Below are 288358 nucleotides of genomic sequence, written 5' to 3'. Positions count from 1 at the left end.
TGGGCCTACTTCTCCAGCGCTCGTTCCAGTTCAGGCTGTCGCTGGGTCTCAGCCTTTAGCCTGACCTGCAGTTCTTGGATCTATAGCACTTTCTCCAGTGACTGTTCCAGCTTGTGCCGTTGTTGCAGCTCATTCGAGCTGCTCTCGACCTTGGGCAGCCTCTTGCAGGGCTGTAAAAAATAGTCAGCCCACAGTCCCCAAAAGGACAGCCATGGGGAACCATAACAACAACCACTCCTCTACCCCACCGCTCACGGGTGGCAGTGGCTCCATACCAATCTGATCCAAATTCTGCCGGCTGCACTAGATGTAAGTCCAGTGGCCACCGCCATGGCCATGCAGGTTCCCATTGGATTCAGGCAGATGGTAAAGGATCTGTGGAGCCAGAAAATTGTAGGCCATTCCGTTTATTAAAGTCTCATAATGGCAGATGAGCAAGCAGGCAGGGAAAACCACTTCCCTCTCACTCAGGGCTCCCAAGCCCCTCAGCACCCCCTCAGCCAAACAGACCTGGAGGAAATACACCCTCTCCAGCAAACAATCGCGAACAATCACCTCTCCCCATGGAAGCAGGCAATCAGCAATTGGCAATCTGCCACCCTGAGGGCAAGCACCCGCTGCCTTCCATAGACTACACACACTTAGCGTTGCCCCAGCCAGTGCACCAATTAGGCAAAATACAAGCAAGCAAACCTAACTCACTTGTTTCACACTTGAAACACATTGGTTTGCCCAACACCCGGGTTTTGAACCTACAACCTCAGTGTTCTAGGTCAACGTTTTATCCACTGCACCACCACAGGTCAGGCATCATATCTTTTAATTACCGTTAAAGTTTTTTATTATTATAGTACTGGTAATTTATATGAGGCTCATTTTGCAGACAGGACTCAAACTGTGTTTCAAAATGCTAAGCAATGTGGCTAACAGCTGTAGAGAAATTAGGAGTAGCATAATTCTGCTTTTCTATAAAAATTAAGAGTAGTGTTCTCTTTCAATATTTTTGCTTAGCTAAAACGGAGGGAGGGAGGAGGAGAGGGAGGGAGGAAGAGAGGGAGGAAGGAAGGAAGGAAGGAAGGAAGGAAGGAAGGAAGGAAGGAAGGAAGGAAGGAGAAAGAGAAAGAAAGAAAAGAAAGGAAGAAAGAGAAAAAGAGAGAGGGAGGGAGGGAGGGAAGGAAGGAAGGAAGGAAGAAAGGAGGGAGGGAGGGAGGGAAGGAAGGAAGGAAGGAAGGAAGGAAGGAAGGAAGGAAGGAAGGAAGGAAGGAAGGAAGGAAGGGAAAAGAAAGAAAGAAAGAAAGAAAGAAAGAAAGAGAGAGAGAGAGAGAGGGAAAGAAAGAAAGAAAGAAAGAAAGAAAGAAAGAAAGAAAGAAAGAAAGAAGAAAGAGAGAGAGAGAGAGAGGGAGGGAGGGAGGGAAGGAAGGAAGGAAGGAAGGAAGGAAGGAAGGAAGGAAGGAAGGAAGGAAGGAAGGAGGGAGGGAGGGAGGGAGGGAGGGAGGGAGGGAGGGAAGGAAGGAAGGAAGGAAGGAAGGAAGGAAGGAAGGAAGGAAGGAAGGAAGGAAGGAAGGGAAAAGAAAGAAAGAAAGAAAGAAAGAAAGAAAGAAAGAAAGAAAGAAAGAAAGAAAGAAAGAAAGAAAGAAAGAAAGAAAGAAAGAAAGGGAGGAAAAGAAAGGAGAGGAGAAGGGAGGGAAGGAGAAGGCAGGAGAAAAAAAGGGGAGGGGAAAGGAAGTGGATGACCTGTTCTTTCTGTCTTTCTGATACTTTTTACTACAGAATTAAAGTGTGCTTTAAGCGCTGAACATAAATAGTTTCACCCACCCGATCTGAATTCTGAGCTTTACTTCCAAATCCCAGACTAGAGTTTCTAACCCATGAGTACCCTTAGGATGTGTTAGCAAGTGAGTTGGCTGTCAGCACCTTGAGACCTGGGAGCACACCCAGGCCCCAGGGAAAGCTGGGCTCAAGGGTCAGAAGACAGCAGTAGTATCTCTAATGGGAAACAGACTCTCCCAGCTGTCACCTGCCATCAGCCTGCTCACCAACTGTTTTCAGCCGGGCTCCTTCTGGACCAACCCAGCTGTATAAACACACTTTTATCCGCAAGCTGACTGGGGAACAGCCAGCAGATCTGTCTTCTTTTCTGTTAGAAGAGCCTGCCTATGTTGAATCCAAAGCTTAACTCATTAGAATAACAATTAAACAAAGGTGGGTTTTCTTTTTCTTTTCCTTTCTTTGTAATTTTTAGCCTCTATTTTCTTTACTGTCCAGATGCCTGGGTGGTACTAGCTGATGGTTAATCTATTGAGAGGGCAGAGGGACTCTGTGAAGTAAGAAGGCTTAAAGGACGCGGAGAAGCAGTGTGGGAGACCAGAATGTTGGAGTTCTAGAGGTAACCACATGTCTTTGAGAATATCATTGAACCTTTTGGGGCTTCATTTTCCTTTATCTGTGAAATGAAGGAATTAGACTAGCTGATCTCTGAAGAATTTTCCCATTACAAACAGTTTAAATAATTTGTTATCTTCATGGCTTTTTACAACATTTTTTCATTTGAAAAACATTTTCTCAGCATCTATTAGGTACACAGCAGTCTGATCAGCACTTATAAAATATTAGCACTAGAAGATTCTTTAGAGAGCCCAGGCTATGGTAAGCATCTGTTCTCTTTTCTCTTTCCAGATTCTCTTTCTTTCTTTTTTTTCCTTTGGTAACAATGTCCCTTGGACTAGGAAGACTGGTCCCCCTCCCCCCCCGCGTTTTATGTGGCTTTGCTGGGTCTTTCAGTGGAAGTATCCTTGCAGCCTGGCCCAGATATGAGCAAGTGATCCAGGCCTAGCTAATTACATACCATCCCTGGGGTTAAATCAAAGCTCATTACTCATTTCAGGCTAATCTAAATTCTCCCCTGGAAATTTATGGACTTTTGGAGAGAGGGTCTTCTTTTACATGTGGGGTTACTAAATTGGAAAGAGGTGTCATCTACAGCCATTCCCCTTCCCTGCTGCATGGAGAAAGTCCATCTGAAGTTTGAAAAACTGAGACTAACACATGAAGAGAAGCAGAGTCGAGACATGGAGAGACATTTCAAATGTCTGAAGTCCCCTGTTTTCCGGTTACACGGATCTCTCTCTCTCTCTCTCTCTCTCTCTCTCTCTCTCTCTCTCTCTCTCTCATGTGAGGTGGCTTTCTGTCACTTCTGGCCAAGAGCCCTGACTGACTAATAAACAGTCAAACTAATTTCTAAATAGAATTCTCACAGTGTTTGGGATTTGTCCAAGGTTACATGGCCAGTGGGGAGCAAAACTCGGACCAATTACAGATCTCCTGACTTCTAAGTCAATTCTTTTATTTTTTGAGTTTCTTCCACTCTTTGTGATAAAAAATTTTCAAACATACAGAAAACTTAAAATAAAAATTTTAAAGCAAGCACCTACTTATCTACCATTGAGATTCTACCTTTTACATCAGGGGTCCCCAAACTACGGCCCGCGGGCCACATGCGGCCCCCTGAGGCCATTTATCCAGCCCCCACCGCACCGGAAGGGGCACCTCTTTCATTGGTGGTCAGTGAGAGGAGTACATTGACCATCTCATTAGCCAAAAGCAGGCCCATAGTTCCCATTGAAATACTGGTCAGTTTGTTGATTTAAATTTACTTGTTCTTCATTTTAAATATTGTATTTGTTCCCGTTTTGTTTTTTTTACTTTAAAATAAGATATGTGCAGTGTGCATAGGGATTTGTTCATAGTTTTTTTTTATAGTCCGGCCCTTCCACGGTCTGAGGGACAGTGAACTGGCCCCCTGTGTAAAAAGTTTGGGGAGCCCTGTTTTACATTTAGCTATACTGATTTTATCACACATCTAGCCATTTTTCTATCCAGGAATAAACCTATCTAATTTTATTAAATGAATTTCAAGGTATATTGCAACCAGTTCTCTTTTTGTTCTGCCATTCTCAGCCTTTATAAGCATGGTGGTGAGTGAGATGGGGCATGGATGGGCAAGCTGGCCTATCCACATGCATGTATGAGGGCCCCTCCTGGTACAGGATGGAGCAGGGCAAGAGGAAGAAAGGCAATCGGACTGTGAGTCAGGAGCCTGCATCAATGAATGGTTAGCTTAGAAAAGACCCACAATAAATAAGTCCAAACATAAGTGAACAAAGTGGCCCTGACCAGTAGGCTCAGTGGTGGAGCATCGGCCCAGCATGTGCATATCCCAGGTTTGATTCCTGGGCAGGGCACACAGGAGAAGCACCTATCTGCTTCTCCATCTCTCCCTCTCATCCCTCTCTCTCTCTCTCTCTCTCTCTCTCCCCCTCCTGCAGCCATGGCTTGATTAAAGATGGCTCCATGGCCTCCACTTCAGGCACTAAAGAAGAGCTCAGTTGCTGAGCAACAGAGCAAGCCCCAGATGGCCAGAGCATCGCCCTCTAGTGGATCTCATCGGGGCACATGTGGGAATCTGTCTCTCTGCCTCCCCTCCTCTCACTGAATTTATATATATATAAATGTGTGTGTGTGTGTGTGTGTATATATATATATATGGTCTACCGGAAAGTTCTGTCCATTTTTGGAATAAAACAAAATACAAACTTTTTTTTTACCGTCAATAAACTTTATTAAATAATATAATTGCCATGATTATTAATGATTTCTTGCCAGCGTGAGGGCAATTTGTATATCCCATTTTTTGAAAAATGTTTTATCTTTTGATGTGAAAAATTGAACCAGTGCTTGTTTGATATCTTCTTCATTTTTGAATTTTTTGCCCTTCAAAGAATTTTGTAAGGACAAAAACAAGTGATAGTCGGAGGGTGCTAAGTCCGGGGAATATGGTGGATGCGACAGACATGCTTCTGAAGCACCTCTTCCTTGTTGAAATTCATAAAAATTACAGTGGTGTAAATGAACTTTATCAGTAGCCATGGGTACACTATGGCATCACATATAAGACTAATGTGAATCAACTTTGTTTTAGTTAATTTGCTATGTCAGTATGTATACATTAAGTGATAAAAATAGAGAGGTACACATGTGCCAAATAAACATGTGCTTACATGTCGAAACTTATTGAGATAGAAACGGACAGAACTTTCCGGTAGACCTTATACACAGACACACACACACACACACACACACACACACACAAAGTAACTTTTGTTAGTTTTAAGTGTTATGAAGAAACTAAAGCAGAGTAATGTCACAGTGCATGTCTGTGTGTCAGGGAAAACAGTATTAGCTTAGCCTTAGGAAAGCCTTATAGAAGAGGTGACTTGGATTATACCTCAATGAAGAAAGAAACCCAGATCTGGAGGAATAAGATCCAGGGAGGAGGAGAAGCCAGGACAAAAGCCCCAGGGTTCTCTAGCCACAAAAAGAAACTTGGCAAAGTATCCTCCATCTCCTCCTTACCATCTCATCAACATCCTCATTATGATGGGAAGTCCATGTGGTATATTTCATAATCAGTTACTGCAGCTTCTAGGTGACTTGAATTATTACGTTTTGTTTGTAACTCTGGTGGCCAAATGGTATCTCAGTAACTCTGCCAGTCACTTTTTAGATAAAGATAAACAGCTCCAAGAGTATTTTGACACACAGAAGCCCGTAAGCTTACAGAAACAAGCTGGTCTAAACAGGAACATGTTGGTCTTGCACAATTTTGCTGGCCCAAAGAACAAGCTCAAGTTACATCCCAAATAACTCATGATTTCTTATGCTGCTCTTTTAACATTGTAATTGGCAGGCCCTTGGCCAAAAAAATTGTTAGTTTATCTTGTGTAAATGGCTTAAATATGTGTCTTAACATTAAAATGATCCAAAACCAACACTTTGCATTGCTTTCAAGTGCCTTTTTGACCTGCCCTCTGTGGAAACCAGATTAATTTAAAACTTTGTAAGTGAAATGTCTTAATCTTCCAAGGGACCATTCTGCCATCAGTGGTTCCAGGATCATGAAGAGATGGGCCTTTTTCTTTTATTTTCAGGTTTTGTTTTCTTTAATTGTTGAGATATTTGTTCAGAAATGAGCCAGAGAACATATGCTTCAAGTTTTACTTTTATGGTTTTCTAACCAGGCCATGAATAATGTCCAAAACATTAATATTAAACCAAATTAATACCATAACCAATCAGGAGGACATTTGGATCCAGTATGTGGTCAACTGCATTTTTCTAGTCCAATTCTACTATACTTGTAAATATAAAAACTCCAAAATATCCTTAGAAACAACCAAATGGAATCTTTTAAACGCAGAAATTATATAGACCACGGTCATTTAAAGCCACATTTACCACTGGAAAAATTTATTTCCTGGGAGCAAAACTGTATTTATTAAAGACAAATGCATGTCAAGTAAAGAGGTGTGTGTCAGAATTCTCAAAATGTATGTAAGTTTCTGCACATCCCGACATGGAGACGTTGTCACTTGACAGCCTATATCCACAATCCTAAAGCCAGAAGAAGCCATGGTGAACGTTGTTGGAGCTCCACCCTAGTTCCCCTCATATCTCTTTGCCCATTTCTGTGCCCCTTTCTTGGCATTTGTGTTTTTGCTTTTAACAGCCAGCAATGTGGCTCTGTTTAGAGGCCACTTCGTGCACGTTGTTAAGATCTGGACATACCTCGGTATTCACACCCCCTGGGGTGGCCCTTAATCAACAAGTGACTGGTACTGGGCTATGAAAGCCCCAGGTCCCATTCCTTGTGAAAGTACAAATTCTGAGTGTAGTCTAGACCCCGAGCCTCCCCATGGGACCAAGGGGAGGCTGGTGCTCTGCCCTACGTCCCTCCTTTGCCTGGCTCCTTCCTCTTCCCCAGTGTTCTGTCCCCCTCCTCCTGGACCTGTCTCCTCAGAAGTCCCTCCTTAACATGTTTCACACACATAATTCCTCATCTCAGGGCCTAATTCTAAAGAAACCCACTTAAGACCTGAGAGGAAGTTCATATGCTCCAATCTGCTCATTTCACAAATAATTAACCCAATCTATCAACCCACAAATATCTGAATCCCGCCATGTGCTGGGCACAAGTAGCCATGGAGAAGTGGATCTCCAGGACAGTGGAAAATAGTCTTCTGACCCAGGGTCAACATGATCTTCCATCAGGGCCAGTATAAGAGTTCAGGAGAGGGTGTAACTGATGACAAATGCGTGAAGTCATCCATTATTCATGCAGTGTTCATTTATACGTTATTAACTAACCAACACTCACGGAAGCTAGGAGAGAGAGAATCCTAATGAAGATAGATCGGAAAGTTATATAATCATCTACCCCAATGGAAAGCAAATAGAAAAATATCTGTAGATTTATTCAAGTCCAGCAGCATTCACTGAGAAACTCTGAAACATTATTGTTTTGTTTTGTTTTTGTGGCAGAGACAGAGAGAGTCAGAGAGAGGGACAGATAGGGATAGACAGACAGGAAGGGAAAGAGATGAGAAACATCAATTCTTCGTTGTGGTTCCTTAGTTGTTCATTGATTGCTTTCTCATATGTGCCTTGACCGAGAGGCTACAGCAGAACGAGTGACCCCTTGCTTGAGCCAGTGACCTTGGGCTCAAGCTGGTGAGCCTTGCTCAAACCAGATGAGCCCGTGCTCAAGCTGGCGACCTCGGGGTCTCGAACCCGGATCCTCGGCATCCCAGTTCGATGCTCTATCCACTGCGCCACTGCCTGGTGAGGCTGAAACATTATTATTTGATTATTTGTATAATTTTTTCTATTCTCTATTCCTATATCTAAGGTTTGCAAATATAAAACATAAATGACAGATGGGAAATTAGAGGAAGTACTCTTATTTGCCCCAAAAGATCCTAAACATTCCAGTGGGAAGCTGCCAGATAAAGCACCTCTAATCCCACTCTGCTTTGTAATCCTCCATTCAATAAGGATTTCCTGAGTTTTGGCCAAGGATACATATTATATTTTTGCACAGCCCCTGGTACTCAACAGTTTGAATTGCCAGTGAGAAACGGATAAAGGGAGGTGGTCTGGGCTGGTCCTGTTTTTTTCTAGAACCCATTTCTAAACAAATAAACAAAAAACTGTTGTGATTCAGATCTGTGGTAAACAGAATAATGCCTCCCCCCAAAGATGTTTATGTACTAACCTCCAGAAACTTTGACTATGTTATTGTATAAGGCAAAGAGAAATTACAGTTGCAGATGGAATTAAGGTTAATAATCAGCAGGTTTTAAAATAGAAGATTATCCACCTGACCTGTGGAGGTGCAGCGGATAGAGCATTGTCAACCTGGAATGCTGAAGTTGGCAGTTGGAAAACTCAAGGCTTGCCTGATCAAGGCACATACAAGAAGCAGAGTTGATGTTTCCCATTCCTCCCCCACTTTCTCTCTCTCACTCTTTTTAAAAATTAATAAATAAAATCTTTTTAAAAAATTAGAAAATTATACTAGATAGCCCAGATGAGCATATATATTAAATATGGAAAAGAAAATCAGAAGCTTTAGCGTGAAAGTAATATTATGTGAGAAAGACTTGAATTGCCCCTGCCGGCTTTGAAGATGGAAGCACCATAAGCCAAAGTATGTGAGCAGCTTCCAGGAGCTGCAAAAGGCAAGCTGGTGGTAATTTGTTACAGCAACAATAGGAAACTGATACCATTTGCTTTTTGGGTCCATTGCTGCTTCTGAAGAAACTGCAAAACCTTCTCATGTGTTACAAACATAATGCATTTGTTATTCACTCAGTTTTTACTCCTATGACCTGTATTTGAAATATCCTGCCATTCTTTCTGGCTGTCAGCAGGGTCTTCTGTATTTTTCCCAGACTCTCTGTGTAACTTGATTGTAGTCATGTTTCAAGTCCTATCAGTTTCATCTGGCCTCATTACAAAACTAACACCAACAACAGTGAATATTTTCAAGCTTAGAAGTGTTAGTTTCCCCTTGCAATTTTCAGTTTGGGGTATTCAACTTCCTTTTCTGTTTCCCTTTCCACTTGTATATTCTTTTAAATTTGAGGTTTTGGAGATATGATGTTCAGTGATGATAGCAATAAAAAATGAAATCCACATGGGTTTATGACAACTGGAGGAAAATTTTCAACTTCTCTGTACAAGATCTATTAAGATCAAAGACACAGAGTGATGACGTCAGTATCACTGAGGCCCCAAATAACTCTACATGCATTTACTTATGCAGTAATTTATTCATGTATTCATCCAATTGAACATTAACAAATACTTATTGAGTGCTGACCGTGTGCCAGAAACTGCTATAGGGACTGAGGATTCATTGTGACAGAGATCTCTGCCCTTGTGAAACATATATTCTGGTGCAGGGAGGCAGCTAAAAAACTAGATAGGTATGTATCATAATATATGTTGAGGATTGTAAGTGTAATGAGAAAAAAAGAGCAGAATATGTGAGATGGAATAGTGGTTTTATGATTTAACTTGAGTAGACAACATAAGCTTCACTTTAAAAAATGACATTTGTGCCTGACCAGGTGGTGGTATAATGGATAGAGCAGGGGTCGGGAAACTTTTTGGCTGAGAGAACCATGAATGCCACATATTTTAAAATGTAATTCCATGAGAGCCATACAACGACCCGTGTACTTTATGCATTATTCAATAAAAATTTGGTGTTGTCCCGGAGGACAGCTGTGATTGGCTCCAGCCACCCACAACCATGAACATGAGTGGTAGGAAATGAATAGATTGTAATACATGAGAATGTTTTATATTTTTAACGTTATTTTTTTTTTAATTAAAGATTTGTCTGCGAGCCAGATGCAGCCATCAAAAGATCCACATCTGGCTTGAGAGCCATAAGTTCCTGACCCCTGGGATAGAGCATTGCCAGGGATGCTGAGGACCCAGGTTCAAAACCCCAAGCTCTCCGGCCACTGTGCCAGGAACAGATAAAGACCAAATATATATTCCTCATTACAAACATGATTTAAGACCAAGAGCGACATGATCTTATCAACTATCGAAGAGGCCATTTTAGTTATCTAGGTGAAGGATGATGGTGACTGGGGCCAGGGTACTGATGCTGGAAGTGGTAAGAAGTGGTCAGATTCTGATTGTATTTTGAAGGTAGACCCAACATGACTTTGTGTTAGACTGCATGTGTGTTATGTGAGAAAGAGAAGGATAAAAGATGACTCCAAGCTTCTCAGCCTTAGCAACTGGAAGGATGGCAGTTTCAATCATTGAAATGTAGAAGACTATGAATGGGAGATTCTTTGTGGGTAGGAGAAAAATAGAAAGTCAGGCTATTAACTTTGATATATCTAATAGATATCCAAGTGGGTCTATCAGCTTGGCAGTTTGATATATGATGATAGAGTTTCAGGGACATTACTGGGTTGGAAATATTATAATTGAGAGTCATGACCATATGGTTCATCTTTAAAGTTATGAGAATGCAAATGCAATCACATAGGTGTAGATAAACAAGAGAAATGCCCAAAAACTGAGCTCAACAGCATGCAGCATTAAATGGCCAGGAAGATGAGGAGGAACCACACAGAAGGCTGAGAAAGAGAGCTTGGTGAGGTAGGAGGAAAACCAGCAGAGTGTGGGGATCTGAAAGCCAAGTGAGGAAGTTGCCAGGAAGAGGGAGTGACAGAGTAAGATGCAGATTAGGAATTATCCATTAGATTTAGCTACATGAAGGTCACTGGTTGACCTTGATCAGAGCAGTTTCTTGGAGTGTTCGCAGGAAAGCCTATTTTGAGTAAGTTTGAAGGAAACTGGGAACATAACATAGTTTTTTTTAAGAGTTTTATTTATCAAAAGTTAAGTGAAGCAAAATAACAAAGCAATAGCAAGAGAAGTGAGGTGAAGGGAGTGTTGGCTTTGCAGTTGGAAAAGTAACAACAGGAATAAGTGTACTGATGTGACTGGTCCTATACAGAGGGAAACTTTGATAATGTCAGAACAGAGGGAAGAATAGTTGGAACTTTGATCTTGAATAGGCCAAAAGAATGGTATAAGGGCAAGTTTAGCGTGAGTCAGGATACCTTAGAAGGCCTGTCAAAACCCCAATTGTTGGGTCCCCCTCCCAGAGCTTCTGATCCACTGTGTCTGAGATGGAACCTGAGAATTTGCATTTCTAAGCTCCCAGATAACGCTGAGCTGCTGGTTTGCTTGCCACACTGGGAAGCACTAGTAAATCAGGAAGGGGGTAGTTGATGCTAAATAGGAGCCATCCATTAATCCGTAGCAACAGATTCACTCATTAAAGTAGTTACACAGGAGGGTTTATTTTGGAAAGACACAGTCAAGAAGACTAAACTGTGAACAGAGCCAATCTCTGTGTTAGGCTGTATGATTTAGCAAGAGCCTGGCAAGGCTTCTGAGGAGCGGTCACTCAGGATTAGTCTAACGCTGCAGACACGCTACCTTTACCTCCACACCAGTGGGGCGTTTTTCTGACGACCGATCAAATAGAAACACGTGGTTTGCACACGCAGTCCCGTCACAGGATGGGAGCGCCTGGGCGGCCCCTCCCTGACCCAGCGGCTGCGCATTCATGGGAGTTCCAGGTACACCCACCCCCAGCCTGCTCTTTCCAACGCCTGCTCTGTAACGTCGCAGGAGAGCCTAACTAAATGTAATTGTGTTGTTTTCCCGGCCAGCATTTGGAATCGTCACTACCTGGGGACTGAGCTAGAAACCTTAAGAAGCCTAAATCTTGTCCTTTCTTTAGTTCTTATTGCAATATTCATGGCTTGCCAGAAAAGGCTGCTAGCAATCAACCTTTCCCTAAAGTTTTTTTTTTTTTTCTCATTGAGGATATGGGTAGGGCAATATATATTCAGAAGGTAACAACAGCAACTGCTGTTTAGCTGTTTGGAGTCCAAAGACCTTTTCATATCCAATTTATTATGCCTATTTTATACATGAGGAATTGGAAGCTCATGGAGAATAAGCCAGGACTCCAGGTCTTTGATTTGTAAAAATTTAAAAATATACGGCACAGTGTAAGTTTAAGGTGTACAGTGTAATGGCTTGAATTACATACATTGTGAAATGATTCCCACATTACGTTAACATCCATCATCTCATCTAGCTGAAGAAAAGGGGGGGGGTTCCTCTAATGAGACCAGATATACTCTCTTAGCAACTTTCAAATATGTCAGGCAGCAGTTTTAACTATAGTCATCACATTGTACATTACACCTCCGGCATTTATTTATCTTATAACTAGAAGTTTGTTCTAATTCCCACCTGCCACCCTCTCCCCCACCTCTGGTTACCACGAATCTGATCTCTTTTTCTAGAAGTTTAGGTTTTCTGTTTTTTAGATTCCAAATATGAGTGAGATACAGTATTTGTCTTTGTCTGTCCTTTCACTTAGCATAATGCCCTTCAGGTTCACCCAGGTTGTCCCAGGTGTCAGGATTTCCTTCTTTGTTTATGGCGGAATACTTTCCATTGTGTGTGTGTTGTTGTCGTTGCTGTTTCTATGTTGTAAGACAGGGGTCCCCAAACTACGGCCCGCGGGCCACATGTGGCCCCCTGAGGCCATTTATCTGGCCCCCGCCGCACTTCTGGAAGGGGCACCTCTTTCATAGGTGGTCAGTGGAGGAGCATAGTTCCCACTGAAATACTGGTCAGTTTGTTGATTTAAATTTACTTGTTTGTTATTTTAAATATTGTATTTCTTCCCATTTTGTTTTTTTACTTTAAAATAAGATATGTGCAGTGTGCATAGGGATTTGTTCATAGTTTTTTTTGTAGTCTGGCCCTCCAATGGTCTGAGGGACGGTGAACTGGCCCCCTGTGTAAAAAATTTGGGGACCCCTGTTGTAAGAAATGCTGCAGGGAGCATGCGAGGACTGATATCTCTTTTACTTAGTGATTTTGTTCTCTGAAAACCAGAGAATGAAATTACTGGATCATATGATGATTCTATATTTAGTTTTTTTTTGAGGAGGCTCTATACCAAAATATTGTCATTTGAATCATTCCTTTGAGGTCCAATACTGATCCAGCAATCTAGTCCTACCACTGGCTTGAGTCAAAGCCCCACTTATAAAGGCATACAGGATCTCATATTGAAAAACTGATTTCTTTTAGAAAGATAATGTTAATGTAGGTTTAGAGGAAGGAAGATTTTCCCAAAAATTATGGATCTAATTCACACTCTATGTTGACATAACTTGGTAGAATTTCATGGAAATATTAACATATAGTTGTAGGAATGGGGGTGTGGGGAGGGGCTCTCCTGGCTGCAGAGATTTTTAAAGTCATAGAAATAAATTTAAAAGGCTTCTACCTTCTCAAATGACTGAGGTTCAGACAAGCTATTTGTACCAGTCAGGATTAGTGGCTGAGAACAATAGAAGTGGATATGGCAAATTGAAGCAGAAAAGAAATTAGCTGTTGCTCACAGAATTGATCGGAATGCTAGAAAATGGACAACAACCAAAGGAAAATCCTAACCCAAATCTTGCTGAAGAGACTGGTTATGATGCCACTGAACACTCTTTGCTATGACCAAAGAAATTATAATAGTTCTACATGAGCCCTTCTTATCTGTATTCGTTGTTCCAGATTAAAGGCTCTGGAAAGAAGACAGTGTCTGACTGGCCAAGTCAGATCACATGACTATTACTGTATTGCTATTTGGAAGGGGAGTGGTCAGAGAAGACTTGCCTCCCACTCAGATTCACACACTGACAAAATTTAGAGGTAAAGCTAACAAATGTGTTCAATACTGGGAAGACAAAGGGCCCTGTGTCATTCAACTATTGTTGAAATAATGCTGTATAATCAACAACAAAAATGTCAGTGGCGGCCCTGGCCAGTTGGCTCGGTGGTAGAGCGTCGGCCTGGTGTGCGGGAGTCCCGGGTTCAATTCCCGGTCAGGGCACACAGGAGAAGTACCCATCTGCTTCTCCACCCCTCCCCCTCTCCTTCCTCTCTGTCTCTCCCCCCCCCCCCCTGCAGCCAAGGCTCCATTGGAGCAAAGTTGGCCCAGGCGCTGAGGATGGCTCAGGCACTAAAATGGCTCTGATTGCGGCAGAGCGACGCCCCAAGATGGGTAGAGCATCGCTCCCTGGTGGGCATGTCGGGTGGATTCCAGCCAGGCGCATGCGGGAGTCTGTCTGACTGCCTCCCCGTTTCCAACTTAAGAAAAATACAAAAAAAAAAAAATGTCAGTGGCTTATAATAATGAATATTTACTTTTTACAAACATTTATGTGCAAATTGCCTGGGGAATTTCCGCTTCAGGTTATGAGTTCATTGGGATTGGCACCAGACTGCAGGTGAGGTTTAGAACCACTCTACCTGTCTCTTATTCTAAAAACCACAGTTACCTAAGCAAACTCAATAGCTCCTTAGAGACCTAACCAAATCATGCAAGCACATGTAGAACCTGCTAGTTATCTGTTGTATGATATATGTTGTATAATCAGCTTATCATCTGTTTTATTTAATATTGGATATTTTATTTATTAATTGTACAGAGAGGGGAGAGAGAGAATCAAGGGTACAAGAAGTATCAACTCACAGTTGCTTCACTTTAATTGTTTATTGATTGCTTGTCATATGTGCCTTGACCAGGCATGACCAGGGTTTTGAACCTGCAACCTCAGCATTCCAGGTTGACACTTTATCCATTGCACCACCACACGCCAGGTTTATCTGTTATATGATATTTGTTAACATTCCATTGGCCAAAGTATGTCACATGGGCAAGTTCAAAAACTATGAGATGGAGACTATACTTTGTTCTTCTGGGAGACACTGAAAAGTCACCTGGCAAACACATTGGTACAGGGGGCCCCCGGTTACAACACAGTTTCATTCCTATGACAGTGATATAAGCCAAATTTTGGTGTAAGTAGAAACACACCCTAGCCTAAGTCACTTACCTATCCTAACACAGTTGTAAAATAATAATATAGAACATATAAACACAACTATGCCACAGAAAAAGGAAAAAGACATAAGTATACTATACTATATACACACTGTGCTATAGTAACAGAAACATTAGTGTAAAAAAGTTTCTTACCCTTATTTCTGTGGTTGGCTGGCACACAGGAAGGAGCATTGCAAGGTGGGAGAGAGTGACCTATTGGGAGAAGGAAGCTGGAGAGGCAGGAGAAACTGCAGAAGGTGCTGGAGATTCCGGGTCAGGTGAATCAGGATTGCCTAAGGACATGCAGGAGAGCTGGAGATGATTCTACCTGTACTACAGGTGTTTCATCTAGAGAAGCAGCTGATGTAGAGGGTACAGGACCTGTTGCAGGCCTCTCTGCCTTCTTAAAGAGTTATTCCCGGCTACTCTGGAAGGTTGATGACTTCTCTTCCAAAATCTGCCTATAGCATTGCAAGACATCCATAACAGCTCTGTAGGCCTTACTGAATCTGTCATCGCTGGGTCCTCGGGCTGAAATTTTTTTTGTGTGTGACAGACAGAGGGACAGATAGTGACAGACAGACAGGAAGGGAGAGAGATGAGAAGTATCAATTCTTCGTTGTGACACCTTAGTTGTTCATTGATTGCTTTCTTATATGTGCCTTGACCAGGGGGCTACAGCAGACCAAGTAACCCCTTGCTCAAGCCAGCGACCTTGGATTCAAGCTGGTGAGCCTTGCTCAAACCAGATGAGCCTGCGCTCAATCTGGCGACCTCAGGGTCTCGAACCTGGGTCTTCCGCATCCCAGTCCAACGCTCTATCCACTGTGCCACCTCCTGGTCAGGCCTCAGGCTGAAATTTTGCCAACCCATCCTCTACCATAGAAAAGCCTCCTGCCAAATTCGTGGTAGTAAATATCTTGGGTTCTAGGGTTTCTCTCTCCCTCACTCATATATCTCATTATTGCATATTCTTTTGCTGGGCGCAGCCAAACTAGTTCACCCACATAGTCTGTAAGTATGACACTAACAGTGTAAGCCAAAACACTTGTGTCTCAATTTTTTTTTTTTTTTGTATATTTTCTGAAGTGAGAAGCAGGGAGATAGAGACAGACTCCCGCATGTGCCCGACAGGGATCTACCCAGCATGCCCACCAGAGGGCGATGTTCTGCCCATCTGGGGTGTTGCTCCTATGCAGCTGGATCCATTCTAGCACCTGAGGCAGAGGCCATGGAGCCATCCTCAACGCTCGGGCCAACTTTGCTCCAATGGAGCCCTGGCTGCGGGAGGGGAGGAGAAAGAGAGAAATGAGAGGAGGGAAGAATGAATAAGCAGATGGGCGCTGGTCAAGAATTGATCCCGGGACTTCCACATGTCGGGCCGATGCTATACCGCTGAGCCAACTCGCCAGGGCTCATGTCTCAATTTTTTAAAAGTTTTATGGGAGTGAGCATCATAAACTTGAAACATCGTATGTCAAGACTGTCGTAACCCAAAAACCCTCCGTATATAATTCCTATTGTAAGAAGTGAAAAATTGGGAATAATGCAATCAACTCTAGGCCCTTTAGGGTATAAAAGAAGGATCAAGGAAGTTGGTAAATGGGGCTTGGGCTTAAGCAAGGGGTGAGTCCGGGTTGGAAATCAGAATTGGCCTTCAAGGAAATGATACAACTGATAATGTTTCTTTATGGTTTAACCAACCTTGGATGGGACCTGCAGTTGGTGTTGGAGGGTGCAGAAAGCCTGGCTGAGGGGAAGACTTTTAATGCTTATTGGCTGTCACTTTTTCCTTGCCTCAACATGATTCTCTAGAATCGTACAAAATGAAACTCTTCGGATGATGGCAAAGAAGACTATAGTCATCAACCTGAGGAGAAGTGAGAAAGACAGAAGAAAAAGGAGAATAGAAAAACTAAAGGTATAAAAGAAATATAAAGAAATTTGTTGTCAGAAGGTAGAAAAAAGGTAAAATCAGAGATGAACCCATTTAACAGAATGGCCAACCTCTGAGGTAGAAATTCAGGTAAAGACCTCCTGTGCAGAACTTTCCTCTCTTTCCCTGCATACCCCGAGGGAGGTGTCTCTTCCACACCAGTCAATGCCTTATTCTAGAACAGGAAACCCTCAAAACAAGAGTCCGGATTTTGATTGAACTCACTTCCCAGAATTTGGTCCTGACCTCCTTTTCTAATTGCAGAATATGAATCAGAGTCATAGTTAATGATTCTGAAAGATAAAATGTAAGATACTTCTTTGTCCATGGAGAAAGGACTAAGTACACTATGCAGTTGTGTTTCTGATGCATTTCGGAGTCAACTTCACGTTAACTCAGCTAAAGAGTAATTAGATTTCCTCTGGAAGAGAGGAGAACATATTTCCAACATGTTGGGGGAAAAAAAAAAGATCAATAGATTCCAGGGCAGGAGCTACTGCAAATGTTCCCATTTTTGAAAAGAATTCGTTCTGACCTCATTTCTAAGGGACTCAGCATATGTGTCTTGGGCTCATTTTCCATTTGCTAATTAAAAGTTCCTTGTCAGCAGTATTTAGCACTATTATTATTGGTGAGTGAATCATCCTCTTTTTCCACCAAATCTATTTTCCAGGCTCACCCATTCAAAAAGGCTGGCTTACAGCTCACTCATGGGTGCCAAAGCAACCCACTCAGATGAGCTTCCTCTGCATTTTTCTGTCAAAACATTTTTACTCTCCGATCCGAGACTGAAAGTCTTATTTGAACAATTGCCTGCTTTTTAAAAATTTTCTGGATTGACATCTGTCTTACTCTCAAACCAAAACATTTTTTGCATTCTTCCAAGACCATGTCAGAGACCCTTAGTAAGGCCTCATAAAAGAAATAGATTTGCCTTCTGCTTAGCATTTTCCAGGGTACAACGGTGAATTCCAAGTCTCACAAATGCGTGCACATCCAGGCAGGTTTGTATTCTCACATCCTCTCTATAGTCATGAAATATCGTGGCAACGGAAATTCTAATCAACGCAGTAAAAAAAAAATAATAAGGTTACTCCAAACCTGTTCTTTATATTTTTCATTTAAAAAGTTTTAACTTTTTACTTTGAAATAATTTCCAACTTTCAAAAACACTGTAAAAATAGTGCAAAGAATCTTGTATGTCCTCATCCACTTCCTCAAATATTAACGATGTGCATAACCACAGCTCTGTTATCAAAATCAGAAAATTGACATTGACTCATTATTAACTCATCTATAGACCTTATTCAAATTTTGTTGACTGTCTCGCTAACCTTCCTTTTCTGGTCCACGATTCAACCCAAGATCACGTGTTGCATTCAGTTGTCAGGTCTTTGTAAATTTGGAACAGTCGGTCTTCCTTTGTATTTTAAGACCTTGACAGTTTTAAAGAGTCTGATATTTTGGGTCAATTATTTTGTGGAATGCCCCTCAGACTGGGAGATCTATTTGTAAAGAATGGCCATTCCTGTTCAGACTCCTCCAGTCAAGATTCTGGAAGAGTACTAGGGTTTCTACTCTTTTTTTTTTTTTTTTTTTTTTTTTTTGTATTTTTCTGAAGCTAGAAACGGGAAGAGACAGTCACACAGACTCCCACATGTGCCCGACCAAGATCCACCCGGCACGCCCACCAGGGGGCGATGCTCTGCCCCTCCGGGGCATCACTCTGTTGCAACCAGAGCCACTCTAGTGCCTGGGGCAGAGGCCAAGGAGCCATCCCCAGCGCCCAGGCCATCTTTGCTCCAATGGAGCCTCGGCTGCGGGAGGGGAAGAGAGAGACAGAGAGGAAGGAGAGGGGAAGGGTTGGAGAAGCAGATGGGCGCTTCTCCTGTGTGCCCTGGCCGGGAATCGAACCCAGGACTTCTGCACGCCAGGCCGACGCTCTACCACTGAGCCAACCGGCCAGGGCCGGGTTTCTACTCTTGTGAGCAAACGTGTGCTAGTGGAAAAATAGTGAAATCGTGCCAGGTAAGTACTATTTCTTCTATAGTTTAGGGATATCCTGAGAAACACAGCCTATGCAATTACTCTCATAAAGCTTATATGCTTAAATGAGGCTGAAATTTGGTCATCCTTTTCAAAGGAGCAATAAGGTCACGCGTAATTAGTTACTAACAACAGAAGAGCAAACTTAAACGGGTTTAACGTGGGGAACTGATTTGTTGGCACATGTAATTGAGAAATCTGGATTTAAGTTAAATTTCAGGTCAGAGCTGATCCAAGGCCCTCCAGAGTCTTTCCATCTTAAGTCTACCTCCCACAGTGTTGGCTTCATCCCAAAGCTGGCTCTCTCTGTGGTTATAAGGTGGCTACCAATAGCCACTGAGGTCATACACACCCTCACCTACATCCAGAAAAATCTCTGAGAGCTGTCTCTAACCTAGTCACCAGGGCTAGCATATGGAATGCACTGGTTGCCTTAAACCCAACATAGCTCAGCTCTTGAGCTGAGAGTCAAGCCAATGTCACCCAGTTCACTAGTAGAGCGCTGTTAGGAAGGCAGAGGCTATTGTGGGCAATTAGCTTGCATCCACCACAAACTAGAATCCTGAGTGGTGGAGCACAGCCAAGCGTATACGTGGGGGAAAGGCGATTCTGTTTGGGTGGGTTCCAATGGCTGCTCAATCACTGCTAAAATGGACTCAGCCAGAATGTCAGAAAGAACAGTCTGTAAGAAATCAGGCACGATAACCGAGAGATGGTGGTTTTTACTACTTCAGTATAACATTGTCTCTAGCACAGGGGTCCCCAAACTACGGCCTGCGGGCCACATGCGGCCCCCTGAGGCCATTTATCCGGCCCCTGCCGCACTTCCGGAAGGGACACCTCTTTCATTGGTGGTCAGTGAGAGGAGCATAGTTCCCATTGAAATACTGGTCAGTTTGTTGATTTAAATTTACTTGTTCTTTATTTTAAATATTGTATTTGTTCCTGTTTTGTTTTTTTACTTTAAAATAAGATATGTGCAGTGTGCATAGGGATTTGTTCATAGTTTTTTTTATAGTCCAGCCCTTCAATGGTCTGAGGGACAGTGAACTGGCCCCCTGTGTAAAAAGTTTGGGGACCCCTGCTCTAGCGGCTATTTAGACCTGTGCACTCACGAGTGTGTCCTGCACAATGCTGGCACCATGGGATAACCATGTCTTTCTATCTGTCTCTGTCATACACACACACATACAAAAAACATTATAACTAGCAGTTCCACAAACAAAGAGTAAGAGGAAGGGCATGTAGTGTCTCAAGGAGCAAAAACTATCAGAGGGTGTGGGAAAGAGTTTAGCCTTGGGCTTAACCCTTAGATTGCAAGGATCTTGTCAGCTTACAACCTGTCTCTCACACCTTCCATCTCTCAGGTAGAAAATTCTGAGGTTTATTCTACATAGCTCATCAAGGGAACCTTATCCACATTGAGCTCCTGTTGCCCGCCGTGGTCATCAAAACAGCATACTATTGGACTTGTTTCTTTTTTTTTCTCTCTTCCACTCTTTCTATTCCTCAAGATCATTTAATGCAAACAAAACAAAACAAAAAATCTACTTGCACACAAACCAGTGTGTCAGGCTCTGATTTTTGGAGTAATCCAAGATAAGACTCTAGATGAAACAATGTCACATGAGTGTTTCCAGTGCAGAGCTTTACTTGGTTCTTAATTTTTAACAGACAACATGGTATTTTTAAATTATTTATAGTATGGATCTTTCTCTAAATTAATTGACATGGCAATACTTCTTCTTTCATGAACATTGTGTGAGGCTAGTGTTCTACAGATATGTTTTAGACAAAGCTGGCCTAAATCAAAGCCCTTGGGTTTCACCTGACCAGGCGGTGGCACAGTGGATAAAACATCGAACCAGGATGCCGAGGACTCAGGTTCGAGACCCTGAGGTCACCAGTTTGAGTGTGGACTCATCTGGTTTGAGCAAAGCTCACCAGCTTGGACCCAAGGTCGCTGGCTTGAGCAAGGGGTTACTCGTTCTGCTGAAGACCCACAGTCAAGGCACATATGAGAAAGCAATCAATAAACAACTAAGGTGTCATAACGAAAAACTGATGATTGATGCTTCTCATCTCTCTTTGTTCCTGCCTGTCTGTCCCTCTCTCTGACTTTCTGTCTCTGTTAAAAAAAAAAAAAGCCCTTGGATTTCATGTGGTGTAGTTTTGGTAGCTTGTCTCCAAGGTATCCCCCAATGAACCACTCCTGGTAACCATGCCCTTGTGCTGGCCCATTCCCCATTCTTACACTGAATCAGGGCTAGCCTGGGACTTATGCCAGCCAATAGAATGAGCAGAAATAACAGTGTAGATCTGGCCTTTAAGAAGACTCATTACTTCTGCTTTCTCCCTCTTGGAACACTTACCTTTGGGAGCCTTGCGCTGCCATTTAAAAAGCTTGACTAGTTTGTTTGAGAGACCATGGAGAGAGGCCATGTGAACGAGAGGCCTTGTCATCACACAGAGAGGTGAAGAGACCCAGCTGTCCCAGCATCTCAGGTAAATCCCCAGAGGGTTCCATCCTCAGCCACCATCTGACTGTACCCAAGTGAGACCAGATGAATAATACCCAGCTAAGGCCAGTCAACCTATAGAAGCATGAAGATTATAAAAGGTTTGTTGTTTTCAGCCACTAAGTCTGAAGTGGTTTGTTATGTTGCAGTAGATAACAGAGCCAATGGCAGAACAGAGCTGGGAACTATTTGGTTTTTGAGCCCCTAACGTGGGGCCATAAAACAAGGAATTAGACACAAACATTTCAGTATTTGAATTCCTATTTGGGTGACATCTTCTCTTAGTGTCACCTGTTTTGTGAGTTTTTTGTTAAATTTTATTTTAAAAGTGTGGGTCTATTATTATTATTATTATTATTATTATTATTATTAAATCAGTGGAGGAGAGATAGAGGGACAGACTCCCACATGCACCCCAACCAGGATCCAGCCAGCAAGCCCTGTCTGTGGCTGATGCTCAAATCAACCAAGCTATTGTCAGCTGCTGAGGCTGATACTCGAATCAATTGAGCCACTGGCTGTGGGAGGAGATGAGAAAGGTAAGGGGGAGAGTGAGGGGGAGAGAAATAGATAGTCGCTTCTCTCATGTGCCCTGACTGGGGATTGAACCCAGCGCGTCTGCTTGCCAAGCCAATGCTGTATCCACTGAGCCAACCAGCCAGGGCAGGGTCTCTTGTTTTGAGTTCCAGATCTACCATCTGTTTTTCATGGCTTCTACCTCCCAGCATTCCTTCTAACCATTTTCTTGTCCTAGTTCTCTGAGGAATCAACCTTTCCCACCCTCAGTTCATGTGCTGGACCCACCCTGGCTCAGTGGAGGAATTTAGGACACAGGCTTGGCCAATCAGAGCTTCCCTTCTCCCTGACCACAGTGATTGATGACAGTGATTCAGGGGAATAAGATGAATCACAATTTCTGCTTCAATGGTCTGAAAATAAGCATTTGGGCTCGTGAATCTCTAAAGCAACAAAATTGAAGAGTAGAAAAGTATATATTGGACCAACACACCTCACACTGTGGGCTCTAGCCTGGACCTCTCTCTTAAAGGCCAGGCATGTGTAGTCAATAGATTGCTTGACGTCTCTACTTACATATTGAATAGGCAGTACAGCTTTGAAGCCCCAAAGCAACATTTTATAGTCAAACATCTTAAACAGGCTTTTCCCATGGTTTCTTCCATTTTGCAAATAGCTCCACCACTGACCCAGTTTTCTAGACCAAAAACCATGAAATTGTTGTTGACTCCTCTCACATTATACATCCGACCCAACACGAAACATTTCTGCTCTACCCTCAAAGAAATATCCCAAATCCAAACACTTCTCATTATCTCCACTAGCCTGTTCCAGTCTATCGTTATCTTCTGCTTGGATTATCTCGATAGTTTCTCAAAGTTCTACCTCTTGTAACCTGACCCGTAAAGTTCTCTGCACACAACTAGAGTGAGCCTTTCAACCCACAGTCTGACAGTGTAACCCCAACTGCCTCCTTCGCAATCTCCTTAGTAATCGTAAAATCTCCTAGTCTCACTCAGTAAGGTCTTTACCTTACTTGATATTCTCTGGGGTCCAGCTGCCAGTTAACCTCTGATGTCTCTCCTCCCACTCACCCCCTTACTCGCTTTGCTCCCGCCTCACTGGCTTCCATACTGGTCCTTCAACATGCCAGGCAGGTCCCCGTGCATTGTATTTGGACCTTCAGTGCTCTGGCTGCAAATCCCTTTCCCTAGGCAGCTGTTATCTGCGATCTCGCCTCTTTCATATACCACCTTATCACTGTGTATTCACTGATACTAAAGATTTTATGGTTAATTCTGCTAGATGCAATATGGCATTGTAGATTATGCAAAAATATTCTTATATGTCATGACTATATACTTATGGATGGGGTGGTATGATGTCTTGGATTGGCTTACTGTGTATGACTATAATTTGTGTGTGTGTGTGTGTGTGTGTGTGTGTGTGTGTGTGTGTAGCTATAAAGGGAATAAGTGAAACATGATTAGAAAAAAAATGTTCTTAACTGGTAAAACTGGGTGAGGGGTCCACACTATTTCCTCTCCTTTTATATATTTGAAAATTTACATACTAAAATATTTTAAAATTATCTTATCATAGGTAATACCTTTTTGAACCTATATAAAAAGTAGACATGCACATCCTCACTCCTACCTTCTCCTGATTTAGTCATCTTCATCATTCTTATCAGCATCTGACATAATACATATTATTTATTTGTCGTTTATGCTCTCTCTTTCCACTAGAATGGACATTCTATGAATATTTCCATTACTGTGAGTGTAAATTTCATGAATATTTTAAAAATAGCAATGTGTTAGTCACTGTTCTAAACACAGTATTTTGTTCATTGTATCCTCTGTGCCTACAACAATGACTAACATATAGGAGGTGTTCAAATAAACATTTGTTAATTTAATGCAAAACACATACACAAGAGAGTGACCAGATTATGGAGAACGAACAAAGTGCTAATGTCATAGTGTGAGCTCCCGGATCCAGCTGAACCTGAAGATCTTCTTCTGGGCTTTGAGACTGCGTGAGCAACAAGCTCTCTCTCCTTTTTTTTTTTTTTTTTAATTTTTCTGAAGTTGGAAATGGGGAGGCAGTCAGACTCCCGCATGCGCCCTACCGGGATCCACCGGCATACCCACCAGGGGGCGATGCTCTGCCCATCTGGGGCACTGCTCTGTTGCAACCAGAGCCATTCTAGCGCCTGAGGCAGAGGCCATGGAGCCATCCTCAGCGGGTGGGGAAGAGAGAGGCAGAGAGGAAGGAGAGGGGGAGGGGTGGAGAAGCAGATAGGCACCTCTCCTGTGTGCCCTGGCCGGGAATCAAACCCGGGACTCCTGCACGCCAGGCTGACGCTCTATCACTGAGCCAACCAGCCAGGGCCGCTCTCTCTCCTTTTTTAAAAAAGATTTTATTTATTGATTTTACAGAGAGAGGAGAGGCAGGTGGGGAGCAAGAAGTATCAACTCATTGTTGCTTCACTTTAGTTGTTCATTGATAGCTTGTCATATGAGCCTTGACCGGGCAAGCCCAGGGTTTCAAACAGGTGACCTCAGCATTCCAGGTTGACACTTAATCCACTGCTCCACCACAGACCAGGCATAATAAATTCTTATTTTTTTATAGGGCCAATTTCAGTTGGGTTTTTAGGAAGAACTTGTGACTGAAAAAACCGTAATATACTATGTTACTCAATGTCTCTAAACTTCTTTTTCACACAGCAAAATAGAAAACTATTACTATCTGCCTAGCCTACTTCACATGACTATTTTTTTTTTTTAACAACTGATAATCAATTTATTAAGAAGGCTGATTTAAGCATCTGCAATGGTGACTTCAACCTCAACTCCTGGCTCAATACTGATGGAAGTAATCTGCTTAACAATCTCAGAAGGGCTGTGCAAGTCAATGAGTTGCTTGTGGATCCTCATCTGAAACCGATCCCAAGTATTAGAACCCTCCCCACCCGGACTTTTTCTTGTGATGCTCAGTCTTGGGAGGAATCCAACGGATCCTTTCACATTGAGATTCTTTCCCTTTGCACCTCTGATCAATTCAGCACACACCTTCTCCAAAGATTTTATGTTGTAGCTGGTTAGAATAATTCTAATTCAGTGAGTCGCCACCTCTGGTTCCACGGGTGTCTTTCCGGTGTCTTTAAAAGCCACAGCTGCTGCGCGCTTCCTGACTGACTTGTTCCTGGGAGACAGCGCGCAGCGGAGAGTGGGGAGGAGGAGTGGGCGGGACGCAGTCCACTAGAGCAGCCGCCACCTCTTCCTCCAAGAGCCATGTGACCATTCACATTTGTAAGGATCTGATTGATACATTGCTACATGTAGAAGCACGTTGCTGACTTCAGTATAACTGCAAATGTGTTTTACTGTTATTCATAATTACGTAAATAATCAGAATTAAAAGGAGAGTTGGACTAGGAAACTCTGTTACTTATAAATGATCAGAAAAGTCATTCTGGCTGCCTAAGTGTTTTATGCAGGGACAGAAAACAACCTTGCCCCACTGAGAACACTTAACAGGATGAAGAAAACCAAGAATAAAATTGCTTTAAAAGTTAAAAAAAAGAAAAAGAAAAAGAAGTGGGTGGAGGGGGGAGTCACAGATAACCATGCCCAGATCGCTTCCTTTTATAGAAGAGGCCAAGAAGATGTCAGCGTTTTGTCCAAGGTCACACAGCTACTACGTTCAGTAGCAGAGTTGGGACCAGAAACCCAAGTCCCTTGGCTTCCAATTCCATACTTTTTCCAACACCACAACTGTACAGTTTCATTCTTCTGAAGTTTTTCTCCTTGTTTTTCCTTCCTCTAAATTTTTGGAGGTAAAGCATAGTTTTGAAGATCAAATTTGAAGTCTTCTTCATTTCAATATTTGACCTATGGAACAATTTGGAGACAGAAGAGGAAAAGAGAGAGAAAGAAAGTCTCATTCCAGTATTCCAGAGTTTTCTTGCCCAAAAAAATCTCAATCGCTGAAGCTGTTGGCTGCCATCTGTACTTTGAAGGCTTAAAACTCTTTCTTCCAAAGTCTTTTGGCTCTGAGATCTTTAAATTACATTGGTTTTTGTATTGATTCCTAAAGGTCTTTTCATAAATACAGAGCTATGAAATCAAAGAAGAAAAATCAGCTTTCACAGCAAAAGGAAGAGACCCACTCACACAATTGTGTGAGATGTGAGGAGTGCATTCATGCGAAGGCTGTTGAGTGAAAGAGTGGAGATCACAGGAACAGTTCAAGATCTGGGATCCACTTCTCATGGAGCCATTCCTAGGATAATGATCAACCCTCAGTACAATCGTGGGAGGGGTGGCACCAGCTTTGGTTCCCTGGTTTCTGTTCGACAATTTTTCTACAGGTGCCTTTACCATCTTGCTCTGTTTCCACTCCTGGCTCTCAACCTCTTCCTCCATTTTGAGATGGGAAAGAGATATGAAGTTGGCAGTTACAGAGATCAGAAGCTCAGAAGATGGACTTTTGAGTCACTCATGCCTCAGGGATTGCCTCAACTTCAGGGAGCTGACTCATCCAAGGCCACCTCCTTTGTAGGACAGCTCCATCCAATGACTAATTAATGCTGGAGCACAATCTCAGTTGACTCAGGACAACTCTGCAGACCCATAATGGCTTCTAAGCTTCTCAGGCACTGCCTAAGTCTGTCATTAGCTCCAAGTGGTAGTTCAACTTCTCCCTCTCTCCACTCTTGCTCCATTCCTTCCTTTCCTTAGGTACTGATCCCCAGGACACTCATCAATAAACATCTTACACACCAGGTTCTATCTCAGAGTCTGCTTCCCAGGGAATCCAACTTGCAGAATGCTCCCTCATCTCCGACTTGTTTCAGCTTTGCTCCTGGGGTCCCTCTTTCCTTGCATCCTATTGGCACCTGTTCCTACTGTCCCTATAATTAACCACAATTGTTCTTCTGTTCAGGGTTTTCCACAGCCTGCCTCTCCAGCCATTCTCTGTTGGACTCACCACCAGGAAACACCCTCCCCTCCCCAGTTACCTGCTGAATCCTATGAACCTAGGCTCTATTATGGGGAGGAGTAACATTAGTATTTTGGGAGAAGGTGAGAACCATTGTCCTTGTCAGGGCTGGATGAACAGAAAGAATGTATAGTGATATTATACCATAATAGTCATTGGGTCTGCTAAAGGGGAGTAACCACAGTCCAACAAAGAAGATGACATGTCACCTATGTGCACCGGCACCACGTGAAATCCTCTGAATGAGACTTTGAACTGAGGAACCATTCAAATACCAACACGATGATAGAAATGGTAAAGTCTCAGATGAAACTGAAATAAGAAACATGGTTTTGTGGGGTTTTTTTTATTGGCTGCTCTTTACATAGATTTATTCAAATTTCTAAGCTTGTCACAGTTTCCTAATACACATACACACACATATAATTTTATTATTTACTAATATTTAATTATCTTAATATAACTTATAATTTGTTAATAGGTAATTTACTTTCTCAGTTGAGTTATGGTTCATAGGGTGTCCTGTCAACAACTTCTTTGGTTTAGTTCCTGGAAATAAATATTTAATGAATAGATATACGGAGAAGAGAGTGGCCCAACTATGGCGCTGATGTCATGTGTCATGGTCTGAGTTCCTCGATCCAGCTGAACCTGAAGACCTGTCTATCCCTGAGCTTTTTAGTCACATGAGCCAATATATTCTCTGTTCTGTTTGTGCCAGTTTGACTTGAATTTTCAATGAAGGAACTTGTAGTCAGAAGATCCCTAGGATACAATGTGACTTAGGAAGGTCACTAAATGTCTCTAAACTTGTCTCTCAAGTAGCAAAACAGTAAAGCTCCGAATTCTACTGGCTTCATAGGTATCAGATACTACCATATTTCCTCGGGAATGTCTATCTTAGTCTAGGCCCACATAATTCCAACTGCAGGCGTTTCAACCTCTTTGCCTGCAGGCTTCTCAGCTAGGCCAGGCTCTGCCCCACTCTCCTGGCAGCAAGACCAGTCCCTGAGCATCCCTCAAATAAGAACTGGTATGAAAATTTCCTAGCTCTCTCAGCCCTCCAAGAGTGCCCAGTAGGGTGAAGCTTTAGCTGTCTTCAGTGGCGACCTGGCCTAGCAACCTACTCATCCTTCCATCAGTTTCCTTACCTCCCTGTTTCTCTTCCCTGTGCCCCCACCAGCATTTCCTAGGACCTCATCACCCAAACCTCTGGCACTCAGAATCCTGTCTCAGGGTGTTCTCCCAAGGGGATCAAAATGAAGAAAGTCACACTCAAATCCCTTTGGGTGATTTGCCTGTGATGGGACACTTCTGAATTGTAATTTGGAAGTGGTTTAAACTCAAGTCATAGATGCATATTTCCAAGCATAAAGGCTGTTGTTATTTTATTTTATTTTATTCTATACACAATTGCATTTATTGTAAAGATAGAACTCCAAAAATATCCTCTTCAGTGGGTTCTGCAGCTGTGCTTTGATATCTTTTATCCTCTCATTAAGAACCTCTAAGAATAGCTGAAAGTGTGTGTACATTTTTAGAATCAATTACATCAACAGCATTAATGGGACTGAAGCTGGAATTTAGTTCCCACATAATGATAGAGAGTCCCACAGAACTGTGTTGGGAGGGACAGTATTTACTGTGGTTTAGAGAAGCTGTTGTGCATGGGAGGATGAGAAATGAGATGCCTCTTAACGAGCCAATCCACAAGTCTAAGAACTAACTGCACCTAACATGAGACTGTGAATGGCAAGCACAGCCCCAAAACAAAGAGGAAATGCCATCTGTTTCCAGTATGGGAAGATTGCTGGGCCCCTGCTGGTCTTATCAGTGACACCTGCTGCCCCAGCTGGGGAGCATTACTGGTGGTGTCATCTTCAAAAGTGAAGGCCAGCTACATAATTCAAAGTAAAGCCAGAAATATGGGCAGATGGGGCTGGTGGCTTGATTAGCGGGTCCCCACACTTAGGGAGCTGGCCTGGGGCCTCGTGTCCTCCGCTTCCTGGACTGGGGGAAGGCCAGGAACTTCCTGTCTGCCCTCAGCTTTCTCACCCCTCCACCACCCCACCACTCTGACCCGTAGCTACAGCATCCAGGGTTTACCTGAGCTGAGGCAATGGCCTCTGGGTTATACTTTACGGATGTTCTCCAACCTATTTGCTCCTCTACCCCAATTTCCATCGATATTTATAGGATCACATAAAATCAGAGTTGCAGGCCTCTTTAAAAATAAAATGATAATGTAAATATATAAATAAACATGTACACATCCTAGATAGCTATATAGATGATAGATAGATAGATAGATAGATAGATAGATAGATAGATAATCAAGGAAATGAAGTAAAATTTATTTTTATGTTTTCATCTTTGTTGAGATGTAATCAACATATAACATTATGTAAATTAAAGCGCAAAACCTATTGATTTGATATCTTGATACTTAATATACTGGAAAACGGTTACCACCATAGTATTGATTAACAGCTCCATCACATCACATATTACTGTTTCATTTTTTGTGGTGAGAATCTTTAAGATATACTCTCGTAGCAACTTTGAACTATATAATACAGTGTTACTGACTCTAATCACCATGCTGTACGTTAAATCCCCAGAACTTATTCTTCTTATAACTACAAGTTTATACTCTTTGACCAGCGTCTCTCCATATTCCCCACCCCAGCCTCTGGCAACCATTACTTTACTCTCTCTATGAGTTTGCAAATGCAGTAAAATTGTAACAATTGAGAATATGGGTGAAGTGTATATGGAAGTTTTTTATACTATTCTTGGCAATTTTAACTCTGAAATTTCTTCTAATACATGTACACCGATGTTCACAGCAGTATTATTCATACTTGCCAAAAAGAGGCAACAGCCCAAAGATCTATCAATAGATGAATGGATAAATTGTCAAATGGATAAATACAATGAAATATTACTTAGCCCTAAAAAAGAATGAAGTACTACAAGTTTATACTCTTTGACCAACGTCAAAAATTAAAGAAAAGGAGAAATCAACCATAAGATCCTGGTAGGCAGCATTTTTTAAATTATTAAAAATCTATTTTTAAGAGCATAACACCTAAAATCTTTTTAACAAGTTTCCTTTTCTTTTTTTTTTTTACCTTTCCTTTTTTAGTGAAGTGAAATTTACATAACACGAAGCTGACTGTTTTAAAGTGCGTTGTTCAGAACTGTGACAATGTTGTGCAATCATCATCACCCCAACAGGAAGCTCTGTACTCTTTAAGCACTTCCTTTTCATCTCCTCTTTCTCCAAGCCTCTGGCAGTCTTGTTCTGTTTTTATAAATTTGCCTGTTTTGGCATTTCATGAATATGGAATCATTTGATATTTGGTCTTTTATGTCTGGCTTACTTTATTTAGCATAATATTTTCAAAGTTTATCTATATTGTGGCATATATCAGTACTTCATTCTTTTTTAGGGCTAAGTAATATTCCATTGTATTTATCCATTTGACAATTTATCCATTCATTTATTGATAGATCTTTGGGCTGTTGACTCTTTTTGGCAAGTATGAATAATACTGCTGTGAACATCGGTGTACATGTATTAGAACATCTGAAATCTTGATGTTTGTTGAAATCTATTGATGACTTAAAGTATAAATTCATGTCTGAAGCAAACATAAGCTTAGACTTCTCAGATGCATCAGTAAATTCTCTTTTGTGTTTGTGCTAATTTGAATTGGGTTTCTGTCAACTTGAAAGAATCTTGACTGCTATAAAACTTTTCAATTATCTTTCAAACTGCAGTCTTTTGGATCTCTGGGGGAAAAAATTCGCTCATAAAGAACACCATTTTGAAAAAAGGCCAAGTAAAATTTTCTGAAGCTCAGAGTTCTCCTGTCCTCACGAAGCTTGAAATGAATAGGAATTTGAAACATTTTTGAACAAGAAGAATGAGTTCAGCTCAGCACAGAACATTTCTGAGCTGCATCTGCCACCACGACAGGATGATCACAATACAGAGACTTGAACCAGAAGCTTTTGTGTGCGCCAGGTTTAAAGAAATTCAGAGCACTTTATTTGCGAAAGAATTAGAGTTTTAGAAACCAGAACATTTCTAAACCAGTTGGCGATCATTTTTAGCAACTCTTCGGAACAGAAGTTCCCCAACAGAAATGCTGGTCTTTATTTCTTCTTTCACCAGTTGCTTCCTGCCATCCATCTTTCATTTCTTGTGGTCAAAAGAATGTTAGTATTTTCTTTTCAAAAGGCTTCTAGGAATTGCCTTTGGTTTACGTGCTGAAATCTTGCACCGCATACACTCCTTCAAAAGGACGTTGTTTCATCTGATTTCTGTTGAAGAAAAACCAAAGTAATTAGAGAATTTATCTGCTGACAACCTATCTTCCACTTAAAAAAATATTTCATCACCTTCAGTTTATTTTGATCTTGGGGTTCGTGACTCACCAGTTTATTAGGATACAAATTTGATCAGAGTTCTGTGCAGCTTCCCTCCAAGTAACTGATGGTGGATCAACAATGAAATTTGTATCTCCTGCCTCTCCAGTCTCCCTACTCGCTAATTCTTCCCTCAAGCAACTGTGGACAGAGCCAATCAAATCTCTGATTTCCAGAAATGGGATGTTGGCACAAGACATTATAATTAATCCATGGCTGGACAGCTTAGTTGGTTAGAGCATCCTTTCAAAGTGTAGAGGTTGCTGGTTCGATTCTCGGTTAGGGCACACACAGGAACAGATTGATGTTCCTCTCTCTCTTTCTCTCTCTTCCTTGCTCTCTAAAATCAATAAAATAAATATTTTTTTTTTAAAAAAAAGAACAGTAACAGTTTAAATTGCTTGTGTGGCTCTGCCCACCACTCCCTTCTCTGAGGTGGCAGATATGGGTAGCTAGCTCTTCCCTCGGCCCACCTGGGTTCTGTCTTTTCTCCCATGATGTGAGCACATTGCCAAACATACTATGATTCCAGGATGTATTTCATTAAAGAGGACCTTACACCAGCTGCAGCTTTAACTGTACTGAACAAAAAGGAACAGAAATAGTTAGTTGAAGAAAGAACTGACCGAGCAGTACTTATTATGCTAGTTTCCAATGTGGCATGTTTCTGGAGGACTTTCAAAGGTAACTTTCCTAAAAAACTTTGTAAGGAACATTTTTCTAACACTTTTGAGGGAAATATTGATGACTTGTTAAATAGGACTCAATCATACCTACCTATCACCTATGTGAAGCTAGTGAAGTACATCAGTGCGAGGAACAGGCTATCACCGCGTCTGTGAACATGACCAGTTTGATGATTGGTCCATACTGAACAATTATTAAAATGAGTCTTAGCACTTTTCATGTGTTTAGTACTTAATAAATATAGTAAAAATAATATGGTTGATTTAAACAAAATGGTCATGGGCCCTGGCCGGTTCCGGTTGGCTCAGCGGTAGAGCGTCAGCCTGGCGTGCGGGGGACCCAGGTTTGATTCCTGGCCAGGGCACATAGGAAAAGCGCCCATTTGCTTCTCCACCCCCCCCCCCTTCCTCTCTGTCTCTGTCTTCCCCTCCCGCAGCCAAGGCTCCATTGGAGCAAACATGGCCCAGGCGCTGGGGATGGCTCCTTGACCTCTGTCCCAGGTGCTATAGTGGCTCTGGTCGCGGCAGAGCGACGCCCCGGAGGGGCAGAGCATTGCCCCCTGGTGGGCAGAGCATCGCCCCTGGTGGGCGTGCCGGGTGGATCCCGGTCGGGCGCATGCGGGAGCCTGTCTGACTGTCTCTCCCCGTTTCCAGCTTCAGAAAAATACAAAATGGTCATGGCCATTGATAAATCTTGGTGAGATCATCTGTACCCAGCATGCTTTTGGGGGCATTTTAGTGGATAGACAGAGAGGTGTCCTAACGTCCAATACCATTTCTGCTATGAACTATTTGTGTGATCTGGGAAAGATTTGTAATTTTTCTGAGTCTCAGGCTCCCCCTACACTTTCCCCCTCTCCCACCGGTGAAATGAGAAGAAAAATGCTTAGTCTACTTGTGTTTCAGAGTTATTAAAAACCAGTGGCCTATATTCTCTTGCGTAACTGCTCAATATCTTTTAGGACAGAATGAATGCTATACAGAAAGAAAAATATTCAGATGGAAAAACCTGTCTGTTCCTCCAGAGATATTCTATGAACAGTTAGTTTGTCTTGCTTAATACATCCATGGATGCTAAACTAGAGCCAACTACAAAAATCCAACCCAACAGCGAGCACAGATTCTCCGGAATCCCACAACACTACTAAAGGAGACAATATTTCTAGTGCTGTGTTGACAACTCACAGCTTACAGTCTTTGACCCCAAAATCACAAGAAATGCATAAATTATGAATTATAGTCTCTGCTTTCCAGAGCAAAGCCTAATACTAAATCAAACAACTGGGAGCCAACCACCCAGCTATAAATTTTCCAAGCAGAAAAAGTCAGTATAACGCGACATGCTTCTGGTGAATTCGGGTACTGTAATGCGGTGAAGCGGAACGAGGGTTACATTGTAGTGAGCAGACCTCAGTTCTGGGGTTACTGAACCTTTTCTTGTGAAGTTGTTTTACAATTTGAAAATTAAAAATTTATGTTTTCTGCATCAGCCCAAATCCTGTCCTCATGTAGCCACGTGGCTCCCTCAAGAGTTCAAGAAAGCCTGTGGAGCTAAGAACCTGCCCTTTGTCCATTAGAGGGACTACTTTCATCACTTGCCATTGTTCTATGGGATGTAGCTGAAATTATGTATCTCCAGAAACTCAGCAAATTCTCTCATTCTGTGCTGAGCAAAATGGTGTGTCTGTCTGTCCTCGACACATTGAGACCGTTTAGAGCACTATTATTTGTAATAGGTCTGAAGTGGAAACACGTAGGTATTTAACTCTTCAGCTTTGTTCATGATTTTAGCATCTGGAAACTAGAGTAAATGAGATTGGTTGTATAGAACCCAAGGACAGTGACTAAGAATTCAATTAAAGGAAAAGCATTATCTGTTTCTAGAATGACTTACCCAATTTGTGTGTGGTGTGTGTGTGTGTGTGTGTGTGTGTGTGTGTGTGTGAGAGAGAGAGAGAGAGAGAGAGAGAGAGAGAAGAGAGAGAAAATGCAGTCTTTTCAATAAACTCACATACCATTCCATGGGCAACATTACCAGCAAAGTTGTTGAGAAGTGACCTTCTGTACTTGTTCTAGAGATGACATATATGACAATTTTTACTGGCCCACAGACAAGCTGTACAGGGTAAATAGCTGTAAGACAATTCTGTGTCCATGACCCACACCCACCTCCTACTCCTATTCGTTTTTCACCCTTCCCTTCTTTGCTCTATACCTGGGAGTCTGACCCTTGCTGACCTGAGCTCCTTGCAGGTATTTCTTGCTGGATTTTGCCAATGGGAGCCACTGGTAGTACTGCCCTCAGACATAGACAGTAGGGTCCAACCTTGGGCCTGATACCTTAGAGAGCATCACATATCATAGACACCTGAAAAAAAAGATGGATTGAAGGTCACATGTCATCTCTTGACACTTGGGAGAGAGCACTATCATTAGTGCAGACAATGCTTAGAGTGTAGAAGAATTTGATAGCCAAGCCCTTAGATTTAAAAAAAAAAAAAAGTAGGCCCTCACTGATTGGCTCAGTGGTAGAGCATTAGCCCAGCATGTGGATGTCCCAGATTCAATTCCCAGTCAGGGCACACAGGAGACTCAACCATCTGCTTCTTCACCCCTCCACCCTTCTCTCTCTATCTCTCTCCTCCTCACCTGCAACCATGGCTTGATCAAGTGCATCAGCCCCAGGCACTGAGGATTGCTTTGTGCCTCCAACTCAGGTGCTATAAATAGCTTGGTTGCAAGCATGGCCCCAGATGGGCAGAGCACCGACCCCATATGGGGGTTGCCTGGTGCATCCCAGTCACGGCACATATGGGAGACTGTCTCTCTATCTCCCCTCCTCTTACTTGGAAAAGAAGAAGAAAAGAGGACACATCAATTAACTTGTTAAATTCTTTCCCTCTGCAGAAATGCAATAGTATTTATATAATGAAGTATTGTTTTCTGGCAATGTTGAGTGTCCGTTTTCTTGCTTCTCTTTGAATGTTCCAATTTGTGCTCTAGAAGTACTCACTATTTAGGATGGTATTTGCAACAGTTTTACATGGTGGCTGAGGAATATTACCTGTTGTGTATGTGTAGTCTAGGTATTACTGAACAAAGCATGATACTGAGTCTTTACCTTTGGCAACTGGATGGACACCAAATGCTAAAGCTTGAATAGATTTATGTTATAAAATATTTTAAAAATTTTAGTCAATGTAAAAATCAAATAAAGCCCTGGCCAGATAGCTTGGTTGGTTAGAGCATCGTCCTGAAGCACCGAGGTCACCAGTTCAATCCCCCGGTCAGGAAACATACAGGAACATATTGATGTTCCTGTCTCTCTCTCTCTCTCTCTTCCCTTCTTCTCTCACTAAAATCAGTAAATAAAAATTATACAAAATCAAATACAAATCAAATTGACCTTTATATAGTTTTAATTTAAATTTTAAATTAATTAATAATTTATTTATTTTTAAATTTTTGATGCATTTCAAATATTTTAGAAGAAAATGTTTCTGAAGCAAAATATAAAAATTTAAAATTTTTATTTTTTACATTTATTTTGCAAATTTTATAAAAGTCTATTAAAATATTGAATACTTTGTGGAAATTATATATATTTCTTTCTTTATAAATATTTTATTTATTTTACAGAGAAATGAGAGGGGTGAGGGGAAGCGAGAAGTATCAATTCATAGTTGCTTCATTTTAGTTCATTGATTTTTCTTTTATCACAGGGACAGAAAGAGAGAGGCAGAGAGAGGGACAGACAGGGACAGACAGGAAGGAGAGAGATGAAAAGCATCAACTCTTTGTCGTGGCACCTCAGTTACTCATTGACTGCTTTCTCACATATGCCTTGACAGATGCGGAGGGTACAGCAGAGCAAGTGACCCCTTGCTCAAGCCAACGACCTTAGGTTCAAGTCAGAAACCCTTGGGCTCAAGCCAGTGACCATAGGGTCGTGTCCATGATCCCACACTCATGCCAGCAACCCTACACTCAAGCTGGTGAGCCCACACTAATGCCAGATAAACCTGTGCTCAAGCCGGCGATCTTGGGGTTTTGAACCTGGGTCCTCCACGTCCAAGTTCAATGCTCCATCCACTGTGCCACTGCCTGGTCAGGCTAGTTGTTCATTGATTAGCTGTCATATGTGCCTGGACCAGGCAAGCCCAGGGTTTCAAACTGGTGACTTCAGCATTCCACGTTGATGCTTTATCCACTGTGCCACCACAGGCCAGGCCAAATTATTTTATATAATTCTTTTATATTTACTATCAACAAAACATATGTTATTATAGAACATAATGATTCTCCTAAAATTGACAAAAATTAAATTTATAAAATATATGAATGGAATATATCTGGAATAAATTTATACATTTATTAAGTCTATTTTATTACTCATCTAAACCTTGCTGAGTAATCATATATAATAATAATTAAACCAAGACCAATCATATGTAATAATAATTAAATGTAGTTCTCTTTAATATATGTTGACTTTCAATTATTTAAAAATTACAGCTTTACACCTATTTTTTAATTCTGTAATTATAAAAATGTATTTGTTATTTTGGGGCAAATAACATGCCAATTTTTTTGTTACCAACCAGATGGTATTTATTTTAGACATTGTGAGCCAGACAGTTTCTGTTGTAACTCATACTGAGTGGAGTATGAAAGCAGCCACAGATGATACATAAATGCATGGGTAGAGCTCTGTTGCACTAAGTTTACTTGCAAAAATAGGCAGGGGACTTGATTTGGCCTGTAGGTTATAGTTTGCTGACCCCTGTGTCTGTGGAAAAGACTCTGAAACTGAAATGTGCATGCAGGAAGGTTACTGGGGACTGCTCTCAGGGGACAGTTGTAAGGATAGCAGGGTTATACAGAAAACGAAGTTGAACAGTTGATCTCACTGGAAGCTCAGAGCCAGGGTTCACCCTTGAGGCAAAGGGGTCTGGCTTTTAGATATCACAGTGACCTCTGGAGGGAGGGTGGATGTGTGATCTTGGACAAGGCAAGCTCCCTTTAGCAGAGGACAGTGCCTGGAGGAGAACTCAAGTGTGAGCTATCCACAAGCACCTCCCCTCCCAGCTGCTGAGGAGCAAATGTTTCCGTCTTAAGGAGGGATGTGATAGTTAATGTCATGTGTCAACTTGGCTGGGCCATGTTGCCAAATTACTTGGTCAAATATTGTTCTAGATGTTTCCATGATGGTGTTATTTAAATCAGTGTGGACTTTGAGTAAAGCAGATGGTTCTCCATAATGTGGGTGGGCTTCATCGAATTAGCTGAAGGCCTGAATAAAACAAAAGGCTGATGACCACAAGCAAGAGGGAACTCTACTTGCAAACAGCCTTTGGCCGTGAGCTACAGCATTTCGTCCTCCCTGGGTCTCCAGCCTGATGGCCCCTCTACGGAATTTGGACTTAGCCTCCATAATCACGGGAACCAATTCTTATAATAAATCTCTCTGTGTATACACACATACACATGCCCACACACACACTATTGGTTCTGTTTCCCTGGACAATCTTGACTAAGAAAAAGAATCTGGTTCATGCACTAGAATGTCTATTATGATTATCAAAATAGGAAGATGAACAGTTGCTTTGTAACTTTCAAATATTTAGATGTGTGGTACGTGGGCCTCTGCTGGCACTCTCACCCCTGCCCAGAGGCTTGCTAGAGCCAGCTCACACTGGATCCCAACAGCCCATTGTATGCCTCTCTTCCCAGCTTCGAACTCAGTAGTGTCAGGTTGGTAGCTTGAAATTGTCACAGTAGGAGTGTCTATAGCACAGAAATCAGTAAACATCACCAATGCAACTTAGGGATTTTTTTCCCCCCCTCTGGATAGCTGGTTATTAAACACTTGCCTGAATTCAACCGCCTAGATTCCACAGATGTTAGAAGGAGGTGCCCTACACCAGCCATTCCGCCGGGAAGTCCCTGCTGGCGTTGTGTCTCTCCAGAGCTCCGGTAACTCCATCTCCTCCCAGCTCCCCAGGGTCGCTTTGCTCTGAGTGGTTTTCTGCCCCTGACTATGCCGTGATGAAGAGCCCCTGTACTATAGCCTCTTCATTTGAACCATCAGAGATGAATTCGGTTTCTGGCTGAGACCCTGACTGATAACACAAAAGGTGACTGGCCAGTCCTGCTCTTACGTTATGGTCACGCTAAGGGCCAAAGGCCATCTGCCTCTCCCCATCCTCAGTTTCCACCATTGGAATCATCAGCTGATAAGCTACTTCACGTTTTATTTTTTCTCTTTTCCATCCTGTCCATTCATCCCTCTTTGCCAAAGACACAGGGAAAAGGATTAGAATCTGTGCTGTGGCTTCAGGCCTGGTATAGACTTCCAAGACACAATCCAAAGGGACGCCACCACAGCTGGTCATTTTGTTCTTCAGCCACCTTGGTTATTTAAAATATCTGTCAGTGTTGCCTAGAGAGGTTATTTTTGGAATCCCCAAATATGTAAAAGGAAGATGAAAGCCAACTGTCACAATTAATTGAAAACAAACCTTCAATTTTAGAAGACAAGAGTAATAGAAATCACGTGGGGCTATTCATCTGTTTGTCTCATCTCTTTCAGTTATTGAAAAAATCAAAACCTCTTGTGGTCTCAACCTATAATCTTATACCCTTGCATGTCTGACTTACGCGTTTAGTAATCACTCCTGGTAATGGGTCCGGGCTTAGGACAAGAGCATAGAGCTGCTGTAGGCCCCTGCTCACTGTGCAGATCGTGTGAACGGCCTCATTGCTACACAATTGCTCTGCAGTTTACAATTCTTTTCAGGTTGCCTCTACTTTCCCAAGAACCTCTCTGTTCACACTGCTGCCCTAAGTTGCATCAGTAGCTCTAGACACAACACAGCTTTAGTGAAGTTCAACAATAATAAAAAAATACCAAGGAAAAATGCTTCTCTCTCCTTTTTTCGTTAGTTTTTTTCATAAGCTTTTTTCTTCTAAGAAAAATGAAAGAAACAAAAAGAAAAAGTAGTTGGGTTAGTCTCATCTCTTCTGTCTTCTTCTTCTGGAAATAGACCCCAACTTCATCCACCTGCCCCTCCAACCCAACCAGACAGGGGTAAGATTCAAGGGAGTGGGGTAGATGGAATCACCTCATCCAAGCTGGCCCAATCACATTTTCTGTCCCAGGAACTGCCACTTGAATAGAGTTGCCATAATGTAAAACAATGAGACTAGGAGACTACTGGGAGAGGCATTCTGGGAAGGAACTCCCCAAGGTACTGCTAAGATTCCTAAAAGCGTCTGGGTCCTACCACTGGGCAAGTTTGTTTAGCTCCTCCTTTGAATCCATGAATTGTGCATCATTCTACCAATAAATCTTTTTATTTCGTTGCAGTCCGTGCACTTTAACTGACCCAGAAATGAGGTCCAGCTTTGCCCAAAGATGAGATAGAGGGAATTACCAAAGTCTAAAGACAGGAGAAAGCCAGGAGAGCCTCTTTTGAGGCAATCATAGTGGAAAGATCTCCCCAAACAACCAATTACAGTACGTCTTTGAAAAGGCCTTTGAGCCACAGCAGTCTGTTTTCCTAGCTGCTGAATCTCACCAGCCAAATGACGGGTACCAAGGAGCTGGGCGAATGTACTTTAGATACACTTCCAAAATGTTCATTTCTACAGTGTCGGTGGCCTTGCCATCATCTAGTTTAGATGACCAGCTTCTATATCTAAAATGTGAATGAAGTTTCTCTATTTATCATTCTATACTATTCAACAGTACTAAATTAGGATCTTTTTTTTTTTATACAGGGACAGAGAGAGAGTCAGAGAGAGGGATAGATAGGAACAGACAGACAAGAACGGAGAGAGATGAGAAGCATCAATCATCAGTTTTTCATTTTGACACCTTAGTTTGTTCATTGATTGCTTTCTCATATGTGCCTTGACTGCGGGCCTTCAGCAGACAGAGTAACCCCTTGCTCAAGCCAGTGACCTTGGGTCCAAGCTGGTGAGCTTTTTTTTTTTTTTTGCTCAAGCCAGATGAACCCACGCTCAAGCTGGCAACCTCAGAGTCTCAAACCTGGGTCTTCCACATCCCAGTCCGACGCTCTATCCACTGCACCACCACCTGGTCAGGCACTAAATTAGGATCTTAAATGAGTTTGACTAGCAGTTTCATATTTAGATCCATCTCAAATTATCTCCAGAGGAATGACCAATGGCAAAACCATGTTCCCAGTCAAGGGCAGCTCCAAGAATAGACTTGACAACCTTATGTCAAAATGGAATGAGTTGTGTGTGGGGATAGGGGCTTATTTTTTGAAATGTGACAGTAATAATAAGATGAATAACAGCTAAGACTTCCTGACAATTACTGTGTATCACACATTAATAGAAGCAGAGACAGGAGGGAGTCAGGAAGGGGAACTTCTTTAGAGCAGATTAAAGCAGGGGTCCCCAAACTACGGCCCGCGGGCCACATGCGCCCCCCTGAGGCCATGTATCCGGCCCCCCCCGCTGCACTTCCGGAAGGGGCACCTCTTTCATTGGTGGTCAGTGAGAGGAGCATAGTTTCCATTGAAATACTGGTCAGTTTGTTGATTTAAATTTACTTGTTCTTTATTTTAAATATTGTATTTGTTCTCTTTTTGTTTTTTTACTTTAAAATAAGATATGTGCAGTGTGCATAGGAATTTGTTCATAGTTTTTTTTATAGTCTGGCCCTCCAATAGTCTGAGGGACAGTGAACTGGCCCCCTGTCTAAAAAGTTTGGGGTCCCCTGGATTAAAGGAAAAGCTACAGAGGTCAAATGTCCCCACCTGTTAATTAATCAGAATTGCTAATCCTATTCCTATTGTGCTGTATTCAACACGGTACTAAGGTCAGTACTCTTGTCAGTAAAGCTAATGTGGCCTTTGCCTCAGGGACTGAACTCTGTCCCTGCTCCGTGTTCCTATTCAGGGCCTCTACATTTTCCTTCTCCTTCTGTCCATCTGAGGGGGAGGAGAATGGATATAACTGCCGGAGACGGCCTGAAAAACTTCTGCAGCTGATGATAAGTCAGGGGAAGGAAACACTTCAGAATATATTTGGACCTTGTCATCTTAAGGAAATTTTGTGTGTAGTTTTAAATGGCTGAACCTGATTACATCAGATAATTTAAAACATATTTTAGTTGTGCTGAAACATGGCAAGTGAAGATTATGGGTTTTCTGTAAAGTTTCCCTCAAAAGCCAAGAGCAAGAAAACTCCTGCTGTTTCCAACACTCTAGGGGAGGGCAAGGGAGATGAGGAGGGAGCCCTCCCTCCCAGAAAACTCACGGGGGGCCTGGAAGGCGGGGCAAAGTGCAATCCGTGGGTACGGTAAGTACTTCTGTGAATTAATGAAAAGATATTTACAGGTTCTGATTGTTGTAGTACTCTGAAATGGCTCATCCTTTCGTGATTAAAAACACAGATTAGGAAAAGAACTACTTTACCTGGTTAAAGGTATCTTCAGATAACATCATACTTGAATGAAAGGGCGCGACCCGCTAGGATGGGGAACTGGGCAAAGAAGCCTTCTCTCATCATCCCTAGTCAACATTGCCCTGGAAGTTCTAGCAAGTGTACCAAAGAAAAGAAGAAGAAACAAAAGATGTACAGATCAGAAAGAAAGAAATAAAATTGTTTTTCATAGATAACATGATTGTGTGTGGGGAAAAAATTTCAAAGGATCTAAAACAAAAACAACTCCTAGAATCAACAGGACAAAGGTCAACAGTTAAAAATTGATTGTAGCTCTGTAGTCTAGTAATGAACAACTGAAAATTGAAATAAAAAGTACCTGTAAAGGCAGAAGCCACGGCCACTATCACGGCCATCAAGCCCATGCAGGTTCGCATAGGATTCAGACAGACGATAATGAAACAACGGAGCCAAGAACTGGTGGGCCATTAGCTTTAATCCTAGCTTGCACCCACAGGGCAAGAAATACACACACTGGGCTCCAAAACCCACTCATTCAGTGCTCACAGAGCTACTGACTTATCTGAGTTTCCTAGAATCAAAGATTCTAGCTCACCAGACTTATTCACCTCTGTTCCCCATCTCCTTCTCTCTGCACAAACTCTGCACAGACTGGCTTCTCCTTCAGCACTCCGCCATCTTGGCAGCCTCTCCTCTCCTCCACGTGGCCTTTCTCTGCTCTACTACAGCATGGGATTCTCCTAGAATATAATCACTCTTTTCCTGGAACAACATGATCTCTTCATTTAAAACCTTTTGGCGCGAAAGCCCTCCCCCAACACACATTAACATAATCACGCCCATCCCAAGCAAGAAGGGCAACTAATATCATCACCTGGGTGACGGGCTTCCACGTGGGCAGTGCCATCTTTAACAAAGTGAGAATAATATATTTTATCTGCCCAACAGTACCATTTACAATAACCTAAAATAATGAAATACTTAGGCATAAACTAAAAGAACATGTGGTAGGATTTGTATACTGAAAACTATAAAATACTGATGAAAGAAATCAAAGACTTAGAGAAATGGAGAGATTCGCTACGTTCATTATTTGGAAAGATTCAGTATTACTAATGTGCCAATTCTTCAAAAATTGGTTTATTGATTTTGATTAGAATCAAAATCATAATAGGATTTTTGTTGGTATTAAGAAGCTGATTTTAAATTTATATGGAAAGGCAAAGGAGCGAGACTAGCCAAAATAATTTTGAGAAAGAACAAAGTCAGAAAACTTATTGTTAAGTTACAATAATAAAAATAGTGTGGCATTGGCAAGAGAAGAGACACAGAGATTAATGAAATAGAATAGAGCCCAGAAATACGCAAACAGAAACTGCCAATTTACTTTTAATTATATGTTTTATTTTGAGATAACTGTAGACTCTCATGCAGTTGTTAAGAAATAACACAGAAATCTTGTGTACCAAAGGGTACACCCAGCTTCCCCATAATGGCAACACCTTGTAAAACTATAGTATAATATCACAACCTGAATAGTGACATGGTATAGTGCCTTTGATGTTATTCAGATTGCCCATTTCACTAATACTCATTTGTGTGTATTTAGTTCTATATAATTTTATCACATGTGTAGGTACATATACCTACAACCAGTTATAAATGAAAGGCAGAAATCGTGGGTGGAACCAAAAACACGAGGCTAGTGTGTTCCAAAAGAAAATTTATTTATTTAAAAAACAATTTTTTTTTTCAGTGAGAGGAGAGGACGCAGAGAGACAGACTCCCACATGTGCCCTGACCAGGATCCACCTGGCAAGCCCACAAGGGGGCAATGCTTTGCCCATCTGGAGCTTGCTCCATTGCTCAATAACCAATCTCTTAGCACCTGAGGCGGAGGCCATGGAGCCATCCTCTGCACCGAGGGCCAACTCACTCCAATTGAGCCATGGCTTCAGGAGGGGAAGAGAGAAAGAGAGAGAGAGAGAGAGAGAAGCAAGAGTGGGAGCGGTAGAGAAGCAGATGGGTACTTCTTCTGTGTGCCCTGACCAGGAAATGAACCCAGGACATCCACATGCTGGGCCAATGCTCTACCACTGAGCCAATCGGCCAGGGCCGGAAAATTTACTTTACAAGCGCCTGGGTGCAGGTGGGCTGAGACCAGCAAGGGGTGTCAGCCCTGAGGGAGGGATAGGGCAGGAGTTATATAGAATCATCAAAGAGCCTGGGGCAAAAGTGGCTGATGTTGCTGCTTCTGCTGGTGTAAGACAGTTCCCTCTATTTGTGGATTGGAGTGGCACCACAGCTCCTCAAAATCTGTTTGTACCCTGACTCAATGGACTGCAAGGGGGGATTTGGGCCAGGTTACTAAGTAAGCCAGTCCTTCTTCCTCCTCCAGGTCTGCATTGTTCTCGAGATGGAAGCTGAGTAGCCATTTTGTCTATCAATAATAATGATATAAGAACATTTTCATCACAAGGATACCTTATCTTGCCCTTTCATAACTACACTCACTTTCCTATTACTCTTCTTCTAAAACCTCTGGCAACCACTAATCTGTCCTCCATTTACATCATTTTGTCATTTTAAGAATGTTATATAAATGGAATTATATAGTATGTAACCCTTGGGGGTTGTCGTTTTTACTCAGCATTACTCTGTGAAGATGTTACCTATGCTATATGAATACTTCAGTTCTTTTTATAACTCCATAGAACTCGATGGTACGGATATAACAAAATTTAAGTATTTGCCCACTGAGGAACATCTGGGTCATTTCTATTTATTGGTTATTAAAAATAAACCTGTTATGAACATTCATGTACAAGTTTTTATATGAATATACATTTCTACTTTTCTGGGGTAAAATACTAAAGAGTGAACTTCTTGAACTACATGGTAATTGCCTAATTTTATTTAAAAAAACCACCTGTCAAACCATTTTTCAGAGTAGTCCTAACAATTTCTACCAGTTATCCAGTTTGTCTTCATTTTTGCCAGCATTTGGTGTTCTCACTATTTTTTATTTTATATAGTCTGATAGGTATATAGTGACATCTCATTGGGGTTTTAATTCGCATTTACCTAATGGCTAATAAAGTTTAACATCTTTTCACATGCGTATTTGCCATCTATATATTCTCTTCAGTAAAATGTCTGTTCATATCTTTTGCCTATTTTCTTTCTTATTTTAGTGAGCAGAGAGACAGGCAGGAAGGGATAGAGGTGAGAAACATCAACTCATAGTTGCAGAACCTTAGTTGTTCATTGATTGCTTTTCTGATGTGCCTTGACTAGAGGGTTCATGCTGAACCAGTGACCCTTTGCTCACTCCAGTGACCTTGGGCTCAAGCCAGAAACCTTGGGCTCAAGCCAGTGACATTTGGGCTCAAACCAGCAACCATGGGCTCATGTTGATGGTCCCATGCTCAAGCCAGTGACCCCACACTCAGGTTGGCAACTTTGGGGTTTTGAACCTGGGACCTTAGTGGCCCAGGTCAAGGCTCTATCCACTGTACTACCACCAGTCAGGCATGAAGGCAGATCTTTATACTCAGCTTCCTAGAAAGAGGATGCACAGCATGCCCTAGAGGAAAACCACACAGGGAAGTATGGGTTGATCCGGAGGAAGAGCGAGCCAGAAGAAAATGGAGGCAAGAGCCTTCACTGCAGTTTCTTTGGGCAGGAATGGGCAAGGCAGGGTAAGTAGGTTTAGGATTGGCTAATCTGAATTTACATAGTCTCTAAGGTATTAACCACACTCTGTTTTTTGGTGCCCAGCTGTAGAGTGATTAGGGCAAAAGAATAGAGACCCAGTGTGTGGGAGCCCAACTGTCCCTGTAGAGCCTGAGCTCTATGTAGATCAAGTGTCCCCCATTCGACTTCCCCACACAGTGGGACATTCCTGCTTAACAGCAGGGCTGGTGGCCTCTTCGAGACTACTCTTGAGGCAGCTATGAGGATTCTATTTATCAGCATTGAGACCAATTGCCACCGGAGGAAAGACAATACCAACGCACAAGCTAGTTGCAAGAATCACACAGTTTATTACTCACTAATTCTATGGCGTGCCTGGGTACAGCTCAATGGGGCCCGTTGGCATGCTCCTCTTGGCTGTCCTTGGTCAAAGCGGCGTGGAGACCGTCCACGTTCAACGTTGGAATCTGGATGACTGACTGCAGCTGGGGCCCCCTTGGTTTAAGTACTCTTTCTGGCCTACACCTTCTAGCAGGTGTTAATCTACTGGATTATCACATCAAGCAACTTTTGGGGAGTTCCTCGCAGGGAGCTCTTTTTATCTATGTGTAATTTCACACAGACACTAACTGGGCCTTGCGCAGAGAGCATGGTCTTGCCTATCATATCTCTACACACTCGATTACCTCTCACCAGAGGGCGTAACTTTATGCACTTGCCTTAATGGCTTTTAATATTATATCCTAATTTATTTCTATATATCTCCTATATTTTCCTATATTTCTATATATTTAATTACTATAACATTATATTACTGTAACACCAAGAAAGGAGCTCCATTTAGCTCCTGGCTTGGTGGGTTGGCATTCAAAAGGCATGGTTGGCTCAGCGGTAGAGCGTCGGCCTGGCGTGCAGGGGACCCGGGTTCGATTCCCGGCCAGGGCACATAGGAGAAGCGCCCATTTGCTTCTCCACCCCCCCTTCCTCTCTGTCTCTCTCTTCCCCTCCCGCAGCCAAGGCTCCATTGGAGCAAAGATGGCCCGGGCACTGGGGATGGCTCCTTGGCCTCTGCCCCAGGCGCTCGAGTGGCTCTGGTCGCGGCAGAGCATCGCCCCCTGGTGGGCAGAGCATCGCTCCTGGTGGGCGTGCCAGGTGGATCCCGGTCAGGCGCATGTGGGAGTCTGTCTGACTGTCTCTCCCCGTTTCCAGCTTCAGAAAAATACAAAAAAAAAAAAAAAAAGGCATGGTTGCCAGCAAGTTATTTACTAGAGTCAGCAAGGCTACAGCAGTCAGAGTATCAGAATACAGAAAAAAAAAGGCAGTGCTATGCAGACACCCTTACATTATTGTCAGTCTTAGGAGGAAAGCATTTGTCTTTCACTAGTAAGTATGCTAACTTTGGGTTATTTGTGGATGTTCTTAATCAAGTTTAAATAGGTCCCTTCTATTTCAAACTTGTTTTTATCATAAATAGATGTTGGATTTTGTCAAATACTTGTCTTCACAATTGATATGACCATGTAATTTTTCTTCTTTAGCCTGTTGATGCAGTGGATTACACTGATTTTGAATGTTGAATCAACTTTGCATACCTGGAACTAAACTTCATTGTTCATGGTGTATAATTCTTTTTATACATTGTTAGATTCAATTTTGTTGAGGATTTTTTTGCTTAGATTCATGGGACAGATGGATTCTTCAGAAATAATCATACTTCTATATACTAACAATGACTATCAATCTTCATTTTCTTTATTTGTACTGTCTTTGTCTGGTTTTGATATCAAGGATATACTGGTCTTATAAAATCAGTTGAAAGTGTTTTCTATTTCTGCAAAATCCGTGTACAGTTGGTACTAATTATTCTTTAAATGTTTGGAAAAATTTTATTGTGAAGCCATTTGAATCAGGAAATTTTTTTGCAAGCTTTTAAATTACAAATTTAATTCCTCTAATATATTTTTTATGATTTTAATTTATTGTGTTTATATAGACTCAAGTGTCCCACTGAATATATCTCCTCCGACCCCCGTGTTCCTCTTGACCCCCCTCATGCCTCCTCCACCAATGTCTTCCCATCTTTCCTCCAGGATTTGTCCTGTTCTCTACAATGCTGTGTTACGTATATATAATTTCTCTAATCTCTTTCCCTTCCCTGATCCCATCTTCTCTTCCACTTTCCTTCTGATCACTTTCCCTCTGGTCCCTTTGATCCTGCCTCTGCCTCTGTTCTGTTCCTCAGTTCACATTGTTCATTGGATTCCCAAATGAGTGAGGTCATATATATATTTTTCTCTGCCTGGCTTATTTCACTTAGCATGATAGTTTCCAAGTCCGTTCATGTTGTTGCAGAAGATAAGATTTCCTGGGGCAGCAAGATGGCGATGGAGTAGGCGGATGTACCAACTTCCACCTCCCAGAACCAAAGTGGATTACAACTTAATATAAGAACCATCATCTGGAAAAACCAACTTTGGACTAAACTAAGAGAACTCTTTAACCAAAGAACATCAAAGAAGCCACACTGAGAAGGGTAGGAAAAGCAGAAATGCAGAGAGAGCTGCTCAGTTCATGGGAGCAAACAGCAGCCGGAGGCAACTTATGTGGCGGGAAGTGAGTTTAGCAGAGAGGGGAGGATCCTGGCCCCAGGAACAAAGTCCTAGCCTGCAGCCCCAGAGCCTAGAAGAAGTGTATGGACAGTGTTTAGCTGTGAAACAAGTCAGAATACTGTTTGTGAGAAAGAGACAGATTTCTCAGACCCAGGATTCTTCTTAAAGGGATTGTGCAGAAAAGTTCTTCACAACCACTCACCTGGGGCTCTGGGGGTTGGGGAGAGTGGAGAGGACCAGAGTAGCAGGAAGAGATTATAATCTAGGAGGCACAGGGAGAAACACTTTGAGGGACAGCCAACCTAACCCCTGGGCTGAGTCACCCCCAAAATCTAAAGTGAATATTTCCCCTGGAACCAGGAATACCAGCAAAGGGAAGAAAGACACCAGCCAAACAAGCTCTCCCGCTGCACTCAGAGCAGAGTTGCTTAGAAGGAGGGAGCCTTCAGGAATACAGTATTGAGTGCTAGGGTCTGAGCTGCATTGCCCCCACCCACACTGCTGAGGGCTCGCCAGAAGGTGAGTGGCGGTGGGACATGGAAGCACGATCCCATCAGTGGGTGTGGAAGCTGGGCTGGCCATGACTGAGGCACAGTGTGAGCTCAGTTCTGCCTGGCGGGGGCAGAAGGGACATATGAAAGTGGCCTAGCCTGGCTGCAGGGCCAGGTGAGCAAGAGCGGTACCACTTGGAATCCGGCCCACATAGTAAAGGTGAAAGCCTGGGAACTGCAGAGACCCATGGCTGAGCACGGGAACGCAGCCCCACTTTCCCCACAGAGCCAGAGCTTGTGGCCCAAGGCTCAAGCACAGCTCCACCCATGGGGGCAGGGCAATAGCCAGGGAACAGGTGGAGACCCTCGGCTGAGCATAGGTGTGCAGTCCTGCCTGAGGTGCCAAGGCTTGATGCCCCAGGGTGGGGCAAAGGCTGAGGTTGGCCAAGGCTTGTAAACCCGGGCATGTGAACACAGCCTCTCCCATGGAGGAGAGGCAGAAACCACAGTGACAGCCACAGCACGTGGAGCTGGCAACGCCCATACCCAAACGCCTGAGGCAGTGGCAGAGGGGGTGGCAGGCCTGCAGATAGACCACACCTAGGAAACACAGAGGCCATACCCATTGGACTCCAGTGGCCACGCCCTTCTTATACACAGACAAAATTGGAAGGCAGAGAAATGCAACCCAAATGAATCAAGAGAAATCCTCAGAAAAGGACTTGAGTGAGTCAGATATAACCAAATTACAGGATGCAGAGTTTAAAATAATGATTGTTAGGATGCTCAGAGATCTTAGAACAACAATAGATGAACATAACAAACACCTAAATAAAGAGATAGCAAGTATAAAAAAAGGATATTAAAATAATAAAAAAGAATCAGTCAGAAATGACAAATACAATATCAGAAATGAAGACCATAATAGAAGGAATTAAAAGGAGGTTGGATGAAGCTCAGGATCGAATCAGTGAGTGAGAGGACAAGACAAACAAAGGCATGGAAGCAGAATAGAAAAAAGAAAAGAGACTCAAAAAGTCTGAGGAAACTCTAAGAGAGCTCTGTGACATCGTGAGAAGAAATAACATTCGCATCATATGGGTTACTGAAGAAGAGAAAGAACAGGGGATAGAGACTTTGTTCAATAAAATCATCGCTGAAAACTTCACTAAATTAATGCAGAAAAAAGTCACACAAGTTCAAGAAGCATGGAGAATTTCATTAAAGAGAAACCCAAAGAAATCTACACCAAGACGCATCATAATTAAAATACCAAAGCTAAGAGATAAAGAGAAAATATTAAAAGCTGCTAGAGAAAAAAAGGCTATCAGCTACAAAGGAGCCCCCATAAGGATGACATCCAACTTCTCAACAAAAACACTTGAGGCCAGAAGGGAATGGCAAGAAATATTCAAAGTAATGCAGAACAAGAGCCTACAACCAAGATTACTTTATCCAGCAAGGCTATCATTTAAAATTGAAAGAGAAATAAAAAGCTTCCCAGACAAAAAAAAAAACACAACAAAACTCAAGGAATTCATTACAACCAAACCAATGCTGCAAGAAATGGTAAGGGGCCTATTGTAAACAGATCAAAGTGGGAAAAGAATATAGCAAAAGAGGAATACAGTTTTAAAGAATAAAATGGCAATAAACAACAAAATATCAATAATAACCTTAAATATAAGTGGATTAAATGATCAAATCAAAAGACATAGGGTAGCTGCATGGATAAGAGAATAGGAACCATACATATGCTGTCTACAAGAGACACACCTTAAAACAAAAGATGCACACAGACTGAAGGTAAAAGGATGGAAAAAGATATTTTATGCAAATGGAAATGAATAAAAAGCTGGGGTAGCAATACTTCTATCAGACAAAATGGACTTTAAAATAAAAGCTATTGTAAGAGATAAAGGTCACTACATAATAATAAAGCAGGGGTCCCCAAACTACGGCCCGCGGGCAGCATGCGGCCCCCTGAGGCCATTTATCTGGCCCCCTCCACACTTCCGGAAGGGGCACCTCTTTCATTGGTGGTCAGTGGTCGCTCACGCACAGTACTACTTCCGGTGATGCGGTACACATGCGTCACGGCTCTGGAAGCACGTCATATCACTTGTTATGACTAGCAGTGACAAATATGGAACCGGACATTGACCATCTCATTAGCCCAAAACAGGCCCATAGTTCCCATTGAAATACTGGTCAGTTTGTTGGTTTAAATTTACTTGTTCTTTATTTTAAATATTGTATTTGTTCCCATTTTGTTTTTTTACTTTAAAATAAGATATGTGCACTGTGCATAGGGATTTGTTCATAGTTTTTTTTATAGTCCAGCCCTCAACGGTCTGAGGGACAGTGAACTGGCCCCCTGTGTAAAAATTTTGGGGACCCCTGTAATAAAGGGAGCAATCCAACAGAAAGATATAACCATTATAAATATCTATGCACCTAATATAGGAGCACCTAAATATATAAAGCAGATTTTGATGGATATAAAGGGCGAGATCAACAGCAGTACTATAATAGTAGGGAATTTCAATACCCCACTAACATCACTAGATAAATCCTCAAGAAAGAAAATTAACAAAGAAACAGCAGACTTAAAGGACACACTAGATAAACTGGATTTAATAGATATCTTCAGAACCTTTCACCCTAAAGCAGAAGAATATATATTCTTTTCAAGTGCTCATGGTACATTCTCTAGGATAGAACACATGTTAGGGCACAAAAGTGGTCTCAACAAATTTAAGAAGATTGAATCATATCAAGCATTTTCTCTGATCACAATGGCATGAAACTAGAAATTAACCACAACAGAAAAACTGAAAATTACTCAAACACTTGGAAACTAAATAGTATGTTATTAAATAATAAATGGGTTAACAATGAGATAAAAAAATAAATAAAAAATTTTCTAGAAACAAATGATAATGAGCATAAAACAACTCAAAAGTAATGGGACACAACAAAAGAAGTACTGAGAAGGAAGTTCATAGCATTATAGGCATACCTTAAGATGTTAGAAAAAGCTCAAATAAACAATTTAACCCTTCATCTAAAATAACTAGAAAAAGAACAGCAAGTAAAGCCCAGAGGTATTAGAAGAAAGGAAATAATAAAGATCAGAGCAGAAATAAATGACATAGAGGCTAAAGAAACAATACAGAGAATCAATGAAACCAGGAGCTAGTTCTTTGAAAAGGTAAATAAGATCAATGAACCTTTAACCAGACTCACCAAGTAAAAAAGAGAGAGGACTAAAATAAATAAAATTAGAAATGAGAGTGGAGAAATAACAACTGACACAACAGAAATACAAAGAATTGTAAGAAAATATTATAAAGAACTGTATGCCAAAAAATTAGACAACCTAGATAAAATGGACAAATTCCTTCAAACATATAGTCTTTTAAAAATCAATCTGGAAGAATCAAAAAACCTAAACAGACCTACTACAGCAAATGAGATCGAAACAGTTATCAAAAAAACTCCAACAAACAAAAGCCCTGGGCCTGATGGCTTCACAAGTGAATTCTACTAAATTTCAAAGAAGAACTAACTACTAACTCCTATTCTCCTCAAGCTATTTCAAAAAATTCAAGAGGAAGGAAGACTTCCAAGCCCCTTTTATGAGGTGAGCATAATTCAGATTCCAAAACCAGGCAAAGACAACACAAAGAAAGAAAATTATAGGCCAATATCCTGGTGAATTTAGATGCTAAAATCCTTAACAAAATATTAGCAAAGTGGATCCAGCAATATATGAAAAAAATCATACACATAATCAAGTGGGATTTATTCTGGGGAGGCAAGGCTGGTACAATATTTGCAAATCAATCAATGTGATACATCACATAAACAAAAGAAAGGAGAAAAACCACATGATAATTTTAATAGATGCAGAAAAAGCATTTGATAAAATCCAGCACCCATTCATGATCAAAACTCTCAGCAAAGTGGGAATACAGGGAACATACCTCTACTTGATAAAGCCCATCTATGACAAACCCAAAGCCAACATCATACTCAATGGGCAAAAATTAAAAGCAATCCCCTTAAGATCAGGAACAAGGCAGGGGTGCCCCTTTTCACGACTCTTATTCAACATAGTTCTGGAAGTCCTAGCCACAGCAATCAGACAAGAAGAAGAGATAAAAGGCATCCAAATTGGAAGGGAAGACATAAAACTATCACTATTTGCAGATAATATAATATTGTATATAGAAACCCCAAACTTCGTTGATTAGTCGGCGGGCTGCACAAAATTGGTGGGCGGGCCGCATGCGGCCCGCGGGCCGCGAGTTTGAGACCCCTGCTAAAGTCTCAGTCAAAAAACTACTGGTCCTGATAATTGAATTCAGCAAGGTGGCAGGATGTAAAATTAATACTCAGAAATTAGATGCATTTTTATACTCCAACAATGAACTGTCAGGAAAAGAAATTAAGGAAATGATCCTTATTACTATTGCAATCATAGGAATAATGTACCTAGGAGTAAATTTAACCAAGGAGATTAAAGACTTGTACTTGGAAAATTATAAAACATTGATAAAAGAAATCAAGGAAGATACAAACAATTGAAAGCATATACTGTACTCATGGTTAGAAAGAATAAACATCATTAAAATGTCTATATTACCCAAAGCAATTTATAAATTCAATGCAATACCAATTAAAATACCAATGACATTCTTCAAAGATATAGAACACATATTCCAAAAATTTATATGGAACAAAAAAAGAACACAAATAGCCTCAGCTATCTTGAAAAGGAAGAATCAAGTGGGAGGTATCATACTTCCTAATATCAAGTTACACTGCAAGGCCATTGTACTCAAAACAGCTTGGTACTGGCATAAAAAAAGGCATATAGATCAATGAAACAGAACAGAGAACCCAGAAATAAACCCATACCTATATGGAAAATTGATATTTGGCAAAGGAGGTAAGAGCATACAATGGAGTAAAGACAGCCTCTTCAGCAAATGGTGTTGGGAAAATTGGACAGCTACCTGCAAATAAATGCAACTAGACCACCAACTTACACCATTCACAAAAATAAACTCAAAATGGATAAAAGACTTAAATGTAAGCCATGAAACCATAAACATCTTAGAAGAAAACATAGGCAGTAAACTCTCCGATATCTCTCACAGCAATAGATTTGCTGATTTATCTCCACGGGCAAGTGAAATAAAAGACAGGATAAACAAATGGGATCATATCAAACTAAAAAGCTTTTGCACAGCTAAAGACAATAAGAACAGAATAAAAAGACAACCCACACAATGTGAGAACATATTCGACAATACGTCTGATAAGGGGTTAATAACCAAAATTTATAAAGAACTTGTAAAACTGAGCACCAGGAAGATAAACAATCCAATCAAAAATGGCCAAAAGAAATGAATAGACACTTCTCCAAAGAGGACATACAGATGGCCAATAGGCAGATGAAAAAATGTCCAACATCACTAATCATTAGAGAAATGCAAATTAAAACCACAATGAGACATCACCTCACACCTCTCAGAATGGTGCTCATCAACAAAACAACACAGAATAAGTGCTGGCGAGGATGTGGAGAAAAGGGAACCCTCTTGCACTGCTGGTGGGAATGCAGACTGGTGCAGCCACTGTGGAAAACAGTATGGAGATTCCTCAATAAATTAAAAAATCGAACTGCCTTTTGACCCAGCTATTCCAGTTTTAGGAATATACCCCAAGAACACCATAGCACTGTTTCAAAAGGAGAAATGCACCCCCACGTTTTTGGGCAGCATTATTCACAATAGCAAAGATCTGGAAACAGCCCAAGTGTCCATCAGTGAATGAGTGGATTAAAAAGCAATGGTATACATATACGATGGAATACTATGGGGCCATGAAAAAGAAGGAAATCTTACCTTTTGCGACAACATGCATGGACCTGGAAACTATTATGTTAAATGAAATAAGCCAGGCAGAAAAAGAAAAATATCATATGACCTCACTCACTTGAGGAATCCAGTGAACAGTGTGAACTGAGGAACGAAATTGAGAAAGAGGAGAGATCAAAAGGACCAGAGGAAAAGAGGACAAAGGGAAATCGAGGATTATAGGATGGGATAAACCTGAAGTGAAGGGGGGAGGGCACTATGGGAAGGGGGACAAGGGAAATATTGAGGGGAATACGGGGGAAGGGGAATGCATTCGATGCAACACTAGAATCTATGTAAACACAATAAATTAAAATCACTAAAAAATAAAAAAAAAAAGGTAAGATTTCCTTCTTCCTCTTGGCCATGTACAATAGTATTGCATTGTGTATATGTACCATGGCTTTTTAATCCACTCATTCACTGAAGATCACTTGGGCTGTTTCCAGATCTTGGCTATTGTAAACAATGCTGCAATAAACATGGGGTACATTTCTTCTATTTCTTCTTTTGAATCAGTGATTTGGTATTCATAGGATATATTCCTAAAAGTGGGATAACTGGGTCAAAGGGCAGTTCCATTTTTAATTTTTTAAGGACTCTCCATACTGTTTTCCACAGTGGCTGCACCAGTCTGCATTCCCACCAGCAGTGCAGGAGGGTTCCCTTTTCTCCACACCCTCACCAGCACTTGTTATGTGTTGTTTTTTTTAATGAGCATCATTCTGACAGGTATGAGGTGATATCTCATTATGGTTTTTAATTTGCATTTCTGTAATGATTAGTGATGTTGAACATTTTTTCATCTGCCTATTGGCCATCTGTATGTCCTCTTTGGAGAAGTGTCTATTCATTTCTTTTGGCCATTTTTTGATTGGATTGTTTACCTTCCTGGTGTTCAGTTTTACAAGTTCTTTATAAATTTTGGTTATTAACGCTTTAACAGATATATTGGCAAATATATTCTCCCGTTGTGTGGGTTGTCTTTTTATTTTGTTAATGGTGTCCTTTGCTGTGCAAAAGTTTTTTAGTTTCATTTAGTCCCATTTGTTCATCCTGTCTTTTATTTCACTTGCCTGTGGAGATAAATCAGCAAAAATATTGCTATGAGAGATATCGAAGAGTTGACTGTCTATGTTTTCTTCCAAGATGTTTATGGTTTCACCACTTACATTTAAATCTTTTATTTATTTTGAGTTTATTTTTATGAATGGTGTAAGTTGGTGATCCAGTTTCATTTTTTTGCAAGTACCTGTCCAATTTTTCCAATACCATTTGTTAAAGAGACTGTCTTTACTCCATTGTATGCTCTTATCTTTTTTTGTCAAATATCAATTTTCCATATAGGTATGGGTTTATTTCTGGGTTCTCTGTTCTGTTCCATTAATCTATATGCCTGTTTTTATGCCAGTACCAAGCTGTTTTGATTATGATGGCCTTGTAGTATAACTTGATATCAGGAAGTATGGTACCTCCCACTTTATTCTTCTTTTTCTGGATTGCTGAGGCTATTCGTATTCTTTTTTGGTTCCATATAAAGTTTTGGAATATCTGCTCTGTATCTTTGAAGTATGTCATTGGTATTTTAATGGAGATTGCATTAAATTTATAAATTGCTTTGGGTAATATAGACATTTTAATGATGTTTATTCTTCATATCGATGAACATGGTATATGCTTCCAGTTGTATCTTCCTTGTTTTCTTTTATCAACATTTTATAATTTTCCAAGTACAAGTCTTTAACCACTTTGGTTAAATTTACTCCTAGGTACTTTATTTATTTTGTTGCAATAATGCAGATTGTTTTCTTAATTTTTCTTTCAGACAGTTTATTGTTGGTGTATAAAAATGCCTGATTTCTGAATATTGATTTTATATCCTGCCACCTTGCTGAATTTATTTATCAAGTCCAGTAGTTTTTTTGACTGAGACTTTAGGGTTTTCTCTGTAGAGTATCAAGTCATCAGCAAATAATGAAAGTTTTACTTCTTCTTTTCCAATTTGGATGCCTTTTATCTCTTCTTCTTGTCTGGTTGCTGTGGCTAGGACTTCCAGAACTATGTTGAATAAGAGTCGTGAAAAGGGGCACCCCTGCCTTTTTCTTGATCTTATGGGGATTGCTTTTAATTTTTGTCCATTGGGTATGATGTTGGCTGTGGGTTTGTCATAGATGGCCTTTATCATGTTGAAGTATGTTCCCTGTATTCCCACTTTGCTGAGAGTTTTGATCATAAATGGATGCCGGATTTTATCAAATGTTTTTCTGCATTTATTGATACTATCATGTGGTTTTTCTCCTTTCTTTTGTTTATGTGTTGAATGACATTGATTGATTTGTGAATATTGTACTAGCCTTGTCTCCCCAGAATAAATCCCACCTGATTATGATGTTTGATTTTTTCCCTCATGTATTGCTGGATCTGCTTTGCTAATATATTGTTGAGAATTTTAGCATCTAAGTTCATCAGGGATATTATTGGTCTATAGTTTTTTTTCTTTGTAGTGTCTTTGCCTGGTTTTGGAATCAGTATTATCCTTGCCTCATAAAAGGAGTTTGGAAGTCTTTTTTCCTCTTGATGTTTTTGAAATAACTTGAGAAGAATAGGAGTTAGTTCTTCTTTGAATATTTGGTAAAATTCATCTGTGAAGCCATCTGGTCCAGGACTTTTGTTTGCTGGGAGTTTTTTGATAACTGTTTCAATCTCATTTGATGAAATTGGTCTGTTTAGGTTTTCTGATTCTTCTAATTCCTCTAATATTAAAGTATTATTTAGGCTATCTATTTCATCTTGGTTGCATTCAGGTAGTTCACCAATTTCCTTTTGATAAAAATATAAAGGTAATTTAATGGAGAAAGACTGTAATTTTTAGTAATGGTCCTGGTGCAGTTAGATTATTTGCAAAAAAAAAAAAAATAATTGAAACCTCATACCTTATGCAAAAATTATTTGAAATATAGTATGCACCTAAATATAAAACTATAAGGCTTTTATGATATATGTAAACAAAGGAAATAATGTCTGTAACCTGGGGTTAGTCAAGATATCTTATATAAAAAAAAGTCTATATATATATTAAAAAAAGAGATAAATTGGACTTTATTAAAATAAATTTCTATGAAAGACTGTCAAGGGAATGAAAAGCAAGGTCCAGAGAAAATACTCAAAAATTATATTATATGACAAAGTTCTTGTATTTAGATGAATAAACAACTCTTAAAACTCAACAATAGGGAAAGAACTAACGCAATTTAAAAAAATGGGCAAAAGATATGAACAAACACTTAACCAAAGATAAAAAATAAGCACATGAGTCCGGGTTCGATTCCCAGTAAGGGCACACAGGAGAAGCACCCATCTGCTTCTCCACCCCTCCCCCTCTCCTTCCTCTCTGTCTCTCTCTTCCCCTACTGCAGCCAGGGCTCCATGGGAGCACCCGGTCGTTGAGGACAGCTCCATGGCTTCTGACTCAGGTGCTACAATGGCTCCTGCTGCAACTGAGCGATGCCCTAGATGGGTAGAGCATCGCCCCTGATGGGCATGCCGGGTGGACCCTGGTTGTGTGCATGCGGGAGTCTGTCTGACTGCCTCCCCGCTTCTAACTTTGGAACAATACAAAAAAAAAATTTGCTTATACGATCTATTCAATCCCAAACCACTGCAACAAACTGCCTGCTGCTAAACTACTAAAAAAATAAAAAGCACATGAAAAGATATTAGGGAAATGCCAAGTTAAAAAACCACAATGAGATACCAGTACACACTTAAAATGGCAAAAACAAAATGCAAACTGACAAATTTTAACTGCTGGTGGGTGAAGCTGCAGAGCAACTGGAACTCAGATATTCTGGGTGGGTATACAAAATTATTCAATTACTATGGTAAATACTTTTTTTGCAGTATTATAAAGTTAAACATATACTTATTATACAATTCAGGATTCCACTCCTAGTGTCTGCACAAGAAAACCTGGTCCATAAATGCACCTACACATGAACAGCAGCTTTATCGTTGCCAAAAACCAGAAAAACCTGATACTGAAGCCCTTTCCACAGAAGAAACCTAAGTTTTGGTTGTTCTCATAATGGACTCCAATTTCTTCATGTCTCTGTATGTGATTTTTTGCATTGTGACTTTCCCACCTATTGATTTGGCCAATGAATAGTAGCCTCTGATAGTGTCTTAAAAAGTACTTGTGTGCCCTGGCCAGTGGCTCAGAGGTAGAGCACTGGCCTGGGGTATCGATGCCCCGGGTTCAATTCCTGGTCATGGCACATAGAAGCAACCATCTGCTTTTCCCTCTAACCCCCCTTCTCTCCTTCTGTTGCTCCTGCAGCTAGTGACTCAATTAATTTGAGCATGGCTCCGGGTGCTAAGGATAGCTCACTTGGTCCGAGCACATCAACCTCAGGTGCTAAAAACAGCTCAGTACTTGAGCATCAGTCCCAGATGGTGTTGCTGGGATGATCCAGGTTGTGGTGCCTCACTATCTCCCCTCCTCTCACTGAAAAAGAAAAAAGTAAAGTACTTGTGTATTGGGATTTACCATTTCTTGCAGCTAGCTGAGAACCCTTCTGTCACCAGGTGAAGAAGGCTGTATTATGATCAGAGATCCCCTCACTATCTTAGTCATCTGAGTTAATGTGGAGTCCCAACAAGCCCCAAAGCTCAGCAGCTGAGCTGGCCTAAACACTAACTACCTAGCCAACCCATAGATCAGGAATCTTTTTGGCTGAGAGAGCCATGAACGCCACATATTTTAAAATGTAATTCCGTGAGAGCCATACAACGACCCGTGTACGTTAAGCATCATCCACTAAAAAAATTTGGTGCTGTCCCAGAGGACAGCTGTGATTGGCTCCAGCCACCCGCAACCATGAACATGAGCAGTAAAAAATGAATAAATTGTAGTACATGGAATGTTTTATATTTTTAATATTATTATTTTTTAATTAAAGATTTGTCTGCAAGCCAGATGCAGCCATCAAAAGAGCCATATCTGGCTCGCGAGCCATAGGTTCCCAACCCCTGCCATAGATTCATAAATAATAAATGTTAGCTGTTTCAAGTCACTATGTTTGGGTGGCTTGTTAAGTAGCAAGAGCTAATAAACAAAGTTGATATTGAGTTCATTCGCTTCTCAACTGGTGGACCAAAAAGAAAATGTTTGGGCTTCCTTTTTCCTTCTAAGAAGTGGTCCTTGGTCCTGGCTGTTTGGCTCAGTGGTAGAGTGTCAGCCTGGCTTGTGGATGTCCTGGGTTTGATTACTGGTCAGGGCACACAGAAGTGACCATCTGCTTCTCCACCTCTCCCCCTTCTCTCTTTGTCCCCCTCCCACAGCCATGGTTTGATTGGTTCAAGCAAATTGGCCTCAGGCACTGAGGATGGCTCTGTGGCCTCTGCCTCAGGAGCTAAAAAAATGGCTCTATTGCTGAGCAATGGAGCAATGGCCCCAGATGGGCAGAGCATTGCCCCCTACTGGGCTTGATGTGTGGTTCCTGATCAAGGCGCATGCAGGAGTCTGTCTCCCCTCCTCATAAAAGAAAAAAAAGTGAGGCCTTGGCCAGTTGGTTCAGCGGTAGAGCGTCAGCCCAGTGTGTAGAAGTCCCAGGTTCGATTCCTGGTCAGGGCACACAGAGGCACTCATATGCTTCTCCACCCTTCCTTCTCTCCTTCCTCTCTCTCTTCCCTTCCCACAGCCAAGGCTCCATTGGAGTAAAATTGGCCTGGGCGCTGAGGATGGCTCCTTGGCCTCTGACCTTAGGTGCTCAAATGGCTCCAACTGCAGTGGAGCAACGCCCCAAATGGGCAGAGCATCGCCCCCTGGTGGGCATGCCAGGTGGATCCCAGTCGGGCACATGCGGGAGTCTGACTGCCTCCCTGCTTTTAACTTCAGAAAAATACAAAAAAAAAAAGTGATCCTCAACCTTGGCTGCATATTGGCATTCCCAATGTTAGAAAATAATGACTGGATCCTACCTGATAGATGCAATTTAATAGGTCTAGGATGCAGATTTGCCAATGGAATTTTTAAAAATTCCATCAAATGATTCCAATGAGCAAACAAGGCCAGGATGTTACCTAACGGCCTACTCAGAAAAGACTATGGAATGAGTGCAGTCATTCCTGTTCTGCTTGTGTCTCTAACACATCTCCCTCAGAGAGACTAAGTAGTAATGACAGTGAATATCAAGCTAGTCCCCAAGGCTGCTGATGAAAGTCTGAGAAGCCAGAGAGCCACTGGACTTGAGACACTTATAAATCTGGGTGCTACAATGCTGACGTATTCTCCAAGGTTCCAACAACAACAAAAATTCAAATAAATGTGGTCCCAAGTCACCCAAGCTAGCTTCAAATTGTTTGCCAAAATGTAATAGTGACCATTTTTATCCTGAGTTTTACTACCAGTAATTATTTATTGAGAGCCTAACATTCTTGATGTAGGATATTTAATTAACAGAGTACATAATAATACTATTCTCATTTTTTTCTACATAGATAAATCAATTGAGACAAGGAGCCAGTGCTGTGCATAACGTATGTACTCAATTTACTTGTTATATCAATTACGTGCCTAATACAATGAGTTTTACAATAAAAGGCAGTGACATAAAAAAACAAAAGGCTCAAAAACAAAGACTCAAACCAAATTAATCAAAACCACTATAAAGTTTAGAAGAAACAAGTGTTTTTCCCTGCATAACTGTACTATAATTATGTTTATAGACTATATTCATAAACATATTGATTCATGATCTTTCAAATGATGCATAGATAAATATTGGGAAGTTCACAGTGATCAAGAACAATGCCTTATTTGGCTGAATTACCTAATAATGTCAGTTGGTTTTTGGTTTATAGTTAAAAAAACCAAAAACAAAACAAACAAAAAATCCCCAGCACAATATTCTGCATTTTTCTCTGTTGTAATGAGTAATTTAAATGTCCTCTTTTTTCCTTCCTCTGAGTCTGCATATACAACCCTTATTACCTTGATATGTTTTATATACTTTTATTCTTGAAAAAAATTCTACATTGGTAAACTTGAATTTTTGTACCAAAAAATGACAAGTTAACTATTAACTTTAACTACTCACCACAGATGGCCGAACTCCCAATGTCTTTTAGAAGGTACCATGTTTATCATGTGTTCCAAATGACCATTTTAGTTTCTATTTGCATTTATTTATATAGCACACCTAATCCTCCTCCTAAGTGGACAGTGAATAGTTTATAAAACCTAGACGAGATGAGATCCAGGAGTAAGTAGAAAGGCCTTAAAGACGTGTTTTAATTTTAAAAAGAATTAAGATTCCTTAAACTCTATAGCAGCATATCCACCCTCCCAAGCATTCCAAAAATCTGAAGGGTGGATAAAAGAATTTTCTGTTACTACAAATAAAAAAATCATTGCAGAGCTCACGAACATTTCAAGTACAATTAAGAGCAGTTGCAAACCTGGACTTGCCTCTTCATGGAGCTGTCGTTTTAAAGAAGAAAGTTTTCCAGATATTTTTCCAGAGAGTAGTTTATTTGAGATGTACAAAATGAAATAAATCACTGTTAACAAAAGAATAAAAATATTCTGCATTTTTATTTACAAATTATTTCAAAAGCAAACTACTGTACAATGAACATGACCAAACAACAAAGAAAGTTATTGGCTCCCATAATTAGGACTAGAAAAATAAACTCAGCACTATTGTTCTGTTTTTTATTTTTTTTTACATAGAACTGTAAGGTGTTTAAAGAAAGCTACTGTAGAATAATCTAATATGAACTGAATTTCATAAAATATAAAAACTTTATAAATCCTAAAATTTAATCAGATTAGTATGATTAATCTGTAGAAATACAGAGTACAAATTTGTCACTCACCCACCATTAGGTCTTACGTTATATATGAGATCAATTTTTCAATGGTCATAATAGAGTGTGTATTCACATTCTTGAAAGGTAGCTTTGTTCCCAATAAATATTCTTTCTACCACTTCTGTAAACTTTAGGGGCAGCATATTCTCAATCTAAAAAGAAACAACAGACAGCTATTTGACTTTTTGTTTTTTTCTTGCTTGAAACTGCTCTGTTTTGTTTTTTACCGATTTAATCAACATTGACAAGGCAGGATCAGTGGACCGCTTTTGTGATTCCTTTGGAATTTCACTCTCTTTTGTCTTTATTGCCTGAGTAAGTTCTTGCTCCTTTCGTTCTCTCTGCTGAGCTTTCTCCTCCAGGATTTTTTCCATAGCTTTTGTTTTCTTGAAATTAGGATCTGATGGATCCAGATTGAACAAGTGGGAAGTATACATTGCCTGAAACCGCGCATCCTTAACATTTATCTGTAAATCCAAAAGGAAAGAAAAATAAATTAGTAAACCAAAAGGCTTAGAAATGGGGCCAAATTTTGAGTCAGTGAGTGGTTATGGGGGTGGGGATCACTTTGTAAGTTATATAAATGTCTAACTAGTATGCTGTATAACTGAAACTAGTATATTGAATGTGAACAGTAATTGAAAAAAAAAACCAAGTGAGTTATATTATATAAAATGTAAATGTATTTTGCATAGCTTCATTAGAAAACTGTCTTCCCACAGATCTTCATGGAGTTTCAAGGCCTACTCTTAGACCACATGTGCAGGACATACTGTTCTTACCATGCAAAGACAACCTCTTTAAAGGGAACTGTATGGTCTACACATAGAGTGGCCTGTAACTACACTGGTCACTCAGAGAGTGACTGTAAGCAGTAGTTCCCAAGGCATGTTTCCCCACACTTAGTGTGAAAGCTATTTCTGGCTGGGATAATTAAGCCAGAGATGGTATCTCCTGCTGGAGTTCTATGTACAGTCACTAAATTCAAAGTAAATTACAAAAATGTTTAACCTTGGTGTCCAAATGAGTAGCTACTAAGGGTGAGTCATAGATCAGAAGACTGAGACTCTACTATGGAAAAGAAAGCACTCCCAAGACCAAGATCTGGTCAGATACAAGGCCTACATTTATCTCCTGTCTTCCTACAAAAACACTGTGGTTTCACATGTAAGAGTACGCCCCTAACTGCAGCCAGGCTTTCAAGTGTTGCTAGGCACAGGGGCGACCAGCAGGAAAGAACATGACTCAGTGCCTCGCAGCAAGCCCACGGAAAAGATGAGTCCGCCTGGAGATGGGTGGTAGGGTTATGTAGTTCTAGTAAGGACGACAGGGGGTACCGCCATCACCACTAACAAAACACAATGTTTTCATGTGTGATTATTAAAGTGTAAAGACAATTATCATACTGGAAGGTTTGACTACGAATCATTTATTGCTTTTAATTTTCCGTAAGAAAACCAATACCCTGAAACGTGCAGAGAACAGCAACATACACAGAACTGACAGAATGGTCTCAAAGTCCCTTTCCACGCTGCTTAGAAATTATCTGCATGTTCCTCCATTCGCTGAACAAATTCAGCATTTCCCCAGGTTCTCTGGGCCTACTCATCCATGTTAACGGTTGGAAGTTCCTGGCAGCTGTTTGTAGATTTTCTGCACAGGGCTCAAACTCATGTATGGGGACTGTGTGGTCATTAGGAATATGTATTTAACAAAAAGAAGAAAAGGGGGGAAATAAAAAACATAGCAATTAAAAAAGCATGGCTTACTGTGCTGGCCACTCTACACAGTGAGAGTACGGCACATTGTGAAACAAACCTGCTCTTTTTCAGCTGGGCTTAATTATGCATATCCTTCCCAAGCGAGCGTCACGCCTCATGTGATTCTAACACTGAAAGCTACCTATTTTGGTGCAACATGGCTACCAAATGACAGTCAGTTACTTCACCTAGTGCTTAACTGAAGAAACAATGATTTGCTCCATGTGGGGATGAACTGGCTGTATAGGACTGAAACATAGTGACTTTGGCTCCATGGTCCTGCCTAAGACATCTCAAGGACAACATTGACTATGCTTAATTTTAATCTCCAGACCTGACTCTAGATTCAACACTTTAAGAGGCTAATGACTTCTGCCCCTGGTTACCTCAAAGTCATCCTCTAATAATTCCTTCTTTTTTATAAGCTGTTTTTTCTTCTTTTTGCTCAGATTCTGGTGCTCCACAATCTTGTTGTAATTGAAGTGTTTCTTGCTCTCTTCCTCCTCATCCATCATGAGCAAAGCCATTTCTGCCTTTAAAGAGAAAAAAAAAGTTCAAATACACAACATGTTTTCTTCCCCAAACAGGAATATGAGGCACAGAAATCCCCTGTAGGAAAGGAAAACTCAGCTACCAATGATCTGGGCTAACAGCTGTCATTGGTAAACTGACTGTGGGTTACCGAAAAGAAACCAGAGATCTTTGTACAGCAGTCAGGTTAAATCTTCACAAGCAACATCACTGAGCGGGAGAGGGGTAGGAATTAGTCCCCAAGTCATCCAAAGAAATAATCCTCATTTTCACTTTGGTCTTTTTAAGCAATGATACAGAATATAGCTAATATAGTATTTTCATGGTACTAAATAACTACTTTTTATTTATTTCTTTTTTTAAAAGTCAGAGTATTAAAAAAAAATTTTGAGAGAGAAAGTACGGGGAGGGGGGGGGGGAGAAAGAAAGGAACACAGACCTGTTTCTGTATGTGCCCTGATCAGTGATTGAACTGGCAACCTTTGCGCTTTAGGATGATGCTCTAACCACTGAACATCTGATCAGGGCCAAACTATTTTTTAAACATGTATTTTAACAAGAAGTTTCGTTTTAATTTTGCCTTTACTGTTTCAAAACTGATACATTTCTATGAAGGAATCTTTATATTTGCTTCTGAAATAGAATATACTGTCTTTTCCACAGAATAGGTATTTTCTACCGACATGAGGTGAGATTAAATGTGAATTCTCAAGAACCCAGTAAAGCACCTTGTATACTGGAGAAAACAGATTTTGCTGCCAGCCTCAGTGGCTCTTACAGCAACACTACTTCAGACTGGTTTCATTTCCTCTCACTTCCATCACTGGCACCTACAGGTGGCTGTCTTTTTGGAGCTGTTTTCCCCAGAAGAGGATCTCTCTGTGCCCCTTAACTCTCTGAGTACTGCTGTAGACGCAGTGCATGGAGAACAGACAAGACCTGTTAAGAAGCAGCGATCAGGTGACCAGTCAGGCTCACCCCCGGCAGTGATATGAATGCCAGCCACAGAGTCACAGGGATGCTGTGGACTCCAGCTCCTGCCTCAGTAGAATACATGTTACTCCGTGCCCGGGATCTTTGGAGTCACTGAAGATGAGGTTCACTGCATTTCTAGGACAGACTTATTTTTGTACATTAAACTTATGATTTTTACAATAGTAAAAAGAGAAAAATCAGCCCTGGCTGGCTGGCTTGGTTGGTTGGAGCATCACCCGAAGTGCAGGGGTTGCCGGTTTGAATCCTAGTTAGGGTACATACAGGAACATCTCTCTTTCTCTCCCTTCCTCTCTCACTAAAATTGATTAAATATATATATATATATATATATATATATATATATATATATATACATACATACATACACAAAAGAGAAAAATCAGTATATATATATATATATATATATATATATATATATATATATATACACACACATACACAAAAGAGAAAAATCAGCATTTGACAAGCCATAAAAACAAAGTCTGTATTACAGGACATTTTCAGATTAAATTAAAATTTATGGCAATATTATTTTTAGGTTTTAATCCCTAGTATTTTTTTTGTCTCAGTTATAGTAATAATTTTTATATATGAGATATTTTCCTCTTAATTAACAAAGGACATGCCTTGGGTTTGAGGTAAATTTAACTTTGTATTAATTAAATATTTGGTAAGAAGGTGATATTTAATTTAAACTATGTTGTTAAAATATTTATTATGTGTTTTATAATTTATTTATAGATTTCATTGCTAAAATAAGTTATTTTTTTATTAGGGAGGAACACTAGAAACTCATTTAGATAACTTCATTTAAATTAGTTCTCAATTATTAACTAAGTATGTAACAATGATCATTTTACCTTTTGTTTTTCTATTTCAGCTTCTTCCCCTAGAGATGTGCCATCTTTAGCAGATTTCATTGATTTTTTTCCTTTTAAACCTGGCACAACAAACACAGGAAGGTTAAAAATTACAAGACTATCAACAATAATATGTTTACACTAGGAACAAAAACGCAAGATATTTAGGAAATATTTTATCAATAGATGTATAGAAGCTAAAGAAAGTAAAAAATATTACTAAGAGATGACTATGGGTATGAATGGAATAAATATACATCTCAATGGGGTGACTGAATATTATAACAGAGCAATTTCTTCTGAAAATAATGTATAATTGTATCAACTAAGAAAAACCGTAAGATTATTTCAATAGATACAGACAGAATAAGCATTCATAAAATTCAATTTGAAGAAATCTTTATAAAGTTAACTAGATTTAACATACTAGTGATACAATGTACTACAAAGTAAAAAAATAACCAAAAAATACTATACTACAACGAGAAAAGAAGAACAATATAGCTTAGTACATAATAACAACACGTAGCATCATATATCACTGGAAAAAGGGGTTATTCAATAACTGGTTTGGGGCAGTTTGTTTCGTTCTGGAAAAAAAAAATCAAGTTATCTCCATAATGTATAGGCAAATAAAATGCAGACAGGTGAAAGAGTTAAACATTAAGAAAAATAAACTTTGTGAAAAAACACAGGGAATAGCTGCCTAATCTTAAATAGAAGAAATATTTTCTTAGCATGAGAACAATTGAAGAAATCACAAAGGAATAAATTTTAACATACATGTGCTTAAAACTCTGTATATAAAAACTCGCCTGCAAAATGAGAATTTATCTTTATAATAACAATTTGAAGTAACTACCTGTAAGTAATGGTTTAAGAAAACCCATTCTCTTTCTCTAAAGACAAATTTGATCTTTGGTTGTTAACTTTCTACTTGATGATGAGGCAAAATAGCTTATGGTAAAAGTGGCTCCTGGCTGAAAAACTGCTTGTATTTTCAGGGACTCCAGGGTTCTTGGCGACCACGCGGTGTCAGCTGACATATTCTCGTCCTAAGTGAAAGGCAGTAATGTGCAGCAGCTAAGGGCACTGGACTCGAGCAGCTGGCCTGGGTTTAAATTCTGGCTCTGCCACACTCCAGTTGGGCAATTTGTACCTGTGTCCTTACCCATGAAATGAGGGTTGTAATAACGGCCCCCACCTCATGGGGTTGTAGTGAGGACTGAAAGAGTGAGTGAATGTGAAGAGCTCAGTTAGTGCCTGACGCGTGGTGCTGAAAAGTGCCTGCTGTTCTTGTCACGACCATCTGACTAGATGGATATATAAAATGTCCTGGGGGCCTCGGTGATCAGGCTGCTGCTTTAATGTTCCCTCCTAGTTTGTGGGTGTTGGAGTAAGACAGGTTCAAAGGGAGTTGGTTTTAGGGTGCTAAGGTTGGCAGGACTGAAAAGGGTCAGAATCTACAAAGCCACACTGTGTTACTCGGAGTCCAGAGCATTAATACACAATGCAGGTCTCTGAGCTGGTGGACAGCTTTCTTTGAATAAGCTGTGTTGTTTTCCAAGATTAATGTTTACACGGCACTTACTGTGTCAGGCAGAAGTACTGTTCTAGTATCTTTACATATATTAATTTAATCCTGATAACAGTGATATGAATTAGACTCTCTTACTTATAATCCTCATTCTCTGGATGAGAAAACGGAAGCACGGAGGTTAATATAATCTGTCTCGATTTAGTAAGTGAAAGAACCGTGACTCAAACCCAAGCACTGCGGCTCAGGCTCTACTATTAACCGCCATGCTACAATCCTTCACTATCAAATTGTCTCCCTGCAACAGCCTCCATTTAAAATGCATTTTGATGTCAAGTAGCAAAGTAAAATTCACAGGACATTACTGATGGTTGAATAACTGCAACTAATGGGGGATAACAGGAAACATGAAGCCCAAAGTCGGGAGAGGCTGACAAACTGCTCCACATGCACCAGTCCCCGCTGCACTCCCGCGGCCAGCGCAGCCGGCAGCACGCCAGCCAGACAGCACGCCAGCCAGCGCAGTGCTGCTAGGTCCCCTCCATGCTGCCACGCACCCTGCGCTGCCAAGGAGAAATGACCGTCTGTAGCCCTTCTTCCTACAGTGAAAATCTTTATTGTTCCTATTTCAAATGTCTTCAGGGAACAATGTATCCACTTTAAGATTATACCTTTCTCCATTTTAAATATATAAGTACTATCAAGGTTTCCCTTTCTTTGGCGTCTGACTCCGTACCCTAAGTTGACCTCAGCTCCCATATTCTTCAAGGCAGGAGCTCCTTTTGAAGTAAATGGGCAAGTGACAAATATAGAAGATCATTCTGTGGCAGGGGAAGAAAAAATCAGGCTGTATATGATTATTACATAAAGGAGATAAAGATCTTCACTTACAGCTGTGGGAAATAATTTCAAAGAGCCCACAATGAACTGTTCCGGATTTTATAACAAACTGGTGAAAAGTCATAAAAATAAACTTGAAAGGGAGACTGCAGCAAGGGAGGAAAAAAGAAGCTCCAAGATGGTCAGGGTTAAACCGGCATCCAATTTTAGTGTGATGAAAATCGCTGTGCTCACAAAACAATTTACTGTGTGCTAGGCTGAGCTGTTTAGCCAGAAGATAAATACTGTGCCGAGTCCCTTTCTGCACTGTTAACAAGATCAGATTAAGAGGGCACATCTTCATTTATTATTAAAGCATTTTTTTCCCCGTTGGAAAGTTTTCAGACCTAAGTTAAATAAAGAGTATGATGGAAATAGAAGTTCTATTCCGAAATGTTATCTTTATTTTTCAGTGAACCATTTGGCAAGTAAGAAACTGCACCTCTTAGGACTGCTGCAGAAGGACATATGGATTGATTGTAATAAGTTGAATACGAACAGAGACTGGAAATCAGATGTTAAGAGTTTTACAGTTAAAAAAAAAAATCCTTACTGAGGCTACTCTCTCTTTAAGCAAAAAATGTAACTGAGTACACCTATGGAAAAAGACATGTTGCAAACAAGTGATCTGTAAAATGACTACCTGTAAAAGAAACTCCATTTTTCATTACTTGTACTGTCACAGAACTGTTCTCATAAAATCTTCCTCCAGAGGGTTTAGTTAAAAGAATTCACTGCAGGGCAGACACGGTCTCAGCACTGACCAGACAGGCGTGGTAAACCCCTATTACTATTCACACCTTCTTCAGCATTCCTGCATTTAAAATCACTTGCCCACAATCAGATGCAGTCTGTTAATCTTCCTGTGAACCTGGGTATTCTGGCTGTGCTGGAAACCCAGAAATCCCTCACGCCCAGCTCTTACACATGGGTCCTGGCTCTGGCTCTGCAATGTACTTGCAGAGTTACACAAAGTAAAGGGAGCCTACTAGATCAGGCTCTACCGTCTACTACTGGAACTTGCACAATTCAGCTATGTTTCTTGAGCTTCAGTTTACTCTTCTCTAGGGTGGGCTGAAGTTTGGATTAGAGGACAGAATGAATATAAAAGCATTTTCAAACTGTAAAATACATACGAGCAGTACACGGTAAGCATTCAATATACTGGCTGAATGAATCAAATATGTGTACCACACTACTACATTTTCAAGGTGGTTTATCAAATATTTAAAGTTATCAAGACAAAGGATAATTTTAATGGGGTATATTTACTTGTGGTATACTTTATTTCACCCCTACTTCATCTTAAGGAGTTTATACAGTTGGACAGTAAGAAAAATTCTCCAGTATTTCACTTCTAAAACAAAAACTTCTACTTCAATCTAGAAGTACCGTACATTACATTTTTAAAACTCGCATTTGATGTCAAGTTTGCAGTTTAGAAAAAACAGAAAAACTGTAGCAAGTTTATATGTAAGGAAAATAAAAAAGAAATAAAAATTAGAAAAGATTTCTAGTATTCAAACTGGCTTCTAACCCAAGCCAAACACCAGGTCTGGCATCAACCAATGAACTCAATTCCTCCCTATTTTGAAGAATGTGAAAGTTCAGTTTTATGAGATTGCTTAGAGCAAAGGTATCATATATGGACCCATGTCCATGTGGCTTAAAATATCTCTGTTCTCAACCATGGGACTTGAACTATATACTCTTCCAAACATTAATGTTGTTCCTTCTCAGTTTCTTAAGTCCTCCCCCCTTCCAGGTGTACCTCGTCTAGTGTAACGGAGTAATAGTATCTTACGTGGGCTTTACCTGACCTCAGAGCCCAATCCTGCATTCTCCTCTCTAATCAACGCTTTCTACCTCCAGTCCCATGGTTTGAAATACTATGTTACTGATTGGTAATCTGTATTTACACTTTGAGTTTTCAGTGGTATCTCCCAGGCTAATAGCTTCATTTATATACATAATTGATAATTCAAAGCAATTATATACAAAATAAACTCCCTGATTTTATTTCCCACCCAAACCTAGTGTTCCTACAGTCTTTCCTAACTCAGTAAGTGGTATTCCAGAGACACAAGCCCAAAATTTTGGAGTTATGCTAAACTTCTTCCTTATCCAAATAAATCAGCAAGCCTATCTCCAAAACATATTGCAAATCTCACTTGGTGTCTCCTTCCAATTCCATTACCGGCATGCCATCTAAACCAGCCATCATCTCGTCTGGACCTCTGTAAAATCCTGATCTACCAGCTCTCACCAACACCTTTCTTCAGTCTGCTCTTCTCAAAGGGACCAGAATAATGTGAGATGTTAAAATATCTACCAGACCATGTCACATACTTACTTGAAGCCCCATCAGTAACTTCCCACTGTCAAAAGAATAACACCCAAACTTGGTGCCATGACAAGGCCCTGCAGGTCAGTCCTGCGTCTCAGCCTCGCCTCACACCAAAGCCCCTCTGTCCACGACCCAGTCATATTGGTGTCATCAATTTCTCCACATCAAGTTCTTCCCTCGCAGCTTTTCGGCCCACTACTCTCATCTGCAGTGCTCTTCCCCACTCTGTGTGCCTATTCTCACTCTACCGGCCCCAGTTCTGATGCTACCGCCTCCGAGAAACCTTCTCTACCTACACTGTGCAAAGTAAGCAGCTCCCCTTCTTCCTCCCACTATGTCCTCTCTATCACCATGGTTATTTCCTTTCAAACACTGACCATATTCTCATAATATTTTCTTTGTTTACCTGTTTAGCATATTTTCCCTAAAACCACAGACTCCTCAAGGGACACAGCCTTGCTTGTATTACTGCTGCTGTATATCTAGCCTAGCAGAGGGCCAGCCCCTGGTGCACACTTAAAAATAGTTATTGATGGAATGAGTAAACAAACATGGCAAGATACCATTTTTTAATGCTAGGTTTTATAGTGAAAAATTCTAAGTGTTTCTGTTATTCTTTTTACTTTAAAAATCAAAGTGTATTGAAAGCAAGCAAATTTTATCTATACTTTCCTTTAGAACTTCTGATACTAACTTTGGAAAAAGCTTATTTACAATAGAAATGTGCTGATTCCAAGAAATAAGCTACCCCAAGCCATCAAACCATTTAATTTAGTCTTTGAATCCTGTCCTGAGTTCTGCAATCTGACCATATTTCACATGCCAAGTGAAGCACTTTGGAATGAGAACAAGGAAACTGTAATGCTTTGCATTTCTCCATATAATAAACTTGGTTTCCTGAAATCAGAGGATAAGACTAAAATCCATCATCTCCTAGAAATGACCACTCAGGTATGATAAAAAGCAGAACATGCTAAATTTCCATTTCCCTTTCCAATTCCTAAGAATCTGACATCCTATAATAGACTTTATTCATCTTGATCTCCTTTTCATCAATAAAATGTCAGTGCTAAAAGGCTATAACAACCAGGAAATAATTTTGAGCAATTTTGACTTTCCTGTTGAGAACTATTCTGGCCCACTAGTCACGAGGGACAAGAACAGGGAAACTTCATAAAATCCTTCTCTTTACAATGCCAGCTTGAAGTTGCTCCAGAAGCAAGCCTTTGGGGTTCCTGTGTATGGTATTCAGATCAGGGAAAAGCAAAATGCACGACAATGAATGGAAAATGCTCACAGTGGTCTCTGCACTGACTTGTCCAAGTATGGCTGAACCCTACCACACACATTTAAACATACCAAAAGGAAAGAATAAAAGTATTCAGGAAAGAATGAACGCTGCATATGCAATGAAAACAAGGCTTCTTGGCTATAGGAAATCAGATCCCAGATAGTTCAGGGATTTAAGAAGAAAGGGGAGGAAGCTGGTTTTAAGCTATAATGAAGCAGGATAAATACAAAAAGAATATGAAACATAGGTGGTTTTGTAGGTATGAGCAGAAAAGCTTTTACTCAACAACATGTAAAAACTTCATAAATATATACATATGAACATAAACAAATATGTTGCATACTTTCAATTCTTCACAGCCTTTGCAAAGGGCTAGAGTGCACGTGCTATAGAAAAGCAGTGAAGGGCCCTGGCCGGTTGGCTCAGTGGTAGAGCATTGGCCTGGCGTGCAGGAGTCCTGGGTTCGATTCCCGGCCAGGGCACACAGGAGAAGCACCCATCTGCTTCTCCACCCCTCCCCCTCTCCTTCCTCTTTGTCTCTCTCTTCCCCTCCTGCAGCCGAGGCTCCATCGGAGCAGTTTGCCCGGGCACTGAGGATGGCTCTGTGGCCTCTGCCTCAGGTGCTAGAATGGCTCTAATTGCGGCAGAGTGATGCCCCAGATGGGCAGAGCATCACCCCCTGGTGGGCGTGCCGGGTGGATCCCGGTCAGGCGCATGCGGGAGTCTGACTGTCTCTCCCCGTTTCCAACGTCAGAAAAATACAAAAAAAACAAAAAAAAAAACCAAAAAAAAGAAAAGAAAAGCAGTGAAGGCCCTGGCCGGTTGGCTCACTGGTAGAGTGTCAGCCTTGCGTGTAGATGTCCTGGGTTTGATTCCTGGTCAGGACACATAGGAGAAACGACCATCTGCTTCTCCTCCCCTCCCCTTCTCTCTCTCTTCTCTTTCTGCAGCCATGGCTCGTTTGGTCCAAGTGAGTTGGCCTCAGGCGCTGAGGATGGCTCATGGCCTCTGCCTCAGGCGCTAAAAAAAAGGCTCCGTTGCTGAGCAATGGAGCAGTGTCCCCAGATGGCACAGTGTTACCCCCCCACCCCCCAGTGGGCTTGCCTGGTGGATCCTGGTTCAGGCGCATGCAGGAGTCTGTTTCTCTGCCTCCCCTCCTCTCACTAATAATAAAAAAAAAGTAAAAAAGAAAAGGAAAACAGTGAAAGCACACAAGATGACTACTCCTTTTTCCTTCAGTCTTTTACAGTCAATCTGTCTATAAGGACATTTCCCAAAAAGGGGTCCCCAGCAAACTTAAATCAATCATGTTACCAAAAGCCTGCTACAATGAAATCACTCCTTGCACACACAGGAGACAGGCTGACCCTTCCTAGTCTGGTCAATGTTTATACCCCTTAAGACAGACCTGCTTATAAAATAAGTAGCTTTTATTGTTTCTACCTATGTTATCTTCTTTTCTTTAGATTCCAATTGAAAACTACAAATGTGTTGGCTTACCTATTTTTTTAACTTCTTCAGCAAAGTATGGGTCATTCATATCAACATCAGAGGGAAGTTCATCTTCGCTGGCCTCTTCTGCAAGAGCCTTAAGGTTGAATATAAAATATATACAGTTTACTACAAGGACCATCATATATGCATATGAAAGAAAATAATATATCTTTTAAATCACATAGTTCAACCTAAAATTAAACCAACATTTTTTATTTTATTTTATTTTATTAAGTGAGATACAGGGAGGCAGAGAAAAACTCCTACATGTGCCCCAACCAGGATCCACTTGGCAAGCCCCCTCCTGGGCGATGCTCTGCTCCTCTGGGGCCACTGCTCTGTTGCTCAGCAACCTAGCTATTTGCGCACTTGAGGCGAGGCCATGGAGCCATCTTCAGTGCCCGGGGCCAACTTTGCTCAAACCATTGGAGCCATGGCTATGGGAGGGAAAGTGAGTAAGAAACAGTGAGAGAAGGGGGAGGGGTAGAAAAGCAGATTGTTGCTTTTCCTGTGTGTCCTGACCAGGAATCGAACCCGGGACTTCCACACACCAGGCTGATGCTCTACTGCTGAGCCAACCAGCCAGGGCCTAAACCAGTTTTTAAAATGAATCAGTTTATAAAATAACTCCCATTTGAATAATTCTTTTGTTTGTTCAACAAATATTTATGTAATGTTTAATAAATTCAGGAAAATATGTAGGGCACTGGCGAGAAATAAAAGTTATCAGATAGATAGTTTCTGTCTTCAGAAATTTTACAATCTGTTAAAGAAAGTTAGACACAAACATTCACCAGTAATAATGCAAGACAGAAAGTGCTAGAAGAGATAAAAATAAAATGATGCAGACATTCAAAGGAGGAAAGTATTTTTATATGGGTAGTCAGTGAAGACGGGTGGCCTTAATCGCTCAGAAAATGGAGGAACAGCAGTGCTGTATAATATGTAGTGCACTGTGGGTTATCTTTCAAATTCTTTTTAAAAACAATTTATTTGCTGATTATTTTAAAAGAATAATTCTTTATTATAAAAATTCAAACATGTAGAAGCATCAAGGACAGCATAATGAACCCCCTGTTTATTCTCATCACCTAAATTTCAGCACATATTTTGTTTTATCCATAACCTATGTCTAAAAACTCTTGGGACTATTTTTAAGCAAATCTAATCGTTAAACTTTTCTTAATCAAATTTGAACATACTGTTTACTAAATTAGCATGTTTAATTAAAATTCAAGTCTATAAAAAAATAAAACATGAATTAAGATGAGACTAATCATATTGAGTTTTTTTTTTAATTTATTCATTTTAGATAGGAGAGAGAGATAGAGAGAGACAGAGAGAGAGAAGGGGGGAGGAGCAGGAAGCATCAACTCCCATATGTGCCCTGACCAGGCAACCCCAGGGTTTCGAACCAGCGACCTCAGTGTTCCAGGTCGACACTTTATCCACTGCACCACCCCAGGTCAGGCTAATCATATTGAGTTTATCCCCAGGAATATAAAACATGAGCCATTTTAATAAAAATATTTAGAATGCATACTGCTAAACATGATCCTGCATACTGAAGACAACCCACCAAGCCCCTAAAAAATACTCATTTTGATATTAATATCCTTTAAAGAACAGGGCTTCTAAGACTTTTTTCACTAAAACAGTACAATAGATTCAGTAGTAATATGTCTCTGTAACAAAGATTATAGAATATTTATATATCCAACTTCATATCTATGCATATACTCCCTTGTTCTTTTAGATCTAAGCTATAACTATTATCAACTTTGGCACATAAACATACTCATTTCTTCAGTAATCATTTCTCAATATCAAAATTGAAGGCCCAGAGAGGAAAAGGGGGGAAAATGTAACGTGAAGATCCTCTCTAGATGGAGAACTTGTGGAGCTGAAGGGGTCTGCTGGACTCTCCGAGCCCAGGACAGAGCACGGAGCCCAGAACAATCTGGGCACGCAGCAAGGAGACTTTTAATGTTACTGATAAAACCAGTCCAGTCTTCGTCTAATGAAGGGAAAGTGCCTAGCAACTGAAAATCAAAGATATAATTTGTTTTTCATAAATAAAATCAAATAGCTGATAAAAGTCTCAGAAACAAGGGACTACTTTACTGATCCCATAAAGACACATTTGTAAGTCTTCCAATAGACCGAGGGCTTAATAATTTGTGAAATCATTCCATTTAAAAAATATTTTACTGCATAATTTGTTTTAAAGGAAGTTCTAAGGAAGAAGAGAGGTAGCCTAACTATGAGGAGAGGAGTCTTACCCCATGTCCTCATTTTACTATCCATTTCCAGAAACAATGACTATACCAGGAGTACAAAAATCACGCCCTAGTGCCCTTCAGTTCTGCAGCCTCGACTGTCACAAGCACTGAACACCCAGCTGTCCCAAAGCACGAGCTCACAGCATGGAGAGAATACAGCACAGAAGAATGCACAGTGAGGGACAGAGATGAACTCTGGTCTCAGCCTGGCCTACCACGCTACGTATGCTCAGACAAACCACTTAATTTCTATAACTACAAAACTCAGGAATGAACTGGAACTAATCATTTAAGATTCCTTCAGTTGTAAAATTCTGTGATCAGTGATACCACCTTAAGAAAATAACTTTATTGCCAGAATGCTGCACTTTGGTGACAAGATAAGAGTATTTTCAGGGGCAAAAATTGTAACTGGTCTCTGCTATTACTAAAAACTCTGCAAAATATGTTATAATAAGAGTCAAATCAGATTTTTCACACATGATATACTAGCAGAGAAAATACCCTTTATTGGGACTTACTAAGATGTTAAAAGGTCCATAAAATAATACTGGAAAGTAAAAATTGCAGGTCGAAAAATAAACTTCAGATATATATATAAAGTCTATATGCACTGCTCTTTCTCAAAAACATAGAATAGTGAGGAAAGCTATACTTTTATGTGAAGAAGGAACCCCTGCCACCAAACTCCATAATACAGAATCAAATTGTTTTACATCAAAATATCAACCAAACTATGTATTTATTTAAGTAGCATGTAAATGCAATATATTAGAGCACAGCGGCTGTGGGTGAAGTGGCTCGGGGTTTTTACCAGACTTTGTACGACATTACTATAGTCTTGTAGAAAACACACCTATTGGATTTCTCCTTTCCGCTCGGTTAGCACTGCAATGGTAAGGAGGCCTACCGCAGTGATTACATTATGAGACAATGGATGCTGAGCACCTGGGGCCTTCTCCTACATGGTTGTTCAATAAATATTTGCTCAAAATTATCTTTGATACCTTCTGTTTCTTTTTCAGTCTTTTTTTCTCTTTCTTCTTCTCTAAAAATTGTTCCCATGGGGTCAGCTTATCCTTTCCTTCTAATTTCTTTTTGACCATCTCTTCTGCACTTTCTTTAAGACCTAGAAGAAACACAATAGTTAAATTTAAAATGTAATTTACCAAAAATAGGTAGTTTGTATATATTTAATAGAGTAACAAGATAAAATGCAAAACTAAATTCTGTAATATTACAAGACCACAAAATAATGTAGAGTAAACTTATATCAAAGCTATTTCCTAATAGCAAACAACACTAAAATAAGCAAAATAAGCAAATAAACTAAGCAACTTGATGTATGATCAATCCACTGAAGAAAATTTATTTAGGGTCAAATTTCAATTCTCAGTACTTAATTGCTTTGAGATTCTAAGAATAATTTTGGAACAGATGACTAACAAAAATTGTTTTTAGGCTATCCCTGTTGAAACACACCAGGAAGAAAGCATTCTCATAATCACTCCTCAGGCACTTTGTGAGGCCACATCTGTAAGATCAAAAGGACCACTAAGTTCAGATTCCACTTGTACGGTTTAACTCTTTCAACGCTGTTATTTGCTCTTATCCTTCAACTCTGAAGGTGTTTGTTTCTTCTACTTTTCAACTCTGAATGGTGGCAAAGGAAAAGCCTCAAGGCTGGTACATCAGTCCACTAAGGTCCTCATCACTGCCAAAGTAAAGAAAATATGACTGCTGCATTGTCCCTCCTTTGATAATAAACATGTTTATTTTATTACCTAGTATTTTTTTGGAGGTCATCATTGGGTTTGGTGAAGAGGGGGCTTCAATATTTAGATGACACAAAATCCATTAAAAAAAAAACAAGTGAATGGAATGATTGGAAATGCTGACATAGTCGATACAGACCATCTTCTCATACATTTTAAATATTAGACAATGAAAACAATTTTAAAAATATAAGAATTCCCTTTTCCTGAGACTGAGAGTTCAACAACCTGCCTAAGAACAATGCAGCAGCTAGGAACCTACACCGACGGAATCTGAACTGCTGGTGAGCCTATATATTATTACCAGGTACACAGACAATGCTGGCTGGCCCCAGAATAAAGAAATATAGAGTCCATGAGTGAAATCTAAAGCTTTGGGCCACAGGTTTGTCATTTGCAAAATTAGGTCACTCTAGATCAGAACACAACTGGTCCCACCCATGTACACAATTTTCTTTAAAAGAGCCTATTTGGTAGAAGTTCAAATATACTATGTATATATTCAGTCATTAGTTTATGTGTGCCATGAGATAAAAAAAGGTTGAAAATCGCTGCTATACACTACTGTAGACTTAACAAATACTGCACACTTCAGCTACACTGAATTAAGATACTTTTTTTCAATAAATTAACCTTAGCTTAATATAATATTTTTACTTTATAAGCTTCTATTTTAATATTTTCTAGTCACTGATTATACAGAGAGAGGGGGGTAGGGAGTGAGAAGTACCAACTCATAGTTGCTTCACTTTAGTTGTTCATTGCTTGTCACGTGCCTTGACCAGGCAAGCCAGGTTTCGTACATGTGACCTCAGTGTTCGAGGTCAGCACTTTATCTGCTGTGCCACCACAGGCTAGGCCTACTTTATAAACTTTTAAATATATTTTTACTTTGGTTCTTTTGTGATAACATTTAGCTTAAAACACAAACATATACAGCTGCACAAAAAATATTTTAATATCCTTATTCTATAAACTTTTTTCTATTTGTAAAGCCTTTCACTTTTAAAAAACCTTTAAAGCTTTTTTGTTGTTGTTGTTAAAAACTAAGATGCAAACACACACATTAGCCTTGGCCGACAGAGTCAGGACCATCAGTATCCGCTCTGCACCTTCTCTTCAGAGGCAGTGACAGATGGAGCCGTCATGCCCTATGATAACAATGCCTTCTTCTGGAATACCCCCTGAAGGACCTACCTGGGTTTTCTTGAGGTGTCACTCTTTTAAGGAATATATTCATGATGGTTTGCTTCTTTTATTCATCATAGATTTGCTTGTATCATGAACATTCCCTTCTATTAATGAAAACCTTTTAGTTGGGATCCATGTTTCCAAACGTTTTAAAGAGCTTGGCTGAGGTTTGCAGAAGTTTCTGCTAAACCCTACACTGAATTTCTTCTTCTTCTTTTTTTTTTTGTATTTTTCCGAAGTTAGAAGTGGGGAGGCAGTCAGACTCCTGCATGCACATGGCCGATATCCACTCAGCACACCCACCAGGGGTCAATGCTCTGCCCATCTGGGGAGTCGCTCTGTTTCAACCAGAGCCATTCTAGCCGCCCGAGGCAGAGGCCATGGAGCCATCCTCAGCACCCGGGCCAACTCTTCTTCAGTGAAGCCTTGGCTGCAGGAGAGGAAGAGAGAGAGACAGAGAGGAAGGAGAGGGGGAAGGGTGGAGAAGAAGATGGGCAGTTCTCTTGTGTGAACCTGGGACTTCTACACGCCAGGCCGACACTTTACCGCTGAGCCTACTGGCCAGGACTCCGACACTGAATTTTCTTGAGGGTTCTTCTTGCTTCTCTCTTTTCCAGCCATGCATTCCTTTTCCAGTTCTGATAATTCTTGTTTATCAATTCCTTAGGAACCACCTCCAGGAGCTCCTCAATGCCATTCTTATGCATACCCAGGGTAATTCTGCTTGCCGTCTCAGCCACAGCCTGTGATTGTTACAACCTCCTCCGCATTGTTGGCAGATCATTTGAAGCCATGGGCGAACCTTCAGTGTGGTTTTCCAGAATGCATCCATAGACTCCTTGGTGACATCACGTAAAGCCCAAGCAAGGTTCCTGATGTTGTCACAGACGCTGTCATTGCTCCAGAACTGTACCAGTGTCCTCTCAGGGTCTCCCTCAGCTGCAGCCTGGGCACAGGTTCTCCTCTGAGAGTAGGCTTTAAAAGCTGCTATAACACCTGGATTCACTGGTTGGGTCAAAGAGGTGATGTTTGGAAGGAGAAACACCACTTAAAAATATTTTATTAAACCCTCATTTTTTTAAAATTAAATTTATTGGGGTGACACTGGTTAATAATAGATTTCAAATGTAATTTCTATGACACACGATCTGTATATTGCAATGTGTGCACACCACCTAAAGTCAAATCATCTTCTGCCGTCATATATTTGGCTCCCTTGACCCTTTGCTACCCACCCCTACTCCCTTCACTCTGGTAACCACCATACTGTTGCCTGTGTCTCTGAATTTCAGTTTTATATCCCACATATGAATGAAATAATACTTTCTTAGCTTTTTCTTACTACTTTATTTAGCATAATACTCTCAAGGTCCATCCGTGTTGCTGCAAACGGCAGTGTTTCATTTTTTATGTCCGAGTCATATTCCCTTGTATATACGTACCACATCTTTATCCAATCCTCTATCGAAGGAGACATGTCTTGGCTATTGTCAATAATGTTGTAATAAACACAGGGGTGCATATATCTTTGCAAATATGTTTTTGAGGTTTGAGGAAGATACCCAGAAAGGGATTGCCGGGTCATACGGTAGCTCTAGTCTTAATTTTTTGAGTAACTGCCATACTGGAGAAACAGCAATTTGATATTGGGATTAAAATCTTCAGTAAAAAGAGGATATCCAGGAACATTATCAACAATAAGCAAAATCTTAAAAGGCACGTTATTCTCAAACAGCACTGTTCCACTCTGCTGACACAATTCAGGAGGGCATCTTGGGAGAGGATCTGGGCGTCCAGGACTCGTTGCTCCTGCAGGACACTGGCAGTGTGTGCTGACTGATGTGTGAGAAGAGCCCGGGCTTCTCCCTGTGCCACAGCACAGAGGGTTTCAACCGCTGCCTGCAACAGTGCCCCCAAGCAAGACTCATCCTGCCCTTAAAAATTAAAAGCCTTGAAGCCTGGCATTGACTTGGCCTCCTTCTGGTTAAGAGTCCTTTCAGCATCCATTTTCAGAATAGGCAGGTTTCATCCATCGTTGACTTGGCCTCCTTCTGGATAAGAGTCCTTTCAGCATCCATTTTCAGAATAGGTAGGTTTCATCCATATTGAATACTTGCTCTGGCAAGTAATTTCACTCTATAATCACCTTATCTGGAGTTTCCCAAAATTCTTCAGCTGCCTTCACATCAGCACTTGAAGACTCACCACTCACCTTCATATTCTGCAATAAGTATTTTAAACCACCCTCAGCTAGTAATAACTTCAACTCTTTGTCGAGTCCAGCCTTTCTTTCAACATCACAACTTTTTGCTTGGGCCATAACTGTCAGGATGCTGAGAGGGATACAGTTGTGTGTATAGTCCTCAATCCAGGTCATTAGAAGTTTCTCCATGTCTGATTCAGGTCCTTCTTGAGTTTTGTCAGTCTCGTTGCCTCCCAATGAAGCAGATCCTTTAACAGTTTCCATCATTTTGTTCTTGTTCTTCATGATCATTTTGATGGTAAGATGGGGCATGCCTGACTAGCAAGCAATAACCATCACTGATTTTCCACCTTTGATGTCCTTAATCAGTTTCAATTTTGTTTCCAGGTCATTCCTCTTACTGGCAATATTAGTATATTCTGCATGCTTAAGGGATACGATGAACAAAACAGCACAAGATTAAATCAACCACAACAGAAAATGATGCAATCAAGACGTGGTAAGCTAGAGGTAAGAGGTTGTGGCCTACATAACATGGCATACTACTTTACAGCGAACTTAAGTAGAAAGAGCACACTCTGAATAATGATAAATAGAACAGTAAAGACATAAACCTGTAACAGTTATCATTTTCAAGTATTATGTGCTGTACATAACTGTATGTGCTGTACTTTATACAACTGGCAGTGCAGGTGTGTTTATACCAGCGTCACCACAAACATGAGGAAAGCACTGCATCACAATGCTACAATGATTACTAGTGACAAAATTTTAGCTCCATTATGATCTTTAAAAAATTTTTTTATTAATTTGAGAGTGAGAGAGACAGACATAAAGAGAGAGAGAGAGATACACAGAGAGGGAGAGAAGCATCAAATCACTGTTCCACTGTTTGGAAGCACCAAATCACTGTTCAATTTGGTTGTGCAGTCATTGGTTGCTTCCTGTATGTGACCTGACCAGGGACAGAAACTGCGACCATGGCATGTCAGGCTGATGCTTTATTCACTGACCCACTTGATCAGGCCCCTTTATCATCTTATAGGACCGTGTTCATCTATGTGGCCCATGTCTGACCCAAACACTATTATAAAGCACATGACTGTCTGTAACTTTGATCCTTGAAACTTAAATTCTATTTCTAGCTCGGCACAATGCTAAGGAAGGTTCTTGATTACTGTCTCTTTTAGGTGATTATAACATTGGTTTGATGTGTCTCAGTATGTATGAGAGTCTCCTCTACATATGAGGTGGGTCTTGACCTTTTCTGGGAACGTGAATACCTTGAGAATTTGAAGAAAGCTATGGAATTTCTCCCTGAAATAATGGGCTGGAAAAACTTGCACACAATGTTCAGGAAGTTAATGGATACACAATGTTTAACTCTATGCAAGAATCCAAGGGCCTCAGGCAAAGAATATTTATAGGGTCTGCAGGGTCTGGGGGAAGATGGGAGTCCATCTCTCACAATTTCAAAATGGACCAACACAGACATTTGTAGGTTTTACATCAGGGCTTCTCATTTTAGCACCACTATCATTTTGGGCCAGACACATTCTTTGTTGTGAAGGATAATCCTGTGCATTGTAAAATGCTTTAGCAATATCTCTGGCCTAGCCACTAGATGCCAATACTCCAGTTGTGAAAATCTAAAATGTCTCCAGATATTGCTAAATGTCCCCTTGGGGGTAAAGTCACTCCTATTTGAGAACTGTTCTAGACATCGATTAGAAGACATTTCTGAAAACAAAGGCTATTTCATTATTTGTATTATATAAATGCTGTGGGACGTTTGGGTTTTTTTTTTTGTATTTGATTATATAATGTCTTTTCTACTTTAGAAGTTTCATCTGAGTATGCTTTTTCTTCCAACTAGACCAAAGGCAACTAAAGTCACCTTCTTTTGTATTCCATAATATTTAGTATAGTGCCAGACACATAGTAAGTACTTAAACACTTAACTGATCTGTTTTGAAGGAAGGATTCTTGTTTCAAGCCAACTGTTTGATCTTTTATGTTTGGAACATATTCTCTCCAACAGAAAATGAATCAAAATGCTAAGATCTAAATAAATGGCCTTTATCCCCAAGTGATTCATGTGGTTTTTTAAGGACCTATAGTTCTAGAATAATTTATAAAATATTTATTCCTAGGAAATATTTTATATTTTTCTGGCATTTAGTTTGTTTACAACAATAAATAGTATCTTCAGTACAATACAATCTGTATTTTTTTGCCTGGCTTTCACATAATACACCAAAATAGTAGAATGACAAACACATCACACTGAATTAACACACCACCACGATAACTTAAAAATGCTTTGTTCTTATTGTCATTATGAGGTCATTTAAATCTCTTGCCACAGATCACAGTTGTTTATGTTCTAAGTTCTTAAAAATATGCCCATCCCAGGAGCCTCCTGGCATACACACAAGAACATTCTTCAGACAGTTTTAGCCTCATTTAAGAGCAGCCACTATGTGACTGAAAAACAACTTAACTATAACTGTTTTTAGTTTTGCACAAATTTGTTTAAAAAAATTTTAATGTAGACCCAAGTACTGCCAGATTAGTTAAAAATAACATCAATAATCCTACAAATAAGGGGTAAAAAACGCCTTCAAAGCCAACCATGAACACAGATGACTCAATTATGACAATAATAATTTAAGTGCAATCCCTTCCGAATTATTTTGGTAATATGCATATATAGAAAAATACTTTAAAATATCCTTTCAAAATCCACTGAAACAGAATATACATTTGTGCCCTGGCTGGTGGTGTAGTGGATAGAACATTGTCCCAGGGTGCCAAAGATACAGTTCCATCCAGGTCGCCAGCTCAATCCTGAGGGCCCGGATTGACCCTGAGGTCACTGGTTTGAGCCCCAGTAGGGAACATATGAGAAGCATCAATGGGTGCACAACTAAGTGGAACAACAAGTTGTTTCTTCTCTCTATGTCTCTCTCCCTTAACCCCCCCCCCCTTCTTAAAGAAAGAAAAAAACCAGAATGTACACTGCTTATAAAAATTAGGGGATATTTTATTGCTTCATATTCATTTTGAAATATCCCAATTTTTGTGGCAGTATACATTTGTCTTGACTCTACACATTTGAAAAATTCAAAAAGTCTTCATGGGGCAAGACATAAATAATTTAAAATAACTCAATTAGGTATTATAATTGGTTTTGTTTATAAAAATAAAATGCATGCTTTAAGATTTCTGATACATGCTGCAACTGGCACTTTTTATTTAAATGAAGACTTAGGATCCATTGTGAATATATGTATATGAACACTTATCACTCAATCTTTATTTATGGTAGTATGTTTTTTTTGTTTGTGTGTGTGTGACAGAGACAGAGAGAGGAAAAGATAGAAACAGACAGGAAGGGAGAGAGATGAGAAGCATCAATTCTTCATTGTGGTACCTTCATTGTTCATCGATTGACTGGGGGGCTACAGCAGAGCGAGTGACCCTTTGCTCAAGCCAGTAACCTTGGGTTCAAGCCAGTGACCTTGGGCTTCAAGCCAGTGACCTTTGGGCTCAAGCCAGCAACCATGGGGTCATGTCTATGATCCCAAGCTCAAGCCAGCAACCCCTCACTCAATTCGGTGAGCCCATGCTCAAGCTGGAGACCTTGGGGTTTTGAATCTAGGTCCTCTGCATCTCAGTCCAACGCCTTATCCACTGCGCCAACGTCTGGTCAGGCTATGGTAGTATGTTTAAATCATATTATGTAACACTCAATTCCAAAAGTTGATTTTGAAATGTTAGTGAACACCACCACCCAAACTACCAACTTGAACTTCACTCTGGTATAAGGGCTTTAAGAGGAAAACTACTAACCACATCCTGAGAACCACTGGCACGAAAGGCACCAGTTATCCCCAATCATGTGGGGAGATAGAACACATTTACTTACATAAATAACGCAGGTCACAGGGATTTTTGGTTCATATGAGTAATGAGGATCTTTACCAGTGGCATTTTTCTTCCATGATAATCAAGTGATTTTGTACACAGGGCCTATTGAATTTTGTCCCTAAAGCCTATTGAATAAGATAAACCATATTTTTTTACAATGTACTCTTTATCACAGTTGGAGCTCTATATTTATTTGTGTGATTTTTAAGAATTACTATTATTAATGGCTATCTCCCTCATGAGATTGCAAGCTCCACGAGGGTAGAGGCCATAGCTCTTCCCCTGCCAAAAGTATCCCTCTAGTGGCTGGTGGAGAGCCTGGTATAATAAATGTCTGTTGAATGAAAATGAAAATGAAAGGATAAATTAGTCAAATTTGTTCCCAACCTCATGGACAGGGAGCAACAATGCATGAAATTAAAAAGTAAAACAACTAGCTTTGGGAACAATAATATACAGCAAAAATGACTAATCAGCTAGAGCAGGGGTCGGGAACCTATGGCTCGTGAGCCAGATGTGGCTCTTTTGATGGCTGCATCTGGCTCGCAGACAAATCTTTAATTAAAAAAAAACATTAAAAATATAAAACATTTTCATGTATTACAATCCATTCATTTCCTACCGCTCATGTTCATGGTTGTGGGTGGCTGGAGCCAATCACAGCTGTCCTCTGGGACAACACCAAATTTTTATTGGATAATGCGTAAGGTACAAGGGTAGTTGTGTGGCTCTCACGGAATTACATTTTAAAATATGTGGCGTTCATGGCACTCTCAGCCAAAAAGATTCCTGACCCCTGAGCTAGAGCCAACATATGCCTTCTGTGTGCAATTAATACTGTTATATCTACTACATGGAAACCACATGGACAGTAATAATACAAATTACCTGGTTAAGAGGGTAAAGGTAAGCTAGATTGGGAACTGCTTCTCATATAGCATTCAATGAAGTATCCCTACAAGATACTATATGCTGAACAAATAGATGTTAATGCTTTTTGTTGTTTAAAAGCTATTTCAATGGGTAAGAACTGTTTTATATTTGTCTTTAATTTGACCGTAACATACTCTAACCTCTTCTAAATCTCCTTTTCCTCTCCCTTAAAATGATGTCTTCCATTTGCAGGTATATAGCAAATAATGTTTTTCTCAACTTCATTTTGTTATAAGTGAGATGCCATAGGGACCTTGTCTATATCAATTAACCTATAGAAAAATCAGTTGCATTATACATAATTTCATTTAAAGTTGCAGAACTTATTAAAGACGTTGAGTGAGGACTTCTTATATTCTGTTTACTCTGAACCAAGCTGTCTCTGCTTCTTAGAATCAAATATTCTTAAAAACTTGACTTTAAAGACAAAACATTTGGGCCTCATTAGGGAGCTATTGTTTCTTGTATTTACCTCTACTTTATTTGTTTGTTTTCTTTGTCTTTAAAGTAGTTTTGATCACAATGTACATAATATCAAGCTGTGTTAACACTAACATACGAAAATTCAGGCCAAGTCTGGTGAAACAGTTCTATTTAATTTATGGCAAAGAGGACAAACTACTTGTTCTACTGCTATTTTTTTACACAGTGTTTACAGACAAGGTACAAAATACACGAAAACTTTTAAATGACTGCCTAAGATATAAGAAAACAAAGGGAAGTTTTCAGAGTCCAGACACAATTAAGAAAGCACAAATAGAAATGTTAAACTAGCTCAGAGGCAGGGAGTTCTCCTTGGTGACCTAAAGTAATCTGTGATGGGGGCACAGTTTAATGGGCTGCTGGCCAAGGAGGCAGGAGACAATGTATGGAGCCTTGTCATGGCAGAAAGTCCCATCAGAGACCACTACCATGAAGCTAGGATTCTTAAGGGTGCCTTCAAGTGGGTGCTGTTCCTCCTGTGACAACTCAGAGGGAATATATGCCTGTTTGGCTTTTGGCTATGGGCAGAACAAGGGAAGTAAAAAATACATTTTCCCCTAGAGAATTTATAACCACAAGCCCACAAATCCATGGGTTTGTGGCTGGAATTTACACCATCTGTGTGGGCCAAAACACTTCAATCCAAAAATTTGGTTTCAATTGGTTTGGGATTGGGAATGCCCTTAGGCACCTGGCAAATACTCTCTAAAAGAGGCACTTTTGACCCAGGCCTTAGAGAAGTCCCATAGGTAAAGAAAGATCCAAGAACAATGAGATCACAATCAAAATTCAATATAACCTAGAGAAGGCAGAAACAAAATAATAGAAGTCAGACCTATAAAGACTATTATAGATCCTGGAATTATTCAGATATACAATATAAAATCAGTACATTTAAAAAAACAAAAGAGGAAATTAAAAAATAATATTGTCAAAAGATTGAGACAGATTTGAAGAAAAGAAATCTTTCTGAAGTAAAAAAAAATAACTGAAATTACAGTAAATGACCCAGTTAACAGCAGACTATACAGAGGTAAAGGAAAAATTAATGAACTGAAAAATGGAACTGAAGAAATTACCCAATATGTTACACAGATTCAAAGGTATAGAAAATATGAATTATCAGATGGAGAATAAGAAGGTACCATACATGTCAAATAAGATTTCCAGACGGAGAAAGTAGAGAAGATGAGAAAAACTCATACATACATACATACATACATATACATATACATACATATATATATATATTTTTTTTTTTTTAGAAAAAGAGAGAGAGGGTGAGAAGCATCAGCAAGTAGCTGCTTTTACTTTAGTTGTACATTGATTGCTTCTCGAATGTGCCTTGACCAGGGCCAAGCCAGTGTCCCCTTGTTCCAGCCAGTGACCTTGGGCTTTTCATGCCAGTGACTTTTTGGGCTCTAGCTGGCTGGCTCTGGGGTTGTGTGGATGATTCCCCCACACAAGCCAGTGACCCCTATGTTGATGAGCCTGCACTCAGAGCCACTGACCTCAGGGCTTTGAACCAGAGACCCCAGCAATCTAGGTCAACACTTTATCCACTGTACCACTACCAGTCATACAGAAAAGGTAATATTTTGAGAAAAAGTTGAGACATTTTCAGAACTGATGAAAGATACTAATCTTTAGGATTCTGGGTATCCAATTAATTCTAAGCAAGATAAAAGCAACAAGCAAAAAATGACCTAGATACATGATAGTAAAACTCAGAACAGTAAACGTTTAAAAGCTAGGAATGAAAGGCAGCACTGTGGCAGCAAAGCTAAATAAACCTTTCTTTTACTTTAAGATTTTTAGAAAATTATTTATTTTAGAGGAGAGAAAGAGAGAAAAAAAGGAGGAGGAGGAACCAGGAAGCATCAACTCCCATAAGTGCCCTGACCAGGCAAGCCAGGGTTTAGAACCTGCAACCTCAGTATTCCAGGTCGATGCCTTATCCACTGTGCCACCACCCATTCCTGACAGGGTCCAAGAGCAGGCCTTTGGGCCCTTTAATTAATGTAGTGTGTTCTTTAGTAAACTGGCTTCCTCACTTATGACTCTGTCAACAGGAGTCCAGGTAAAGCCTTGCGAGCTCAAAGGAAACGTGCCCCTGCCCAGGAAGGAGTGAAAAGGGGAACTGGCTGGGCACAGCCACGGCAACTGCAGATACTCTTCCCTTCCTAATCCTCAACAGGAACAGGCGCCCCACTAAGATCTGCCTGGAACCTACCAGGAATCATCTCTGCCTTTTATCCCTATTTATTTTGGTCCCCTCAAAAAGCCCCTAATCATAAAGTTCCCCCTAATCTCCCATGTTCTAATCCTCTGAAGTTAATGGTATATGCACTCTTATGCTACCATTTTCCTCCCCCTTTAACTTTCTACTACTAAATTCTCTGGAATTCACAATACATAGTCAGAAAAACCCAGTTATGAAATTCTGAACATTTTCTTTATCTTCTTGCTGTAACTGAAACCTGTTCTGTGGAGGATACACAGCTTTTTCAAGTATTTGTTGTTGTTGCTGGTGGTTGTTTTCTTCAGAGCCTTCATACCAACTGACCTAGAGTGGAAACGGGGGTGTGTACGTGGGGTCATTCGTTCTCTTCATCCAGTTATAAGAAGTGTGGTATTACTATTGGTTTAGGGACAGACCAATAGACAGAGAGCCAATCCATGCAGTTTTGAAACTGGTACATGACAGAGGTGATATGTCAGATTATTGGGGGAAGGAAGAGATTATTCAATAAATGAAACAGAATAAAAAACATTTTCCATGTAGGAGAAGATAAAAGTGGATCCCATATATAATATTTTAAAAAAAATCAACTCCTAATGGATCAAGGACTTAAATGCCCAAAACCTTAAACCAGTGTTTTCAACCACTGATCTGATGACTGGAAAAAAAAAATACTGCCTTAAACCATTCTACCTTTAATATAAAATAAAGGTGAACATCAGTTTCATCTGTATAGAAATGAATTTCTTAAATAAAACACAGAAAGTATTAACTATTACACAACACCTCCAAAAACGTGTGTGGAGTCACATATAGAAGAAACATGCCCTCCTATAAGAGACAAAGGACTAGTTTCAAAGATAAACATTATCACAGAAAAATGGCTAAAAGATATCTCTGAGTATTTTACTGAGGAGGAAACATATATGCCAATAAATATACAAAGAGATGTTTTATCTCATTAGTGATGAGAGAAACAAATCAGGTGCTGCTTGAGGGAATGTCAACTAAAACCATTGTGCTGGAAAAGAATTGGTATTTCATCTTGCAAAGCTGAACATTCAATACCCTGTGACCCAGCAATTACACTGCTTGATCAATACCCAGAGAAAACTGAAACACATACCAGAAAATGGACAGAAATGCTCATCACAGCATAATTCACCATAGTAAAGACCCAAGAACGTCCAGGTGTGTTCCCAACAGTATGAATACATAAACTGTGGTACAGAGCAGGCAAATGAGCAAGCTATAGCTATCCAAAATACAGATAAATCTCAGCAATATAATGTTGAGTGAAAAAAAGTGAGTCCTAAAAGATTTAAAAATATCTGAAACAAACCCACAAACCACCCTATGTTAACCAAGTTAACAGTTTTAAGGAGACATAGTTCATATAATACAATCCATCCACTTAAAAGTATACAATTCAAAGGTTTTCAGTACATTCAGACATGCGTACTATCGACACAGTCTATTTTTAGAATATTTTCATCTCAGAAAGACACCTTCTCTCTCCCTCACAGGACACTCCAAAACACACTCCCTCCCCTCCAACCAACCTACTTCCTGTCTCTAAAGATTTCCCTGTTCTGGATATTTCATATAAAAACATGGTCTTTGTGCCTGGTTTCTTTCACTTAGCATAATATTTTTAAAGGTTCATCCACTTTGCAGCATTTATCAGTATTATTATTCCTTTTAATGAAACCACACTTTTTAGAAATATGTACAAATGAGATGAAAGTATATACAATGGAAAGCAATATGAATATTGAAATCTGGAAAATGGTTACTTCAGGTATGGAAAAGCAAGGGAATTGAATGGATAATTGTAAGTTATTGTACAGTTCTATCTTTGGTAGTGTGTTCATGTATTATTAAAATAAATGAAAGAGGCCTGACCAAGCAGTGGCTCAGTGGATAGAGTTGTTGGACTAGGATGCAGAGGACCTAGGTTCGAAACCCCAAGGTCACTGGCTTGAGTGCAGGATCACTGGCTTGAGCATGGGACCACTGGCTTGAGTGCGGGATCGCTGGCTTGAGCGTGGGATTATAGACATGACCCCATGGTTGCTGGCTTGAGTCCAAAGGTCACTGGCTTGAACCCAAGGTTATTGGATTGAGCAAAGGGCCACTCGCTCTGCTATAGCCCCCCAGTCAAGGCACAGATGAGAAAGTAATCACTGAACAACTAAGGAGCTGCAACAAAGAATTGATGCTTCTCATCTCTTCCTCTTCCTTTCTGTCCCTATCTGTCCATCTCTGTCTCTCTCACAAAACAAACAAACAAATGCAAACATAAATAAATAAATAAAAGAAGGGCCACACTGGACTAATGATGAGTGTCTTACAAGAATCATGAGTCATATAACTATGTGAATCAGTGGTACATGAGAATAAAGGGACAAATTAAAAAAATCTGACATCATTTTTGCTCTTCAATAGACACTGTAAAGAGAGTAAAAAGACAAATCATGAATTATGAGAAAATATCTACAAAACATATGACTGATAAAAAGACCAGCACAGAATATATGAAGAGCTCCCATGACTCAATAAAACAGAGAATGCTACATAAAAATGGTCAAAGGACAATAGTCATTTCACAGATGAAGAAACATTAAGAAATGTTCTTCATAATTAGTAATTAGGACAATGCCTGATCAATCCTTTGAAAATTTAAGTCAGATCAAATCACTTCCATTTCCCATTTCATTTAGGATAAAAGCTAAAGTTCATCCCGAGGTTACAAACCCTTTTCAATCTGGCTACCTATCTGCCCTGAATTCTACTCCACTCTACACCCTGTGGTTCACTCTGCTCTAGCCACACCTGCCTCATTACTCAGGAAGAAATCAGAAATGCTTCTCCCTCAGGGCTCCTGCATTTAGTTTCCTTGGTTTGATATGCTTTCCCCTGGATAAGATAGTGCGCCATCCTTTCCATTAGGTCTTTGTGCAGATGTCACTTTCTCAATGAGGCCTTCCTGACTGGCCTATTTAAATTGCTACCTGCTTCCATTCCTAAACTTTCTATTCCCCTGCAGGCTTTACCCTTTTGTTTCCATTGCCCTTAATCCACATTTGATTATTTTACCTATTTATTTCTTTATATTCCCTGTCTTCCTACTCCTCCAGCCCATAAACACTAAAATGTAGGGTCCTGTGAAGACCAGGCCCTTTTTCCATTTTGTTTAATGCTATGTCCAGAGAAAAGAGCAGAGTCTCGCACACACAGCAGGAACTCAACCAATATTTGAGAATAACACACAAAATAAAACCATAATGAGATACCGTTATGTACCATATATATTCAATTGGCAAAATCTGAAAAGCCTGACTATATGAATTAATGGTAAGGATAAAGAGCTATAGGAACTCACTTTACTGGTTAGAGTAACATGGTACAAATACCTGTGAAAATAATTTGGTGTGAACTAGTCAACATAATTGTGCGCATGCTCTACAAATAAGAATTTCTATGTATCTATGAAATTCAATATATACCTAGTGACAAGTCCAAGAATATGCACAAACGCAATAAACTGCAATAACTGGTAATGAATACATACTTTGTGATATATCTAAAATGGAATTCTACATAGCACTAAAAAGTAACTGGCCACATCTTCACATATGGATAACTCTTAAAAATACAATGTTAATAACAAAATGCAAGTAACAAAAGAATACATATAAGGTGCTATTATAAAGTTCCAAATTAAGAATACCTGTATATAGATATAGACTAGTTAGGGACACACGCATATGGTAAAACTATTATATATGTATAATAGGAAAAGAGAATGATTAACATGCAATGCAGTGTTGTTCGCTCTGGTAGAGGAAGGTAGGAAGGGTGTGTGTGTGGGGTCTCATAGTGACTGTAGACATTAGGCATGTTCTTTCATAAACTGTGTACACTGGTGTTCATTTTATTATTGCTTTTTAAATGCAATATATACTTTTGTGTTTACCTTTTGTGCCTATTGATTTTTTTCCAAAAAGAGTAAATTTTATGTTATGTGTACTTTAACATAATGGAAAAAAACTGGGGAAAAATAAATGTGTTAAGGTAGTAAATTTAGGTTATAAGACTTTCCAGTTTGGGGAGGAAAACACAAGAGCAAAAATGAAACTGCTGAAAGTTACATAGTTTGAGTGACTTCTGTCACCGTAACATATGGAACTAGTGTGAGAAAAATGACAGTTTGCTAGTTAAGCGGTTAGTATATAGAATAATGACGGGGGACAACCTCATATAGAATATGCAAAAGTTCTGCTTTAAAGACCAAAGAGTTCACAACTTCAAACAAATCAGCATAGCTGTGGGCTGTGGGGAACAATACATGAAACAAGCTCTTTTCTTGAACTGACTTCAGGCAGATTGTAAATCTAAGGCAAAGTCAAAGAAGTACCACTGCCTGAAGTAGCGGCTACACATGCAAAGAGTGCAACTGATACGATACATGTGCAGAGAGGGAAAGGCCACGGGAACAGAACCATCCCCGAGGCTTACAACCAGAACTCCTTACCAACACACGTTTAATTTGGATCCTAAAACAGCAAACCAATTAACTTGAAACTTCGTAAGTATGGGAATTTTAGTACATTCTGAAACTACCAGTATAAAGATACCGTTTTTTCTTTACATCTTAAAAAAAAGGCTTTTTGGAAAAACTTGTTTTAATTTAAATCTTAGTATTACTAAAAGAGAAAATTATCTTTAAAATAATCCAGGAAATTCTGAGAATATCACTGGCAACTCCATGGAGAAAATGTGCTAGAGATGTTTTTAGAAAACCGTATCTGCTTCCAGTTTTTTAGTACACATTCCACGAGCAACTATTAAAATCTCAGCTTGGGCCTGACCAGGCGGTGGCGCAGTAGATAGTGTCGGACTGGGATGCGGAGGACCCAGGTTTGAGACCCCGAGGTCGCCAGCTTGAGCGCGGGCTTATCTGGTTTGAGCAAAGCTCACCAGTTTGGACCCAAGGTTGCTGGCTTGAGCAAGGGGTTAATTGGTCTGCTGTAGCCCCTTGGTCAAGGCACATACGAGAAAGCAATCAATGAACAACTAAGGTGTTGCAACGAACAACTAAGGTGTTGCAACGAAAAACTAATGATTGATGCTTCTCATCTCTCTCCGTTGCTGTCTGTCCCTATCTATCCCTCTCTCTGACTCTGTAATAAATAAATAAATAAATAAATAAGCAAACAAATCTCAGCTTGTTGCATTACAAAGCCCTTATAGCGAACCTGCTAACAGATTGACTCAAGAAAAGAGCACAAACTTAAGTTTTAAAATTCTAGCCACTCAACTAGCTTTGTACAAGTTATGATAGAGCATTGTAAACTGCTTTCCTCCCCACCATCAAAATATGAAGCAAACTGCAAATTCTTTTAGACTATTTTAAGTTCAGGTTTTCCATTTAACGGTCTTCTCTACATTCAACTCAAAATTTTTAACATCTGGTTATTTTAAAAGTTCTGACCAAAAAGACATTTTTGTGAATATGTTTAAAATAATGGATACATTGGCAATAAATGGAAATAAGAGATATAGCCAAAAGTAAATAGCGAACAGGTTTTGAGATGTTTGAAATTAAAATGTTTAAAACTGGGCTGCCTAGAAAAATGAGTTCACAACTGATTCAAAAATCTTGTATTTCTGAATAAAGAATAAATGATACAACAGCCAAAGACAAATGCCACTGATGTCTGTGTTTAAGCTTTCCAGTGAGACACTGAACAGAGGAATGGAGATGGAATAAAAGAGGGACAAAAGGAAGGATAAGAGCAGATGTCAGACTAAAAATACAACTGTCAAGAGTGGAAGAAAGAGTAAGTAGAGCAAGGGAGAGAAGGGCCATACTTCACCTCCTGCCTCAGCAAGTGGCGTCAGGAAAGGACTCCTCTGAAGAGTGAGACAGAGAGAGGGTCCCTGCTTCTTCTCTGGCCTCCATGCCTCCTCTGAAAAAGTATCCACAGCCCTGGATGTTGCCGACAAGATCTTCCCCGGAACCATCAGTGCCTATCTCATTATGCCCTTTATCCCTATTTCTATCTGGCACCAGAAGAAATCTACAACTTCCAAATCATCCCTTCTCCTAAAAAGGTACTAAACATTTCCCACCCGTCCTCAACAATGAAGCTTTTTTTTGTTTGTTTTGTTTTCAGTTTGGCGGGATGGGGTGGAAGAGAAAGGGAGAGAGGGTGGGGGGCAGGAGTAGGAAGCATTGACTCCTATATGTGTCTTGACCAGGCCAGCCCAGGGTTTCAAACCAGCGACCTCAGTGTTTCAGGTTGACGCTTTAACCACTGCGCCACCACAGGTCAGGCTGAAGCTTTTCTACAGTTAGTCATAAGCAATTATTCATAGCCATAAATAAAATCCTCTATATCCATTCACCTGCTACTTGAGGTCTCACTGAATCCTGGTTCTCCTCTGGGGACACTGCTTTCCCTCTACCTCTTTAAAGTGGTGGTGTTCTTCTCTCTCACAGTCCATTCTTCTTGATACTGCCAACTCCAGTCCACAGTCTGGCCCTTCTCCCCAAAGCCCTGAACTACGAATATCCTGTTACCAGACTATACTACCTACTATCCCTCTTTACCGCAGATATCTAATGACTTCCCTCATTTATTAAAGAGCTGAGCTTTGGCTCATTGTTGCTCTCTTCAATACTAATACTGTCATAATACTCGGTGATTTCAATATCCACACAGATGATCCTCTCAACACTCTGGGCCTTACCAATCCATGACTTATTCTGTACTCCACCTCATCTCAGAAACTCACTCTCAGAATCACATATAGAACATGTCATTACCAAAACTGCAACCTTACCAAAATCTTAACTTACGTCCTACTCTTCAATCGCTGTCTCCAATCTTTCCATTTATTCTTTCTAGTACCCCAAGGCTAACAATTCTTCTGTCTCATAGGGACCTATAATCCACCAATCCTCTGTTTTCCCCCATCCCTTGCATTCAGCATACCCTTATTTCCGTTCTAACCCAACACAGTGCCATGGTCCCTCATTACAAACACTCCCTCGCCCTCAACCTTCTTGCTCCTCTCTTGCTTCATCCTTCCTGGTTGACAAGACTTCTAGTCTGGCTTAATCCAACTCCTTCCTTACTCCATGCTTTCACTGCCCATAAATGTGGCTAAAGAAAACGTACTGATTCATTTTACCTTACATCAGTGGTCCCCAACCCCCAGGCCACGGACCGGTGGGCCATTTTGTACCGGTCCGCAGAGAAAGAATAAATAACTTACATTATTTCCGTTTTATTTACATTTGAGTCTGAACGATGTTTTATTTTTAAAAAATGACCAGATTCCGTTACATCTGTCTAAGACTCACTCTTAACGCTTGTCTCGGTCACGTGATACATTTATCCGTCCCACCCTAAAGGCCGGTCCGTGAAAATATTTTCTGACATTAAACCGGTCCATGGCCCAAAAATGGTTGGGGACCACTGCCTTACATGACCAGGAATTTCAAGTGCACCCTGTTGCTTGCTGCTCAGCAATACTAATAGATTTCCCTCTTTGCTACTTTCTTAGACAATTATTTCATCTATTCTTTTTTAAACCCTCTCCTCCTTCTTTATTCCTACTCTTAGCTGATGACCTTATTTCCTATTTCACTAAGAAAATACAAGTAAATAGAAAAGTACTCCAAGTGCCCACCACCTTTCTACCCATTGCCCTCGTGACCCTATTCTTTGCCTTCTCTCCTGTTATAATGGACACTACCAAAGGCCAACTCCACTTGTACAAACACAGCTCAGCTCCTTTTGCCTACTTCAGAATGCAGTTCTCTGCATCATTTTCCCCTGTCACTGGTGGATCATTCCCAGAAGCATACAGCATGCCATTATTTTTCTCATATTAAAGAAAAATGCCCTCTTGATCTCATTTCTCCCTCTAGTTTCCTTCCTATTTGTTTTTACCCTTTATTAAAAAAACTCAGTATTTGTCAATCCACGAGTCCATAATAATGTAAAAAAAAATGTAGGGAGGAAGCTCTACTACTATTAGTTAGAAATGCTAGCTAATAAATGTAGAAATGTCAGAAGTAGAAAATCAGGATTTTGCAACCAACAATAGAAGAGACTCAAACAGGCAATCACCAGTGAGGGCTAACCAGGTAAAATGTTAGGAAACAGGATATCCATACACCCCACAAATTACTAGCATTTACAAAGGAAAAAATGTGCCTTTATAATGGAGGAATCAGTTGAACACTAACAACTGAGTAGACAGAATTAACAGCACAAATAATGGGACAAATGGACGTTATGTGCTTCCAGATATGTACTAGTGGTTAGTATATAACAACATTTTTGGAGAATTCTTGCCAAAAACTTTTTACCTGAAGTGTGAGGAAACAAGCAGACCAATCTAGATTGTTGGGTATTCTATAAGCCAACTATTGTAGATACTTTAAAAGTGAGTGATCCTGCATCAGGAAAGACTTACAAAAAATACCATTGGAATAAGTGAGATCCGACTATTATTTTATCAACATTAAATTCTCTTAGCGTATGATGGCATTGTACTCACGCAGAAGGATGTTTCTGTTTTTGGACATTACATGCTAAAGAAATATTTAAGGGTGAAGTGTCATGATGCCTACAACTTTCTAATAGTCACACATCTTAGAAAAAGGACTTACCTATACTTATCTCCAATTTCATTCCTCATTCTCTCTAGAACCACGATCAGTCTCATCCTTCCCATTTCACCAAACTCTTCAGGATCACTGATGATCTCTACATTGATAAACTCAATGGCCACTCTTAGTCTGTACAACATTATTGACCCATTTCTCACTGAAATGCTTTCTGTACTTGGCTGACTAGATACCCCGCAACCCTGAATTTCCTCCTGTGTTTCTGGCAGGTTCTTTCCAAGTGCCTTTACATGTTCCTTGCTGACCTCAACCTCTAAATTTTGGAGTATTCCAGGGATGTTTTTGAGCCTCTTTCCTTTCCTACTTGGATATTCTTCACTTTCAGAGATCTAGTATATAATGAAGATTCCCAAATTTATATCTCCAGCCTAAACAGGGGTCTCAAACTCGCGGCCCGCCGAACAATTTTGTGTGGCCCGCAGACTAATCCACGGGCTTACTTAATTTTATCCAAAATATTTTGAACTTTGTGGATTAGTCTGCGGGCCGCACAAAATTGTTCGGGCCACAAGTTTGAGACCCCTGCCCTAAACTGTTTATCTGTCTCTCTGGTATGTCTATTTTGATATCTAATAGGCATCTTAAACTTAACATGTGACCAAAAGAAAATTTTTGAGGTTCTCTTGCAAACCTGTTTCGCCCATAATCTTCATTCTTTTAGGATTATTGCAATAGCCTCTTAACTGATCTCTCCAATTGGTCCTTGCCTCTCACTTTAATTTACTCCCAAGCTAGCAACCAGAGTGATACTGTTAAGAATAAGTCAGAACCTCTTATTGTATCTGCATGAGGTGATGGAGGCTAACTAAAATTACTGCTGCAATCCCATCACAATATGTATAAATTGAAACATTATGCTGTGCAACTTAAATGTACACAGTGATGTATGTAAATTACATCTCAATAAAACTGAAAAAAAAAAAGTCAGATCGTATTCCTAATCAGCTCAAATACTCCAACAGTTTTTCATCTAACTCAGAGAACAAGTTCAAACCCTTAAAATATCCTATATGGCCTTCCGGGTGTGGCACCGTGTTACCTCGGGCCTCAGTGACTGTTCTCTCCTTCCCTCACTCCACTCCCACTCTTCTTGCTGGCTCTCAGACATGACAGATGAGCCCCAGTTGCAAGGCTACCTATTTGCTGTTTCCCCTGTTCACACTCTTTTCTCTGCATGGCTCACTCCCGGATCTCCACTTCCTTTATTCCCTGCTCAAGTGTTTTTCCTATTAGAGACTAGCCTGTCCTCCTCTTCACCAGGATACAGGACTTACGGGGGTCAAAGATTTGTAAGTTTTGTTTACATGGTTCCTGCCATACAATAGGTGCTCAATAAGTGTCTGAAGGAAAGCTGGGCGACTAAAGACTGTTGAGTAGAAAAAAGACCAGCTATCCTACTCACCAGTGTATATTAAACCAGAGATAACAAAGAAAAAAAGAGACTCATCATATCTAATGTCTTTTAAGAGTATAAACAAAAAAATGCTATTATTTGTTTATATTCTGGATTAAATTTCAAAGGTATTTTTTATATACAGTGTGCACTATCTGTAACAAAATTTATTACATAGATTAATTAAAATATTATGGGGAGGTTATTTAGTGAATAAAACTGATTATGCTTCATATACACATATATATGTATATGCATATATGTATATGTGTGTGTATGTGTGTGTATATATATATGTGTGTGTGTGTGTAAATAAAACAAATTCCCTAATGAGGTACAATACTGATAAAGGCCCATTATGTTAATTACATGCATCACCTTCTCTACACTCATCAGTGTGAGTCAGGAAGGATACCTTCTTAGCAACACATTGAAATAGAAAATATTACTCCTCATACATCAAAATAATGAATTACAACTTTCTTTTAAAATCTTAAAATTCCAGGCCCTGGCCGGTTGGCTCGGTGGTAGAGCATCGGCCTGGCGTGCGGAGGTCTCGGGTTCGATTCCCAGCCAGGGCACACAGGAGAAGCGCCCATCTGCTTCTCCACCCCTCCCCCCTCCTTCCTCTCTGTCTCTCTCTTCCCCTCCCGCAGCTGAGGCTCCACTGGAGCGAGGGATGGCCCGGGCGCTGGGGATGGCTCCCTGGCCTCTGCCCCAGGCACTAGAGTGGCTCTGGTTGCTGCAGAGCGATGCCCCGGATGGGCAGAGCGTCCCCCCCTGGTGGGCGTGCCGGGTGGATCCCGGTCGGGCGCGTGCAGGAGTCTGTCTGACTGCCTCCCCGTTTCCAGCCTCAGAAAAATACAAAAAAAACAAAAAAAACAAAACAAAATCTTAAAATTCCAACATTTTTACTTATTTATAATCCCAATTAATAAGACTGTCGTACCACATTTTCATAAGGACCTAGACTATCAATATAAAGAATAGTTCATTCTAGCTGTTACTCTCATATACCTGCTATCTGTCTCCCTTACTCTTAAGGAATGATACTCCTGACGCTATTATACTGTATAAACCAATGTAAAAAGACAGGAAGTTTAAATAGGCTAAAGTAAAATTCCTTTTAAAAACTAAACCAACAAAAAATAAATAAAAACCAAACCAACAAACCATACTTCAGCAAGTGTTAGTGATTAAGAGTACTTCTTCTGCAGGGGTTAATATTTTGGAAATTGAAGCCACAGAAAAAACCTATGAATAATACAATATAATCTCATACTGACACTGTGTGGTTTACTGAAGTATAACATCACAAAACTCCTGTGGTTCAGGGTAATTATTGCTGGGAACACTTTTTTTTTTTTTAATTTTTCTGAAGTTAGAAGCAGGGAGGCAGTCAGACAGACTCCCGCATGTGCCTGACCAAGATCCATCAGGCATGCCCACCAGGGGGTGATGCTCTGCCCATCTGGGGCGTTGCTCGGCTGCGGTCCGAGCCATTCTAGTGCCTGAGGTGGAGGCCATGGAGTCATCCTCAGCGCCGAGGCCAACTTTGCTCCAATGGAGCCTTGGCTGCGGAAGGGGAAGAGAGAGACAGAGAGGAAGGAGAGGGGGAAGGGTGGAGAAGCAGATGGGCACTTCTCCTGTGTGCCCTGGCCGGGAATTGAACCCAGGACTTCCACACGCCGGGCCAATGCTCTACCGTGGAGCCAACCGGCCAGGGCCAGGAACACATATTTCTTAAGACAAATATCCAATGAAATATGAATCTGATACGAACAATACTCTGTAGCTTATAAGGTACCTTTATAAAAATACTCAAATTAAACAAGGAAGCTATTATTAGTCCTTCTTTCCAAATGAGTAAACTGAGGTCCGACAATATTAGCTCACTGATCCCATTTACCCTGTCTATTATGTGAAAGACCCTATACCTCTTACCAACACCGCTGCATGTGTGTCCACGTCAAGAACTCACAGGCAGCAGCAACACCCTATCGGGATCTACGTAAATACTACAGTTACTTTAAATGCACTATACACTTTATGGATTTAGTTAAATAAGAAAAAATAACTTTGAGTTTATTTGCCTAATACCACAAGTCAAAGGTAACTTTAAAAAGGGGAAAACATGCAACTCTGGTCTCTCCAGGTGGCTATGTGAGCATGATGGGGAAGAGAAGCCCATACACGCACCAAACAGACCTGAGGACAAGTGGCACAGCATATTATACACAGAAATATGACAAGGTGGTACAATCATTGTTCAGATATTATTTGAGCTATCTCTGTATAATGATACATGAATATAATTTGGAATATTTCACAAAAGTACGTAAGATACTTTCTCCTCATTAAGGATGTAAAACCCTGCGCTGAGAATAAAAATAGACCTGTAAGATACTAAAAAAAAAAAAAAAAAAAAAAAAGGGCATTATATATCAGAACATCAATTTCCCTCCGTTCAACTAACAGTAAAAAATATACACACAATGTTGATAATTCCATGGAACTGGCACTTTTACTCATTGTTGAAGGCATTATAAGCTGGTACAATCCAATTCTATTTCTCGGAAGCTATCCTATGAAAATAGCTCAAAATATGGAAAAGCCATAGATTATTTATAACATCCTAGATGCTTGGCATCTGGGATTTAAAGTTTGGGTTTTGACACTGGTAACTGTAAAAGTGCATGAGAGAACCACAGGCTGATTCACAGCACGTGGGGAGTTGCTATGTGAGGAAGTTACGTAACTGACTGGTCAGCGAGCCTCACTGCCAGCACTAGCTTCTCCTTGCATGGAGATATTTCTAAAATGGGGAGGGGGGAGGAGAGAAAAGTGTATTTTTCAAAAAGTTGTTTTTAAAACTAAAATCCCTAAAATAGCAAGCCAATTATTTGGTTGGTAATAAAAGTGAACAGATCTAAGAAAGTACTGATATTTGTGGGTTTGGAATCGGTAACAGCCTTAGGTTACATTTCTTTTCAATGCCACAGTTCTACTGTAGTGTAAGATTAGAAATGATTAAATATTCAACAACAGAGGAATAATCAATTAAATCACAATCCATCTAATCACTCAGTGGCCAAATTAGAGTAATGGAATTACAGATAGTATTTTTTACATTTCAAAATATTTTGACATTAATATTAAATCCACAAATAAAAGAGTAAAGATAAACAAGTACTGCTAAACAAAAGAGGAAATAGTTCTTAATTCATTTCAAGAGGTCAGCCTTACTCCAGTATCAAAAACTAAGGCCACTGCAAAAAAACAAAAACTGTAGACAAATATTTCTCATTAACATAGGTGCAAAATCATTACTAAATCGAGTCTAGAAATATATACAAATCATAATACATTATGACCAAGGAAGGTCTATCCCAGAGAGCCTGTTATTTAAAATTTCTGGTTATAGACCTAAGTTAAAAATATGACCTTTTGGTATTAGTACTCTATAACTATAAATAAAGACAAAGGCTGGATACAGTCTACTCACTATAACTCTGAAATACTTGCTATCAGACTTCTCAATTAATTTAATTTTAAAACTTTCTCAGTCAGCCAAATCAAAATATGTTCTTTTATAATATCTTCAATAAGTTCATTCTAAGATTAGAATTAAGCTATAATCACAACATATTTGACTTTTTGTGTGTGACAGAGACAGAGAGAGGGACAGATACGAACAGACAGACAGGAAGGGAGAGAGATGAGAAGCATCAATTCTTCCTTGCAGCACCTTAGTTGTTCTTTGATTGCTTTCTCATGTGTGCCTTGACTGGGGGGCTATAGCAGACTGATCCATTGCTCAAGCTGGTGAGCTGTGCTCAAACCAGATGGGTCTGTGCTCAAAACAGATGAGCCCTCCTCGCTCAAGCTGGTGACCTCGGGGTTTTGAACCTGGGTCCTTTGCGTCCCAGTCAGATGCTCTAGCCACTATGCCATCACCTGGCTAAGCACAACATATTTGACTTTAAAGATAGAATTCAACATTTCTTAGAATAATAAAGTCAAGGATCCAAAGTGAAATATTTCTTCACAAACATCCCAGAGTGGTCTGCCTTATTGTGAGACTTACTGACAAAGGGTGCTCACCCCGTTAAAGCAGCCTTTGGGCTCCTGGGCTGGACAAATCATACAATATAGAGAATTCTTCTTTATATTACTTTGAAGTCTAGTTTCCTTCTACTTGTATCCACTGGCAAAAGCACTAACTTCTGATAGTAAGAGAGAGTAAATCATTTACATCTTCATCCTACAAGTACTTGGAAATAACTATTAAGTCACTTCTCAGGCTTTTCTTATTTAGGCTTAATTAACTGAGTTCTCTCAACCATTTTCACATAATAACACTACCACACTTCATCTTTTCTTACCGTCACTTCCTAAAAAAGCCAAATATTTAAAACAAATGCCTTACAACACAGCACTGCATTCATACAGGAATATGCAGAAGATACATGTCCATCCTAATATTTTTATGACAATAGTCACTCGATTCTCAGATATTTAAATATGCTAAGTTTTTTCCCAAATAAAAAGAACTGTACAAATGTTATTCTCAGTGAAAAAATACACTAGTTGTAAAAAAACAGAAATGTACATAGAACACTTAATTTTTAAGCAACAGTGTTATAAGTAGCTAGCATTCTTTCATCTAGAGGCTGAAAGAACTGAATTCTATCTAAAATTATACCTAGCTTTAAAAGATCTACAGATATGTAAAAAGCAGTAATCTGCACAATCAATACTGTTTGCAAACATACATGCTGATTTGCCCAGGATGGTTGAAAAACTGTATACACTAGAAAACAATCCTTGTTTCTCCTAGCTTTTATCTTAGTTCAGCTTTGACATGGTTTTAGTTGGTAATGTACTACTCCAAAAAAACATGAACGGTTCAAGGCAGCAATAAAAATCACTTACTATGCTTTATCTTTTTGACTATTCCTAGCAAAACTGAGATGCAAAACTAAGTATTACGCATTTTGTATCAGAGAAACGTCACTAATTAAAGTCTAGTTCAGGTTATAGGTGAAAAAGTCCACTTATGAATTACATATTTTAAAAAAGGTTTAATGACTTTAAAATATATAGTACCTGGATTCAAGTTTCCATATCCTGAAAATACTAGAATCAAACCTAGGAAAGTTTTACTTTCCTAAACGGACAGGGCTGATTTGTAGTTAGTAAATCAAAGAAACCAAGAATAAACTGGCAAGAGTCACACCACCAGTCCCCAAGTAACTCAGAACTAAGTAATGTTGGCAGATACCATTTTAACTTCTTCCCCAAAACATTCCTGGAAAATAAGATTTTTAAAGTTTATGTTTCCAAAGATAGGTTAATCTTCTTTTCTGTCACATCTAAAATGCACTCAACATCCTAAAATGGAGAAATACAAGTTAACATTTAGTTAGTATCTAATTCTTACCTGGAACCCACTTAATTTCCATTTCCATATCATTTTCTTTGTTTTTCTTTTCTTTTTCTTGAATAACTTGCAAGAGTTGCCTATATTTAGCAATTTGTTCATCATCTTTCTGGGTCTTTTTTGTTTTCCCATCTTCTTCTACATTGATTTCATCATCCCCTAACAAAAAAATCAATTTTACTTAATATACAGGAATAATTTATGTCTAACTCCAGTGTTTAAATCTCAGTCAATCTAGCATTCTCCTGACAGATGCTGTCAGACATACTGTAATATCAGAATATCAACATCAGACTTAAACCTCTTAATATTAAATGAATTGAATCAAAAACTTAGGTTTTGTTTATAATAAAAATCAGTTGCAATGTAAGTTAACACTGTCTTAGCAGCACATTGGGGGATCTCCCTTTCTATTAGAATTTATATTTAAAAATAATTCTGTAGTCATGTAACATCCTGGAACTTCTGTTCCCGACAAGCATGACAGCAGGATGACATTTTGTACCTCTTTCTGTTCTCTACCATCCACCAAAAGCTATAAAACGTTATGGTCAATAAAAGGAGGCTAAATATTGCTGGGATGCATTTGACAATACATGGATTTAGCTGTTCATGAAGAGACAAATAAAGAAGTTACTTGTGATCTGAAAAAGAATAATGAGTCCTTTCCATTTGAGGGTGAGCAAAAATGCTTACTCTCAGGATCTCTTTAATATATTAATAAGAACAAATAAGATAGAAGTTTATTCAATTAATTTCTGTGTGGAAAAAATATTCACATTTCCATTTCCTGATTTCATAAAAATAATTACAACACAAAGGAACAGTATAAAATTCATGGGCAACAAATACCAAAGAAAACTAATACGTGAAACGTTTGTTTGCTCTATATTTCCACTGAAATTCTCCAAGGCAAAACCATAAATTAAGATGCTGGGTTTTAATGCAAAACATAGACTTACTGAGTTGACTGAATGTCCCAGGAAAGAAAAATTTAGAAGTAGAAAAAAGAAGATCCTCTCTACTGTGAGCTTTGGCTAACTGTTAACTAAAAATGACCAACATTATTAAGCATTTAGCTGTGAAACATCAATGTTAATAGATTGTCCTTACATCTTTAAAAAGGTGATATGGAAAAAGGACTGGTTAAATAAATGTTTTTACAGTTTTTTCTTTAAATGAATAAAAAATAGTCCAGGACATTCTTTCCATCCTATCACACTTTTACATTTTCACTCAAACAGCTGAAATTCATTTTTTTCTGTTTGTGCTTTGTGCCACAATAATAATGTTGGATGGAATTCTGTCATGTATCCCATAATTCAATGGATAAAACATCAGGAACACATTAACAAAATGGCAATGTATTTCTTTCTATTAAAAGCTTACTTCTGAAAACATAATTAGAAGCAAGCTCCTTCCAGGTTGAAATTTTAGTGGTAAGTCTCTGATGGCCTACTTTAAATTGATTTTTTCCAGTACTAAAATTTACTTTCTGAAGCTCCAAACTGTGGGATAATTCATGTAGGTCTGTTTTTTTTCACAATTCAAGGACAATAATTTGTAAAAGCCTTAATACTGTATAATGAGTGAAAAAATTAATTGTAATAGTAGGAAGCACTGCTATGATTCCTTTCAAACAACACTAGGAACATGTAGTAACTTAAGGCATTCAAATATACTACACTAAATTACAGATTAAAGTAAACGTGCAATCAATTAACATACTGAAGAAAAATGCATGCTTTAGAAACAGTATATTTCAAAAAAAAGCCATTAATCCTAAAGTTTTCAAAATAAAAATATGTGATACAAGGCAATATGCTCAGCACTGTATGAACATTATCACAACCTGTCCAATCAGGAGCCTCAAAGCTCTGGCAGGAAATGGGTGGGGGCTAAGAAAACTTATACAACTGCTCAATGTGACGGAGTCAGAACTTGAAACCAGCAGAGCCCAAGATCTTAACAAGAATAAACTGACAGCCTGACCAAGTGGTGGTGCAGTGGACAGAGTGTCAACCTGGATGCTGAGGACCCAGGTTTGAAACCCCAAGGTCGTCAGCTTGAGTGTGGACTCACCAGCTTGGGCATGGGATCATAGACATGACCTCCTGGTCACTAACTTGAACCCAAAGGTTGCTGGCTTAAGCACAAGGTCACTGGGTTGAGCAAGGGGTCACTGATTTGGCTGGAGCCCCCTCCCACCACCACTACCACCCATTAAGGCACATATGAGAAGCACTCAATGAACAACTGAAGTGCTACAACTAGGAGTTGATACTTCTCCTCTCCCCCTTCCTGTCTCTGTCTCTTTCTGGCTCTCTATATAAAAGAAAGAATATACTGACATTTTTTTCTTTTCCAAGTGAGAGGAGGGGAGATAGAGAGACAGACTGGGATCCACATGGCAACCCCTATTTGGGGCTGATACTCTGCCAATCTGGGGCCATGCTTGCAACTGAGCTATTTTTAGCACCTGAGGTGGAGGCTCCACAGAGCCATCCTCAGAGTCTGGGGCTGATACATTCAAACCCATTTAGGAAGGGAAAAGAGAGAGAAAGAAGGGGGAGGGGGAGGGAGATGGGTGGAGAAGCAGATGGTCACTTCTGTGTGCTCTGACAGGGAATCAAACCCAGGACATCCACACTCTGGGCCGACACTCTACCACTGAGCCAACCAGCTAGGGCTATACTGACAAATTAATGCTATTTTCCCACAATATTAGCTGTCCTAATGTCAATGATGGCATTGTTGTTCTCTCAAAACCAAAGAAATCCATTTGAAAAACTTGTACCCAATACGCACAAGTATACATGGAATATCCTCTTTTTTTTTTATCTCAGAGCTGCTAGTGAAGTAATGATATCCACAATTTTCAGTAAAGTGCTAAATGACCACATAGCATGCAAATGAAAAGAAAATATAAATACATTAGTATATCTGTGTGTGGGAGGGAGGACACAAAGGCTATTTGAAAAATGGATACTCAATTTTTGGAATGCTACAGAAATTAGTAAGCAACAGCCACTCAGGCCTTAAAATGTAAAGGCTTTTGTGACCAACATAATTACCATTGTGAATCATATACTTTTTCAATGATTATTAAACAGCTAAGCAATTATGTAGTTTTATTAATATGAGATGTCTAAACAAAGAAACTAGAATAATTAAATATGACTTTCCATTCCATGTGTGCAAGATAGTCCTTTACGAAATACTTAGGAAAGGGAAGCCACAGCTTCGGTAGTCTAAAACGGATAGTGATGGTCCAACCACAGGATCTCTTTTAAGAAAGTTAAGATTTGCTTGACCAGGCGGTGGCGCAGTGGATAGAGTGTTGGACTGGGATGCCGAGGACCCAGGTTTGAGACCCTGAGGTCGCCAGCTTGAGCATGGGCTCATCTGGCTTGAGCAAAAGCTCACCAGCTTGGACCCAAGGTCGCTGGCTTGAGCAAGGGGTCACTCTGTCTGTTGAAGGCCCACAGTCAAGGCACATATGAGAAAGCAATCAATGAACAACTAAGGTGTTGCAATGCGCAATGAAAAACTAATGATTGATGCTTCTCATCTCTCCGTTCCTGTCCCTGTCTATCCCTCTCTCTGACTGTCTCTGTAAAAAAAAAAAAAAAAAAAAAAAAAGTTAAGATTTAATGGTCCTACGATAATACTAAAAACACATTTTAGGATTTAATTAATTTCAGGTTTAGGTTATAAAAACAATATGTACGTAAAAGAAAAGCCAAAAGGACACCTATGAAAATGTTAAGCTAGAAACAGACCATTTATGAGCATTTATATCTGTGTCTAACATTTATGGTTCTTCATTTGCTGTCAGCACCAAGTCTTTGACTCATAATTTTGCATGACTGGGAATTTTTCTATTAGATAAGAATGGAGATGTGAAGAGATCAGGGAGATAGTAGAGCAAGATCCAGTACAGGGAAAAAGAAGTGTTTGGAATCTATTTTTTTTTAAAAGTTATTTTAAGCAAACAGCATATTCAATTTTGAAATATACTACTAATCATTTTACTCATCAAAAAAAATTTTTTAAATAAAAATATAATCTGGGAATTTCTGTTTCCATGAATAGTGAGCTAGGTACATCAGACCAAACTTTTCACTATGGACATCAAGTTGAGTTAAATATTTAAAAAGGCCTGACCTGTGGTGGCACAGTGGATTAAAGCATCGACCTGGAATGCTGAGGTCACCAGTTCAAAACCCAGGTCTTGCCTGGTCAGGGCACATACGAGAATCAAACTCCCAAGGTGCTGCTTCTGCTCCTTTCCCCACTTCCCACCTTTCTTTCTCTCTCTCTCTCTCTTTCCATCTCTGTCTCTCTCCTCTCTCTAAAAATCAATAAATAAAATCTTAAAAATATTTTTAAAAACTTCTAAGGGTTTTAAAAAAAACTTTAAAAACCTGACAAGTTAGTGAAGGATAACAAAGTCAGTATCCAAGAGAAGGGAGCACCACAAAGATGATCCCAGAGTTCAAGATCTCTCTTAACCTGAGAGCATTTACTGACCCACAAAAGAAATAGCTGTGGGACTACGCTTGGGCAGCCTGGCAGTGCCAAGAGTACAAAAGTTAAAGACCATGAGGGAGGGGATGTCAACTAGTATCCCCTGCATTAAGCACAGACCCAGAGGAATATATTCTCAGAGCAAGGGTCAACCAGAAGTAAACCAGACCTTGTGAAGGCTTACGTCATCCGGAAAGCCCAGGAAACCTTGAGCCTTAAAATGAAGTAGTTGTGGCAAATGACCAGTGTAAGGGAAGGTTTTCTCTGATTATGTACTCTCACCTCAAATATCAAATCAGCCCACAAAGTTAATGAGGCACATGAGTCAACAAAAGAGAACTATCTTGTAAAGTAATAGAAATCTACCCCAAGAGATTTGAAACACTAAAATTATTAGACACAGACAACAAAAACATGTTTACTTTGTTTACAGAAGTGTTACCAGTATCTGCAATGATTAGAAAACTATAAAAAGATATTGTTGATGTAAAAAATAGCCATATTGGGCGCCATTACAGGTAAAAGATACAATAACCCAAATTAAGAATTCAATGCATAGGTCTATCAGCATTTTCTACACTGCTGAAAAGAAAATTAGTGAACTGGAAGATAAATCATAAGAAAATATCCAGAATATAGCACAGAGAAACAAAAGACTAAAAAATATAATAGAAACACTGAAGTTACAGTGAAAATATCTAACATACATTTTTTTTTTTTTTTTTTTTTTTTTTTTTTTTTTTCTTTTTCATTTTTCTGAAGCTGGAAACAGGGAGAGACAGTCAGACAGACTCCCGCATGCGCCCGACCGGGATCCACCCGGCACACCCACCAGGGGCGGTGCTCTGCCCCCCAGGGGGCGATGCTCTGCCCATCCTGGGCGTCGCCATATTGCGACCAGAGCCACTCTAGCGCCTGAGGCAGAGGCCACAGAGCCATGCCCAGCGCCCGGGCCATCTTTGCTCCAATGGAGCCTTGGCTGCGGGAGGGGAAGAGAGAGACAGAGAGGAAAGCGCGGCGGAGGGGTGGAGAAGCAAATGGGCGCTTCTCCTATGTGCCCTGGCCGGGAATCGAACCCGGGTCCTCCGCACGCTAGGCCGACGCTCTACCGCTGAGCCAACCGGCCAGGGCTAACATACATTTAATTAGAGTCCCAGAAGGAGAGGAAAGAAGAAATATCTTAACAGATAATGACGAAGAATATTCCAAATCTGATGATACCATGCCACAAACACAAGAAACTCAATTTCCAAGCCCAATATACAAAAAGAAATCTACTCTTAGTTCTACAGTAAAACTGTAAAGTTCAAAAAAAGGAGAAAACTTTAAAGCAGTCAAAGAAAAAATCCAGATAACCTTCAAAAGACTGGAAAAAGTTAAACTGATAGATGACTTCTCAAAACCAACAATGAAGTCAGAAACCAGTGAAAAGGTGTTTCCACCTAGAACATTTTACCAGTAAAGACATCTTCACAAGTGAAGGCAAAATGAAGACATTTTTAGATTAAACTAAAACTCAAGAGTTTGACACCAGTAGATACTTATTAGAAATTATCAAAGATTTTTTGCCTGACCAGGTGGTAGTGTAGTGGATAGAGTTGGCCTAGGATGCTGGACCCAGGTTTATTTATTTATTATTATTACTTTTTTTGTATTTTTCTGAAGCTGGAAATGGGGAGGCAGTCAGACAGACTCCTGCATGCGCCCAACCGGGATCCACCCGGCACACCCACCAGGGGGCGATGCTCTGCCCATCCGGGGCGTCGCTCTGTCGCGACCAGAGCCACTCTAGCGCCTGGGGCAGAGGCCAAGGAGCCACCCCCAGCGCCCGGGCCATCTTTTGCTCCAATGGAGCCTCGGCTGTGGGAGGGGAAGAGAGAGACAGAGAGGAAGGAGAGGGGGAGGGGTGGAGAAGCAGATGGGCGCCTCTCCTGTGTGCCCTGGCTGGGAATCGAATCCGGGACTTCCGCACGCCAGGCTGATGCTCTACCACTGAGCCAACCGGCCAGGGCCTGGACCCAGGTTTAAAACCCCTAGGTCCCACCAACAGTGAATGAGGGTTCCTTTTTCTCCACAGCCTCTCCAACATTTGCTATTACCCGTCTTGTTGATCATAGCTAATCTAACAGGGGTGAGGTGGTATCTCATTGTAGTTTTGATTTGCATTTCCCTAATAACTAATGAAGCTGAGCATTTTTTCATATATCTGTTGGCCATTTGTATCTCTTCCTGGGAGAAGTGTCTATTCATGTCTTCTTCCCATTTTTTTATTGGATTGTTTGTTTGTTTGTTGTTGAGTTTTATGAGTTCTTTGTAAATTTTGGAAATTAGGCCCTTATCTGAGCTGTTGTTTGAAAATATCATTTCCCATTTAGTTGGCTGTCTGTTTATTTTTATATCAGTTTCTCTTGCTGAGCAAAAACTTTTTATTCTGATGTAGTCCCATTCATTTATCTTTGCCTTCACTTCTCTTGCCATTGGAGTCAAGTTCATAAAATGTTCTTTAAAACCCAGGTCCATGAGTTTAGTACCTATGTCTTCTTCTATGTACTTTATTGTTTCAGGTCTTATATTTAGGTCTTTGATCCATTTTGAATTAATTATAGTACACGGGGACAGGCTGTAGTCGAGTTTCATTCTTTTGCATGTGGCTTTCCAGTTTTCCCAACACCATTTGTTGAAGAGGCTTTCTTTTCTCCATTGTGTGTTGTTGGCCCCTTTATCAAAGATTATTTGACCATATATATGTGGTTTTATTTCTGGGCTTTCTATTCTGTTCCATTGGTCTGAGTGTCTATTTTTCTGCCAATACCATGCTGTTGGTGGGACTGTAAAGTAGTACAACCATTATGGAGGAAAGTATGGTGGTTCCTCAAAAAACTGCAAATAGAACTACCTTATGACCCAGCAATCCCTCTACTGGGTATATACCCCAAAACCTCAGAAACATTGATACGTGAAGACACATGTAGCCCCATGTTCATTGCAGCACTGTTCACAGTGGCCAAGACATGGAAACAACCAAAAAGCCCTTCAATAGAAGACTGGATAAAGAAGATGTGGCACATATACACTATGGAATACTACTCAGCCATAAGAAACGATGACATCAGATCATTTACAGCAAAATGGTGGGATCTTGATAACATTATAAGGAGTGAAATAAGTAAATCAGAAAAAAACAAGAACTACATGATTCCATACATTGGTGGAACATAAAAATGAGACTAAGAGACATGGACAAGAGTGTGGTGGTTACCAGGGGTGGGGGGAGGGAGGACAGGGGGAGAGTTAGGGGGAGGGGGAGGGGCACAGAGAACTAGATAGAGGGTGGCGAAGGACAATCTGACTTTGGGCGAGGGGTATGCAACATAATTTAATGACAAAATAACCTAGACATGTTTTCTTTGAATATATGTACCCTGATTTATTAATGTCATCCCATTACCATTAATAAAAATTTATTTAAAAAAAAATAAAATAAAATAAAATAAAACCCCTAGGTCAATGGCTTAAGTGCCAGCTCATCTGGCTTTATGAGGGCTCAACAGCTTGAGTGCGGGGTTGCTGGGTTGAGTGCAGGGTTGCTGGCTTGAGCATGGGACCATAGACATGACCCCAAGGTCATTGACTCAAAGCCCAAGGTCACTGGGTTGAGCAAGGGGTCACTAGCTCTCCTGGAGGCCCCAGTCAAGGCATATATGAGAAAGCAATCTATGAACAACTAAGGAACCGCACAAAGAACTGATGCTTCTCACCTCTCTCCCTTCCTATCTGTCTTTTCTTCTCTCTCTTTCTTGTGAGGGAAAAAAAAAATCAAAGATTTATTTAAGGCAGAGAGAAACTGATCCCAGACAGAAGTATAAGACTTAAAAAGGAATTGTACAAAAGAAAAGAAGTGGGGAAAATGTGGGTAAATTTAAACAAAGGCAGTGTAAAACAGTAGTATTAATGTCCTATGAGACTGAAAAAAAAAAGTTAGAATTACAATACACAGGATACCATGAAAGTTGTTTTAAGATTTCTTGTATTGCTGTATTTCCCCATGTATAGGACGCTCCCATGTATAAGACACACCTTAATTTGGGGCCCAAAATTTGAAAAAAAAAAAAAAAAATTATATCAAGTCACTGAACTCAAGTTTTATTCATCATAAAATTCATACAATTTCTCATCCCTGTCAAAACTCCCATCCATTAGCTTGTCCTCATCTGTGTCTGATGACGAATCACTGTCTTCAAATATTGCCTCGTCCTCAGTTCCACCAATGGCATTTGAAATGCCTCACTTCTTAAATAACTTTTCAACTACTGTATAAGATGCACCCAGTTTCTAGACCCCAAATTTTTCAAAAAGGGGAGCGTCTTATACATGGGGAAACATGGTATATAGGATGTAAAAATATTAATTACCATTAGACTTTTCTAAGTTAAGCATGTACATCATAATTTCTAGGATAGCGGCTAAACAAACAGAAACAGTCTACTTTCTAAACTAGTTGAGAAAAATGGAATGTAAAAAGTATTCAATCAATCCAAAAAAATTCTATTAGTTTTAAAAAAGAGGGGTAGTAAAACATTTTCCTAGGTTATTAAGAGATTGCATAATTATGTGAACTATGATAAGTCTACAAGACCATGTATTTTTGGTTAGGTCAAAGTCTTAAAGAAAATGTTCATGATTAAGGAAATTCAGGCTAAGAAAAATACTTTTTAATAAAAACTTCAATTACTATCTAAGTTATATAATACTGTACATGGGAGTATTGCTTTCCATAGAGTTTAAGAATTAGTTTGGTACTCCCTTTAAGCCACTGTAAAAGACATATTTCCATTAATAAGTCTAGAATGGACACCTAAATGCTTATAAACGTAGAATACCGGAAGATTGACAATTACCTTGTAGCACATCTTCTACTTTCTCTTCATCTTCACTAGAGGAAGCTAAGTAGGCTTGAAAATCCATGTCCAAAAGCTCTTCCTTTTTAAACTTTCTGTTGAGTGTTGTAATTCTTTCATGATCAGTCTCATCCCAAGTGATCTCCACCTTTCACCAATGAAAAAGAAAATATAACAAATAAATGTAAAAGTAAAAAATGTCAGCCACCCAAACCTGTTAGAGAGTATCGTTAACTTAGATGTTTAACAGTAAGCTATAAAAGTTAAGACATGCTCTGGCATGTGGATGTCCTGGGTTCGATTCCTGGCCAGGGCACACAGGAGTAGTCCATCTGCTTCTCCACAGCTCCTCACCTTCTGCCCCACTCCCTGCCACAGCCATGGCCTCTGGCTCTTGGCCTCCACATCAGGCCCCTCTCCCAAAAAAATAGCTTTGTTGCTGAGCAACAGAGCAGCAAACCCAGATGGGCAGAGCACTGACCCCTAGTGGGCTTGCTGGGTGAATCCCAGTTGGGGCGCATGCAGGAGTCTGTCTCTATGCCTCTCCTCCTCTCACTAAAATAAAAAATAATAATAACAAAAAAAAATAACAAAAGTCAAATAAGAAAAAGTTAAGACATGCTAAAACACATAGTAAGTGACATACTTAGTAATAAGTATTCTGGCCCTGGCCGGTTGGCTCAGTGGTAGAATGTCGGCCTGGCGTGCAGAAGTCCCGGGTTCGATTCCCGGCCAGGGCACACAGGGGAGGCGCCCATCTGCTTCTCCACCCCTCCCCCTCTCCTTCTTCTCTGTCTCTCTCTTTCCCTCCCGCAGCCAACGCTCCATTGGAGCAAGGATGGCCCGGGCGCTGGGGATGGCTCCTTGGCTTCTGCCCCAGGTGCTAGAGTGGCTCTGGTCACGAAGTAGTGACGCCCCGGATGGGTAGAGTATCGCCCCCTGGTGGGCGTGCTGGGTGGATCCCGGTCGGGCGCATGCGGGAGTCTGTCTGACTGCCTCCCCGTTTCCAGCTTCAGAAAAATACACACACACAAAAAAGTAATAAGTATTCTACTTATGGAAATAGAACCGTTTCAATTAACCTGTGTTTTCTACCTTCTAACTCTCTGCTATATATTTAAGGTACTCCATTATTAGAAGGAAAAATTCATCAGTGTTTGGATTGTGATGAAAAGAAATTTAAAAAATGTACTAGTGAAAAAGTCAGTATTGTTATGAATTAGTAAAACACTTCTTTCACCTAGAGTTCTAGGTAGGTCAGGTCTACAAACTCTGTGAAATCTGTTCATGTTCCTTTCAACACAATCTCAGACAGGTCTGTTTTTCAAAAAAAGATAAGGAGCTACTGATGAGAAAGGCATCTACTGATTGGAAGTACAGTAAACCCTATGATACAGAAATTCATTTATAACATGAGGGGTCTGTAACTGGCTCCTGTCCTCTATGCAGCTCCTACTCCCAGACAGGTTCTATTAGAGCTTTTATCTTCATCACAGGGTGGGTCCTACATCCTTGTTTTTCCTGCATAGTGGGCACTAATTAACCAAGGAATCTGATCCTTAAAATAGCTCCCATTGTCTTGGTTCTAACTAGTTACAGGATTCAGAATTATCCCTATTCTGATAATTAAGCTTGAGCTGATGACCACAAAACCACTGCTGGAACTGGTACAGATAGGGATAATACACCAGACCCCAGGAAGTCCAGACTGGCTGGCTGGGCAGGCTTGCCCTGGTCATTTTTCAGTCTTAAAAACAACATGACTCTACATTTTATGTGACTGAATCTTTTAGACTTTACTTATACATAATGGTGGGGTTTTACCATACCCAGTAACTAATCAAGACCGCACAGTGCCCACCACAGCATGCAACAGATAAAGAAGCCCTTTTCTCTGCCACCAGTTTGTCCTCAGAAGAGTATGGTTTGTCAAAGGAAGGCTGTGGGAAGCCTGTATGGTGGCTGCAGAGTCCAGCAGTGGATAGAAAGTTGATGGGGTAAAGAGAAAGAAGAAGGTCTATAGCAAAATAATAAACAATTTCAATAGAAATCTTTTGGCTGTGCTATTAAGTATTAATGTGACATTTAGTAATCCTGAATTATTCCCATTCAATTGCTTTTAAAATTTTGGATCATACGTGCAGAAAAAATGTGTTCCTATTTTAGATTTCCACTAGTTTTGTTTTAACTGGAATTTGAGGTAATCTTCCTATATCCTCCTTCTCACTACTCCCTAGGATATTAATGACTGACATAATATTTATTAAAGAATCGAGTTGATTAACAATGTATGGGAAAGAGAGAAGAGAAAAATAGAAACATTTGCAGGTATTTGACTCTAGCTTAAAAGCAGAACAAAGATCTGTAAATAGGTTCAGACAGATGTGGTACATAAAAATGCAAATACACTTGTGTCTCATTTCTATCTGTACTTGTGCATTAAATTTTGAATACTGTCAATTTCTAAAGATGTTATAGTAAATAGCACACAAAGTCTTCTCTTAAAAAAAAATAGAGTCCAGCCTGACCAGTGGGTAACACAGTAGATAGGCTGTCAACCTGGGATGCTAAGGTCCCAGGTTTGAAATCTCGAGGTCTATCGCTTGAGTGAGGGATCATCCAGCTTGAGTGTGGGCTCATCCGGCTTTAGCATAGGCTCACTCAGCTTGAGTGCAGAGCTGCTGGCTTGGACACGGGATTACTGACATGACCCCATGGTCCCTGGCTTGAAGCCCAAGGTCACTGGCTAGAGCAAAGGGTCACTGGCTCAATTGCAGCTCCCCTCAAGGCACATATGAGAAACAATCAATGAACAGCTAAAGTGCCATAAAGTGCCACAACTACAAATTGATGTTTCTCATCGCTCTCCCTTCCTGTCTCTCTCCCTCTCCCTAAAAAAAAAAAAAAAAAAAAAAAGAGTCTAGCTACACATCTTTAAAAGTTAAAATACCGTTGATGTTCCCATTGCAGCAGATGTGAAATACTTTGGTTTATATGCTGTTAAATCCACTTCTGAGGCTACGTCCTTGGGCTCATCATCAAAAGTAATATCATCTGGTATAAACCTAAGAAACAAAGAAAGAATAAATTTATTTAAACATATGCTCCAGTAATAAACAACCAGAGTTTAGATTCTCTTCTAATTAGCTGTAGTTTATACATACATACATACCATATAAAAGTTTCTAAAGAACACACATGTAGATGAGGCAAACAATGTTAGAAATAACCTTGGCACAAAGTTTCTGAAATTCATAAGCTATAAATCTGTAATTCCATTAAAATTAAGTGAACTCTGTGTAGGTAGATCCCTGCATTAGGAATTAGCTAATACAAGTCAGGTGCAAACACACATGGGACCCTCATGTTTCCAAAAGACCTAGACTTTTGACAGCACAGTCACTAGCTTGCTACACAATATTCTGAAGATCAAATAGAATTATTAATGGTTAAGTGTTCTGAATATAAAATATCATATACATGAGTTGTCACTGAAAATAAGGAAAAGCTTAAGGTTGACTCTTCAAGACTAAAAAATCCTAACAAACTTATCTTACTAAGTAGCCATGAAATGTAAATCAGCCATCATAACTGCTAGACAGTTCTTAGGCATCAGGCTAAGGGAATGGGGGTAAGGGTGAAGCAGGGTTAAATAATCCATGGTTACGGTCTTTAGCTTTTGTAATTTATATAAAAGATTTTAGTTCTAAAAAAAACAGCATTGGCTATATAGTCCATCAAAAATTACTCTGAGGAGAAGAAATGGATAATTAAGGTTCATTACATGCACATAACATCCTCTTCCAGCTATTCTTTTGCACACAATTAGTAGCAAAAAAAATATATTTGGTTTTGAGACTGACATATTTCACTATTACTAATATGCATGCTTTTATATTTTGGGAAAGGTGATAAAAGGTTTCCCTAGCTAACAGGATGGCAGCAGAAAACTCTCTTTTCTGATGTCATACATAACAAAATAAAAGTGATGTTAAGTTTTTCCATGGTCATTTTTCTGATTTTCTAGGCACTGCCAGAGGTTATTCTAACACTGCATGGAAATGTTCCAAAAAGGAAACAGAATAATCCTGAAAAGAACATGTTAACATGAATTCACGATACCCAGAGTTTGACAGTCTAACAAATATTTGGTAACTACTATTTAAACCAGTGGTAGTCAACCTGGTCCCTACCGCCCACTGGTGGGCATTCCAGCTTTCATGGTGGGCGGTAGCAGAGCAACCAAAGTATATATAAATAAAAAGATAGATTTAACTATAGTAGGTTGTATTATAAAGATTTATTCTGCCAAACTTAGTGAAAATCTGACATAAAGTACTTGGTAAGTAATTATTATTATATGCTTTAACTTGCTGTAACTCTGCTTTATAAATTTTATAAAGCATAATTACTTCCCTACTTTATAAATCACCATTACTGTGGAACCGGTGGGTGGTTAGAAAATTTTACTACTAACAGAGATACAAAAGTGGGTGGTAGGTATAAAAAGGTTGACTACCCCTGATTTAAACATTCAAAACAAGCGACTCTTATTGGAAGTGTTAACAAAAAGAGAAAAAGCTTGCCTCATGAGATACGCCCTTCTTGCTATATACTTAAGCATGTTAAAATCTTACCCCAAAATATCAATTCTGAAATCTGTATTTATATTTTTCTACCAGTTGGAATGCTTTTGATGCATAAACGCAATAATGACTAGGAACTGATGCATTTTTTTCCTAAAACATTTCATTTGAGAACAAAGCCTCTAACAAGCCTGAATACAAAGAAGTGGTTTCTATTGAAAAGTGTCACAGTAGAATGGTTTACTGGGTTCCAAAGGACTAGGCATATACAATGGTACAGTAAGTAGTTCAGCTTCCCTTTCCTTAGAACTGACATTTACAACCACCGAAGGGTTACAGCTCTGGGGCAGTGAAGCCTAAGTACTGGTGAAAATAATACCCAAGTCTGAAGACAATGCCAGCAACTCCGTTTTTTCACTCACTGGGAAGGCAGCACTTAGAGCAGTGTTGTCCAATAGAACTTTCTGTGATGATGGCAATGTTCTGTGTCTAAGCAGATGAATTTTAAATTTAAAAAAATTTTAATTAAATAAATTGAAATTGCCAGATGTGACTAGTGCTGTATTAGGCAGCACAGATCTAGAGGTAGCAGTGTATTAGCAAACTCCTTTGCCCCCACTTTAATGTTATTTTAAAAGTAATTCAACCAGTTCTTAGTTTTAAAAGACATTTGCAAAGAAATACCACTACATAAAACCCACCATCCTAAAAACACAGGTACTATATTTGAAAGGACATAAATGCAGGGTGGCTCACACAAAATACTTTAGTATTTTCTCACTCCAGCTTGCTTTCTTAAGGGTGATGTTCCATAGGACAGAATTCATTCAAAAGCAAAACTCCTCCCTTAGACTATGAAGCAACACAAAGCACTATGAGCTCCAATATTTTACTTCTTATAATCACATTTATTACAAGACTAAATTGGTAAGACATACATTGGATTACCTTAGATCTATGAACGAACAACTACTTTCGAATTCCAGGCCATCACAGTCCTCATATAGTTTCGTGGCTGTTTCAGGAGAATCACAGTCTACTACTGCATAATAGTACTTCAGTCGTTTGAACTGATAATCTCTCAATTTTTCTCTAGAGGTCCTAAAAAGGGAAAAACTCATTAAGCTTACTTATACAGAAACACAAATACCGATCTCCCATTAAAAAATAAATGCAATTGTTTAAAAAAATATATATCTTCATACTAATCCATCCTCCTTTATGACTTTCCCTTTGAGAACATTAAACACTTAAGTTCAATTTATTATTTTGACAAGGTACACACTAGGTATTTTGTTTAGAATCGTATCTAGGAAAGGAAAGTATAAGACTTACATGTGCTTACCTATGATTTTAATTATTAGAAGTATTTGGTTTGTTCTGGTAACATATATACCCTTCTCAACGAAAACTGAGGGACAATCACTATTATAAAATATACTAGGAAAATATCAGGTCTAGTTATAAAGAAATTATGTAATGTCAAGTCTAAATGGTCATACGTTCGATTTCACTTAAGTACAACATATTCTTTGAGGGTCTTCATCTGCTCTCTTCTGTCACCAATAATATAGTATTTAACTGCAATTTTTAGTAAGTGCACATATAGCTCCATCTAGTGGTTTAAAAACATTTTTCCATATAACTTCACTGTGACCAAAGAACATTTTTTTCCTCCAGAGAGAAACAGAGACAGAGAGAGAAATACAGAGACAGAGAGAGATAGGTGAGAAGTATCACCTCAAAGCTGTGTCACTTTAATTGTTCACTGATTCCTTCTCATGCATGCCTTGACCTGGGGGCTCAAGCTGAGCCAGTGACTCCTTCCTCAAGTCAGCGACCTTAGGATCATGTTGATGATCCACACTCAAACTGGCAACCTTGGGGTTTCAAACCCGGGACCTCAGCATCCCAGGTCAACGCTCTATCCACTGTGCACAGGTCAGGCTTATTATCAATCTTTTATATTTTTATTTAATACTCAAATTAGAAAAATTACATAATCTGAAGGCAAATAGAGTTTTAATGCCACTTAGATGGAAAGAAACATCCCAGAAAAAAATAACAGTAATATTTTCATAAATACAGAAATAGATATATACATACCAGATATTGTTGGAATAGTGTGCCACTATACACAGACTTTAACCTGCTTTGCAAGCGTTTTAATTATGAATGGCATGTGTAACTATAGTACTAACTTTTAAAGTGACAAGAATTTTGAATTAGAAACATGAACTTTAATTATGAATGGCATGTGTAACTATAGTCCTAACTTTTAAAGTGACAAGAATTTTGAATTAGTAACATGAACTTTAAAGGTTTAGTTTTATTATCTATAATGATATAATACCAGTCCTTTTCAGGGACATCTTCAGGCATACTTGATAACTCTACTGGTCCTTGAACTTGTTCTTCCTTCATCCTCTCCTTTCCAAACTCCGAAGGATATATCTAAACAGAGAAAAAGAATCAATGTAATGTATACTTTCCTTTTCTTTCAACATCCAGACCTGTCAAGTTCAGTAACTCTAAGTTATAAGTGGACTCAAAGAAAACAGCAAGGATGACTCAGTTCCAAACTCAGTAGAGGAAGCTAAGGCATTCTGAGGAATCTCCTTATAAATAGTCATTTGGGCGGAGAGTAACAGATGTCGGGGAACAAAAATAGAATATCTCCTCCACACACTGCCTGGGACAAGATGGTTCAGGGCTCCGAGGGAAAAATTAAGAAAAGCAAACAAGATTCTAAGCTCAATGAACTGAATGCAAATACACACACACAAAAATGATTGTATTAATGAGTTTACATAAAATGCACAAAGAATGACGAAATAGACCTGTGGTGGCGCAGTGGATAAAGCGTCGACCTGGAAATGCTGAGGTCGCCGGTTCGAAACCCTGGGCTTGCCTGGTCAAGGCACATATGGGAGTTGATGCTTCCAGCTCCTCCCCCCCCTTCTCTCTCTCTGCTTCTCCTCTCTCTTTCTCTCTCCTCTCTAAATGAATAAATTAAAAAAAGAACAAAGAACAAAGAATGATGAAATATATAAAATATAATGAAGAAAATCAATTTTGTAACTCCTACCTTCTCTCTAGTCATGTCATTTATCCAATGCTTTCTTTAACGACATTCCTTTCAATAGAAAGGAAATGACGACAATCTTATCACTAGATTAGACAGTCTTGGTATAAGAAAAAGGATTCACCTTTACTAGGAGTTGATATTTTTATATCTTGGCTACTTTGGAAAGAAATAAAATTTATTAATTTGCATTGTCTTGACATTACTGGGCTTAATATACATTTAAATAACATATTTTTTGGCATTGTGTGATTTATGCAATTTATCAACTAGAGGATCTGAGTTTTTCTTACTATTTTGAGTTGTATATAATAGACTTTGATGTAGAATTTAAAAATATATATGTAATCACATCTGTTGATTCTCTGCATTTTCTTTTTCTTTTTTCCTTTTTTTTTTTTGTATTTTTCCAAAGTGAGAAGCGGTGGGGAGGCAGACAGACTCCAGCATGCGCCCGACTGGGATCCACCCGGCATGCCCACCCGGGGGAATGCTCAGCCCCTCTGGGACATTTCTCCACTGTAATCTGAGCCATTTTAGCACCTGAGGTGGAGGCCATGGAGCCAACCTCAGCGCCCAGGCCAACTTTGCTCCAATGGAGCCTTGGCTGCGGGAGGGGAAGACAGAGACAGAGAGAGAGAGAGGAAGGAGGGGGGAAGGGTGGAGAAGCAGATGGGTGCTTCTCTTGTGTGCTCTGGCAGGGTATTGAACCTGGGACTTCCACATGCCAGGCTGACACTCTAGCGCTGAGCCAACTGGCCAGGGACTCTTTTTTCCTTTTTAAGTCTAGAAATTTGTACAATCAGTCTCCTGAAACACGATTTAACAGAAACACTTCTATTTCTATGGTTTGATTAAGATATTTTTTTCCCTTACTTCAACTAGAGTTTATTTTGGGCTCCTATGAAGTGTGTGGATCTGAACTAAGTTCTCTAGTTCAGAGAACCTGTCCCAATACTATGATCTAAGTCATCATCTAAACTCTTTCTATCTATTCCATGCCATTAATTTGTTCCCTTATTTTACCCAAACCTGTTCATTCTCACAGCATTATAAAGTGTTTAGATATAACTGGTAGGGTCCAGTTAATTTTGTATGATTTCTCAAAAATTTATTAGTCATCCTTATTTGTTTTTTTTTTTTTTAGAGGATTACTGGTATCAATTTTTTTTCTTTATAAAGAGTTTTTTATTTTATTAATTTTTTAGAGAGTTGAGAGAGTGAGAGAGAGAGAGAGAAGGGAGAGGGAGGAGCAGGAAGCATCAACTCCCATATGTGCCTTGACCAGGCAAGCCCAGGGTTTTGAACCAGCGACCTCAGCGTTTCCAGGTCGACGCTTTATCCACTGCGCCACCACAGGTCAGGCCTGGTATCAATTTTCTTAACTTTCATTTAAACTGAGATTTTGATCGAAACTATACTAAAACTGTAGTACTAATCTGTAAATAACCAAACAATTATTTCGAGCTGCTTCAGGCACTGTACTAAATACTCGTGTGAGATCCTTTTCATTCAATCCTTACCACTACAGTAGAAAATAGTATTGTTATATCTACTTGTTAGATGAGAAATCATACTTGAGAGACTAATAAACTGCTCAAGGTCACATAACATTTATCAGAATCAAAATCTGAACAACAAAAAAAGCAACAACAAAAAGATGAAGAAAAGGAGTGGACATAGATAGGTCTGTCGTACTGCAAAACCTGGATTCCTAATTCTTAAAAGCTGGCTCTCTTAACAATATGGTTTCTCAAAATTTAAGTGTTTCAAATTTACCCAGTGTTATAGTTTACTTCGTATAGGTCATGTGTTTAAGGTAATTCTCAAGGATTTTATGTTTCTGATGCTAATAAAAAATAGCTTAATCGGTTAATGCTGGTAATAATTTATTTCTTAAAAATTTATCATATACTCCATCCCTAGACTGAGTTTATAATAGCTTCTCTAGTGATTTATTTGGGTTTTTAAATTATATACCACCATAAAACCCATTGCTTTTCAACTGCCAGTCCCGGGATCGGTTTCAGTTGGCCAGAAATTTCGTGCTGGTCCATGAAAGAGTTAACCACTCTGACGCTGTATGAAGACAGAGTCTAGAATTAATCAGCAGTTGACCACCACTGATTATAACACATTGAGAATAATTTCACCTCTTCCTTTCTAATTTTTATTATACCTTTTATATCAGTTTCATGCCTAATTGTATTAAACAATTTCCAGATAAATTATTTTATTTAAAAGGAAAACTATGACTTAAAAAAATGAAAATAAACTTAAAATGCTTAGAAACATTTACTTCAAAATGAAATCAAGTCTCACCTTTACAGAAAATATAACACTTCCTTTTGGTTTAAATGAATTGAACAGAGCCAGCAAATCTTTTGCCTTTAATCTATCCCAGTCCATGTTGCAAACTGCTAATCGATGTGTAATCTAAGAAATGAGAAAAATTATATTACAGAATCTATGTCATTCCCAATATCTGGAAAATAAACATGTTAAAAATGTAATGGTCTCTTTCTCCCAAATTTTGAAACCATCAATATATTTACCTAAGGAGTTTCAATATGTAAAGAGAACTTCAGATCAAACAATAGTAAAACTGTCAACAGAAATACACTTCCTCTTACTTGGCAGTTTTGGAATAAGAACATGATGATGAAATAATTTTTTAACTACCAAGTTTGTTAAGCTATTTTGCCATCCAGGCATAAACAGGGAAGTTGAGTATGGTACCTGAAGCATTTCTAACAGGTGTAATAGGATCTGAAATCAAGTTAACCTCTAAAAATTTCATGTGACTTTTAGTTATTTATGCAGAACTTCCTTATTTGCCTGGACAGATATCTCATTTATATAGATATATTCCATATCAAGAGGTTTTAATCAGAATCATCAAGAGTATGCAGTCTTTTTCAACCTCCAGTCAACCAGAAATTTCATGCTGGTCTTTGAAAGAGGTAACCACCCTGATGGTGTAGGGAGTTTTTAGACCCAAAGATCTTAGTTGAATTCACTTATGTTCAGAGTGATTTCTGCCTTACTGGTCCCCCAAATAATTTTCCAATTTTCATTGGTCCAGAAGTATAAAAAAGTTGAAAACCACTGGATTAGTTAAAAATAAAGCTTTTCTGACTTAATGACATAAGTCCTACCATCCATAAGATCTACTTGTACGGCGTTGTTCACAACGGATCTTATTTATTCGAACAATTACCTCATCACCCCGAGGAGCATCTTTATCTAGTTCTCTCCAAGCATGCTCAAAACCAGAGTCTTCTGGAAGTAAATCTTCCATATCTTCTTCATCTTCAGAACTAGTTTCTATATTTCCTTTACCTCTTGCAAGATCAGGGCCACTGTCACTTTCATCCTCCTCCTCACTACTATCATTTTCATCCTCCTCATCTTCATCTTCATCACTGTCATCGTCATCAGCTGAAGCTCTACCAAAGACTGCAATTCCATCTTCAGATTCTTCATCGCTTGCCATTTCACTAGCACTTTCTAAGTCTTCCTTCAGAGCACCTTCAAGCATTTTACCGCCTGTTGACTTTTCATAACCATCACTGTGTCTTGCCACTGTGAGTGAAACCCCTGCAAAAAGGTTAAAGGAGGGAGAAATTAAGAATATATAAACACTAAATTAAATTAATTCCAAGATATTCCCACCTCAAATCCAGTAAAAATATAATTTCTATAAAAGCCTAAAGGAAAATATAAATTCAGCAAAATTCATGCCTAACCAAGATACTTAATAGAAATATTAATATGTAGCCAAGTCTTATAATTAGATTCATGCATTCATTCCATATTTATAGAGTGCTTGCTATGTGCTAGGTGCTCAATATATAATCATTGGCAAAAGAGAAGCAATCAATCTCTTCAATGAACTTCCAATTGAGTGAAGAGGATAGATGAGTAGATATTGATCGCATTTAACCAATCATATCAATACACATTTAAAAAAATATAATTACAAGTAGGATAAGTACCAAGTACTACGAGCTGGAATTAAATAAATGAAGTTTGACAAATAGATTAGGGAAAGGTTCCAAACAGCAAGAAAAGCATATGGGAAGATTAGGAAAAAGAAAGCCAACAACAGAAAAAAGCTGGAAGCCATGTCTAGAATGCAGATAGCCAGGAGTCAAGTAAGAAATTAAACTGAAGAGTTACCTATCCCAAAACCATGCAGAAGGTTTGAACTTAAAAGTAAAAGTAATGAGAAGCCACCGCTGCTTTCAGAAGGAAAGACATCCGATTTGTCAGATCACCATGACTGGCTGTAGAAAACAGACTGTTGGTTATGAACAGAGAAAAGGGTGGTGTGCACTCATGGCAAGAATGAAGATAGTTGGTGCCAGAATGGAGAAGGGAACGGAGTCACTTCTGACTTTCAGAGTGAGTTGACTGGGTGGAGAAAGATCACGAGTTAACTTTTGGATATACTGAAATTGAAGTGCCTTTGAGTCATCTAAGACAGCAAGAAGACTGCTGGCTGTAGTCTACAGCTTTGAGAAGTTTCAAGAGATAAAAATTTTGACTCATTCAAGTGTAGTGATAATAGAATTTGTGGGTTGAATGGCATCATTTCTAAAGAGAGCAAAATAATTTAAAATTCTCTGCTAAATCTTGAAACTTGTAACTAACTTACAGTTAGCAATATATGAAGACTGAAAGACTATGATTTCAATTAAATTATTTTCAGCCTTCACGATTCTGAAAGGGCTCATTTTCTATTTCTAAAACAATCATGTTTCTATCTACTGTGAACGTGTATATATAGATATCTTATATGTTTTATTCATCTACAAGTTAAAATTTAGTTTAAGAGTAGGAATGTAATTGGAACTTAGTTTTTCTCTTGGTCCTATAATCTTATAATAGTCATTCATTGACCAAATATTTATCAAGTATCTACTATGTACAAAGCACTGAGCTACAGAAAGGGAAAAGGGAGATGATCCATAATGACTGTATACTCTTCATAGGTTCATAATAAAAAATAAATTGCTTGCTGATTTATGAAGCTATATTCTAAAGCACCACACAGAGAGAAACATCTAAATTTGCCTGCAGAGAGGCATTTACAATAAGGAAGGCTTCATAAACATGTCCTTTGATCTGAAACTAAACGGATAAGACTTTTTAGAGAGAAAAAGTAGGAAATGGGCTTTTATCTCAGTACCACATGACAGTGGGGAGTAATAAAAAATAACTAGCCAGCAGATGTGAGAAAGCCAATAAAAGGCATTATCATAAGTTCTGTATTTGGGATCAGAAATATACCACCATAATGGTGAAAGAATGTTACTATAAGTACCAGAAATGACATTTTTCTTATTTTGTTTTTATTAATTTATTGATTTTAGAGAGAGGAGAGGAGGAAAGAGAGAGAGGAGTGGGGAGCAGGAAGCATCAACTTGTAGTAGTTGCTTCTCATATGTGCCTTCACCCAGCAAACCTGGGGATTTGCATCAGCAACCTCAGCATTCCAGGTTGAGGCTTTATCCACTGCGCCACCACAGGTCAGGGGAGAAATCACTTTTAATTTACATGCTCAGACATAACACCTTGGGGACTAGCTCTATTTACTATTGTAATATTTCTCAAGCATTAGTCATTATCATACCATTTTCATTTTCCTTATTACAGATATTTTTTTTTCTTTTTCTTTTTTTCATTTTTCTGAAGCTGGAAACAGGGAGAGACAGTCAGACAGACTCCCGCATGCGCCCGACCGGGATCCACCCGGCACACCCACCAGGGGCGATGCTCTGCCCACCAGGGGGCGATGCTCTGCCCATCCTGGGCATCGCCATGTTACGACCAGAGCCACTCTAGTGCCTGAGGCAGAGGCCACAGAGCCATCCCCAGCGCCCGGGCCATCTTTGCTCCAATGGAGCCTTGGCTGCGGGTGGGGAAGAGAGAGACAGAGAGGAAAGCGCGGCAGAGGGGTGGAGAAGCAAATGGGCGCTTCTCCTGTGTGCCCTGGCTGGGAATTGAACCCGGGTCCTCCGCACGCTAGGCCGACGCTCTACCACTGAGCCAACCGGCCAGGGCGAGATATTTTTCATTAAAAATTTTTAACATTTTATTTTTATTTATTTTTAGCTAAAGAGAGTAAGAAAGATATACAGGAAAAGAGAAAGATGAGAAGTATCTTCTCAGTTGTGACACCTTAGTTGTTCATTGATTGCTTTCTCATATGTGCCTTGACTGGGGGGCTCCAGCAGAGCCACTGACCCCTTGCTCAAGCCAGTGACCTTGGGCTCAAGATGGTGATCTTGGGTTTCAAGCCAGTGACCTTTGAGGTCAAGCCAGTGGCCATATGTCATGTCTATGAGCCTACGCTCAAGCCAGTGACCCCGCATTCAAGCTGGTGAGCTAACACTCAAGCCAGATGAGCCTGTGCTCAAGTTGGTGACCTCGGGGTTTCAAACATGGGTCCTCAGCATCCCAGACTTACACTCTATTTACTGCGCCACTGCATGGTCAGGCTTTAAATTTAATTTGAACCCTCTGAGTAGTGAGTTTTTTGCTCGCTGACCCCGAGAGTGTTTTGTTTTTTTTTAAATGAAATTCGTTCCAGTTACAGTTTTACTAATTTAAAGATCATGTTTGTTTGATAAACCATTTATGGAAACAAGAAGAATATACATTTGCCTTTTTTTAATGTTGCCTTACACATTTTTAAAATAAAATTTTTGTCCGATCGTACTCTGAATGGTCAGGAGGCACGAGGACATACATGATTGTTCATACCACTCAAAGGGTTAAATACTAACTTTGTTCTAAATAATATCCCTAAAATCACAGATGTGATATAGTGATTATGGTTACATTTTTTTATGATGTCAAAATAAATATTTAACTATTATCACAAAAAAAGGTTATAAGTATTATATAACATATGACATCTCTTCACATGATAGTGGTACCACAGATGACACTTTGGGTGTAATACATGGGAAATTTAAAGAGATCTACTATTCTAATATTTTGACAATATCAAATACATTCGGGGTATTTATTCAATTTTTGCTCATAGCCCGCCGTGTATAAAGTCTTATGCTAGATAATGTGGGATTGTCTCTACTCTTAAATGGCACTGCTCCAGTAGTGACTGTAAACACTACTACTTATCCAGTTATGAAAAAAAAAATGCTTTATCATTTTGTACCTAATTATAAAAGTAATGAATGGCCCTGGCTGGTTGGTGCAATGGTAGTGTCGGCCGGGAGTATGCATGTCTCAGGTTCGATTTCCAGTTAGGGCACACAGGAGAAGCGACCATCTGCTTCTCCACTCCACTCCACTCCATCAGCTCTCTCTCTCTCTGTCTCTCTCTTTCTCTCCTCTTGCAGCCATGGCTCAATTTGAGCGAGTTGGCCTTGAATGCTGAGGATTACTCGATGGCTTCTGCCTCAGGTGCTAAAAAAATGGCTCGGGTGCAGAACAGAGCAGCCACCCCAGATGGGCAGAGCATTGCCCCCTAGTGGGTTTGCCTGGTGGATCCTGGTCAGGGCACATGCAGGAGTCTCTCTGCCTTCTCTCCTCTCACGAAAATTAAAAAAACAAAAGTAATGAGTTCTCATTGCAAAAAAAAAAAAAAAAATCAAGAAAATATAGTTTAAAAAAGATGACTAGCAATTTTTCATTCAGAGATAATTGGATGATTATACTGGCACATAACTCCCTAAATTTGTTTTCTATGATATATTCACTAATTTATTTTTAAGTAGCTGATCATACATACCATTCATGCTATTTTGTAACTTATTTTTAAAATTGTATACAGGGGGTCCTAGGGTTACAACAGTCCTGATATAGGACATTTTGTTTACAACGCTCACTCCCAGCAAGAGATAGAAACCCCAGAACCCAAGAGATTTTCTACCAAGGGTTTGGCAGAAGGTTTTTCTATGGTAGAAAGTGGGTTGGCAAAATTTTATACTGAGGACCCCAGAGAGAACAGATTCAGTAAGGCTTTCAAGTTGTTATGGATGCCTTGCAATGCTATAGGCAGATTTTGAAAGAGAAGTCATCAAGCTTCCAGACTAGCCTGGAACAATTCTTTAAGAAGGCAGAAAGCCCTGCAACAGACCCTGTACCCTCTACATCAGCTGCTTCTCTAGATGAAACACCTGTAGTACAGGTAGAATCATCTCCAGCGTCTCCTGCATGGTCCTTAGGCAATCCTCATTCACCTGACCCAGTATCTCCAGCACCTTCTGCAGCTTCTCCTGCCTCTCCAGCTTCCTCCTCCCAATAGGTCATCTCTCCCACCTTGCAATGCCCCTTCCTGTGTGCAAGCCAACCACAGGAATAAAATAAGGATTTTTTTTTACACTCATTCTTTGTCATTTTTTTCTGTTACTATAGTACAGTGTACACTATGGTATATTTATGTCCTTTTTCTTTTTCTGTTGTGTTTTTTACGTCCTAGATTATGATTTTACAACTGTGTTAGGATAGGTAAGTGACTTAGGCTAGGGCGTGTTTCGACGTACACCAAAGTTCGGGTTATATCACTGTCGTAGGAACAGAACTGTGTTGTAACCCGAGGACCCCCTGTATATCATAGTCTCGTTTAGATATACCATAATTTAAACAATTCCTTAATGATTTATGTTACCATTTTTTTTAAAATTTAAAAACAATGCTACACCTGACTAGGTGGTGGCACAGTGGACAGAGCATCAACCTGAGATGCTGAGGACCCAGGTTCAAACCCCAAGGTTGCCGGCTGGAGCACAGGCTCATCCAGCTGGAGCGTGTGGTCACTGGCTTGAGCATGGGATCATAGACATGACCCCATGGTTCCTGGCTTGTGCCCAAAGATTGCTGTCTTGAGCAAGGAGTCACTGGCTCAGCTGGAGCCCCCCAGTCAAAGCACATATGAGAAGCAACCAATCAACAACTAAAGTTCCACAACAATAAGTTGAAGCTTCTCATCTCTCTCCCTTCCTACCTGTCTGTCCTCCCCCTCTCTAAAATAAATAATTAATTTTAAAAAACCAATGCTATAATGCATACTCTTTGTACACATGTCCAATTACTTACTTTAAATAAATTTTCAGCGTGCAAGTGCTGGGCACTGAAATTTTAAAATGACACATAACACCAAATTGCATCTCTTTACATCACTTTTACTTAATAGCACCTAAAAAAAATCCTAGCAGCCCTAACCAGATAGCTCAGTTGGTTTAGAGCATTGTCCTGGTACACAAAGGTTGCTGGTTCAATACCTGGTCAGAGCACATACAGAAAGAGATCAATGTTTCTGCCTCTCTCTCTCCCCCTTTCTCTCTCCTTAAAATCAATTAAAAAAAAAAAACCAAAACCCTGGCATACAGTAGTTGCTTGAATGATAAGTGATGAATGAATGAAAAAAAGATGGTTTACATGGAGGCCCTTAACACCTATTTATAGATAATGCTTTTCTAAACTACAGCAAGCAACATGGCAGAGTATAAAGATTCAAAGCTTGAGATGCAGGCCCAGCTCTGTGTATCTTAACACAAATCACTTTCGCCCTCTTTTCTGATTAGTATATCTTAATTTCTCATGGCTATTGAAAGAATTAAAGATATGGAAAAAGATTTCACAAAATGAATCCAAAGATTATATGGATGTTATATTAGTCCAGAGCCCTAAATCTAGTGAAATTTAAAAGCTGCTAGACTAACTTACCTCACAAATTTAAACCAACCTTCCTGCTGTTCCTATTTTCATTTTTTAATTATTATTCATTTTAGAGAGGAGAGAGAGAATGGGGAGGAGTAGGAAGCATCATATAGGCCTTGACCAGGAACCCCAGGGTTTCAAACTAGTGACCTCAGCATTCTAGGTCGACGCATTATCCACTGCGCCACCACAGGTCAGGCACCTATTTTGTTTTTCTTTTTTTGTGACAGAGGCAGAGAGAGGGACAGATACGGACATACGAGAAGCATCAATCCTTCATTGCAGCTCCTTAGTTGTTCATTGATTGCTTTCTCATGTGCCTTGACTGTGGGGCTACAGCAGAGTGAGTGTCCCCTTGCTCAAGCCAGAGACCTTGGGATCAAGCCAGCGACCTTGGGCCTCAAGCCAGTGAACTTTAAACTCGAGCCAGTAACCATGGGGTCATGTTTAGGATCCCAAGCTCAGACCAGCAAACCCCCCTCCCTCAAGCTGGTGAGCCTGCGCTCAAGCCAGTGACCCCATGCTCAAGCCAGTGACCTCAGGATTTCAAACATGGGTCCTCTGCATCCCAGTCCAATGCTCTATCTACTGCGCCACCACCTGGTCAGGTTCGGGTACCTATTTTCATCTTATTCTCCAATTTCAGTAACCAGACTCCTATCTCTTTCCCTTATAGCCCAGTTTGTTGCCCGGTTCCATTATAAATGTAATGGGATTCTGCGCCTGACCCCTTGGCCTAATCCCTGCTATATAGAATTCTGTCCACTGCTTGATAACTTCTTACCTTCCCAATGTGATCTCAGTCTGTCAAAACTTCTGACTTTTCCTGATGCTTACCCTCCTTGGGTCCTAGAATCACAACCAGTCTTTGACTCATCTAAACATCACCAATATTGTCACAACATTAATGATCAGCAACACCTAATCTCAAAATTTCCTGCTGCCAGAGGTGACACAAAATTTTAATAAGCTTAGTAAACATGTAAATATGAACTAAAACCAGATATTTCTTATTTAGTTCCAAACAGCCATTTCTAGCTGTATTATCTGCTGAACCCTTCAGATAACTTACTAACAAATGAGAATTCTGATCTCTTCTGAATATGCCTAACCACATCTTTGTTCAAAAGGTTCTTTCCATGTAGAATACTCTACAAATTTTTTAAAAATTATTATTTATTTATTCATTTTAGAGAAGAGAAATAGATTCAGAAAGAGAGAGAGAGAGAAGGGAGGGAGGAACAAGAAGTATCAACTCCCCATATGTGCCTTGACCAGGCAAGCCTAGGGCATACCCTTTTCTAATTTTCACAGGCATTATCTAAGCTAACAGTAGCCCTGAGAGGGGAACCGTGCCAAATACTAGTCACTAAAAGTAGCTGAAGAGTGAATACCCAACTCTATTACCTTCTTTAGGCACAACTCTTCTTATCATCTGATTAGAGAACACACTCTCACTAGTGCCCACCACCAATCAAATTTATTTATTGTTTCACCTCAAGACTCAAATCTTTATATCTCTTCTAGCCATTATGGTACCGAATCAAAAATTAATAATGACTATATGGTACTTTTTTTCATGCCTTTAAAGTTCTAAATAAGCACTTGGTAATTCCTATTATATTATAAAAAAACACATCATATATGCTTACTTTTTTAAAGATCATAATAAATACAAATAACGGAATACCAAGGAATCCTTAATTTTTTCCAACAAACCTGACTTCATTTCTCTTTTTGTCTCCGAATACTTGATCTTGGGAGATTTCATTATTTCAGAAGTGCCCGAGTCTCCTGTCCCTAGTCTTCCTTTGGGACGTGAGTCTGTATTATGTTGAATGTTAGTTTTATCCCCTTTTGTACTTCCTGGTATAAATTCTTCACTGTCTTTCTTGGGACTTATTTTTGAATCTACCTTCTTAGATTTGCATGAGTTTTTCATTTTCTGAATTGTGTCAGAGTTATCTAAATTGTTTTTATTTCTAGAATCCTTTTGGTTCATTTTCTTGGTTTCTTTCTTTTTCTCTTCAACTAGATTTTTTGAGTCTACTTCATCTTTCTGGTTTTTTTTCTTCTTTACTTTATTTTGGTTCAATGACTTGTTATCTTCACCCGAGAGATCTGAATCAGAATCTGAAAGGTCATAGAAACGTTTCAAGTCCTCTGTTGTGCTATGGTTGATGGGGCGTCCTCTTTTATCCACAGCATAATTCAACTTGAACTTTTTGTCATGAAACATTGCTCGAAATCTCTTGTCAATTTTGACTTTTCGGTCCTTTTCTGGCATTTCCCAAAATCTTGGGTCCTTTGTAACTCGCCTAAACCGCTGGTCACTCATTATTTCTTGTTTGAATGCCATTTTTAAATGTCTGACTAGACAGATGCTTGAAGAAACCAAACACTGAAAAATAAAACAAATGTTACAATAATCAAGGGTTAGTAACATAATTAAATGAGATGTTTTGGAGGAAATATTAATTAACAATATAGTTAGTCTAAGTTAAATGCAAATAAAGGTAACAAGTCAAATTTAATTTAGAAACCTATTCTGAGTCACATGCAGAAAACCAAAAACTATCAGAATCACCTTTTTTGATTACAAAGCATTTGAAAAAATTTAGAACAAAAGCAAGCAGAAGTACAGGGCAAATACTAGCCAGTTGCACTCACTAAGAATTTCTGTATTTTTGTGTATTTGTATGTTACAAGTTAAAGCCAATGTAATTAAGATACCAGGCCTCACTGGTCTCATTTTTTTTCCTTTACATTGTGGTCCCACTCAAATCCTTACCTCATGCTACTTAAACAGCCTTTAGGTCCCACCAGGCTGGTCTCCAAACAAAACAGACCTAAATCAAGTCAGGTTTAGCTCACAAAGTTCCCTCTTTAGATGTGATCAATCCTTCAAGAATCAGGTCAAGTTTCTCTCCAGTTAATAAATATCACATCTTTGTATAGTTTCTTTTCTAGAAGTGACCCAGGGCTGATTGCCCCCCACCCCAGGCAAACACATGGGATGAGTACGTGTATATAATTAGCACAGTTTCCTGAAAATAGTCACTAGTTGTTTTCGCTAGACTTAAATTTTTTGCGAAGGGTCAAGCCACTGATTATTGAGAGCAAAAAAAAACAAAACAAAAACAACAACAACAAAAAAACCCTAATCAAAAAGACTAATCCTTTATCAAGAAAAAAACAAAGGTTTCAAGAATCCATTTGTACACTTAAAAACAGTATTAACGATGGCGTGCCAGGTAGTGTTCTATGGATTTTAGATGTATTAAAGCATTTAACCCTCCGAATAGCTTTACGAGGTAGGCAGCCTGTCATAGGTACACGTTTAGATCAAGAGCACTCGACAGAAGTCCGATAGTCAGAGAGCGGAAGGCGACCTGCCTCGCCTCCGGGGTCCAGTCCCCTTACAACTCGTGGCGAACACCAGGGCGGCCCCGGGACCAGGGTCTCCTTCCCAGCTCCCCAACCTCAGGACCCGGCTACTGGACTGAGGTCCTTCGACAGAACGCTGAGAAGGACCAAGGAAGCCTGAATAATGAGGCAGGAAAGGCAAGGAGGAAGGGTGCACATCTTACGACTCCTGTCACACACTGGTTCTGCCCCCGCCTCAGTTCTCATCGAGCCCTACCTACCCCACTCACCTCCTCGGAGTCTTCTCCCGGACTCTCGTGGGGCCGCACCCACAATCCTCCGCGTGGCGCTCCGCGGTAATGGCACACGAACTGGGCCAAAATACTTCCGTTTTCCCTGGGTGAAACGCTTTTAGTCGCCGCAGCCGAGACAGCGCATGCGTAAAACAGGCGAGCCAGCAAGTGGCACCATCCGGAGATATGCTGCTACTGACCCGGTTCTGGCTTCTGGGCCCGCGACCTCCCGCGGCAAGAGTCCCTGGGAAGAAACTTGTACTCAGAAAGGTTGCCTCTGGCGTCTCTTCTCCGGGCAGCGCCTCGCCCAGAGCTCTAAATATCTTCGACCGGGATTTGAAAAGGAAACAGAAGAACTGGGCGGCCCGGCAGCCCGATCCTATGAAGTTTGAGTACCTGAAGGAAGAGGTGAGTCCGCAGGGCGGCGGGGAGGGCGGCGCCAGCCTTGGCTTCGGATCAGGAGCTCCGGCCAGGAGGCTACTGACCCCACCTCGTGTGTAACCTTGATCAGCGCCCTGCCTTTCGGGGGCCTTGGCTGTAATCAGGGCAGCGCTGGGCTCCGATATGTGTAAGGTGCCATTCGTTCATTCATTCATTCGTTCTGTTCATTCATATTGCTTGAGTTACAGGAATGTCCAGGGCGCTGACCTCATGAGGCTTTACTCCTGTGGGGAGCGAGGCAGACGGTGAACAAAATCTGTGAGGTCAGCTAAAGAAGTAAGGTGTGATGATCAAATGAAGTGGTGTGGTGACTGCAATGGTCAGGGAAGGCCGGGGCATGAGGAGGCATCAGCCACCCAAAGCTGGAGAGGAAGACTTACAAGCAAAGGGAAAGACAAATTCAGACCCCCTCGGGGCCCAAAGGACGTGTTGAGGCCTCCAGTGAAAGAGAGTGGGAGAGGAGGTCGGGGTGGGCCCAGGTTATTAGATCCCTAGGGGTAAGGACTTTGGATTTTCTATTCAGTATGGACATCTCTGGTCACGTGTGACTGTCAGCATTTGAAATGTGGCTAGTCCATTGAGATGTGCTGTACGTGTAAAATGTATGCGTAAATGCTAATTAAATATGAAAAAAGGATGTAAAATATTTCACGAATAATTTTTTATGTTGAGTACATGTTGAAATTATATTTTTGGTATATTGGGTTAAATAAATACATTAAAGTTAATTTCTCTTGTTTCCTTTTAATGTACAATGGCTACTAGAAAAATTTAAATTGCACATCTGGCTCTTATTGTTTTTGTTATTGTTCTTGGCCAGCACTGTTGTAGAGGAATGTGAGGCTGTTGAATGGTTTTAAACCAGGGTCTGGTTTATGTTTTAAGAAGATCAGATTACGGTACATTAGGATCTCTGGTTTGTCTTTGTTGGTTTGACAGACCTCCTCCTCTCTGCCCAGATGAGCTGAGGCTGAAGGTTTCTACTCTACTGATAGGCAGTACTGAGCTAGAAGCCAGGCAGCAAACATTTATTGAGCTCCTACTTTGGACAGAGCTCTCTGTGCAAGCCCTGGCCAGATCAGATGATTGACTGCACTCTCAGACTTCATGATGCCATGTACTTAGAAGATTGGCATTCCTAGCCAGTCTTCTCCAAGAAAAGCTCCCAGATTACAATTAGACAGAGGCCTGGCCAATGTACAGGACTAGAATCAATAAAATAAAGTATATGAAAGTTCTTTTTTTAAAATATATATAGTAAATTAAATTTATTGATTTTAGCAAGAGAGGAAGGGGGAGAGAGAGAGAGAAAGAGAGAGAGAGAGGAATATCAATCTGTTCCTGTATGTGCCCTGACCAGTGATCAGAAGGGCAACCTCTGTGCTCTGGGACGACACTCAACCAAGCTATCCAGCCAGGGCCAGAGTTCTTTTTATAATAAATACAAGGTATTTTATGTTAGGCATGATGTATAAAGTGGACTTTGGGAAAAGACTTCTGTTGTACCTTTTCCCTTCCCCTCCTGCTCCCAGAGCAGATACACATATGTTCTGAACTTTCAACTCCTACTAGAAACACTGAGGTGTTTGTGAGGGATTGAGTAGAATGTGGAGAATACTAGGCTCCCCCATTTATTTCTGCCAGATGAAGCTAAAGGAGGCACCTGCCCCATGGCCTCTTTTAAAGTAGTGGGATTGGGGAGGGGGTGGGAGGTACAGTCTCTGAGGATTTGGCTGACTTTTTCTACTGGGAAAATATTGCACAGAAAGTTGTTTACTTGTTTGGGAGTTCCACAAAATTTGTTAGTAGTCATCAAATAATAGAGTTTTTAACTAGGTGATTAAGTTTATACATTGATCTATAATAAACTCCATCTAATTAAATAATTTTTCACTTTCATATACTTCATGCTATTATCTTTGGGCAATAATTGTGCCTATTATGTTCCTGTTGATTTTCATCCTTGTGCTCTTATAGCACATGGAATATAAACGCCACACACACACACACACACACACACACACACACACACACACAGTGTGTCCATAAAGTCGTGGTGCACTTTTGACCGGTCACAGGAAAGCAACAAAAGACGATAGAAATGTGAAATCTGCACCAAATAAAAGGAAAACCCTCTCGTTTCTGTAGTATGATGTGGCAGCATGTGTGCATGCGCATATGATGACATAACACCATGTATACAGCAGAGCAGCCCACGGCCATGCCAGTCGAGATGTGGACAGTTCAGAAGAAAGTTCAGTGTGTTTTGTGGCTTGCTAAATTCGAATCCGTGACCAAAGTGCAACGTGAATATTGGCGCGTTTATAACGAAGCGCCACCACATAGGAATAACATTACTCGGTGGGATAAGCAGTTGAAGGAAACCAACAGTTTGGTGGAGAAACCCCGTTCTGATAGGCCATCAGTCAGTGACGAGTCTGTAGAGGCTATATAGGATAGCTACCTAAGGAGCCCTAAAAAATCTGTGTGTGAGCCCACATCGAACTGCACTGAATAGGTATGAAACTGGGAGAGTTTTCCTTTGATTTGGTGCAGATTTCACATTTCTATCGTCTTTTGTTGCTTTCCTGTGACTGGTCAAAAGTGCACCATGACTTTACGGACACACTGTATATATACACATACATATATATGTACACATATGTACATACATACACACACTTACATACAGAGAGGGAGAGAATGGAGAATATGTAGAATATGTTTAGTCCTGATTGCCTTTAAATTGACTACTGAAGTCATTTGCCTCAATTTGTTTCCTGGGATATTTTTATTTCTTAGATTCCTATTTAGAATTTGAAAAGAAAGCTGCTCTGGTCATATTGAAAAGGAGATAAAGAAAAATACTTAGAAACAAGTTGAAACATAAATACCCTATGGATTATTGAATGATGGAAAAAGAGTGTTACTTCTCTAGGGAACCTACTCATCTTAACTTGTGTACATCATTGTCTCTTACAATCCTTCAGGTTGGAAGTCGGATTGTGGACCGTATTTATGATGTAGCCAGGTAGGTGATGATAAACATATAACAAAATATAATAATCTTTGACTGGAGACTTGAGAGAGTAAATGATGAGAGCTTGATATCTGGAATGACCGAATTTGCAAGAATTTATTACCAGGATTAGTGATTTTAATCCCTCTCTGAGTCTCTTAAGAGCAAGTGTTCTTTGTTGTTGGCTAAAGCGAGAGAGAATGGAAGCACAATGCTTAGCCTCTCTCCGAGCCTGAATGACTGATGCACTTGATTTCACCAAAAGCCGTAATGGAAGGATAGCTCCAGAAATGGAGATAAAGAACTGACTGTATATGAATTTTTAATATTTACTAAATATAACTTTAAAAGTTTTACTTAAAATAACAACAGAATGTTCTACCATCTAAGTAAAGGAGACTATACCTAGATTTGTTTTCCAATCAGGCTGTAAGAGACTTTGGCCATTTTTCTTAAGAATTCTTCACGGCAGTAAATGTTCTGTGATAATTATATAAAGGCAGATTTGAAAAAACACTTTCTTCAAGTAATTATTAAATATTGATGGGTATATTGTTCTGTATTAGGTTTACGAAAGCTTTACAGATGGAAATTTATAACTACAGGGCAGAACCAGAGTTAAGTAATGGCTTTGAGTTGAATTGCTTGGTGATATTAGTAAATCCCATTTTGTGATTTTTTAATTTAAAAGACATCCATTCCATTAGACCGATATGAGATTAATTTAATACATTTGTCTATAAAAAAGGAATTTTGTAAAATCACAAACTCTTTCAATCATGTTTTAGATATAGCCTTGCTACTTAATAGTTTGGGGATGATTTAATTTTGTAAGGTTAAAAAAAGCTTAATTGTTGCAAATAATTACCCCCATTTCATATGCTTTTTTAGTTCCATTATTTTAAAGCCCTGATCTTATGATGATTTTTAAAAACTAATCCCACAGGTTATCAGATTATTAAATGTCTTATTTGCATTATTTGAGGCTCACTTAATACTGTTTTAATCACTGATAATAATAACTCATAACTAACTTTTGTTGAGCATTTGTAGTGGGCTACATAGTTTACATGCACTGTTTCCTAATATTTTCACAACAACCTTGAAGGAGGTAATAAATTTTCCATTTTATAGTTGGGGAAACTGAGATACAGCAAGATGAAATTACTTGTCTCTGGTCACAAAGCCAGTAAATTGCGGGCCTAGAATTCAAACTCATGTCCTTCTGATTGCAAAGCCTGTGTATGCAATCGAGATAGGGGACCTTATAGGTAAATAAACAGTTTTTTCTCACCAGTGGTTCTCCAATTGTGTACTGGTGTTCTGTATTTTTGATAAACCTTTTTTTTTTTTAACAGAACTTGAAAAGGACTCTTGGTGTTAATAGGAAAAAATGTTATTAGTGGATAAAATTTTTAAGTTTTCTTGTCACAAATTTTTTATAAACCTATAACCTACAACTAGACGTGTACTGATTTAGTACGACGTGAAATATTTAGAGAACACAGCATAGCATAGGAGACAACGATTCTTTTCAGGATTCAGACAGACTGAATTCAAGTTCTGACTGCTGCTTTTTAGTTGAGTGACCTTGAGTTGACTTATCTAAGTCTGAACACTTAGCAGACTGCTGAACCTGCTAAAACTGTAATAAAAGCGAGCTATTACTTGGTTGGAATTTTGTTTTTAGTTTAACATATGATACTTCATAGTATGTCTAATGATATTACCTAAGTCATAGACTGCTTCAACAAGTTTGAGAAGTAGAAATAATTAGTAAGTTCCTGATATGTGGAACTTTCATGTGGAATATTTCATGTCAATTTAATTAGCTTTTTGTTATTTATCTGGATATATTGTCAAATTACAATACACACAGAAATCTGTTCTTTGATCCTATGTCCTGAAGCAACCATATGGAAAGCCAGTTGACTCGGAGTGATGCTCTGTCCATTTTGTTTTCTGGCACATACAACTTGCAAGGCAGGAAAGAGAGATGATAAAACTTTTCAAAAGTTGCATTCACTTTCAAATTAGTTCTTAGTAAATTATAAGCAAAATTAGATCTTAATAATTATTTTATAGACTGTATTGTTATAGACAAAACATAACTTCTATTTCTGTTCTTTAGAGATTTTCCGCTTGCTTTGGATGTCGGTTGTGGAAGAGGTTACATAGCACAACATTTGAATAAGGTATATTTATTTGATAATTTAATTAACTTTGAGAAATAAGATTGGTTAATTTTAAGGAACAAATATTCCAATCATTTCTATTTGTATTATATCAGAATTGCTAAGTATTTTTTAAGGGTTTTTTTTTTAAAGCAATCTTATTGCTGAACTTGGTAAGATTGCAGTAAAAGTGAGCTGGTTTTCAGTTGGTATTTTGTTTTGATTTTGGCTGTTTTTTTACCAACTTAAGTATTTTTCCTTAAAATGGTTTTTCTTTACGTTGATTCTATCTTATACAGTGTTCCTATTGATAGTTTCTTTACTTTTTATTTTTTATTTTTTTTTGTATTTTTCTGAAGCTGGAAACGGGGAGAGACAGTCAGACAGACTCCCGCATGCGCCTGACCAGGATCTACCCGGCACGCCCACCAGGGGCGATGCTCTGCCCACCAGGGGGGCGATGCTCTGCCCCTCTGGGGCATCGCTCTGCCGTGACCAGAGCCACTCTAGCGCCTGGGGCAGAGGCCAAGGAGCCATCCCCAGCGCCCGGGCCATCTTTGCTCCAATGGAGCCTTGGCTGCGGGAGGGGAAGAGAAAGACAGAGAGGAAGGAGGGGGGGTGGAGAAGCAAATGAGCGCCTCTCCTATGTGCCCTGGCCGGGAATCGAACCCGGGTCCCCCGCACACCAGGCCGACGCTCTACCGCTGAGCCAACCGGCCAGGGCCTATTGATAGTTTCTTTAAATCTATATAGGATATGTTGCTCTTTATTTCTACTATGTTCAGATGTTTTTAATAATTCACAATAAAATCAGATCGACATTCATTTGGAAATGTGATTAAGCTAAATTTTTTAGCTAGGAAAAATATTAATTTCATTGTGATAAGTAACCTTTATTAATACTTATACCATTTTATTTTGTATTTCCTCTTTTTTAAATTGATTTTATTGGGGTTTCAGGCTTTCTAATTCAACCATAAAGACATTTATTTATTGCCTGACCAGGCAGTGGTGCAGTGGATAGAGTGTCGGACTGGGATGTAGAGGACCCAGGTTTTAAACCCCGAGGTCACCAGCTTGAGTGCGGGCTCATCTGGTTTGAGCAAGGCTCACCAGCTTGAGCCCGAGGTCCTGGCTTGAGCAAGGTGTCATTTGCTCTGCTGTAGCTCCCCCCGGTCAAGGCACATATGAGAAATCAATCTATGAACAACTAAGATGCCACAACAAAGAACTGATGCTTCTCATCTTTCTCCCTTCCTGTCTGTCCCTCTCTCTGTCTTTGTCACAAACAACAACAAAAAGACAGTCATTTATTGTTTTAGCCCCTATATATAGGACACTCTGAACACAGATTAAAGTGGGATTTTTATATAAAATCTACTCAGATAAAAAACATACATTTGGGTCAGAGGGGTGGTATGTGTAAGGCTCCCAGAACACTGTTGCTGGTAATATAAATGCCACAGAAATGGTACAGTATTTAAACTGCAACGGGAGTTAACGGAAAGGAAAAATCAGTAGGCCTTCATGTGGTCACAGACATCTAAAAGGCTATGTAATCTGATCTGGGATTTGAAAGAATCTGAACTGGTGTTTCATAGGCATTGGCAGTAAAGGCGTGGCAGGAGGAAAGGCACCGAGGTATTCATGCTGTAGGGTGTGATATAGTGATGTTTAAGGAAGGTTAATTTCAAGGTGATTTGCAAGAAGGATTAAAGAAAGGAGGGGATACAGAAACAGATCAATTAGAGGGCTGTGCTAAAGGCAGTGCAGGTGTGAGAGAGAAAGGCCTGCCCCCCATATGGAGACAGCAAGATATAAAGGAAGGGATGGATGGATGAGAGAGCCCCAGGAGAGGCTACAGAACTTGATGACTGATCAGACATGGTGGGCGTGGCAAATCAGTTCTCGTTGCCCAGGCTAAGACTTGTTCATTGATTCTTCATTTGTCCTCCCCTCCCACATCAAATTCATCAGCAAATCTTAATTTGGATTTGAAAATATATTTGTAATTTAACCACTTCTTACCACATTCACCATGACCTTATTGGTTGATATTGTAGTAAACACCTTATCAGCCTCCCTGCTTCTACCCTTGCCCATTCTCCCAGTAACATAATCCTTTTGAAACACAAGTCAATTCATTGTCAGTCCTCTGCTCAGAAATGCTGGCTTCTCATGTGACTTGGTAATAATCCAGAGTCCAAATCCATAAGGCCCTCAGCCACCTGGCTCTCCATCATGTCTGTGACCTTATCTCCCTCCCCTCACTCCCCACTATTCAGCAGCTTATCTCCTGTCTCTCAAACTGGCTAGGGCAGGGGTCCCCAAACTATGGTCACAGGCCACATGCGGCCCCCTGAGGCCATTTATCCGCCCCCCCCCCCATGCACTTCCGGAAGGGGCACCTCTTTCATTGGTGGTCAGTGAGAGGAGCATAGTTCCCATTGAAATACCGGTCAGTTTGTTGATTTAAATTTACTTGTTCTTTATTTTAAATATTGTATTTGTTCCCGTTTTGTTTTTTTTGCTTTAAAATAAGATATGTGCAGTGTGCATAGGGATTTGTTCATAGTTTTTTTTATAGTCCGGCCCTCCAACGGTCTGAGGAACAGTGAACTGGCCTCCTGTGTAAAAAGTTTGGGGACCCCTGGGCTAGGGCTTTGCATTGCACTTGTTCCCTTTAATCTTCCCCAAGATTTTTGTGTGGCTTACCCTCTCACCTGCGTCAGGTCTTAGCTCAGAGGGTCCCTCATGAAGATGCATCTCTTCCCTGACTATTCTATAAAACAGGACTCCCATTCTCCACTGGCTAGTCACTTTATTTGCTTCCATAGCACTTGTTAGCACCTGATGGAGACTTGTTTATTTGGTCTCTCTTCTTTTACTGGGATATAAGCTCCATAGACTTGCTCATTTTTGTTCACCACTAAATTTCCTAGTCCCTACAACACACAGTGAAGATTTATGAAATGCTTATTGCATGAATAAATGCAAGATAAATTTTAAGATATGACTTAAGTGACTGGAAAACATCAGGAGATGAAATGGGGCAAGGAACAAGGGATGTGCTTGTTTTAGATACGTTGAGCTCAAGATGACATTGTTAATGTCCAGCAGGTAGTTGGAAATATGGATTGGAATTATGGTTTTGAGGTTAAGGTCACTGACGTGGGGACTCAGTATTCCACTGTGCCACTGACTGTCTGTGTACACTTAGACCAACTACCCAGCTTCTCCAGACCTCAGTTTCTTTAAAATGTGAGCAATAATACATCTCCTCAGGTTGGTAAAGATTCAGACAAGTTAAGTTTGACAACATAGAGGCTATTGTTATTTGGAATCCTCTGTCAGGGGTGGCAGTTGAAGCCGTAGGAGTAGGTAAGCTGTCTGTGGCAAGAATATAGAAAGGAACCTTCCACAGCTGTATTCGGGGGTAGGAGAATTGAGAGGAACCATCAAGGATGCCAGGAATAGTAAGATTGGAAGTGTCTTAATAAGGTATTTTTGATTATAAGAAGCAGAACTCCACTGAAGCCAGTTGAAATACAGAGACATTTATTACTTAGGGGCTTTCATGTCACTCGAGGATCTGGAAGTACAGACAGGCATCAGAGGGACGGGGACTTTGAAACATCAGAAAGAAGGACCTCTGCACACATGCTCTCTGGGATTATATAGATGCATGATTGCGTGCTTTCGTGTTCTTCCCGGCAGACTATCTCTGGTGTTCATCAGTGCGTGTGACCCCAGAATGAGTAACCTGCACGCACTGGTGTGCTGAAGTGAGCTCCTATCAGCTCACGAGAGCTGACTGTTAGCATCTCTTCCCAACTCTGCATTTAGTGACATTGTATTGATAGCTTGAGATCAGCTATTGTGGGAGTGTTTGCATCATGGGAATTGGCAAGTGCTATCAATCAGTTCCCCACCAAAAGCCAGTTATTAAGTATTTACCAGCACTCCACTGCCTCCACCCCCAAGTCTACATGCTGTTCCAACTCTGACAACTTCTACTTTAACCTCTTATCTCTTAGTATAAATCTTTGTGCAAGAGACAGGGATAGATAGTCTGATTGGCCTAATTTTCACCCCTCACACTGCTGTGCTGGAGCTGGCTTGTAAGAGCCTTTGTGTATATATCTTTCCAGCTCTGCTTTTAGCAGCAACGTGTTGGTACCATGAAATCCTCTAGTGGAGTAGTTATACCATGGACATTGGCAAACAGTATAACTCAGGGCACCTTTTTTTGAGAGCTTGTGGTTAAACATTCATCTGCACACCAGTTGTCCTCAGGTGGCCACGGTAACCTTTCCAAGTTATAGGCAGGGAAACTAAGAAGGGGATGTGGGTGAAGTGAAAAGGATTGGCTTTTTTTTTTTAAGATTTTATTTATTGATTTTTAGAGAGAGAGAGAAAGGTGGAGAGAGAATCAGGAAGCATCAACTCATAGTCGTTGCTTCTCCTATGTGCCTTGACCAGGCAAGCCTGCGGTTTGGAACCAGCTACCTCAGCATTTCAGGTCGACAGTCTATCCACTGCGCCAATCATGGGTCAGGCAGGATTGGCATTCCTAGTAGAGGAGGAGAGCAAGAGTAGAAAGTAGTGCAGTTTCTAGGAGACCATCAACAGTGCTGTGCTTCAGGGAGGTCAGTGAAGTAGGACTGTTAGCAGACAAACTGTAGTTGGTGATTAGATTGTTAGTGATCAGGTTATTCGTGATCTTTATAAATAGTTTTCATAGAGCAGTAAAAATGGAAATTGAGGAGAAAGACGTTTGTGAGAAGTTGAGTTGGGGATTACAAACAAAGTTAGAAGGGGGTTAAATGAGATTCTTCAGGATTGGGAGGCGTCTGTCTGTTTTAAGGTGAGGGAAGAGACACAGGAGACGGAGTGGAGATTGGTAGAGATGGTGATGGAGGGAGCTGGATCCTGGAGGAAAGAGAACATAGTGGAAGGAGTAATCTGGGGAGGAAATATCATGGTATCCTTTTCTCTTTGAAGGAAGGGAGGATAAGTTAAACAGAGGGAAAATAAAACCAGTTAGCTCCCTCCCCCTCCTCCCCCAAAGTATCTGTGTTTAAATGTCTCTTTACTCATTGTAGATTCTGAATGAGCTAAAAGGCAGGAAAACCAGTGCAAGTCTTTGAAGGGAAAAGAATGAGATCTGGCTTACCATATATTATGCTTTGGGAAAGTTAATACCTATGCCTTTAACCAGTGGAGTCAATTAAGGATTTTGATTATTCACCCCTGTGTTCTCTTTTACTGTAAATATATTAAGTATAGGGTTGGCTGCTTATATTTAAATCTTGTAACTTAATATGTGTTATTAAAAGTATTTGTGCACCATACTGGTTTTATGAAGAAAAATACCCTTCCAAAGCTGAAAATTAATCTGTAACTATCTCATTCTCCCTTAGACAGTTTAATATTTGTTTTGTTTTATTGTTGCTGGATTTTTGCTTGCTTCTTTTGTAACATTGGATCAGCTTTAATTATTTTATTGCAGGAAACTGTTGGAAAGTTTTTCCAAGTGGACATAGCAGAAAATGCTTTGGTAGGTTGCTTTTTGACACTATTTGTTTTTGATCTTCTGTTTGACATTTAGTTATTTATATCTTTATTTTTATTTTCTTTAAAGTGAAAATAGCTTTTTTAAAATTATAAATAACATACACAAAGAAGAAATAAATAGTCCTGGCTGGTTGGTTCAGTGGATAGAGCGTTGGCTCTCACCAGGTTCGATCCCCAATCAGGGCATACATGAGAGGCTATCGTCTATTTCTCTTTCTTTCCCTTTCCCCCTTCTCTCTCTCTTCCAATTCCACAGCCAGTGGCTCCATTGGTTCAAGTGTTGGCCCCAGGTGCTGATGATAGCTTGGTTGATCCGAGCATCAGCTCCAAACGGGGTTGCCTGGTGGATCCCGGTCAGGATGCATGCGGGAGTCTGTCTATCTCCCCTCCTTTTACATAAAAGAAGAAGAAGAAATAAATAATACAGGAAATATAAAGGAAAAATCACCCCTCGTCCCACACTCAGAGGCATCTACTCATAGCATTTTGGTCTCCACCATTGTAGATTTTCAACTGTCTCCCCAACACAGAGTTTTATACAAGTGGTACTATGCTGAAATACCATGTTTTTCCAGAATATCATTCTTTTATATCAGTGAATGACTCACACACTGTGTTTTTAAATGACTATACTGTATAGTATTCCAATATATGAATAGTTCATGGTTTATTTAGCTAAATCTGTATTGAAGGACAGTTGTATTTCTGATATCTCAATAACCAATACTGTAATGAACATCACCATATAAAGCAACTTTGTGTGTTTTATTTATTTCTTCCCTGGGAATAAATTCCTAATACTGGTATTTATGGATTCCAGACTGACTTCAGAAAGATTGAATAACTGTATTAAATGAAAGTACTGCTTTTCCTTCTCTTTGGTAACATTGGGCTTGTCTTTGTCAATCTTATAGGCAGGAGGTAGAATCTTGTTATTTTTACTTACATTTTTCTGATTGCCAGTATAGCCAAAAATAGCTTTTGATGTTTTTTGGCTACTGATATTTGGCTATTGGTATTTTTTTAAAAGATTTTATTTATTCATTATAGAGAGGAGAGAGAGAGAGAGAGAGAAGGGGGGAGGAGCAGGAAGCATCAACTCCCATATGTGCCTTGACCAGGCAAGCCCAGGGTTTTGAACCGGCAACCTCAGCGTTTCCAGGTTGATGCTTTATCCACTGCGCCACCACAGGTCAGGCCACTATTGGTATTTTTTAATGTGTGAATTTTATAATTTTGTGATATGTTTGTACTTTGTCCTTTATCAACTTTAGCCTTGCCATGGTTTTATTCTAAGTGCTTTGGACTCTAGCTTATTTTTAGGGATATTAATCTTTCATAATATATCATATGTTGTAAACATTTCCCAAGTATATTGTTGATATTATTTATTGCTTTTTAGAAGTTTCTGTTTAGTTTATCAAAAATAACCTTTCCTTTATAGTTTCTGGCTTTTGAGTCATATTTGCTTATGCATTTTTATCTAAGAGTATAAAAATGTTCACTAATATTTTCATCTAGTACTTTTATGGCTTCAGTTATTCCACTTAAACTTTTAGCTTTCTGAGATTTGTTTTAATGTGAGATAGGTGTCCTATTTGTTTTGCTAATGAGCTAGCCAGTTTTCTGGCAGGTTTTAAGTGTAATTTAAGAAATATTGTTGAGTGCCTTTTTGTGGCTCCTTTTTTTCCCCCGGAAGGGATAGAAACTGCCAAGTAAATATAACATGACTTAAGTTTAATAGTGATTGTGCTAACAATTGAGATTTTATAAATATGTTTTTTAACTTCTACTTTTTAACCATTAGAAAAATACCTTAGAAACGGAAATTCCTACTGTCACTGTTTTAGCTGATGAAGAATTCCTTCCTTTCAGAGAAAATACATTTGACCTTGTGGTTAGCAGTTTAAGGTTGGTATTCCATTTGAACTTTATTTTATTTTATTTATTTATTTTTAAGTGAACGGAGGGGAGATAGACAGACTCCCGCATTTGTCCCCACTGGGATCCACCTGGCAACCCCTGTCTAAGGCCAGTACTTGAATCAATCAAGTTATCCTCAGTGCCTGAGGCTGACCCTTGGACCAACAGAATTATCCTCAGTGCCTGGGGCCAACGCTTGAACCAATTGAGCCACTATCTGCAGGAGGGTAAGAGGGAGAGAAGGGAGGAAAGGGAGAGGGAATTGAACCTGGGACATCCATATGCTGGGTTGACACTCTGTCCACTGAGCCAACGGGCCAGGGCCTCATTTGTACTTTTAAAAAAATAGATGTTGGCAATTCCTGGCCAGGGCACACAGGAGAGGCACCCATCTGCTTCTCCACCTCTCCCCCTCTCCCCCTCTCCTTCCTCTCTGTCTCTTTCTTCCCCTCCCGCAGCCGAGGCTCCATTGGAGCAAAAGATGGCCCGGGCACTGGGGCTCCTTGGCCTCTGCCCCAGGTGCTAGAGTGGCTCTGGTTGCGACAGAGCGACGCCCCGGATGGGCAGAGCATCGCCCCCTGGTGGGCGTGCCGGGTGGATCCCGGTCGGGTGCATGCAGGAGTCTGTCTGACTGCCTCCCCGTTTCCAGCTTCAGAAAAATACAAAAAAAAAAGATAGATATTGGCCCTGGCCCGTTGGCTCAGTGGTAGAGCATCAGCCTGGCGTGTGGAAGTCCCGGGTTCGATTCCCAGCCAGGGCACACAGAAGAAGCACCCATCTGCTTCTCCACTCTTCCCTCTCTTCTTCTTCTCTGTCTGTCTCTTCCCTTCCCGCAGCCAAGGCTCCATTGGAACAAAGTTGCCTGGGCACTGAGGATGGCTCCATGGCCTTCACCTCAGGCACTAGAACGGTTCCCGTTGCAGCGGAGCAACACCCCAGATGGGTAGAGCATCGCCCCTTGGTGGGTATGCCTGGTGGATCCTGGTCGGGCGCATGTGGGAGTCCCCCCCCCCCACCGCCCCTGCTTTTCACTTCAGAAAAATACCAAAAAAAATAGATGTTACCAATAAAAGAGATAATGGAGTAAATTCTTAGTACCTTTTTTTTTTAAGTTACAAACTAGTTTTCTTGGTTTATAAAACTAAGATTTTTCTGCTAGAGTATTATGGATGTGTGCTCCCTAGTAGAGATAATACAATATAGAACTTCAACCTTTCTTCTCTCAACTTTCCTCAATTTACTAAAACTTCTCTGTGTTAGAAGGGTTTTGCTCCCTGATGTCACTTAGTATTCTGGAATTGGTATTGATGGGACAGGAGTTTGAAAGAGTATGCTGATTTCAATATTCAAATGTTAGAGCATCTTTATAAACAAATTATAGTCAGTAAGGAAAGCTAGCATTTCCTTCTATTTTAATTTTTTTTCTACACGGAAATATAGTTCTCAAGGTTATTTTTTCCCTTTGTTCTTTCTGCCATATTCTCCACACTTAGGATATAAACATGTATTATAAATATTCATTGAGTAGATTGTAATTTGCAAGGCAATGAACTAGATACTTTGGGGGGAATACAGAAATGAATTCAGGCAGGAGTGCTGTCCTCAAAAACTTTAGTGTCTAATAAATGAAATATTCTATATGGTACCTTATTTCTTCTCCCTTATTATAATAGTCAGATTTTCTTTCAAAGATTCAACAGCTTTTGATAGTTATCTTTAGGGTGACCAATAATCATGGCTTGCCCATGACCTTGCCAGTGTCGGCTTGTCTCCCAGGATGCGCCTCGGTCCCAGGCAAACTGAGAGAGTCGGTCACCTTTGCTGTTCTCTCCAGTGTGTTCGTAACTTCTTCCCTGATTTTGAGGTGTGCTGAGCAAGCTTAGAAAAGTATTCAAATTCTATTGCTGAAAACATTTTGAACAATATTGAGAATCTATCTTGAAATAAAAAACATTCCAGAGCTTTCGTCTAAGGAAAAGAACCGTGGGCAGGGAGTCAGAACCGAAGTTTTAACTTTAGCTTGCTTGCTACTAGCAGGTAGCTAATTCTGTTGCTTTCAGTTTTCCCATAAGTGTCATAGAATTTATAACATGACCTCCTTAATTTTCAAAATAGCTAATAATTGTGAGAAAGCGTTCTGAAAGATAAACGTGAGCTTAACGCAGTATGGTTTGAAATGGGCATTTAGAGCTGTTTTGTAACTCAGCATAAAAGGATGCCATCTCCACTACGAAAGTGTGACTGTGCTCTGCAGGGACTGATTCCTTTTTCTTTTTTATTGATTTGAGAAGGGAAGGAAAGGAGTAGGGAGAAAGTGAAAGAGACAGAGAGAATGTGCACGCGAGGCAGGAGCATAGATCCTGTATGTGCCCTGACTGGGGATTGAACCAGCAACTTCCATGTTTCCAGACGATGCTCTAGTCAACTAAGCTATCCTGGCAGGGCACCAGAGACTGATCTTGCTGTCACATGTCACTGCACATGCCAGGAGAGGGTAAATAAGGTCAGAAGACCAGGCAAGAGGTTTCTTCAACTAAGTTTGCATTACATAGAGCTCTAGATTTGTTTGTATTTTATCTTCCATGATCTCAGAAAACATGGGGTGTTATTCATCAGAAAACTTATTGAGTTAAGTTTTTGAAGAATAATGCTATTTACCTTGGGAAAATGATAGGTCTTCGAATGAATTTTATTTTCTTTTAGGAATGTAGGACTTAGAATACCGTATGTCTGTAGCCTGTGTGATTTAATTGATGAACTACTTTGAACATGTCATCATTTCTTTAAATAAGTTCTCAGAATAGCACTGTTTATATGAGATGCTGGAGAGGAATGACTTTTACTTTATTTTTCCCAACTTTATTGAACTATTAATGTATAACATATATAAATTTAAGGTATACAGTTGGGTGATCAGATACATGTGTATGTTACAAAACATCACAATAAGGTTAGTTAACATCTCCATTCCTTCACATTATTACAATTTTTTTGTGTGTGGTGATAACATTAAAGTTCTACTCTCTGAAAAACCTTCAGGCATTTAATACAGTATTGTTAATTGTAGTCACCATTCTGTGCGTTAGATCCCCAAATCTTACTCCTCTTACACTTGAGAGGTAGACCTTTTGACCAACATCTCGTTTTCCTCAACCTCCAGCCCCTGGAAACCACCATTCCATTCTGTTTCTATGTGTTTGGCTTTTTATAGATTCTGCATATAAGTGAGGACGTACAGCATTTCTTTCTTTGTCTGACTCATTCCATTTGGCTTAGTACCCTCAAGACCCATCCATATTGTCCCAAAAGGCAGGATTTTTTTTTCTTTTGTATCTCTGAGTAGGGTAGTATTCTACTATATGTGTATGTGTGTGTGTAGTTATATATATATCAAATAATTTATATACGTATATCAATCAAAAACTTTTTTATGTATATCACATTTTCTTTATCCATTCATTCATTGACAGACACTTAGGTTGTTTCCATATCTTGGCTATTGTGAATAATGCTACACTGAACATGCAGGTGCCTTTATCTCTTTGAAACTGTGTTTTTTATTTCCTTTGGATATATACCCAGAAGTGGGATTGCTGGATTATATGGTAGTTCAATTTTTAATTTTTTTGAGGAACTTTTATACTGTTTCTCTGGTGTTTATACTAGTTTACATTCTGTATAAGGGACGATTCCCTTTACTCCACATCTTTGCAAGAATTTGTTCTCCTGTTTTTATATATATATAATAGTCATCCTAATAGGTATAGAGGGATAGCTCATTGTGGTTTTTATTTGCATTTCCCTAATGATTAGTGATGTACATCTTTTCATACACTTGTTGGCCATTTGTGTATCTTACTTGAAAAAATTTACTTTATTCAGTGAAGAATAATTGGACAGATAATCCTATCAGCAAAGTGAAATACGGTCACATTTTCTAGTGTGACAGAAGGAAAGTTTTCCCCTAGGAATATATATTTTTAAACTTGTATAAAATCTGTCAGTGAATTTTGATACACAATTTCAAACTTAAAATTAACACCTTTTTTTGTGATATATCATTGTAGTAGTGATACTTATACTAGTTAATTATATGAATTAAGCTAGAAAATATATGTTTCATATTTTAGTTTGCACTGGGTGAATGACCTTCCTGGAGCACTTGAACAGGTAAGAAACTTGAATGTTGATGGTTTATTAGTAAGAACTTGTAGATGTTTCTGTTTTCACGTGAAAACTTATAGATGTTTTCCATTTTATACTTCTGACAATTGGAAATTGAAGCAAATAAATTAAGTATTTATTATGTTCTGTGGGTTAAATATACTTGGTGCCCTTTGACATAGTAAGTACATTGGGTGATTTTCATTCTCCCTGGCAATTCAAAAAAAATCTAATTATGGAGATGTTTAAATATTTATGGAAATGTTAGTAAATGGTACAAAATAATATTGATATCATAAGACATTTTCTGAGTGATTTTTTTTTTGTCTCTTAAATTGCCTATAATTTTTTTGTGGATGGTAACTTATTTGTTTATATTTGTATCTTCCTTTTGCCTTACACTTAGAGAGTCCTAGGTAAATGTTTGTTGGTTGATATTATCAGCGAACAGATGAGTGGTAGGTAAAAAGCATCGTGCTCAGAGGAGAGAAGGGGATCATTCTGGCTTGGATCTGCCAAGAAGGCTTCAGGAGGAAGGAATGACTTGAACGGACCTCAGGGGCAGGGCAGGTTTGGAGCAGGAAGGCATCCCAGAAGGTAGAGTCAGGGTAGGTGCAGGTCTCAGAGCCCCAGCGGCATGAGACGTGGAAGAAGCCTGTTTGTTGGCTCAGCACAGTGCTTGTAGATGGGCTATAACATTCGGCCAGATTTAGGAGGACTTGGGTGACAGATTAAGGAATTTGGAGTTTATACTTTATGGCAGCTCAGAGTCACTGGAGAATTTTGAAGAGGAAAGTAACATGATTAAGAAGCTGGTGGGCAGCCTGACCAGGCAGTGGCGCAGTGGATAGAGCATCAGACTGGGATGAGGAAGACCGAGGTTCGAGACCCCGAGGTCACCAGCTTGAGCGTGGGCTCATCTGGTTTGAGCAAAAGCTCACCAACTTGGACCCAAGGTTGCTGGCTCGAGCAAGGGGTTACTCGGTCTGCTGTAGCTCCACGGTCAGGCACATATGAGAAAGCAATCAATGAACAACTAAGGTGTTGCAATGAAAAACTGATGATTGATGCTTCTCATCTCTCTCTGTTCCTGTCTGTCTGTCCCTATCTATCCCTCTCTCTGACTCACTCTCTGTCTCTGTTAAAAAAAAAAAGAAGCTGGTGTGCAGAATAATAACTGCATATCTTAAGCACATACTACTTGCCAGTCACTATGCTCTTTTATGTGTTAAATAACTCTGCAAGATGTCTTCATTTTGTTGTTTAGAAAACTGATGTCAGAAGTTGGTTCAGTTATAGTGAGACTATTTCAGTGGTCCAGGCATGAGATAAGCTAAACCTGCATGGCAGTGGAAGGAGTTAAAAGGAAGAGAGAGCAAATTGGGACTCTGCAAAGGGAGAATCCACAGTTTAGTGGATCAAAGAGAGGGAGGAGTCAAAGCTCACCTTAAAGTTTGGAGTCTGGATGCTTGGGAGGATAATTAGTAAAAGGGAAGGAAAAAATGATACTGATCAGATAAAGGGAATAGAAAATGACAATTAACAGAAGTATGGCAATTGTAAAGGGGATCTGGTTTGAGAATAAGAGTTGTGTAAGTGTTGGATGTGTTGCGGGTGAGTTTGGCAAGAGACAAATGTCCTTGGAACAGGAGGTTGAAGATGAGTTTAGAGTTCTGAGAGGAGGTACAAGCTAATGTTTGGAAAGTAATCCTTGTGAAATCCATGGAAGTTGATAAGCCCTCCAAGGTAGAGAGAAACTGCAGGGAGCTGAGGACTAAATATTAGGCGCTCCCTGTATTCGAGTTTGGTGAGTAGAGAAGGAAGTAACACTAAAGGGGCAGATCTGGAAGGCGGACCCATAAGGGGAGAAACTGAGGGTTTTAGAGTTGGTTTGCTTATATACTGTTTTGTAATTGCTTCATATTTTGCAATAAGTATATTTTTGTATTTTGTAATATGAAATACTTTTATATAAAATATTATAAGAGTATTTTGTGATAAATATATAATTCAATAATGTAATATAAATTTAATATTATTTTATATAATTAATATAAATATTTAATTTATATAATTATATAAATATTTTATATAATTAATATAAATAATTAATATCAATATTTAATATAAATTCAAGATAGATACTTTGATTAGAAGAGCCTACTATGATTTGGGTCCTGGTTCGCTTCAGAATCTATCCCTTCTTATAACGTTCCTCATTGCTGAGAACAGCCGGTCAAAACTAGTTGCGAACTGTAGGTCTAAGAGAGGAAACATTTGCTATTCTGGAACTCCTGTTAGCCACTATTTTGCTTATGTTACCAGTTAAAAAATATTTTTTATTTTCAAGCTCGAAAGTAATTTACTTCTCCTTAAAGAAAACTAATGTGTTTCCACATTAGTGTTAATGTTGTGAATCATAATGGTTTCTCTCTAATTAGCTTTTTCTGCATATCAAGCCACCCCAGCTTAGTGGTTTAATACAACAATCTCCATAGGTTATGATTTTGTGGGTTGGGGATTTGGGCTGGACTTAGGAATTTCTTCTGGTGTGGTGTGGCTCGCCAATGTGTCTGTGGCTTGCTGCTCGATTTTCTCGGCCCTTGCTGGTCCAGGATGGCCTCATCCGGGATGCCTGGCTTGTCTCTGCTCCACATGTCCCTCATCCTTCACCAGGTTAGCTTGTTCCCAACATGGTGGCCAGGCAGGGCTCCTGGCTTGTCTCTGCTCCACATGTCCCTCATCCTTCACCAGGTTAGCTTGTTCCCAACATGGTGGCCAGGCAGGGCTCCAAGAGCAGGTAGAAGCATGCAAGGCCACTGGAGACCTTGGTGTGACAGTCACACACTGTCAGCTGCACTCTATTGACCACAGCAAGTTCAAGGAGCAGGGAAGTAGACTCCATCTCTTGATGGAAATTGTTAGAGTGGCCTTTCAGAAGGCACAGATGCAGAGAGAATTGTGATTTTTGCCATCTACCACACTAGACGTTTTTTCTCCTAGTACTTTTCTGATCATAAAAGTTGTGTCTATTATTAAAAAGTTTTAAAGCATGACATACTTTATAGATACTAATACTATCAATGCATGTATTATCTGTCTTTACCACAATACTATATACTGCAGTGCCTTTCTGATAGTTGTTGCCTTGGAGGATATTTATTAAAATATCTGATTAATTTGACAAAATAAGAAAGGTAATTATAAAATCTTGATTCAAACACCATAGATTTATTCTTTTACCATTTTATATATAAAATTTTGAACAATTTTGTTGTATTTATTACAGATTCGTTATGTTTTAAAACCAGACGGAGTGTTTATTGGCGCAATGTTTGGAGGTGACACGCTCTACGAACTTCGGTGCTCGTTACAGTTAGCGGAAACGGAAAGGGAAGGAGGATTTGCTCCGCACGTGTCGCCGTTCACTGCTGTCAGTGACCTGGGAAATCTGCTCGGGAGAGCCGGCTTTAATACCCTGACTGTGGTAACTACCAAGGGGATTAAGGAACCCACTAATTACACAGTTTAGAAACAACTTCTCATTTTCATTTTTTTTGTTGTTTGTTTTTTCAGAGAGAGAGAGGGATAGACAGGGACGGACACACAGACAGGAATGGAGAGAGATGAGAAGCATCAATCGTTAGTTTTTCATTGCGCGTTGCAACACCTTAGTTGTTCATTGTTTGCTTTCTCATATGTGCCTTGACCGCGGGCCTTCAGCAGACCGAGTAACCCCTTGCTGGAGCCAGCGACCTTGGGTTCAAGCTGGTGGGCTTTTTGCTCCAACCAGATGAGCCCGCGCTCAATCTGGCGACCTCGGGGTCTCGAACCTGGGTCCTCTGCATCCCAGTCCAATGCTCTATCCACTGCGCCATCGCCTGGTCAGGCAAAAAACTTCTCATTTTCAAAATAGAAAACTGTAGGTATTGATGGTATTATCAGAAAGCTTGGGCACTTTCTTTTCAGTTTGTATAAACACATCTTGATTGTCACAGGCAGTATTGTAAAATTTTAGTATTTGTTATCTGAATAGTAGCTCAAAAACAATGTACCTCAGTTAACAAGGAGGCTATTCTCTGAAGACATCCGGCTCCATCAGAATCTTCAGATGTAGAGTTAGGTGAAATATGAGAATTAGAGCATTCCAGATAATAGAGAAATGGACATGGACAGGAGCATTTCCAGCACTGCCTCTGCCTCCAGGCCTCCTTTTAAATAGCGCTGTATGAGGCAGCAATGAGAGAATGTGCATTCACAAGGCCTGCGGTTAGATCAGGGCTAGAAAAGGTAGGACAGGGGCTGAGCTCCATTAGGGCTGGAGAGATCTGGAAGGCGGACCCGTAAGCCATCAGGGCAGAAGAAATGTGGAGTCATTGTAGTGCAGTGACGATAGAGGGCATTGGGCATTGGTGTCTGACAGGTGTAAAGTGGATCCTTACCTATACCCCTTTATGAGCTATGGGGATTTGGAGGAAGTTTTTAATGCAAATGTTACGTTGCTGTTAAGGTTAAATAAGACAAAGGGTGTGAAGTGCCTGCACCTTAGTAGATGCCCAATAAATATTAGCTCCTGACTTCCTCTCTACCCCTCATTCTACTCCTGGCACTTTCCAAGCTAAGGCTTCCTATAGGAAGTTGTTTGAAGAGAATTGATTACCCACTTCCAGCTTCTTTCACTAGCAGAGTAATTCGAAAGGAAGCCATAGCTGCCTCCAGAGATTGGTTGAGTACACTTGCTATCGTTTCCCAAATCCCTCAGGCGCAGAAACATCTCTAGAACCTGATTAGAGGAAATAGGAATTTCTGGGTAAAGAAAGGCATCTCATTGCATAATTAGAGATGACAGGCTGAAAATCAAAGTAACTGTTTAAGGTGATTTAGTGTGAGTATATTTCGTAAAATCCACTAACCAGAAATGGATTGTCTTGTCCTTGTTTGTTTTGATAGAAGAGGGGGACATAGACCAGGGCCACTGATGTTGGAAAGGGGCTCTCAGAGGAGGAAGAGACAATAGGAACTAATAGCAGTCCTCAAGTTTTCACAGTTTTGTCTTCTGTAAACTTTTAAATGGCATGAGACAATAGACACTACATTCTAAGATCTTGGGCAGCTGAAAAAGGGAACACTGCTTCATGTGAGGTTTCTGCTTTGTAATTAAAACAAACATTCTCAATATAGGCAGTTGTACATTGAGAGAGTCACTGTATATTTTTAATACTTTTTTATTTTATTACAGAGACAGAGAGACAGAGGGACAGATAGGGACAGACAGACAGGAAGGGAGAGCGATGAGAAGCATCAATTCTTTGTTGCAGCATCTTAGTTGTTCATTGATCGCTTTCTTTTTTTTTTTTTTTTTTTTTAAGTTCACCATTCTTTCTTTATTTATTTTTTTTAATAAATAAATTTTTATTTTAATGGGGTGACATCAATAAATCAGGGTACATACATTCAAAGAAAACATTTCCAGGTTATCTTGTCATTTAGTTATGTTGCATACCCATCACCTGAAGAGAGATCGTCCTCCGCCACCCTCCATCCAGTTCTCTCTGTACCCCTCCCCCTCCCCCTCTCCCTCCTTCCCTCCCCCCACCCCCCATAGCCACCACACTCCTGTTCATGCCTCTTAGTCTCGCTTTTATGTCCCACCAATGTATGGAATCCAGCAGTTCCTGTTTTTTTCTGATTCGCTTATTTCAACCCGCACAATGCTACCAAGACTCCACCATTCCACTATAAGTGATCTGATGTCACCATTTCTCCTAGCTGAATAATATACCATGGTGTATATGTGCCCCATCTTCTTCATCCAGTCCTCTATTTTTTTTTACAGTGATTAAAAGCCTTTAAGCAAACTCTTGGCCAATACAGCAAGAATCCATAAAAGAGTAGTGTCCTTAACATGTTCCCCAAGTCCAAGTTGGCCCCATCACCATGCCAAATCCCTGAAAAATGCAACCCAACCACAGTTCAGTCTGTTAGGAGCTGTCACAGGAAGCAGGAGTCCAGGAAAGTTCCCCACAGGAAAAGTCCGCATGGCACTGGAATTGTTGTCACCATTCTATACTTTGCAGCTCATGTCCAAGTCCCAATGACCGCTGCTTCTAGCTGGTAATGATTCAGGTAGACTGGAAAAAGCCATTTGCAGCATGCGTGGATATGGAGCTTCTGTTCTCCTCTGCCTGGAGAGTTGAGACCAGGTTGCTTTTCCCTGGAGCTCTGTGACTGTGGCCTGGTAAAGAGAACCTTGGGATACACTAAGCTGGGTGGCAAAGGTAAATTCATAATACAAGTTGGCAAAAGGAGGAAAGAGAGCTCTAAATTAAGAGTAGGTCCCAGCCTGAAATATGAGTGGGGCATTGAGGTAGGAGGGATAAAGGAAACACTATATATTAAACAAAGCAGCAGAAAATAGGACTATCAACACCCACAACAGAGATCTTTGAGGGAAGAATAAAAAACCTGACTATTCAGGCAAAACATAGTTAATTGGCCCTTGTGTGAATGAGATCAGTTTACCTGCTTCTTGGAAGAAATACCCTAGGCTCGTCCACAGTGTCGTAGATGGGGCCGACGGCCCTGGGCACCTTCAGCCTTCAGTGGCAAACCCCAGCTTTCTGGGCAAGGTTAGGTCATAGGTGGCTGGAGCAGGGCTGGAAGAGACTGAACCCTCCCTTAGAGGAGCGAGGGGGAAGCCCACCTTCCAGTATCCCTGTTTCCTCACAGCAGAGGCGTGTAAGCCTGGCAGGCTTTAGCTCAATGACCTTCCTTTCCACTATTGAAGCAGGACCCAGATGGCATCCTATGAGACCCCTTTGGGGTGTTGGAGCCTTTAAGGGTGTATCCTAAAAGCTGCTAGTTTCCCCTGATCTCTATTGGGCTTTTTCTGCCTCTAGGTATCTTAAAAGCCATTCTCAGAAGATCTCGCTGAGGGGTTTGAGGATCCCCATCCGCCTATATAAATCTTTTCCATATATCTGGAGCTATTTGGAAAAAAGACAGAACTGTGTTATTAGCTAGATCTAATAAAGAAGGTAGTAGTTTGCAGGTGAAAAAGATTTGGTGTCTCCTGTTCATCAGCATTCAAAAGAAATGGACATTTTTTTTTTTTTTTTTTTTTTTTTTAAGTAAAAAGCATGATATGGTAGACCCATCGGAGTCATTGGCCTGGTGTGCAGGATTCCCGGGTTCGATTCCCGGCCAGAGCACACAGGAGAAGCGCCCATCTACCTCTCCACTCCTCCCCCTCTCCTTCCTCTTGGTCTCTCTCCTCCCGCCCGCAGCCAAGGCTCCACCGGAGGAAATCCACCCTGGGCACTAAGGATGGCCCCATGGCCTCCGCTCCAGTTTGTAGAATGGCTCCGGTTGTAACAGAGCAACATCCCAGATGGGCAGAGCATTCCCCCCGGTAGGCATGTCAGGTGGATCCCAGTCAGGCGCATGCAGGAGTCTGTCTGACTGCCTCCCCATCCCCATCCTCAGAAATATACAAAAAATAAATAAATAAAAGAAAAAATACTAAAAAAATAAAATAAAATAAAATAAAAAAAAGAAAAGAAAAAAAAGAAAGGGGGGGGCATTCCCTTGGGCTAAAGCTCCAGGGAGCATGGAGTGAGCTTGAGTATGTCCTATGAAACATGGAGCTCTATGTTTACATATAAGTCTTTGAAGAGGGAGGAACTGCTGAAATAGTTTATCAGCATTTGTCCCTAAGACAGCAGTCTTTATAGTGGGAACACCATACGTAAATATTTGCTGTCTGTCTATAGATTAAGGGGGGAATATAGCAAATGCTGAAAAGCCATGATCTTTGTGCCCCTCCCCTCCCCCACCCCCCTCCCTCTCCTCCCCCCACCCTGTAACCCCAACACTGTTGTTCATGTCTCTGAGTCTCATCTTTATGTCCCACCTATGTATGGAAACATATAGTTCTTAGTTTTTTCTGATTTACTTCTTTCACTCAGTATAATGTTATCAAGGCCCATCAATGTTGTTGTAAAAGATCCGATGTCATCATTTCTTATGGCTGAGTAGTATTCCATAGTATATATATACCAAAGCTTTTTAATCCACTCGTCCTCTGATGGACACTTGGGCTGTTTCCAAATCTTTGCTATTGTGAACAATGCTGCCATAAACATGGGGGTGCATTTCTTCTTTTGAAACAGTGCTATGGTGTTCTTGGGATATATTCCTAACAGTGGTATAGCTGGGTCAAAAGGCAGTTCGATTTTTAATTTCTTGAGGAATCTCCATACTGTTTTCCACAGTGGCTGCACCAGTCTGCATTCCCACCAGCAGTGCAGGAGGGTTCCCTTTTCTCCACATCCTCGCCAGCACTTATTCTGTGTTGTTTTATTGATGAGCGCCATTCTGACTGGTGTGAGGTGTTATCTCATTCTGGTTTTAATTTGCATTTCTCTAATCATTAGTGATGTTGAACATTTTTTCATATGCCTATTGGCCATCTGTGTGTCCTCTTTGGAGAAGTGTCTATTCATTTCTTTTGCCCATTTTTGGATTGGATTGTTTGTCTTCCTGGTATTAAGTTTTACAAGTTCTTTATAAATTTTGGTTATTAACCCCTTATCAGAGGCTATGTCAAATATATTCTCCCATTGTGTAGGTTGCCTTTTTATTCTGTTCTTATTGTCTTTAGCTGTGCAGAAGCTTTTTAGTTTGATAAAGTCCCATTTGTTTATCCTGTCTTTTATTTCACTTGCCTGTGGAGACAAATCAGCAAATATATTGCTGCGAGAGATGTCAGAGAGCTTACTGCCTATGTTTTCTTCTAAGATGCTTATGGTTTCACGGCTTACATTCAAGTCTTTTATCCATTTTGAGTTTATTTTTGTGAGTGGTGTAAGTTGGTGGTCTAGTTTCATTTTTTTGCAGGTAGCTGTCCAGTTTTCCCAACACCATTTGTTGAAGAGGCTGTCTTTACTCCATTGTATTGTCTTACCTAATCCTTTGTCAAATATCAGTTGTCCATAGAGCTGTGGGTTTATTTCTGAGTTCTCTGTTCTGTTCCATTGATCTATGTGCCTGTTCTTATGCCAGTACCATGCTGTTTTGAGTACAATGGCCTTATAATATAACTTGATATCTGGAAGTGTGATACCTCCCGCTTTTTTCTTCCTTTTCAGGATTGCTGAGGCTATTCGTGTTCTTTTTTGGTTCCATATAAATTTTTGGAATATGTGTTCTATGTCTTTGAAGTAAGTCATTGGTATTTTCATTGGAATTGCATTGAATTTATAAATTGCTTTGTGTAATATAGACATTTTAATGATGTTTATTCTTCCTAACCATGAGCACGGTATATGCCTCCACTTATTTGTATCTTCCCTGATTTCTTTTATCAATGTTTTATAATTTTCTGAGTACAAGTCTTTAATCTCCTTGGTTAGATTTATTCCTAGGTACTTTATTTTTTTGGTTGCAATGGTAAAGGGGATTGATTCCCTGATTTCTCTTTCTGACAGTTCATTATTAGTGTATAAAAATGCCTCTGATTTTTGAGTATTGATTTTATATCCTGCCACCTTGCCAAATTCTTTTATCAGGTCTAGTAGTTTTTTGACTGAGACTTTACAGTTTTCTATATACAATATCATGTCATCTGCAAATAATGATAGTTTTACTCCTCTTTTCCAATTTGGATGCCTTTTATTTTTTTTTCTTGTCTGATTGCTGTGGCAAGGACTTCCAGAACTATGTTGAATAAGAGTGGTGAAAGGGGGCACCCCTGCCTTGTTCCTGATCTTAAGGGGATTGCTTTTCATTTTTGCCCATTGAGTATGATGTTGGCTGTGGGTTTGTCATAGATGGCCTTTATCATGTTTAGGTATGTTCCCTGTATTCCCACCTTGCTGAGAGTTTTGATCATGAATGGGTGCTGGACTTTATCAAATGCTTTTTCTGTATCTATTGAAATTATCATGTGGTTTTTCTCCTTTCTTTTGTTAATGTGATGAATCACATTGATTGATTTGCAAATATTGTACCAGCCTTGCCTCCCAAGAATAAATCCTACTTGATCATGGTGTATGATTTTTTCCATATATTGCTGGATCTGGTTTGCTAATATTTTATTGAGGATTTTTGCATCTACGTTCATCAGGGATATTGGCCTATAATTTTCTTTTTTTGTGTTGTCTTTGCCTGGTTTTGGAATCAGAATTATGCTCGCCTCATAAAAGGAGTTTGGAAGTCTTCCTTCCTCTTGAATTTTTTGAAATAGCTTGAGAAGGATAGGAGTTAGTTCTTCTTTGAATATTTGGTAGACTTCACTTGTGAAGCCATCAGGCCCAGGACTTTTCTTTTTTGGGAGTTTTTTGATAGCTGTTTCAATCTCATTGGTAATTGGTCTGTTTAGGTTTTCTGATTCTTCCAGATTGATTTTTGGAAGATTGGTCTGTTTAGGTTTTCTGATTCTTCCAGATTGATTTTTGGAAGATTATATGATTCAAGGAATTTGTCCATTTCATCTAGGTTGTCTAGTTTTTTGGCATACAGTTCTTCATAGTATTTTCTTACAATATTTTGTATTTCTGTTGTGTCTGTTGTTATTTCTCCACTCTCGTTTCTAATTTTATTTATTTGAGTCCTCTCTCTTTTTTTCTTGGTGAGTCTTGTTAAAGGTTCATCGATCTTGTTTACCTTTTCAAAGAACCAGCTCCTGGTTTCATTGATCCTCTGTATTGTTTCTTTAGCCTCTATGTCATTTATTTCTGCTCTGATCTTTATTATTTCCTTCCTTCTACTAGCTCTGGGCTTTACTTGCTGTTCTTTTTCTAGTTCTTTTAGATGCAGGGTTAAGTTGTTTATTTGAGCTTTTTCTAGCTTCTTGAGGTATGCCTGTAATGCTATAAACTTCCCTCTCAAGACTGCTTTTGCTGTGTCCCATAAATTTTGAGTTGATGTATGCTCATTATCATTTGTTTCTAGGAATTTTTTAATTTCTTCTTTGATCTCAATGTTAACCCATTCATTGTTTAATAACGTGCTATTTAGTTTCCAAGTGTTTGAATGTTTTTCAATTTTTCTATTGTGGTTGATTTCTAGTTTAATGCCATTGTGATCAGAGAAAGTGCTCGATATGATTTCAATCTTCTTAAATTTGTTGAGCCCACTTTTGTGCCCTAACATGTGGTCTATTCTAGAGAATGTACCATGAGCGCTTGAAAAGAATGTATATTCTGCTGTTTTAGGGTGAAAGGTTCTGAAGATATCTATTAAATCGAGTTCATCTAATGTGTTCTTTAAGTCTGCTGTTTCTTTCTTTGTTAATTTTCTTTCTTGAAGATCTATCTAATGATGTTAATGGGGTATTGAAATCTCCTACTATTATAGTATTGCTGTTGATCTTGCCCTTTAAGTCTATCAAAGTCTGCTTTATATATTTAGGTGCTCCTATATTAGGTGCATAGATATTTATAATAGTTATATCTTCCTTTTGGATTGCTCCCTTTATCATTATGTAGTGACCTTCTTTATCTTTAACTATGGTCTTTGTTCTAAAGTCCATTTTGTCTGATATAAGTATTGCTACCTCAGCTTTTTTTTCATTTCCATTTGCGTGAAATATTTTTTTCCATCCTTTTATCTTCAGTCTCTGTGCATCTTTTGATTTAAGGTGTGTCTCTTGTAGACAGCATATGTATGGGTACTGTTTTCTTATCCACGCAGCTACCCTATGTCTCTTGATCAGATCATTTAATCCACTTATATTTAAGGTTATTATTGATATTTAGTTGTTTATTGCCATTTTTCTTCTTTAAAACTGTTTTTCTCTTTTGCTATATTCTTTTTTTTCTTTGATCTGTTTACAACAGGTCCCTTAGCATTTCTTGCAGCCTTGGTTTGGTTGCAGTGAAATCCTTGAATTTTTTTTTGTCTGTAAAGCTTTTTATTTCTCCTTCAATTTTAAATGATAGCCTTGCTGGATAAAATAGTCTTGGTTGTAGGTTCTTGTTCTGCATTACTTTGAATATTTCTTGCCATTCCCTTCTGGCCTCAAGTGTTTCTGTTGAGAAGTCAGAAGTCATCCTTATGGGGGCTCCTTTGTAGGTGATAGTCTTTTTTTCTCTAGCAGCTTTTAATATTTTCTCTTTATCATTTAGCTTTGGTAATTTAATTATGATGTGTCTTGGTGTTGGTTTCTTTGGGTTTCTCCTTAATGGAGTTCTCTGTGCTTCCTGAACATGTGAAACGTTTTCCTGCCTTAATTGGGGGAAGTTTTCCGCTGTAATATGTTTGAACTAAGTCTCTATCCCTTGTTCTTTCTCTTCTTCTTCAGGAACCCCTATGATGCGGATGTTATTTCTCTTCATGTTGTCACAGAGCTCTCTTAGAGTTTCCTCAGACTTTTTGAGTCTCTTTTCTTTTTTCTGCTCTGCTTCCGTGCCTTTATTTATTGTGTCCTCTAACTCACTGATTCGATTCTGTGCTTCATCCATTTTGCTTTTAATTCCTTCCAATGTATTCTTTATTTCAGATATTGAATTTGTCATTTCTGTCTGATTCTTTTTTATTATTTCAATGTCCTTTTTTATATTTGTTATCTCTTTATTTAGGTTTTCGTAATGGCCATCTATGGTGGTTCTAATATCTTTGAGCATCCTAACAATCGTTATTTTAAACTCTGCATCTGGTAATTTGGTTATATCTGATTCACTTAGGTCCTTTTCTGGGGATTTCTCTTGGTTTATTTGTGTTGTATTTCTCTGCCTCCGCATTTTCTCTTCACGGGAGTGGCTGTGATCACGTGCTCGGGTGTACAAGGGTTGGTGGCCTTGGCCTTTGCCCCGCCCCCGTGTGTGATGTTATGCTCGGTCCTGAGGGCACTGGCGAGCACCTTTGCTCAGCTGTGGGTCTCCGCCTGTTTCCGAGCTTTCGCCCTGCCTTTGCAGGATGATCCTACTCAAGGAACAGCTGCTAGCCTTGGCTCTACTGCCAGGCAGGGCTGCGTGCCCAAGCTCAGCTTCGTAGCGGAACTCCGCCTCTTCTGGGCTTTTGGCTCCACCCTCGCGGGAGGAGCCGGCTACCAAGTCAGACCGCAAGCCTGGGTTGCACGGGCGGGGCAGGGATGTGCTCCTCTGCCCTTGCTCCGGGGCTGGTTTCTACCCTTTCTGGGTTTCCCGCCCTTCTCCCGGAGGCTGGATTACAGGCTGCCGGCAGCTGAGCTTGGTCGCTTTTGCACGCCCCCTTCTCCCCAGCCAGGCAAGATTGAGCTCACACCTGAGCCCACTGGTGGCCAGCCGGCTTCCGCCCCTGCCAGCAGAACCACGCTTTTGTTTCCCGCTGCCGCCTGCTCTCTGGTGCACCCTCAGCCATGTGGGTGGGGTCGTTGCTGCTCGGACCCTAAGACTCACTACTGTAGACCCGAAAGCTCCCTCCTTCTATGCGACTCTGCTCTGAATGCCGCGGGGGAGCTTGTTTGGCTGCTCTCCTGCTTCCCTTTGCTGGTATTGCTGTTTCCGGGGGAAATATTCACTTCAGCTTTGGGGAGTGACTCGTCCCAGGGGTTAGGGTGGCTATCTCCCAAAATGTTTCTCCCTATGCCTCCTAGATTGCACTCTCTTCCTGTTACTGTGGTTCTCTCCCCTCTCCCTCCGTCTCCAGGAGCCCTGGGTGAGTGTTTGTGAGAGAGATGTTCTGCGTGGTCCCTTTAAGAAGGATCCTGGGTCTGAGAAATCAGACTCTCTCACAAACAGTATCCTGACTTGTTTCCAGCTAAATACTGTCCTTACGCTTCTTCTGGGCTCTGGGGCTGCAGGCTGGGGCTTTGTTCCTGGGCTCAGGACCCTTTCCCCTCTGCTAAACTCACTTCCCGCCACGCGAGTCTCTCCCTGCTGCCGTTCGCTCCGAGAAGCTGGGCAGCGCTCTCAGCGTTTCCACTTTTCCTACCAGTCTCTGTGTGGCTTCTTCAGCATTCCTGGGTTGAAGAGTCCTTTTAGTTTAGTCCAAAGTTGGTTTTTCCAGCTGATAGTTCATAAAATTAGTTTGTAATCCACATTGGTTCTGGGAGGTAGATGCTGGTACGTCCGCCTACTCCAGCGCCATCTTGTCTCTTCCCATTGATCGCTTTCTCATATGTGCCTTGGTCAGGGGGCTACAGCAGAGCGAGTGATCCCTTGCTCAAGTCAGAGACCTTGGCTTCAAGCCAGAGACCTTTGGGCTCAAGCTAGCGACTATGGGGTCATGTTTATGATCCCACACTCAAGACAGCAGTGCCATGCTCAAGACAGTGACACCATGCTCAAGCTGGTGAGCCCGTGCTCAAGCTGGATGAGCCTGTGCTCAAGCTGGTGACTGTGGGGTTTTGAACCTGGGTCCTCTGCATCCCCAGTCAGACACTCTATACACTGTGCCACTGCCTGGTCAGGTAATATATTTTTAATTATATAAGTAAAAACATGAATATATTTGGTTGTAAACATTACAATTTACAAATAAAATGAAAGTCTGTCATTTTCCCTTAATTTCTGCAACAATTCTCAAAATTTTGGTTTTATGACCCCTCTAGTCACTTAAAATTATTGAGGACCTTAAAGGACTTTTGTTTACGTGGGTTATATCTAGCAATATTAACTATGTTAGAAATTAAAACTGAATTTTAGAATTCATTTAAAACTAACAATAATATGCCAATTACATGTTAATATAAATATCTCACTTTTTGTGTATTTCCCAAAAGAAAAAAAGTGAGAGAAAAGAATGTCATTTTTATATATTTCTTTAGCATATGGCATGATAAAAGCTAGCTACTCATGTCTGCTTCTGCGTTTATATCTACTGCAATATCACATGTCATGTGACTTCTGAAAAACCCCATTATATACCCATGAGAGAATGAGAGGCGAAAAATAAAAGGCATTTTAGTATATTCTGAAAGTAGTTTGACTTCATGGGCCCTCAAAGGGCCCCAGGGACCCAAGGACTTCTCAAACCACACTTTAAGATCTTTTGCCATAGAAGTAGCTATTATCATCAGTCTGGTGTGTAATGTCCCAGATTTTTTTAAACAAGTACTCTACCAGATCATAGATAGACACATGCATGTATGTATATATTTCAGAAACATTTTTTATTCTTAGCAGAATATTTTAGAGTGTTTTTCAAATCAATACGAATATATTCGCCCTCTTTCATGTCTGGGCATTATTCTTTAGTATCCCATGGTTTTATTTAACTATTTCCCTAACGAACAGCATGTAGGTTTGTTCCAGTATTTTGTTGTGCTCGGTTTTTTGCCAATAGAAACACTTCTGAAATGACAATTCTTGTATAATGTTTTCATTTATTTATTCAATTCTACAATAAACATTTATTGAGTACCTTTCTTATGCCGGGCACTATTCTAGGTACTTTGGATATAGCAGTGATAAAGCGGAAACCTCTGATTTTCTTGGATCTATAGAGGGTCTGTCTGTAGACTTTAGAGGGTCCCCTGGCACTGGACGTTGTACAGAAACATGTATTTTGTTGTTTGTAGGGGAGGGACAGGTCTCAGAGCTCTCATCAGATCTTGAGTGAGACTGTGGCTGAAAATAGATGGGAGTGCACTGGGTTAAAGTATTAATCTCTCGTATTTATTTTACTTATAATAAAGAAAAGATTATAGTTCTTCCTCCTAAGAATTGCCTCCCATATTGCTGTGTGACAAGCTGAAGTGAAATAAAGAGAATCATGAATGGGAACATAAAGACACTAAAAAACCATCAGAGGGGAGTAGGGAAGGAAAGTGACGTGGAGACGTGTAGTGATGTGTTCACATTAGTCAATGAGATTAGGGGCCTCAAAAGTCATTTCCTAGCCCTGGCTGGATGGCTCAGTGGTAGAGCATCGGCCTGGTGTGCAGGAGTCCCAGGTTCGATTCCCGGCCAGGGCACACAGGAGAAGCACCCATCTGCTTCTCTACCCCTCCCTCTCTCCTTTCTCTCTGTCTCTCTCTTCCCCTCTCACAGTCAAGGCTCCATTGGAGCAAAATTGACCCGGGCGCTGAGGATGGCTCTATGGCCTCTGCCTCAGGCGCTAGAATGCCTCTGGTTGCAACAGAGCAACACCCCAGATGGGCAGAGCATTGCCCCTTGGTGGACATGCCGGGTGGATCCCGGTTGGGCTCATGCGGGGGTCTGTCTGACTGCCTCCCCATTTCCAACTTCAGAAAAATACAAAATAAAAAAAAGTCATTGCCTATTAGGAAAAAGATGGGCCCTCTGTCCTTAGTCCTCAAAAGAAAGTTAAGTTATGTGGTTTTCTATGGTTGTCAAGTGGATTGTGCATTTTAGAAAGATTTCCACTAAAAATGCTTACTTAACCTGCTATTATAACATTTAAAAGCCTACATTTTTGTAAATTGGGAAATCTATTAATTCAAAATAACTTCCATAGTCTCCAAAAATGAAATGAATGACTCAAACAATATAATGTAAAAATATTGTTATGGAATCTTTATAGCTTGTAAAATTAGAGTTGCTGAGTGAATAATAAATCTATCAATTTGTTCCTATATACACTCTCCCAGAATGCAGTATTAACATTGCATTCTAATCCATTTTCTAAAAAACCTTTCCAAAAAAGCTTTTATATAATCAATTACACAGGTTTATGTTGCATACAACATTAGATATATTACTTTTATGCTGCAGCAGTTTCTTATTTTTAAATGAAATCAAGTTAAATTAAACCAAATAGTTATATTTACATTTATATGACCCTTTCAGTGAAATGTTTTCAGTCAGTTGGCATTCTAAATGAAGCTCGTTTTCTTTTAGGATAGTTGTCAGAGTAGTATATAGGAGAAAATACAGATATAGTCCATCTTAATTTGAATAAGGCCTCTGACAAAGCTATTGTGAGTCTCTTGATTGAGCTGGAGATAGTGCTTTTAGTTTTTTTCGTTGAAGAATGGTTTTCAGGGGGATATTGCTTAATGGCTGGGTATCAGCTTGGAAGAAATTTTGTTTTTTAATCTTAGGCTCTCTTTTTAAAAATAGTTTCTTAATATATCAATAGAAAAATATATAGAAGAAATAGATTACCCAGAGATGGTCTTATGAAAGAGTGCACATAAAACCTGATGCATGCATATGTTTAAAAAAGGAAGGGATTAAAATACGTATAAATAGAATGAGATGAATATAGAGAAGTCCTCCTCCTGACTTCTGATACCCTGTTCTTCTACCCAAAGACAGCCTTTGTTAACTGTCTTACATATCCTTTCAGAACAGATGCAAATAATCAGTTAAAACCTGCATATTCAACTATGCATTGTACTTTTCTTTTAATCAGTAACGTATCTTGGAATTCTTCCCCTACAAGCATGTATCTTATATCTACTGCATTCTTTTTAACAGCTGCATAGTCTTTCATTAAGTAGACAGTTTAATTTCTTTAGTCAGTTCTCTGTTCATAGACATTGAGATTGTTTCCAGTTTTGTTTGTTTGTTTGCTTGCTTTTTTAACTCTTTCAAACAGTGCTACAGTGAATCTCCTTATACATCATCTTGGCACATCTGTCAGGTCAATTTCTAGCAATGGGCTTGCTGGGCCAAAGAAGCTATGCATTTGAAATTTTGACAGATAGAGTCAAATTATTCTCCAAAAGGTGGGGTCAGCGTACTGCCTGACCACCACTGTCTGTGAGTTCTGGCTTATACTTTGTTTTGTATCTCTAAAGTTAAAAGAAAAACAACTAATTAACTGGTCATTTTGTCTTACATTTCTTTAGGAATTAGAATGGATGTTTCTGATAAGAGTTCTTTGGTGCTTTGTACTTGATTCTGTGCAACATGACAGTGCAAAATTGGGCAGAATAGGCAGCAGAATTGAAGTTACAGAACACAGAAAGATCTAGGTACTTCAGAAGATAAGTTTCAGATACATGCAGTATTTTGATTCAAACTTAAAAAAAATAAAGGTAGGCGTACTGTATTTAGGGCTGGTTTCCAATGTGGACAGACTTCTGCATCTCAGTGGTTCGCATGACATTTTACCACATCGCAGCTGGCTGGGCAGCCTGTCCCCGTCTTGTGCTTGTGCTTTCTGGCCTTTGCATCTTCTAAGGTCACCAGAGGAAAGATGGCCTGGAAGAGGCTCAGTCACTCTTTACTACCTTGCCCCCTCCCCCTTTTCTTTGGTCAGAGGAAATGCCTGTCTGGGGCTGGCAGGTGACAAGGAGCACTTGGATATTTGGGAGCATCAGGAGTCATGGCCACTGTACCAACAGTAACCTCCTCTGTCAAGCTCCATAAAGGAGGGGGCATCATTGCCCCAGTGTTTGGTTGAGAAATAAACTGTGTGTGTCTGCAGTGCGCCCTCTCCTGAGGGAGCCCGTGCAGTGTTGCTGCATTCTGACAAGTAGAATGGAAACGTCTTAGGAGATGAGCCTGTCTGGCTTGATTCCGGGAGCCACACTTTAGAGAGAGATTGGTATTGACTGTGTGCAGAGAAATGTAGTGAGAACGTGGAAGGTTCTATTAATTTTGTCTAGAAAATTAACCCTTCCCCCCCCAAAAAAAAATTTATGGTGTTATTGGGAAGGAAAAATTTCTCCTCTATTCCAGGTTTTTCTGGCTGATCTCAGAATTATTAGATTGACAGAAGGCAGATTGAAGGGAGAAAATCAAATTTAATTTCCAGCGTGCAGAAGCTCCAAAAGAAGATGGGGCCCACAGTCAGGCACATGGGCTGACATGCCAGTCGGAACTGAAGAGAAGGGGCAGCATTCTGGGACCTCAGAGGAGAGGAAGGCAGTTTTCACGGAGACGGCAAGACAGATGCTTGGTAAATGGGTGTTTGCTGTGCCAAGCAGAGGCATTGGGACACAGAAGGGTCTTTGTCCCTCCCACACCAAGCCCATATCTGTGTCGCTGTCCCTGGGCGATAGCATTTTTCCTGGACCAGGCCCTTTATCAAAGCTAGTTTAGGCCATTAAGAGATAAAGCTGTCCTGGAGACTTTTTTTTTAAGTAGCCTAAAATAATCCTTGTGCCAAAGAGACACTTTTTTTTTAAAAGATTTCTTTTTTTTTTCTTTTAATTTTTTTTAAATTTTATTTATTCATTTTAGAGAGGAGAGAGAAAGGAGAGAGAGAGAGAGGGAGGGAGAGAGAGAGGACAGAGAGACAGAGAGAGAAGGTAGGGAGGAGCTGGAAGTATCAACTCCCATATGTGCCTTGACCAGGCAGGCCCAGGGTTTCGAATTGGCGACCTCAGCATTTCCAGGTCGACACTTTATCCACTGCGCCACCACAGGTCAGGCAAAGAGACACATTTTGGGGTGGGAAAATCCTCCTTCTACAGCATCCTGGCAGAGTTTTAGATTTGAAGAATAGGGTAACGCTTTGCAGAGTAAAGAATAGGCTTATTCTGTGTTGTTCTCAGAGAAAGAGCTAGAACCAATTAATGGAGTTTAGAAAGAGTTCTCTTAAAATGGCAAGTATTTATTCTGCAATATGAAATCATCATACATCAAGCATGAGCCAGATAATATCTGTGAAGAGTATTGTAAAAAGGATTCCTGCTTCCCATGGGAGATTGGTCTGGGTAACCTCCACAGCTTCCTTTAGAGTCTCGGGTTTTCTTGTGATGAATGTCAAATGAATATTTTTTTTTTCTTTTTAAATAGGACACTGATGAAATTCAGGTTAACTATCCTGGAATGTTTGAATTGATGGAAGATTTACAAGGTAAGGCACTTTGAAGCATTTTCAAACTCCATTTGAGAGTCATATTTTAGCCCCGGACGGATACCTTGGTTAGCTAGAGCATCATCCCAGAGCATAGAGAGTCATATTTTGAGAGCTAGCACTCTGGCAAGCACTGGGGCTGTGCCCTAGGGATACCTTGGGAAGAAAGCAGGTTGTCTGTGGAGCTGATGCTGTAGAATGGATGAGGCAGACATCAGGCATGCCACGCGATAAATGCTAGATTAGAATTGTGGTAAGTACTATGAAGCAGGCACACAGTGCTGTGCCTACCTACAGAAGGCTAGCAGGACTTTCTCGAATGGTGCATGTGAGGCTCATAGAACACATCCGTGACTTCAGCAACAGGTGGGAGCTCGGGCCCAGGCTCAGGAAAGCAGGTAGTTGGGGTTAGTATAGAACTGGGGTTTGTCAAAGGGATAGGTCCTGGTCTGAGAGAGTCAACAAAGTCTTGTGATTATGCTATAAAAAAAATGAAAGTGAGTTAACTAGGTGAAGAGGGGACGGAAGTGTGTCTCAGATTGGGAGAATATCATGTGCAAAGGCCCTCTTACAAGAAAGCGCGTGGCAAGTACTGAAGGAAGGATGTTTTGGCTAGAATACAGGTAGTAATAAGAAGAGTTCAGTGATTAAATTGGTGGGTAAATGGGTACCAGAGACCATGCAGTGGGGTCTTACAGTTTTTGTTAAGATGATTTGTGTTTATCTTAAAATGCCCTTTGAGGAAGGAGGCTCAGGTGTCAGATTTATATTTTGAAAAAAATGGATTGGCCGATAAACTATAGTAGTAGGGAGACATATTGCAGTAAAGCTCTGTGAGACGTGATGTTAGTTTGGACTAAGGTGGTGGCAGTGGCGGTGGAGAGAAGTGAATGGATTCTAGAAATACTTAGAAAGTGAATATGACGGTTCTTGCTGATGGATTGCATGTGGACTGGCGAAGGAGAGTGACGTTTCAAACATAGCTGCTGACTGTTTTAGCTCACATAACCGATAGCTGGTGCTCGTCTGGATGCGGTGGAAGACCCTTGTGGGCAGGGACGGTTCTTGAGTTCATATTTGGGTATGTTGGGTGTGAAGTGGTTTTGCACTATCTGAGAGGGGATGTCAGGTAGGTGGTTGGGTATGCGGATTGAAAGACTGTGACTCACTTGTGGACCGGTGGTGTTTGAAGCAGCTGCCCAGGGTGAGAGTATGAGTGAGAAGAGAAGGTGGCCTGACGCTGAGCCCTTCAGAATCCACCAAGTGGTGATGGCATGAAGGGATGGGCCAGCAGAGAGACCGAGAAGGAACAGCTGGCAAGGAGCTAAGGAGAAACCACAAACGGTGTTGTCCAGAACAAGGGGAGGTTCAAAACAGAGAGAACCTAAAAAGTTTAAAACAAAAGGAACCCTCAGAAGCATCAAATTCTTGGAGAAGCGAGGTATGGACTGAAAAGTAGGTTTGTTAGAATCAGGAGAAGAAGGTCATGGTGACCGTGGTGATGTAAGGACCAAGAGAAGATCAGAAAATAAGCAAAGCACTAATGGAACAGGGAACTTAAGGGTTACAGGCAGGTCCTGCTCCTGTTCTGTTAGGAGTAACATGCCCAAGGTCATTCAAGAAGCAGAGACAGATAGGGACTCTGGGAAGCTGAGAGAGAAGAAAAAAAAAGGAAAAAGAGACAAACGTTTGCATTCTATTGGTTAAAAGACCCTTATCAGAAGTTTAGGTTTGGAATTCGCCAATGAGCTAGACCCCAGCCCCTGTTGCTATGCTATGTGCAGCCCCCTTAGCAAATAGGTTACCGCCACATCTGCTTCTGTATTAGGCTTGCTTGCTTAGCTTATAAAAAGATTTAGCTGTGAGCACTAGGTGCAATTCCCATCTGTAGCTCCTTGTGAGCACGGTGTCTCTGGACACCTCGGGAATTTGCCCCTGCGCAGGTAAAACTGGCCAATAAAGTTACATCTATACTCCTGAAAGTCTCCGACGTTTGTTCTTGACCCGGTGGATGCTACAGTGAGAGCTCTGCTGTCGGAGTGGCAGGAGGAGAAGTAGTGGGGGAGGCTGAGGACCAAGTGCATGTGAGGACAGCAGGTGTCTGCGATTCTCTCAAGAAATCTGTGCAAAAGAAGCAGAGGGTGGCAAGGGTACAGGTGTCAGAGGGAAACAGAAGACTAGGACATGGGGTGAGGTTTCTTATTTTCTTTTGTCTTAAGGCTTGAATTTGTTGAACTGCTGATTGGAAGAATCTGAGTGTTCCCACAGAAGTGAATCTAGAAGAGAGAGGAGGGATATTGGTGTGTCAGGTACTTGAGGAGGTGGAGATGCAAAGGCTGGGGTAAGACTGACCTTGGATAGGGGGCAGACATAAACAGAAGGAGGGTGGTCATTCCAGGGGCCATAGGCATTCATGTTTCATAGCAATAAGTTCCCATCTACTGGATCTATTATATTTGTCAAACGGGAAGTAGGGTCAGACTGAGAAGGAAGGGGTCAGAGGTTTGAGAGTTGAGTGGAGATCATTTGAAATAGTCATTGTAGAGAATAGGAAGGTGAATTGATCAGGCAAAGTTATAGAATTTGAAGGGTGTGTTTGAAGTTGATCAAACACACCTGTAACTTTCTTCAACACCAGGCACAAAACAGCTAGATAGTTAAGTTAGTTTGGGTTGGGGCTTTGCTACTGGAGAGTTACAGAAAGACAAAGAGAAAGGTAATTCTGAGAGGGGTGGGGGCTGGGTGAAGAAGGTGAAGGAATTACACCTTTAAGAAGAACAGACTGGTGGTTACAAGTAGTTACAGGGATGTAAAGTACAGCTTAGGGAATGTACTGAGTAGCATTGTAGTAACTATGTGTGATGCCAGGTAGGTACTAGAATTATCGCAGGATCACTTCTTAAAACTGTACTGCTCATAAAAATTCATATGAAGCGATAAAATATCTCCTAATTTTTGTGAGCAATATACATAACTGTTTGGTCACGATGCTGTATATTTGAAACCAATATAAAATAACATTGGATGTTTGTTATATTTGAAAAAGTTTACAAAACATTCTAAGAGTGTAATTGAAATAGTAGACTAAAGACTGTAAGCTGGAAGGAAAGGGAATTAGAAAAAAAAGCACAAGGTGAGGATGGGGAAGAGCAGAGGAGACGTGCACAGTGTCCCGCGGCAGTCAGAGTGGTTATGGGTGAAATTCCTGAGCATGCTGGAAGGACAGGAGCAGATGGTCAGAAAATGGGGCATTTGACTTGATTTGAAACGTGTTGTAGGTGTGATGGAGAAGTCCACTTGTGGTGAGGAGATTAAAAGGTCTTAGAGGCCTTGGTGCTTGACAGTTGGTTATTAAGTCACCTGTGGTGGAGGCGGGACTTGGGGTGCAGAGGAAACTGAACCAGATGGCAAACCCTTTGATGAGTGGAAGGAGGGCCGGGGAGCCCGGTGTCTGGCAGTGAGCAGGAGGCAGAGAGGGTGACGGCCACACATGTGCATCTCAGCAGGGCAAGGGTCGTTAACACGGTAGAGAAGCCATGGCCTGGACGAGGCTTTGAGCAGACGCAAGGACACAGACGCTGCCCCCACTCATGAAAGCAGTAAGGGAGGCAGAAACACACATCTACCACAGAGGCTGCTGGGAAGGTGGTTTTCTCAGGACGGCCTCGCTCACCTCGGGGAGGGTTTGTGAGGTTTGACTTTGTTGTCACACAAATGGCACAAACAGTTTGACGTAGAGGAAGCCAAACAGGTTGAAGGTGGTTCTGAGAGACTGACCCGCACTCACCAAGTGAGCCTTAGACTGGATCCTGAAAACCTAAGGATGGTTTAAAGCCAGAGGGTTATAAGCACAAGTACTTTGTTTATAGGTTTATAGTTTTTGTGAGCATCATTGTGCTGGCTTCTCTCCGTGGCCCTCTGGGAAGCACTTCATCTGCAGCACAAGTGAGAAAATGAGGCCTGAAGAGAGCTCCTCCCCCCCCCACCCCCCCGGGAGAGCTAGGTGCCCAGCTCTTGCCTTCTTGTCCATGAGCTGGATTCGCTTCCCCGATTCCACTGCTCTGCGTAGCTGTCCATTTGGAACAGGTCAACTTCACCCACTGTCCGGCCTCCTATGAGAATTATGAGGGGAGAGATGTGTAGCTGGAAACTTGCAATTGTCATCCCTCTTTATTCTTTGTAATTTAATATAGGGCTTGGAAGCCTTAGTGTGGGCCCCAGGGTGACAGGCAGCCAACAGAAATCACACTCTCTCTCCTGAGCACTGCCGTGGTGTGATCACAGAGCCCGTCACCTGACAGCTCGTGAAGTGGCCGTGAGCTGGTCACAGATCACTCAGACTGTGAAGATAAAAATACTTTTCAAATACAACATTGACTTTTGCTTTTCTGTAAATGCTGTGCTCCTGACTCATTCCAACAAAGAAAAGAGACTAGAAATTAGACCTATCCCTTGAAAGATGGCTGCCCACTGATTTGGAAATGCAGTATTTACTCTATGCCGGGGGCAGGTATGTGAGATCCCCTCTGAGATCCTCATGTTACAGAGGCCATATTGAGACAGGGGAATTGTCTTGTCGTGGCCACACTGAGTCTGCCGTGGTTAATTGAATCCAGAGTTCCGTACCACATACTTGATCTGTGTGTTTTTGTTTTTGTTTTGAGAGAGACAGAGGGACAGACAGGAAGGGAGGGAGATGGGAAGCATCAACTTATTGTTGTGGCACTTTAGTTGTTCATTGATTGCTTTCTCATATGTGCCTTGACCAGGGGGCTCTAGCTGAGCCAGTGACCCCTTGCTCAAGCCAGCAACCTTGGGCTCAAGCCAGTGACCATGTCTATGATCCCATAATCAAGCCAGTGACCCTGTGCTCAAGCCAGCAACCTGGGGTTTCGAACCTCAGCATCCCAGGTTGACAGTCTATCCACTGTACCACTGCCTGATCCCGCGTGTGTGTGTGTGTGTGTGTATGTGTGTGTGTTTTAATTGAAGTTAGATAGATGTTCAGTAAAGGGCACTAATCTGCAGTGTGCTGCTGCTTGTGTTTTTAACCACCATCCAAATGCAGGTTAGAACACTTTTAGTCACTAGAAGTGGCCTTCTGCCCCCTCCTAGTTGTTAACCTGCTTTTAAATGGTTCATTATTTTGAGGAATCATTGCCTTTTATTTACCTTTGCCAGTGCTCTTATTTTTACTGTAATATCTTTTACACAAATCCTGTGTTTTAGTCTTAGATGTTTCTGATCCTTACGAGGATGAGGAAGAATTATTTAAAGGTAACTTGTAAAGTGATATTTAACAAAGTGGATATAAACATTAACTTGTAGATTTTATATTCATTCACTTACCTTTATTGAGCATCTGCCATGTGCCAACCACTGAGCCAATGATGGCAACACGTAGTTCCTGACCTCACGGAGCTTATGCCCCAGTAGAGACACAGAGATAGACACCTGTATTTAGCTGTAAATGAGATCATTATTTTTTACAATACTACAGGGAGAAATGAGAAAAAGCCCCTCAATCTTCTTAGGGAGTCAGGGATGCTTTTGCATAAGAGGCAGCACCTGAGCTAGAATGAGCTTGCCAGGAGAATGGGGGGGTGGGTGCAGGTTTGGGGTGGGGGTGGGCATTGCATTCGAGCCAGGGAAGCGGCCTGTGTAGAGTTACAGAGATGTAAGAGGGGACACGCTTCCCTAGTGAAGGGACTGAACAGTGAGTCAGCATTGCCTGACAGTGTAGAATGGGGCGATGAGGGAACTCGATGCAGGACAGCCCATCAGGGGCTTCTAGAGTTTATCGCTGAGCCTGGTGGTGGTGTCCTGGGAGAATTTTGTACAGAGAAGGGACAGTCAGATCAGTGTGTTAGAGGGCTCACCCTGCAGCATTGAATATGAGCATATTCTATGAGGAACATAAGATAAGAGTTAGCATAACTAACCTCTTGTTATGCATGAGGAAAGTGAGGCACAGAGAGAAGTAACTTGCTCATGGTGATGTAGTAAGTGGTAGAGCCAGGATTTAAACCTAATGTAGCAGCCTGACTCCCCCTGAAATCTTTTATTTATTTATTTGTTTGTTTGTTATTATTTTTAAAATTTTTCTTAAGTGAGAATCGGGGAGGCAGAGCAACAGACTCCTGCATGTGCCCCAACCAGCATCATCCCGGCTATCCCCCTACCGGGCAATGCTCTGCCCATCTCGGGCTGTTCCTCCATAGCTCAGCAAGTGCGCTATTTTAGCACCTGAAGTGGAGGGCATGGAGCCATCCTCAGCACCTGGGGCCAGCTTGCTCCAGTCGAGCCATGGCTGCAGGAGGGGGGAGGAGGGGAAAAGAGAGAGAGACAGGTGAGGGGGGAGGGGTGGAGAAGTAGATGGTTGCTTCTCTTGTGTGCCCTGACCGGAAATTGAACCTGGGACATCCACACGCCAGGCTGACACTCTACCACTGAGCCAACTGACCAGGGCTACTCACCCTGAAGTCTTGACCACTCTCCTGCTGACAGGTCAGAGGCTAACAAAGGAGGAAGAGTGTCTAGGGGATGAATGGAGGAGGGGAAGCTTGGGAGACTCCAGGTGTGCAGTCTTGCTGACTGGAAGATGGAGCTCCTTTGAAATTGCTTTTTGGTATTTTACATTGCATTATACTTTTTTCTTCATAGTAGTGATGTTTCTCATTTAAGCTGCCATTATTATTAATTCACAGAGAAAAAGTCGAGAATGTTGACCTAATTTTACAGAACAAGTTGTGTATCAGCGATGAGTGCATGCAAAGTTTTGGAGGCTTTCACAGTAGTTTTAAGGTAAGTTCAATTGTTTATTATTTTAAGACAATACTCAGTATTGTTCCTAATAAACCAGAATAAATTAAATTTTTTTAGATGAATAGTTGAACTCATCCTTAAAAACACTGTGAAAGTCTTAAACAGTCACCTTCTGGATTTTTCTGTTATCTCAAAGGTCAGAAGTCCCCAGATGCATTGCCCAAGTGGTCTTCAGTGGAGGTCCATTAGAATGCATTCTGGAGTGCTGTCATTCCAATTTGAAGATCACAAGACTGAGTTTAATAGAAGTTAAATGACTTCGACCCAGGTTACAGGAGGGTCAGAACTGGGATCGTGATCCCGAAGTCTAGACTCTTTGCAACCAACACAGTGCTTCTGCGAGGAGAAGCGACATTCGGGGAGGCTGTGACTCCCTTGTGAGGCATGGTGGGAGCCCCAGCAGCAGACCGACAGTGCTGTGTGTGCTCTTGAATTTATCAGAAAAAGCATTATGCCTAGTAATCTTAATCAGTCTATCCTATTAACAGTTATTTAGAAGGCATTTTATAGAAATGTGTTAAGTATTTACAGTAAAAAAATTACACCTGTTTTTCACTGGTGCTGTCTGTTGCCTAAGTGTCAGCCAGTCATGGCAATGAGAAGGTAGCAGAAATGGAAGCACTACAGCCATCATCAGCAACAGACTCTTCAATGTGAGTCCCAGTTTACCTCCCATCTCTTGATGTGGTTGAAACTGACTATGTAGGAGGATGTTTAGATATTAGGTTATATAGTGGGTCTAACATGTTAGCATTAGAAGCCTTAGCAATCACCTGGTCTGGCTACCTTAGACGCCCAGAGCTGTTCTGAGGTCATTTAGCGGCTTCATGACAGCAAGAATAAGACCCACTGTTTTCTTCTTCGTGACGATGAATCTACTGGTTTGTTTCTCTGTTCTTCATGAATCTGGGTTGTTATTATTTTAGGGAATAATAGGACCCTTTTAGAATTGTAGGGGGTTTTTTGTGTGTGTGTGTGTGGTTTTTTTTTTTAGAGAGAGAGAGAGGAAATTGGAGGGGATATGGGAAGCATCAACTCATAGTAGTTGCTTCTCATATGTGCCTTGACCGGCAAGCCCGGGGTTTCAAACCGGTGACCTCGCATTCCAGGTTGACCCTTTATCCACTGCGCCACCACAGGCCAGGCAGGTTTTATTACAGCTAATTTGTTGATTGTTTTCAATAAGACTATTGAAAATTTGGGAGATTATTATCTTTAAACTAATAAAGAACATTGATACTGAGTTTATTGGTTTCTTTTGTGAAAGTAGAAAAACAAAACCAAGAAACATTTTTTGGTCATATAGTGTATAGAGAATAAATATAAAGGATTTTTACTTTTAAAATTCTTTTAATTTTGAGGACTAGTTTAAAATACGGCCTTTTGAAGTAATTTTGTTTAAGTAGATGCATGGAGAAAAATCAAATATCAGCACTAATCTTTAATAAACACTAGAATAATATTAACCCTAGCTTTTAGCTATCAACTTAAAAGAAAGAAACCTAAAAATAAATTTTAAAACATTAAGGAAAGGGCCCCTGAAAAGAATGCACCTTACTCTTTCCTAATCTGGGATCAGTCAAGTATCGTAAAGTCTGAACACGCATTAGCTTTGGTATTTCTAATGAGTCTCAAAACCCTTTTCCAAGTTTCATGATCATAGTACATTTATGTCTTAGAAGGAGCGAGGCATTGTAGCGTGTCCTGTCCTCCTTTGTAGAGCAGCTAAAAGGGCCATAAAGTGTGGCATCCTTGGAAAGGCACTCACCCCAGATGACCACCTGGAGGGCCACTCCACTTGCTTTTTTGCCCAACTGGCTCGCTGTAGACCAGGGGTCCCCAAACTACGGCCCGCGGGCCACATGCGGCCCCCTGAGGCCATTTATCCGGCCCCCGCCACACTTCCGGAAGGGGCACCTCTTTCATTGGTGGTCAGTGAGAGGAGCATAGTTCCCATTGAAATACTGGTCAGTTTGTTGATTTAAATTTACTTGTTCTTTATTTAAAATATTGTATTTATTCCCGTTCTGTTTTTTTTTACTTTAAAATAAGATATGTGCAGTGTGCATAGGGATTTGTTCATAGTTTTCTTTATAGTCCGGCCCTCCAATGGTCTGAGGGACAGTGAACTGGCCCCCTGTGTAAAAAGTTTGGGGACCCCTGCTGTAGACCATTGCTGGCAAGTAAAGTGTGCTTGCTTATGGGGCTAGCCTTCTTCACTTGTTTTAATGTCTGGAAGCCTCACTGCATTGTGAGACGAAAATGAGGTTTTCTGGTTATTTTACCTGACTGTTAGAGAATGGTGTGCTATTGGATGAGAGAAGGTTAAAACTCGCTATTGATTGAGCTGCTCAGGGTATTTGCTGTGTTATCTCACAATGCCTGGGGTGTGTGGCTGTGTTTTTAGGTATGGGTGAGAGTAACTGTGCTTGGAACAGAAAAGCCCTCCTGCACCGAGACACGATGCTGGCAGCGGCAGCCGTGTACAGAGGTAAGGGGGCCACCACCTGCTGCCCATGACTCGCTCAGAGCTCGTGCCCTGTCAGCGTCATCCCTTAACATCACCAGTGCTTCTTCCTGTCCTTTAAGGCACCTTCCTGCACTGCACAGATCACGTAGCTCCATACCCCCTTTCCAGACAGTCCTCAGTGTTCCCATAACGTCCGCTTCTCAGGTGCTGAGGATTTTCAGAGGAGGCATTTTCAGAATCCTGCGAGTGTCTTAAGATCCATTCTTCTTTGGAGGGCAGTACTTTTATTGAGCAGATTATTTCTCCTACAAGCATTTTTTTTTTCATATTTTAACCACTACTTGTCTTTCTAGAAATGTACAAAAATGAGGATGGTTCAGTACCTGCCACATATCAAATCTATTACATGATAGGATGGAAATACCATGATTCACAGGTAAGACAAGTCACTCTTCTTAGTTGATTTATGTTCCACTTGCTTGTATTGTTTATTATGTAGGGTGGGAGATTTTTTAAAATATAAGACAGCATTAAAGTGTTTTATTAGGACTCTATATTTATCTATTTCTAATGTCTTTAATCTTTATCATTTTACTTTCAGGCACGACCAGCAGAAAGAGGTTCTGCAACGGCGTCATTTGGAGAGCTAGGAAAAATACACAATCTTATGTCACAGGGGAAAAAATCACAATAAATATTTATTCAGTGTCAATGTAGTCCGGATTGTTCATCAGAGATCGTTAACTTGCACATCTAAAATTACTACATTTCGGAGCAAGAAGCAATATATTATCTATTTACTAAGAGATTTCAAATAATTAGAATAACCTTATAGTATACTGTATTTAGTAACCATTTCAGTTTCACGTGGTTTCTGTTTTCATGTAGATACTATTTTCTGGTGAGTTGAGTGCCTGATTTGCAGAGTCTGCCCAAAAGCAAGATGATATTTCTCTGAAAAATCCAAAAATATGTTCACATATTAAAATTGCTGAGCTGTTGGGACAACATCACACATGCTGACATTTTGTACCTCTTTCTCCTTCTGATCTTCTGTTATTTCTCTAAGAGGACCATGCCAATGGGCACGAGGGGAAGGACAAACTGGTAGATTCTCTAGAGTTCTGGTTCATTTAGAATAAATAGAGAGCCTGACCAGTGGTGGTGCAGTGGATAAAGCATTGACCTGGAACACTGAGGTCGCCAGTTCAAAACCCCAGACTTGCCTGGTCAAGGCACGTATGGGAGTTGATGCTTCCTGCTCTGCCCTCCTTCTTTCTGTCCTCTCTAAAATGAATAAAATCTTTAAAAAAAGACTCAGAATAAAAAGACTATGTCTATTGTAAGAAACTTAAGCCAAAACTATTTGTCACACAGTCCTCTTTGTCATGAAGAAAACAGAAGTTTATGTACCTCTCCAGAGCTGGTAAGAAGTTTTTTTTTTTACCTCAGAAGAGTGTGTATCTTTATTGGATCCCTCCTCACTTTTTTGAAAGCTTCAGAATTCTCATCTTAGTTTCTTTTTACCTCCAGAATCTGGGTGAGGACAGTTAAGGAGGCAAAATCACACACAAAACCATCTGCGCAGCGACGGAAAGGGCTGTTTGTCGTGTGCTTCTCCTTTGTCCTCTCAGGACATCGGCGCTGTTGTTCTAATAGAGCCCACTATGAGTGACTAGAGTTCTCTGGAGGCACCTGAGCTCAGATCGCTCAGTGAGGGGAAGAAGGTGGCATCGGACGCAGGGCGGAGGCTGGGACGCACACAGGGAGCACCCGAGCTCAGACCGCTCAGTGAGGGGAAGAAGGTGGCATCGGACGCAGGGCGGAGGCTGGGACGCACACAGGGAGCACCCGAGCTCAGACCGCTCAGTGAGGGGAAGAAGGTGGCATCGGACGCGGGGCGGAGGCTGGGACGCACACAGGGAGCGCTGAGCTTGTTCTCATGTCCATGGGGAGCAATGCGAGGCCCTCGTCTTGTCACAGCGTGGTCCCCCCTCTTCTCTAGCCTCACACAGGTCATTATGGCACCTGCTTCTCTCTGCCTGCTGCTCCCCTCTGCCCACCCCCCACCCCCCAGCTCCACCACAGCTCCAGGCTCTCTCTACGTGGGGCTGTGCCTTACCCTGCACACAGCGTAGTACTCATAGATACTCCACTACATTCAAATTGAATTAAATTATGGGAAAAACACCCTTTGGAAGACTAAGTTACAGTTAAAACCCAAAGTTTTATAAGAACAAAATTACTATTCTTGCTGTCTTCAGTAAGGAAATTTATCAATATTAGAGGTTAGGATACTCTTAGTAGCTATTCTATTTTTAACACAAAAGATAAGAATACCTAGGTGGTACAGTTTGGGGAAGCTTTTTTTTTATTTTAAGTTTAATTTTCAGAATTTAAGGGAGAAGAGAACCACAATGAAAAGAAGTGTACGGATTGAAGCACAGACTGCTGACTGAGGGACAGGTAAATTTCATGTCGTCTGTGTCTCCTGAAAGAGGTATTTTAGGCATTAATATTGTGAAGAATGCAGACATAAGTGATGACTGCTGAGGAAAGGGACAGGAACTCGGTGTGTCTGTGTGTCACTGGGTTTGAATGTCTGTCGGGTGCAGGTGGTGGGCAGGAACTGGGAGGGAGACTTGTACTTTTTATTTTTTACCTTCCTATATACATTGTAAAGTTTTTACCAAGGATATTACTTTTCTTTATTTCTTGCTAACAGTGACTATGTGGACAGTGGATGGGGCTGGGGAGGAATCTATACTGGGCTATTTCAAAAATAAGCTCTATTGGTTTTAAAAATAAAGGAAAGAAAAATTAACACAATTAATTGAGGACAGGTATTGTTTTAACATGAGTGATAGTAAAGTTAGTTATTTTAATGTAACAGTAGTAAAGTTACTTTTAAGTTATGTCAGCTTGAAGTATCAAGCTTTAATTGTTTAGAACCTTCAAGAAATTCATTCTTCTGAATTTATCCTTTTAAGCAACAAAACTTTTAAAAAGTTCTTATCAAAATGTTTCCAAAATATGTTACATTCTTACCCAGTGTGTGGACCATAATCATTTCTTTATAGCTCCGCAGTTATTGTCACAAACTCACGTTGTACTGCTTTGCTTATATCTACACTGACTGGCTCCAAGAATTATATGGTTTTTTGTGTGTGTCTGTTTTCCAACACGTATTTACCTACAGTTGTCAGTCTCAATACAAAAGTGAACGTTCTTGGGTCACTTCTTCCTGTTCTTTCTGACCTGCTGTGAGCTCAGAATGGAAGGGGAGCAGAAAGGTTTCTATAGATAGCATGTGGGCAGGAAGGAGAAACAAGGTCTGGAAAGACTCCTCTTTGAAGGAAAATGCATTGTCAGTCTCAGAGCTTCCCTCTGTGCACACTGGAACATCTGTTGGCTACTGGGAGACTTTTTGCATTATTTTCTGGTCTTTAATATTTCAGATTATTGGCCAGGAGAATTCCAGAGGTGGCAGTATACATGGAACTTGATGTTTGTGAGCAAGGTTGTTTGCTTTATGGAAATAACTTTTGCAGGATTTGCTGAGATCATAGGCATCCATTATATGATATGATTGTAAAACAGGGGTCCCCAAACTACGCCCCGCAGGCTGCATGCGGCCCCCTGAGGCCATTTATCCGGCCCCTGCTGCACTTCCGGAAGGTGCACCTCTTTCTTTGGTGGTCAGTGAGAGGAGCACATTGACCATCTCATTAGCCAAAAGCAGGCCCATAGTTCCCATTGAAATACTGGTCAGTTTGTTGATTTAAATTTACTTGTTCTTTATTTTAAATATTGTATTTGTTCCCGTTTTGTTTTTTTACTTTAAAATAAGATATGTGCAGTGTGCATAGGGATTTGTTCATAGTTTTTTTTATAGTCTGGTCCTCCAACGGTCTGAGGGACAGTGAACTGGCCCCCTGTGTAAAAAGTTTGGGGACCCCTGTTGTAAAAAGTTACACTTATATTAATAGAAGAGTTAATTAATGCATGAAGTAGCTATGAAGCGAGTTTTGTTTTTCAAACCCCTAGTACCATTTTTATCCACCAGGTGGAACCCAGTTGAAGATGTGTACAGTTTTTATACTCGGTTAATATCCCTTAAGTAAAGAGGGAAGAAAAGTACTATGAATTAGCTTCTGTGTAGGAAAGAAATGAATATTAATTGATAACTGGGAAAAAGAAGGATACTTGGTGCAGTGATGATTATTTCTTTATAAGTTATTTTAGCCTCTCTTGCCCAAGAAGAGATGTTATAATCTTTTGGGGGTGGGAGGTGGGGTGTTACATTGTTGTCAATAATGTGAAGTTTATCTTTAGGAAACTTATATAAGTGGACCTGCCCTTCCAGAAATTGATATGCTTGAATTCTCTGCCTGGATACTTGACAGATATTTATCTTGTTGGTTTAAAAAATTAATTTGAAAATAATGGAAGGTGCAGAGGGCACTGTTAAGTTGTTGACAGATAAGTAAATAATGCTTTGGTATCTGTGGTCGTTCTAAAATTTATCCACAATTTTTTTTTAATGTGCTTCTCTCTAAAAGGTGGAGCTTCCTTGTCCTCCCTTTGAGGATGGGCTGAATTTAGTGCTACCCTTCCGAAAAGTATGGAAGTGAAAGTGTGTCACTTATGGTCACAAAAGGCATGGCTTCCTCCTTGCTCTGCGGGGATCACTCGCTGAGGGGAAGCCAGATGTTGCACTGTGAGGGCAGTGTAGCAGCACAGCGGAGGGGAATCGGGGGCGAGGCGCCATCGCTGAAGCAGAGCTCCCCTCCCCATCTATGAGAGGACTGTGGTCCCCTTGACACCTTGATGGCAACCCATGAGAGACCCTGAGCCAGAATCACCCAGATGTACCACTCCCAAATGTCTGATCTGCAGAAACTGAGAGAGAATAAATGTTTATGTTTGCAGTGATGTGTTTGTTAACACACCAATATATAACTAATTTGCTCTCTGTGGGAAAAGTTGGGTGCCCAGAATATACCAAGTTGTTTCTTTAAGTATAGAACATAGCTCGCATATTTGAAATTATGTCAAGTGAACATAAACTACTGTATTACACTTGTTCAAAGGAAAACTGGACCTGAGAGACTCTGATTTTGAGGTTTGAGTGCATGGTATCTCAAAATGGAAGTGACCTCCCATGGTACATTTAGTAAGCCTCAGATTTCACTTCCTAGAATACTAGGATCAGTTTTCTGGAAACCTGACTGGGGCTAGTCTAAAATGAGACCGGAGAATCTGAGGACACTCTGACCTTAAGAATCCAGTGAGCTGAACAAGTGCCTGGTCTCCTGGTCAATTTCCCTGTCTGAGCTGTGGAGGAGTGGCTGACAGCTCATTATCCCAAGGGGCTGTTGACACAGCACTTGTTACCAGACTCTCAGATGTGCATAATGCTGTGGAAACAGTTAAAGGCTTTTGAAAAGCCAGCGCTGATCCTGCTTTGCTAGCTGTGGCTGAAACAAGGCGAGGTATATGGCCTGCACTTCCCAAGTGGCAAATGCAGCCATCCAATGTCCAGACACCTCCTTTGGGATCCCATGCATATGCTCAGATGCCGGTTCTTGTTCTGTCAGGGCCAGCCCTACCACGGTAAGCAGGAGCAGTCCCAGTCTAAACTGTGCTTGCACTTAGATGGAGAGGGGGAGGTCGGGGAGGAGAATCCCACAGACTCACCGGCTCTCTCGCTGAAAGAACACTAGAAATAGAGGGAAGGGCGGGGACTGGGACTCAGGTGATTCCAAAGGCTGAGGCAGATGCCATCTCTCTGACTTCCCGAGTTTCATCTGGAGAATTACAGGTTTGGTGCTCAGTCGCAAAGGAGGCCACAGGTCTGTCTTCCAAGTACCTAAGGGGCTTTTACAAACAAAATTTCCACCTTCTTCCTTTGGTTAACTGTTGCCATAGGGACCCTGCCTTTATTTCAGTGGTGTGGGTAACACAGGCCATACACTGTAGTTCAGTATAGAATATGAGCTAAGCCAGAAAAGGGGTCTGACCAGAGTGCCTCAGGACTTCAGAGGGGAGAGATGGCATGCAGTCTGTGTGCGGTGGGGTGAGGGTGCCCTTGGGGAAGGCTTCTTCCTTTCTGCAATTCACAGGGCACTGTGAGGTCTCAGCATGGTGCTGGGGTGGAATGAGCAAAGAGCCTGGGCCTTTACAGGGCCTCCTGTCAAGTGGAACAGAACAAATAATAACACAGATTTCTTCAAATCTAAGTGCTATTCATTTCAAGTGTATCCTAATTTTGGAAATGGTAAAATTTGGAAAGAAATTTTAGAAATACTGAAATAAGGTAGTAATAGATAATCCAGAGTGCTTCCTGTGGACCTGACACTGTCCTAAATGCTTACCCATAGCAATTTTTACTTAATAAAAGGCAACTATACACAGCGACAAGGGCTTGCACTGCCTAGGCTCTTGGGGAAACATGGTGAATGAATGGATGAGTGAATGAATGAATGAATACTAGGAGGATAAACCCTTTGTCCTTCACCCCTAGACCACCTGGTGAAGAGAGTTCCTTGTCTAAGAACTTAGATCTTTACAAATGGTAATTTATTCCTTCCTTCCTTCCTTCCTTCCTTCCTTCCTTCCTTCCTTCCTTCCTTCCTTCCTTCCTTCCCTCCCTCCCTCCCTCCCTCCCTCTCTCCCTCCCTCCCTCCCTCCCTCCCTCCCTTCCTCCCTTCCTCCCTTCCTCTCTCCCTCCCTCCCTCCCTTCTTTTTTTCCTTCCTTTCTTTTTTTCTTTCTTTCAACCCGCATCTTGGGCCAGTGCTTTAATCAACCAAGCTATTTTTAGCACCTGAGGCTGATGCACTTGGACCAACTGACCTATTCTCAGTGGCCCCTCTTGAACCAATTGAGCCACTGGCTGTGGGAGGGAAAGAAAGAGAGAAAGGGAAGAGGGAGGGAGAGAGAAGCAGATGGTTGCTTCTCTTGTGTGCCCTGACCAGGAATTGAACCTGGGACATCCATACACTAGGTTGACACTTTATCCACTGAGCCAACTGGCCAGAGCCTACAAATGATAATTTCAAAATTATAGTGTTATCAAGGGAAACAGCTATCTCAGTCATGCTCCCATTTCTTACTTCTCTCCTTTTACAGAATTATCCTTGCTGTTCCTTATGAACTTTGGAAGTAACTTGCCTAGGTTAAAAAGCATTCTTTTGGGCCCTAGCCAGATAGCTTGGTTGATTAGAGCAGTGGTCCTCAACCCCCAGGCTACAGACCGGTACCAGTCCCTGGGCCATTTGGTACTGATCGCAGAGAAAGAATAAATAACTTACATTATTTCCATTTTATTTATATTTAAGTCTGAATGATGTTTTATTTTTAAAAAATGACCAGATTCCCTCTGTTACATCCGTCTAAGACTCACTCTTGATGCTTGTCTCGGTCACATGATACATTTATCCGTCCCACCCTAAAGGCCGATCCGTGAAAATATTTTCTGACATTAAACCGGTCCGTGGCCCAAAAAAGGTTGGGGACCACTGGGTTAGAGCATTGTCCCAAAGCACAGAGGTTGCCAGTTCGATCCCCAGTCAGTGCACATACAGAAATGGCTCAATGTTCCTGTCTCTCTCTTTCTCTCCCTTCCTCTTTCACTAAAATAAATAAATAATATATAGAAAAAAATTTTGGGGAGAAGCGTACTTTTGGGACACAGATAAAAGTGAAGTGGTTATCAGGGGGAGGGGAATTAGGGGAGGGGGTGGGGTAAGGGAGTAAAAAGGAACAAATATGTGGTGATAGAAAATGATTTGACTTTGAGTGATGGGTATACAACATAACAGTTCAAATGCTATAGAAACATTTACCTGAAACTCATGTACTCTTCTTGATCAATGTTACCCTGTTAAATTTATTTTTCTAAATAAAAAAAAAACCAAAAAAAAAAAAAAAACAAAAAGGAAACCTAAGAACTTAAAAAAAAGTATTTGAGGTCAATTATATTCAAGGACAGTGCTGGGTACTACAGATACAATGTTGAATATAAAATAATCCCTGCTCCCACAGAGCGTACAATCTATAAATAGATATTTATTTTATTCCCCATTTGGTTATTAGTTATCTCTGTGTCTTCTAGTATATTTAATGAGATTTTCCCTTAGACTCTTCCTTGATTTTGATTTTCCCAAAAGCACACCCAGAAATAAGAATTTGAGTGCAGGTAGTTTGGAGAGGGAACGGGAGGAAAGCCAGAAACAAATGTGTTAATGAGCAGGTCCCTGCAGCGGGGCTCCATCCTGCTGACACCTGAGATGCCTTACAGAAAATACTCGGGATCAGTCCTGCAAGGGGCAAGCAAGGAAACTGAGAACACGAACTCGGTGGCACTTCCGCCCGCCCTGTGCGGCAAGAACGCTCTTGCAGCCTGAGATCCTCCTCAGCCAGAGAATTCAGGAGCTTGAGGTAGGAAGCCACAGATGGCAGGGGACTGTCTGCAGAAGGTGCAGGTGATCTCAGAACTGGGCTGAGGGGACACGGTGGGGCACCGAGGGCATCTACTACATCCATTGTCCATCTGGACAAGGGAGAAATCATCGGAAACTGTAGTTATATGGAGTGGGGGAGAGGAAGATAGTGGGAGCACTGGGTTTGGGGGTGGCCCTGAGTTTGACCCCAAACCTTCCCTCTAACTGGGCGTGTCACCTTAGGCAAGATGCTGATCTGCTATCTGAGGCAGGAAGTCCTTTCTGGAAAATGGGACCATACCATCTGATGGTATTGGTTCAGGTGTTCCCAGAAGCAGAGTCTGAGAAGAGAGGATTTGGGGGTTGAGAAGTTTGGGGAACTTTAAAGCTTCGGGTACCCTGTGCCTCTGGAAGTGCACGTGGAGTACATGACTCCCCTCAAGTTCTAGGGGAACTGTTTTTAATTTCATGATTTTTTTTTCTTGTTAATAACAAGCTATGGTTAGAACGGCACATTTATTGTTGCTCTGGGTTGGTACCTTTTCATATAAAAAGGCTGTGTCTTGGAGAAGGTGAATCGTTTTCTATATTAAGCCTATACAAGCAAATACTTGATGGGAAACAGAACTCGTTCGAGCAGAGTAAGGAATGAAGGAAGGACCCGAGTGTGCGGAACCTGCAGCCTCTTGTGGGCAAAACTTGATGTGAAATCCCAGGCTTGTGTCTCCACCCCTCCCCCAGTTTTCTTTCTTTTTTTTCCCCTTTTTTTCTAATAGTTCTAAATTAAAAAAAAAATTAAATTCTCTTTCTGATGCCTCAAGTGTTTTATTGTGGCTGTGACATAAAGTTGGCAGCACCCTTCTGCGAACCCATTGCACATTGACCCGGCGGACCCTTAGCTGGGGCGCAGACACCAGTTCTTGGCAGAAGGAACCCCTTCCCTCTCACCTGCCACAGCTCCCAGTGGCACCTGTGCAAACCGCTGATGGTTTTGTGGCTTTGGAATTCTAGATGCTTCCTACTTCTCCCAAGGAAGGAAACTGGCAAAGCTGAAGAGATAAAGTGACTGGGCTGAGGCCACAGCACCAGCTCCTGGCATGTCTAGGGCTGGGACCGTTCACTCCCTCCCAGCCGAGAGCGCTCTCCTGATGATGGAATTGTCAGGGATTGGTGGGGGATAAAACAGGAGTCTGCTTTAATCACTTCTGCAAAGCCCTTTTTGACATATACAGTAACACATGTTCCAGGGGTCTCTTTTAGGTGCCAACATTCAGCCTGCCACAGATAGGGAGTCCCATCAGAGAGAGTCCAGTGGATGGACTGATGGATGATGACAAGGGCCTTGGGGCTCAGCAGACCTTTCTCGTGAAGCAAATATTTTCACTGCTCACCTGATTTCAGCTGCAGCTGTGGAGGGCTCTTTCCTACTCCCTCAGACTCCTGCTAACTGCCCAGCATTAAGGGAAGGCACGAGTCGGGTCTTTTTTCTGCCTCAGAGACTTCCCCAAAGCCCCTGAGAAATAGCCTAAAAGGGATGAGGGGGTAGTTATACACCCTGATGGAGAAGGGAGTGGGTGCGTAAGTGTCCAGCCTCCTGCCTTTCAGACAGACAGCTCTGGGAGATATTTTGTAAACTTTTCAGATTTTAGTAAAACAGAATCCCCGTTACCTCCAGCAGTGACCTCAATAGTAAACTTTCATCCCCCACGCCCTCACTTCTGAGTCCTGTGATCTCCTCTCAAAGAAGCTACGTAGACACAAACTCTTCTCCCAGGTTCGCTCTCGGGACAGGAGGTTTCCGGCCAGGGAAAGCCACGCAAGCCCTCCACGGGAGTCAACTGGGAACTCCCATGCTCAGCTGGCACCTTTGTAGGACTACTGGGCTGGTTTAGTATAACTTATTCTGTTTCTTAAGCCATACCTTTTGCCACCCACTACCCCCTTCAGCCATGGAGCATCCAGAGGTGGGAGGGGCAGCTGAAACTGACTATTTTGCACACCCCACCCCCACCCCAGGGGTTCCTTCTGAATGAGGCCGGTTACGGCCTATTTACTGCATCCAGTTCTTTCAACATCCTGCTTACGTTTGTCAATCCACCTACTCTGCCTGCACCTGCATTTCTTTTAGAGACAGAAACTGTTTATCAGCCAGAATCATAACACCATAATTCTGCCGTTAAATGTCCTCTGCTAAGGGTTACATGCTTCCGAAGAAGTAACCAGATCAGTGCACAGCGTGACTGCGATGGGAAAGGGACTCTGGCAGAGCCTGGGAGGAGGGAGTGAGCTGAGTCTGGGAAGACACCTGGCAGTGGTGGGGGCCTTCACGATGTCTTCTGTCTCCTGCACCACCACAGGCTGCAGGCTTCCTGAGAGCAGGGACACATCAAGTGCTCAGTACCTTGCTGAACGGAAGGGTGGGAGGCTCCAGGAAGCAGCCCTTAATCATTGCAGCAGGTGCAATGGGTCCCCTGCCTGCATCCCCGTGCTCTACCATCATCCTCGGCAGGCACGTGTTAACTGCCAGCGCCTGGGCGACCTGCCCAGGGCTTTCCCTGCTGGCTCCACTTGCCGCTGTGGAGCGTGGGAAGTGCACAGAATTGGCCTCAGCCCTCATCCATGACTGCTGGGAATTGTGGGTAAGTCCCCAACTCCCTGTGCCTTGGGCGAGGTGCGCAGGAGAGCTCCCCCGTGGGACTGGGTTCCTGGCGCTAGCTTCCTTCTCTTCTTTGTCTCACTTCTCCACCTATGCTTCCTGAGATTCCTTATCAAAAGCACTGCTCACACTCAAACCCTTGTCCCACGGGCCGCTTCCGGGGGACCTAAACTGAAACAGTCACCTCACTTAGAGTTGCGGTGGAGGTGAGACTTTGTGAAGCTAGGCCCTTTCTCTGCCATAGCATCCAGCCCCTTCCTGCTGGCTTTCAGACTTCGGATAATGTGTACATGACTTGGCCCAACTCAAATTCATTTGGGGGCCTGTGTGCTTGCCAAGCCAGAGCTGCCTCTGGGCTGGCGCGGGCAGCCCGCTATTTCAGTGGGCTGGTTTGCTGGAGCCCGGCCCCATGGTGGCCCCCTAGAGGTTTCAAGAATACAAGTCTTCCTGTTTTCCTAATGTGAAGACAACCTCAGATGCCCAGGACCCATTGCCATGGTCCCAGGTGTCTTTTATTGAGGAAAGGGTGTAAAACTGTATGTACAGTCCATCTCAGCTTTCTCTGGCTCTTCTCTAGTTCTATGGGGAGTAAGTCGCTTTGGAGATGCTCAGTGCATTTGCTGTGGGTCGTGTGCTCTCTGTGTAAATGATGGGGGTGGGGGAGCAGTCCAAGGTGATGGAGAAACTGGGAGAACTTGGAAGAATTTTCAGGTAAAGCTCACCGAAGTTTCTGGGCATGGAATAAAGCAAAGATAACATTCGTGCAGATAATTTGTGATGATTTATGAAAAATTGGGACCTCTGGGTTTTCTAATTATAGACTTTAAAATATGGTACACTATAATGTAAAATAAAATCTTAAAAATTTAAAGGCATTAATTTTCTAGACCGTAAGTCTCCAATTGAAACTCTTGGAGCCATACCTGAACAGTAGAACGGTTTGAAAGAGTTTCCGCCACACCACCTTCCCAGGGCCTGATGCCGCCCAGGCCAAAGCAATAGGAGAGTGCTCTGATACGGGGGCTGGGAGGGAGCGGATAGTTTATCAATACTAAGGTTTAGGAGATACATTAATAGGAGAATAACTATTCAGTACAAAAGAAATGTCTGATTTTTTAACATAAATTCCAGTTGAGAGGCTAGTCCACAGTGCCTGATTTTAAAAGGTGAAGTTTCCTGTTTTCCCCAGAACTGTATGTAGGTCAGTCCATGCCCAAGGCCACATCTCAACAGCAGGACCTCAGTTCCCAAGGACGAGACAGAGGAGATGGGTTTGTAGGGACCTGGGTTCGGGCGGAGAGAGAAGATGCATGAGAATGGGTGAGAGTGGAGAGGGTCAGGCACGGGTCTCCCACCAGTCAAGTGCATGTTGGGGGTGGGGGAGTCTTGATGTCCAGGTGGAGCCTGTGCAGAGGGTGCTCCAGGGGAGGTCCCTATCATCCCATCCCGGGGCCCTGCACCTCTTAGCACGTCATGGCACTGGGACTCAGAGGAGAGAAAGAACTGAGCATTCTTCAGCTGTGTGTGTATGTGCCTGGCTGAGGCAGAGTAGAGGACGACTTTTCCTCCCTCCAAACAGACACCAGAATTGCTTCAATCTGAAAGACGGGAAGACAAAGAGAGTCGGGGGTGGATATGACTAGTCTGTCTAAACCTGTCTTCCAAGATAAGCACGTCAGTGTCTAAGCTACACTTTTCTTCTGCAATTTTTGCATGGAAATTTATATAACCCTTGCTAGAGTTTTAAACAGAATATATGTAGTTGGTTAAATATGACTGCAAATTCTTTGCTATTCCTCCCACTGAGAGGTGGAGTCTAATGCTTGACCAATGGACTGTAGCAGAAGCAGGGTTTAGAACTTCTGAGGCGAGGTCTTGGGAGACCTACAGCTTTTGCCTGGGTCCCTGTGAACACTCTCTCTGGGACTGAGCCCTGAGCCGCCGGGTAAAAATTACCACGATTCTGTTCACTTGTTAAAGAGGTCACATGTGACCTGTAGGCATTCTGGCCACCACCCCCAGCTGAGCCCAGCCTGCCAGCCATCCCTGCCAAGATGCCAGGGCTGTGACTAACACAGTCTTGCACTCTCCAGGACAGCCCGTCCACCAGAGGGTGAACACCTCTGCTGATGCCACGCAGGACAGAAGGATCATGCAGCCGTGCCTGCCCAAATTCCTGAGATGCCATTAAATGATCGCTGTTTTAAGCTACTAAGTTTTAGACTCATTTGTTAAGCAGCAAGAGATAACTGGAACAGTAGTATAGAAGAAAGAATATGTTTTTTGTTGATTTTTTTTTTTTTTCTGAAGCTGGAAACCGGGAGAGACAGTCAGACAGACTCCTGCATGCGCCCGACCGGGATCCACCCGGCACGCCCACCAGGGGGCGACGCTCTGCCCACCAGGGGGCGATGCTCTGCCCCTGGGGGGGGGGGAGGGTCGCTCTGTTGCGACCAGAGCCACTCTAGCGCCTGGGGCAGAGACCAAGGAGCCATCCCCAGCGCCCGGGCCATCCTTGCTCCAATGGAGCCTCGGCTGCAGGAGGGGAAGAGAGAGACAGAGAGGAAGGAGGGGGGGAGGGGTGGAGAAGCAGATGGGCGCTTCTCCTGTGTGCCCTGGCCAGGAATCCAACCCGGGACACCTGCACGCCAGGCCGACGCTCCACCACTGAGCCAACCGGCCAGGGCCAGAAAGAATATGTTTTGGAGTCAGTTCTGCACTCAAATTCTAGCGTCATTATTTCTTCTGTAATCACATTATTATGTGATCTTTTCTTGACAAGTTACACAACTTCTAGCCTCAGTTTCTTCCTGCGTGAAAGAGGTAGGTACGCCCACCTCTGGCCTTGGTATGCCAAGATGGGATGAGAAAACAGAGTCTGGCACGTGGGGGTCCCACGGTGTTCCTTTCTCCTCTTCTCAGTGTCCCCGCACCCTCCCTGCAGGGTGCCCGCAGGGGGCTGCCCCTGCTCCATGAGGACCTGGTCCTCTCCAGTCTCTTCCCCAGCCTCTCACGGCCACACCTATTAAAACCCACCAGTTAAGACTTGGGGGAAAAAGCATAGAGTTCCAAAAGCATGTTCCTCATAAAATGACTGGATCTCTGCTCCAAAGGAAAAAAAAAATTACTGACTTTTAAATAATGTACGTGAATGGCTATTCCACTTTAATAGAGAATCAGAGAAGGAAATGCAGAGGAAATAGGGAGTCACAAATAGAATTAGATTTGGTTTTTGAAAAGCTTCCTGCAGTCCACGGGCTATCAGTTTTTTATGTGAATCCATCAGAAACAGGAATAAGAATAGGGGCCCTGGGTGCCCGTGCAGGGGGTAGGACTGCCACAACCATAAAATAGACGTGGCTTGTAGGTGGGAGGCTCTTTGTCCCTTGGTCACTTGTCATGAAGCTGCCCAGATGCCAGCAGGCGCCCCTCCATGCCCCGTGGTGATGGGAACCACCACAGCGGCCGCTCCAGGGAAGGGGCTCAGAAATGGACATTCGATTCACATGCTCTACGCCAGCCACATTTCCAAAGCCTCTGTTCACACTTACTTGGAGCAGTGAGCTGAAACAGGACATGCACGCGTCACGTTGCCCTTGTCCTGTATTAGCAGAGCCCTACTCCACAGCCAAGCCACAGCAAGGGCCTCCCTTCGATCCTGCCTGCAGAGGTGTTCACAAGCTTTACCTCCCAGGAGCCGATGTTTCATCCAGACGCGGAGCCAGGCCTCACCCCTTGGCCTTCCACACTCTCCTGTTTGCTCTTGTCCTTGTCTGCGCGTGCTCACACTCCAGACACCTGTGAGACACAACTGTGTGGCTGGCCTGTCCCCTGGGCCCTGGCCCGAGATTTGGATGTCTCTCCTTCCTTGTACGTTTGTATAAGTCAGTCTAGATCCTTGGACACTAGAACCTGCTAGTAAATCAGGTTGTGTACAAGAAATTCTAAATACCTGGACCTCGGGCCAGGGTTAGTTCATGGCAAATATATGTATTTGCAACATTTTAAAAGCACTTTTGAAGATAGGCTTATTTAAGCTTCACAATTCTCCAGTAAAGTAGAAATTAATCCCATTTAATGTAGGAAAAACTAAGGTTTAGAAAAATTATACTCAAAGTCATAGAGTAATTGAGGGCCAGACCTCAGGTCCAGATTGACTTGTTCCACACCCAGGGCTCCCCCACCATGTCATTCTGCTTCCTACGTATGATCAACATAATGAATGACTCTTTCCTTGGCCCTAGGCTGGGCTATCACACAGGCAAGCAGGATCTTTTCCTACCAAACACTCAGGATTTTGGCTGGAGAACTGACTGCAGGGTCCCCAAACCACACAGGTTGTTTTCAAATCAGGTGTCCCCATATTCCAACCAATTTGCCTTGAGCTTTTAAAGAGTTTTAAAAGTCACCATTGCCCTGGCTGGATAGTTGAGTTGATTAGAGCATCGTCCCAAAGCACAGAGGATGCTGGTTCCATCCCCACTCAGGGCACGTACAGGAGCAGGTCGATGTTACTGTCTCTCTCTCCCTCTCTCCCTTCCTCTCTCTCTAAAATCAATACAATAAACATTAAAAATAAATACATAGCAGTCACCATTTATGGAGTTCATTCAAGATGCCAGGCCCTGTGATAGTCCCTTTACATATGTTATCTCATAAGCCTCATACCCACTCTCTAAGATAGGTAGTATTCTTCCTATTTTGCAGATCAGGAAACTGAAGTTCAGAGAGGTCAAATAGCTCAAGAACTATGTGAGCTGAGATGCAAGCCTGACCTTCAACATGAGTTATGGGCCTTTTGCACACTCCTCGTCCACCCTGCCCCCAGCCCTAGGTCCCTACTTTGCCTGTCAGGGGAGATAAGAGAACTAGACTATGTAGCTTCTGTCCCCAGAGGCTGGTACCATCTCTCTCTATGGGTACTCCAAAGGGGACTCCACCGAATCGAACGGGCTTCCATGGAAAGATAGGAGAGAGCTGTGCAGTGCTGCACAGACCCCAAATGATATTGCTCCTTACACAGTTGCTAACGGAGCTTTGACAGAGGGCGAGGGCTCTGAGTCGGTCCCCCACACAGCACGCCCCAGGAGCTCTCATGCATTCGGTGGATGGCGTGGTAAAAACAATCCCATGAAATGAAGGGGCTAGCTGCAACTTCTGTACTCATAGGATGCCGAGGCCCCTGCGCTCCTGCCCTCCCAGGAACCTCCGTACGCCCTCCTCCCTCCCCACCTCTGTACATCTGTAGGAGCCAACACACCCACTTGTCCTCTTGAAAGGTTGTTATAACAACATGAAAGGTGTTAGTCTTTATCCCTGATTCAGCACTAGACCACCAGGATGAAGTCTTAGGTGACTAATCCCCTCCAGCAGTCATCTCAAGCAGAATGTGAACCATTTTGTCAGACGACAAGTCCCAAGCTTTCCATTTCCGTCACAGGGAGATTATTGAGTTAGACAAGGACATTTTTTATTTAGTGGGGAGACCTTGGAGTGAACTGGTTCCCATGAGCAGGTTTTCGTAAGATCCAGATCCTACCCGTAGCGATTTCTAAGCAAGAAGATCAGCAGAGCAACAATTAGGCCAATCGCAAATAAATCCCAGTAGGGTCCAAAGCTGTCATCCAGTTTTATCCATTTCCACCTCATTGTAAACTGCTGGGAAGAAACACTCCATTAAAAAAATCCAAGCCTCCCACTTTATCCAGAACCATCATCTCCCTCCCTCCTACCACCCAAGCGTTGCTCACTGGACTTTTCAGAGATTTAGGACCTATTTGAGACAGACTTACATTAAGAAACAGGATATCTCGGAGCAAATGCACGGCTTCCAGTTTCATGAGGGCAAAGAACACAGGAATGTGAGCCTCAGGACTTGTTTGAGCCGCCATATCATATAATCTCCTGGCCAAGTGAATGTCCTAGAAATAGGAGAACAGCCCATACTCATTAGGTACAGATTCTTTAGGGGTAAACAAACAGAAGTTATTGTTGAACACACAGTATTGTAATTTATCTTTGGTAAGCAGCATAGCTCTGCCAAAGAGGTTTATGTCCTATTCCTTGGAACCTGTGGCTATGTTATGTTACATGGAAAAGGTGACTTTGAAAATGACCTTAAGATAGAGAGATCCCGGATTATCCTCAAACCACAGAGTTTTCTCAGGCTGAGGACAGAAGAGAAAGTTAGAGAGACCATAGCAGAAGTCAGAAATTCGGGTATATGAAGAACTCCACCCACCATTGCTGGAGGGCCACCTGGAAAGAATGAGGAGGAATACGAACAGCCTGCAAGGAGGTGGAGCCTCAGCCCTATCAACACAAGGAACTGAATTTAGCCAATAATCTGAACGAGCTGGGAAGTGGATGCTTCCCCAGAGCCCCCAGCAAGGAACACAGCTGATACAGAGGACCCTGTCAAGCTTACCCAGACTTCTGCCCTCCAGGAACTGAGACAATAAATGGGTGTCGCCTTTAACTACCAAATTTGAGGTAATTTGTTATAGCAGCTATAGGAAACTAATGCCACCTCCGACAGTTTCTTGGATACCCCTGAACCCAACATTAGGTGTGATTCTCAGGAAAGGAGTAGGAGAAGACTAGCAGTACATTCCCCTACAACACAGAACAACACAGGTAACAGCCAGCATTTAATTTCTAGTTCTCTTCATAGTACTTCTCAGAGCTGAGGTTACAGAATTTGTTTTGCATCTGTGTGTCTTTTAGTCCCTGGAGACAAAGACTTGGACTACCTGCTTTCTCTGAGTTCCCAGTCTTTATAAAGTGCTGAGTGCACAGCAAACCTTGGGTAACATCTGCAGAATGAACAAGTTATTTTGGTTCTCAGGCTGGAATTGATTCCTGAAAGGACATACTATATTTCTAGGGGCTTTCTTTTTTTCTTTTTTACCCATTAATGTATGTGGCACCATATGCACTTTTTTTTTTTTTTGTATTTTTCTGAAGTTGGAAATGGGGAGAGACAGTCAGACAGACTCCCGCATGCGCCCGACCAGGATCCACCCGGCACGCCCACCAGGGGCGACGCTCTGCCCACCAGGGGGCGATGCTCTGCCCCTCCGGGGCGTCGCTCTGCCGCGACCAGAGCCACTTTAGCACCTGGGGCAGAGGCCAAGGAGCCATCCCCAGCGCCCGGGCCATCTTTGCTCCAATGGAGCCTTGGCTGCGGGAGGGGAAGAGAGAGACAGAGAGGAAGGAGGGGGTGGGGTGGAGAAGCAAATGGGCGCTTCTCCTATGTGCCCTGGCCAGGAATCGAACCCGGGTCCCCCGCACGCCAGGCCGACGCTCTACCACTGAGCCAACCGGCCAGGGCCACCATATGCATTTTTTTCCTTTAATTTTCACTTACTATGGCTTGTTTTCATTTGCTTAATTTTTTTTGTTTTCCCTACACAATGTAATGAAAAGGCTAAGTAGAGTTGCTTTTAAAGATGGACATGCCCTGAGCCAGTCCCAGAATTAATACTTTGCTTGGGTGCCTGTGGGTTATTTTCAAAAGGAGCAAGAAGAGAGATTTCTCACAAATTGTAGCCATCCAGTGTCCTTTTGTTGTTTTTCTCCATCTCCCAGAACTCCATTACGCGGAGTTCAGTAGCGATGAGTGCTTGAGACCTCTGCTAAGCCATTTTTTGGGTCGTGTGCTCTCTCAGCTGTGTTCTGCTTGTCATTGCATAGGCTTTCCCAAGGTTCTGTGGTCTGGTAAATTGATTTGTTAAAGAAAGGGAATGCTCTGGCTCAAAATACTTAAAATTCAGTGGACTGTTCTGAAAAAAAATCTTCCTGGCAAAAGAGAAAATGAATGTTTAAAAAAAACCACCCTTTAATGCCAACAAATTCAGTGGGTGTTCATTTGAAAGCACCTTGCAGATTCTAACGGCTGTGTCACCCCCGCACGTGAAAGGCATATTGACTTGAATAGCTCAGGGAAAAGCAGCCTTCGTGGGCATCTTAGGCATTCATTCTTATTTGAGGCAGGCAGCAGTTATTAATTTATTTCTTGAGGCACAGACATCTCAGTGCAGTCACTAGGTTTCTAATAAAAAAACATTGAGAAGTCCTTTTAATGCCTAGGCAGCCTCACAATTTATAATACATTGGGGGCTGGGTGGTATAGAAAAGTCTTCTTTGAAAATTCTTAGAGAAAGAAATTCCTGAATGCTTGTGGCTAATTAGGATAACCCATATAAAATAATTTTTATTACTAGACTCTAGAAAAGACTCCTTGTTCTTTATCCTATTTAGTAAAAAATTCAAATAGTTCAAAGAGAAAATTTCCTCTCAATAGTGTTTACATGATGGCCAGGTTTCATTAAATAAGTCCATTGCACAATCCACTTAACATTTAACTTTTCTATGTTTCAGTTGAGTTTAATTTGATTTCATTTCAGTGATTTAAGAGGTTATGTAGGCCCTGGCCAATTGACTCAGTGGATAGAGCATTGGCCTGGCGTATGGCTGTCCTGGGTTCAATTCCCAGGCAGGGCACACAGGAGAAGCGACCATCTGCTTCTCTCGCCCTCCTTCTTCCCCTCCTTTTTCCCCCCTCCTGCAGCCAGTGGCTCGATTGGTTCCCCTGTCGGCCCTGAGAGCTGAGGACAGCTCCTTGTTCTCCGTGTCAGCCTCAGGCACTAAAAATAGCTTGGTTGATTCAACATCGACCCAAGACAGAGCTTGCCAGGTGGATCCCAGTCAGGGTGCTTCCAGAGACTGTCTCACTATCTCTCCTCCTCTCACTTAAAAAAAAAAAAGAGAGAGAGAGAGCGATTATGTAAAGCAATCTACAGATTCTTCTTAAAATTTTTCTAACTAAAATGTCAGGTGTGCCAATGTTCACATGTTCAAAGTACTGTACATGTTCAAAGTACAGAATTCTCCAGGAATAAAGTATCTGGTTTATGAAAATTGTTCCATTACATGAGGCAGAAATTTTTCTGCCTCAATCTTTGGCTGTCATGAAAAATTTTTTACATTGAGAGAGGTAAAATTTTAAATAATTTATTCTTATTTTCTTATAAATATACTATATGCTAATTTAAAGAAACTGAAAATATAGATGCAAACAAATTTTAAAATCACCTACAATTTCACTGTACAGTTGTAAGTTCTGCTAATATTTTAGATATGTTTTTTCAGCATGTCAGCACATATATATTCTTATACATATACTTTTAATTTAGAAATTTTTCAAGTTGGATAATATTATATCTTCTGCTTTCAGTATATTTCTATATATTTCAAACAATTATACCATGTCCTATGCTATTCCTTTAGTCTATAATATTTTATTTTTAATGGTTTCATAGTGTTTTATAATAAGGTCTAGTATTATAAAACAATACTTTTACTGCATGCCAGTCATCACTCTTACTTAGGTAAATCTCATGACAATTCTATAGGGCAGATGATATTATTAACTCCATTTTAAAGATGAAGAAACTAAGGCACAGAAGTTAAATCACTTACCCAAGTTCATTGAACTTGTAAGCAGCACAGCTGAGGTTCAAATCCAGACAGCCTGCTTCTAGCTACCCACTTAACAGCTAGGCCATAGCATACCTAATGGGATCATATACTACCACACAATAGTTTAAATAACATTTTCAATTTTACAGCATCTTGGTTGTTTGTAGGTTTTTCCCCCTGTAATAAGGCTTTACACACACAAATTTTCTTCACATATCTGATTATTTCATTAGGTAACAAGTATTTATTTCAAGAAAGGTTCTGAACATTTTTTTCTTTTTTCTTTTTTAAAATGAGAGTAGGGAAGATAGTGAGACAGACTCCTGCCCGCACCACAGCTGGGCTCCACCCAGCAACCCCCCTTTGGGGCCGATGCTCTGCCCATCTGGGGCCATGCTCACAACCAAGTGAGCATCTGAGGTGGATGCTCAAAGGAGCCATCTTTAGTGCCCAGGGCTAATGCGCTCACTCAAACCAATCAAGTCATGGCTGCAGGAGGGGAGTGAGAGAGAGAGAGAGAGAGAGAGAAGGGGAGGGGGAGGGGTGGAGAAGCAAATGGTCACTTCTGTGTGTCCTGATCAGGAATTAAACCTGGGATATCCACACACCTGCCAATTCTCTACCACTGAGAAAACCAGCCAGGGCTCAATCAAGCTATTTTTTAGCATCTTGGGCCACTCAAACCAATTGAGCTACTGATTGCAGGAGGGGAAGAGGGAGAGAAGGGGGAGAGGATGAGGAAGAGAAGCAGATGGTCTCTTTTCCTTTGTGCTCTGACTGGGAATCTAAATAGGGATGTCCATACACTGGGCCAATGCTCTATCCAGTGAGCCAACCAAACAGGGCCAGTTGTGACCGTTTCTTTTTCTTTTTCTTTTTAGTGAGAGAGACAGACAGACAGACAGACAGACAGAGAGACAGGGCAGAGAGACAGGAAGGGAGAAAGATGAGAAGCATCAATTCTTTTGTTGTAGCACTTTAATTGTTCATTGATTGCTTTCCCATATGTGCTTTTGACCCAGGGGTGGGGGTGGGGGAAGGGGGCCAAGCCAGAGACTCTTTCCTCAAGCCAGCGACCTTTTGGCTCAAGCCAGTGAGCCCACGCTCAAGCCAGATCAAGCGCCCTTGGTGTTTGGATTGTGGGTCCTCAGCATCCCAGGCTGATGCTCTATCCACTGTGCCACTACCTGGTCAGGCCAATTGTGATAATTTCTAAGAGGTATATATTCTGTCCCATCATATTTATAAGAGGGCCATTTTAAATATCTAACTTGTTTTTTTCCAGTAAATAATTCTATTCTAGTATTTAAAACTATATTCTGGCCTGACCTGTGGTGGCCAGATAAATAAAGTGGCGGCCATTGGATAAAGCGTCGACCTGAAACGCAGATGTCGCCGGTTCAAAACCCTGCACTTGTCTGGTCAAGGCACATATGGGAGTTGATGCTTCTGCTCCTCCCCCCTTTCTCTCTCCCTCTCTCTCACACTTTCTCTCCTCTCTAAAATGAATAAATAAATAAATAAATAAATTTAAAAACTATAGTTCTAACATTCTATAGGTAGTCATACCAGAAAAATAATAAATAAAAATGCTTTGTGCCATAATTTTATTTTTGATAAAGCTATTTATAATTTATTCAGTATATGCAGTTTTTGTTTTCCCTGCAGGATAAAAAAAAATGTGTTACCTACTAGGTTGCAAAATTGTGATTTATAATAAATATATATTTGGTCATACAGATGACCAAAATCTATTTCTCATATATATTTAGTCTTTATCTATGGATCCCAGTTTACAGCTCCCAAAAAACATTGGGATTCCCCAAGTGTTTAGAGTGATAAAGGTGTCTTTTGAATGAGGTGATGATAAAGTATCGAGGTGACTTTTGAAAGCACCTAAGAATGGGGGCTGGTTGCCAGGAGAACCAACCATGTTGTTAGAGGGTGGGACTGACCCTCTGGGGTTGGGAGAGGGGCTGGAGGTTGAATCAGTGGCCAGTGATGTAATCAACCTGCCTGTGTAATGATGCCTCCACTAAACCCAAAGGGTTCGGAGAGCTTCCAGGTTGGTAAACTAATGGAGGTCCTGGGAGACTGCTGTACCAGAGAGGGCACAGCAGCTCTACACCCCTCCCCCATACCTTGCTCTATGCATCTCTTCTAGCTGGCTGTTCCTGAGTTGTATCCTTTTATCATAAAGCAGTGTTTCAGTAAGTAAGAACTTTTTCTGATTTGCGGCTCTAGCAAATTAAAGTGGGTTGTGGGAACATCTGATCTATAGCCAGTGGGTCAGAAGCACAGGTAACAGCCTGGGTTGTGACTGGCATCTGAGGTTGAGGGTGGGGGTCAGTTTTGTTACCCTTAACCTGTGGAATCTGATGCAATCTCTGCATAAATAGTGTCAAAATTGAATTGAATTCCTAAACACCCTGCAATATCTGAGAATTATTTGTTGGTGTGGGAATCCTCCGTGTTGGAAATGGGATCTCAGAACACTCTAAGGATAGGTCTAACTATATATTTGAAATTTATCTCCAAATGATAATCCCCCCCACCTTTGCCTTACTTTAGAATAGAGTTCTTAGTTATTATCTTAAAATATATACATGCTTTCTTTCATTTAAAAAGATTATCATTGTTTTTCCTCATAGGGTTTTTTTTTTTTTTTTTAGGTGAGAGGAGGGGAGATAGTGATGCAGACCCCCCCATGTGCCCTGACTGGGATCCACTTGGCAATCCATCTGGGGGCGATGTTTGAGTCCTGAGCTATTTTTAGCACCTGAGGCTGTGTGCTCAGACCAACTGAGTTATCCTCAGTTCCCGGTTCCGTGCTCATAACAATCTAGCCACTGCCTGCAGAAGGGGAAGAGGGAGTGAAGGGGGAAAGGAAAGGAGAGGAAAAGGCAGAGAAGCAGATGGGCACTTCTCCTGTGTGCCCTGACAGGGAATCAAACCTGGGACAGACATCCACATGCTGGGCCGACACTCTATTCACTAGGCCACTGGCCAGAGCTGTCATTTGTTTCTTATACTCCATGTTACAAAAACATTTTAAAACTGGATCTGACAGTACCGAATCCACGACCTGAATTAACTGTCCACCTGTATCATGTACATAGCATTTGAGTTGTGTGAGCCAACTCATGCCATGTCAGGCCCTCATTACGGCATGGGCAGGTGCCTTCCACCCAGAGTAGTCTCTGCTCTCTTTGCAGGCTGCCTTATCCCTCCTGTATCCTCAGAACCAAACACAGTGCTTCCTGACACAAAACAATGACTTGATAAATATTTGAGTGAATAAATGTATCAAGAAAAAGTTAAGGCACAGTGCTATAGTAGTTTAGAAGAAGATACTTTTTAATCTGGGGGTTCCTGGAAGGGGCTAAATTGGAAATGTCTTTGAAAAATGGATTGGTCTTCAATGAGCAAAATTGTGGGAGAAGATTATTCCAGCAAATAGAAGGATATGACCAAAGGTCAGGAGGGTTTATTTAGTTCAAGGTCTTTTAGGAGAAGTAAAAGTAGTCTGCAAGATATATAGGGAAATAGTGGCATATCAAACCATTATAATCAAAGTAGATTAGGTCAAGGCATAAAGTGCCAGGTTAAGAAGTCTGGACTTCATTAGGCAGTAGAAAGTAAATGAGATTTCTTTTATTTTTGTGTTTGCTTGCTTATATATTCTCTGTGTGTGTGTGTGTCTGTGTATGTGCATGTTTTGGGGGGAGTCGAGGGGAGAACACTAGTACCAGAGTTATTCTTTATCAAGAAAAACCTAATAGTACTTTGTTAAATGGATTATATATATAACAAATAAATCCCAAGTCGCAGTGACTTAACACATTCAACATTCCAAGTTTGGCGGAGAATTTTCTTCATGTGATCACAGCAGGACCTCAGTTCCTTCTGCCACATGGCTGTGCCATCCCGCAAACCCTCTGTCTCCTGCGTTCAGCCGATGGGAAGGGACAGGCACTAGAGAGAAGCTCCATCTACTTCTCAGCTGCCTTGGTCCAGCAATGACACTTTCACTTTGCATCTATTCTCTCGGTAAGAACTAGTCACGTGGATGTGAAGGGAGCTAGAAATGCACCCTCCGTGTAGGAGACACATTGCAGCAGCAGGACCACCCTGTGGATGGGGCTTTACATTTAACTGGTGGACAGAGCTATCTCTGCCACAGTAGGAACATGCTAGAATGGGAGACTCCTGAGAAGCCTTTGCAGCAAGCCTGTGTGAGTAGAAATTCAGGCCTGACCCAGGATATGGACAGAAGAAACAGGCAGGAGGGATGGGTTCTTATTCTTGGTTAAATTTCTTATGTAATTCTGAATCAAGTGTAGATTGAGAAAGAGTTTCATAACAATTTCTGAGATGAATATAGTAGAATTATATATAGAATTTAGAATTTCTAAATTTAGAATTGGGAGGTCATCTCTCCATTTTTCCCCAGGTAGTTATTTTTTATTCTCAGAACAATGGTGCAGTCAGTTCCGGGCCACAGTTTAAGTAAAAAACTTATGGAGCTTAATCAGAAGTCAGAAATTGAGTAGTGAGATGCTTCTTAGTGAAGCTACTAGGATAACTCTCCCGCAGCACCCTAATCCCAATGTCCTTTCCTGAAAATAGATGAGAATGTTGACCCATGATTTTTACACTGATTTACTGAGTTGATTTATATTCCACTTTCTTCTCTGAGGGGGTTTAAATACAGAGTTTATAAGACCTGAATCCATACGGCACCCTTTTTGGTTCTCTGAGAAATCCTAGTAACAATATTATACTCCTCTTTCCCACTGGTTTGCACAAAGAGGAACTAATAATGAGGACTGGGAAGTGCCGTGCTGAAGACCTGCTTAATCACTGGATGATTTCAGTGCTGCGCAAGCCTGTTCTAGCTGTTTTGGTCTCACTAACAATCATTGGAACAAGCTCTGGGCTTCTGATCATCTGCATCTTCATTTTGAGAGTTGGGAAATGTAGTATCTCCTCATTAACCTGACTATGAGATAACAAGATGAATCAACTTGGCACCTGAGTACGTGGTTATTATTTTTTAATTGCTAAACAGGAGAAATTAATAAAGACAAAGAGCAATGGCTCCTCACTGACTAAATCTAAAATTCCCATCTCCAGTTCCAAGGTCACGGGCAGACCCTGTGCATGTGCGTGTGTTTTATACGTAGAGACCTTCTGTAGGAAGCTATGTGCCCGTGACTGAGAGAGACTCATCAGAGGGGACTACCCATCATAAAACAGGAACCTTGCCAGAAAAGGACAGAAATGTGGCCAGAGAGAAACTTTGAAGTTTTTCCTAAATGTATGAAATGTATGTCTCGACAGTTGCTATTTGACATTGTGAAGAAAGTGCTAGGCGAGCCGTCAGCCGTGACTCCCAGGAGGAAACACAAACCCTCCAATGGAGCTGGCCAGCATGCCAGCGGGCAGTGTTCCCTCACAGAGTGGACTGTGTCCTGAGTGTTTCTTGAGTCCCAGGGGGGTTGGAGAGTTAATGTGAATTTAACCTAGGGGGTGAGGTCACTTTTACCTTTTATTCAGAAGGCATTCCTCTCACCATATTGTTGTTTTGCAGAAGAAATGATGAACAAAAGCTTTGATCTTTTCGAGCCTTAGGTAGCAGTCACTCACACCCTCTTCTGAGCTAAAGGACAGTCCCCCCACACAAGGCTTTATACAAAGCCCTTTCACAAGGGCTTACCGATGGGCCTCTCCAGAGGCCCAGCACTGCGCCGTGCTCACAGATGGCGTTTCATAGACAATTCTGGATTAATGTCACTTCAGTGTTTACCACTAACTGCAGTCCCATTTTCTCCTTGTTCATGAGGGCTTCAGAGTCATGGAAATTTTAATGGGAAAGGCCAGAATGTGGAAGGGAGTTGGAGCAGGGCCCATCAGTATTTCTGGAAAAAGCATGAGTTTATACATCAAAGTGGTCTAGATTAGATTTATTCTAACTCATTAGTTATGTCCTTGGGCATAAATGGAGAAAATAACTTCTACCTCTGGGGTTCGTATTAGGGCAAGTAATATGTGTCGGCGCATTGGACAGACTTAGCGAGTGTTAAGTCTTTTCCTTCCTCTACATATTGATGACATCAATGAAATGCAAAAACACTTATACATTTTTATAAATTTTCCCTTTCCGTACAGCTGCCATTACTAGGTTAAGATTATTACCAACACAATTACCTTTGCGATACCTAACCCGTGTTCATACATATAGGCCAGATTGAACATGGCCTGTGCGCTGTGGTATTTGTAGGCTGCAATGCTGTAATGTGTGGCTGCTGTTTGATAGTCCTTCTTAGTCCCGTAGCCATAGTAATGGTAATCTCCAATTTTCACTCTTGCGAACACATTGCCTGATAGAAAGATTAGAAAGGGAAGAAGAATTCAAATGACTTGGGGGCAGATCCTAGTAACTCAACCTAATAATGATATACGTAAAAGAAAAAGTTTATATTCAGAATCCAAGGATCGGGATTAGATATAATTTATGGAATACAAAATATAACACTCAGTACTAGTTATCTTCACTGTGGGTTAACTCCCACAGTATAGTACAATGTTCAGAAAGAATAAAAAATTATAAATTTTACCTTTTAATTTTGTTCTTTGAAGGAAGGTCAAGTCTTGGAACCTGGATCCCACCCCTTCTGTTCTCAGACTGCACTTCTGAAGCTCTGATCTCCTTCCTGCAGCATCACTTTCTCCCTCTTTCTTAGGTCAATCCCCTCAGTCATTCAAACACACTTCACCTTCCATAATATATTCAACCCATTCAAATCTAGCTTCTGCCTCCCTCCTCCATGAAACTGCTACTTCCAAAGTGGTCGACAAGCTCCACGCAGCCAACTCCACTGGATACTCCCCTGTCCTTATCTCAGCAGACCTCCAAGCAGCACTGGAGTCATTGGATCGATCTGCCCAAGCACTTTCCTCTCTCAACATCACTGACATTGCATCTTTTTTATTTCTTTCCTGCCTCATATGCCTCCCTTTTCAAACACTTGCCTGACTCCTCCTCTATCCAACTTCTAAATTTTGCAATATCAAGGGCTTATTATTCAATTCCTTCTTTCTTTTTCTTCTCTCCTTTCTTTTCTCTTTTCTCTCCTCCCCAGCCTCCTTTTCCCACCACTCTCCTCTATCTCAACTCTTTCTCTAGGCCATCTCATCTAGTTTTACAATTATCTTTATGTTTACTTTCCTGAGTTGATATCTATACTTCTTTCTGTCTTTCCCAAGCCCCAGACTTATAATTGCCTCATTAACCTCTCTATTTGGATCTAAAACTTAAAACACCCAATAGAGATTCCTAGCACTTGTGAACCCCCCCCCCCCCAAATCATCAATTTCTTCCCTATCTCAGGGCCAGCACCATGAATGTTCAGGGAAAAAATCAAGGATAATTATTTCTAATTCTTTTCCATGACTACCATCTTCAAATCCATCTGCAAGTTGGCTCTCCCTCTAAAACATGCCTGTTTCTTGCATTCTCCTCCACCATCTTGTCTAAGACTGGAATACTACATTAGCCTTCAAACTGTTCTTTTATCTTATCTATTCTCCATACAATAGCCAAGATGATCTTTAAAAATGTATAATTAGGACTGACCTGTGGTAGCACAGTGGATAAAGCGTCAACCTGGAAATGCTGAGGTTGCCGGTTTGAAACCCTGGGCTTGCCTGGTCAAGGCATATATGGGAGTTGATGCTTCCATCTCCTCCCCCCTTCTCTCTCTCTGTCTCTCCTCTCTCTCTCTCTCTCTCTCTCTCTTTGTCTCTCCCTTTCCTCTCTAAAATGAATTAAAAAACAAAACAAAACAAAAAACAAAGAAAAAAATGTGTAATTAAATTATGTAATTTCCACCAAGTGATTCTTGCCCTTGAAATAATATCCAGACTCCTCACCTGACCTACCTGTCCTCCTCTGCCTTCTGCCTCCCTGACTTTCTTAATATGCTCTAGCCATCTTAATATTCCTTCAACATTCCCAGCTCGTTCCTGCCTCAGGACCTCTGCATTAAGATTCTTCAATCCCTCTGTCTGCCATGTTTGGAATTTCTCTGACTTCTCCGTAACTGCTTTCTCATAGTTCAGGCCTCTCCACAAATGTCACTTCCCTCCTGGATACCTTCCCTGACTACCTTGTCTCAGAGGCAGATTTAATGACGGGCACACAGGGCATGCACCCTGGGCCCCGCCTTCTGAAGGGCCCTGCAAAACCCCAACTTTACACTTTATTCTAATGTAAGGGGCCCAATATTTTCTTCTGCACCCAGGGCCTCAACTGACCTTAATCTGCCTCTGCCTTGTCTAGAGCATCCCCTCAGTCCCCACCACAGTAGTTATCTATCTCGTCACCGTGTTTTATTTCCTTCACAGCATAGATCATGGTTATTTTTGCTTACTAGTTTATTTTCTCTCTCTCTTATGAGGACAAGAACTTGGAATCTCTTGATCATTGATATAGTCCCAGAAGTAGAATGGCACCTGATAAGTATTTATGAAATGAATGAATAGACATGGTAGGAAAATTTTAGAAAATGCTTTCCCCAGATGTTAAATATATTAGAATCTTACTTATCAATAAATATGGATAGATTTGGAAGTAGAAAAAGTTCACGTGATGTTTTATGACAAAAGACTTCAGTCTTCTCAAGGCCTCTTAGGGATGACCTCTAAAGGTCTCTTTGGGGTGCATGTTTCTATTCACTAGGACAATGTTGACTGAAAAGATGAGGGAATGCTCATCTAGGACATCAGTCTCAGCTGTGACCAACCTGGCTTGCATGGTCTATGCTGGCTTAGAAAATGAAGAAGTCCCCTGTATGATATGGGCTGAGGTATATCGTCAGGGCTATAGGACTCCTTTCAAATTCCATTTATCTTAGTGCAGTGCCTAAAATACTTTGGGATTGATTATTTGGGGTACTGAAGTTCTTTTAAGCTTCTAGAACCTTTATTAAAATGTAGTACCAAGAGCGATCTTTAGCTCTCTCTGAGTAGAGATAATGTCATAAAATTATCAGGGTTTGCTCCCAGGCACTTCAAAGTGTACAGGTAGCTGGCAGCAAGACCTTATAGAAATGTTGTCCAAGAGAGGGGCCTGCAGGGACCTGATGGGACAAAAGGTCTCCTCAGGAGCCCTGTAGAGAAACCCAGTGTATCTCTAATTTTCCCCAAAGCTGCCTCCCTTGGATTCCAAGATCCCTTTGGGGCCATAACCACATAAGGGCAGGATTTTTGTGCATTTCTGAGCTGCACAGCAGTAACAGCCCCCCTGAAGTTCTGAGAATGGAGGCCAGTGAACACACAGGACCCCAGAAGATTCGGCTCCACCCTAGTTCGGGAACAAACACGGGCACGTGGGGATCCTGAGAGGCTCCCAGGGGTCACTGGATAGTGGCAGGATTTCCCCTTCAGTTCCCCCTGTCACAGGGTGGCGCTGAGTCCTGCCATCAGCATCCCCCTCACACGCATAGTAACTGCTGAGAGAAGCACCCCAGTGACTGGAGAGATCTACACTCAAGTGAGCCATACCTTTTGGGGACACTCTGCCTGACCTCTGCTGTGACAAAATTATTTTTAGCAGCCTAGCATTCTTAGATTGGTGAATTCTGTTTAATATTAATATCCCCTCGTTTTCAATGGCTCTTTTCCTTGGTGAAATTTCCACACCATTGCCTGGCGTGGAGTAAACTAGTATTTGTTGCAATTGTGCTCATTTGCCACACAGCCTAGCATTCTTAGATTGGTGAATTCTGTTTAATATTAATATCCCCTCGTTTTTAATGGCTCTTTTCCTTGGTGCAATTTCCACACCATTGCCTGGCGTGGAGTAAACTAGTATTTGTTGCAATTGTGCTCATTTGCCACAGCTGAGACATTGCTGGTGCTGCTTCCCCATCCAGAAAAGGTCTTTATTGCATTTAGAAAACACAGACTTTTTTTTTTTTTTTTTAGGGAATGTCTCACTAGAATTGCATGGATGGCTTCCTGCTGTGTTGCCAACTTGGCTGGGTGTGAGAAGGCACCACTGTGACTTTTTCCTCTGCCTCTTATTAGCGTCAGCCGAGAATCATTTTTTACCCCACTCACTTCTTGTAGAAAAGGGTGATTTGGCCTCAGCATGAGAGATTTTGAGAAACGTAATTGGAAGTAAAATTGCTCTCTTACTGCAAAAGAGTTCCTCACATGTCCAAATGCCAGCAGTGACAGCTTTGCAGTATTTCTCTGCTCTTAGTAATATAATTTTAGGGGAAGAATGGAATGAGATATAGTGATGCAAATGTCACCTGTCAATGCTTCCCCACCCAGGCTATCTTCACATTCCTTATCACGTGTGATCCCCCACGGGGGGCATGAGAACTCCAGAAAAAGGGGCAAGAATCTGGCCAATTAACTCTTTATTTTTCCCCCCCCTGATGCTAACATGCCATGGTTATAATAAAGATTTGCAGTGTGTGGTAATCATCAACGTAATATTTCAGAGGAGAAGTCAAAGGGGTCCTAGAACCATCGGTAATTTGACCTATGCACTCATTGAGACATAGATCCCGTTTTTTATTAAGTTTGGGAAGAACTCAACGAATGAGTGATTGAAAATTGGTTTCCTCAGTAAAACTGTCATGTTTCAGGTAACGATTCTGGTGCCATGGAGACAGAATCTTGGAAAAATTCATGTGGTTTGCTAAACCGGAGACCTTGAGAATGATAAAGAAAAGAAATGTTTGGAAATGACCTGTACCCAGATTTGAAATATCATCTACTTGATATTCTGCGCCTTTCTGCCTGCGTGCCCAAGAACTCGGCGGGAGCAAGTCAGGAGGAGAACAGTGGACAGGGCTAGGAATGTGCTCATTTTTATCGAGGTTCTATACCTTGAGTGGCAGCTCGATTCCATAGGAGAAGTGCCATTGGATACATTTTCTCTTTTTCAATAATTTTAGCCTTTTCTAAAAAAAAAAAAAAAATGGAGATATTCCATTAGGAAGGCTTAACATAGCCCTGTAGTAAAGTCATATATGAATATGTGTGACTAGGGAATTTTAAGTTATCTTACTAGATTCCAAAATGAATGCTGAATTGCTCTGAGCTACTTCATACCCCATTTCTGCCAGCAGTGCATACTGAACAAGAGAAGAATCTACATCACCATCCTTATAGGCAAAGTATGCTGTCAGGAACTGCTCAGCCCAGTGGCCTAGCTCACAGACACCTTTATAAAGCTGTACACAGGAGGAGAAAGCAAGCAGACTGGTTAGCCAATTTATACTTGATTCCAGGTGAAAGATAAAGGACATCCGTCTATGGCTGGTCAGGCAAGGACTGCTGGTCCAAAGCATGGCTTTTGCAAATTATTTAGTGTTAAGAGTTCATACCATTCATAGATACAATGATTACAAGTGTGTATTTTTTTTGGTCTTGAGCTGAAACTTCCTGAGGCTTATTTTATGTTTTGTAATAAACTTTCCTGACTTAGAGGCTGTTTGGCAGGATAAAACTGTGTCGACTTCTGTTTTTTAAAAAGGGGCCTTTCTGGGCACCGCTGCTTTGTGAGGGCGAGTTACAAGGCCACAGATGATGTGGAAAGGAGAGAGTGAAGGGAAGCCAGTGCCTGGAGGTGTAGGTGACATAACAGTGAGGGAACTGCGCAGAGTTCTATGGGGACAAATGTCAACTCAGCTGAATAGCCCTTATGTAACCAAAAGAGGTTAGCCATACATAATTCATTAGAAAGTTGGCAAGGGAGCAAATCTAAAGATAGATTATTAGCTGGAAGCTTTTGAAATGCGTTCCAGAGGGGCCAGATTGCAACATGGAGGTATTTATATTGGTGCAGTGGAAGGATTTAATCAATCAATGAAGGGCACTAAGGTTCTAAAAGCATTCTCTGGAAAAGTACATCACTGGCTCAGGCTAAAATAATTAACTTTTTCCATTGTCAACCAGATCATCAAATACCTAAGGATCCTGCTTTTTTGGGGGAAGAAGTGAAGTACATTTTGTAGGCTACATCAGCCTTTCACTTCCCAAGTCACATCTCCCAATCCCGCTAGAAGTGCCAAATTGCCCTTGCGATTTGATTGAAGGCTGAACCAGAGCCCCATAACTGAGTTCTGAGGGAGCACTGAATTTGATGACAAGTCAAATGCAAGGGAAGAGGGGTCATTTCTCTTTCTCCGTTTCCCAGCTGGAGTTACATCATGCTTTTCCTCCCTGACAAATGTCAGTGTTGACACTATCAGCTGGGAGAAAAGGGGAAATATCGATAAAATCAAAGGCACCAACAGTTCAAGGCCAGTATCACCTCTTCTGTATGATCAATGAAAAGTACTTAAAAACATCTTAGTAGTTACCTTCACGGCAGTTCTGCACGATCTCAACACTCCCGTTCCCATTGTGTACATTTCAGCCAGGTAATATATGGCGAGGGGCTGCCCACTCTGAGATGCCAAGTAAAAATATTTGAAGGCAAGTTTATAATCCTTCCACACTCCAGAGCCAGCTGAAAATTAAAATTATTTTGAGCCACCCCTTACTTATTGTTTTACATTATAATCAGTGCATATAACAGTCATAGTGATGCCTGCTGTTTTAAACGGGAGGGGGAAAGCCCACCCAAAGTCGAGCTGTTCTAGTGCCACTGTTTTGGGGGAGAGGGCTTGAGTTTGATTAAAAGTAAGACTATAGAAATCTTTCTTCTTGGCCCATTTAGAACATGGAAGGAGAAGGACTGTTTCGTCTTGTGAAAATATCTCCTCAATGTGGCATAACCAGTGTTCGTGAAAAGGAGACCAAATAGTGGTCGCTGAGGACCAGAAGCCCCGCCATGATGTGTCTCTCCATCCTTGTTACCCCTATATTCCAGGACAGCAGTACAGCTCTTCCCAGCCAGAACTAGGGAGTTCAGAGCAGGCAAATCCCAGTTCCAGCCGGCTCTGCTGGGACTCAACTCATGCTCGGAGCAAGGGGCAGAGAATCAACATACTCCAGAGGCTAGGATTCTTGTCCTGGCTCTCTTTTGTAAGCTGGGCATCTCCAGGCACTTTATTTGCAAAAAGAGGGACTTGCACTAGTTGGTCCTTAAATTCCACTCTGGCATTAACATTTCATGGTCTTTATTATTATTTTTATTATATATTTTATTTATTTAGAAAATTAAATTTAACAGGATGACATTGGTTAACAAGAGTACATAGATTTTGGGCAAACATCTCCACATCATTTGGACAGTCGATTTTCATAGCCTTTTGAAACATGTTATGTAGTGTCTATGAGCAAAGGCTCTAGAGGCAGATTGCTCGGATTTGAATCCCAGCTTCACTGTGATCTTGACCAAGATGTTTAACCACAATATAGCTCAGTTTTCTCATCTATAAATTGTGGAATATCTGCCAGATGAGTTAATACATGTAAAGACTAATAAACATTAGCTATTACTATTACTCTTATTCTAGAAACTTAAAGAGTCGGACAGATTCTGAGCCTGCGACTCAGAATGAACTAGAAGAATACGGCCATGTTAGGCAAGCCCCCACAACAGTACAGAACAGGCCCTCCCCCAGGCTACTGGGGAAAATGCTAGCTGAGTTTTGGGCCAGACCTGACCTCTGTGATGATGTAGTCTGCTGCTAGGCTAGCCTCACCTCTGACAGGAAGGACTTAGTGCGGAGACGCGGTTATGTTCAGACTTCCTGGTCTTGACCACTGTGTCTCAGTCTCCACAGAAATTATTACAGATCTTCACGGCTTTCTGAGCCCTCCTACCCCGGTCACTTTGCCTTTGCTCTCGGAAGACAATTTTGTACCTCCTAGCTCACTAAGGTAACACTCACTCTCTCTTTCTTCATTTGCCTCTTTCCCTGCCCCCAGATTTACATATGCATCATCCTTTCCTGCTGCCTCCATCACCGAGGATGAGCAGTCCCTCCTCTCTGTCAAGGATACACATCCTAAGGCCACCCAACTTTTCCAGAATGTCTTTTCATCAATGATCTCATCTCTCCCATGATTCATTAACCACTTCCATTGGTTGGCTTTCTTTCCTTTGTCAAAAATTATACTTACATCTCTGACCATCTTAAAAACAACTCCCTCCTCATTCTTGTTCCTCCTCATGCTACCACTACAACTCTCTCCTTCCATTTAAATTTTTCTTTTCTTTTCTCTTTTTATTTATTCATTTTTAGAGAGGAGAGAGAGAGAGAGAGAGAGAGAGAGAGAGAGAGAGAGAGAGGAGAGACAGAGAGAGAGAAGGGGGGAGGAGCTGGAAGCATCAACTCCCATATGTGCCTTGACCAGACAAGGGTTTCGAACCGGTGACCTCAGCATTTCTAGGTCGACGCATTATCCACTGTGCCACCACAGGTCAGGCTCTCTCCTTCCATTTAAAGGCACAGCACTTCCAAGAATATTTCTACTCATCTACTTCCTTACTTTCTACTCACACCTCAACTCACTGTATCATCTGGCTCCTATACCAGTGACCTCACTAAGAGCCATACCTTCAAGTCTCATGGATTCTCAACCTTTTCCTTCTTCCTTCCTTCGCTTTCTTTTTAAATTGGGAACAGGCTTCTCACTGCTTTCAGAGGAGTACACGTTTATTCTTTCTTGAAAGTTCTGTCCTCTGGCTTCCCTCAGATCAGTTTCCCCTGTTCTGCTGACCATGCTTTTTCAGTCTTCTTGTGCCCACTCCTCTCTGCCCATCTTTTTAATGTGACACTGAGGATCGCCAGATTTCTAACCATGACCACTGCTTCTCCCTCTCACACTCTCCTTTCCCTTCGTAACCTCAGCTGTTCTTAACAAACACCTGCAAGTTGATGTTTGTCATGTAACAAATGTTCTTTTCCAAGCTTGGCCTTTCTTGTGAGTTTCATACTTGCTTCCAGGTATGTGTATTGGATATCACAAGGCACCCTAAACTTAAGGTTTTCAAAGATGCTCTTCCTGACTTTGTACCTCCTGGCCTCACTTCCCAACTATAGAGTTCTTTCTTTCTATCTGTACATTCCTACTCAAACTGCTGCCTGAATGTTCTATCTCAACCACACACACCAGCTATTTGATCTTTGGTAAAAAAGGAGCAGACTTAATAATCATATTCATAGCACTTACAGTAGTACATGAAGCCTAATTGAAACTGTGCGTTGGGCCATCCTTTCTCTGCAGCTTTCTGAAAGTATTTAAGTGCTTCAGTATAATTCTGCAAGATAATTATACTCTATTATTCAGAGGTGTATGTATAACTCCATGGTAACAATTGCCTTTTACTTTTCTTTTTTTTAAGAGTATAGATAGTGCCCTATGTGACTTAGGCTAATTAAAATAGTATCATAAGTATTACACATTTTATTTCATTATTAATTATATTAGAAAATAATTACCTCATTTTCTATGTAAATTATATCTTTTTCTACTTTGACAGTTTTAAGCTATTGGGGAAGGTCACTCAAAAAACAGATTATGCCAAGAAGATAAATTTCTTTATCAAAAAATCTTCAGGGTTTAGATGATTTCTAAGGTATGATTCCATTAGGTTTTTATTCCTTAGGTAATGATTAGGGTTGTTATTCTTGACATAAGGTTGTTCTAGATGGCAAACATTTTACTACATTATTTTATTCTTTATTATCAGATGTGATAGTCTGGCAAACCAGGTAATAGAGACTAATTTCTTTAAATTAATCAATGACCACAGATTTTACCCTATAAAAGGCTAGAAACATGTTGAAAAGATAATGAAATTATTTATCTTACCACAGGAACTCCTTTTCCATAAAAGTAAAGAAGACCAAGCCCATGTAGACCAATTGCATTGCCCTAGAACAGTTTTAAAAATCCAAGTAAAGGTCTAGAAGAATTCATGGTAAGGAAAATTACTAACACATAATTCAAAACTTGTTGCAATTCACCCCCGAGGTGGTTAATCAAGTCAGTCTAATCAGGCATTTGGCAATTTATTCTGACCCTCTCTAGTTTCTCCTTCCACACCTTCATAACTGCCTCTGACTGAGAAGAGGGAAATGAGAGTTAGATCTTTCCTCCATCTTTCATTCAGACTTTATTTGGTGCTTGCTGTGTGTGACCCCATAAAAGGCATGGGGCAGAAGAGGGAGGTCAAAGTTAGAAGATGAATAACCCACGATCCTTGCCTTAGAAAGTTCACAGGTTAGTGGGATCTGACTAAGTAGGACCTCTTATCTGAAACTGGTCATGTCACATGTGCTAAGTCCTATAGTAGAAACAGATCAAATGTGTTGTGAGTACCTAGAGGAGGGACTGGGTGAGGTTAGGGTCTGAGGGCATTAAGCTGTCAAAGTTACATTTGAGGTGGGTCTTGAAGGATATATAGGCACTTTCCAGAAGGGAGAAGTATATCCAGCCTCTTGTTACCTGCTTTGGTCAAAGGAGGTTACTACAGATGGCCAAATAACATTTTAGAGAGTGTGAATTTCAATCAGTAATTATGGATGGTTGAGCATTGCTGGTGTATGTTTCTTTCTTTTCTTTTTTTTTTAAGTGAGAGGAAGGGAGATAGTGAAACAGACTCTCGCATGCACCCTGACTGGGATCCACATGGCAACCCCTGTCTAAGGGCTATGCTTAAATCAACCAAGCTATCCTCAGTGCTAAGGGGCCACACTTTAACCCAGGGGTAGTCAACCTTTTTATACCTACCGCCCACTTTTGTATCTTTGTTAGTAGTAAAATTTTCTAACTGCCCACTGGTTCCACAGTAATGGTGATTTATAAAGTAGGGAAGTAACTTTACTTTATAAAATTGATAAAGCAGAGTTACAGCAAGTTAAAGCATATATTAATAATTACTTACCAAGTACTTTATGTCGGATTTTCGCTAAGTTTGGCAGAATAAATCTTTATAAAACAACTTACTATAGTTAAATCTATCTTTTTATTTATACTTTGGTTGCTCCACTACCACCCACCATGAAAGATGGAACACCCACTAGTGGGCGGTAGGGACCAGGTTGTCTACAACTGCTCTAACCAGTGGAGCCACTGGCTGTGGGAGGGGAAGAGGCAGAGAAGGGAGAGAGGGAGGGGGAGAGAAGCAGGTGGTCGCTTCTTCTATGTGCCCTGACCAGGAATCAAACCTGGAATATCCATATACTGGGCCAATACTCTATCCATTGAGCCAACTGGTCAGGACTGGTATATGTTTCTTTATGAATATTTGACTGCTTATAACATCACCAATGTTTCCTTTCATTTAATGATTAAATATTATTTTTTTTCATGAAATATGTTCTGAATAGTTTAGGGAAGGGAGTATTGAGCACTTTAGCACTTCACACACATTTAAATATATTGCTATTTAGCATCTTAACCCTTGATGAAAGTAAACCCTGAAAGTAACTTCTCCATCAGGAGACATACTCATCTTTCTTTCCACCATCATGAATTTCACCCTGTGGTGACTAAGAAGCCATGTTTTCCCACTTGGCTTTCATTCAGCAGATCTGTGGGATTGTTTTATTGGTTTATAGTATTTCCTCAGGAACTTCAGTTCTAATAGCAAACTCTCCAGATTTCTTCTTACCACCTAAATGTAATTGTTGTGGCTGGAGCCAGAGTACCCCTCAATGATACAGGAATAGCACATGACTAGAGAAGACATAGTTTAAAGACAACTTTAAGACTCCAAAGTTTGGGCCTAGGACTATCAAAGGGCCAGCTATTGTAAGATTCTTAAGGATGGTGCATCTGTATTTAAAGCAAGTGGTATATGTCTGCTCTCTTCTTCCTTCTTCTCCCTGACAACATCTACTTGTGGTCCTAGGAGAACCGGGATAGTCTGGTCTGGGGTTAGTGAGGCCTGGTGTGATGGATGTGATAAAGTTTAGTACATCTGTCTTCTTCTAGTTATCCTCATTTAGGGGTTGAGAAAAAAGGGAGGAAAGAGAAATGAAAGGAGAGAAGAGAGAAAAAGAGTAGAAGGGGAAAGGTTAGAATAGTGGGCACAAATTATTTTCCTTCTCTAAGAGAGTCCCTGGGAACAGGGAACTCACCAACTTTTTAAGGCCAGGGTACCTTTTAGAACATTCGAGTCAGGAGTAGCCATCCAGGTAATGTAAGAAGTACATTAAACCAGGTTATGGAGTGGTGGAGACTGAGGCGAGCCAGAGAGTGCCTGCCCTTACTAAAGGTAGCAGTAGGTCCTCAGCTCTCTGCACCGGGAAGTTTTCTTTTAAATACATATATATTTCATTGAAAAGTTCTGGGAAAATATACATCAAACTACTAACTATGATAATAAAATGATTAGAAATTTCGCTTTCTAAGCTATCTGAATTTTTTTGGTTTTCATTTTTTTTTAATTAAATTTTTTTTTTCAATTACAGTTTACATTCAGTATTATTTTGTATTAGTTTCAGGTGTTCAGCATTGAGCCTCAGACAGCAGGAGAGAAGGTCTAAGGTAGCAGCAACGTTCCAGCAGAGTGCGCCATGAATGCAGCGCAGGTTCAGAGGAGGGACAAGACTATGTGAGCCAAGGAACGTAGACTGGCTTTGTGGAGGGACAGAGGATTAAATTCTCTCTGGGCGGTGGGTAGAATCAGAATGGGAGAATCTGGGAAGGAAGAATGAAGGACTGAAGTATGCAGGTGGGGAGAGACCCGATGTGTTCAGGAGTCAGAGAGAGAAAACCAGAAGTATACAGTGCAATATGGGCCCAATATCACGTAGGATAAATGTTCATGTTTTTGAGTAAATAAAAGACAAAAGCGGTTTTAAAGTCTGTATCTTTGCATCCTGGTACTGACATGACTTAAAAACAAATTGAAAAAAGCCATGCTTCTTTTTCAATTAGTAAAAGAAGAATATGGACGTGCAAAGAGTGGAGGACAGAAACCTTTTACTTTAGTAGTGACCCCAAGTGAGAAATCTAGTAAATTGTCCAGGTGATGATGGAGGAATATATGGCGATGTCCACCTGATGCTATTCAGAACAGCTACCTTAAATACAGTGTCAGATTTCCTCTGAAAAGGAAGGTAGCTCAGGTTTAGAACACGAGGAGTTCAGATCACTGCTGCTTACACAACTCTGAATAGGCTGGAGCTGGGTTCATTTACAATCTCAACTTCCTGGTATTACTCTTCTGGGCTGACAAATCAGTATTGTTTGCCAGATGACAAGAGATCTTCTTATTGCAGTTGGCTCTCCCTTGTCATCCTAATCGAGTGGTACTCCAGCTGTCTGGCCGAGCAACAATTTCATAGAAATTACAAGGAAGAGGAGCCACCAGCCTTTTCAGAAATTTACACCACAGTTGCAGCAACCCCCAAGTGCTAGTCATTTATAAATAGGCTCCGAAAGCAACGTGTGGGTTTTTTTTTAAAAAAGAACAGTTGAAAATATTCCCAGATCTGAGCACATCTCTACAGCTAGTGTTGCAGTATGACATAGTAAGACAACAAAATGTTCCTTATTATGTGGAGATAGAAAGTTTATTAAGGCTATTCACCAACATCAGGTTGATGGGGATTGCGATTAGGAGCTCTTTCTGTACTAAAGGGATTCAGAATAGTCTACTAAGTTTTATCTGACAGCTACCAGCCCTTACTGAGCCTAGGAACCAAGGCAAAAACTTCAATGAAAGGAGCCATAGGTGGCCCTGGCCGGTTGGCTCAGCGGTAGAGCATCAGCCTGGCGTGCGGGGGAACTGGGTTCAATTCCCGGCCAGGGCACATAGGAGAAGCGCCCATTTGCTTCTCCATCCCCCCCCCCCTTCCTCTCTGTCTCTCTCTTCCCCTTCCACAGCCAAGGCTCCCTTGGAGCAAAGATGGCCCGGGCGCTGGGGATGGCTCCTTGGCCTTTGCCCCAGGCGCTAGAATGGCTCTGGTCACGGCAGAGCGACCCCCTGGAGGGGCAGAGCATCAGCCCCTGGTGGGCAGAGCGTAGCCCCTGGTGGGCGTGCTGGGTGGATCCTGGTCGGGCGCATGTGGGAGTCTGTCTGACTGTTTCTCCCCATTTCCAGCTTCAGAAAAATACAAAAATAAAGAAAGAAAGAAAGAAAGAAAGAAGCCATATAACACTTTCAATATTCCCTCACACATCAACTCCAGTTTGCCTCAGAGATGCTTTTTAACTTCATTCTATCTAACTGACCCCAAGCTGCAAAATGGAAGAGCTGGCACAGAGCACTTACAAGGGGCCAGGCAGTGCTCGACCTGCTTTACAACAGGGTGCAAGGGAATGTCCACTCAGTAAGTCCTGACATCAATATGAGGCAAATCTTATATGCCCATTTCATAGATGGAAAGACTAAGGCACAGAAAGGTTAAGTAACTTGCCCACAGTCACACAGCTAGTAGTAGCAGGGCTGGCATTCAAACCAAATGTCTCCGGAGCCTTGCTGTCCATCACCTTGTCCAGGCTGTCTGTCTAACAAACCTTCCTCTTGGCTCAGAGGGATTTCTGGCTATTGGGTAAGACTGATGGAGAGAAAACTGGGCATTTCTTGGTGTTGTTCTGAGCTTACTTCTGTATTGATTGAGTTTTCCCTTCCTCTGTCCTTATCTCTTTTATTTCCTGTCTTCTGAGCTAGATGGTCTTATTTACATGGGAGAGGTAGAAAGCTGATTTTTTTGGTCTGGCCTTCTGCTAGGACAACACAAGTCACTGGCCTTTTCCACTTACCAAGAAGTCAAGACGTGTCCCCCTCCCCCCGAACTCCATATTTTATTATTGACAGTATTCTTCTCTCGAACACGAAACTCCTCCGGGGCCTATTAGTCGGGCATGGGGCTTTGGAGCCGACTCTCCAGCACTGAGGTGTATGTAATGAAAGCCACGGGTTTTTATGTGTTTGCAGAGATGGGCTGAGTACACACCTTATTGGCTGCCATGGAAAAGTATTTGAAAGCAGTAGCATTATTCTGTGGTGCTGCATCGTTTCCTTCTAAGTACATCTAGGAAAAAAAATGAAAAGAGCATGTGAAAAACTAAGGAATTTGAGGGTGATGAAAATGTTTTAGAACTACATAGAGGTGATGGTTGCACAACACTGTGAACGTAGTAAAAGCCACTGAAATGTACACTTCAAAATGGTTAATTTATGTTAGAGGAATTTCGCTTCAGTTTTTTTTTATTGATTTTAATTTATTGTGTTTACATAGATTCTAGTGTTGTCCGGAATGCATCCTCCCTTCCCCTCCCCTCCCCCGTGTTCCCCTCAACATTCCCCTTGCCCCCTCCCCATAGCGCCCTCCCCCCTTCCCTTCAGGTTTATCCCCTCCTATCAACCCCTTTCCCTCTGTTCTCTTCGCTTCAGTTTTTTAAAAAGGAAAAACTAAAGAAACAATCAACTCTGTACATTCTGGAATGACATTGCCCAAGGACCAAAAAAATGGGCCCTGTTTGTGTTTTTTCATGATTCCTTGCATTTAAATTTACTGTCTGTAGCACTTCTGGGAGCTGGCCACTGTTCCCATGGTTACTGATAAATGCAAGCTGGCTGCAGGGAGCCACGGGCAGCACTGGGCAGAGCGAGTGGCTTTGAAGGAGAAAGAATATGCCTTTTCCACTAGAGAGGCCTGGGAGCCAGAGGGGCCTCCTGCCAGAGGCGCACGAATGATGAGGGGCTTCAGTCAGGCTGGAGCTGAACCTCCTTCTTGGAGTTAAGGAAGGAGGTACCTCATTGCATTGAGGACTGCACCAGTATTCGAGGCACAAGGAGCCCCAATTCCCTGTTACATGCCAGGGGGAGGGGCCATGGTAGGGAGGTTGAGCTATATGCAGTCAAGGAGCCCTGGGACAGGTGCACCTGCAGGGTTGCTTTCGGTGTCCCAGAGAGCAACCAGTTTCCTGGGCTTTCTTCTCAAACTATCACCTCAGCAATATTCCCTTCAGTGTGTAGTCAAGTGCCCTTCTCAGCGGCTTCCGTGAAAGGGGCCTGCGTCCCTGTACCCAGCACTGGGTTCAATCAGCTGATACCTGTTAAGTTCCTAGGTCTTCAGGAAATGAAAGTTATCCATCAAGAGAAAGCATGTACCTTTCCTATAAATGCCATGGCATTTGCACTCCCGGCCTTTGCTGCCTTTAAGAAGTAGTATAATGCTTTCTGGAGAGAAAAGCAACAGTATTATTGACAATCATGAATGTATCTTACAAAATGGCTTTTCAGAGCAACCTTTATTTCATTTAACATGTATTTAAAAATATCTATGAAACGCCCACTTTCTTCAAGGCACGATTCCAAATGCTATTTGAACCACAAACCTGAAGAGTGGGAGATTTTTTTTTTTTAAGAGTGGGAGATTTTAAACACATATATCTCACTATATATTTAGAATGCGAGGACTTCTCACATTTGGAAAGGTTTGATGGGCATGTAGCTAAGTGGAGGACAGATGACAAATGCACCCCAGCTGCAGACCTCAGTCCACTGCGTTGAAAAGTAGGCTTCTACGTTGATACTATGTACTTAGAAGACAGTTCATACAACCCACAGAACTGGAGATGCAGTATCCTAATGTTTATAAAGAAGAGTGAGCCCTGGCCGGTTGGCTCAGCGGTAGAGCGTCGGCCTAGCGTGCGGAGGACCCGGGTTCGATTCCCGGCCAGGGCACACAGGAGAAGCGCCCATTTGCTTCTCCACCCCTCCGCCGCGCCTTCCTCTCTGTCTCTCTCTTCCCCTCCCGCAGCCAAGGCTCCATTGGAGCAAAGATGGCCCGGGCGCTGGGGATGGCTCTGTGGCCTCTGCCCCAGGCGCTAGAGTGGCTCTGGTCGCAACATGGCAACGCCCAGGATGGGCAGAGCATCGCCCCCTGGTGGGCAGAGCTTCGCCCCTGGTGGGCGTGCCGGGTGGATCCCGGTCGGGCGCATGTGGGAGTCTGTCTGACTGTCTCTCCCTGTTTCCAGCTTCAGAAAAAATGCAAAAAAAAAAAAAAAGAAGAGAGAAAGTTAAAAAAAAAAAAAAAAAAAAAAAGAAGAGTGAATAGGGCCAGACACACCTGGATGTCTGCTGAGACCAGATCTTTCTGCAGAGGTGAATTTCAGGACAAGTCTTTCTAAATACAATACAAGGAGTCTGGCAAAGCCTCTGGTTCTCTCCAGGTCATAACATTAAATGAAATGCTCAGCCTAGAACGCACAGGGCTGCCCTGTCCTTTCCTGCCCTGGCTTCATCCTGAACTTCCAGAATCTCTTCTCAGAGACCACAAGGAGTGATAAAAGAAACCACTCTCAGGAATGAGAAATGAAGATACTCTAATGAGATAGTGTCTCATTAGAAAACATCTCTTCTGCTCTTCAAAAAGCCTTGGCTAGGTGGATGTGCAAGGGTCTGCTCTTTCACAAAGAGAAGAGAATGTTGAAGAAATGTGGGTAGTTCTTTTTTTTTTTAATTAAGTGAGAGGCGGGGAAGCAGAAAGACAAACTTTCAGATGCACCCTGGCCAGGATTCACCCTGCAACCCTGTCTGGGCCAATGATCTGCCCATCTGGAGCTAAGCTCGCAACCGAACTATTTTTAGTGCCTGAGGAGGAAGCTCCATGGAGCCATGCTCAGCACCGGGGCAGATACACTGGAACCAATCAAGCCATGGCTGTAGGAGGAAAAGAGAGAGTGAGATGAGAAAGGGGAGGGGTGGAGAAGCAGATGGTCCTTTCTCCTGTGTGCCCTGACCAGGAATCAAACCCAGGACATCCACATCCTGGGCTGATGCCCTGTTGCTGAGCAAAGTGGCCAGGGCTGGGTAGTTCTTTTATATGCAAATTTGCTCTAGAATTATTGCCAACTTATTTGACAGGCTTGTTTCTAAAGTCAGTCTGCTTTGTGGACATAGATGCAAATGGCACCAGTGCTGGACCTCATTACATCATGCATCCATTCATCCATGCATCTCTTCTGTTCTTCATTTATCCTTTCAAAGGCTTGATTGAAACCTGCTGTGTATATGGCAGTATGCTCGGTATTATAGGTGATTCATAGGTGAACAAAAAACACTGAGCCCACATTTGCTCCCTAACAATGCTGATGAGAAGAAAGTAGTATATGTAAATAACAATAAGACAGTAGGTTATAGGTAGGATAAAAAGAACACCAAAAAGAATTAGGGAGCATAGAATAATACATATTATTGTAACCAGTTCTGTGATAAGTATTTTACTTTTTTGGGTAAGCTTTTTCCTAACCTGATCATTACAATGACACTATAAAGAAGGTTTATTAATATCTGAGCCTTTTTATGACACTCAAAAGTCATGCAGCTGGTGCTGGAGTCCCACAAGCAGCCTGAATCTGATTCCCACGTGCTTGGCACTCTGCCTTCTCAGTTAAAGAAGGAGGGCTTAAATGATAAGGGTCTCACAGAAAATGGAGAGAATTCACCAGTGCAGAGGGCATCATAGGCTGGGGGAACAACATGAGCAAAGACTAGAGATGGCATGGTCCAAGGTGTGTCCAGGAAGTAGTATTACTTCAGTGTGGCTTATCGAAGATATGATGGGCTGTCTTATAAACAGCCTTGAATACCAGGTAAAGAACTTCTGTTTGATTTGGTACAAAACAGAAACCACTGGAGATTTCTGAATGTGAAGGAATCTTGAAACAAGTGCTGTCTAAAGTGCCTGGAATAATGTGTCAATTAGAAGAATGCTGCGGCAATGTATGACTTACCAATAATTTACTGTTAAATAATTAAATTAATGATCAAATGTATGATTTACCAATTACATTGATCTAGCTCACTAATATAAAAAATAAGAGTATTTCTTATGTGAATGTCTCTATGGAGCCAAGATTCAAATATAACCCTAGATTACTATAATTTGCACAAGGCACAGTATCTCCAGGCCTCAGTGTCCTCATCCATGCTTTCTTCTGTGAGCTTGGGGGGCACCCTGTCCTTCCCTGTCATGGCAGACAGTCATTGATTTAATTGTCTGCTTAATCATTTGTCTCCTCTAGTGCTAAATCCTATGTACTTAGTACAGAGTCTGTTGTATGTTTAGCATCCAGGAACTATTTCTGGAATGAGCAAATAAATGAGTGAATGAAAGGATACATTTATAGATCTTTAGAACAAGAGGACTGGGTTTTAATTTTTATGGTACATCCCAGCTCTAGTATTATGATTCTATGAACATATTTTCAAAATTCAGTTTCAGAATTTGGCTCTCAAATATGGCAATAGAAAGTTCTGGAAAAGAAGGGTTCACTCTGGAAAACTAGATTTGAACTGTTAACAGACAATAATCTCTTCCCCAGAAGCAAATAAGTGTCCTGGAGCTTTCTCAATTCTTCAATAAAATGATCCCATAAAGACTAAAGGAACTGAAGCTTTCTGTAACTCCTCGTTCTAGAATGCTCCACACTCATGGCTTACTTGGCATTTCCATCTCTTTTCTTTCTGTTTAAATTAACCTGTCCTTAATGCTATTATTCCAATACTTTATTAACCAGTGTATAAAAATATCATGCCAGTTGTTTTGATGGATATGCGTGAGCCAACTTGAGTTCTTGCTTTCAGAGTTCAGATCAAGCATTCGTCTACGTGTCCATTGATCTATTCATCTGCTATAGTCTGCATATTTGTATTCCTCCAAAATTCATATATTGAAAACCTAATGCCAAAGGTGATAGTATTAGGAAGTAGGGCCTTTGGGAGGTGATTGGCAGAGTCCTTGGGAATTGGGTTAGTGCCTTTATAAAAGAGGCCCCAGAGAGTTCGCTCACATTTCCGCTAGTCAGGGATATAACAAGAAGTCTGCACACTGGAAGATGGTCCTCACCCAGTCATACTGGCACTCTGGGGTCAGACATCCAGCCTCTGAAACTGTGAGAAATACATTTCTATTGTCTTAACTCTCCCAGTCTAGGGTAGTTTTGTGATAGTAGCTCAAACAGACTAAGACCATCTTCCATTCACTCATTTTTCAAATATTTATTGAGTATCTACCATCATATCTACCAAATTTTACTGATCCTAAGATGTATGACCCCCCTTTTAATCAAGACATTTCTTAACATCAATGGCATCATATAATTTTTATTGGCAGTGTTTTCCTTTCTCAGTTGAATATAAAATAATGTATCTTATAATTGATGGTGGCTTGGGATAAAATGTAGTATGTCTCAGGTATTATGCTAAGTAAAGTTTTATTATTTGATTGCATCTCCCTCTCTTTTTTAATGAGCGTGATTTTTCATTGGTTCTAAAAAACGCCGAATTTAATCAGTCTGCAACATCTCCTTTAGAATAAAATGCCAAGAAAATGTATTGTTCTAAAAACATTTATGAACACTTTTTTTATACTAGACTCTGTAAATCATCTTGGAAAGAGATAATATCAGCTCTTTTCTTTTTCATGGGTGGTAGCATAGACAAAGCAGTTGCCCTTACATATTTTATATTATTCCTCTGCTAGGTTTAATTTAATTATGCCTTATCCACTTTAATAATATGCATCTTGACATCCAAATTTTCTAATCCAATTCATTCTGACCTGTATATATTTAGAAATGCAAATGACAAAATGTATGCATAGAAATGAAAAGATAATGCAATCAAGAATTGCATATACAATACTTTTCAATAATTAAGAATTTTGTTGTAGGTGGAGGGGGTGAAAATGTTGCCTGTGGTGACAAATCATGAGAGCTTAATGCAATCAACAATGAGAAGAAAAAAATGCAAGCTAGCTATTTCCAGGCATTTCAATATTTAATTTACTGAACAGTTAACTAGGCATTGCTTCTTTTCTTCTTATTTTTTTTTGAAAGAGAGAGACAGACAGAGTGAGACAGAGAGAGACAGAGGCACAGACAGACTGGGAGAGAGATGAGAAGCATCAACTCATAGCAGCGGCACTTTAGTTGTTCATTGATTGCTTTCTCATATGTGACCAGGGCGCTACAGCAGAGTGAGTGACCCCTTGCTCAAGCCAGTGACCTTGGGCTCAAGCTAGCAACCATGAGGTCATGTCTATGACTGCATGATCAAGCCAGCGACATCATGCTCAAGCTAGTGAACTGGCACTCAAGCTCTGGATGAGCCCACGCTCAGGCCAGCGACCTCAAGGTTTTGAACCTGGGTCCTCAATGTTCCAGTTTGATGCTCTATCCACAATGCCACCTATTGGTTAGCCATTACTCACATTTATAAAGAGCCTTACAGTAGTAATTTTCTTTGGTGAACTGAGGCATTTGCATACTGGCTCAAGCAGTGGTTCTCAGGCTGAGGAACAATGTATAATGCTTAGGATGCTGTCATTCATTCCTTCAGTCAGTCAGTTATTCAATAAGTACTTACTAATAACCTAATATAGATAAGGTACTTATATGAATACAGGATACATAGTAGTGAACAAGGCAGACAAGAACTTGCATTCCATTTGGGGAGCCAGTAAATAAGTCAAGATAATATAGTTCAGGAAGTGATAGGGACTAGAGGAAAATAAACACAGTGTGATATGGTAAGTAATGGAAGAGTAGAGTTAATCAACAAAATCCTTTCTAAGGAGGTAAGACTTGAAGAATGAGAAGTTAATTATGGAAAGACCTGTAGTAACAACTTTCCAGAAATTGGGTTTATACATTTATCTTCTCTCTCCCCTTTGCATTTTCATGCCATTCTAAGTTTATTCTGGTTCAACTAAGCTTGCTGCAAAAATGACCACCACAATACTGTGCAGTTCTGCCAATTAAGTGATGTCCTTTTCCTTACCATTTCAATGACGGCTGGCCTTGTGACTTGCTTTAGCTAAAAGAACGTGGCAGAGGTGATTTGTGAATTTTGACCATAGATCTCAACAAACTTTCTGCTCTGTGTTCTTAGAACCTTAGAACAAAAGCAATTGACTGTCATGTTAAATCTTGAGCCAACTGGCTGGAAAATGAGAGCTTATGAAGAGATCCAGTCATAGATGAGGCCATCATAAACCAACCAATGCTGGCCACTACTCTAGCTAACTATGGCTGCATGAGCAACCCCAGCCAACATTAGTTGAGCCTGGCCCAAACCAGAATCACTCTGCCGAACCCCGCCAAAACTGCTGATCTGCCAAAATCATGAATTAAATACATGGTGGTTGTTTTAAGCTACCTAAGTTTGGGTGCTTTCTGATGCAGCCTAAGCGAACAGATACATAAACCAATCAGTCTTGAGATCCGAGACCTCGACTAGAGCCTCCCATGCTAGTTTGAGTTCATTAGGCTGAGGAAAGCAGCAAGGACCAGCCTGTGCACACCCCAGAGTGTGCCTGAACTGTGGCGATGATTCTGGAATTAGACCAGCCTTTTTGAGATGTCTGGAAGGGAAGCATGGGGCCCAACCCACCATCAGAAAGAGCAAAAGCAACCTGAGAGATTATGTCATTCCTTCTTCTTGCTTTATAAGAGAGGAAACTAGATTTAAGAGGCCCTATTGCTCCCTCCCAATACCCACCCCAGCTCAAAAGAAAGTAAGGTTTAATAAAAAGAGCAGGCTTTTCTTTTTTATGCTGAAGCCTTATGGTCAAATTCTGCTTCATAATAACCTCACAACCCAGCTGTGAGACTTGCAGCAATATACTTCATCTCTCCAGCTTGAGCTGCACATCTGTAAAATGGAGATAATAAAACCCCTGTGGATGAGCCCAGGGGAGGGCTTGACCGAGCTCCAGGCTGATGCCCAACAGAACAAGGACCCTTCAGTGCCAGCCTTGGGATAGCACTCCAGTGTCACTTGGAGGCAGCCACAGCTCCCATCTGCTGTTCACAGTGGCTGGAGCTGACCAGAGTACCGAGCATAGTGGGGTTTTACATACCGTATTTCCCCATGTATAAGACACTCTCATGTATAAGACGCACCTTAATTTGGGGGCCGGAAATTTGAAAAAAAAATGTATTACATAAAGTTATTGAACTAAAGTTTTATTCATCATAAAAGTCATACAACTTCTCATCACTGTCAAAACTCCCATCCATTAGCTTGTCCTCAACTGTGTCTGATGACAAATCACTGTCTTCAACGAGCACAAAAACAAGTGTGAAAAAGTGGGAAGTGCAAGTAAAAATATCTACAACTGGCCCTGGCCGGTTGGCTCAGTGGTAGAGTGTCGGCCTGGCATGCAGGAGTCCCGGGTTCGATTCCCAGCCAGGGCACACAGGAGAGGCGCCCATCTGCTTCTCCACCTCTCCTCCTCTCCTTCCTCTCTGTCTCTCTCTTCCCCTCCTGCAGCGAGGCTCCATTGGAGCAGAGATGGCCCGGGCGCTGGGGATGGCTCCTTGGCCTCTGCCCCAGGCGCTGGAGTGGCTCTGGTCGCGACAGAGCGACAGAGCGACGCCCCGGAGGGGCAGAGCATCACCCCCTGGTGGGCATGCTGGGTGGATCCCGGTGGGGCACATGCGGGAGTCTGTCTGACTGTCTATCCCCGTTTCCAGGGGATAAATACAAAAAATACAAAAAAATATATATATATCTACAACTGGGTGTATAAGATGCACCCAGTTTTTAGACCACAAATTTTTTGAAAAAAAGGTGCTTCTTATACATGGGAAAATACGGTACTCTGCAAAGATTGAAGGGCATTCCCTGTAGCTGAGATATGAGTGCCTTTGCAATCAAACTTCCTGTTTATGGAAAATGGAGAATTCTTCCCAATTCTGCATCCTATAGTTAACATGAGACATTCATTGCAAGGTGAACTGACACTGGAGTAATATTGTGAATCCAGAACTTCTCATCTAAGGAGCTAAAATCTTGGCTGATGATTTAAGTAATATAATCTGAAGACCTTCAACTGAGCTGTCTAGGTATGCATATGCTTATTTTAATTGATACCTTTATTTTATTTTACTTTATTTTATTTTAGCGCATGTGAGAGAGAGAGAAACAGACAGGAAGGGAAAGAAATAAAAAGCATCAACTCTTAGCTGCTGCACCTTAGTTGTTCATTGATTGCTTTCTCATATGTGCCTTGACTGGCAGGCTCCAGCCAAGTCAATCAGTGATCCCTTGCTCAAGCCAGCAACCTTGGGTTCAAGCCAGCGACCTTGGGGTCATGTTTATGATCCATGCTCAAGCTGGCATTCCCACACTCAAGCCGGATGGGCCCACGATTATGCTGGTGACCTGGGGTTTCAAAGCTGGGTCTTCAGCATCCTAGGCCAACACTCTATCCCCTCCACCACCACCTGGTCAGGTACTACTTATCTTTTTAAATTAAGTTTAACATTTACCTAATATATACTACAACTCATGTAAAACAAACGATAATACTGTGACATATAACAACATAAAGCGATATGGAAAGTAATAACGTATCATTCTTTTATGTAACTGCCTTATAAAGTAATTTTTCTGGCCTAGCTTCTGGGACCATGTTGAAATAGGGTATGTGTTCCTTTGAGACAATGAGCACGTGGCTCCTATAAAATGACAAGGGCTGTAAAATCACCTTTTAAAAAGGATCCTGTCACCTAGTTAAATTTCATTTCTAAATATATAAAATAAAAATAAAAAATAAAGTAAAAAGAATTTTAGTTATTTCCTTAGATGTGTGGGGATCTAGGGCAGGGGTGGGGAACCTTTTTGGCTGAGAGAGCCATGAACGCCACATATTTTAAAATGTAATTCCATGAGAGCCATACAATGAGCCGTGTACGTTATGCATTATCCAATAAAAATTTGGTGTCCCGGAGGACAGCTGTGATTGGCTCCAGCCACCTGCAACCATAAACATGAGCAGTAGGACATGAATGGATTGTAATACATGAGAATGTTTTATATTTTTAACTTTATTATTATTTTTTTATTAAAGATTTGTCTGCGAGCCAGATGCAGCCATCAAAAGAGCCAGATCTGGCTCGTGAGCCATAGGTTCCCAACCCCAGATCTAGGGACTTGAAACTAGTCAGGATCTAGACAAGATCTCATCCCAGGGCTCTAATATCTCACTGAGGAGGATCCTGTGTCAGACAAGTTTATTTGTTCTTTCTCCACTACAAATGAATTGTTAATTACTCTTCTAACCTCACAGGGATAAGGCAAGGTTAAGCAAAACGAATGAAAGAAGCTTTGCGGGTTTATAAGTATGCTCAATAAGACTTCTAATTACACTGAAAGCTGTCCATCCTCTATCTAGCCAAACAGGGCTGAGGCTGGTCCTCAGGCTCCCTCATAGGAAAATCTCAAGTGGACTTCCCACAGCTGGCAAGGCCAAGGCTGCAGGTGGGGGTGTCCTCCTCACCGTTCAGCCCAAAAGTGTGTTTGGGTGGCAAGAGGTGAGGTACAGAGCATGGAGGCCAGCCTGCCCTGACTGCTCCTTCAGAAGCCTCTACCCTTGTATGTGGGGGCCCGTAGGACAAGGGCCCCTCCAGCGAACGCTGTGCTTCCTCTGAAGCGGGAAAGCTGACCTGGCTGAGGAATCAGCAATGGGCTTGGCCGCCTATTTTTCCACGGCCCCTTCGCTTGTCACTGGCCCACCATCCGCCCTCACTGCTGTGCGCCCCACCCCACGCAGGGCAATCTTGAGCTTGACTTACGTAGTAATCCTGATCTAGACCTTTTCTCCCAATTAGATGTAATTGTCCAAGAGATACCTAGGAGAGATGATTTTTGAAAAGTATTTTAGTAGTTGCATTAATTTAAATAAAGAGAAGGAACATTTTACTTGGTGATTTTACTATATTAGGTTGATCCACTTTGATGCAGTTGGCATGTCTCAAAAAAGCAGCAGGAAAACACTCCAGGCTACATCTTTTATTTAAGGGGAACGGGAAGATGCGGAGCTTGTGGCCTCTTCTAATGAGAGGCCTGCTGGTGGACTGCCACACCCGGGCACCTAAACCCAGGAGCCTCACCCTCGCTTGGAAAGGTCACACCAGCACCACCCCATCCGGATAAAAAAGAGTTCATTCATATTAAAACCAACGCTGGATGGTGCTTTTTTCTATAGTGAAATCTAGCTTTTTTTTTTTTTTTTAATGAATTTTTTAGGAGTAAATGTGAAAAGAAGATTGCCATTACTATGGCAACTTGCTCTTCTTTGAGTCACAGGAACTGCACATGGCAGGGGACAAAAAGGAGTAGGACAAAGAGGGAAGGGTGTCTCTCCTTTTTCTCTTCTAGGATGAGGCTTTGTCAACCCCTCTAGGACTCAAAGCAAACCAGGTCCCTTGTAATTTGCATGTTCTTAAAATTCAAGCTTGTCTGTATACATTACTTGTATCTGAACATCTCCTCTTTCTGCCAAAAATTTATAGTATTGGTATATGTCCCAATCCAGAATCTCACTGTTAGAACTCAGATTTTCAGGTCTCTCAGTTAGTCTCACTTTTTCCACTGGAATACCATCACTTTTTTCCAGTTTGTCAGCAACTGTGAGTAGAAACAAACCAGAGAATAGCCAGAATTCACAGGGTTGCAAGAGATAGCAGTCAACTTACAGAAAGCAACTGTTAGGCCTATTTTCTTTAAATTGTCTATTAAAAAAAGAAAATATCCTTAGGTTATAGATATACATTTGATGAATTTATTCAGTTTTGAGAAAAGCTCAGGAAAGCTTTGCAACCCATACAAATGTTTTATCAACATATATCAGACTCTACTGAAGATCTTGACCAAGCAGATTCAGGACAAAAAGACAGCTTTCACAGATTTCAGGAGCAGGCTCTGACTCCTTCCACCACTGACTTTTTCAGAGACTGAAACTACCATATAAGAGCAGTAACTGCTCCTTAATTACTTCCAGTAGAAAATCTGAAAATAAATATAAAGATAACTATGCTTGAATAAACCTAACAAAGCATGCAGTTAGAACTATACATAGAGCAATTCTAGTTTCATTAACCATATCAAATGATTTTGTTATATATGAAGTCTTAAATTTAAAGGTAGTTATTTTCCTTTCTTTTTTCAGATCCTAATTATGCCCAAAATGTGTGTTTAGATGTTGGTCTGATTATAGAAATTAACTAAATGGACTTTACCTTATTCACTTCTTGGCAGACCTTTATTTAAAATTCTATTATGTCGTCTGGTTCAGTGATGTTGCAAGATGAAATGTTATTCTAAGATGTAATTATTCTAGGAAAATATATTAATCTCATGTTCTATTTTTGTGGACAAAGGATGGAGTAATAGAATAATGATTACTTGAATTGTTCTCAAGTACAGTAATGGAGATCCATTTCTCCAGGAATTTTAAACAAGTCATCCCATATTCTAAATTTATTGATGCTACATTCAAATTCTCAAAAGAAGAAAAGAATATCACAAGAACAAGTAAAATAGAACTGTCTGGAGACATGAAGTAACAAAAATAAATGATGAACACAATCACTTAAAACTTTTTAAAAAGTAACTACTAAGAAATCAGAAAACTCTACATTGCATTAAAAGAATTGTTTTATAACATATTAAAAGAAAGCACAGTCTTTTAAGACTTCATAAACATGTCAATTGGCACTGATTTTTTATTTACTTTTAATTTTTTTACAGAGACAGAGTCAGAGAGAGGAACAGATAGGGACAGACAGACAGGAAGTGAGAGAGATGAGAAGCATTAATTCTTTGTCTGGTACCTTAGTTGTTCATTGATTGCTTTCACATATGTGCCCTGACCAGGGGGCTACAGCAGAGCAAGTGAAGTCTTGCTCAAGCCAGCAATCTTGGGTTCAAGAAAGCGATCTTGGGCTTCAAGCCAGTGACCTTTGGGCTCAAGCCAGTGACCCCGTGCTCAAGCTGGTGAGCCTGCACTCAAACCAGGTGAGCCCGCACTAAAGCTGGTGACCTTGGGATTTCAAACCTGGGTCCTCCACATCCCAATCAGATGCTCTATCCACTGCGCTACCACCTGGTCAGGCTGATTTATTTTTTTAATTGCTTCACCAATCTACTTATCTTAAAATAAATAAAATGGATTACTCACTGTAATCTGCCACTTTCTTGTAATGATATAGGGCAACTTCACAGTTCTGTAGAACATTGATTCCTGACAAATATCTGTACCCCTAAAACACAGGCATATATATTCTTAATATTCTGACAATGCTGTATTTGTAACATAACTATTTAGGTACAAGAATATTTAATTTACAAACCAGTATCATTTGGGACATCATGCTTCCTCCAATACTTCCAAAGGTATAATATATCAGTGCCTAAAGTAAAAATAACAACAACAACAACAAGTATATATATAATCTAAATTTGAAACTCAAAATAATCATTGCTTTTTTTTATTCCTAGCACAGAAATGAATCTTGCAGTACTCCAAAATAAATTCCAAATTTCATTCTCTTTCTCTCTAAAGGCAGCTGACATTTTGGGGGGATCATAATGAACTATGCAGTCTGTGAAAAGGGTATTGTACATGAGATTTTATTTAATCATCATCATAAAATCCCTATGAAGTAGATGTTATCTATCTTTAATGAAGAAACTGAAATATGGGACATTAAGAAAGTTATAATATTTTAACTCTAAATGTCTCTGACTATTGAGCTGGTGCTTTTTAAATCTCTGCACTAAAATGAGCCCCTTTACCTAAAGAGTAGATTTTCTATTCAATGCCCTTTAAAAAAATATCAGTTTTGTTTCAGAAAAGGATAAAATGATCTTACCTTGGCTTGATTATATTTCATTCCTATTCCATAAGAAGATAAAAATCCTAATGCCTAAAACCCAAAGAAAAAGTCAGTAAATATATTTATATTATTTCTCAATTTTTCTTGTCTACATTGGCAAGGAATATTTTAAATATCTACATTATGATAATTAGTCCTCTTTTTTTTTTCCAAAGTGAGAAATGGGGGGTGGTGGACAGACAGACTCCCGCATGCGCCTGACCGGGATCCACCTGGCATGCCCACCAAGGGGTGATGCTCTGCCCATCTGGGGCGTTGCTTTGTTGCAACCAGGGCCATTCTAGCACCTGAGGCAGAGGCCATGGAGCCATCCTCAGCGCCCGGGCCAACTCTGCTCCAATGGAGCCTTGGCTGCAAGAGGGGAAGAAAGAGACAGAGAGGAAGGAGAGGGGGAGTGGTAGAGAAGCAGATGGGGACTTCTCCTGTGTGCCCTGGAGGGAATTGAACCCAGGACTCCTGCACACCAGGCCAACACTCTACCATTGAGCCAACTGGCCAGGGCATTAGTCCTCTTTTTTAAGCAATAGAGAGAGGGGGATAGAAAGGGACAGACAAACAGGAATGGAGAGAGATGAGAAACATCAACTCATAGTTGTGACACCTTAGTTGTTCATTGATTCATTTCTAATATGTACCTTGACTGGGGGACTCCAGCTGAGCCACTGACCCCTTGCTCAAGACAGTGACCTTGGGCTCAAGTCAGCAGCACCCTTTGGGCTCAAGCCAGTGACCATGAGATCATATCTATGATCCCACATTCAAGCTGGAACCCTGTGCTCAATCTGGTGAGCCCACACTCAAGCCAGTGACCTCAGGGTTTCAAACTCGGGTCCTCAGTGTCCTAGGACCAATAGCCAATGCTCTATCCACTATGGCACAGCCTGGTCAGGCCATACTGTTAACTTATTTTTTATATCATAACAAAGTGTCTTTTCATATATAAATGACCAATAGCGCATGAAAAGATACTTAACATCACTAATCATTAGGGAGATACATATCAAAAATCTAACCAGATATCACTTCATACCCATTAGGATGGCTACAAACAAACAAACAAACAAACAAAACTAGAGAATAGGAAGTGTTAACAAGGAAATGAAGAAATTGGAGTCCTTGTGCACTGTTGGTGGGAATGTAAAACAGTGTTGTCACTGTGGAAAACAACCTGATGATTCCTAAAAAGTTAAACAGAAGTACAATATGATTCCTGTAATTCCACTTTTGGGTACATATCCAAAAGAATTGAAAACAGAATCTCAAAGAGATATTTGTGCAGCCCAACCTGTGGTGGCACAGTGGATAGAGCATTGACCTGGAATGCTGAGGTCACTGGTTTGAAACCTGGGCTTGGCCAGTCAAGGGACATATGACAAGCAATCAATGAACTGCTAAAGTGAAGCAACTATGAGTTGATTTTACTTGTCCCCCTCTCCCTTTCTCTGTAAAATCAATAATTAATATAAAAAAGAGACATTTGTGCACCCACGTTCATAGTAGCATCATTCACAGTAGCTAAAGTTGTAAGCAATCTAAGTGCCCATCATCAGTGTTTGAGTGGATAAAACAAAATGTGCAGCACTCTGCCTTTTAGACACTTGAGAGCAGCTGTCTGGGACCTTCATTGTTCTCTACAAAGATTCCCTATTCTGCCTTCTTCCTGTAGTATATTTTAGGTTATATTCCATCTTGCAATTTCGCTGAATCTGGTCTATGTTGTGGATGCCATATTTCTGTCATGGCCTTGTCAAAACAAAGTAGTTACAAGTTCCTAAAAAAAGGGAAGATATTCCAAAGTCGATGTAACTGTGTTACTTTTTGTTACTAATTTGTATGCAAAATGAATGGCTGCAAGCCAAGCCTTGCAACTCAAGGCAGGAAAAATTGCCAAATGCCTAGGAACAGATGGAAACTAATGAACAATGAGGAGCTGTTGTGACCAATTTATCACCATAGATTATGACTGTGTTGAACATCATTGTCAGAAACTTCTTACTGACTTTGAACTAAACTTCCAGGAACATGTGATTCAATTCGGGGGTGGGGGGTGTTTGGTCAAATTGGAAAGACTCAGCATTAAGTTGCAGAATGAGTCAGTAGTTTGGAAGAAATCCTAGAGGTAGTCTAGGAACACTCCCTTAAGAAATGTTGTGGTCCTGGCCTCAGTAGTAGAGCATCGGCCCAGCATGTTGATTTCTCGGGTTTGATTCTTGGTCAGGGCGCATAGGAGAAGCAACCATCTGCTTCTCCACCCTTCCCCCTCCCTCTATCTTTCTCTCTCTCTTCTCCTCCTTCAGCCATGGCTTGATTGATTCAAGTGCATCTGCCCTGGGTGCTGAGAATAGCTCCATGGAGCCTCCTCTTAAGGCACTAAAAATAGCTTGGTTGCAAGAATGGTCCCAGATAGGCAGAGCATTGGCCCCAGATGGGGTTGGCAGGTGAATCATAGTCGGGGTGTATGCAGGAGTCTGTCTCTCTACTCTCCTCCTCTCACTTGAAAAATAAGGGAGGAAAAAAAGAAATGTTGCATTACTGGTATTCTTAATGGTATAGAAATTGATACTGTCTTGGACAAAGGCAGTTACCAACTAAGTTTTCTAAGTTTAAAACTGATTCTATTGGAGTATGAGAAGAATTTTTGAACATTTTAATTTATTTAGCTTATATTTACCTTTTTGTGGAAGCAATGACTGACATGATAATAAAACAACAACCATATCTAAAATGCCTAAAACAGCACTTTCAATAGGAATAAACCAAAAATTATAATAAGAAAATATTGGTTGATACTTTGACAGCATTTATATAGTTATATAACTTACATTTAAAAAGTATATAACACCTGACCGGGCAGTGGCGCAGTGGATAGAGTGGGATGCAGAGGACCCAGGTTCGAGACCCCGAGTTCACCAGCTTGAGCGCGGGCTCATCTGGTTTGAGCAAGGCTCGCCAGCTTAAGCCCAAGGTCACTGGCTCACTCAGTCTGCTGTAGCCCCCCCCACCTCCCACCCCCAGTCAAGGCACATATGAGAAAGCAATCAACGAACAACTAAGGAGCCGCAACGAAGAATTGATGCTTCTCGCCCTGGCCGGTTGGCTCAGCGGTAGAGCGTCGGCCTAGCGTGCAGAGGACCCGGGTTCGATTCCCGGCCAGGGCACACAGGAGAAGCGCCCATTTGCTTCTCCACCCCTCCACCGCGCTTTCCTCTCTGTCTCTCTCTTCCCCTCCCGCAGCCAAGGCTCCATTGGAGCAAAGATGGCCCGGGCGCTGGGGATGGCTCTGTGGCCTCTGCCTCAGGCGCTAGAGTGGCTCTGGTCGCAACATGGCGACGCCCAGGATGGGCAGAGCATTGCCCCCTGGTGGGCAGAGCGTCGCCCCCTGGTGGGCGTGCCGGGTGGATCCCAGTCGGGCGCATGCGGGAGTCTATCTGACTGTCTCTCCCTGTTTCCAGCTTCAGAAAAATGAAAAAAAAAAAAAAAAAAAAAAAGAATTGATGCTTCTCATCTCTCTCCCTTCCTGTCTGTCCCTCTCTCTGTCTCTGTCACAAAATAAATAAGTTAAAAAAATTAAAATGCTTTAAAAAAATAAAAAGTATATAACATAGTCAATGTCTTATAATGGATAAAATATGGAGTTATCATTTCTACTACAATTTTCCCATTTCTTAGTTTAGCAACCCTGTAAAATAGCTTGCTTAATACAAATTTTTCTTAATGAACTCATGGTGCCTGACCAATAGTACAGATGCATTTTATGGGATTTTCATAAACAAACACTATAAAAACATGATGGGAAATCTTACCCATTAATCACCAGCACAATGTGTGATTTGCATAATTTGGCAGCCAGCCAGCAGGCTTTGTGGCTCCTTTCTTTAGTCACTGACACGTTGGCACTGACATCACTTATAAATTTTCCCAGTATCCAAGGATGGAACTGAATTTGGGCCAAGAGATTTGAACTCATTGCTAATATGTTTGCGGCACTCTGTTTTAGTGCTTCTAAAAGAAAGTACATTCTAACCTTTAGTTCTGAATACAAGTATTCTTCTCTTATTTTAAACAATTTCTTTTGCGGGAGAGTTTGTATATAAATTTAACATTTTATACAACTTTATCAAACTAATAGATGCATATGTATTAAAAATTAATATTCTAATACTTCTGAGGGCTTATATTATAAATGGCACTACCCTGCCCCTTTGTTCCAGGTCACTTTTTATGCTCCTCATAGATAATAACTTTAAATTATTTTAGCTTTTTTCTTCTGATAATTACCACTGTTATGACTTCTGATAAGCTGCAGTTACTTGCTGTTGATTTCTACATTTCATATATTATCTGTAGATTTGCTATATTATAGATATTGATTTAGGTCATCTATATCACATTCTCAAAATTTTCTCCTTACTTCTCTTCTTAATAGAGTCACAACAATATATTTCAACAGAATATAACTGTAAAATCTGTTTTGGTGTTTCTAATATTTTTAAGGTTCAACTCATTTGAAGCTTAATCATTCCTGGCACTATTAGAAGTTCATTCCACACTCTTACGTATATCATTGGTAATATGCCTTTCTTTCCATGTTTTATGTTAAAAACAATCTGGTGTTAGTCATTCAACTCGATAGTTGATGAAATACTTGAAGAGCACAGGATTGTAGGCAGAATCCTTTCGTGGATTGCTGGAGATTTGCTTTTACAGTGGCACCAATCCATTAGTCTACATTCTTTGTCTACTATCATCAAAGCCCATATTTCTATTTTTCATCTAGTTCAACGAGAACATCATGCAAGCCTTTATTAATTGTCTTCCTAAAACCAAGATATAAGATCTGATCATTCAATCAAAACATAAAATGAATGTTTATAAATTTTTATTACAATTTCAAGGACAAAGAACTTTGCTATTTTATAAACAAGGAAACTGACTACAGAGTTCAGTTCCCCAAAGCATTATAGTTCTAATATGTAGTTTATAAACATAATCAGTATAATTTACTTAATTCATAAACTGAAAAAAAAACAAAACCCTTTTATTATTCAGCCAATTTCTTTTTAGTCTCCAAGGTTCCCTTTTTAGGAAAGTTGACCATAAAGCCATTGTTAGTAATGACCATTATTAGTAATGGAAGGCATCTGGAATCCTGATACTCATCTAACCCTTGTAACTTTATATTTAAAATGATTAAGTTGGCTTCTTTTAAAGATTTCTCTAGCCAATATTAGATTTTTATTTTTCTTGCTTAGCAATTTTTGATTCTGCTCAATTTAGAATCTGGGTTACCTTATGTATAAACTTCGATATTGAACAAATATACTGACTTTTATATAAGACAATTAAGATACAGTGGCATTTGATTGAGTTTGTATTTTAAAACACACTTTCACTAACAGTGCATCACTTTGTGCAGAGCCTATCATAACTTTTGGCCTTATTCTTCTGAGGAATTTTGTGACATCATGAAATTATAAAGTGAATTGTGAGTTCCATCCTGTGACAGGGAGAAGACCATCCCTCTGTGTAAAACTCACTCCAGAAAGTAAGGACTTAAATTATCATTTTACCAGATACAAAGAACCGGCCCAGAGACATACTCCCTCTCTCTTTAGGAGAAAAATAACAATAAATGATCTTGAATTACTTTCTGAAGTGTTCAACATTTATTTGTTTATTTATTTATTTATACTTCTTAAAGCATGGTGGGCACTAGGATAAGATAAAAGATGTTCTGGGCTCTCATGTAGTAAATATGCTGACTTTAGTTAGTGCTGTCCTATTCCTTTATACTTAGCTATTGTCACCTAATAACTTTACAATAATCAGGTTTTGGTATTTGATCTTTTTCTAAAATAAGGGCTGAGATAAAATGAGGTGGATTATAGATTGATTATATCTTAATCCAGAATAATAATGCTGTGAGTTGGAAGAGAAGCAATATAGTCGTGATGATATTGATGACATTTACAGTGGTTTTTACAGGCCAAGCTCTGCAAATTAGATTTGTTTATAATACTTGATCCTGAGTGCAATCATTGCTTTTTAAGGAACTGTTATGGTAGCTGGGATTTGAATGGAAAGAGTTAAGCATAGAGAATATTTAATTATATTTCAAAACAAATCATTCATGTTCCATAATAACTTAAAAACTAAATATTCCCCCTTTTACTTGTTATATAAGACTTTATTGTTAAAAGAGAAAGAAGGGTAAGCAAGTTTCCATTAATTGCTGTATAAGGTTTGAGAGCATTTTAGATCATTACTTTTAGCTCAAACTGCATACCAAACAAGTGTGAATCAACCCTCATGAACAGCTCAGATCCTGTCTGTCTCCTCACTACAAAAAGAACAGTAACATCAAGATGAAATACTCTACTCAAGTAATCCTAATTATCAAAGTGATTATTATATTAATACTAATTTTTTCAGTGCTAATAACTATAGTTTTTCCATGAAATACTTCTATAATTAAAATATAAAATAAATGAAGAATATGTGGAATCTGCCATTGTGATAGAATTATTCTAGAATCACAAAGCATGATAAAATCCTTCTCATTTACATATCAATTACAGTTAATTTTACCTAATTAAATGGATTTTCTTGTAATTCCTAGTAAAACTATTTTGAACCGTGTAAACTGAGAGAGTACATACATCTACGTTAAATAACTTTTTCTGATATCAAAATAATATATAACCTATAATAGAAAATTTAAGAAAAAAATCACCATAGGATATTTGTAAAAAGAAAATAGATACAAATAATACCACCATTTAAAGATTACAGTGATTAATTTAAGTTTTAAGGTGGTACAATGTGGATGATCCATTTCTTAATTCTTAAAGCACATGAAGTTTAACCTTATGTTCTTGTTTGGCAAATTAACAAATTTCCTATTGAAATTGTTCATCCAGAAAAGAGTCTATCTAATTCTGAATTTTTGTTTCCTGAAGGAGAATCAGAGAAATGAAAACTATTATAAATACTTTATCTGCCTCCAGCTGGAATAGTATACATCTTAGGAAGTCCTCTAACGCAGTGGTCCCCAAACCCCAGGCCGCGGACCGGTACCAGTCTGTGGGCCATTTGGTACTGGTCTGCAGAGAAAGAATAAATAACTTACATTATTTCTGTTTTATTTATATTTAAGTCTGAATGATGTTTTATTTTTAAAAAATGACCAGATTCCCTCTGTTACATCTGTCTAAGACTCACTCTTGATGCTTGTCTCGGTCATGTGATACATTTATCCGTCCCACCCTGAAGTCTGGTCCATGAAAATATTTCCTGACATTAAACCGGTCCGTGGCCCAAAAAAGATTGGGGACCACTGCTCTAATGTATGACTCATTTGTTTGTTATTTCCTCAGTTCCCACTATTGTCATGAAGACTGCTCCATTAATTAATAGTTCTAATGATATGAAAGATACAGCTACTTCAAAAATTAATTAAATGGACTCTGATCATAACCTTAAATGCTTTTGTTGCTCTTACTGGGATTTCTTTCAGTTGATTTAGAATTTTGTGAGATGAAGCATTCAAGGTGCATGAAAAGAAATAATTATGCCTTTTCCTTTATCCGGCTTCCCCTGATCCCAACCCCCTCAATGCCGCTTTATAATATGAATTCCTTTTAAAAATTAATTAATTAATTAATTAACTAATTAATTAATTAATTTAGACAATTAAATTTAACAGGGTGACATTGGTCAATCAGAGTACATAGATTTAGAGTATAATATGAATTCATCTCTTCTTTTTCTTTGTTAATTCAGGTCTCTCCCAGACCTCTGGCATGCCGGGCTTCACTCATCTCCACCATTTCAGTGTTTCTGATTGTTGTTCCCCCTTTCCCCCAGAGGTAGAGGTTTTCATTCTGTTCATTCTCTTTATGTCTGTTTCTCTCACTCTCTTTTATTATCATTTTCAGTGTACATTTCCAGCTTCTTTAGCCACATTTCTGTTGTGATGTCGTCCTCATCGTTCTCAGCAATACTACCTATGAGTGCAGGCAGTATCCTGTACCAGGCTGGCACAAACAGCTTGAGAAGAAAGATGGTCCCTTGGCCAGCCCTAAAACAGAGCTGTGGTCAACATGGCAAGTGACTAGCCCAGTCCCAGCCACCAACCATCACACTAAGCTTTGTTTGTAGCACAGAATCTCTTTGACTAGTACTGCTTTGCACAAGGAGATGAATCAACTCCAAGAGGACTCTCTATTTGAAACAGGTTTTCCGATAGTGATGACGGGGATGATAGTCAAAATTTCAGAACAGAATCTGGCAGTAGCACTGGACCAGGGTCCTGTAGGCTCCTTGTTCATTCAGATGTTAACAGTTTGGTCACTAAATCATGAGGAGTTTAGGGAAAAATAGAGGGAGTATAAAATGAGGAATAAGGGTGTCTAAAATGTCAGGGAGGGCATAGGAGCTTGGAACAGAAACCTTTTGCCCACCAGTATTGTAGCATTTCAATAAACTGTGTGGTTGCGTTTTGCATATCAGGTCAAAGTTAGCCTTTCAGGTGATAAGTTTGTCCTCAATCCACATTTTGTCTTCTTGTCCCGCTGAAACAAACATACAAATATACTGGATAAATATTATCCCCATTTTATGGTTGAGGAAATTGAGACTCAGAGAGAACAGGTCACAAGGGCCAGTGTTAGAGCTAAGAGGTAAAGCCAAGACTGATTCCAAAGACGAAGCTTTTAGGTCTGACATTGTTATACGACATCATTTATTAATGTTCTTTAAACTTTGCTAAGAGATTTTGCAGATATTATTTAGTTCTTGCAGCAACCTTATGAAACAGTATGGACCTTATAATCAATCCCCTTTTCAGGTGTGGGAAAGCTGAGGTTCAGAGAAGTAACTTTTTCCAGGAATACTGAAAGAATGATCAAAAAAATAAACAGCATTACGATGTAGAAGCTGGATTCAGAACACTGTCAAATTTTCTGCTGCTTACACCATGCCACTCCAACATCAGTGTACATTTCTGAGAACACTGTCCCCCAAATGCCTTCTCTTCTCTACAAGGATAGCATTGATGACACATTGCCAACGGTCACACATTTAGAGTTGTTTCTTTCTGACACTAAATTAGCACTCAGCCAATTACATTCTCCTATATGATTCTCCTTAACACCAATGGCAAGTGATTGATGGTCAGTTAACTGGGATCAGAGAATGGTCTGTGCCCATGCAACAGAACCACACTAACTGGAGTATGTGGAGTGAAGTTTGGAGTTCAGCTTTGAAATCCATGTGTTTTATGTACCATTTATGTTCATTTGAAATTTTTTTCTGGGAGAAGTATGTTGACATTGAACCAACTATTTTATTTAAATACAGACAAATAAATGTTTCATGTTGTCTATACCCAACATTCTGGACTGGGTGCAAGTGTGACTTCTTCCTTGAAGCCTTTCCTACCTGCCTTAGGTAGAATCAGTCAGACCCTTTACTGTGTGTGCCTGAAGTACTTTGTACTTCCTTAACTTTAGTCCACTTAAACTGTGCTGCAAAAATATTTCAGATTGACCAATAATTATTTTGAACTATTCACCTTTTTCTCCCCATCAACTAGATTGTTTTACAGATAAAAAGTGAGCAAGAAATAATTGTTGACTTAATTGATTAATACACCCACTGAAAAATAAAGTGCATGTTCACTAGTTTGGAAAGGAATTAGAAGGTATCATTTTTTTTACTTTAAATAGGTTTTTAATTTTTCAGTTACAGTTGATGCACAATATTATATTAGTTTCAAATGTATAATCCTACTGATTAGACATAATTTACTAAGTGATCATCCCCCGAAATCTAGTACGCATCTGATACCGCATGTAGTTATTACATTATTATTGATTATATTCTCTATGCTGTAATTTACATCCTGTGACTATTCCAGTTATTAGTGTACATGCTTACACCATGCCACTCCAACATCAGTGTACATTTCTGAGAACATTGTCCCCCAAATGCCTTCTCTTCTCTACAAGGATGGCATTGATGACACATTGCCAAAGGTCACACATTTAGAGTTGTTTATTTCTGACACATGTTTTCCATCCATATCCCCATCTCTCCATTCCCCCTTCCATCTGGCAACCATCAAAATGTTGTCTGTCAAAAAGAAGAAATAAAAGGCATTCAAGTTGGAAAAGAAAAAGTATAGCTATCATTATTTGCAGGTGATATAATATTGTATATAGAAAAGTCTCAGTCAAAAAACTACTGGACCTGATAAATGAATTCAGCAAGGTGGCAGGATATAAAATTAATACTCAGAAATCAGAAGCATTTTTATACACCAACAATGAACAGAAAGAGAAATTAAAGAAACAATCTCCTTCACTATTACAACCAAAAAAATAAAGTACCTAGAAGGACATTTAACCAAGGAGACTAAAGACTTGTACTTGGAAAATTATAAAACATTGATAAAAGAAATCAAGGAAGATACAAACAAGTGGAAGCATATACCATGCTCATGGTTAGAAAGAATAAACATCATTAAAATGTCTATATTACCCAAAGTAATTTATAAATTCAATGCAATACCAATTAAAATACCAATGACATACTTCAAAGATATAGATCACATATTGCAAAAATTTATATGGAACCAAAAGAGAACACGAATAGCCTCAGCAATCTTAAAAAAGAAGAATAAAGGGGGAGGTATCACACTTCCTGATATCAAGTTATACTACAAGGCCATTGTACTCAAAACAGCCTGGTACTGGCATAAGAACAGGCATATAGATCAATGGAACAGAACGGAGAACCCAGAAATAAACCCACAGCTCTATGGACAACTGATATTTGACAAAGGAGGCAAGGAAATACAATGGAGTAAAGACAGCCTCTTTAACAAATGGTGTTGGGAAAATTGGACAACGACCTGCAAAAAAAATGAAACTAGACCACCAACTTACACCATTCACAAAAATAAACTCAAAATGGATAAAAGACTTAAATGTAAGGCATGAAACCATAAGCATCTTAGAAGAAAACATAGGCAGTAAGCTCTCCGACATCTCTCACAGCGATATATTTGCTGATTTATCTCCACAGGCAAGGGAAATAAAAGACAGGATAAACAAATGGGACTATATCAAACTAAAAAGTTTTGCACGGCCAAAGACAATAAGAACAGAATAAAAAGACAAACTACACAATGGGAGAACATATTTGACAGTACGTCTGATAAGGGGTTTAATAGCCAAAATTTATAAAGAACTTGTAAAACTTAATACCAGAAAGACAAACAATCCAATCAAAAAATGGGCAAAAGAAATGAATAGACACTTCTCCAAAGAGGATATACAGATGGCCAATAGGCATATGAAAAAATGCTCAACATCACTAATCATTAGAGAAATGCAAATTAAAACCACAATGCAATATCACCTCACACCGGCCAGAATGGTGCTCATCAACAAAACAACACAGAATAAGTGCTGGCGAGGATGTGGAGAAAGGGAACCCTCCTACACTGCTTGTGGGAATGCAGACCGGTGCAGCCTCTGTGGAAAACAGTATGGAGATTCCTCAAAAAATTGAAAATTAAACTGCCTTTTGACCTAGCCATCCTACTTTTAGGAATATACCCCAAGGACACCGTAGTATGGTTCCAGAAGGAGAGATGTACCCCCATGTGTATAGCAGCATTGTTCACAATAGCGAAGATCTGGAAACAGCCCAAGTGTCTGTCAGAGGATGAGTGGATTAAAAAGCTTTGGTACATATATACTATGGAATACTACTCAGCCATAAGAAATGATGACATCGGATCATTTACAATAACATGGATGGACCTTGATAACATTATACGGAGTGAAATAAGTAAATCAGAAAAAACTAAGAACTATATGAACCCATGCATAGATGGGACATAAAAATGAGACTCAGAGACATGGACAAGAATGTGATGGTAACAGGGAGCAGGGTGGAGGGGTGGGAAGGGAGTGAGGAAGGAGAGGGAGGGGGTGGGGAGAGGGGAGGGGCACAAAGAAAACCAGATAGACGGTGATGGAGGACGATTTGACTTTGAGTGAGGGGTATGCAGCATAATCAAAGGTCAAAATAATCTGGAGATGTTTTCTCGGAACATATGTACCCTGATTTATCAATGTCACTGCATTAAAATTAATAAAAATGAGATAAAAAAATGTTATCTGTATCTATGAGTCTGTTTCTGTTCTGCTTGTTTATTTTGTTTTTTGGATCTATTTTGTCTGGTATTGCAACCCTGATTTGCATTTGTTTGTTTCCATTTTCATGAAATATCTTTGTCCCTTTACTTTCAGTCTGTGTGTATCTTTTGATCTGAAGTGAGGCTCCTGTGGACAGCATATGTAAGGGTCTTGTTTTGTTATCCATTCAGCCTCCATATGACTTTTAATTGGAGCAGTTAATCCATTTTCACTTAAAATAATTGGTGATAGATACATATTTATTGCCATTTTACTATTCATATGCTCCTTTCCTCCTTCTTTTTCCTAAAGAAGTTATGATGTGTCTTGGTGTGGACCTCTTTGAGTTCATCTTGTTTGGGACTCTCTGTGCTTCCTGGACTTGAATGTCTATTTCCTTCACCAGGTTAAGGAAGTTTTCTGTCATTATTTTTTACATAGTTTTTAATTTCTTGCTCTCTCTCTCTCTCTCTTCTTTCTGGCACCCTCATGATGTAAATGTTGGTACGTTTGAAGTTGTACCAGACTTATACTATTCTTTCTTTTTTAAAAATTATTTTTTCTTTTTGCTGTTCTGATTGGTTGTTTGTTTCCTTATCTTCCAAATTTCTACTTTGATTTTCTGCTTCATCTCCTGCATTGTTGATTTTCTGTAATGCAGTCTTCACCTCAGCCATTACATTCTTCATTTCTGACTGGTTCTTTTTCATGATTTCTATCTCTGTTTTTATGTTTCATATTTCTTTGTTGAAGTTGTCAGTAAATTCATCTACTCTTCCTCTAAGTTCATTGAGCATCCTTACAACCAGTGTTTTGAACTCTGCATCTAGTAGATTGCTTGTCTCCCTTCTGTTTAGTTCTTTTTATGGAGTTTTATTCTGTTCTTTCATTTGGGACACATTTCTTTGTCTCCTCATTTTGACTGCCTACCTGTGTTTGCTTTTATGTTTTAGGTAGAGCTGCTATATTTCCCAGGCTTGGTAGCATGGCCTTATGTAGTAAGTTTCCTGTAGGGTCCAGGGGCACAGCATCTCCAATTGCCCATTCTGGGCACTCCAGGTGCACCCCTCCACCTCAGGGGTGGACTGTTTATACCCTCTTATTGCAGTTGAGCCTTGACTACTGTTGGCACCTCAGTGGGAGGGATTGACCCCCAGGCCAACTGGCTGTGAGGGCTGGCTGTGACCACTGTGGAGATCAGCTATGCAGGGACTGGCCCTACTGAGCAGGATCCACTTCAGCAGGACTCTGGTGTCTGTCAAGTTCACCCCTTGAGTCTGTACCTGTGGAAGAGTTTGGGTGGTACTTCGACATTGTATAAAGCTGTCCACTGGGTGTGTTAGTTCTGGGACCTCCTGAGAGGTACAGGCCAAGGTCAGCTGCTAACTGGACCCTACCTGGGACCACCCAGCATGAGATACAAAATGGTCTGCAGATGGTGACTACTTGTGCTGGGCTTGGAGGTGCCCAGGAGAGGTTAAGCTGCAAACTGAGGCTGCTAGTGCTGGACCTGGGGCCGCTTAGCAACAGGTGCATGGCATGCAGAGGCCAGATACTGCTTGTTTATTTTATTTTATTTTATTTTATACAGAGACAAAGAGAGAGTCAGAGAGACAGACAGGGACAGACAGACAGGAACAGAGAGATGAGAAACATCAATCATTAGTTTCTCATTGTGCATTGTGACACCTTAGTTGTTCATTGATTGCTCTCTCATATGTGCCTTGACCGCGGGCCTTCAGCAGACTGAGTAACCCCTTGCTGGAGCCAGCAACCTTGGATCCAAGCTGGTGAGCTTTTTGCTCAAACCAGATGAGCCCGTGCTCAAGCTGGTGACCTCAGAGTCTTGAACCTGGGTCCTCAGCATCCCAGTCTGACACTCTATCCACTGTGCCACTGCCTGGTCAGGCCAGATACTGCTTGTTTAAAAGGTTTTAGAAATGTCTGAAGCATGAGTCAAGATAGGCTGTTTGTATGGAAAAGTCACTGAAAATGGCTTGGGTTGGGCCTGCCAGTTGGGTGGGACAGGATCTCAGGGAACACCAGGGCAGGGCAAACTGTGTTAGCCAGGTTGATGGAGACTCAGATATGGTGTCTGATTGCTGGCTACGTGAGGAGAGGACCCAGAACAGGAACAATGGCCTTTGCCTGCACTTCTATCTGGGAGAAAGCTGCCCCTCCAGCTTTCATCTCAACGACAGATAACTGTTTCTCCCTGTATGTCCACGGTGCCACAGTGCTGGAACTCAGCGAGTTAATCCAAGTAAGGCCATGCACAGGCCCTTTAAGAGGAATGCTGAGGACTCCAGCAGTCTCTGCCACTCAGCTGCAGTCTCCTCTGGTTATAACTGCCAGAAATAATGGGAACTTCTCTTCCCAGCACTTAAACCCTGGGCAGGGGCCTCTGATGTGGGGCTGGGAACCCTTATTCTGCAGGGGGGACCTGTGCATCTGAGATATGCCTCCTGATTTTTATCTGACATGTGGGTGTGGGACCAGCCTGTTCTAGCCTCTGCCCCTCCTACCAGTCTCAATGTGGCTTCTTTTTATCCTTAGTTGTAGGACTTTGTTCAGCTAGATTTCAGGTGGTTCTGAATGATTGTTGTTTTATAGTTTAGTTGTAATTTTGATATAGTTCTGGACGGATTTGAGTACTGCATTTGCCTTTGCCACCATCTTGACCAGAAGGGCTCAGTGGTATCATTTTTTAAAGGTGGACATGATGATAACATTTGATTATCCAAAAATGGAGAATGAAAGTTTAATAATTCTCATATTTGATTATAATATTTATCAATCTGTTTACTGTTTTGTAAATATAGTTATTTGATTTTTAACTACAAAACACTGCCAGGTGTAAAAAAGTATTCAACAACTTAAATTAATTAAAATTTAATGGCTATTTAAAACAGTGATGTTGATCTGTATGTATTTACAGGGGAAGATGTCTGAAATATATTGTTAAGTGATAAGTAGCAGATTAAAAAACAAAGTATGATCTCATTTTAAAAAATAAATTCTATATAATTATAGGAAAAATTATAGAAGAATGATAGTGGGAGTAATATTTATATTCTTTCTTTATAATGAATAATTACAAAGTTCCAGGTATAAAATTAAGTGCCTTCACATATTATTTTAATCCTCACAATAACTCCATTAATTCATCATTAATCATTATATAATTAATTAATTGCATAGAAATGTATAAGTATATAATTAATTATATTTTGTGCCCTGGACACTATAGGCTAGAGATACTTCAGTGAACAACACAGACACAGTACCCAGTGTTTTTTTAAATAACAGTTTACATTCAATATTACTTTGTATTAGTTTTATGTATACAGCACAGTGGTTAGACAAACCATATATTTTACAAAGTGTTTCCCAGTATTACCAGTACTTACCTAGCACCATACATAGTTATTACAACATTGTTTACTATATTTCCTATGCTATGCTTTACATCCCCATGACTATTTTGTAAAGCTGTATGTGTGTGTATATGTATATGTGTATATATATATATGATGAAATATATATATACACACACATGCACGCATGCACACACACACACACACACACACACGCATACGGCGGAATATTACTTGGCCATAAAAAAGAATGAAATCTTACCATTTGCAATAGCATGGATGGACCTAGAGGATATTATGCTATGTAAAATGTCAGTCAGAGAAGGACAAATACTGTATGATTTCACTTATATGTGGAATCTAAAAAATAGAAATAAACGAACAAAAACAGAGACAGACTCATAGAAACAAAGACTGATAGTTCCTAGTGTTATATCATTATCCTAACTTGACAAGTAAAAATTAGAGAGGCTGTCCCACTCATCAGCAGTCTTCTGGTCCAATTTCTCATTCAGCTAAGCATATAGACTCACAAGATTCTCATAGGCCGTACTTACCAGCAGTCTATTCAGGTGGATATAGCACAGGAGCAATAGCTTGCCAGGCAGCATCTGACCCTCCTTTCTGTGGGAGTCTTTACAGCAGTTTACACAGTCTTCCAACCACCATCTTTGATCCCTCAGGTGATGGCTCAGACCCAAGCAGTGAGATCCATACTGGGTGGGTGTGAGCGTCACCCTGACACGAAAACATCATTCCCCACATAACAACTCCATACTACAGTGTCCTGAGCCCCCATAAAAATCACTACCATGCTCAGGTATTTATAGTTCGTATAGTGTCTTCCAGTCCAAAGGAAGTTTGCCAATCAGAGGTCATTTCAATCATAAGCAATGCTACCCAGAAATACAGTTAACATTTTAGTCCTATCAGATTACCAGGGAAACAGAACTAGAGAGTGAACAACAGGTGAAATTTTCATGCACAATTTCAAGGGGGAAGGGTCTTGTTCGGTAGGTATCTAATAAGCAAATAGCAGAGTAGATTCAAACTTAAGTTTTTCTGAGTCCAAAGCCTAGTTTCTGCAGTTTACTGGATGATTAAAAAAAAAACACTCTGGGAAGAAAGCTTTTAGACAACGTTTACTTTCTTCATACTTTCTGAATTTTCAGATTTTTATCTCTCTCTTTTTTTTTTTTTTTTTTTTTTTTTTTTTGGTTTGAGAGGAAGGGAGGCAGAGAGAAAGACTCCTGCTTGCGCCCTGACCGGGATCCACCCAGCAAGCCCACGATGGGGCAACGCTCTGCCCATCTGGGGTCATTGCTCCATTGCTCAGCAATGGAGCCCATTTTTTAGCATCTGAGGCTAAGGCCACGAGCCATCCTCTGCGCCCAAGGCCAACTCGCTTGAACCAGTTGAACCATGGCTGCAGGAGAGAAGGGGGTGTGTGTGAAAAGAAGCAGATGGTCACTTATCCTGTGTGCCCTGGTTGGGAATCAAACCTGGGACATCCACATGCCAAGCCAACGGTCTACCACTGAGACAACTAGCCAGGGCTCAGACTTTTTTGTAATGAGCATGACTTTATTTTGTAATTACAAAGAAACAGTTTCATTCAAAAGAGTAGCAACATGAAAGCATGCTCTCACTATAGCATTAAGTAAAAGTAACCAGAAACAAAATGATATATGCACCTGCCTGTGATTAGGATGATATAAAGAGAAAGATGCAGAGAGAAGAAAGCCAAGGGAAAAGACAATAACTGAGTCAGGATAGTTGGCTTATGAAGGGCTTTTCTTTTTTTTCTTTCCTTTTTTTATTTTTTCTATTCACAGACTTTCTATGAAATGCTTATATTATTCTTGGAATAAAATGAAACACATTTCTTAAAATAGAACAGGAAATATATTTAGCTCATCCTAAGGTAATATAATAGATTTAGTTCTGTATATTTTGTATAGGTGAATACAGTTTATATAAAATATATGTTAGGAATTTAAAGTTCTCTAATTATCTCAAAACACACACATGGACATGGCAGACAGGGAGATGGATGAGGGAGTTCTGTTTCACTCCTGGAGGTCACCCATGTGACTGTAAGAATGTGCTCAGGGCTGCTGCTGTGTCCCTGCCTGGACACGACCCCACTTTAGCGCATTACAGTAACTTCCCCAGCTCTGGGTTCACTCAGGAGAGCAGGAATACATACTATCGCTCAACTCCTTTCACATGTCACTGGTCTATAGTTATTTCAGGATGCAGCTATTTAAGGTTTAATTTCACTTCAAAACTCACATTTTGGGCTTTATATGATCCTTCCTTAGCCAAGGACTCATATAGCTGCATAGCTGCTGTTATGTTCTGCATGCCAAAATTTCCGAACAGCAAAGCATCAGCCATTTTCTCCATAGCTTTCAAGTTTCCCATGTCAGCTGCCTTGGCAAAGAGCATGTGGGCTCTGTTTCAAGAATATAAAATTAGAAGTTTATAAAAATATTAAATTTTCAGTTCCCTCCTGCATGCTATTTCTCGCTAGGACCCAGTCTTTATTGCTCTTCACAATGCGGTTTAGCTAAAGTCTGTTACATCTCTAGACTAGTAGATTTTTCTTTTTACCTCTAGGTTAGTCCAAGATTATAATTTCAATATATCTCACAAATAGTGAAGCTAATAAAAAAGTAGAAGTATGTAGGATACATTATGCTTCAAGCTTATATACGAAGTAATGTGAAAAATTGAGGCACTTGTCCTAAAATTTTGAACTCTGAGTTCACTATGAGTATTTGTTTTATAAAACGAACTCTGAAATATAATACAATGTAATAAAAAACAATGAAAAGTAATCAAAATGGCCCTGGCCGGTTGGCTTGGTGGTGGAGTGTAGGCCTGGCGTGCAGAAGTCCCGGGTTCGATTCCCGGCCAGGGCACACAGGAGAAGCGCCCATTTGCTTCTCCACCCCTCCCCCTCTCCTTCCTCTCTGTCTCTCTCTTCCCCTCCCGCAGCCGAGGCTCCATTGGAGCAAAGATGGCCCGGGTGCTGGGGATGGCTCCTTGGCCTCTGCCCCAGGCGCTGGAGTGGCTCTGGTCTCGACAGAGCGACATCCCGGAGGGGCAGAGCATCGCCCCCTGGTGGGCAGAGCGTTGCCCCTGGTGGGCGTGCTGGATGGATCCCGGTCGGGCGCATGCGAGAGTCTGTCTGACTGTCTCTCCCCGTTTCCAGCTTCAGAAAAATGCAAAAAAAAAAAAAAAAAAGAAAAGAAAAGTAATCAAAACTGGATTGTCACATCTAGGAAGTTACTATATCATGAGAACAACTATCCCTTAATATTCTGAAATATTTTTTAAAAGCACAACATATTCTTCAGCGGATCAAAGCCAAATTGTGTGGAAAAGTAATAACCAAACAAAACCTAACAGTTACAGGGCTCTAGAATCTGACTGCCTGGGTACAAGTCCTGGCTCTACCACTTATTAGAGAGCTTTGGGCAAATTATTTAACTTCCCTGTTTCTCTTTCATCTATGGAATGGGGATAAAAATAGAATCTATTTCATATGGTTTCTGGGAAGACTCAATGAAATAATTCATAAGAAGTGTTTGGGATAGTACCTGGTACAGCGTAAGTACTCAGTAAACTCGGCTATCTTTATTATTATTACCATTGCATAAATTCTAAAGTTTTATAGCATTGAAATTTTTCTCCTGTAATTAGTGGGTAAATGTGTGAAAGCTTAGTGAGTGCAAATATAGATGCCATGGGATTACCTTACATGGCATTTTCTGAGGGGTCAGAAGTCAGCTGCACCTGATCTGTTAGAAGAGTAGTGATGGAGAGACTTGCAAGGTCAAAACTTGCATCAGAGACAGAGAGTACTTCTGGGATTGAGTTTTACTATTTATTATAACATCCTTTTTGGTAAAGACAAGAAAGCATTAACCTCTACCTGTGACCTTGACTCAAACGCAGGAACAAACACACATTGTCTACCACAGCTAGCAATTCAGAAGGATCAGGAGACTCAGCTTTATGCATTACCTTTCCAGGCCGATGTTAAAATCACCTGCTCTTGGGAAAAAGCTGGAGCAGAATAACATGGACAAAAAGAGATGGGACTGAGTGGGATCCAGGTAGGCTTTAGAGTTCTGGATGGCAAGATAGAGAGTAGAATCCAGTGGAACAGAAGAAGCCAGGAGGTTAAGCAAGAAATTCTCACAGCAAGCTGAGATCCTGGGGAACAGAAGCAAATAAGATAGAAGGTTTCAAAGGTCAATGAATGCAAAGGTCTGGCATCCAAGGATAGGTTTGACATTAGGATACAGACTCTCTAAAACCCTCTGTCACATGACTCACTACGGCAACTGCATAGCCCGCTAGGATGCTCAGACTAGAAGGACACCAATATGGACCCAGGCAGAGAAACCTTGGGCTGCAGGAGCCAGTGGTATATCTATTCACTGGTCCAGGGGGAAGCAATGGGTTGCAAAACCAATCCTGCTATGTGTCTTTGATTCCAAGGGAAGGGTGGGTATCTAGGTCCCCTTCAGGTAGGTTTAAGGTGATATAAGGAGTACTAGAAGCAGGACCTAGGGCTGGAGAAAGTTGTTGGTAAATTAGATACACTTAAGGTCTGGGCTGCAATCCCCAAGAGAGAAACAGTAGGAGAAACTGGGCAGCCATATCTAGAGAGGAAAGTTCAGTTAGGCTCCTGGATTAGCTCTAATGGTTACGGTATTAGATGCTAAGTGTGGGAATACACTATGAAAATATGCAGAGTTAGGATGACAATTAGAGACAGTGAGGTGCCCTAGGGCAAACGCCCTGAGCGGCTAAGAGTCCAGGGACCTCTCTGACCTGTACTGGAAACAGTGTGTGCTGGAAACAGCAGGATAAGATTCAGCAACAAGAAATGTTTAGACTCTCAGAACAGAAGTCAGCATGTTCCTTGTCCCTTATTTCACCCTCTTAAAACTTTGGCTGTCCGTTTCTTTGAGTTATTTGTTCTGGCTAATAAATATCTGAGTAAGGCTGGGGATGGGGCTTCAGTCCTTTGGTCTGCAGACTGGGGCTGTTGCCTCCCCTCAGCCCCTCGGAGCATGTCATCTGCTCTCTTAGTAGTTTATTGTCACTGCAACAGCTAAGGTGGGTGCTAGGGTAGGGGGTGGCTAAGAGCATCACTAGAACACATCAGAAACTTGGCGTGAGGCCGCAGCATAGCTCCCAACCTTCTTGCTGATGGGGAGTAATTCTTAATGATAACTAACCCTGGCTGTCACTAAGGCTTCTTGACTTCTTCAGACAAGTTTGTATTTTTCTGACATGCTTGTTTAACATCTGTACTTCTAATAGCCTGATTTGTTCAATAATTTTCCTTTTATACATACAAAGAAGCTGAATGAATGATTGACTGAATGAATGAGAGGACCAATTCCCTCACTTCTTTCTTTTTGACTCTAAAAGAATTACAGAATTGTTTTGACCTTCCATTTCTTCCTTTGTAACTTGGGAATAATAGCGTATGCCTAACAATATAAGCAATGGATCATATTACATACATAAACGCCTAAAACATTAACTAGCACAGAATAGGTGCTTATAAACAGAAGTTGCTAATATTGTCATAACCAGGGTCATAGTTGAGTGTCCCCTTGTCCTTTATATTCCTATACTCTTCTGTTTGAGTTTTAAGAAAGAATTCACAGACCCTTGCCTGTTGGCTCAGCAGTAGAGTGTTGGCCTGGTGTGTGTAAGCCCTGGATTTGATTCCTAGTCAGGGCACACAGAAGTGACCATTGGCTTTTCCACCCCTCCCCTGCTTCCTTCTCTCTCTCTCTCTCTCTCTCTCTCTCTCTCTCTTCTCCTCCCACAACCATGGCTCAAATGGTTCAAGCAAGTTGGCCTTGGGTGCTAAGAATGGTTCCATGGCTGAGCCTCAGGTGCTTAAAATAGCTCAGTTTTCAAGCAATGGAGCAGTGGTCCCAGATGGGCAGAGCATCCTCATCCTCTGTAGGGGACTTGCTGGGTGGGTCCCAGTAGGGGCACATGCAGAAGTCTGTCTCTCTGCCCCCCCACCTCTCACCTAATTAAAAAAAAAGAGAGAAAGAGAGAATTCATGGACTCTGCTGTTGTCCTGTCTAGGGTTGGCTAGTACAGCTCAGGGACACTTCCTCCAGGGCTAATAGGTATGCTTAATTTGTGTAAAAACAAAAGATGTCTCCTTGATGGGAGTTCAGAGTCCATTCTTTTTACTATTGGTTCAAGACACCATTGCTTTCTTTTATCCCACACCTTCCACTTATCAGTTAGAGGACTAGAGATGAAAACAAATGCTTATCTCCTGGTTACTGTGTGTCAGGCATTGCTCTAAGAGCATGACTGTATTATTCAGGGCAAAAGGAGGTTAAGTAACTTGCCCAGGATCACTTAGCCAGTAAATGGTAGAGCTAAGATTTGACCCAAAGTTTTAACTAGAGACTTGAAGAGCAACCTCACATTGTGCTCCTCTAATGAGGGGAGATTTCTTTCTTTTTCTTTTTCTTTTATTTTTAGTAAAAGAGAGAGACAGAGAGACAGGCAGACAGACAGGAAGGGAGAGAGATGAATAGCATCAACTCATTGTTGTGGCACCTTAGTTGTTCATTGATTGCTTTCTCATATGTGCCTTGACCAGGGGGCTCCACCTGAGTCATTAACCCCTTGCTCAAGCCAGGGACCTTAGATTAAACCAGTGACCTTGAGGTTCAAGCCAGCAACCATGGGGTCACGTCTATGATCCCACACTCAAGCCAGCAACCCCACGCTCAAGCTGGTGAGCTCAGGGTTTCAAACGTGGGTCCTTGGTGTTCCACGTTGATGCACTATCCACTGCACCACTTCCGGGTCAGGCAGAAGATTTCTGACTATGCTGAAAACAAAGGAGACAAGTGGAAAAGTGGACATGTATAGCTTAGCCACTTCCCTACTGTGTATATGTGATCACCTCACTTCAACATCCTTGATGTCTGTTCTCCATTTTTAATAGAAAAGAATGAAGCTCTTTTTAACTCCTAAGTGTGTTCTGGGTATAAAATGGGATCACATCCATGAAATTGCTTTAAAACCAGAAAATGCTGGACAAATGCTTAGTTAGGCAGAATAAAGTTCTAAAACAACTACTCTAATTTAAACAAACACATATTTAATTTCATTTGGAATATCTAATAAAAAGCCAAAAGAGAATGTTTTTACCCAAATGCTCAGGTAAGTGCCTTACTTCTGTATTTCACTAAAATGTGTAGGAACCACAATTTCACATATGGTTGTATTTATCTAGTCTGATCATTCATAGGAGTCTTTAAACATTAATTGACCCTACAAAAAACAAAAGTTAATGGGCAGATATGCTTACTTGTTATTTCAATAAAATTTTAATGACAAACTAGATTTTGGATTGTTCTTTTTCTCAACCTGGGAATTTAACTTGGCTTGTGTAACTGGATAGAGACTTACTCCGCTTTTTGTTTCTGGCTTTTGGACTGCTGGAGAAGCTTGATGCCCATTTTAAATAGCTGGTCTCCTTCGTCTGTGAAATTTTTCTTTGCTTGCTTTTTTACTATATACGGACAAACAAGGAAAAATGACATTATTTTTGTGTTTCACGTTTAACAGTAATATGCTGGCATATTAGTTTGAGTTGTGTGCTGCTTCTTTTTTAATCTCTTCATTTCAAGAACATCACCTAACCTTTGGCCAGAAGGTGGAAACTGCTTGCAAATGTACCCTCTCCTTGTCTGTTGTGGAAGGGTCTGGAGCGTGGAGGGGACAGAGAGATGCTTCTGATGGCAGAAGGGAAGGAGATGTTCCCCTTTCAAAACAGGGATACAGGACACAAACTCCTGTAGGCAGAAGGCAGGAAGCAAGGCCTCTGAGAGAAGGGTCTGCCTGGTATATCCCAGTGGCTGGATCTTAGACACCAAGCTCTCAGCTTCCAGACCCCCTTATCTGAGCATGGCCCACCTAACCTCAGAGCCATAAGATTCCAAAAGGAAGAACACAGGCAACAGGCAACTCTGAGATGACTGGTGTGTACCTAAGATGGGAGGTAAAAAGTTTACTCTGCCCAAGGTCCATCCTCCTCCCCTAGAACCTTTCTAAGACTTTTCTGACTGTCTGAGAACTGTTGGGGATGAGCCTCAGGAATAAGAGGGCAGAGGAAGTGTGCCACACACCTTAAAAAAGACACACAGAAAAGGTATCAATGATAACTTGCTTTGTGGGATGGGGCTCTATGGGGATTTAATAAAAACAAAGAAATAGAATTTCATCTGCTATGATCGTGATATTTCTCAAACATTTATATAATATTTCACAATTTTTAAAGCATCATGTGTTTATAGATGGGGATATATGGCTAGCTTTAAAGTCCCTCATCACAGCACACACACACACACACACACACACACACACACACACACACACACTCTTCTACAAATTCACAGTGCCTTTTGAAATCCATTACAACACAGCAAAACTTCTGAATAGATGAACCACTTCTGAAGTGATTTTAAAGTAGAGGCATAGAGGCATTCTGGGATTTGATGCCTCATTAACAAGACCACAAAGAACTTTAGGTGGTTCTTGCCTTCTCCTCTCCCTGGTAAGTTATCAGAGTTGTTCACTTTCTTTTTTAAATTAAAAAAATTTTTTAACTTAAAAGCTAATTTACAATTATTTTGAATGCTTCAAGTTATTCAATCAATTTGGTAATTCCAGACATTTTAGCATCTAATTTCTGCTTTGAGTTATATGTTATCTATGCTCATGATTAAGTAGGCAAGACAATGGGAAAACCTACTAATCTGTGTTTGCCATAGCAATTGCTCCTATAAACATGCTTTCAAAGAGTGAGAATAAATTTTGAAAGGCTGACTTGGCATGCATATACCTAAGGGAAATGATTTACCACTACAGATTTCTGCCCATGGCTTTTACTTTTTATTTGTAATTCTTTTTTGTGTTTTCCAAATATATTGAAATACAAGTTTTCTTTAAGAGGGTTCAATGATCAGATAAAGTTATTTTGACAATACTTTAGTTCTCTTTTTAGAGTTTAATGATTTCCAAATTTTGGGAAATCACAGTCAGGAAATGATTTGAGACCATTCCGAATTCGATATAAAGAGTCTTCATGAGTCTGAAGTCCTCTGAATAGCCGACTAGAGGATGCCTGCTGTTCTGTCCGGTAGGGGCTCTAAGCTTGCTGCTACGTGTTGGGGGTCGGCATCAGGAATAAAGCAGGTCGAAGCACGGATGCCAGAGCCATGTTTAAGACAGCAGCAAGTGTGCAACGTGCTCCAACAAGATGATTTTATATTTTAGTGTTTGTCAGAGACATAAGTTGTTGAGAGGTCTTGACATTTTATTATTTTTGCAGTCTTATTATGATTACACCATATCTAACTTGTACACTGTGATGGGGTGAATTGTGTCTCCTAAAATTTATATATTGAAATCCTAATCCCTAGTATCTCAGAATATAACTTCATTTGGAAATAAGATATTTAAAGAGATAACTAAATTAAAATGAGGCCATTGGGGTGGGAGTGGTGTCCTTATAAAAGGAGAATGAGACACCAGGGTTATGCAGACACAGAGAAACGACCATTTATAACACAGTGAGACGGTGGGCATCTATAAGCCAAGGAGGGAGGCTATGGAATAAACCAACCCTGCTGATCATAGACTTATAGCCTCCAGAACTGTGAGAAAGCACATTTCTGTTGAGTAAGCCACCATACTTATGGTATTTTGTTATTGCAGCCCTAGCTAACTAATACAGTTGTTGACTCTATATCACATGGAAAACAAGCTGCCCCTTCTTCCCGTGGGAAGGAATGCACCAAAACTCAACTACTCATCGGATCAGTGGCTGCATTCTAAATGTAGAAGGAATGGCAATTTTCTGTGGGACCCTAACGCCTCCAGGTGCTAGACATCTGACTTGCCTAGCCAGCTAGATGCCCAGGCAACTCACTTCTGAGAAAGCTGTTTTATTTTTTTTTATGAGTGTGTTTTAGTCTAACTAAAGACCAGGTGCTTTCACCATTAAAATGATACAAAGTGATAAAAATGGGCAAGTCTTTATTCTGCAGGAAATCTTATCTATATAAACACTGCATCTTTCTTACCTAAATTCAATTGTATTTAATATAAACCAACCTCAGCTTCTGATTTTCTAAATAATGCATCAGAAGAGATCTGCACATTTGCCTTTAATGTGTGTCAGGAAGAAACACTCCCAGATTAGAAGGGAGAATAACGATTCATTACTAAAAATAACATGCCATCCTAGAAAGAATGACTCAGCAAAGAATTTAGTCAGAGAAAGATGCGATCAACTCAAATACATTAAGAGCACAGATAGTTACAAAGATCAAGTTTATTCACATTTCTTCAGATCATTGTTGCCATACATAAAAACCTCCAACGGTATTGTGAGATTACTTACATACTTATAGACAAACTGTATTACAGGTAAAATAAAAATTTCCTCTTCAAATATCTGCTAAGCAAAACCTGAGGCCCTGGCCAGATTGCTCAATGGTTAGAGCGTTGTCCCGGAGCATTTAGGTTGCAGGACACGTGGGGGAAGCAATTAGTGAGTGCACAAATAAATGGGAAAACTAAGTGGAACAACGAGGTAATGCTTCCCCCTTACCTCCCCCCCTTTCAAATCAATGGAAAAAATTAAATAAAAACTTAAAACAACAAGATTCTGACTTAGATTTAATCCAACATCTAAAACTTAATTTAGCAGTAAGAAATACAGTTCATAAAACAAGTGAAGAATGGAAACTAATACATATATGTTATAATAGGAGCTAACGTTTATAAAGCACTTAGGCATCAGGTAGTTTTCTCATTGACTGTAAAAGTAAGGAGCTATTATCATTTCCATTTTATCCATGAGGTGATGTTGGCATAGAAAGGTTAAGGAGCCTGCCCAAGAGCACACACTTGGCACCTGACAGATGAGGATTGCAATCTAGGCAGCCTGACTCCAGAGTCTGTGCTCATAATACTGCTTCTCAGAGTTATATACATAATATGCAGAACCATGTGAGAAACAGAAAGCTACTATCAACTGGTAAAAAAATTGCAAACTGCGTTCAAACTATGTTTTAAAAATAAATGTTCTATAATTTGTTATTAGTCTTTTAAACAATGAGCTTTTTTAGTCATAGTAATATTTTATATGACATTATTGAGAAATGTTTTGTATAAATTATTTTTCACATTAGATGAATCATATCTCTTTTTATTTTGACTGTTTTCTGATATAAATCTGTGTAAGAAATACAGTATATTCCTCCACTTTCCCCAACAGAAGATAATGAGCATGATTAACCAGGTCTTGATGATTCAGAGCATTGTTACACACAACTGATAGTCTCTGATTTGGAAATGATTATATAAGAAGCCAGTGTCTGTGGGAAGCCTTGGATAATGGTAAGCTTTTCAGTAATGAGAGGGAACAGAAGGGGCAATTGAAAGCTGGTGACATGCTCTGCTTGTGGCCTTCTGGTGGGCAGGAGTGCCTGCCAAAAGCAGCTGGGTTGACACTTAGCTGTACCTGCTTATTTGTACCACCTCAGGTTACTGTTTTTCAAAGGGTACAATTTTAAGTGGTACACATACAAACTTAAAAATTGTGGTAGTTAACATATTTAATATACATCTATGTGTAGATTCTATTTGTGGCAAATGAAACTAATCTCTATTTTTTTTCTTTAAAAATTAACCATGAGGCCCTGGCTGGTTAGCTCAGTGGTAGAGTGTCAGCCTGATGTGTGGAATTCCTGGGTTTGATTTTTGGCCAGGGCACACAGGAGAAGTGCCCATCTGTTTCCCCACCCTTCCCCCTCTCTCTTTTCTTTCTATCTCTCTCTTCCCCTCCCGCAGCCAAGGCTCCATTGGAGCAAAGTTGGCCCAGGTGCTGAGAATGGCTCCATGGCCTCCACCTCAGGTACTAGAATGGCTCCAGTTGCAATGTAGCAATGCCCCAGATAGGCAGAGCATCGCCCCTTAGTGGGCATGCCAGGTGGATCCCAGTCAGGCACGTGCCGGAGTCTGTCTCTCTGCCTCCCTGCTTCTCACTTCAGAAAAATACAAAAAAAGAGAAAAAAATTAACCATGAAATATTTCAATAATACACACACAATAAAATTCCAAAAAGTAAGATCTAGCCTTCTCCTTTCACATGCACAATTTAACAGATGGTAACATTTTGCCTTGTTTAGGTACCTCTGTAAAAGAAAAACAATGTTACAGATCATCTAAAACCTCCTCCTAACATCCCTTTCCCCCTGCTCCTGTTTAGGAGGTAGCTATCTTCCCGAAGATGCTAGCAGCTCTTTCACTACATATACGTAACTGATATTTTCTATACTTTATATAAATAGCATCATACTCTATATACTTGTACAACTTGATTTTTCACTTTTTGAGATCTATGCGACTGGATACAAGTAGGCTTCATCCGTTCATTTTAACTAGAGCCAACTGTCTGGGCAAAATTCGTTGTATTAATGGACCAGTTTATTAATTCATTCCTCCACTCATTATCCTCCCCATTCCAGAGACATTAATTTTTCCACTTCTATGCTACCAAAACCAATTCTACAATGGAAACTCCTGCACATGTTTTCTTATAGGGATTGTGAGAATTTCTTTAGAATATACTTCTAAAAAATACATATGCTTAGTGTGGGGAATTTGCATTTTAAATGTTATTAGATATTACAAGTTGCTCCTCAAAGAGGTGTACCAAACTTATACTGTCATTCAGAATGTGTAAGACTTCCTATTTTATTACAGTCCAGATCACTCATGGGGTTATCTGAAGTATATTTCCCAGTCTCTGTAAAATGATAAATCTTTGCTATCAAATTTGCATTTCTAAGTATCTTTACCGGCTGTTCGTGGTTTTCTTTTAAGAACTGCCTATATATATCCTCTACTCATTTTTAAAATTTGATTTTCTTATTCATTTGTAAGTATTTTTTATATTACTAATGCTAATTCTTCCTTGACTAAATATTTATTTCAATACCTTCTTCTAGTCTGTGGGACATTTTTTCACTTTATACAATAAACTATTTTTTTTGTAAAAAAATATAAAAGTTGTGAATTTTTGCCATTATGGTTTTCTTTTGTTTTTAAATAAGAATTCATTTCATATGCAATGTCATTTTTTTACCTAAAATAATTAAAGCTTTGATATTCACATTTAGGTCTTTAATCCAGCCCACCTGGAATTTACTTTCATATATGAGGATGAGATCCGATCTTCCTCTTCTTCCAAATGAGAATCAATTGCCTATGTACAATTTGCTTATCCTTTTCCAGTTAATTTGTGATGTCACTTCTCTTATATACAAAGTTCTTCTGTATATATGGGATTGCTTCTAGACTCTTTTCTATTTTTTTAAATCTATTTGTCAATACCATACTGTAATAGGAAAGGTGTTAAGTGGTATGCAGTTTGGGTTTCTTGATAAGCAGACTCTAAGAGTTCATGGTGCAACTAAGAAGTGCCCTTGGAGACCACACTTGGGGGAGAAGATGCATTGGGCACAAGAAAAGCTGTCACACAGGCCCAATTAAATCCTTCCCTGACCACAAAGGGGGCTCACCGCTAAAATGGCTTTTCTAACTCATCCCAAGTTAGCTTAAAATGATCAAGCCTTTATGCTCCTGAATTGATTAGCCTTGGGAAGTGGGCTGGCCCAGGTAGGTATATAGTACTCTATACCTGAGTCGGTCCCCGAAGGGACTGGCTGCTGAAGGCTAGTCTGCAAACGGCACTACCAACAATTGGGCAACAAGTCCCTCACTGAAGAGGGAATCTGAATGGCACTTCACAATATCTTCACATATGTTCCAAGAGTCAACAAGTGGAAAGCAAGTGATACAAACTTAGCCTAGCTGATCACAGACCCTAGAAACAAGAAAAAGAATGCCAAGACTGGCTTAATGCAAGATTCCAAGACAGTCGCCCTTCAGTCAAGAACACAGTAGTGATCTGATCTCCAAAACTAATGATGGTTAAATCTAACAAACACCAGGAAGGACCTTGTCAGATAGGGTATAGAAGGTAGTGTTAAATAAACTAACAAGCAAAGAACAGGCAGACTTGTTGGAGGGATTGAAAAAAAAAAAAGAGAGAAAAACTCATGGGCATGAATGACAACAGGGTGATGACTAGGGAGTGAGGGGGGAGGAAGTGGAGGAGGGTAGGGTGATATTAGTGATGGATGGAGGCTTGACTTGCAGTGATGAACACACAGTACAGTGGACAGATGATATGTTGTAGAATTGTACACCCAAACATGTACAATTTTGTTAACCAGTGTCACCCCAATAAATTCTATAAAAAGGAGAAAAATACAAATTAAAAAAAGAAGTTAGTATTCCAGTAGCCTGCAGTAATAGGCTCCACTGTTCCCACTTCTTGATTAATTATTGATTTGTCTTGCTAATAATTTAATAAAGATATTTACCTTATTAGACTCAATTCTGATTCAGAAAGAAGAATTAGCTGTTGAAGTTATAGTGACAAGATACCCTGGGGGAAACTGAACATGCCATTAAAAAATGTAATGGAGGGATGCATTCGGGGTGACCCTAGAATCTACGTAAACACAATAAATTAAATTAAAAAAATAAGTATAATAAAAATAAAGTCATCGAACTTAAAAAAAAATTCAGTATGTTCTGGTGAAATTGTGCCAGATGAATATACTTATTCACTGATAATAAAAATGGCCTAATAAGGAAAAAAAATGTAATGGATGTGAAAGCATTGTGTTCAACTGTAAAACACTTTTCAAATTTACTCTAAATATGTAAGGCTTTATTATTTTTATATAGCACCTATGTTGTAGTATATTGTTGAGAATGGTAAACTTGGAATAAGAAGGTCTGAGTATTTACATCCTAGCTCTATATAGAAAGAACTAAACTCAATTTTATTCAGTCAATATTTATTCATATTAACTATGTGACAGATACAAAGCCAGATTTTGCCTTGCGGCAATGGGAGTAAAATGCTATTGGTTATATGTGAGGAATTCTAGGGAAAGGTACAAATGTTAGAGGACTGGAAATGGATAAATACTTCCCCTATTTTCAAGATGTGAAGTAAAAAATTAATATCCCAGAAACAGCTTGATGTTAATCTGTTTAATTTCTAGAACAGCTTATTATAAATGGTTTATGAGCCTTGAATTAGGTAGATGTGATCAATAAGAATTAGGAAGGGCTTTTGTGAATGTTAGGTTAAATCTCATTTCTCATTGCTGAGGGATTAGTAAGACTGAGGAATAGCATTTATACAGAACATCCTAACTTTTAAGAAATTCTGTGTACAAAATGTTGAATGAGAATAAAAGTTAGCACGGTTTTAGCCAGCCCAGTGACCATATGTAACCCATAGTCCTCATTCATTCCATGGCTTGTGAACTTCAAATCCTCCCTCTAGGGAAGATTACTTCTCCAAGTCTCCCCTACTTTCTTAACTCTTGATTGCACAGGCACTTTCCCTGGGTTGTCCCATATCCACCCCAGTGCAACTCAACATCACTTCAAATTGTTCCCCCACATATTCACTCTTACAAACATTTATGAGGAATGTAAATTTTTACCAAAAATTTAATAGAGCAAAATGAGAAGATCAGTAATTTCCAAAACAAAAACAACTCTAATGGTTATCTTAGGCATCACTGAGTTAAAAATATCAGTTGGGATCTCCAACTTTGGAGTTTTATTGGTTTCTCAAACTGGTACAATCAAGAACCACCTTTCTGGCTTTTTTCTCCACTTTCTCCATATTTCTTCTTCTATTCTCTTTTATTCTCACTCTCGCAAAAGTAAAATGACAAGATTTTTCTTTCTGGCTCTGCAGTGCAATTTTTTTCCACTCCAAATACTTGGAACAGCTGACACCAGGCTTCTGTGTGGGATTGGAGAGGGTCAGAAAGGGGTGTTTGCCTACCTTCTGTCCACAAATACATATTAAGTTATCTTCCCAACAAGGGCATTGTACAAGGCATTCTGGTAAATAAAATTTTATTTTCTCAACCTCATTTGTATCGGGTTGATCAGTGGGTAAATATAATTCCAGAAATTTACAATGGGTTATTGTGGGTTCTAGGATCTAAACTTGATCCTATCTTGCTAACTACTCTAACAAGAACTCAAGTGAAGATTGGAAGGCATGCTTGTTAACACTTTGAATGACAGAAAATGAGAAGAGAATTGCTGATGAATTGGCTGATATAATCAATAGGTTAAAATAATAGTATAAAATGAACTCAATAAAGTTTAATAGACATAAATGTAAAATATTATGTTTAGATTCGAAGTTTAGATGAACATGTAAGAACTAGAAGATCCCTGGCTATGATGATCAAGTTTATGTCTACCGGGCTAGGCTACAGTCCCCAGTTATTAAATAAAACACTAGCTATTGTTGTGAGGGTATTTTGTAGATGTTATTAAAACCCAATTTAATCAACTGAAAGGCTTAAAGAATGGAACTAGGTTCTCCCTGCAGAAGAAAAATCCCACCTGTAAACCATGGCTTCAGCTCCTGGACTGTTGAAAGCCAGCCCCCACAGTCACGTAAGCCAATGTTTTGCTATAAATCCTTCAACATATATCTCTTACTGGTTCTTCCCTCCCCCCCCCCCCAGTTGAGCCCTGACTGATACACTAGTTCAGTACTTTAGTTGAGCAAATATTTAAATGTGCCGGATGATCATTATATGTCATCTCTGCAAATGATGTCAAGAACAACTAACAGGATCTTAGAAACGATATGCACAAGCCACAGTATTCAGTGAGGTACTCTGCGTGAAGCAGTCAATAACAAGATTATTATGTCCAGCACCAACTGCCATAATTTAATACAAACACAGACCATCATTTAAGATCACTGTTGGTTTAATCTAAGTTAACTTCATAAGCAAGAGATGTATTAAATAATGCTATAAGCTGCTTTGTATGATATAGTGAGCTTAGTACTAATATTAATGTAGGAGCTGGTTGCTGTCTGCCAGGAATAACTGATGAATGATGATACTAGATTAAATGACCTCTAAAGTTCCCTAATTAATTGTGAAATTCTGAAAATTTACTTTCAGAATAATTATGCTACTATTTCATTCCATTAAGTGTCCTTCATCTTTTAGTACATGTTACCTAATTTCTTTGTCTGGAGACTGGTGTGCTGCATGTCTTCTGATTGCCTTTCTAGCTCCCCTCCACCTGTCCTGTGCCCTGGGACACTTGCCCACATAGACTGCATCAGTGGACTCCCTTCCCGTCCAGTTTCTGGTTAGACTGGGTTAAAAGGCACCAGCAGGAGGAATGGAGGGTAGGAAGAACATGAGGTAGGAGAACTTGATTTCCTGGCTTTCTCTTCTGGGTTGCTGGCGAGTACTTTGTGGTTTTCCTATAGACTGTCTCCACCTTTAGAAATTATCCCTTTATTACATTTTTCGCAAATGACTCAGTTTAAACATGTCATTTGTTTCCTGTCAAAACCCTACTTGATACTTGAAGTATTGTAACACACGTCAACATTTTTGTCATATCTAGAGCCAGCTCTTTGAATCATCAGTGAGCTAGTCTTTTGGAATAAATATTGAGGAAAGTACTCTTAAAATATTAAGATTTAGACAGCAGGACATATTTTCTAGTTTATGTAAAGCTTGATAAACGGATATTATGACTTGTAAGACAGGGCTTCTCAAATGTTTTTAGAACTGTTTTATTTATTTCATTTCATTTCTTTTATTTCATTTTAATTTAATTTTATTTAATTTTATTTTAATTCAGTGAGAGGAGGGGAGGCAGAGAGATAGACTCCCTCATGCGCACCAACAGGGATCCACCCAGCAAGCCCACTAGTGGGTGATGCTCTGCCCATCTAGGGCATTGCACCATTGCTCAGCAACCCAGCTCTTCTATCCGCCTGAGGCGGAGGCCATGGAGCCATCCTCAGTGCCCAGGGCCAAATTGCTTTAATTGAGCCATGGCTGCAGGAGGGGAGGAGAAGAGAGAGAGAGAGAGAGAGAGAGAGAGAGGGAGAGAGAGAAGCAAGAGGGGGAGGGGTAGAGAAGCAGATGGGAGCTTCTCCTTTGTGCCCTGACTGGGATTCAAACCTGGAACATCCTCATGCCAGGCTGATGCTCTACCACTGAGCCAACTGGCCAGTGCCTAGAACATTTAGATATGCAGCAAAGAATGCATGTACACTCCCCAGAGATCTGGAGGACAGGAACACATTTTTTTTTCTTCTATTTTTCCGAAGTGAGAAGTCAGGGGTGCGGAAGACAGACACCCGCATGCACCTGACCAAGATCCACCTGGCATGCCCACCAGGAGGCAAAGCTCTGCCCATCTGGGACATTGCTCTGCTGCAACTGGAGCCATTCTAGTGCCTGAGACTGAGGCCATGGAGCCATCCTTAGCGCCTGAGCAAACTTTGCTCCAATGGAGACTTGGCTGTGGGAGGGAAAGATAGATAGAGAGAAAGGTGAAGGGTAAGGGTGGAGAAGCAGATGGGCACTTTTCCTTGTGCCCTGGCCAGGAATCAAACCCAGGACTTCCATATGCCGGGCTGACGCTCTACTGCTGAGCTAACTGGCCAGGGCCAACACATTTTTTAAAGTCCTAGGTTTGGTAATTTAAAATGTGAATTTTGAAATATACTACATACATTATAGCTGTTAGTTCTAAAATAATGTTTTCAATTATTTAGCATTATTTATTTTCCTTTAAAACTTTCAAGCAAATTTGATGCTCAGGAAATTGCATCATCTTTACATTGTATGTTCAATATTTTCCCCAAGCTGTTTTGAGATTTCTTGATATTGTCAGTTTAATTTTGTCAAAAGCATAATGGCTAAGAGCTGGAGGATTTTGGCACCAGACCAACTAAGTTCAAATCTGTTTTCCTACTAAATATTACGTAGTTTTGTGAAGCAAATTATTTGATTTCTCTGTACTGCTTGTTTCACATCTTATAAATTGGAGATAATAGTAACCTATTTTAAATTGGATAAAGCACTTAAAATAATATAGGAAATGCTCAATTAGAGTTAACTTATTATTTATTATTATTAGACATAATATAACCACTTGCATACAAGGGAAAAAACTCTCATTCAAAGGTAACATTTACTTTTTTAAACAGTAGAAGCTCTGTTAAACAACTTGTACCTATCTTATTTGCCAAATTAATCAATGCTTCTCATTTCTTCTACCCAACTTATTGAAATCCAAAGTGTACCAAATTCTTACAGATTCTAGGATTTTCTTTAGTACCTGTGTGAGCTTGTTCCCATCTCTTGTTCACTAAAAATAAGGAGTGCTTGTTCCTAAACCTGTTGGGACCAGTTATATTTTTATCATAATTGAAGAATTTAGTAAAATATGTAAACTGGATAAGTATAAGTGCAAGAAGATAATGTGTTTCTATGGATAGTAACTGAAATACCATGAAAAAAAAAAAACTTGATAAAGGAGAACTACTAAAAATGATCCAATTTAATTGTAGTTGAAGCGTCTTATAAATGAATGGAGGAAAAGTCTGCAGTATCTGGAAGGATTCTACCCACAGATTGTTCCAGAAATGTCTTCAGTTCTTTGTTTCATTAAAAACCTGAGATGGGAAATCATAGGTGATGCAATTTGAGTGTGATTTATTCTAGAAATGCTAATCAATAGACCTATGCTAAATAAAAGGCAGGCCATGTTTCTATGTGAAAAAAATGGTCAAATGAAATGTTTCAATGTATATGATTTAGATTTAAAATAAATTAAAGGTATATATATATAATTTTTATAATGTGGTTAAAAATTGATCTTAATTTCCTCTGTCAAAAAAGTTTCCTTCTCTTAAATAATACATTAATAAAATAGAAATTTATGTATATCTGTTAGAAAATAGAAATATTTTGTGTCACACTTAAATAAAATGTTGAAATTGACTCTTAAACTTTATAATTGAGCACTAGTTAACTCCTATACACAGAATCTATGAAGACATTGTTTATATTTTTTAAACCATTCTTGTAGCCAGAGGAAAAAATTCATTAATCAGGTATGTCTTTACTAGGGGGAGTTCAGCTAGACTAGGAATAAAAGAGCATTATATTAATTTTGTTTTTCTTCAAAGTATAAGGGTTTCTTAGCAGAATAGCTGATAAATGTTTTATTCACATAATTTTGGAGATTTTTTCCCCATGAGTCTTAATTATCAACCTTGCTTATTATCATCAGTACAAATCCTAGATCTAAAATGAGGAACAGACACTACCAAATTTAATATAAATATTTGTTATTATATCCTAAGACTTTTCAGAAAGTAACTCTAAAATTCAATTTTAGATTACATAAAGTAATTATATATTTACACGTGAAAGAGAATTCAACTTACAATAATTTTGATTCCTTTTTGAGAGATGTTTATTTTGAATTCCTTCTACTCTTAATTTACGTTGATTCTTCTTTTTTTCTAAGAGATTTTCTCTTTTATTGATTATTCTGGCCGATTTTCTTCGTTTCAACACATGTGATAAAAATTGTTTGATTTCATTTGCTGATAGCTACAAAAAAAGATTTTTGTTCACTTTTTGTGTAACAAAAAAAATTAAACAGGAAAGTGAAAAATTCATCTATTCATGGAAAAAAATATTAATTTAAGGCACTCTAATTCCTGCTTTTTTCTTGTTTTTTCTTTCTTTCTTTCTTTTTTTTTTTTTTTTCTTCAGTGAGAGAGAGGGTCAGATAGGGACAGAGATGAGAAGCATCAATTCTTCATTGAGGCACCTTATTTGTTCATTGATTGCTTTCTAATATGTGTCTTGACCAGTGGGCTCCAGTAGAGCAAGTGACCCCTTGCTCAAGCTAGTGACCTTGGGCTTCAAGCCAGTGACCTTTGGGCTTAAACCAGCAACCAGGGGATCATGTCTACAATACCACACTCAAGCCAGTGACCCTGCTCTCAAGCTGATGGCCCTGTGTTCAGGTCCACTGAGATTGTACTCAAGCCAGCAACCTTGGGTTTTTGAACCTGTGTCCTCTGTGTCTCAGTCTAATGCTGTATCTTGCTTTTTTCAGATCAAAATAACATCCTTCACTTTAAGAACTCATATGTTTTATGTAAAAACCTTTAAACCTAATGCATTGTCATCTGAACTGCAGAGCCAAGTATTAAAACATAAATGTTATAAATAAAATAGTAGGAGAATTTAACTAATTTTACTCTTCTACTGTTGAGTTGTCATGGTAATATCAATCATGTGAGCTTAAAAATAAAAGAGATGAAGATGTTGTTACTGCCTTACTCATTACAACAAATTTATAATAGATATAAAATAAAAAAATCCTATAACTGGCTAGAATAAAAGTATATTAAAATGTTTTCCAAAGTACTTTCCAAAAATTGTATAATCTATTTTATTTATTTTTTATTTTTCTGAAATGAGAAGCAGGGAGGCAGAGAGTCAGACTCCTACATGTGCCTGACCGAGATCCACCCAGCAAGCCCACTAGGGGGTGATGCTCTGCCCATCTGGGGCGTTTCTCCATTGCAACCATAGCCATTCTAGCACCTGAGTCGGAGACCAAGGAGTCATCCTTAGTGCCCAGGCCAACTTTACTTCAAAGGAGCCTTGGCTGTGGGAGGGGAAGAGAGAGATAGAGAGAAAAGAGAGGGGATAGGGTGCAGAAGCAGATGGGTGCTTCTCCTGTGTGCCCTGGCTGGGAATGGAACCCAGGACTCCTGCACACCAGGCCGATGCTCTACCACTGAGCCAACCAGCCAGGGCTAATTAATCTATTTTAATTATTGAGAGGAGTTTGAAGGAGTTGTGTTTGAGTAATAGAAAATAATGCCAAAATTAAGAGAGAAAATTAAAAAGCTTTATGGAGATACATATTCATGACTTACATGTATACTTTTTCAGAAAAAAATTATACTGGAAGATTAAAAAACTTCTTAGTCAAGTACTACTCCCCAAAAGAAAGGTTTTTGTTTGCTTTTAATTTTTTTTTCAGTATCAAATTTAAACTCCCTCTTTCTGTGGTCACTTTCTGGACTCCTTAACACCTTTCCATGAGGTAGCAAAGACATCAGAGCAGTGACCCAGAGGCTAGAGTATGCAGGGACAGGAACCTATGTAAGGACTTTTTGTGTGTGTGACAGAGACAGAGAGAGAGACAGAGAGAGAGACAGATAGAGACAGACAGACAGGAAGGGAGATGAGAAAAATCAATTCTTTGTTGTAGCTCCTTAGTCTACTTAGTTGTTCATTGATTGCTTTCTCACATGTGCCTTGACTGGAGGGCTCCAGCAGAGCAAGTGACCCCTTACTCAAGCCACCGACCTTGAGCTTCAAGCCAGCGACCATGGAGTCATGCGTATGATCCTATGTTCAAGCTAGCAACCCCGCACTCAAGCTGGGCGACCTCAGGGTCTTGAACCTGGGTCCTCTGCATCCCAAGCTGATGCTCTATCCACTGTGCCACCGCCTGGTCAGACTATATAAGGAATTTTATTTTTAAACAGCTTTTTTGAGATATAACTCCCATACTATAATTATAAATGTATGATTGTACATTTAAAGTATACAATTAAATGGTTTTCAGAATATACACTAATATGTGCAACCACCACCACAGTCAATTTTAGAATATTTTTATCACTTCAAGAAGAAAGCATGAATCCTTTGGTGATTACCCTCCCTATTCTCCCATTCTCCCTACTCCCAGTCCCAAGCGACCACTAATCATTCTACGTTCTAGCTCTATGGATTCTCTTATTCTGGCATTTAAATAGTATGTGGGCTTTGGTAACTGACTTCTTTCACTTAGCATAAGGTTTTAAAGTGAATCCATGCTGTAGCATGCATCAGCACACCATTCCTTATATGGGTATCCTACATTCCTTATATGGGTATCCTACATTCCTTATATGGGTATACTACGTTTTGTCCACCCATTTGTCTGCTCATAAACATTTGGGATGTTTCCACATTTTGGCTATTATGATAGTGCGGCTATAAACATTGATGTACAAGTGTCTGTGTGGATCTGTAAGGGCTTTGAGTGTGATTCTTCTCAATGGGGGGAAGGGACCAGATTTAGCAAATAAAAATACAAAATTCCCAGTTAAATTTGAATTGTCATAAGCAGTGAATTTTTAAAAAATGTTTAAGTATGTGACAAATAGTGCATGCTAACAAATAAATCCACAATGTATAATGGCTCAACATCAATAGGCAGGTGTTCAAGTCCGTGGCAGTGCTGCTCCGTGCTGTCATTCAAGGACCCAGGCAGACAGAAGCTGTACTGGCTTCAACAAATGAAGTCCAAAGTTTTCCTAAGTATTGATATCTAGCAGGCAGAGAAGGAAAGAGCATAGAAGATCATGAGCCGAAAGGGCTTTGTTTATTTCGTTTCATTTTCTTTTCTTTAATAGGCCAGGCCTGGAAGTGGCACACAGTGCTTTCAGCCACTTTCCACTGGGGGAAACTGTCACATCACTCTCCCTCACTGCATGGGGAGCTGGGAACATACCATCTGGGTATCACAAAGAAGAGATAATGGATGATGATGAGCTTTCAACATTCCCTGGTACAATGGGATCATCATTGTTACTGTCATTAAAATAAACAAAATTTTAATTCAGAAACAGAAGCTAAGTTAAGGGGCCAGTGCTAGCTTGTCCAATGCCACTGGTGGTTTAGTGCTTCTACCTGCTCCTTCTTCAGTGGCCATTGTTTCCTGATTTGATTCCTCTCTCACCCAGTGGGAGTAGGCAGAACAACAGCAATCTTGAGTAAGTATGACAGAGCCTGGCAGACAAAGAAAGAGCCTTTCTTTCACTCTCAAAGGTCCAACGATGATATAATTCAATGACAAGTATTTGTTGAGTGACTATCTCAGGCCCTGTTCTAAGAGCTAGGGACAGCCATGCACAAAAGAACTCTTTGACCTCATGAAACCCATGTTCTAGGGGGAAAGATAATAGCCAACTGAAAAAAGGAGTTTTTACCAAAGAGTAAGAGGATGGAATTGATAAAACCTGGTGCTATTTGGTATAGGATGGTTAGAGACAAATTCTCTGATAACATTTAAGTCGACCCTTATGTGAAGAAGGAAGGAGTTAGTTATAAAAATACCTCAGGAAAAGAGTTACAGCAGAGGAAACATCAAGTGCAAGGGCCCTGAGACAGGAGCACACAGGGACGCCAGTTAAGACAGTGTAGCCAGAGCAGAGTGGTTGCTGGTGTAAGGACAAGGGTCTCAAGGTCTGGGCGGTTCTTGCTAAATGCTATTTTTGCTAAATGTATTTTGTAGACAGAGCTTAAACAGGAAGAGCTTGACAGGAACCCAGGAACACTGATAGTATAGCCAATTGCAAGAATGTGTTGATTAAGCAACAGCTTTGGATGTGAATCCCTTGTTTTCTTTATTTGCTGAAAGTAAAAAATTTACCTAACAACAATCATGTCCTCTTGGGATGAACCCCTTGAGACAGGTAACAGTGGGTGGAGAGTGGTAATGATGAGACAGAGAGGCAGGCTAAGGTCAGTGTTAGGAATGTGAATCATATTCTCTCTGAAAAAGAGACCCTTGCAAGGTTCTGAGTGGAAAAGTGATATTGGCTGATTTAAATTTCAAAAGGCTCATCCTGGCTGCTGTGTGGAGAATATTATGTGCTGGAGAAAGGGGAGCGGGGTGTGGGGGGTGTGGTGGGGGGATGAGGGGGAGAAGGTCATTAAAATAAACCAGGTGAGAGATGATGGTGGCCGTGAAGTAAGAAGATGGTAGGGGTACGTGATGATAGTGGTTGGTTTCTGGATCTATTTCAGAGGCATGACTGGCAGGAATTTATATTGAAGAACTTATAATATTTATGTTAATTTTCAAACAGCAAACCCAAAGGAAGTATAAAAAGTATTTTAAATCCAAGTTTAAAGTACATGCTTTACAGCAGGGGTTGGGAACCTATGGCTTGTGAGCCAGACATGGCTCTTTTGATGGCTGCATCTGGCTCACAGATAAATCTTTAATAAAAAAAAATAATAAAGTTAAAAATATAAAACATTCTCATGTATTACAATCCATTCATTTCCTACAGCTCATGTTATGGTTGCAGGTGGCTGGAGCCAATCACAGCTGTCCTCTGGGACAACACCAAATTTTTATTGGATAATGCATAACATACACGGGTCGTTGTATGACTCTCATGGAATTACATTTTAAAATATGTGGCGTTCATGGTTCTCTCAGCCAAAAAAGTCCCCGACCCCTGCTTTACAGGTATGTTTTTAAATTTCCAAGGCCCTTTTATAGACTAGCTATAGCTCTTCATTGGAGAGACGTGGTATTTCGATAATCTCTTACCTAGCCCTCCCGCTTCTTCACTGTCCTGTATCCTGAAGGTACATGCTGGATGTGTTTTGCTCAAGCATCCTAATGAACATATCACTGCCCAAGTCAGAAGCCTTCAATCCTCAGTGACAACAGGATAAAATCAAACTCCTTTGTGCAAAATCTAAGATTTTCCATAGTCTGTCCTAAAAATGTCATAGTAGCCCTATTTCTTCGCTATTCCTACACCTTTATAAATACATGTAGCAGCTAAACTCTTCTCCCTGTTCCCTACATAGAACAGGTTCTTTCCAACTTATTTCCTTGCCCTTGCTTTATAGTTTTCATTGCTCTGTCTTTCCTATTATCCCAAACATCATTTCTGTTCCCAGTTCCAACTCAGGTTCCTCTCCTCAAGACCCCCAGTATCACTCTGACCCACAGGATCTCCCTTTCCTCTGGTTTTGTGGTGTCTTCCCTTTCTGGTTAGCAGTAGCTCACTGCTCTACAGTCTTTAAAGCTGAGATCATTCTACATCATATACTTCATGTTTTATCTATTCTGTTATGGAGGCTTTATAAACATTTTTAGTATAGTTCTCATTTCAAGTGGAGTGCCTTGAATAGAAGGGAGCCTAATAGATGTGTTGATTTCTTCATTTTTAGGAAATTTCTTTTCTTGAAGTACAGGAAAAGTAAGAGCATCCTCTCACAAAAGAAGCTAAATGATCTGTGGTGTTGGAGGAAAAATGGTTTGAATTTATCTCAATGTGCATTTAGTCTTAATTTATTTGTGACTACATCATGCTTCTAGTGCCAGGAGACAGGGAGACATTTCCAAAGTAGGACCCAATCCTATGCTACTTTGCTTTAAGACAGAAACGCATGCATGTGCACACACACACACACACACACACACACACACAAGCATGCACTCAGTACTGGGAAGCAGATTCCATTCTTTTTTTTTTTTTTTTTTTTTTTTTGTATTTTTCTGAACTGAGAAGCAGGGAGGCAGAGAGTCAGACTCCTGCATGTGCCCAACTGGGATCCACCTCGCAAGCCCACTAGGGGGCAATAATCTGTCCATCTGGGGTATTGCTCCATTGTAACCGGAGCCATTCTAGAACCTGAGGTGGAAGCTGTGGAGCCATCCTCAGAGCCCAGGTCAACTTTGCTCCAATGGAGCCTTGGCTGCGGGAGGGGAAGAGACAGACAGAGAGGAAGGAGAGGGGGAGGGGTGGAGAAGCAGATGGGCTCTTCTCCTGTGTGCCCTGACTGGGAATTGAACCCAGGACATCCAAATGCTAGGCTGACGCTCTACCACTGAGTCAACTGGCCAGGGCCCAGAATCCATTTTTTTTTTAATAATTTTATTTTTTTTAATGGGGTGACATCAATAAATCATGATACATATATTCAAAGATAACAAGTCCAGGTTATCTTGTCGTTCAATTATGTTGCATACCCATCACCCAAAGTCAGATTGTCCTCTGTCACCTTCTATCTTGTTTTCTTTGTGCCCCTCCCCCTCCCCCTTTCCCTCTCCCATTCCCCCCTCCCCCCCATAACCACCACACTCTTATCAATGTCTCTTAGTTTCACTTTTATGTCCCACCTACGTATGGAATAATGCAGTTCCTGGTTTTTTCTGATTTACTTATTTCGCTTCGTATCATGTTATCAAGATCCCACCATTTTGCTGTAAATGTTCCGATGTCATCATTTCTTATGGCTGAGTATATTCCATAGTGTATATGTGCCACATCTTCTTTATCCAGTCATCTATTGACGGGCTTTTTGGTTGTTTCCATGTCCTGGCCACTGTGAACAATGCTGCAATAAACATGGGGCTGCATGTGTCTTTACGTATCAATGTTTCTGAGTTTTTGGGGTATATACCCAGTAGAGGGATTGCTGGGTCATAAGGTAGTTCTATTTTCAGTTTTTTGAGGAACCACCATACTTTCTTCCATAATGGTTGTACTACTTTACATTCCCACCAACAGTGGATGAGGGTTCCTTTTTCTCCACAGCCTCTCCAACATTTGCTATTACCTGTCTCGCTAATAACAGCTAATCGAACAGGTGTGAGGTGGTATCTCATTGCAATTTTGATTTGCATTTCTCTAATAGCTAAAGAAGATGAGCATCTTTTCATATATCTGTTGGCCATTTGTATTTCTTCCTGGGAGAAGTGTCTGTTCATATCCTCTTCCCATCTTTTTATTGGATTGTTTGTTTGTTGTTGAGTTTTATGAGTTCTTTGTATATTTTGGATATTAGGCCCTTATCTGAGCTGTTGTTTGAAAATATCATTTCCCATTTAGTTGGCTTTCTGTTTATTTTGTTATCAGTTTCTCTTGCTGAGCAAAAACTTCTTAGTCTGATGTAGTCCCATTCATTAATTTTTGCCTTCACTTCTCTTGCCTGTGGAGTCAAATTCATAAAATGCTCTTTAAAACCCAGGTCCATGAGTTGAGTACCTATGTCTTCTTCTATGTACTTAATTGTTTCAGGTCTTATGTTTAGATCTTTGATCCATTTTGAGTTAATTTTTGTACAGGGGGAGAGACTGTAGTCCAGTTTCATTCTTTTGCATGTGGCTTTCCAGTTTTCCCAGCACCATTTATTGAAGAGGTTTTCTTTTCTCCATTGTGTGTTGTTGGCCCCTTTATCAAAAATTATTTGACTATATATATGTGGTTTTATTTCTGGACTTTCTATTCTGTTCCATTGGTCTGAGTGTCTATTTTTCTGCCAATATCATGCTGTTTTGATTGTCGTGGCCCTATAATAGAGTTTGAAGTCAGGTATTGTAATGCCCCCAGCTTCATTCTTTTTCTTTAGGATTGCTTTGGCTATTCGGGGTTTTTTATAGTTCCATATAAATCTGATGATTTTTTGCTCTATTTCTTTAAAAAATGTCATTGGAAGTTTGATGGGAATTGCATTAAATTTGTATATTGCTTTGGGTAATATAGCCATCTTGATTATATTTATTCTTCCTAGCCAAGAACAAGGTATATTCTTCCATCTCATTATATCTTTTTCGATTTCCCTTAACAATGGTTTATAGTTTTCATTATATAAGTCCTTTACATTCTTTGTTATGTTTATTCCTAAGTATTTTATTTTTTTTGTTGCAATCGTGAAGGGGATTATTCTTTTGAGTTCGTTCTCAGTTGTTTCATTGTTGGCATATAGAAAGGCTATTGACTTCTGTATGTTAATTTTGTATCCTGCGACCTTACTGTATTGGCTTATTGTTTCTAGTAGTCTTTTTGTGTATTCTTTGGGGTTTTCGATGTATAGGATCATATCATCTGCAAAAAGTGATACCTTTACTTCTTCTTTTCCGATATGGATGCCTTTTATTTCTTTGTCTTGTCTGATTGCTCTGGCTAGAACCTCTAGTACCACATTAAATAAGAGTGGAGAGAGTGGACAACCCTGTCTCGTTCCTGATTTAAGGGGGAAAGCCTTCAGTTTAGTGCCATTTAATATGATGTTAGCTGATGGTTTATCATATATGGCCTTTATCATGTTGAGATATTTTCCTTCTATACCCATTTTGTTGAGAGTCTTATACATAAAATTGTGTTGTATTTTATCAAAAGCCTTTTCTGCGTCTATTGATAAGATCATGTGGTTTTTGTTCTTTGTTTTGTTGATATGGTGTATTACGTTAACCGTTTTACGTATGTTGAACCATCCTTGAGATTCTGGGATGAATCCCACTTGATCATGATGTATTATTTTTTTAATATGTTGTTGTATTCGATTTGCTAGTATTTTGTTTAGTATTTTAGCATCTGTATTCATTAGAGATATTGGTCTGTAGTTTTCTTTTTTTTGTGCCATCCTTGCCCGGTTTTGGTATGAGGGTTATGTTGGCCTCATAAAATGTGTTTGGAAGTATTGCTTCTTCTTCAATTTTTTGGAAGACTTTGAGTAGAATAGGAACAAAGTCTTTGAATGTTTGATAAAAGTTGCTTGTATTGCCGTCAGGGCCTGGACTTTTATTTTTGGGGAGGTTTTTAATGGTTTTTTTCTATTTCTTCTCTACTGATAGGTCTGTTTAGGCTTTCTGCTTCTTCTTGACTCAGTCTAGGAAGGTTGTATTGTTCTAGGAATGTATCCATTTCTTCTAGGTTGTTGAATTTAGTGGCATAAAGTTTTTCATAGTATTCTACAATAATTCTTTGTATATCTACGGTGTCCGTGGTGATTTCTCCTCTTTCATTTTGGATTTTGTTTATATGAGTTCTTTCTCTTTTTTCCTTGGTAAGTCTTGCCAAGGGTTTGTCAATTTTGTTGATCTTTTCAAAGAACCAGCTCCTTGTTCTATTAATTTTTTCTATAGTTTTTCTGTTCTCTAATTCATTTATTTCTGCTCTGATTTTTATTATCTCCTTTCTTCGGCTGGTTTTGGATTGTCTTTGTTCTTCTTTTTCTAGTTCCTTAAGGTGGGAAGTTAAGTGGTTCACTTGGGCTCTCTCTTGTTTGTTCATATATGCCTGAAGTGATATGAACTTCCCTCTTATCACTGCTTTTGCTGCATCCCATAGATTCTGATATGTCGTATTTTCATTTTCATTAGTCTGTATATATCTTTTGATCTCTGCACTTATTTCTTCTTTGACCCATTCATTTTTTAAAAGTATGTTGTTTAGTTTCCACATTTTTGTGGGATTTTTTTCCTCTTTTTTGCAGTTGAATTCTAGTTTCAAGGCTTTATGATCAGAAAATATGCTGGGTACAACTTCAATTTTTCTGAATTTGCTGATGTTGTTTTTGTGGCCCAACATATGGTCAATTCTTGAGAATGATCCATGTACACTGGAGAAAAATGTATACTCAGTCACTTTGGGATGAAATGTCCTGTAGATGTCTATCATATCCAGGTGCTCTAGTGTTTTGTTTAAGGCCACTATGTCTTTGTTGATTCTCTGTTTGGATGACCGATCTAGAGCCGTCAGCGGTGTATTGAGGTCTCCAAGTATGATTGTATTTTTGTCAGTTTTTGTTTTAAGATCAATAAGTAGCTGTCTTATATATTTTGGTGCTCCTTGGTTTGGTGCATATATATTAAGAATTGTTATGTCTTCTTGATTCAGTGTCCCCTTAGCCATTATGAAATGGCCATTTTTGTCTCTGAGTACTTTTCCTGTCTTGTAGTCAGCATTATCCGATATGAGTATTGCTACACCTGCTTTTTTTTGGATGTTATTTGCTTGGAGTATTGTTTTCCAGCCTTTCACTTTGAATTTGTTTTTATCCTTGTTACTTAGATGAGTTTCCTGTAGGCAGCATACAGTTGGATTTTCTTTTTTAATCCATTCTGCTACTCTGTGTCTTTTTATTGGTGAGTTTAATCCGTTTACATTTAGTGTAATTATTGACACTTGTGAGTTCCCTATTGCCATTTTATAGATTGCTTTCTGTTAGTTTTGTGTCTTGTTTGATCCTTCTCTTTCGTTTTTCTATCTTTTGTTTTTATTTGGTTGTATTCCATACATCTTTCCTCTGTTGCTATCTTTTTTATCTCATGTGCTTCTGTGGTGGTTTTTTCAATGGTGGTTACCTTTGAGTAATGAAAAGGGTCCCTACCCTGTTCATTGTAGCGAACTATTTTGTGAGTACTATTACACTCCATCGGCCTTTGCTACTGTTAATCTCCATCCTCTCCCCCTCTTTCTTTTTGTTGTTGTCACAGTTTAAATTTGGTTTTATTGTGTTCTTCTTGGAGCTTTTACTTGTGGCTCTGTTTTTTTTTTTGTTCTTTGTATCTGATTGGAGAACCCCCTTTAGTACTTCCTGGAGTGGGGGTTTTCTGATGATAAATTCCCTCATCTTTTTTGTATCTGTGAATGTTTTTATTTCTCCTTCATATTTGAAGGATAGCTTTGATGGGTATAGTATTCGTGGCTGAAAGTCCAGAATCCATTTTTAATAGCTTCTTGTTTAAAAGAGTAAGCCAGTTTGGTGTTTGGCTTAGCGGTTTTACTATTGTTTTGTTTTGACAGTAATTAGTTTTATTCTTAAAACAATGCACAATTTCACTTTTTAAACATAAGAAACTTTGATTACTTTTTAACATGTAAACAGTTAAATTACTCAAAATCATCTATTCTGATTACTTATAAATGCAAATAAATGTTATAGAGTTTATAAATTTTATTTACATTCCCTTTGTAGTATTTTCTGTTAATCAATAATTAGCTGTATCTAATTGTGGGCAAGTTAATTAACCTCTCTGTGACTCAGTTGAAAGTAAATATAAATGTAAAATGTAGGTAATATTATTTCCTACCTCACTGGGTTGTTGTGAAGATCAAATAAGTTAATACATGTGAAAAGCCTTGTACATAGTAAGCACACCATAGATGTTAGTTAGCTATTATTATTATTATTATATTAGCTATATATGTTTTATGTGTAAATTAATTTTTCTGTTTCAGATATTTTGAGCCTGGGAAATTAGTAATATAATTTGTTGTTTTTTAAAAGTATTTTTTCAATCTCTTAAGCAGAATATCTAAAAAAAAAAAGAAAAAGAAAAGAACAGTAGAAAATACTTTTATGTTATACATTTTTTTGGGATTAATTTCACTGAAAGACAGTGAACAGCAATTTCAGAATATCCTAGGCCCTCACGGCTGCCTAGAATGCATTTGACACTGAATATAAGTTAGTCCTTAGATCCCATGCTTATTATTTAATAGAATTTCAATAACAGCACATGTTAATAGGACTTTAGTAGCCTCCTCAGATAGTCACTGGGTGGCAGCAAGTGTGAAATAATCAAGTAATGCACCACCCTTGTTCTTTAAGAGCTACAAAATCAATGATTCATACATCCAATACATTCATGCTGGGCATTCACTAGGAATGAAAAGATATAGAAGCAAATAAGGCAAAAGAATTTGGTATCTCATGGAGCTTCCATTCATCTGTGAGAAGACAAACAATAACCAGTAAATAATATATGAACTGTCTAGTATCAGATACATTAATGCTATGGAGAATAAGACAAGAAGATGTAAAAAGAGTGAAATGCAGGGATAGGAGGGTTTGTGCACAGCTAATTTAGATTGGAGGCCCAAGAAAATCTTCACTGAAGAGGTGACTTTGGAGCCAAGAATTTAATGACAAGAATGCCGTCCTGCATAGATATGGGGGAAGAGCTTCCCAGGCAGAGAGAACAACAAGTACAAATAGTCTAAAACAGGAACAAACTTGTGAGTTCTAGGAATGGAAAGAAGGCCCAGTGGCCGAAGAAGTGTGACCTAAAGGGAGAACTGTGAAAGAGAAATAGGGAGAAGTAGTTGTCAAATCAGGTAGGGACAAGGTAAGGAGTTGGCATTTTATTCAAAAGATCAGAGGAAGACACTAGAGGGTTTTGAGTGGCATGCTTTGATTTACTCATACACATACCTGTGTATATGGTAATCTCTCCAAAATTATGTGACATTTTAAAAAGAAAAAACATTCTGGGTGATTTGTGAGGACACAACTGCACAGGACGGAGAGTGGGGACAAGAAAAACAGTTCAGAGACTATTGTGGTCAACCACGTGAGGCATGATGTAGCTCAGAGGAGTGCAGAAGCAAGGGAGATAAATGACATGGACATATTTGGAATATGTTTTGGGAGTAGCACAGTAAGAATTAGATATGCACTGGATGTAGAGTAAAATAAAGACAAAATAAAAGATAACCTTGTTTTTCTTGTCTAGATTATCTGAGTGGTTAGAGATTCCAGTTATAGGGGTGAAGACAAGTGGGGAGCAATGGGAGATTTTGGAAGAGGGCATCAGTCTTACCCACTCATACACATACCTGTGTATATGGTAATCTCTCCAAAATTATGTGACTAGATATAAATGCAAAACAAAAATGTTTTGTATTTTGTCTAACAGGGAATAAGTGAGCCAATATTTGCTATAACATGGGAAGTACTGTCCCTTGTGAATAGGAGATAGTTGAGAAGTGAAAGAACCGGATGGAAGCTAAGGATTCTTAGCCTGTCAGTGACTTACTTTCCCCAGGGCTCAACTATCTTTGTCCCTCTTTTTTTCCTGGCTCACACACCTCACAATAGTTACAGTTTTTTATACTCTATATTCTGCTGAAAAACTTCTCTGGAAAAAAAACACATGAAATGTAAGAACATACTGAAAGCATCATCAGTGAGCACACAGGATTAGCAAATCAAGATTAGTTCAGCACCTCCTCATTAGTGGCCCTTGTCTAGTAAGTAAGCTGTATGAGGTGCTACAGGGCTGTGGAAGAGAGAGCAGTTCAGGCTGCTGGCCTTGATTTGGCACAAGAGAGGACCTGAATTTCCACATTCCCCACTATGTATAGATGTGGATTCCATATGCTATGTTTAGGACACTATATTTCCAAAGGGAATGAACATTAGCGCCCCAGGCATCATCAGAGAAAAGCCAAGTTAAGGAGAAAGCCAGGAGGAAGTGGAGAGAAAGAAAATGGGTTTGCCTGTAATAAAACCAGATTCTTGTAGGTCACTGGTTCTCCAAGTATGGACCCTGGGACAGCATCAGCGTCTTCTGGGAATCTGTTAGAAAGGTCAATTCTAAGCTCTGCCCTATGTTTATAAAATCAGAAACTCTGGGGGTAAAGTCCAGCAATCTGTATTTTAACAAGTTATCCAGGTAATTCTGATGCATGCTAAAGTTTGGGGTCCCCTGTTCTTTGGTTAAAGTACAGAAAGTAATCAGAAAATTAATGTAGAAGTAAAGTACATAAACTATTACACATATAGCCAAGGATCACATTGAAGTAGATGTTGTTTGATTTAAGGTTTTAATCAGGAATTTAAGGTATACCAGACTGCTCTAGTTTTCTAGGGCTTAAATAATTTATGTATATTTGGAGAAAAAAAAGGACTGAAATGTTAGAACTTGAGAATCTCACTTTAGTAGCTTTATTAGTGATTTTCCCTTAAACTAAGGTTTTATTTATAAGATGCTTAAATTTAAGCAAAAGTGTTTTTTGGTTATGGTCTTAGTATTTTTCATTTTTCCTAAACTAATTTCTGGTAAGAATATAAAAACAATTAGAATACTTTTTTATAACATGCCTAAGAGTTTTAAAAAAACAAATCAGGTAAGGCAATAGCCACAACTAACTTAAAAAAAATAGCAACTATTACAAAGAAGAAATAACTTATTTACCAGTAAAAAATATATCTTTCTCTTGGTAAAGGCAATGTTAATTATTTTATTGTGTACTTGCTCATCTACCTTTTAACGTCACCAAATAAACACTGCTAGTCAAGAAAAACTTCTTAAAAGTGTGAAAATGGCAAACTAGAAAGTAAAATAAAATAATATTAGTGATACTGATAACATAGTTCTAATACAGTGTGCCCGTAAAGTCATGGTGCACTTTTGACCGGTCACAGGAAAGCAACAAAAGATGATAGAAATGTGAAATCTGCACCAAATCAAAGGAAAACTCTCCCAGTTTCATACCTATTCAGTGCAGTTCGATGTGGGCTCACGCACAGATTTTTTAGGGCTCCTTAGGTAGCTATCCTGTATAACCTCTACAGACTCTTCACTGACTGATGGCTACCAGAACGGGGTTTCTCCACCAAACTGCCGGTTTCCTTCAACTGCTTATCCCACTGAGTAATGTTATTCCTATGTGGTGGTGCTTCGTTATAAACGCGCCGATATTCACGTTGCACTTTGGTCACGGATTCAAATTTAGCGAGCCACAGAACACACTGAACTTTCCTCTGTACTGTCCACATCTCGACTGGCATTGCCGTGGGCTGCTCCACTGTATACACGGTGTTACGTCATCATCTGCGCATGTGCACATGCTGCCACATCATCCTACAGAAACTGGGAGGGTTTTCCTTTTTTTTCTTTTATTTGGTGCAGATTTCACACTAATATCATCTTTTGTTGCTTTCCTGTGACTGGTCAAAAGTGTACCATGACTTTACGGACACACTGTATAACATTTTTATTCATTGTTAAATGCATTATAGAGGTAGCTTTCTGAAATGTAGGGAAAATTACTTTCTGGTGTATTTACATTCTGTAATTTTAAAGGCAAAAAGGAGAAAATCATAGTTAAATATTAGCCATATTAATTATTCATGGGACACGGGATAAATAGATTATTAAAATCAAAAGGTAACCCTAGAGACCTATTTTTTTGTCATTTATTTCAGCACATTTCCCATAACTTTTAATAGAGCTACAGTGTCTATTCTGTCCCCGATACAAGCATTTCTAAATGACTTTCTTTCATTTACAAATGTTTATTATGATCACTCACTATATTTTTGAGATATGGTCTGGGATATAAAAGTCAACAAAATAACTAAAGAGACTATAATCATGGAGCTCAATTTCCAGTGTGAGAATCAGAGATGCACAACTATGTAGATATATAATGACACATGGGGAGAAAACATGAAAATCCAATCTGGGTAAGGAATTAGAAAGTGATGGACCTTGAGAACATTATGCTGAGTGAAATAAGGAAATCAGAAAAAGCTAAGAACTGTATGATTTTACACATAGGTGGGATATAAAACCAAGATTCATGGACATAGATAAAAGTGAAGTGGTTACTGGGGAAGAGGGATGTGGGGGAGGGATGAGGGAATGGGTGTAAAGAGGGACAAATATAAGGTGACAGAAAATGATTTGACTGGGTGATAGGTGTATAGCATAATCAGCAGTTCAAATGCTATAGAAACATTACCTGAAACTTACGTACTCATATTGATCAATGTCATCGTGTTAAATTTAATTTTCTAAATAAAATTTTAAAAAAAGAAAGTAATAGAGTATGCTATTATAGATAGGTGATCAAGAAAAGTTTTGTTTTGAGTCCAAGATGGTGGCCACTGTGAATAAGGCAGCTGCAGAAGATGTCAATGTTACTTTTAAAGATCAACAAAAAATAAACAAATTGTACGGAATACAAGAATCACAGAGCTGGCCTGACCAAGAGGTGGTGTAGTGAATAGAATGATGGAGTGTTGGACTGAGATGCAGAGGACCCAGTT

The 288358-nt window shown here is 40.4% G+C and overlaps 3 protein-coding genes and 1 pseudogene across 8 annotated transcripts; 1 reads left to right on the top strand and 3 right to left on the bottom strand.

The window, feature by feature from the left end:
* Positions 1–24693: 24693 nt before the first annotated feature.
* On the bottom strand, positions 24694–37435 carry LOC136406624 (small ribosomal subunit protein uS10-like; annotated as a pseudogene).
* A 23269-nt stretch (positions 37436–60704) lies between these two features.
* ESF1 (ESF1 nucleolar pre-rRNA processing protein homolog) lies at positions 60705–134900 on the bottom strand. Of its 2 annotated transcripts, none has more exons than XM_066387112.1 (14): positions 134775–134900; positions 132838–133519; positions 124643–125022; positions 123745–123858; positions 120691–120791; positions 119286–119438; positions 116702–116816; positions 113752–113899; positions 104324–104482; positions 77025–77146; positions 73742–73829; positions 66188–66267; positions 64187–64333; positions 60705–62507 (listed from the first exon to the last, which is right to left on the bottom strand). In XM_066387112.1, the coding sequence occupies exons 2-14, from the start codon at positions 133475–133477 to the stop codon at positions 62214–62216; spliced, it is 2541 nt and encodes an 846-aa protein (XP_066243209.1). In that variant the 5' UTR covers positions 133478–133519; positions 134775–134900; the 3' UTR covers positions 60705–62213. The 2 variants fall into 2 exon arrangements, with proteins under 2 accessions (XP_066243209.1, XP_066243210.1); XM_066387113.1 differs by lacking the exon at positions 134775–134900 and adding an exon at positions 133910–133996.
* Positions 134846–181780, top strand: NDUFAF5 (NADH:ubiquinone oxidoreductase complex assembly factor 5). Of its 3 annotated transcripts, XM_066387119.1 has the most exons (11): positions 134848–135185; positions 138209–138249; positions 140369–140432; positions 145924–145971; positions 147796–147899; positions 152042–152081; positions 155365–155562; positions 171713–171773; positions 181006–181089; positions 181422–181504; positions 181670–181780. In XM_066387119.1, exons 1-11 carry the CDS (start codon positions 134964–134966, stop codon positions 181760–181762), a joined length of 1038 nt encoding a protein of 345 aa, XP_066243216.1. In that variant the 5' UTR covers positions 134848–134963; the 3' UTR covers positions 181763–181780. The 3 variants fall into 3 exon arrangements, 2 of the variants coding, with proteins under 2 accessions (XP_066243216.1, XP_066243217.1); XR_010751728.1 differs by lacking the exons at positions 181006–181089; positions 181422–181504; positions 181670–181780 and adding exons at positions 178481–178577; positions 178735–179021 and having other exon boundaries at positions 134846–135185; XM_066387120.1 differs by lacking the exons at positions 134848–135185; positions 147796–147899 and having other exon boundaries at positions 138218–138249.
* Positions 181781–197704: 15924 nt separating this feature from the next.
* SEL1L2 (SEL1L2 adaptor subunit of SYVN1 ubiquitin ligase) lies at positions 197705–272515 on the bottom strand. 3 transcript variants are annotated; one of them, XM_066385594.1, is made up of 18 exons: positions 272353–272515; positions 259356–259458; positions 254166–254328; positions 236261–236314; positions 235739–235798; positions 235567–235648; positions 233860–234014; positions 233180–233236; positions 223704–223772; positions 222544–222621; positions 217445–217507; positions 216803–216890; positions 214039–214187; positions 212742–212907; positions 212560–212634; positions 207863–208035; positions 197962–198090; positions 197705–197824 (listed from the first exon to the last, which is right to left on the bottom strand). In XM_066385594.1, the coding sequence occupies exons 2-18, from the start codon at positions 259403–259405 to the stop codon at positions 197705–197707; spliced, it is 1731 nt and encodes a 576-aa protein (XP_066241691.1). In that variant the 5' UTR covers positions 259406–259458; positions 272353–272515. The 3 variants fall into 3 exon arrangements, with proteins under 3 accessions (XP_066241691.1, XP_066241693.1, XP_066241692.1); XM_066385596.1 differs by lacking the exons at positions 207863–208035; positions 212742–212907; XM_066385595.1 differs by lacking the exons at positions 207863–208035; positions 212742–212907; positions 233180–233236; positions 272353–272515 and having other exon boundaries at positions 197705–197827; positions 259356–259405.
* Positions 272516–288358: the final 15843 nt, after the last annotated feature.

The sequence above is a fragment of the Saccopteryx leptura genome, chromosome 5 (assembly GCF_036850995.1).
Source record: "Saccopteryx leptura isolate mSacLep1 chromosome 5, mSacLep1_pri_phased_curated, whole genome shotgun sequence".
Taxonomy (NCBI): Eukaryota; Metazoa; Chordata; class Mammalia; order Chiroptera; family Emballonuridae; genus Saccopteryx; species Saccopteryx leptura.
The sequence above is the reverse complement of the archived record's forward strand: the minus strand, read 5'-3'. Positions and strand labels throughout refer to the sequence as shown.

Coding starts and splice junctions, on each gene's coding strand:
- ESF1 (XM_066387112.1), bottom strand. CDS start 133,477: ATGGCATTCAAACAAGAAATAATGAGTGACCAGCGGTTTAGGCGAGTT. Junction 123,859..124,642: donor ATGCTCCTCGGGGTGATGAG/GTAATTGTTCGA, acceptor CTCATTTCTTAG/ATTACACATCGATTAGCAGT. Junction 113,900..116,701: donor CTGCAATGGGAACATCAACG/GTATTTTAACTT, acceptor CATTGGTGAAAG/GTGGAGATCACTTGGGATGA.
- NDUFAF5 (XM_066387119.1), top strand. CDS start 134,964: ATGCTGCTACTGACCCGGTTCTGGCTTCTGGGCCCGCGACCTCCCGCG. Junction 140,433..145,923: donor TAGCACAACATTTGAATAAG/GTATATTTATTT, acceptor ATTTTATTGCAG/GAAACTGTTGGAAAGTTTTT. Junction 147,900..152,041: donor CTTGTGGTTAGCAGTTTAAG/GTTGGTATTCCA, acceptor TTCATATTTTAG/TTTGCACTGGGTGAATGACC.
- SEL1L2 (XM_066385594.1), bottom strand. CDS start 259,405: ATGGGCATCAAGCTTCTCCAGCAGTCCAAAAGCCAGAAACAAAAAGCG. Junction 235,799..236,260: donor TGAAATATAATCAAGCCAAG/GTAAGATCATTT, acceptor TTTTTACTTTAG/GCACTGATATATTATACCTT. Junction 234,015..235,566: donor CAAGAAAGTGGCAGATTACA/GTGAGTAATCCA, acceptor TTCTACTCACAG/TTGCTGACAAACTGGAAAAA.